Source organism: Macaca nemestrina, chromosome 1, assembly GCF_043159975.1.
Source record: "Macaca nemestrina isolate mMacNem1 chromosome 1, mMacNem.hap1, whole genome shotgun sequence".
NCBI lineage: Eukaryota > Metazoa > Chordata > Mammalia > Primates > Cercopithecidae > Macaca > Macaca nemestrina.
In genome coordinates, this window is record NC_092125.1 from 206,657,351 (window position 1) to 206,938,986 (window position 281,636).

Consider the following 281,636-nt stretch of genomic DNA (forward strand, 5'->3'; position numbering starts at 1 on the left):
CAAATCACATAGTAAATGGCAGAGCTGGGATCTGAAGTCAGGTCCATCTGTCACCAAGTCCAGTGTGCCTTCCATTCTGGCCTAGATGTCACCTTCTTCCCAGAAGGGGCTGAGGCTAAAGTTTGACTAGAGCTGACAATATCTGCAGTTCTCCAGGTGGCCACCAGATGGCTGTGAGGACTCACTTCCAGGTGAGACTTTTTTCCTTGCCTCTTCTGTCTTCACCAGTCCGAGAAATCCCTTGGGGAGGGAGGAATTGGTGGGAAGCGGGTGTTCGTGCGTGCGTGTGTGTGTGTGTGTGTGTGTGTGTGTGTGTGTGTGTGTGTGTGTGTCGGTCATAGATAATCTCCACACCTGAGTCCTTTGTCTAAGACCCAAGGGTCTAGGCATCATCAGTGCCCATATTCTTAGCATAGACCCATTCATTCAGCCATTATTTATTGGCAGTTCCCCTGGGCTTAGGGTTTGTTCAGTGGGTGTTAGGGACAGAAAGATGATCTGGCCACATTCCTGCCTTTTCAACTGTCAATAGACACATTTATTGAGTATCTACTATTTCCCAGGCACAGAGGATACAGCAGTGAACAAAAATCCCTGCCATCTTCAGTGAGCTTCAGTTTTATTAATTAATTAATTTAGTTAGTTATTTTGAGACGGAGTCTTGCTCTGTTGCTCAGGCTGGAGTGCAGAGGTGCGATCTCAGCTCACTGCAATCTCCGCCTCCAAAGTTCAAGCGATTCTCCTGCCTCAGCCTCTCAAGTAGCTGGGACTACAGGGGCATGCCACCACACCTGGCTAATTTTTGTATCTTTTAGTAAAGACAGGGTTTCACCATGTTGGCCAGGCGGGTCTCGAATGCCTGGCCTCAGGTGATCCATTCGCCTCGGCCTCCCAAAGTGCTGGAATTACAGGCATGAGCCACTGTGCCAGGCCAAGCTTCAGTTTTAATGCAGAGAGATGGACAATCTACAAATAGATCCTTAAAATCTATTCAAGTAGGGAGCTCCTGGGGGCCTCACAGACCAGTGGGACAAACATGTACACAGATGGTCACAACATGGCATAGTAAGGTTACTTAATAAACATCTGGCTGGGCACGGTGGCTCAAGCCCGTAATTCCTGCACTTTGGGAGGCTGAGGTGGGTGGATCACCTGAGGTCAGGCTTTCAAGAGCAGTCTGGCCAATGTGATGAAACCCTGTCTACTAAATATGCAAAACATTAGCCAGGCATGGTGGCAGGCACCTGTAATTCCAGCTACTCGGGAGGCTGAGGCAGGAGAATTGCTTGTAACCGGAAGGCGGAGGTTGCGGTGAGCCGAGATTGCCACTGCACTCCAGTTTGGGCAGCAAGAGCAAAACTCTGTCTCAACAAACAAACAAACAAACAAAAACTCCAACATCTATTCAGCCCTTACTGTGTGCAAGGAGTTCACTGAGGAGGGAAGATCAACGTGGTTCCTACCTTCATGAAGCTTACAGCCTAGGAAACAAATGAGTAATTAATTATACATTAGATACATGCTCTGAAGAAAAGAGCAGCTGTTGGGATGTAGAATCACCAGGTGGCCTCTCTTAGGAAGAGAGGTCATGGAGCAAGTCACGTGAAGAGAGAACAGGAGTCTTAAGGAGAGGACATGACAAGTGTAAAGTCCCCAAGAAGAGAAAGCACTGATGGGTGTGAGGACCACAGAGAGGAGGCTAGTGTGTCTGCAGCTAAATCAGCAAAGGGGAGAGGGAGGAGAGGCGAGGTGGGCAGAGGCAAGATCGTGTGAGACAGAAGTGAGCTCTTGGGGGCTCACAGGCCGGTGGGACAGACAAACATGTACACAGAGGGTCACAACATGGTACAGTAAGGTTACTTAATAAACAACTGGCTGGGCACAGTGGCTCATGCCTTTAATTCGTGCATTTTGGGAGGCCAAGGCGGGTGGATCACCTGAGGTCAGGAGTTCGAGACCAGCCTGGCCAATATGATGAAACCGTGTCTCTACTAAAAATACAAAAAATTAGCCAGGCATGGTGGCGGGCGCCTGTAATCCCAGATCAGTGAGACAGATGTCATTGGTGGGAAGGAAGTGTTGTGATCTGACCTGACACGTTTTCAAAGGGTCACTCTGACTGCTGAGTGCAGAACAGACTGGAATGGGGAGCAGGCCTCCACTAGGAGGCCACTGCAGTCATTCAGGCAAGAGATGGGGAGGGCTCTGAAGTGGAAAAGCAGATGGATTTAGATCTCTAGCTAAGTGCTGCAGCAGCTCAGCCTCATTCTGTGGCAGTCACAGAAGGCTTCCTGCAGGAAGTGGTCTTGTAGTAGTGTCTTGAAGAATTAGTTTTCCAGGCAAATGAAGTCCAGGGTTGAGGTGGACCCTCTAAGAGAGAGAACGGCTAGGATAAAGGAAGAGAGATATAGGGGGAAGGCACTGTTCTATCTTCTTAGAGGGTAGGAAGGTGATGGGAAGCACCCAGGCCAGGATAGAGAGACTTCTAGAGCCAGAAATCAAAGGGTTGTGGAGGTCAAGCCATTATTGAAAAGTTGTTAAGTGGGGCCAGGCATGGTGGCTCACACCTGTAATCCCAGAACTTTGGGATGCCAAGGACATGAGATGTGGACATGAGATGAAATTGCATATAAAAGCTCTCAAAATGTACATTCTGCTAGTAAGGGGTCAATAATTGCTAGCTATACATTGTCAGTTACAGGTGTGGCAACTGTGAAGTCAGAACCGGCCTGGAGATGATTAAGAGACCTGTTGGCTTTAAAAAAAATTTTTTTAATGGGTGCATAGTGGGTGTATATATTTATTGGCATACATGACCTGTTGGCATGCATGCATTCATTCATTCATTCAAGACAGGGTTTCGCTCTGTCGCGCAGGCTGGAGTGCAATGCCATGATCACAGCTCACTACAGCCTCAAATCCCTGGGCTCAAGCGATCCTCCTGCCTCAGCTGTTGGCTTTTAGATGGGGACTGATGGCAGTGGAATGTCCAGGATGACCCCAGGAGAGTGTGGAACAGGGCTTGGGACTAACCTGGGCCACCATCGATTAAGAGATGGTTAGGAGAAGCAGATGGGGGAAGGAGGGGAGAGGAGGGGAGAAGGAAGAGGAGGGAGAGGAAGTGCCCCCTAAGGAGCCTGAGGAGAGCCAAACGAGGCTGGTGCCAGGGCAGGAGTGGTAGCCGTGGGGAAGGCTGCGGAGAGGCCCAGTTGGCCTAGTAATGGCGTCACCCCTGACCTGGCCAGAGGATGTGGTAGGCCGGAGGCAGACACAGCGGATGAGGGGCAGAAGGGAGGCGGGTGGAGGGGTGCAGTGAACAGAGAGGGAGCAACGGAGCTAAGCTTGGGCAACCAGAGGGCAGGGGCCAGCTGGGGCCTGGCCCAGCGGTCATGGGGCCTGGGTGGAGGGTGTACCCGAGAAAGCGGGGCCTGCACCCAGCCCTAAAGACAGGAAGTGACCTTGTTTCGAATCCAGATTTTTGCCACTGCCTCTCTCTGTGACCTCGAACGAGTCACTCATCTTGTTTGAGCCTCAGTTTCCTCACCTGTGAATCAGGGATCAAAGTAGTCTCTACTTACTAGAATTTTCAAGAGGTTGCCCTTGGAGGCACACAGTAACCATGCCAGCCACCAGTCCTGGACCCCGCCTGCTTTAGTCCAAGCCCCGCCCCAGACCCCCGAACTCACCTGGCCGCGAGCACTAGCCACGCCCCTAATTGGCCCCGCCTTCACCTGGCTCCGCCCCGACCGACGAGCCCTGCCCCACCTGCCGCTCCCACTGGCCTCGTCCCCACCTGGCCACGCCCCGGTTGCCCAGGTCTCGCTCCGCACACGCTCAGCTGAGCCCAGTCTGGGAGGGACGCGCACGGCCGCTGTCCGCCGCCCACGGCCCCCGTCCCGGAGCCCATGGAGGCGTCGGGACCCCGCGCCTTGCGGACTGCGCTCTGTGGCGGCTGTTGCTGCCTCCTACTGTGTGCCCAGCTGGCTGTGGCTGGTAACTCGCGGCAGGGTCTGGTTAGGGGCCTGACGGGGGCGGGTGGAGCTTGCACCTCAGCCAGCCGCCTCCCCAGGAGCAGCCTGGGCTTGAGAGGAGGGGCCTTTCTGGACGAGTGCAGGCCTCCAGGGGTGGAAGAGGGGGCTCCAGCTCTGTGTGGAGCCCTGTGTGTAAATATAGGCCCCAAGTGTGGGGGCCTAGGGAGCTTCAGGTGGTCTGGGGGAGGTGGCTCCAACTGAATCTGGGAACCCCAGATGTATGCAAAGGGAGGGGCTCTGGGTGAATGTGGGGAGGCTCTAGGTGTGTGTAGATCTGTTCTGTGGAAGCTACAGGTGTGCACTGGGGCTTGGGGATCCGGGGGCGAGTGTATGTGAGAGCCCAGATGTGTGCAGAGGGGCGAGGGCCGCCGGAGTGTTGGGTGGGAGGGTGGGCGGATGCCACAGCTTGGCTTCGAGGAGTTCTCCCTTCCCACTCTACCGCACTACCAGGTAAAGGAGCTCGAGGCTTTGGGCGCGGAGCCCTGATCCGCCTGAACATCTGGCCGGCTGTCCAAGGGGCCTGCAAACAGCTGGAGGTCTGTGAGCACTGCGTGGAGGGAGACAGAGCGCGCAATCTCTCCGGCTGCGTGTGGGAGCAGTGCCAGCCAGAGGAGCCAGGTAGGGAGCTGAGCCCTCCCTAGGTTGAGTACCCCCAGCTCTGAACCCCAAGGACCTGGCCCCTCTCCCTAAATCTCCCCCCTGCACCTTCTTCCTCCAGGACACTGTGTGGCTCAAGCTGAGGTGGTCAAGGAAGGTTGTTCCATCTACAACCGCTCAGAGGCATGTCCAGGTAAGGGGATTCTTGCGCCTACGCCAAGTTGCATGGGTCTCCCCAGCCATAGCCTGCCCCCCAGGAGGAAACAGCCTCTCTCAGGGGTGGACTGTGCTCATCAATACCTGGGCCCGGTATCAGTTCTGCCTTTAGCTCACTGAGAAGTCCCCTCCTCTCTCTGCCTGTTTCCTCATCTGAAAATTAGTACAGGTGTATGGAGGGGATGGGAGCCTTATCTCTTCTTCTAGTTTAAGGCATAGCAAGGACTTTGGAAGTTCAGAGGGAATGAGAGGGGGTGCTTCCTGGAGGAAGTGGCATCAGTAATGAGCCTGGAAGGTAGAGATGGAGAGAGAGCACATCTGGTGGAGGGAACAGTGTGACTGGGGCTTGCAAGTATGTTGAATGTCTAGAGCAGGGACAGGGCTGCATCTGAATCGGAAGTTTAGCGGTGAGTGGGGGCTGGGGTCTTGATGGGAGTCAGGGTGAGGAGGCTGCTTTGCTATGGATCCCCTGTCTCCTCAGCTGCTCATCACCACCCCACCTATGAACCGAAGACAGTCACAACAGGTGGGTACTCCCTGGGTACGGGGCAGTGGGAGGAGCATAGGTGCAGGGGAAGACAGCTCTGGGCTCAGGCACTGACATGCTCTGTGACCTCAGCCCTGCACCTTCTCCCTCGGAGCCTGTCTCCGCATCTGTGAAATGGGCTGGATGATGCCTTCCTCATAGAGTTGCTGTGCAGGTTTTATGAGAAGCTGTATGGTGCCCACTTCAGTGTCTGATTCACTGAAGGCAATCAAGAAATGACAGTTCCCATCCCTCCTCCCCATTGCCAGTTCTGGGAACTCAAGGTGACCCCTCGGGACTTGTCCTTGGAGGTGAGGGTGTGCAGCTCGAGTTGCTCAGGAGACATCCTCAGGGCCTGCCTACTGTATCCTCCAGGCCCAGAGAGGGTCACAAGGTGGATTCCTGGCAGAGCAGAGGCGAGAACACCACCCCTTGCTTCCCATTCCCTCTCAGGGGCTGGAGGTCACCAGACTTGGCAGGGATGGCTGAAGAGGCCCTTGGTTAATTAAAGCCAGAAACTGATCTCAGAAGCTGAATTATTGATGGCTCAGCTCCCTCAGCTGGAGCCCCAGATCGGCCTCGTGCAGCTCATTTCTCCCCTCTTCTGCTCCTCATGCCCCAGCTTCCTTCTCTGGGGCTCCCTGAGCGGGAGCTGGGACCATTGTTTGCCCTTCATATTGTCAGACTCCTTCCACCCCTTATACCTTCTGGGAGGTGGACCCAGCTCAGGCTGGGCCCCTTTCCACTGTCCCAGAATGCTTTTCCATCCACCAGCCCTGCCCTGTTCTGGGCACCCAGCCCAGGGCCTGAAATTGAATCCCTGCTAGGAGTGGACAGGTACCGTGGCACAGCTGGGAGCCACCCAGGCATAGCCTGGCAACCATGGCCCTAAGGCTCTACCTTCTAAGGGGCAGAGGAAATGGTCAGGGGACCCTGTGTGAGTCTGACTGTGTCTTGTGAGGTGACTTTGGCCAAGCCTGTCCCTCAGCCCTGTTCCCCCCAACACACGCTGTCCAGTTCTCGCTTACCCACTTAGCAGGGTGACAGCTGGGCCTTCCACTTCTCCCCCTGCTCTGAGGGCTCTGACGTTGGGTGACACTGGGGTCTTAGGGCTTAGGGGTCCTAAAAAGGGACTATATCATCTGCATCTTGGCTCTGAACCCTGAGGTCCAAGACTGAAAGGAATTCTGAGCAGGGGGTCTGAGTTCTGGCTCTGTCTTCACCCTATTGGGCTAGTGAGGCCCAGGGAGGGTGGGAGCCCAGTCACTGGTCCAAGACACCTATTGGACCATGTGATCATGAGGCCCAGAGAGAATGTGGGTGGCATAAAAGCCACAGAGCAAGCCAGGAGCAAAGCCAGGGCTGGACAGCACCCCACCCTCCCCTGCCACTGTTCCTCCCACCAGGCGCTTCCCAACTGCCTGCAGGATCTGGACTAAATTTCTGAGCCCGGGGTTCAAGGACCCCATATTGAGGACCGGGGCCTCCAGGTTACTTGTGCCAGTTGTGGGGGTGGGACTGGGATCCTGGTTCACAGTGACTGCTATGACCCCTGCCCTGCCTCCCCCCTGCAGGAAGCCCCCCAGTCCCTGAGGCCCACAGCCCTGGATTTGACGGGGCCAGCTTTATCGGAGGTGTCGTGCTGGTGTTGAGCCTACAGGCGGTGGCTTTCTTTGTGCTGCGCTTCCTCAAGGCCAAGGACAGCACCTACCAGACGCTGTGAGTACCTGGCCAGCAGTACCTGAGTCCCAGCTCACCTCCTGGTTCCTGCCCCACCGTTCCCCTTCAGTACCCAGGGTGCTGTCTTCTCCATGGGCAAGCCCTCAGGACAGGGACAGCATGCCCCACGTGAGCCGCACCCCCTTTGTCTCCTCCAGTTGCGGGGCTTTCTTTGTCAGGTGTTGGCTGGAACCAGGACTCAGCCTGGGCTGGTCTAGGAGCCCAGCTGAGCCCTCCCGTGTCTTTTCCCTTCATGCTGCCAGCAGGGAAGAGAACCAGTAGGTGCCAGCCCAGGCAAGCCTGTGGCCTGCATTTGTGTGGCTGTGGGCAGGAGCTGGGCCGTGTGTCTAGCTGGGTTTTGCTCTGAGAAGGGGAGCTGTGCCTGAGGCCCTCTGCGTGCTGTGTGTGCTGTGGGGCGGCTCGCCGCAGCCTGTGTTAAAGTGTTTGCTCTTCCTCTGCTGCCTCCTCTCGAGGCAGGGGGTCCTTGGCTGGCTGAGGCAGGGTCACCTCCCTGAGTGTCCTCTTTGGCCTCTGCAGAATCTGACCCCCTTGGGCCTGCACTCCATTCTGAGTGGAAAGGAGGATGCAGAGGCTGGCCTCTTGGCCCCCTTGTGGGCAAGTGGGGGGCGGGGGTGGGTAAAACTCTGGCCACCAGTTTTTGGCTCCTGTGGGCACCAAGCAGGCTTAGTGTCTGATGCCTGACATCTCCTCCTGTCTTGGCCCTGGAACTTGCAGCTGAGAGCATCCCTCAACCGCCTCGTCTCCTCCATCACCCCTGCTGGGCCCCCCAGCCTGGCACTGGGTTGTGTGCCTGCCTCTTTCCACCAACTGGCCTGGGCACTGCCCCCAAATAAAGGAACTCTGCACTGCGCTTCATGTCCTGTGTCTTGGGCTGTGTGTGGATTGGATGGGGTGAGGGTACGGCCATTGTCCTCTTCTTAACGGGAATTCCACCTAGGACTCTTGCTGTTACCTTTTTTTTTTTTTTTTTTTTTGAGACGGAGTCTCGCTGTGTCGCCCAGGCTGGAGTGCAGTGGCCGGATCTCAGCTCACTGCAAGCTCTGCCTCCCGGGTTTTTACGCCATTCTCCTGCCTCAGCCTCCCGAGTAGCCGGGACTACAGGCGTCCGCCACCTCGCCTGGCTAGTTTTTTGTATTTTTTAGTAGAGACGGGGTTTCACCGTGTTAGCCAGGATGGTCTCGAACTCCTGACTTCGTGATCCGCCCGTCTCGGCCTCCCAAAGTGCTGGGATTACAGGCTTGAGCCACCGCGCCCGGCCGCTGTTACCTTTTAAAATATTTTCACCTGGCTGGGCGCAGTGACTCACGCCTGTAATCCCAGCACTTTGGGAGGCCGAGGCGGGTGAATCACCTGAGGTCAGGAGGTCAAGACCAGCCTAACCAACATGGTGAAACCCCATCTCTACTAAAAATACAAAATTAGCCAGGCGTGGTAGTGCACACCTGTAATCCCAGCTACTTGGGTGGCTGAGACAAGATAATCGCTTGAACCTGGGAGGCGGAGGTTGCGTTGAGCCAAGATTGTGCCATTGCACTCCAGTTCGGGCAACAAGAGTGAAACTCTGTCTCAAAAAAAAAAAAAAAAAGTTCATCTTTGACACCTGCTTAACCCCCACCCCCTGCCCTTTTACAGATGAGAGACTCAGGTAAGTACACATGCTCAAGTCATACAGCCGGACAGGACAGGGCTGGGGTTTCAGTTCAGGCTCTTCTGGGCTGGGCATCGTAGTTCATGACTAGAATCCCAGCACTTTGGGAGGCTGAGGCGGGCGGATCGCTTGAGTCCAGGAGACCAGCCTGGGCAACATAGTTGAGACCCCATCAATAAAAAAGAAAAGGAAAATAAAAATAAAGAATAAAATGAATTCAGGCTTTTCTGACTCCAGAGTGAGCAGAACAGCATTCCAGACGCATCTCCAGGCTTGCTCGGCCTCCAAAAATTAGGTCTCTGTCCCAGTGCCAAGGTGGAAGTGCCCAGGGACTCCGAGTAGCCATTTCTGGCCTTCCTCTCTCAGGCCCTCCTGGGAAGCCCTGCCTTCTGTCCCCAGACACCGAAGTCTTCCCTGATGGTAACATCTCCCACGGATGGGTACTTGTCAGGAGCCAGGCATGTAGCTGCGAATCTTATAACTTTTTATTTTATTTTATTTTTTCTTTTATTTATTTATTTATTTATTTATTTTGCGACAGAGCCTCACTGTGTCGCCCAGGCTAGAGTGGCAAGATCTTGGCTCACTGCAACCTCCACCTCCCCCTGCCAACCACAGTCCACCTCCTCACCCCTCCCTCGAACCCTCACTTCCGCCAAAGCTCCCAGCCTCTGGAAATCAGCCTCCCCTTTGTGCACTCCCCGCTGGCCTCCTAGAGCCCCTGCTGCTTCCCCTCTATGGGATATGATAACATCCCATCTGCTTTGCCTTCTCTCTTCTCCAGCCTTCTGCATAAGCAGCTCCTCCTGCCTGGGTCACCCTGCCCTTGTTTCTCCCCCAGCACGAGTTTTCTTCTTCACCCTCCTCCTTTATTGGATGCTTTCTTTTTCTTGCAAAAGTAGTAAATGCCTGTGAGGGTTTGAAAAAGGACTATACAGAAGTTTATATGAAGAGTGAGAACTGGGCTGGGTGTGGTGGCTCATGCTTGTAATCATAGCACTTTGGGAGGCCCAGGCAGCAGGATTGCTTGAGCTCAGGAGTTGGAGACCAGCCTGGGCAGCATGGCGAAACCTTATCTCTACTAAAAATACAAAAATTAGCTGGGTGTGGTGGTGCACACCTGTGGTCCCAAGTACTCAGGAAGCTGAGGTGGGAGGATCACTTGGGCCTGAGAGGTCCAGGCTGCAGTGAGCCAAGATCATGCCACTGCACTCCAGCCTGGGTGACAGAGTGAGACCCTATATATATATTAAAAAAAAAAAAAAAAAAAAAAACTGGCCAGGAGGTACAGTGGTTCACACCTGTAATTCCAGCACTTTGGGAGACTGAGGTGGGATGACTTTGAAGCCAGGAGTTTGAGACTAGACTGGGCAATATAGTGAGAACCCATCTCTACAAAAAATAAAAATGTAGGCCGGGCACAGTGGCTCACACCTGTAATCCCAGCACTTTGGGAGGCCAAGGCAGGTGGATCACTTGAGGTCAGGAGTTTGAGACCAGCCAGACCAACATAGTGAAACCCCATCTCTACTAAAAATACAAAAACTAGCTGGGCATGGTGGCATGCACCTGTAATCCCAGCTGTTTGGGAGACTGAGGCAGGAGAATCGCTTGAATCCAGGAGGCGGAGGTTGCAGTGAGCCGAGATCGAGTCACTGCACTCCAGACTGGGCAACACAGCAAGACTCTGTCTCAAAATAAATAAATAAAATAAAAATAAAAATTTAGCCCAGTGTGGTGGCTCTGCCTGGAGTCCCAGCTACCTGGGAGAATGAGGTGGGAGGACTGCTTGAGTCCAGGAGCTCAGGGCTGCAGTGAGTTATGATGGCACCACCGCACTCTAGCCTAGGTGAGAGAGTGAGAGCCTGTCTCCGAAAAAGAAAAAAAAATGAGAACCGCCTCTTCCCTGGTCCTACTCTCCAGAAATAACCACAGTTCACAAGGTCTGTGTCAGAACTTTTTCTCTGAATTTACTATACACACACACACACACACACCTCTAGCATTTTAAAAATACAAAGGGGGATAACACAACACTGTGCATACTGTCTTGCATTTTCGCCCCTCTCATTTTTAGATCAGATTTACCCTATGAGTTGTCTGAATGGTCCTAATTCATGTGAATCCTATCAGTGGCTGGTTGGGTCATTTCCACGTTGATGCTTACAAACAGCACTGTGGTAAACAGGCTTATCTGCAGATCTTGCCACACTCGTGGGACAGTCTGGGGAAGACAGATTCCTAGAACTGGAATTGCAATCTCAGGGCATCCGTCTCGCTGGCACATCCTATCACGCAAACACAGCCTCCACTTCCCCTGACACCTCTTGTACCTCAGCCCTCCCCACAAGCACTGGGAAGGTGCAGAGGAGGCCTTGAGGGAGGGTTTGCTGAATGAGTGAATGAATGAGCCGTTCCTCTCCCCCCTTATCACCTGAGGTCCCTCTCCAGCTCAGGCCTCATCCTTCACATCTGGACCCTGGCTGCTGCGTCATCCCGGCCTCCCGGCCTCCCGGCCTTCCTACAAGGGCTTCCTGCTCGATTGGCCTACATTAGCAGCTGTTTCCCAAGCCTCACGGGACTCAAGGTTGAGCATGGAGTCACTTTCTTTTTTTTCTTCTTTTTTGAGATGGAGTTTTTGCTCTTTTGCCTAGGCTGGTATGCAGTGGTGCAATCTCGGCTCACTGCAACCTCTGCCTTTTGGTTTCAAGTGATTCTCTTGCCTCAGTCTCCCGAGTAGCTGGGATTACAGGTGCATGCCACCAAGCCCGGCTGATTTTTTTATTTTTAGTAGAGATGGGATTTTACCATGTTAATCAGGCTGGTCTCGAACCCCTGACCTCAGGTGATCTGCCTGCTTTGGACTCCCAAAGTCCTGGGATTACAGACATGAGCCACCACAGCCAGCCAGAATCACTTTATTAATGGTGCTTTTCACTGGGGGTCATGGAGCTTGGGTAAAACTCTGTGGCTCTCAGCATATAAGTGGCCAAGAGAACAGAAGTCACGTCCCATCCATGGGCCTCAGTTTCTCTTTCCTTATTCATTTAACTATTTTTTATTGAGCACCCATTTTGTACCAGGCCCATAATGCAATAATAAGGATTAATAGCAAGTCCGTGTAAGGATCGGAGGTGACATCAGTATGACACTGGAATGCAGTAGATGCCCAGTAAATGGTAGCAGTTGTCACTATTCATAGCATTGACAAGGATTGAGGAAGGATTCCCAGTGGTGATGGCTGTAGAGCTAGACCTTCATGGACAGATGGGCCTTCATAGGTAGAGATGACTGTGAATGTAGAGGTCTAGAGAGATGGCTGGGGAGCCCTGGAAGCCAGGATCAGAAGTTGGACTCCTTCAGCGTGCGGTGGCTCACGCCTGTAATCCTAGCACTTTGGGAGGCCGAGGTGGGTGGATCACCTAAGGTCAGGAGTTCGAGACCAGCCTGGCCAACATGGTGAAACTCCATCTATGCTTAAAAAAAAAAAATGCAAAACATTACCTGGGCATGGTGATGGGCGCCCATAATCCCAGCTACTCAGGAGGCTGAGGCAGGAGAATCACTTGAACCCAGAAGGCAGAGGTTGCATTGGTTGCAGTGACCTGAGATTACACCATTGCCCTCCAGCCTGGGCAACAGGAGTGAAACTCCGTCTCAAAAAAAAAAAAAAAAAAGAAAAGAAGATGTTGGACTCCATCCTGGTTGGATAGGGCAGGGATAATGCCCTTTCTCTCTGGGGTTGAGGAAGGAAATACTCCTACTCCCTGCTGGCTCCAGTCTGGGTGGGGTGTCCCTGGGGGACAATGGAAGGAAGTCTTACTTCATGTCCTCCCACCAGCCTGGCCGCCTTATAATCTGGCATCCTTCCCCTGGTGGCCCCAGCAAGATGGGTCTACGGTGGATCCTGCCTTCCCTGTGGCTCCTCCTGCTTGGGGGACCTGCCTGCCTGAAGACCCAGGAACACCCCAGCTGCCCAGGTAGGTACCTAGGGTGCCCTCCTCACCAACCCACTCCTCATTCCCTCACTGGGTGTCCCTCCACCAAGGCTCATCAACCTCAAGGAGCAGGATGGGAGTTTCATAATCTGGGCTCTGCATGTAAATATATGCAAATGCATGCAAAGCATGCAAAACCTTGCCAGCTCAGGAGACAAGCATCCTGACAGAGGGAATCTGGGAGACAGGAAGAGAACTGAAGAGGGGTCTGGAAGAGACAGTCTACCCTGTGTCCACCCTGCCTGTGTCTCCCTGTAGGACCCAGGGAACTGGAAGCCAGCAAAGTTGTCCTCCTGCCCAGTTGTCCCGGAGCTCCAGGAAGTCCTGGGGAGAAGGGGGCCCCAGGTCCTCAAGGTGAGAGAGGCTGGGGAGTGGGCTGGGATCTTGGGAACAGGGAAGGCAGGAATGCAGCAATTTTTGTCTGTGCTGAGGGGCCATGACAAAGAAGCAAGGAACCTACTCTGTGCCAGCTCCAGGCTGGGCACCTGGCATCCTAAGACCAACTCTGCCAGCTAGGTGGTTTCATCCCCATTCTGCTGAGGAGGAAAGGGAGGTTCAGAGAGGATAAGATATTTGCCCACAATCACAAAGTGAGTGAAGGGTGAAACTGGGATTTGAACCTCTGGCTCCAAGTCTCTTGTTTCTTTTTGGTCCAGGGCATGGGGTGGGACTCAGGGCATCTCTGCCTTTGAGATTTCAGGGCAACCTGGACCACCAGGCAAGATGGGCCCCAAGGGTGAGCCAGGTGAGTAAGTGGGGCTGGAGACCTCCCTGCTTTCTTTGCCCCTGTCTCTGGACTCTAGGGTAGGATCTCTGCTTGACTGCTGCGCCTATGACGGCTCTCTCGCGGGGGAATGGATGGCTGGGAGGAGTGGGAAGGATTAGGAGAAGGGCCCGGGTACCCTATGATGGCCCTCCCACAGGGTATGGAAGGCTGGGAGGAGTGGGAAGGATTTGGAAAAGAGCCTGGGTACCAGCTCCGCTGGTGGCTCAGTGCTGGGGTGCTGAGACATCAGAGCCAACACTCATCCTTCCTCTGGAGCAGGAGATCCAGCGAACCTGCTTCGGTGCCAGGAAGGTGAGGCAGCCCTTGCAGGAGGTGGGAACTTGGGATCACATGGTGTTAGGTGTTGGCAGACCCCCAAGTGTGGCCAAGCCCCTCCCCACAGCCTCCTTAGAACCCCACTTCAGCGACCTGAAGGAGCCAAGAGGATCCCTGGGGCCCCATACTTGTTCCACTGCCTGGGGGTGGGGGTGAGGGAATAACCTGGGCACCACCTCCCGAGTCCATCTTTCCTTTCCCAGGCCCCAGAAACTGCCGGGAGCTGTTGAGCCAGGGCGCCACCTTGAGTGGCTGGTACCATCTGTGCCTACCTGAGGGCAGGGCCCTCCCAGTCTTTTGTGACATGGACACGGAGGAGGGTGGCTGGCTGGTGAGTGTCTGAGAAATGGGCTAACAGGCCAGGCCCAGTGGTTACTTCTCCTCCTTGGCCCCTAGGGGAGCCAGAGCCCACCAGAGTAAGGCATTTCCTAGAGGAATTCACTGACAAATGTTTAGTGAACCCCCAATGGGACCTGAAGAAGTATGAGGGCTTCACAGAGGAGGTGCCATTTGAAAGGACCTTGAGTTGGGTGCAGTAGCAGGTGCCTGTAACCCCAGCAACTCAGGAGGCTGAGGCAGGAGAATCGCTTGAACCTAGGAGGCGGAGGTTACAGTGAGCCAGTGAGCCGAGATTTTGCCATTGCACTCCAGCCTGGGCGACAAGAGTGAAACTCTGTCTCAAAAAAAAAAAAAAAAAAAAAAAAAAAAAAAAAAGGGTGTGGAGGGGCATTCCAGCTAGAAGTAAAGATAAACTCAGGGAGGCGGCAGAGTACAAGAAGGTTTGCAGGGAGCGCGTGACTGAGCTGAGAGCAGGCGTGGGTGTCGGCTAAAGTCTGCCAGCACTGAAGGAGCGTGGATTGAGGACCTTTGTAATGGCCAGTTCATGGAAGGCACTAAATGATCAACTTAAGTGTGCAGGGCACCCAGGCGCAGTGGCTGGCTGGACGCGGTGGCTCACACCTGTAATCCCAGCACCCTGGGAGGCAGAGGTGGGTGGATCACCTAAGGTCAAGAGTTCGAGATCAGCCTGGCCAACATGGTGAAACCCCGTCTTTACTAAAAATATAAAAATTAGCCGGGCATGGTGGTGGGCACCTGTAATTCCAGTTATTCAGGAGGCTGAGGTGGGAGAACTGCTTGAACCCAGGAGCTGGTGGTTGCAGTGAGCCAAGATTGAGTCACTGTACTCTAGCCTGGGCAATGGAGTAAGACTCTGTCTTTAAAAAAAAAAAAAAAAAAAAAAAGGCCGGGCGCGGTGGCTCAAGCCTGTAATCCCAGCACTTTGGGAGGCCGAGACAGGTGGATCATGAGGTCAGGAGATTGAGACCATCCTGGCTAACACGGTGAAACCCCGTCTCTGCTAAAAAAATACAAAAAAACCCTCAAAAAAACTAGCCAGGCGAGGTGGCAGGCGCCTGTAGTCCCAGCTACTGAGGCAGGAGAATGGTGTAAACCGAGGAGGCAGAGCTTGCAGTGAGCTGAGATCCGGCCACTGTACTCCAGCCTGGGCGGCAGAGCGAGACTCCGTCTCAAAAAAAAAAAAAGAAGAAGTGTGCAGGGCAATGGGTAGCCCCAAGAGAGTTTTAAGCAGGGGAGGGGCCAAGTAGAACTTCTGTTTTAAAAAGATGATTTGGGCTACACTATGAAAGATGCACTACACTGGGGGACCAGTGGAGGCAGGGACGTGGTTTAGGAAGACAGCAGGGAGCCAGGCAGTAAAGACAGTGGAGCAGGCCTGACGCAGTGGCTCACGCCTGTAATCCCAGCACTTTGGGAGGCCGAGGTGGGCGGATTGCCTGAGCTCAGGAGTTCAAGACCAGCCTGGGCAACATGGTGAAACCCCGTCTCTACTAAAAATACAAAAAATTAGCTGGGCGCGGTGGCAGGTACCTGTAATCCCAGCTACACAGGAAGCTAAGGCAAGAGAATTGCTTGAACCAGGGAGATGGAGGTTGCAGTGAGCCGAGATCATGCCACTGCACTCCAGCGTGGTGACAGAGCAAGACTCTAGCTAAAAAAAAAAAAAAAAAAAGACAGTGGAGCAATGGAAATAGAGGTACTTAGGTTGAAAACTCTATAGGGCCTGGGGCCTGCTTGTCTTGGAGGGGGAGGTGGAAGACATCAGGGTAAGGCCAGGGGTCCAACTTGGGCTGTGGGGGTGGCCTTTCTAATTTAAATATCTTGGTTCTTTTTTTCTTCTTTTTTTTGAGATGGAGTCTTGCTCTGCCACCCAGGCTGGAGTGCAGTGGTGTGATCTTGGCTCACTGCAACCTCCACCTCCCAGGTTCAAGCAGTTCTCCTGCCTTAGCCTCCCAAGTAGCTGGGCTTACAGGCGTATGCCACCACACCCAGCTAAATTGTTTTTGTATTTTTAATAGAGATGGGATTTCACCATGTTGGCCAGGCTGATTTCAAACTCCTGACCTCAAGTGATCTGCCCGCCTGGGCCTCCCAAAGTGCTGGGATTACAGGTATGAGCCACCGCGCCTGGCCAAATATATTGGTTCTTACAGTAAATGAAATTGGGTTATTTTGACTGACTCCCAGCAGCGCTGGCCATCTCCTGAGGGTGGGGACAGTGTTTCTGTCAATTCAATCTTCCCAGGGCTTGCAAGCCTGTGACATGAAATTGAGTGTCAGTGAAAGCTAATAAAGGAATGTAGAGTTCATAGAAATATTCAAAACTGACTTGAAGGATCCCCATTTTATCAACAGGCCCCAATCCAAAGAGAGAGAGGTATCCACCCACCCCTCACAGTTCCTGCATCCTCAGCAGCTGGTGCCCAGCCTGGAGTAATAGCTGCTGTACCTCCCCACCCCCGCCCCGGGCTAGGTGTTTCAGAGGCGCCAGGATGGTTCTGTGGATTTCTTCCGCCCTTGGTCCTCCTACAAAGCAGGTTTTGGGAACCAGGAGTCTGAATTCTGGCTGGGAAATGAGAATTTGCACCAGCTTACTCTCCAGGGTGAGTTCCCAGCAGGGACCTGGAGTTTGGGGGTTACTGTCTGCCATCCTGAATCCCTGCCCCACTCCCAAGATCTGAGGGTTCCTCCATCCTTGCCTCCTCTTCCTCCCAGGTACCTGGGAGCTGCGGGTAGAGCTGGAAGACTTTAATGGCAACCGTACTTTTGCCCACTATGCGACCTTCCGCCTCCTCGGTGAGGTAGACCACTACCAGCTGGTGCTGGGCAAGTTCTCAGAGGGCACTGCAGGTGAGTGAGCCTAAGGGCAGCACAGGAAGGAGGCCGGATCCTTTCCCAATGCTGCCACTGCCCCCATGAATGACCCAGGGCAATCCTGTCTCCTCTGTGGGCCTTAGTTTCTGCATCTGAGAAATGGCAATCATGAAACAGGATGGTGCAACAATGAAGAATTTGGGCTCTGGAGGCAAACAGACCTGAGTTTGAATCCATCTCTGCCACGTAGCACCTATGTGACCTTGGGCAAGTCCTACCCCTCCACTGAGCCTCAGTTTCCTCCTCTATAAAATGGGCAGGGAGGCTGGGCGTGGTGGCTCATGCCTGTAACCCTAGCACTCTGGGAGGCCGAGACTGGCAGATCACTCGAGGTCAGGAGTTCAAACTCAACCTGGCCAATATGGTGAAACCCTGTCTCTACTAAAAATACAAAAAAAAAAAAAAATTAGCCGGGTGTGGTGGCAGGTGCTTATAATCCCAGCTACTCAGGAGGCTGAGGCATGAGAATTACTTAAACCTGGGAGGCGGAGGTTGCAGCGAGCCCAGAAAGTACCACTGCACTCCAGCCTGGGCAACAGAATGAGACTCCATCTCAAAAAAAAGAAAAAGAAAAAAAAAAAGGCAGGGAGGCAAGGAGGAGGTTTTGGGTACCGCCTGAGGCTCTGTTGAATGTTAGCACTCTCTGCTTTGGAAGAGGAACCAGGGAAGTCTTCTTTTAGAGAAACAGTGACTGTTGGGGAGAGATTTAAAAGAGGGAAGTGGTTACGAGGGAGTGCCTCAGGGAACCACCTTTCCTGACCAGGCACCTAAGAGGTTCCTCCCAGCTTTTCCTAGCAGAGTTGCTCAGACTGGATGGGAGCTGAGAGAAGACAAAGGAGCTAGAGAGAGGCTGGGGATTCTGGAGGGGGTAAGACGGGAGGAAAAGCTGGGAGTTTTGGAGCCAGACAGTCCCGAGTTCAAGTCCTGCTGCTGCTTCAACTAGCTGAGTGACCCTGCGCAAACAACCTGGCCCCTTGGTGTTGCTTGTGGGGACTGATAAAATTCAACTCGTAGCTGCTTTGAGACTCCCATGGGATTATATCTCCAAAGGTGCCAGGCATGGTGCTGGGCACCAAGGTGCTTTCCATCCCCTCCCTGCCAGGGGATTCCCTGAGCTTCCACAGTGGGAGGCCCTTCACCACCTATGACGCTGACCACGATTCAAGCGGGAGCAACTGTGCTGTGATTGTCCACGGCGCCTGGTGGTATGGATCCTGTTACCGATCAAATCTCAATGGTCGCTACGCAATGTCTGAGGCTGCCGCTCACAAATATGGCATTGACTGGGCCTCAGGCCGTGGTGTGGGCCACCCCTACCGCAGGGTTCGGATGATGCTTCGATAGGTCCCTCTGGCAGCCATTGTCCTTATCTCTCCGGTGCAGCTTCCAGATCCTCAGCCACCTTGCCTTTGCCAACCACCTCTGCTTGCCTGTCCACATTTAAAAATAAAATCATTTTAGCCCTTTCAAGACTCTTTCAGTTACTGGGAAAAACCCTAGAGGGCAGAGCAGGGACACAAGTTTCAGCTCCTTTCAGGGAAGAATTTCCTTCCAGTCAGGAAGACGGAAAGGACAGCCTCTAAAGTAGTGAGGCTTCTCTCTCTGGAGGTGTGCAAGACAAGGCCAGAGGGGCATATGGTGGAAGGAGTGGAGGAGATTCAAGCATCCATTGACAATTTCCTGAGGCCCTCTGTGTCCTGCAAGTGGATGGCTTTGTGGCAGGAATTGCACAATTGCACAGCCTTCTTTTTTTTTTTTTTTTTTTTTGAGATGGAGTCTCGGTCTGTCGCCCTGCATAGGTTGGAGTGCAATGGCACGATCTCCACTCACCTCAACCTCTGGCTCCTGGGTTTAAGCCATTCTCTTGCTTCAGCCTCCCACGTAGCTGGGATTACAGGCACATGCCACCATGCCCTGCTCCTTTTTTTTGTATTTTTAGTAGAGACGGGGTTTCACCATGTTGGCCAGGCTGATCTCGAACTCCTGACCTCGTGATCCACCCGTCTTGGCCTCCCAAAGTGGGATTCCAGGTGTGAGCCACCACCCCGGCTGGGAATTGCACAGCTTTCTCAGCCTGTCAGTTGCTCATGCTTGTCCCTTGTAAGTTGTCCGTTTTCCACTCCAGCCTCTGTTGCAGGCCAAGTTCTCAAACTCTGCCACTTCCTGCCTGTCCCATTGGGTGCTAGTTCGAATCCAAGGTCAAACCAAGGAAGGTACATTTTTCTTCCACAAGGCAACAGGGCAATGAAAAAGCCATTGAGTAGCATTTAAGCAGTTTATTTGCCCAAAGCCACGTTCTAGTAAGTGGCAGAATTAAATAGTTAAGAGCCTGACAGGCGGTCCTGGGTTTGCACCCTGCTCTGTCATGTGCTGAGTGATCTTGGAGAAATTATTCAACTTAAGTACCCATTTCTTGATTTCAGGGTCCACTGAGGCTTATACCAGGTTGCTGCCTCACCAAGAAAGTTGGGGATTCTTGGGGATTTGAAGCTGAGAAGCTTTGTAGTGCAAAGGGCTGGGGTTGACTCCTTCAAGGGGTGGCTTAAGAAATGTTTAAGAGTGGGAAGTGCTTCTCAGGTCCAATGGTCACCTTTCGCATAGAAGTCAAAGGTCAGCGGGGGTCCATAGCAGGTTGGGTCCTGGGGAAAGCAGCCCCCTAGCGACAGTAAAGGCTCAGATGCCAAGTCCCACTCCAGGATTGAAGGCTTTCGGACAAGAAGCCTAAGGTGTAGGTTTCCCCCATCCCAGTCCCTCCCTGCCTGCACTCACTGGGCCCGGGAGGACACCCACTGTTCATCATGCTCTGAGCACCCTAATGTCTCTAGAGAGCCATTCATTCAACAGATCCCTGCAGGGCAGGCCTTGAGGATCGAACCTTTTCCCTATAGCCCCGGCCTCATCACACATTTTATGTGCGCTTGCTGTGAGCAGTCCACAATCTTTGGCGTGCACAGGGGCACAGGCTGTTCCGGAAGCCGCCAGTCTCCAAAGTTCTGGCGGGAGAGAAGGGAGGGGAGAGGCTGAGTCTCAAGCCGCTAGGGAGCGGCGCTGCCCCAGGGCCGAGGGTGGAGCTTTCTGGGTCGGCCGGGAAAGGGCTGGGCTCAGCCTACAAGTGAAGGCAGGACAGCGTTGGCGGGCGCTCCCTTGAGGAGTCCAGGTGGCGGGCACCTCCGAGCCGATTCCCAGGATCCCTCAAGTGGCTCTGAGCTGCCGACCATCGGATGCCCCAGATTCCTAGGACCCAATCCCGGATTTCAGAACCTCAGGACCTTGCAAGTCCGAGCTCGGATTTCTCCCTGGACTTTAGATTTCTGGAAAGGGACGTCAGGCCGGATTCCGGATCCCTAGATCCCGTGGGAGATTCTCCGATTCCGACCGGATTCCAGGTCCCAAGATTCCTGATCTGCCGGCCCAGGCTCCTGCTCCGCCCCGGGTTCCCAGTGCGCAGCGCCCAGCGCCTGAGCGCCCCCGCATGGCGGGGCAGTGTCCCCGGTCCGGGGCGGAGCGCGCCGGCAGCTGCTGGCAGGACCCGCTGGCCGTGGCGCTGAGCCGGGGCCGGCCGCTCGCGGCGCCCCCGGGCCGGGGCTGTGCGCGGAGCCGGCCGCTCAGCGTGGTCTATGTGCTGACCCGGGAGCCGCAGCCCGGGCTGGAGCCTGGAGAGGGAACTGAGGCGGAGCCGCTGCCCCTGCGCTGCCTGCGCGAGGCTTGCGCGCAGCTCCCCCGGCCGCGGCCGCCCCCGCAGCTGCGCAGCCTGCCCTTCGGGACGCTGGCACTAGGCGACACCGCTGCGCTGGATGCCTTCTACAACGCGGGTGAGCGCGCTGGGGGCGGGGCCGGATCCGGGCGGGACTCAGGGTCCTGGGAGGGGACCCAGCCGGGCTCGACGGCTCAAGGGAGGGGCCGAGAGGGTTACCGGGTCTAGGGGACTTAAAGTGAGATGCAGCTGAAGGGCTTGGGACAGGGCCGTGAAAAAAGTGGGATTTAGGGGATCTGGGGAGCGGCCAGGCTCGGGACGAGACAGGGATCTGGGCGCAGCTCCAGGGCTCGGGGTTGGGGCTTAGGCACCCTTCAGTCGGAGCAGTGCCCAGCGAGCCGGGCGAGGATGGGGCGGGGCTTTGGAACTCTGGGGCGGGGCGGGGAGCGGCGCGGGGCTGGACTCAGCCTCAGCCTCAGGAGGATGTCACGCGGATCTCTTGAGGACAATTACTGGGAGAGGAGCTTGGACTTAGGGAAAGGGGCTGTACCCGGGAGGCTGGAGTTGAGGAGTCCTAGCATACTGTTTCCGAGGATCGGGCTGGAGAAGTAAACAGAGAAAAGGCCGGGCGCGGTGGCTCAAGCCTGTAATCCCGGCACTCTGGGAGGCCGAGGCGGGCGGATCACGAGGTCAGGAGATCGAGACCATCCTGGCTAACACGGTGAAACCCCGTCTCTACTAAAAAAAATACAGAAAACTAGCTGGGCGAGGTGGCGGGCGCCTGTAGTCCCAGCTATTCGGGAGGCTGAGGCAGGAGAATGGCGTAAACCCGGGAGGCGGAGCTTGCAGTGAGCTGAGATCCGGCCACTGCACTCCAGCCCGGGCGACAGAGCGAGACTCCGTCTCAAAAAAAAAAAAAAAAAAAAAAAAAAAACAACAACAGAGAAGCGAAGGGGCCCAACGGGACTGGATACTGGGTGAGGGAGCTTAGGTTAAGTGGCCTCAGCGGCCAAGAAAGAATGGGCGGGGAAGTGGGCGGGGAAGGATGGGCCAGAGGCGGGGCCAGAAGGAGGCTATTCCCCCGCGGGTCACTCCTCCCTCCAACCAGCCCGGATGCTCCGCCCCCATACTTACTTGCTCATGCTGGAGTCCGGTAGCTGTGCTTCCTGGGTGTCCATGAAATCGTAGCCTAAAATGAAGGCTGACCCGACGACCACTCGGACACAAAGACACAATTATCGACAGACACAAATCGCATACATGTTGACTCGTGCAGGCCCTAGCAGACGCTGTCATACACACAGGTACAGTCAGACATAGTAAGCTGTACATGTCACACATATACACATACATACATTTAGGCACAGTGTTGTCCATGCACACTGATGGTAGCCCCTTTCAAGAGACTGTGCTGAAGACCAAAGGGAGGGGACTTCTATGTTTGCGCAACTCCCACCTCCCAAATGTCCTGGAACAGACTCAATTGGTCCACAGCCTCCCTTCCCCCATGCCAGGTGCTCACAGGCTCTGAACCGTGGCCTGAGGGTCCCAGCCCAGTGAGCCCAACTCCTCTCCTGCAACACCACAGAGATCAGTTCTGTGAAAGTGCCGGGGGTCCCTAAAAAGGGCCGACTGAAGCCCAAAGCAGAAACAGACCCTACTGGAGTCCCACAGCAAGGCAGGTCAAGCCAGGATGGACCCCAGCTCCTTCCCCATCAAGCTGGGCTTCAGGGATCAGCGCCGCCCTCTCTGTACCTGCAGACGTGGTGGTGCTGGAGGTGAGCAGCTCGCTGGTACAGCCCTCCCTGTTCTACCACCTTGGTGTGCGTGAGAGCTTCAGCATGACCAACAATGTGCTCCTCTGCTCCCAGGCCGACCTCCCTGACCTGCAGGCCCTGCGGGTAGGTGGCCTGGGGCTGGTGGGGGCAGGCACGGGGCTGGGGTAAGGCCTACACAGAACACCAGTATCTGACTGTCTGCCTCCTGCAGGAGGATGTTTTCCAGAAGAACTCGGTGAGCAGAATCCACCTCTCACTCGAAAGTGCCCTTTGACTTCCACTATGACCTCTGACCTCCACTAATCCTCCTGGCTTCCTCAGTCACCTAACGCCCCCCTGACATCCCATGTGTTCCTCTGTTTCCTGTTACCTCCTCTCATGACGGGTGCCCCTTTCCTGCGATTCCAATTCCCACTGGTGCTGACCTTTGATGCTCTCACTCCCCTTGTCTAGCCCTGTGCTGACCTCTGACCTCACTGATTCCTGCCTCCCTCCCACCAGGATTGCGTTGGCAGTTACACACTGATCCCCTATGTGGTGACGGCCACTGGTCGGGTGCTGTGTGGCGATGCAGGCCTTCTGCGGGGCCTGGCTGATGGGCTGGTACAGGCTGGAGTGGGGACCGAGGCTCTGCTCACTCCCCTGGTGGGCCGGCTTGCCCGCCTGCTGGAGGCCACACCCACAGACTCTTGGTAATGAGGGCCCCCAGGGAGGGTGCTCCAGGAGGGGGTTGGTGAGGGTACAGTGGGCTGGGGCTGAGGTGCAGGCCCCACCATTCTCTCTCCCTGCCTCCCCTGCCCTGGGCATCAGTGGCTATTTCCGGGAGACCATTCGGCAGGACATCCGGCAGGCGCGGGAGCGGTTCAGTGGGCCGCAGCTGCGGCAGGAGCTGGCTCGGCTGCAGCGGAGACTGGACAGCGTGGAGCTGCTGAGCCCCGACATCATCATGAACTTGCTGCTCTCCTACCGCGATGTGCAAGTGCGTGGTGCTCAGAGAGGCAGTAGGGCAGCTGGCATTTGAGGTCAGACAAACCCAAGTTCAGGTCCTGGCTGGGCCACTTGCTCACTGGTGGCTTTGGGCAAATGATCAAACGTCTCTGAGTGTTGGCTTCCTTATTTGTTAGACAGGATGAGCATGTCGCTGCCTCCTGGGGCCGTTGTGGGGTTGGGAATGCCCAACATGGGGCATACAGCAGGTTCTCCCTGTGAGGTGTGGTGTCTGCTGGGCCTGAGGAGGCATGCAGAAGATGGTGGCTGGGTGGGATGTCAGGTGTGGGAAAGGACCCTGGCCCAAGGTTCCTCGGGGCCTGGAGGCCCATGATGCCAGTACTTGCCGTTCCCTGATGCAGGACTACTCGGCCATCATTGAGCTGGTGGAGACGCTGCAGGCCTTGCCCACCTGTGATGTGGCCGAGCAGCATAATGTCTGCTTCCATTACACTTTTGCCCTCAACCGGTGAGTGGCAGAGCAAGGGTTAGGTCATGGCCACATAAAGGTTTCCGAAACCTGGGTCTCTGCTGTGCAAAGCCATTGCTGTCTGGGATCACTGCTGTTCGGGGAATTGGCTGACCAGGGTCACTGATGTCAGTAGGTCCCTGTTGTTCTGAGTTACTGCTGCCTGGTCGGGGTGGGGGAAGTGGTGCTGCCTGTGGTATGGTCACCACTGTTCAAGATCACTGCTCCTAAGGGTCATTGCATCTAGGAATCACTTCTATCTGAGGTCACTACCCCTAGAGAGGTCAGTGCTGGCCAGGGTCACTATCATTTTGAGGTCATTATTGTCAGGCCCATGGAAGGGTCCCTGCTGTTCAGTGTCTGGAGGTCCCTGAACAGAGTAGGCCAGGGCCATCAGGGAGGGCCTGACCCCATCTTTTTCCTAGGAGGAACAGGCCTGGGGACCGGGCGAAGGCCCTGGCCGTGCTGCTGCCACTGGTACAGCTTGAGGGCTCCGTGGCACCTGATCTGTACTGCATGTGTGGCCGTATCTACAAGGACATGTTCTTCAGTTCAGGTTTCCAGGATGCCGGGCACCGGGAGCAGGCCTATCACTGGTAAGGAGCACAGTGAGTGGCTGGTGGGCTGAGCTATGAGATGAGGGATGGTGCTGTGGGCATCGGTCCAGCCTTGTGCCCCCTACCCCCACCCCAGGTATCGCAAGGCTTTTGATGTAGAGCCCAGCCTCCACTCGGGCATCAATGCAGCTGTGCTCCTCATCGCTGCCGGGCAGCACTTTGAGGATTCCAAGGAGCTCCGGCTAATAGGTGAGCACAGATCCTGGCTCTTGTCTCGTCACCCACAGGGGTTCAGAGGGGCCTGGGAAGAGGGCAGGGAGAGAGCACACTAGGTAAGAGTTAGGACGAGTTCATCCATTTGGACTGTCCTGCCCATACCCACACCTGGGTCCTAATACCTGTTCTGGGCCCTCAGGAGCCCTCAAACCCACAAATGTTCCCTAACACATCTGCATGTTCATATACCTGTGCCTGAGCTCCTGTTCCCACCCGAGATCTTGCCACACCCAATGGTTTACTCATATCTATGTTCATGTCCACACTCGGGCCCACAAAAATGGTGGGCCTCACTCACCCCTGCACCCACACTCACTGGAGCCCATGCCCCTCTCCCCCAGGCATGAAGCTGGGCTGCCTGCTGGCCCGCAAAGGCTGCGTGGAGAAGATGCAGTATTACTGGGATGTGGGTTTCTACCTGGGAGCCCAGATCCTCGCCAATGACCCCACCCAGGTGGTGCTGGCTGCAGAGCAGCTGTATAAGCTCAATGCTCCCATATGGTAGGTGGCCCCCTCTGCATTCTTGGCCTGACCTGGGCTGTCAGCTCCTGCACCTATGTCTGTTGGCATGCTAGACTGAACCCTGAGGCAATGACCTGGCTACTTTTAGACCAGTGCCCGTGGCACCCCATGCCAACGTTCTAGCTATATCCAGGCCAGTTTCCTCTCCCTGGCAGTGCTGGTTGCTGCCTGCGCTGAACTGAGGATGCGGCTTTGCATGCAGGTACCTGGTGTCCGTGATGGAGACCTTCCTGCTCTACCAGCACTTTAGGCCCACGCCAGCAGAGCCCCGTGGAGGGCCACCACGCCGTGCCCACTTCTGGCTCCACTTCTTGCTACAGTCCTGCCAACCATTCAAGATGGCCTGTCCCCAGGGTGACCAGTGCTTGGTGAGGCTTGTAGGGGTGGTGGACCTGGGAAAGGGGTAAGCCCCTTCTGACCCACCCTACTCTCCCACTGCCTGCAGGTGCTGGTCCTGGAGATGAACAAGGTGCTGCTGCCTGCAAATCTCGAGGTTCGGGGTACTGACCCAGTGAGCACAGTGACCCTGAGCTTGCTGGAGCCTGAGACCCAGGTGAAGTCGCTGCTGAGGCCCCTCACTCACCTCTGCTGGGACCTTTTCTGTGGAGCCTTTCTCCCATTCTCAGACCCTTCTCCTGTCCCCAGCACCCCCGATCACACCCCATTTCTTCTTGCAGGACATTCCCTCCAGCTGGACCTTCCCAGTCGCCTCCATATGTGGAGTCAGGTGATAGGCGGGACCTGGGGCCACTGGAAAGACGGGAGGTGAGGGTCGCTGCCACCCAGCCTGACACTCACTGGGTTCTTCATCCCTTCCCAGCGCCTCCAAGCGCGACGAGCGCTGCTGCTTCCTCTATGCACTGCCCCCAGCTCAGGACGTCCAGCTGTGCTTCCCCAGCGTAGGGCATTGCCAGTGGTGCGCAGTCTTTCATGGTCAGGGTACTCTGAGGACCAGGATGCCCGGGGGAGTGGGGGAAAGAAAGGGACGACGTCCCTCGGGTGCCCCGGGTTATGTGGGGACCAAGATGCCCCTCCCGTGAGTCTTACCTCCCCCACCTTCAGGTTCTGCGGCCTGATCCAGGCCTTGGTGACGAACCCGGATTCCACGGCGCCCGCGGAGGAGGCAGAGGGCGTGGGGGAGGTGTTGGAGGTGAGGACGCGGGACTGGGAGCTCGCGGAGGGCGAGGGGCCGCGCGCCCTGCTGAACCCCATCTCACTCCGTGCCCGGCAGTTTGATTATGAGTACACGGAGACGGGCGAGCGGCTGGTGCTGGGCAAGGGCACGTATGGGGTGGTGTACGCGGGCCGTGATCGCCACACGAGGGTGCGCATCGCCATCAAGGAGATCCCGGAGCGGGACAGCAGGTGCGGTGCGTGGCCGCACGGGCGGGGCTGAGGGCTTGTGAGGGCTGAGTGGCTCCTGTGGGCGGGGCCTAGTGGGCGGGCTCGTAGGACCTGAGAGTTCGAGCCCTGTGGACTGGGCCCGTGGGCGGAACAACCAGGACCGTGCGGGCGGGATTGAGGTCTGGAGGGTCCTACGGGTAGGGTAGTAAGGGTGCGGAGGTTGGGAGAGGGCTTGTGGGCGGGGCAGGTCCTTGGGGCGGGGCCAGGCTGGGGCGGGATGGGCTGGGCTTCTCTGCCCACATCGGTCCCTTTCCTCTCTCCCCTACCACCCCCCAGGTTTTCTCAGCCCCTGCATGAAGAAATCGCTCTTCACAAACGCCTGCGCCACAAGAACATAGTGCGCTATCTGGGCTCAGCTAGCCAGGGCGGCTACCTTAAGATCTTTATGGAGGAAGTGCCTGGAGGTGCCTGCCCTGTGTGGGATGGGAATGAAACCGAGGTGTGGGGCATGGTACCGAGGCAGGCAGGGTTGGAGAGCCCAGGGGGAAATGCACCCTAGTGCGTGTGGGTGGTGTAGCCTAGAATTAGCTGAGGAGTGGCGCTGGGTGATGGAGTTGGGGCTACGACATGGGTGTGTCTGGGCCTTGAGCAGAGATGTGGGCTGGAGCCAGTGGGTGGGAACAATGAATTTGGATTGTCCCCACCCAGGCAGCCTGTCATCCTTGCTGCGGTCAGTGTGGGGACCCCTGAAGGACAACGAGAGCACCATCAGTTTCTACACCCGCCAGATCCTGCAGGGACTTGGCTATTTGCACGACAACCACATCGTACACAGGGACATTAAGGTAAGCCCTGGGGCTGGCCCGCCCTCATCTGCTGGGGGTGGCAGGGGAGGACATGGTCTCAGACGCAGGCTGGCAGATTAAGAGAGCAGACCTGTTGCAAAGGGTAGGAAATTAATCAGGGAGGCTCTTTAGAGAAGGAGGGGAGAAGTTCAGCTCTGAAGCCAAACCAATTGTCAGCTCCCAGCCCCAGAGGGCCATGTAAGTGGGATGGCAAGGGGAGAGTGTTGACAGAGGCAGGACCAGGCTGGGATCTCCAGGAGATGGGATCCCAGAAAGAGGGTCTAGTTCTGCTGGCAGGGGCCCAGCCCAGTGTCCACTAATGACTATTGATCAGGGGGACAATGTGCTGATCAACACCTTCAGTGGGCTGCTCAAGATTTCTGACTTTGGCACCTCCAAGCGACTGGCAGGAATCACACCTTGCACTGAGACCTTCACAGGTAACAAGGTGTGGGGGTGCTGAGTGGGGATGCTGACCTGGGGCAGAAGATGTCTTGGAACTTTCCAGGGAATGGGATTGCTCCTAGGCATGGAGTTAGAGTCCTAATGGGGAATGAAACCCAGGGTGAGTGATTGGGCCAGGGCTGAGGTGATGGCATCTAGAACTGGAGCTTGGATAAGTGATGAAACTGACTTTAGCACTTGAGGAGTGTCGATGTAGGCCAAGGTGGGAGTTGGAGGAAAAAGCTGGTGATGGAGTTCAGGGGGACGATGCAATCCAGGATGTGCGCTGGAGCGCTACTGTGGGTGATGGAGTCTGCGAATGTGGTGGAGCCCAGGGTGAATGATGGAAGCCTTGGCAGGTGATGGAGCCTCGGGTGGTGATGGAACTCAGGATAGATGTTTGATGACCAGGATAGGTGTTGAGGTACGTTTTGGATGATAGGTTCAGTATGGGTGCAGTCGGCCTGAGGATGATGGCATTCCCCTCCCCTCTCCAACCCCATGTTAAAGCCTAGATGGGGCCAGGCGCGGTGGCTCAAGCCTGTAATCCCAGCACTTTGGGAGGCCGAGACGGGCGGATCACGAGGTCAGGAGATCGACACCATCCTGGCTAACACGGTGAAACCCCATCTCTACTAAAAAATACAAAAAACTAGCCGGGCGAGGTGGTGGGTGCCTGTAGTCCCAGCTACTCGGGAGGCTGAGGCAGGAGAATGGCGTGAACCCGGGAGGCGGAGCTTGCAGTGAGCCGAGATCCGGCCACTGCACTCCAGCCTGGGCGACAGAGCAAGACTCCGTCTCAAAAAAAAAAAAAAAAAAAAAAAAAAGCCTAGATGGGCATCAGTGCTCCTGCTTCTGTCCTAGGAACTCTGCAGTATATGGCCCCAGAAATCATTGACCAGGGCCCACGCGGGTATGGGAAAGCAGCTGACATCTGGTCACTGGGCTGCACTGTCATTGAGATGGCCACCGGTCGCCCCCCCTTCCATGAGCTAGGGAGCCCACAGGCTGCCATGTTTCAGGTAAGACCCCTTTGGGCCTGGCACATGGAAGTGGCATAGGGCCAGGCTGGGCCTTGGACACCTCTGAATGTCACCCTTGTTCACCCTCCCCCAACAGGTGGGTATGTACAAGGTCCATCCACCAATGCCCAGCTCTCTGTCGGCTGAGGCCCAAGCCTTTCTCCTTCGAACTTTTGAGCCAGACCCCCGCCTCCGAGCCAGCGCCCAGGCACTGCTGGGGGACCCCTTCCTGCAGCCTGGGAAAAGGAGCCGCAGCCCCAGCTCCCCCCAACATGTTCCACGGCCCTCAGGTGCTTGGAGGTGGCAGGATGGACACACTGGAGGGCAGAGGAGTTGTGGAGCTGTGAGGGGGGAAGAGGGCCCTGCTGACAGCTCTGTCCCTCCCTCAGATGCCCCTTCCGCCAGTCCCATTCCTTCAGCCGACTCAACCACCCAGTCTCAGACATTCCCGCGCCCTCAGGCACCGTCTCAGCACCCGCCCAGCCCCCCGAAGCGCTGCCTCAGTTATGGGGGCATCAGCCAGCTCCGGTGAGACCTAGGCTCCTGGGATGGGTTCCCTTTGCCTGGTTTTGCCTTTTTCTCCCCTCCTACAAAAGCCCTCCTTGGGGACTTGGGCACCTTGACCACTTGTGAATGTGGCATTTGGTGCCTCCCCATGCCCTATTCTGGCAACTCTAACTTGGACTTGTTGTGTCCTCTCAGTGCGGGATTTATCTATGTCCATCCCTGTGAGGTAGGCATAAAAGTAAGAGAGCCAGAATTCAAACCCGGCAGCAGAGGTGACTGGCTGGTTGCTGCCGGTCTTCAATCAGCCGCTCGCCCTTGTGCCCAGGGTGCCCGAGGAGCCTGCGGCCGAGGAGCCTGCATCTCCGGAGGAGAGTTCGGGGCTGAGCCTGCTGCACCAGGAAAGCAAGCGTCGGGCCATGCTGGCCGCGGTGCTGGAGCAGGAGCTGCCAGCGCTGGCGGAGAATCTGCACCAGGAGCAGGAGCAAGAGCAGGAGCAGGAGCAGGAGCAGGTGGGCGGCCCACCCTAGCGCCCCCTGGTGGTAGCACGGGGTCAGGACACCTGTTGATGTCCCCGCACCCCACCACCCCACCTCCGCGGCAGCGTCTCATTTGGCTGGAACACTCGCTGACCACCCCTCTCTTCCTTCTCAGGGGTCCCGTCTGGGCAGAAACTATGTGGAAGAGCTGCTGCGATGCCTCGGGGCACACATCCACACTCCCAACCGCCGGCAGCTGGCCCAGGAGCTGCGGGCTCTGCAAGGACGGCTGAGGGCCCAGGGCCTTGGGCCTGCACTTCTGCACGGACCGCTCTTTGCCTTCCCGGATGCGGTGAGGGCGCCTTCTGGTAGTCAGAGCTGCCCAACAACAGGTAGTGAGCTCCCCGTGCCTGGGGAGGTGCCAGGACTTGATGTTCCAAGATTCCCTGTCTCCTCCCTGAAGATCAGGCCTGCAGCAAAAAACCGTCTGCCCAGTCCTAGCTTCCCAGCCCCTCCCTGGACCTCAAGCCCGCCCATCCCACTTGCCTCCCGCCGAAGACTTTCTAGGCCTTTCCAACTCAAGCCCTGCCTCTAGTTGAGGCTCAGCTGTCTCAGCGGCGCCCTCCCTCCCCCTGCAGGTGAAGCAGATCCTCCGCAGGCGCCAGATCCGTCCACACTGGATGTTCGTTCTGGACTCACTGCTCAGCCGTGCTGTGCGGGCAGCCCTGGCTGTGCTGGGCCCGGGTAGGAGGGGAGTGCCACGGGCCTCCTGCCAGCGAGGGTGTGGTGCTTGCTGGGCGCGGTGAACATCGAATGGGGCCGGTGGGGGCCAGGCGGGACAGGGGCGGGCAGGCGCCGGTGGGGGCGTGACTAAATGGACATCTCCCATACCGGCACTGCCTGGGGCCTGCCCAGAGCTGGGCACCCTACCCCCGCACTCCCTTGCTGGGGTCTAGGGGTCCCAAACAGGCGTTGTAGCCTTGCCTGAGTTCACGGCACCCGGCTGCAGAGGTGGAGAAGGAGGCGGTCTCACTGAGGTCAGAGGAGCTGAGTAAAGACGGGGACTCCCAGCAGAGGCCACAGCAGAGCCCAGGCCAGCAGAGCCTGCTTCCAGTGGAGCCTGAGCAGGGCCCCGCTCCTCTGATGGTGCAGCTGAGCCTCTTGAGAGCAGAGACTGATCGGTAAAGCCCCTTGGAATCGCTCATAGCCTCTGCCGGGCTTCAACTCACTCCCCACTCACCACTCCATTCTACTCTTCTCTGCCCCACAGGCTGCGGGAAGTCCTGGCGGAGAAGGAACGGGAGTACCAGGCCCTGGTGCAGCGGGCTCTACAGCGGCTGAATGAGGAAGTCCGGACCTATGCCCTGGCCCCAGAGCCCCCAGGTGAGTGGGCCTTGGCTGGAGAACACTATTGGTGGGTTCGAGGCAGCTTCTAGCAGGAGGCAGTCTTGGGCTCATCACCTGACTGCTTCTTGACAGCCGCTCTTTCAACGGACCAGGGCCTGGTGCAATGGCTACAGGAACTGAATGTGGATTCAGGCACCATCCAAATGGTGAGGTGGGGAGTGCTTGGCTATCTCTGACCTCACCAGCCAAAGCCTCCATCTCTGTCCATCTGCCCGCTCTTCTCACTGTGCCCTCTGATGCAGAGAATCTCAATACTGGAAGAACACTTAGTATTCTCTTCCCATTGTATGGATGAGAAAACTGAGGCCCAGAAGGGGGGTGTGATCTGCCTCAGTATTTTGGCAGCAGAGCAGAGCTAGTACCTGGGTCTCTGGACACATCTTTCTGTAATTTCTTATTTCCCTGTTTCTGCGGGTCTTTGTCCACATCCAGCTGTTGAACCATAGCTTCACCCTCCACACCCTGCTCACCTATGCCACTCGAGATGACCTCATCTATACCCGCATCAGGTACGTCCTGGGTCCCCCAAGGGTGAACCATGCATGTGGCCTCATCCTGGCCAACTGCAGGCCTGCCTAGGTTCCTTCCTGGAAACCAAAGGGGCACCTGGGTCTCCTAAGGACAGAGGGGGCACTGGGCAGACAGTGGGTGCAAGAGAGAGTCCAGGGCCACCTTCTGGCTGAGCCACACAGAGTCCATTACCCCCAGGGGAGGGATGGTATGCCGCATCTGGAGGGCCATCTTGGCACAGCGAGCAGGATCCACGCCAGTCACCCCTGGACCCTGAGAGGCTGAATGAGGGCATCAGAGGCCAGACAGATCCAAGGATGGATGAATGGAGAGGACAAAGGCAGCTTCTGACACACCAGCCCCAGGACCTGGGGTGACTGGAGGAAGCCAGGCGAGTGGGGGCCAGGACTGGTTCCAGTGAGAGAAACCAACCACAGGCACCCAAGCACTACCAGACAAAACGTATTAAACAGAACACTTTTGAACCTTTGTCCTGGCAATTTTGGAGGTGTATGGGGGGAGGGGTACCCTGGGAAGAGCCTCCTAGGTCTTTTAAAAACAAATTTTTTTAGGCCGGGTGTGGTGGCTCACGCCTGTAATCCCAGCACTTTGAGAGGCCAAAGCGGGTGGATCACGAGGTCAGGAGTTCGAGACCAGCCTGACCAACATGGTGAAACCCCATCTCTACTAAAATACAAAAATTAGCTGGGTGTGGTGGCTTGTGCCTGTAATCCCAGCTACTCAGGAGGCTGAGACAGGAGAATCACTTGAACCCAGGAGGCAGAGGTTGCAGTGAGCCGAGATCACACCATTGCACTCCAGAGCAAGACTTTATCTCAAAAAAAAAAAAAAAAAAAAAATTTTTTTTAGAGACAAGGTCTTACTCTGTCATCCAGGCTGGAGTGCAGTGGCATAATCATATTCACTGCAGCCTCAAGCTTCTGGATTCAAGCGATCCTTTCTCCTCAGCCTCATGAGTAGCTGGGACCGCAGGTGTGCACCACCACACTCAGCTAATTTTTAAACTTTTTTTTGTAGAAATAACATCTTGCTTTGTGGCATAGCTCACTGCAGCCTCAAACTCCTGGGCACAAGCAATCTGCCTGCCTCAGCCTCCTGAGTAGCTGGGACTACAGGCATGTGACACCACCACTTGCAGCTAATTTTTAAAATTTTGTAGAGATGTGGTCTTGTTATGTTGCTCAGACTGGTCTTGAACTCTTGGGCTCAAGTGATGCTTCTGCCTCAGCCTCCCAAAGCATTGGGATTACAGGTGTGAAACACTGTGCCTGGCTTCTCTGAAGTCTTTGTGGCGGAGTCTAAAATTCCTTAATCTGGCCCCTCTTACTTCCCTGGCTCTTTCCTGCAATCACTTTTCTTCCTCCCTGCCCCAGCAGACACCAGCCTTTTATTGCCCTTAGAGCAGACTTTATTGACTTTAGCCAAGGGCAGGCCCTGAGATGGGAGTCCAGAGAGAGAGGCTTGGTCGGGCTATGTCCTGGGGGCCAGGTTGGTTCTGAGGGGTAGAAGGCCATCCACCCACTCGCATGGCTGCTCCAGGAGGGCCTGCCACAGCCGCTTCTCCTCCGGTGTGGAATCCATCCAGGGCACCTGCAGCCCATAGCTGCTGCCTGGATGTGGGTGGGCAGGGGTTGAGGGCATGATCACATTGGACACCCTGGGGCCCCCAAACACATAATCTGCCTGGTCCCAGATTATGCACTGTCCCCCATTACCACCCTCAGTTCTCAGTAGATATCAAAGCTCAGGAAAGGACAGAGAGGTATCCAGGGCCACACGCTGAGCCCCCATCTCCCAGGGCCTGTCTCAGGGAGCTACCCCACTTACCGGTGCCCAGGCTGAGGCGTGTGCCCCCCAGCTGGCGGCTGGCCAGGGCCCCATGGTCCCAGAGGGAGAGCTCGGCACAAGCCTGGCGCAGGTCGGCAGGCCCAAAGCCATCGTACACCATGGTGTGGTTGAACACAGGTCTGAGGCTGCGTCGCACAACCCTTGTACGCTGGCGGCTGGCCCGGCTGTCATCAGGCAGTACGAAGCTGTGCGGGAGGTGGCCTGGCATCAGGTGACCACCCCTCACACTCCCTAGAGTCATCCAGTCACCATGTCCCACTCATTCTCCCTCACATATGTCCATGTCCCCTGGCTCCTGCCTGCCTGACCTCAGACCCTCACTGCCCTGGGACCTTTGCAGCAGCCTCCTCTCAGGTCTCCTGGCTTTAAAAGTTACAACTCCTGGCTGGGCACAGTGGCTCACACCTATAATCCCAGCACTTTGGGAGGCTGAGGTGGGTGGATCACCTGAGGTCAGAAGTTCGAGACCAGCCTGGTCAACATGGTGAAACCCCATCTCTACTAAAAACACAAAAATTAGCTGGGTACGGTGGCGTGCACCTGTAATCCCACCTACTCGGGAGGCTGAGGCAGGAGAATCGCTTGAGCCCAGGAAACTGAGGCTGCAGTGAGCTGAGATCGTGCCACTGCACTCCAGCCTAGGCAACAGAGCAAGACTGCGTCTTAAAAAAAATAATACTAAAGAAAAAATTACAACTCCTATTCACAGGGCTGCCGAGCGATGTCTCTGAAATGCAATTCTGCTACTCTCGCTGGCTCAGTGACTTTCATTATCTCCCCGTTGCTCCACCACCACCCCTCCTCGAGCAGTTTCCAAGGTTTTTCTTTCTTTCTTCCTTTCTTGTTTTTTGAGACAGAGTCTCGCTCTGTTTTTGCCCAGGCTGGGGTGCAGTGGCATGGTCTTGGCTTACTGCAGCCTTCCAGGTTCCAGTGATTCTCTCGCCTCAGTCTCTCAAGTAGCTGGGATTACAGGTGCCTGCCACCACGCCTGGCTAATTTTTTGTACTTTTAGTAGAGATGGGGTGTCACCATGTTGGTCAGGCTGTTCTAGAAATCCTGACCTCAAGTGATCCACCTGCCTCAGCCTCTCAGAGTGCTGGGATTACAGGCGTGAGCCACCATGCCTGGCCTGTTTCCAAGGTTTTCAAAGCCCGGGAACCCCCTCTTCAAAATACAGTGTTGCTCAGAAGTACAATACCTGAAAGAAAGAACGCCTCTGGCTGCATCAGGGTGGACACCCAGAAGTGATCTGCCCACGGCCATTTCACTCTCTAAGGGTGGGGGCAGCACCTGGAGGCACCCCTAGAAGTCCCCTGGAAGCTTACTTTGAAGACCACTGAACTGTAAGTTCCAGGCCAAGCCCCACAGCCTGACCTCTCAGGTTCTCTGTGGAAGGACCCCTGCAGCCCTCAGCCTCAGCTTTTCAACAAGTCCTACAGGCGGCAGTCACACTGAAATGCAGCTCCTCAAAGGTGTCCTCAACTTTCCTGACTCCAGGCCTTTGCTCAAACCATCCCCTTCACCCCTGCTCAGTGGGGAAAGCCATGGCTGCGTGATCAAGGGTTGATTAGTAGGGGTTTGTCGAGGTTGGGCACTCCACTGCAGTCAAAAGAAAGGGAAGCCCCGAGGGCCAGCACTCCTCACCATTGTACGTAAGTGTCCAGGGATCCTGCCCGCAGTGGCAGGAGGTCCCGAGCCTCCTTCACCCAGAAGTGCAGCTCCCCGCTCGGGGGCAGTCCAGCGCCTGCGGAGAGGCTCGGCTCAGGCCCGCAAGTCCACCACCCCTAAACCCAGGGACAGGAGTCTCCCGCTTTTCAGGGCGTGTCCAGCTTGGCCTCTCCGGCTATCACTCACCTTCGGAGCCGGCGGGGACGTACTTGAGGGACAGGGCGAGTAGCCCGCGGCTCGGAAGGTCGTCGGGAGAGAGTGGGACCTGCGAGAGGTGGGCTTGTCGTGGAGCAGGGGCTAATGGAAAGGGGTCTCAGGAGGGTGGGGTCTGCAGACCCGGAAGGGGTGCGGTTAGCAGAAACGGCGGGGCCTGCAGGGCGGAACCTAGGGGTCCCAGTGCCCTCATGGAAGGGGCCGTGGCAGGCCGGCTCCACCTGGGGCCGTGAGGTTAAGAGGTTGAGGGGAGGCTCTGTCGAAGGAGGGGTCTGAGGGGGCTGCAGGAGAGCCTGGTGGGGTAAATGCAGGAGACCCGAGCCGCAGGTCTCCCCACGCGGCCTGGCTGCCTCACCCGGGGCTGCAGGGGGAGCCAGGTGGGCTCAGAGCCCCAGTCCCACGTGTCCAAGGGCACTTCAGCTTCACCCAGAAAGATGTTGCGACCCAGGCTTTCGCGGTGCCACACGGACAGGCTCAGCACGCGGCCCTGCAGCTCGGCCTGCGGGACGGAGTACTGGGGACAGGAGGTGCACTTTAGCGGAGCACTGCTGGTGGCCCGCGTAGATGCTGCGCGAGTTGGCTGGGGCGGGTCCTACCGCGTTCCTACCGTGAAGGAATTCTGGGGAGCCCCGAAGGGCATTAATGGGGGCCTGGACTATCACCACGCCCACCACAAGGCTGACACACTGGAGAACGAGTTAATAGCCCCCCGGCCGATCCTCCAGGCTGCCCTTGCCACCTCGCCCCGCAGGAAGGGGCATCCTGTTCATTAACGGGGAACCGCACCGTGGTCCCAGCCTCACCCGGAGAGTCTCGTTGAAAACCGGATTCAGATTCCGTTTCTTCACTGCCGTCTTGCGCTTGCTCTGCTTATCCGGGAGGAGGTAGCTTTTGACGTAGCTGGGAAGGTGAGAACCCGAGGTGAGGAGGGGCCCTCCCAGAGTCTTCTCCCCTGCCTGTGGGCTCCCCCAGCCACCACCCTGAACACATGCCAGGCCTCGTGCTAAGCGCTTTACAGGGATTGTCTCAATCCCACACCTCCCAATAACGCTGTTGTTCCCATTTTGAACATGAGAACGAGGAGGCCGGCCGAGACCCTGTGAATGGTGGGCTGGGCTGTGACAGCCGCGCCCGGCTTGGCCGACCGGGCACTCACGGGTCTGAGCGGCGGCGTCGGGCGGCGGCCAGGCCCTGGCACTGGATCACGTGCACGCGCAGCTCGGAGGCACCCGGCTCGTAGTGCAGCGCGAAGTGCACGGAGCCGCGGACCTGCACCGCCTCCGCCTCGCCGGACAGGCTCATCTGGCTGCCGCTCAGCTGCGGACGGGATTGGGTGGGAGTCAGGGCCGCTCGCAGGGCTCACGTCGGGGCCGGGGGCAGCGCGGAGGCTTCAGACCGGAGTTATGGGTGGTAGGCCAGGGGGCTGCAGCGTTGGGTCCCGCGGCGAGGGAGGGGCAGGCAGGGGCTACGCGTCGGAACGTGTCCACCTCCCCGGCCGCCGGGGTCCCCTCCCTCCCGCCTCACCGTGGAGGAGTTAAGGCTGGACACCGAGGAGCTGCTACTGAGCATGCGGTCGAGTGAGGGGTCCGGCCCCGGGGCCTCCTCCCCGTTCTCCAGGATCTGGGACTCGGCCTTGGTCTGCAGAGGGGGCAAGTGACGGGGCGCCCCTTCTTTCCCCGCCCCTGCCCCGAGCGCCCTGGGTCGCGGGCTGCTCGCAGCCCTGGGCAGGAGCGCTCCCCGCCCGGAATCCGCTCCGGATCTTGAGAGCAGCCGCGGGCCACTCCCGCCTACCTGGGCTTGCGGGGGCCGCGGCTCCTGCCCTCCCCTCGACGCGGGCTCCAGCTCCGGGTCCGCCTTCTCGGCACAGACCAGCAGGTCTCCTTGGCCAGGGTCTGGGGTGGGGCATGAGACGCTAAGCGAGCCCTCTCCTGCCCGCCCCTGAACGAATTTGGAGGAACTGGTTTACAACCCCAGCGAGCTGCAGATTCAGGCCCCGGTGCTGCCCTGGGATCGTCCCCACCTCCGAGGCAGGGTGGGAGTGGGGGTGAGGAGGGTGAACGCAGGTGGTTGGGGCCCTTTAGAGCTGCCTCTGACCCCTGAAACCTCTCTGTGCTCCCCAACAGGCGCTCCCACTCACCTTCCTGGGCCTGGGACGCCTCCTCAGGATCTGAACCCTTTAGCGGGACAGAAGGCGATGGGAAATCAGGTTCCTGAAGGAAGGAAGGGATAGAGGTCACAGTGTGGGGGCTGGTGAAGAAGGAGTCAAAGGTCATATTGGGGTCAGAGGTCACAGACTCCAGCCAGCTACCCCAGTTTCAGGTTTAGGGCAGCCCACGGGGCAGGGCTGGCAGCAAGCTGCAGGAGCGGTGGGACCGGGGCTTCACAGCCCATCCCGCAGGGCTTGTGCCGCCTGACTCCCTGCTCCCATTGGTGAGAGCATTGGTACCTGAGTCCTGCACCTCTGCCAGGCCAGGCCAGTCCCAGTCCCTCCACACTCCTTTTTTTTTTTTTTTTTTTTTTTTTTAATTGAGAGGGAGTTTCACTCTTGTTGCTCAGCCTGAAGTGCAATGGCGCGATCTTGGCTCACCGCAACCTCCACCTCCCAGGTTCAAGCGATTCTCCTGCTTCAGCCTCCTGAGTAGCTGGGATTGCAGGTTATGCACCACCATGCACGGCTAATTTTGTATTTTTAGTAGAGACGGGGTTTCTCCATGTTGGTCAGGCTGGTCTCGAGCTCCCGACCTCAGGTGATCCACCCGTCTCAGCCTCCCCTACAGACGTGAGCCACTGTGCCCGGCCTTTTTTTGAGACGGAATCTCGCTCTGTCACCCAGGCTGGAGTGCAGTGGCTGGATCTCAGCTCACTGCAAGCTCCGCCTCCCGGGTTCATGCCATTCTCCTGCCTCAGCCTCCAAAGTAGCTGGGTCTACAGGCGCCCACCACCTCGCCCGGCTAGTTTTTGTGTTTTTTAGTAGAGACGGGGTTTCGCCGTGTTAGCCAGGATGGTCTCGATCTCGATCTCCTGACCTTGTGATCCGCCCGTCTCAGCCTCCCAAAGTGCTGGGATTACAGGCTTGAGCCACCGCACCCGGCCCTTTTTTTTTAAAAAATTTTATTTTTATAGAGATGGGGGGCATTTTGCTATGTTGCCCAGGCTGGCCTTGAACTCCTCAGCTCAAGCGATCCTCCTGCATCAGCCTCCCAAAATGCTGGGATTACAGGCATGAGCCACTGCGCCTGGCCCCACTTCACCCCTTAGTAGCCAGATTCAGAAGTTCCCTTAGAGGCTGGATCCATACCACTGTTCACCAGTGTTCCACCCAGGAGATGATGCGGTGCAGACACGGCAAGGGACATGTCTAGGGTCTCCCCATTCCCAGGCTGGGGCTCTTTTCCCCCCTGCCCCCCCCCACATTCCACCTTCCCTCCAGGGACACTGTACTGACTTGCTGGTTCATTCACTCTTACCTCAGTCTCCCTGAGCCTCTCCTGAGGGGCCTCATCAATGGTGAGCCTAGGAGTAGGAAGAGGACGCTCTCAGAGGGAGGGACCCTGGTTACTGGTGGGCACCATCTCCCTCTTCCCGAGACCCCTCCTCACCTGGGTTCTGGCCCCTCTTCCTTCTCTTTCACAGCAGCCTCAGCCTCCCCGTCGCTGCCTGGAGCCTGGTCTCCTGGGCGCAGGTGAGAAGTTCTGTGAGCCCCCATGCTCAGGAAGCCTGGCTGTGACTCGAGAGAGGCCCTGGGAGATGCCCACCCGCCCCACGCCCACAGAGGAGCATTGCCCACTCAAAGACACACAGTACCAAGGGCAGTCAGGACTGGAGCCCCGGTGGTCCTCTCTCCCTGTCCACATACAGACAGCGCCCTGGACGGCACATGGCTTGCCCTGCCCCGAAGATCTCTCACCCCTGGCGCTCTTCTTCCTGCGCATAGAGGCTCGGACAAGGTCAGAGCCGAAGTGGGCATTGTGGTGCCGCTGGGAGCGTGCTTCCTGGAACCAGTCCCCTGTCAGGATCTTCAGCTGCCCAGGGTCTGCCAGTGAGGCCCGGAGCTTGCTGGAGGAAGGGGGAAGGTGTGGCTGTCATGACTCACTCAAGCAACATTCCACCACCCACATGGTACCAGGCTTGGGACCAGGGGCCAGGGACCCAACAGCAAATCAGACTTGATCTGTGCTGTGGAGGAGCTCGGGCTGCTGGGGAGACCGAGTCCAGAAGAGACAAGTACACTATAGTGAACCGGATGATGTGATAGAAATAAGAAGAGCCAGCTCTGCCTGGGAGAATCCGGGAGGGTTTCCCAGAGGAGGTGACATTTGAATTGCCTTTATTTATTTATTTACTTAATTATTTTGAGATGGGGTCTCCCTCTATGCCCAGGCTGGAGTGCTGTGGCGCAATCTCAGCTCACTGCAACCTTCACCTCCCAGGCTCAAGTGATCCTCCCACTTCAACCTCCCGAGTAGCTGGGACTACAGGCGCGTGCCACCTTGCTCAGCTAATTTTTTTAATTTTGTTTTGTAGAGACGGGGCTTTTCAATGTTGCCCAGGCTAGTCTCTAACTCCTGGACTCAAGCGATCCACCTGCCTCAGCCTCCCAAAATGTTGTAAACCACTGTGCCCAGTCTTGAATTTCTTCTTAAAAGACAAATTGGAATTCTCCAGGTAGAGAAGGATAATAGTTATTACACTTTTTTATTATTATTTTTTGAGATAGGGTCTTGCTCTGTTGCCCTGGCTGGAGTGCAGTGGCATGATCATGGCTCATTGCAGCCTGACCTCCTGGGTTCAAGCAATCCTCTCACCTCAGCTGCCTAAATAGCTGGGACTACAGGCACATACCACCACGCCAGGCTAATTTTTTTATATTTTGTAGAAATAGGGTCTCACTGTGTTGTCCAGGCTGGTCTTGAATTCCTGGGCTCAAGCAATCCTCCCGTCTCAGCCTCTCAAAGTGCTGGGATTACAGGAGTCGCCACTATCCCTGGCCAATTCCTCTTAAATCAGTGAAGTAGGACTCCTTAGCCCCATTTTATAGACAAGGAGCGTGGTGCTCAAGGAGGTCAGGTGAGTCATTTGAGCCAAGGCTACAAATCTAGGAAGTATCTGTCCCCAAACATTGCTTGTAACACCCATGCTCTTCTACCACCGTGCTCTTCCAGTACCAGCATAGGCATAGAAGTGAAGTGTGGGTTCAGGGACTGGGGAGCACCTGAGTGGCTGGAGGGGTCACTTTGTGTCTGTGTGTTGGGTGGGGGTTATGGTGGAAGAGGAGATGGTGGGGGCTGGCAAGGACCGACCAGGGAGGCCCAGTGGACCATGCCTAGGAGCTTGTCCTTGACACTGGGGAGCCAGGAGAAGTTTCAGCGGGGACATTAAGGACAGATCTGGCCAGGCACGGTGGCTCGCATCTGTAATCCCAGCACTTTGGGAGGCCGAGGCGGGTGGATCATCTGAGGTCAGGGGTTTGAGACCAGCCTGGCCAACATGGTGAAACCTCATCTCTACTGAAAATACAAAAAATTAGCTGGGCGTGGTGGTATGTACCTATAATCCCAGCTACTTGGGAGACTGTGGCAGGAGAATTGCTTGAACCCGGAGGGGCGGAGGTTGCAGTGAGCCAAGATTGTGCCACTTTACTCCAGCCTGGGCGAAAATATGAAACTCTGTCTCAAAAAAAAATTAAAATTAAAATTAAAAAAGGACAGATCTGGGGAGCATCAGCTGCAGGAGGTGGGCCCAAGAGGCAAGCCTGGAGGCAGAGAGGCTGGCGAGAAAGCTGGTGCAGTCACCCCTGGAGAAGTGATAAGCTGTGAGCTGGCCAAGGCCAGAGGAGACTAAAGGGCGAAACCAAGAACCATGCAGACATCTGACAGCAGTGGTGTCAGTAGGGAGCAGGGTGGGGGCCACTCAAGCCTCTCAATGCTCCCTGGCCAGGGTCTGCCCTGCCTTACCTGACCCGCCCTTCCTCCAGCTGGCGCAGGCGGGCATCTCGTTGGAGGACACCAGCAATGGCCTCCTGCTCCTCCTCTGTCAGGAAGCTGAGGTCCAATAGTCCTTCAGTCTCAGGCTTTGGCCCATGCGCCATGGGGAGGGAGGGCAGAGCCCAAAGCCCCTCTTGAGATGGGTGGCCCCTCTGGGGCATCAGCTGGGGCTGTGCCCCAGCTGGGCACACGTAGCTTCCTGGGGGCAGACCAAGGGTCAGGTCAAGCCCTGCACAAATGCTTGGCACATCCTGGAACCAACAGCCCTTTTCTCCCCAAACACTTGGCCAGGTATGGGTAGGGTGCCACCCCAGGACGGCTGAGCTCAAGGTGGGGTGCCAGGCACTCATGCACACATGCATACACTGGCCCTTGAACGCACTCAGGGACACAGTGGAAGACGCAAGAGACACACATGCACACACCCTGAGGTAGGGCCACACAGAACTGCAGCGATGGAACACACAGACACACGTGCACACGCGGATCCACGTAGGCATAGATATGGCCACACATGCACATAGACACCTGCATAAAGACAGGCGCATGTACAGCTGTTCCCCCAGAAAGGGCCCTCTACAGACACAGACCTGGACCCGTGCCCACGAGAGACATGCACACACATTCTTTTTTTTTTTTTTTTTTTTTTGAGAAGGAGCTTTGCTCTTTTGCCCAGGCTGGAGTACAGTGGCGCGATCTCATCTCACTGCAACCTCCACCCAACGGGTTCAAACAATTCTGCCTCAGCCTCCTGAGTAGCTGGGATTATAGGCACACACCATCACGCCCAGCTAATTTTTGTATTTTTAGTAGAGACGGGGTTTGACCATGTTGACCAGGCTGGCCTGGAACTCCTGATCTTGTGATCCGCCCGCCTCGGCCTCCCAAGGTGCTGGGATTACAGATGTGAGCCACCACGCCCAGCCCTGCACATGTTCTTAAATCTGCACACAGTGGCCAGGCGTGGTAGCTCACACCTGTAATCCCAACACTTTGGGAGGCCAAAGTGGGCCGATCACCTGAGGTCAGGAGTTTGAGACCAGCCTGGCTAACATGGTGAAACCCCATCTCTACTAAAAATACAAAAATTATGGCCGGGTACAGTGGTTCACCCCTGTAATCCCAGCACTTTGGGAGGCCGAGGCGGGCGGATCATCTGAGGTCAGGAGTTTGAGATCAGCCTGACCAACATGGACAAACCCCATCTCTACTAAAAATATAAAATTAGCTGGGCGTGGTGGTGCATACCTGTAATCCCAGCTACTCGGGAAGCTGAGGTGGGAGAATTGCTAGAACCTGGGAGGCAGAGGTTACAGTGAGCCAAGATCATACCATTGCACTCTAGCCTGGGCAAAAAGAGCGAAACTCCGTCTCCAAAAAAAAAAAAAAAAGAAAGAAAGAAAAGAAAAATTAGCTGGGCTTGGAGGCACATGCCTGTAATTCCAGCTACTTGGGAAGCTGAGGCAGGAGAATCTCTTGAACCCGAGAGGTGGAGGTTGCAGTGAGCTGCGATGGTGCCACTGCACTCCAGCCTGGGCAACAGAGTGAGACTCTGTCTCAAAACAAAAACAAGCAAAAAAACCTGCACACAGCATATGCACACCAACAGGGATGGGCCCACCCGGATGGGTTCACCTAGACAAGAACAAGTCTGGGGACAAATGTGTTCCTCAATAAAGATATACATAAAAATCACACAGACTCTGGCACACACACATTGTCCAGCTATCTGAGTTGTGAGCTCCTTGGAGGCAGGGAGAGGGAGTGACCCTCAAAGCCAGTACTTTGCACACAACAGATGGTTGGTAAAATTTTGATTAATTAAATGCAGAAATATACCTGCACATACATGGGAATGCACACATACAACCACCCACCTAGACAGACACACACACGCATACACACACACGCACGCGCACACACACACGTACGTGCACACACACACATGCACACACACACACATGCTCACTCCCCTGGGCCAGGAACCTCACAGCCTGGGTCCCCTCCCGCCACCCTTCACCTCCACCCTGCCCTGGCCCACTTGGCCTTCCTGTCTGAGGCAACCTCCTCCTCAGCCCACACCTCCAACTTCCTCCCCTGAGGTAACTGCCGCACACACTCCCACCGAGGCCTCCAACCCAGGGATGCCCCCGCTGCCAGCCCTGCCCTCTTGCCTGGAGCCACCGGGCCCCTCTGCTCTGGCCACACGGTTCTCCCAAGACCAGGGTGGGGTCCCGGCGGTGGAAGCCTAAGCTGGCACAGCAGCCCATGCTCAGGTACCACAGTGACTCCGGAAAGAAAACATTTGCCCAGCGCTGAGGGGCATGTAGACGTGGCAAGGGGCCCATGACTTGGTCAGGGCTGTGTCCCGAGCCCACTGGGCGGCCTCTCCTCTCTTCCCCGCCCCTTCCATGCCAGGGCTCCAGGTGGGGCCGGGACCGGTGGAGGCAGCTTGGCAGGCAGGTCCTGGCTTGTGTCCACCGCCTGCTATGTTCTGTCCCCTCCCAGCTGAGTCAGTGGCCGAGTCCCAGCGATCCCTCCTGACACCCTCAGGAGCTGAAGGCCTCGGCCTGGCTGCCCGGTGTGCATTCGCTCTGTGGATACCTGTGTGCTCCACAACAGCAGTGTCCCTGAACTTCTATGGCCAAGGTGTGGGTCTTGCAAACGCACAGTTCGGGCTCCCCCGTGGATTGGTGTGTGAACCCATGTCCCTCTCTGTGCCCTGGTCCGAGTCTGGTGGGCATGTCTGCGTAGTGTGGGTCTGTGAGCTGTGTAGTTGCTGTGTGAGTGTGTCTTTGTGTCCTGCTGCGGTGTGATGCTGCATGGTGACTATATTGTCTGTGCGGTGTGTTCAGTGACGTTCTAGGTGACAGCGCCATGTGGGGTGTGTGCAGTATGCATTGTGCGTTTCCTCCTGTGCTGTACGTGTGACTGGGCTGTGTGCTGTGGGGTGTCCCCTGGTGCCTTGGGGGCCACCAGGTATGTGTGTCTGAGTGTGGAGAGAGGTGGGAGAGGACATTTGGCAGAACTGGGCCTATTTCTGTCCTGCAGGCCTGCCTGAGCTGGGCCATGGGCATCAGCCCAGCCTCCTCAGCAGTTCCCCTCCCTGAAGTCCCCTCTCCTACCAGAGGCAGAATCAAGTGTTTGGTCTTCCCTGCTGTTTTGACACTGTGGGACAGACCCATTGGTCAAGAGGAGGGTCTGTCCATCTGTCCGGCTGTTCCAGTTCCAGACATGTGCCCACCTCCCCCAACCCCAAGGTGCTGGAGGGTGCTCAGGATACCAGGTGGCAGTGCCTGCGTCTCTGGACCCTGGCAGGGGACCCTGGCACCGACATGTGTTACCTGTAGGGGTCCAGTATGGGAGGACACCTTCGCAGGTGACTCCAGCTCCCCTGGCAGCCGAGTTTCAGGGACTGGGAGAAGAGCCGTGAGGGAAGAAGGCTGACTCAACAGGCAGCCCAGCCAGCAGCTGCCCCACACTGAGGAGGAGGAAACACCTCGGCAGGGCCTGATGCAAAACCGGGCCTGGACTCCCAGCGCCCCGGGGTGCGCCCCCGCAGCTGACTGGAGAGGCCGGGCTTGGCCCCAGCTCCCCAGTTAGGCCACCCTGCGCAGAGTCCCTGCTCTGCCACTGGGTGTGCGACCTTAAGCAGGTCTCTTCCATTTCTTCTGATGCAAACTGTGGGTAGCAGTGTGCAAGGGGCCTATTCTAAGGGAAGTGAAAGTGCCCGGTGTGAGCTGGCAGAGTCGGGGTGAGGTGTCTCCACTCCAGCATAGTCCAATGCCCATGGCCATTTCAGCAGCTGCTGCCCTCTGTATCCACATGCACCTCTGGGACATGCTGGCCACAGCAGAGCAGCCCTCTCTGTCCCCTCTGCTGTCCTGGGCCCCATCTGTTTGAGGAGGCCTGAAATCTTCCAGTGCCAAGGTGAGGGTCCCACACTGGCACCCTGAACACCCCTGAGCCCCTCTGAGCACCCCATTCTACACCCAGCTTCTGCCCACCCTGAGATTAGAAGGTTTAGGCCCTAGATTACATTGGCTTCAGGACCCTGAACCTCCTGGGTTGTCTTGGGCACAAGAGGCCACACCAAAGCTTTCTGACTCCCCCCAAGTCCACTTCACTTTCCATGGCCTGCCCTGGCCCGACCCCCTCCCCTGAACCTAGGGCCATGGATTAAAGATTAGAGGGCTCCTCATAGACCCCTGGGAGAGGTAGGACAAGGGGTGGTTTATAAACAAAACCGGTCTGGGCACGGTTACTCATGCTTGTAATCCCAGTACTTTGGGAGGTCGAGGTGGGCGGATCACTCTAGGACAGGAGTTTGAGACCAGTCTGGCCAACATGGTGAAACCCCATCTCTACTCAAAATAACAAAAATTAACTGGGCATGGTGGCGAGTGCTTGCAGTCCCAGCTACTCAGGAGGCTGAGGCAGGAGAATTGCTGGAACCCAGGAGGCGGCGGTTGTAGTGAGCTGAGATCTTGCCACTGCCCTCCAGCCTGGGCAACACAGCGAGACTCCGTCTCAGAAAAGCAAACAAAAAACCCGCTCTTCCTCCCCGTCATCAGAACTGGCTCCCACCACCACTGAGAGACAGAGGGCCCCTCCTCCATCTCAGCCCACAGTTGAGGCTTCCCTACTTATTTTTTGCAAGTTAATCTTATTTTTCTCATCTGTTAAATGGGGGTAATAATCCCTCCTCAGAGGATTTTCACTAAAATTCAGTGAGATCCTTGAAGACTTTATTTATTTGTTTGTTTGTTTTGAGATGGAGTCTCGCTCTGTTGCCCAGGCTGGAGTGCAGTGGCACGTTCTTGGCTCACTGCAGCCTCCACCTCCTGGGTTCAAGTGATTCTCATGCCTCAGCCTCTCGAGTAGCTGGAACTACAGGTGCCCGCCACCATGCCCGGCTAATTTTTGTATTTTGAGTAGAGATGGGGTTTTACCATGTTGCCAGGCTGGTCTTGAACTCCTGGCCTCAGGTGATCCACCTGCCTCAGCCTCCCAAAGTGCTAGGATTACAGGAGTGAGCCACCTTGCCCAGTCCCCAGTAGACTCTTGATTAATGCATTTATGCACCCACACATGCAATACCCATTGAGCAGCTGCTGTGGGACCATTACTGTGATGCTGCCTCCTCCATTAAGGCCCTCAAAATGGAAGGAGAGTGGCCAACAGCATCCTCACGCCTTCCTGCCATCCTGGTCCCGGCGCCTGCAATGATGTTTCTCTGCCCCCTTCTCACCTCTCAGCAGCCCTCCCTCCTGGAAGGCATGAAACTTCATTATCTGGTCTTCGGGTTTCTAAATTTCCCTTCCTTTCTCTGTTCTCCTGTCCTTCCTATAGCTGTGACTCCCTGACGCTGATACTTCCAGCCATCTCTCCTGCTGTGTTTCAACCTGCATTCATCTGGCCTCTTCACCACTTGAAACCTATTTCCAAGTTTCCACCTCTAACCAGCCCCCATCATCCTGGCCCCTGGCCTCCTGCTGCTTCCTGCCACCTCCGGGTGCTGTCCACACTTCACTCCAGGTGCCCTCCCATCTGTCTGTCTCCACTGTCCTCCCCCTGCCCAGGTCTCAGTCCCCGCTCAGCCTCTTCTGGAAGCCTCCTCTTCTCCTGCCTCCCTGTGGCCACACGAGGCCCCTCTGGCCCTTTGTTGCACAGCTTTCGAACATACTTTTCTTTGTCATCCTCTGGTTTGGAACGTGCCAGCAGACAGCCAGGCCATCCCTCGGGCCCATTCACACATTTCCAAACCAGTCCAGTCCCATTTAGACACGTCCTGAGATGGAAGCCTCACCACTTCCCAGGACAGCCTGGCCCTCAGCCTGACCCTCAGGATTGCTGCCCTTACTCTGGCTTTCTCCCCTTCATCACCTATACCCGTAGAGCCTTAGCTACGGACTATTTCCTGTCCTTCAACACCCCTGGGCCTTCTGTGCTCCCTGTGGGAATACTTTTCCCCAGCTCTAGGACTCGCTCAGCCTCCTCCAGAGTTCAGTGCCCCTGCACTGCAGCCAGTCTCTAGGCAACGTCCCTCTGTTAAGAGGCAGGGTGCTAGAGGCCAGCAGATCTGGGTTAAAATCTGGCTCTGCCGCATGGTTCCCTTGTGGCCTGGGATCAATGACAATCCCTGTAAGCCTCACTCTCTTCCTTTATGAAGCGGGGACAATAGCCATCTCACAGGCCTGCTGCCGCCAGGAGAGCTTTTCACCTCCGCGGTCATTCTCCTTTCGCATCACAGCACCTCTCATTTCCACCCCTGTGCTCCAGTGAGGGCATCGCACAGGGTGGCTCTGAGTGGGGGCGCTGGAGCCCAGCTGCTGGGTTTGAACCATGGTTCCACTTTTCCTACCTCTGTGACCTGGAGCAAATCACTTCTCTGCTTACTTCTTCATCTGTAAAATGGGATGGTGGCATCTACCTTGTTGTGGGGCTGTTGTGAGGCTAAGACGATATTTCATCACAAGGCCTAACACAGAGTAAGCACTCGCTGTTGGTGACTTTTTTTTTTTTGAGAGACAGGGACTTAGGCCGGGCACGGTAACTCACACCTGTAATTCCAGCACATTTGGAGGCCGAAGCAGGCAGATCACGAGGTCAGGAGTTTGAGACCAGCCTGGTCAACATGGTGAAACCCTGTCTCTACTGAAAATAATGGCTTCTGCCTATAATCTCAGCATTTTGGGAGGCTGAGGCAGGCGGGTCACCTGAGGAGTTTAAGATCAGCCTGGCCAACATGGTAAAACCCTGCCTCTCCTAAAAATACAAATTAATATTTGTATGGTAGGCACCTGTAATCCCAGCTATTTGGGAAGCTGAGGCATGAGAATTACTTGAACTCAGGAGGCAGGCGTTGCAGTGAGCTGAGAACGCACAATTGCACTCCAGCTTGGGCAACGGAGTGAGATTCTGTCTCCCAAAAAATAAAGAAAAAGGAGAAAAAAGAAAAGTAAATGGAATTGCTCTGAAGTGGGGAGAGGGCACCTCTGCCTTGCCCTGGAGAAGTCTCAGGCTTGGAGACCACAGCACTACAGGGTCTGGGGTGAGCTGGCAGATGCCTGACCAGGGACTCCATGGTTAGCTGCTAGAGCATGTCCTCAAGGTCACCTTCGAGACCAAATCCTTGGCTAGTTCAACTTAAGTGATGCATGGACAGGATTGGGAAAGGCTTCAGGGAGGAAGCAGCTTTTAAGTTGGGCCTTGGTTAGGCAGGGCCGCCATGAGAGGGACGGTGGAGAGCAAAGGATCAGAGGTAGGCGAGGGCTGGATGGATACAGGGGCCAGAGGCTGGCAGTGCTCTTAGCTCATCCCCAACTCTGCACCCCTGGGGGCGGTGGGGACAGCAGTGGAGGCCCTACTCAGCCTTAACCCCAATCCTACAAGTCCTTCCCAACAGGGACAATGGAAGGGGTTTCAATGCTCACCTGCCTCAAGAGGAAAGCTTTGGAAGGGAATGTAGAATGGCAGGGAATTCCCAAACTGCAGGGGCGGGATATACCTGAGGGATGCTGATGGCTCCAGGCATTGGACACAGACTCAACCATGGTGCTGGCAACCAGACCCTTGTCAAGGGTAAGAGGGTCCCAAGAATACCAAGACGCTATGAGCTGAGGGGCGAGGGGGCCCCAGAGAGGGAGAAAACAATGACAGGGCACCAACTGGAGTCAAAAGTCTTTATTGTCCTGCCCCGGAACCCTTCCCAAAGGAATCCACAGAGCAGAGGGGTGAGGCGGGCGGCACAGGGCCTTGGTGACGTGAAGAAAGGGGGAGCTGGAGTTAGGCGGTGGACAGCCCCTTCAGTTCCCTGATGGCACTGGCTGTGCTGGCAGGCCACCCAGGGGAGCCATCACCAGCGTGACGTCCACACCTGGGGCTGGGGCTGAGTGCTGTCTACACTGCTCTGTCTACACAGTCACTCTGGCACTTGTCAGGTCCACTCACCTCTCTGGCCCCAAACTGCAGGGGTAGATGGGTCCAATGCTGGGAGGCACTGGGAGGCCGTGGGACAGTGAAGAGAGGACTGCATGGGCTGGAGGATGCCAGGTGGGCACACACGTCCCCCAGGGCAGTTGCCGGCAGAAGTCTGACAAAGGGACCAGCCAGCCCCTCCGGACCATTCTAGAGGCCACTGGTGAAGGTCCTAGGGCAGCTTGGCTTATAGAGACTACTAAGTGTACCCCACCCCATGCTGGGACCAGAGCTAATGCAGGACAGGCTCCCAATCCAGCTCTGGTCCCAAGGCCACCTTGACAGGTGAGCCCAAATGTCCTCCTCTCCCCGTTCTGGGCTGGGCTGAGGCAGGACCCCAGCAGGCAGTGACGGGAGCAGCTTTACAGAGGGAAGACAAGGCCCTTTCAACAGAAGAACAAAGGGCCTTCCAGGGCCGGAGTCACAGGCCTGGGGAGGAGGGAACAGGGTGCTTCTGAGAGGCAGGGAGACAACAAACCCCCACCTCATGCTGGTTCTCAGCCCTTCCATCCTGCCAGCCCCGATCCCCGGTCCACAACAGCAGGCCCAACCGTGCCTTTTGGGGTGAGGAGAAAAAAATCTGGAACCAAAAGGGATGGCGGCTGTTTCCTCGGGACCCTGGCGGGTGCGGGGCCACAGAGCAGCCATCACCGGAGGTTAAAGACCAAGCTGACGGTGAGGATGATGCCCAGGAGAAGGATGAACGGCAGCCAGGTCTTCACGAAGGCCCCAACACTGACAGAGAGAAAGGAGAGAGCATAGGTGGGCAGGGCCTGGTGAGCAGGTATGCGGCCCACAGCCCTGTGCACCCACAGACCCTGATGGTGCTGCCATCCCTAAGGAAAACCCTACAACCAACCCCTCACCCCAAACTTGGTCAATCAAGGAAGCAGGGTGGGCCTGGTTGCTCACTATGGGGGATCACCAGCTATGGTCCTGGTCAGGGGCTGCTCCACGCTCCTGGTGGAGATTTACGGACACCTCGATGGTTGGGAACAGGAGACATGCTCCCCCTTTCTAGGCTTCACTGGCTCCATCTATAGCCACCCACCTCTGGGGTGAGGTCTCCAGCAAGAGGACCAGGAATTGCAGTTTTGGTATGGAAGCCACATGTGCCCTCTGCCCACGGACTTCATAATGGGGACTACTGGGAGGTCTGGGGCTGGCAGGGGTCAGCAGTGTTGTGGCTGCAGCAAAGCAGCTGGGAGCCGGCGGCCTGAGTTCAACCTATGTGTGACAACAGTTATTCTCACGGGACTTCTAAAAGCCATGCAGTACTTAAAAATATCCCTAAAAGTCTGCTTTTCAGAAGCTCTTAATGATGAACATGGCTAAGAGGAAAGCTTGGAGAGGCGGCCAGATCAGCACTAGCCTATGCTGGCTCACGAGTCTGGGCTCTGCTGTGGCCATGCTGTGGGGACCATGGGCGACTCACTCAACCTCTCTGCCTGGGAAGGGACCTGTGGAGGCAGTCATTCTGAGAGGATCTATCTGCTCACTCTACCGGAGCACAGGTATCTGTAGAAGCCTCCCTGAGGCGCCGGAATCATTGTCTGCATTTCACCAAGGACAGCTGTGGCTCAGAGAGACCAAGGCAGTTGCCCATGGTCTCACAGCGGGTAAGTGCCAGAGCTGCATTTGGGGCCCAGGTGGAGCTGGACTCCAGTACAGCCACCTCCCTCTCCACCAGGCCCTTAGCTCGTCACTCTAGAACCACCACGGCTCCAACTGGCATCTAGATGTTCCAACTGTCCCGGCTGACTGAAGTTCGCCAGGAATGGTCTTTCTAGGATCCTTGGGAGAGCAGCCTCTGCGCAGCGTGTGGGTGGGCGGGCAAGAGGGCAGCTCACCTGACGTACTTCCCATAGAGCAGGCAGAAGAAGCAGAGCGTCACCATATTCCAGTTGGTGCTGTTGTTGTAGCGCATCAGATTCAGGGCCAATGCCACGTGTGAGTGGCAGTTGTCACAGCAGAGATTGTGCTGGAGGCACCGGAAGGGCTGGTCAGGACAGGCTGCAAGGGAGTCTCCCCCCTGGTCCCAGCCTGGGGAGTGCTGGTGCCGCCCTGGCCCACCTACCATGCGGTGCTTGTACTCCTCAGAGGCATCATGCACAGCCGTGTCCCACGCGTTGGGCCCGCTAGCATAGACCTGAGCAGGGTCCAACTTCCAGTACCTGGTGGGAGAGAAGGGCTCTGGAAACTGACTTGGCTCCTTTGTGCCCTCAGCTCTACGCATGTCGTCTGAGGCCTGCCCTGTGCCCGGGCCTGAGCTGGGTGCCAAGGTGTGCAGTGAACCACATCTGGGGTGTCACGTGGCAGTCAACTGTGACATAGGGTGAGGTGGCCGGTGCCATGGGGGATCCTGGGGGGATATGGAATGAAGTTAGGGGTGCTATGCTCTGAGAGTCTGTGTCCCCACCAAATTCATATGTTGAAATCTTAACCCCCAAGGTGATGGTATGAGGAGGTGGGGCCTTTGGGAGGTGATTAGCTCTCATGAATGGGATCCATGTCCTTATAAAAGAGCCCTGAGGGAGACCCCTCACCCCTCCACCACGGGGGGACACAGTGGGAAGGCACCTCAGGTCCTCACTAGACACTGACTCTACCAGCACCTGCACCCAGGACTGTCCAGTCTTCAGAATTGTGAGAAATACATTTCTGCTGTTTCTAAGATACCCAATCGATGAGATTTTGTTATGGCAGCCAGAAGGACTAAGATGGGGTGTGAGACGGCTTCCTGGAGGTGACACCTGGGTCCAGTCTGAAGGAAGAGGGTTAGCCAGGCAAAGAAAGAAGAGGTGGGCATTCCAGGCCAAGAGAACAGCTTAAGCTAAGTGAGAGGCATAAAATTGTGCAGTGTGTCCCATAACCGAAGTGACTGAGCCCTCCTGGAGGATGCGGAAGGAGGAACACGGTGATGGAATGCTGGCAGCTAAGGCTGGAGATGCAGGTGAGGCCACATCATGTGGGGAGTTTACCCAGCAGCAAGCACTCTCCCTGTCTCCCATGCAGCTTGCCAGGGTGAGTGGGAGGGAAGCTGATGGTGCTAAAGCCCATAAACCTCAAGGTGGGTGAGGCTCCAAGCACCAGAGTGCCCGGTGGGTCTCAGGCCAAGGAGAGCTAGGAGGTCAGGGTGCCCCCTGGCTGTTGTGTAGGGGAATGGCTTGGTGGAGGAGTCTAGAGACCACGGCCTGGACTGGGGCCGCTTAGGGGCTACTGCTTGGAAAATGATGCCCTTAAAGCTGTCCTTGAAGAGCAGCTGGCAGCGAATACCTGGCGGCCCAGAGGCTCCTGGACCACACTGCCGCCTGCCGGAGGAAGCCAGAGCAGGCAGCAGGAAGCCCTGCTCCAGGCCATCTCGGCTGTGTGGGACACCAACTCCTCCTTGGCCCAGTCCCTCCCCCCAGTGCAGCCTTGGGCAACAGGTCACCTGAGGACACTGATGACTGAGGCACTGTCACCAGGCCCGCAGCTGAGGTGGGCACCCAAGACTGCAAAGATGAAGACAAAATGTCCCAAAACCAAACCAGCAATAGCTCCCAAAAGGCTGAACAGTTTTTATTCTCTCCAACCAGAACTTTCCAGCAGAGCTCCAAACAATGCCTCTCTTCTACCTTCCATAGCTCATTTGTTCCCAAAGGGCGGGAGAGTGAGTCTCGAGGGAGAGAGATCTGGGTGTGGGTCCCAGCTCTGCCACTTCCTGTGTGACCCTGACCAAGTCCCTTCCCTTTCCTCACCCTTGCCATGGAGTTGAACATACAAACCTGAAGAGCTGTGGTAAGGCCCAGATGGTCTACAGGTAAAGGCCCTAGCCAGGGGCTGGTGCGGTAGGCACTCCGTATGGGGCTGCCATGCTCTGGTGGACCCTGGCTGACTCCCCCTCCACCCCAAATACTCTTTCCTCAGGGTGCTGTCCCCTACTGTGCCCCAGAAGGCCTGGCCCACCTGGGCAGGAGCAACCTGCCTCTAGAGCCAGTCACATGGGTGTTCATCACTTACTTGGCAGGCTTTCCAAAGGCCATATTGTCCTCCTGTTGAGGGACAAAAGCAGAGGTCAGTAAAGAACTTACATTGGGGCCAGATGACAAACCTGGGTAGGTGGTGGAAGCGCAGTGACTTAGAAGGGGGTATGTCTGGGGTGGGGGGGCCAGAAGTGGTGCCTGGGTCCTGCCTTGGGGCTGGCATGGCATCTGAAGAGCTAGCGGCTGTTCTGCAGGAAGAAGGCAGTGTGGCACAAGTGCACAGAGCACTGCATCAGAGATCAAAGACCTAGGGCTCCAACTGCCACTGTCCCTTCGTGTAGCACCCAGGAATTCTCTTGCCCTCTCTGGGCCTCATTTTCTCCAAGTTCTCTGGTCAGTCTTCTCTGATCTTTGAGGACCAGCAGGAGGTTTCCATCATGGTCTGGCCTCCAGACTCAGCAGTGGTGGCCCACATGGAGCCCATTTCCGCACCCAGCAGTCTGACTGCATTCATAGCAGGGCGGAGGCCCTGGGCCCAGAGGGACTTCCTGTGAGGGAGACTCTGCAGTGAAGTCCTAGACTCATCACATTAGACCTGGGGTACAGGAGTTACACAGAGACAGACTCTGGGTTCAGATCAGGGAGACCCTGCTGACAGACCTGGCCAATGATTAATCACCATAAAAATATATGACAAAGTAATGGATGTGAAAGTATTTTTAAGTACAAAGTGACAGACCTTTGTCGTGTTAAGATGATCATGACAACTATTAATATAAATAGGTTGGTGCCACCACACCCCTTCAGTCCAGTCTCTGACACCTGGAGACAGGATGATGCATGCTTCTCTGCTGCTGGCCCACTGGACCAGTCTCGGTCACATCCCCAGGGAACAGACCTGAGAACACAGCTGGTTCATTCTAAAGCCCCACCCCCTCTTCTCCATGACCACACCCAGGGAACCGTATCAGCCTCCCCTGTCCCCCCACCTTGACTCCCACCTTCTGAAGGTCCAGAGATGTGGTTCCTGGATGGTCTGACTCTCCACTCTTGCCTCTAATCCCTACCCATGTCTCGGTACCCCAGGGGTGGGGGCAAAGGGCTGGGTCAGTTACTTAAGAATCCTTCTGGCCACACTGCCCTCCCGGCCTGTCCTGGAGGCAAGAGAAGGGGGAAAGGGGTCAAACACTGGTGAGGGGTACAGGGCCAGGGCCAGGACTGCGGGTTATCTGTGTTCTCCTGGGTCTGGGGAGACAGGAAGCCTACAGGCAAGACAGGACAGCCTTCCACTTAAACCTTGGACCCCCCAGGGTGGGCAGAATGGGGACTCACCGAGACAAAGTAGGGGCCTGCGAAGTCCCGAATGACTCCTGTGGATGTGCAGATGCCCATGTGGCCGATGATGGGGAAAAACCACCTGTGAGGAAAAGGACAGGGAAGGGACAGAGCTTAGGGGATCTTTCAGCCAGTTAAGACAGATGCTGGGGACGCTTCATACCGCACAGAAGCATGTGAATATTACGTTTCGTTGATGAATGGCCATTCGGGTGATTCAGAGGGCTGGGGAAGCACAGACAAGGGCAACTGCAAACTGACAGCACAATGGGATACCTCGGCATCCCACCAGGACAGCTGTAACTCAAACGACAGCAACACCGATGCAGGTGAGGGCAAGGGACAACCAGAGCTCTCTCATTCATTGCTGGTGGGAGGGATGAACTGTTTCTACCACTTATTTATTTATTTTTAAACAGAGTCTCACTCTGTCGCTCAGGCTGGAGTACAGTGGCATAATCTTGGCTCACTGCAACCTCCACCTCCCGGGTTCAAGCAATTCTCCTGCCTCAGCCACCTGAGTAGCTAGGACTACAGGTGCATGCCAGCATGCCTGGCTAATTTTTGTATTTTTAGCAGACACGCGGTTTCATCATGTTGGCCAGGCTGGTCTCGAACTCCCAACCTCAAGTGAACTGCCTGACTCAGCCTCCCAAAGTGCCGGAATTACAGGCGTGAGCCACCGCGCCCGGACTGTTTCTACCATTGGGGAAAACAGTTTGGCACTATACTCTATGCCTCAGCAGCTTCACTTTTGGAGCCCTCTTTGCCCTCACCCCTGGGAAATAACATTTGCCAAAACTCATTGAACTGTACTCTTAAAATGTGTACATTTTATTGTATATAAACTATAATTCAATAAAATTGATAAAAACAACTATAAAGAATCCAAATGTCCAACAGTACAATGAGTAAGTGTGGTATAGTTATACATTGAAATAGTCCATAATAATGAAAAAGAGTGTAACTTCTTTTTTTTTTGGAGTGTAACTTCTGATACACACAACATAGGCTTTCACAGACATAAGGGTGAATGAAGGAAATCTTACACAGAGTACATAACACAGCACTCTGTTTACACGAAGTCCAAGAAAAGGCAAAACTGATCTACGGCTAGAGGTCCACAGCAGGGTGGAATCTCTGGTAGAACTGACTGCGAGGGCACAAGGGGGTCCTGTGGGTGTTGGCAATGCTTTCTAGCCTCTGTCTGGGTGGTGGTTACATGAGTGTGTGATATGCAAAAATTCTTTCAGCTGTATACCTGAGATTCGTGCACCGTTCGGTACATAAGTTATACCTCAATAAGAAAGTTAAAAAAAAAAAAGGTGGGCGGCCATGACACCAATGTGGGTGGGGGAGTTCAGGAAAGGCTTCCCTGAGAAAATAACGAAGAAACAGAATGTGCAAGGGTAGAAATTGGAACAGAAGCATAGTGTATGCCAGGAAATAAAAGTTCCTTTTAAAAAAAAACATGGGCATTAAAAAACAACAACAAATCCCAGATGCACCCCAATATGCCACACATAGGAACCCCAGACCTGTCTGCGTTCTAAGAACCATGGCCCTACAGGACCTGGGTGCTGGAGAGACTGATCCAGTTTAAGGAGAACTCACAGGGCCAGTGGCCAGGTCCTGGCCTCAATGCTGTCTGGGCACAAGCACAAAGCACCTGGCTAGGGGTGGAGGCCAAGCCTCCAGAGAGGCAGTTCAAAAAAGCAGTTACAGGGGACTGGGGTGGAGTCAGTAAAGATTTCACAGAGGAGGTGACTTTTAACCTTGACCTGTGAAAGGACAGAACATCGACAGGCAGAAAACACCACTGCAGAGCAAGAAAGTGGTGCATGTGCCCGCAAGAATGAAAGGGGGAGAGGTCAGCTCAGGGGCCACTGCTGTACCACTGGCAAGAGATGACGGAGGTCCTGACTAGAGGATCCGGGCAGGGTGGTGAAAAGCACATGGATTCAAAAGATCTTTCAAATGAAGACTGGAGAGTTTACGACTGACAGGACAGGGGTCTTCCGGGTCTACAGCTTCAGCGCTTGAGAGGATGTTGGGGACAGAGTGGTCTTTTGAGAACTGAATTCAGATTCCATCATTCCCCTGCTCAATGCCCATTAATGGCTTCCTACTACACTTATAATACACTTCAAACTTCTTCCAACACTGTGGCGGTAATTATCCCTCGAACCTCTTCTTACTCCCCTCTCTAGCTACACTGCCTGCTTGTGGCTCCTCAAACATGCCGAATCCTCCCACCCCATGCTTTCTCTGTATCTGCCCCCTCCACCGTCTGCAACACTCTTCCCCAAGAGCATGGCACAGCTAACTCCTCACTGATTAGGCCTCAGCCTCACTGTCAGCTTCGGAGGTCTTGCCTGAACGGTGTCTTCCTGCACAGCCACCCAATCCCAGATTCCACTACAATGCTTTACTTCCCTCATAGTATCTACTACTATCCAAAATTATCTCAGTTATTTACATGCTGTCTCTCCACTAGCACATAAGCTCGGAGACAGCAAGGATTTTGTCTTGTTTATTACGGCAGTGCCTGCATATAGCTGCAACTCACTAAATATTTGTTGACTAAATAATGAATGAACATCCTGCATTTAAGAGTGGAGTCAGGGTCTGGGTGCTGTGGCTCACGCCTGTAATCCTAGCACTTTGGAAGGCCAAGGCAGTTGGATTGCTTGAGCCCAGGAATTTGAGGCCAGCCTGGGCAACACAGTGAGACCCTGTATCTAAAAAAAAATCTAAAAATTAGTTGGAGGATCGCTTGATTCCAGGAAGTTGAGGTTGCAGTAAGCCAAGGCCAGGCTCAGTGGCTCACACCTGTAATCCCAGCACTTTGGGAGGCAGAGGCCGGTGGATGACTTGAGGTCAGGAGTTCAAGACCAGCCTGGCGAACATGGGGAAACCCTGCCTATATTAAAAATACAAAAATTAGCTGGGCATGGTGACGTGTGCCTGTAGTCCCAGTTACTCGAGAGGCTGAGGCACGAGAATCACTTGAACCCCAGAGGCGGAGGTTGCAGTGAGCTGAGATCACGCCACTGCACTCCAGCCTGGGTGACAGAGCAAGACTCTGTCTCTAAATAAATGAATAAATAAATAAACAAACAAATAAAAAATTAAAAACAACAAACACACACCAAGAGTGAAGTCACGCTCAGATATCATCTGGGTTGAGGCTTGACTTTGTTCTGGGCAAGTTACTCATTCTCATCTCTCTGTGGATAGTAAAAATTACCTTAATGAGGAGCTACTGTGAGGATTAAATGGCTAGACTTATCCATTTACACAGTGCCTAGGACCCTGCTTTCTGCTTGGCAGCTGCTCAGTGTTGTCATCTCGAGGTATTCAATACATAAGCACTATCTGACTGACTGCACTAACATAGAATAAGTTGCAGAAGATCCATAGGCCACAGGATGAACACTCAGGATTATGGGAAAGTAGCTCATCCTGATCTCAGGACTGCCCTCCACCCCCATCTCTGCCCCCATTCCTTTCATCTGCTTGGGAGGAAGTCTGGGTCCAACCAGGATTCCACACGCCACAGCTGTGCTGGCAGCAGCTGATGGAAATCAGAGTAAAGGCTGGAAGCCCCAGAGAAGAAACCCTCAAAGTGGTTTGTCAGCCTGGAAGCTTCAGGAAGGCAGGTCCAGAGCCGCTTTGTGGACTAACTTCTATTCAGGATCTAGTATATAATAGGTGCTTTATAAAGATTTAATGAATGAATAAATGACTCACTCACCCTGGAGCTCAATCTGGGAAGGTAGGCTAACTCAGCAAAAAAGCCCCACACTGGCTTCTAAGCCTTACTTCCTCATCTATAAAATGGGGACAACAGTATCTATTTTCATAGGTTGACATAAGGATTGAATGAGTGAACATACAATGTTTAGGACAGAGGAAGCATCTAATCTAGCTGTTTTTTTAGTAGCAGCAGCCATTAAACTGGTTTTTATTTCTTTTTTTTTTTTTTTTTTTTTGGTTACTGCAGCACTTTTATTTTTCCTTCACAATGACGTGCTGCTGGGGCCTAATGTTCTCACGTAACAGTAGAAAACCAAAATCTGTTCTCATCTCTTTAAAGAATTGAGAACTGCATACAAAAAACCTTACATAAATTAGAACCATGAATATATTTACAGGTGTAAATGCAAACCGCTTCCAACTCAAGGCAAGTAACGGCCCACAGTGTTCTGGCAGGAAAACATCAGCTAAGAAAGGAAACTGGGTCCTATGGCTTTGACTTGCCAACCCTGACAGACCCGCAGGACAGAAACAACTGGTTCAGGAGCCCTTGCCAGCCTCCAGAGAAATCCCAGAACACTCAGCCATGATATATTAATACCCTGCACAGATTGGAGACTGCTGGCCACGCAGACTCACCAAGCCACAGGCTTGTCTTCCACAAGCACGTTCTGACCTTACCATGCAGTGACCAAGCCACATGTACTAAGGGTTGAAAGCAAAGATGCGTACAGGGTATTAAACAAATACCAAGGGGAACAGTTAACTTGAATACAAGGTCAAAATCAGCAACAAGTTCTACAATCCTGTGCTGATATCAGATACAAGCTTCAAGGACAATTTCTTTTCGAAGGCTTATTACAGTTTCGTGAGGCTAGCATGAGGTGTATGCATTTGCCAGGGGCAAATTTACACTTCTGAATTAACCCATGCAGCAAATGCTATGCATCTGCTCGCAGTCCATTTAGAAGCATTTGCAGTGGACGACAGAGGGGCCTGACTTGTACTCCTGCTTGCTAATCCACATCTGCTAGAAGGTGGACAGTGAGGCCAGGATGGAGCCGCTGATCCACATCGAGTACTTGCACTATGAGCTTGATCTTCATGGTGCTGGGTGCCATGGCGTTGATCTCTTTCTGTATCCTGTCGGTGATGCCCGGATACATGGTGGTGCCGCCGGACAGCACCACGTTGGTGTACAGGTCTTTGCGGATGTCCACGTCACACTTCATGATGGAGTTGAACGTGGTCTCGTGGATTCCGCAAGATTCCATACCCAGGAAGGAAGGCTGGAACAGCGCCTCCAGACACTGGAACCGCTTGTTGCCGATGGTGATGACCTGGCCATCGGGCAGCTCGTAGCTCTTCTTCAGGGAGGAGGATGCAACAGTGGCCATCTCCTGCTCGAAGTCCAGGGTGACAAAAATATGGAATGCTTCACGAATCTGCGTGTCATCCTGGCACAGGGGCCATGCAAATCTTCTCTGTATTGTTCCAATTTTAGTATACGTGCTGCCGAGGCGAGCATTAAACTGGTTTTTCATGCAGAATTACCAACATCTCTGAGAGGGTAGACAGATCTTTGGGTTCCATTTCCTCCTCTGATCTCTCCTCAAGACAGGTGAGAGTTCCTTGTGTCACATCTACGCCTAGCTCTGCAATCATCACTATACACTAATACTACGATGGCTAATTGACCTTTACCTCCCTCCTGCTGGAGCTAAGTCCTTTGAAGGTGACATGGTTTGGATCTGTCCCCACCAAATCTCCTGTCAAACTGCAGTCCCTATGTTGGAGGTGGGGCCTGGTGGTGGGATCATGAGGCTAGCTTTCTCATAAATGGTTCAGCACCATCCCTTTGGTGCTGTTCTCGTGGTAGTGAGTTTTCCCAAGATCTGGTTGTTTCAAAGTGTATAGTATCTCCCCCCTCACTCCCTCTTGCTCCTAATCCTGCCATGTGAGATGCCTCGCTCCCCCTCTGCTTTACACCATGACTGGAAGCTTCCTGAGGTCTCCCCAGAAGCAGAAGCTGCTATGCTTCCCGTATAGCCTGCAGAAGCATGAATCAATCAAACCTCTTATCTTTACAAATTATCCAGTCTCAAGTATTAGTGCAAGAATGGACTAACACAGAAGGGAACATGAACCGTTTGACAGGAACAGAGCATCTTATTCATCTTGTCTTATGAACACCTGTACACAGATCTGAACAGAAATGGGCTATGAGCTGCTTTTGGCCCAGATGATCAGGCATTGTGGTGCCTCCACCTCACGCTGCTACCACCCTCTGTGGAGGACCATGCCACAAATGGTGTTTTTGAGAATAAGAAAGGCTAAAGAGAGTTTAGGATCACAAGACAGTTTTGAGAAAATCAATACATTTCCTGAGGATCCCTCCCTGTTATTTTCTTTCTTTTTTTTTTTTTTTTTTTGAGACGGAGTTTTGCTCTTGTTGCCCAGGCTGGAGTGCAAAGGCACAATTTTGGCTCACCGCAACCTCCACCTCCTGGGATCAAGCGATTCTCCTGCCTCAGCCTCCTGAGTAGCTGAGATTCCAGGCATGCGCCACCACCCTGGCTAATTTTGTATTTTTAGTAGAGATGGGGTTTCTCCATGTTGGTCAGGCTGGTCTTGAACTCCCGACCTCAGGTGATTCGCCTGCCTTGGCCTCCCAAAGTGCTGGGATTACAGGTGTGAGCCACCACACCCGGCCCCTCCCTGTTATTTTCACACTAATATTTTATTTTCTTCACATCACTAATCACTATCAGGTGCTCTTTTATTAGCTTACTTATTTACTGTCTATCTCCTTCCACTATGACTTAAACTCTCAAAGGTGTAAAGACCATATCTCCTTTATTCATCACTGTATATTCACATCACCTAGAACTATCTGGGAACACAGGGGTCACTTAGCACATGTGTTAAAAGAACACTGAATGAATTAATGTACACATTTTCCTAAGATTTTATTTCATTATTTGAGACGGAGTTTCACTGTGTTGCCCACGCTGGAGTGCAGGGGTGCAATCTCGGCTCACTGCAAACTCCACTTGCCGGGTTCAGGCAATTCTCCTGCCTTAGCTTCCAGAGTAGCTGGGATTATAGGCACGTGCCACTATGCCCAGCTAATTTATCACCACGTTGGCCAGGCTGGTCTCAAACTCCCGATCCACCTGCCTTGGCCTCCCAAAGTGCTGGGATTACAGGCATGAGCCACGGCGCCTGGCCCAAGATTTTATTTTTAAAGAACAGTTGGATGCTCTTATGTGCATAAGTATTTGAAAACACAAAATAATTCAAGTATTTTAACATAATTCAAAAACTACGATCTTTTTAGAATCAGCAACACCTAAGGCCCCAAATGATCCCTTCTCCACATCACCACTTGGCTGTTACTGATATCAGGGGAACAAGTTATCCCATCAGGTGAGAGTGGATAAAACATAGGGCAAAGAGCAAGTTAGATCAGAAAACTGAGTTCTTAATGCCTTTGCTTATTGGGGTGCGAACCTGATCAAGACACTTAATGCTACAAGCAGCTCAGCTTCACCATCTGAGAAGATAACCCACCTTAGAAAATGGATGTTTAATTCTGAGAAAATGGATGTTTAAGAGCTTGGCAAACTGTCCAGCACGGTGAGGAGAGGTTATATTTATCAGCTGTCAAGACTGAAGCAGGAGGGCAAACCACCTCTCCCCTTATGAGAGCTCCTCCCAAAAGGCGGCAAGCGGTACCAGAACACCTGCTTCTCCCCTGACAAAGGCTGACGTTATAGAAAGAACTTTGGTCTGTGAGGCAGACAACCTGGGATCTAAACCCGCTTTGCAACTGAGATGGCACGTGAGACAAAGGGTTGGACTTCCAGATCTCTGGGGGCCCTTCCAATGTTGACATCCCAGGATCTTGTGTGGTCCCAACCAAACTCCCACTCCTGCTCCCAGACCCAGCAGGATGTCGAATATGGTAAGCGACCAGTAAGCATTTGCTCAATGAGTGAATAAACCAGTGAATTAATAAAAATGTCTCCTCAGATCCGATGAGGGACTCCCTCTTCTACACACTCACAGCTCGAGTCTCCCAGCCACTTGCCCTTTCCTGCTGGCCTACAACTCTCTACCCGGCTACACCAGGTGTATTGAGAGCAGGGAGCGTGTCCCAACGGTGTGCACAAATTGGCACTGCATGGACGGCGGGGTTCTGGTGACTGGGCGAGACGTGCGGGCCAGACCCGAGGAAAAGGCTTGCTGCGCGTCGGGGCCGGAGGCTAGCCCGGGCCAGCCGAGGGACACCGCGTGGACTCCGGTTCTCCCTGGGCCCTCCTCGTCCCCAGGCGGATGCCGGAAGAGACTCACGTGAGCACCGGGATGGGCGTCCACACCACGCAGTAGGGGAAACGGCTCCGTTCCACGTCCATGGCGACGCCGCCGGAGCCGTGATATTGCTTCATGTCCGTCTCGGCCGCCGTCGGCGCCTCCACTTCCGCCATCCTGGGCGGGGGTGGCGGCGGCGGCAACAAGAGCGGAGAACCCCCTTCCGCTTCCGCCATGCTGCGCGCGCCCCGCTGCGACTGGCCCCGGCTCTAGTGGCGTCACTTCCGGGAGATGGGTCCGCTCCGCTTTGCTTTCCCCCGGGAATCCGAGCCGCGTCCTTCTGGGCCCGGCCAGCCCCGCCGCACTCCGTCTGGGCCTGCCAGCCCCGAGTCTTTGCAGCTTACGCCCCGCGGCTGCAGAAAGGATGCCCTCAGGCAGTTCGCAGTCTAGCGCCGTAGACTTATAAAGAACTCTGTAATTCAGTACGCTGAGGGCTCTTAGGAGGTGTGGTACAGTCGCTATTTATTGAGCATTTCTTAGGTGCCAAGCACTTGACAAGAATTGTTTCTAATCCCCATAAACTGATTAGACATCCAAATTAGGTATTTCCCTTCTGTTACAAGTGAGAAACTGAGGCTCAAGAGGTGAGGTGAGAGGCCACGATTCAAACCCAAGTCTTTTTTTTGGGGGGGGCGGAATTTTTTGCTCTTGTTGCCCAGGCTGGAATGCAATGGCACGATCTCGGCTCACTGCAACCTCCACCTCCCAGGTGCAGGCGATCCTCCTGCCTCAGCCTCCCGAGTAGCTGGGATTACAGGCGTGCGCTACCACGCCCGGCTAAGTTTTGTATTTTTAGTAGAGGTGGGGTTTCACCATGTTAGCCAGGATGGTCTCGAACTTCTGACCTTGTGATCCGCCCACCTTGGCCTCCCAAAGTGTTGGGATTACAGGCGTGAGCCACCGCGTCCGGCGCAAACCCAAGTCTTATACCTCCCTTGCCCTTTTCATTCTGTGGTCCTCTCACGAGGTAGTGGTAGCGTAATGAGAGACTACGATTGTGTGTGCGCACGTGTGTGTGTGTGTGTGTGTGTATGTATTTTATTGTATATACAGGGAAGACCTGCTAGAAGATAGGATATTATTGAGTCTTGATGTCTGCCATGTGGCACGGGAGTGGGGGTATGGGTGCAACGGTGCAAAGAAAGGAAGACCGTGCAGAGCACTATGTACAAGAGTGTGAATACTTACTGGAGTAAATGATAAGCCTTAGATGTGATCCAATCCCTTCATTGTACAAATGGGAAAACGGGCTCAGGAAAGTTAATTGTTTGAGATCACACACAACCATACTTACAGAGAAGCCAGGCTCAAATGTTGGAGCCTTTTGGCTTTTTTTTTTTTTTTTTTTTTTTTTTTTGAGACGGAGTCTCGCTCTGTCGCCCGGGCTGGAGTGCAGTGGCCGGATCTCAGCTCACTGCAAGCTCCGCCTCCCGGGTTTACGCCATTCTCCTGCCTCAGCCTCCCGAATAGCTGGGACTACAGGCGCCCGCCACCTCGCCCGGCTAGTTTTTTGTATTTTTTTTTAGTAGAGACGGGGTTTCACCGTGTTAGCCAGGATGGTCTCAATCTCCTGACCTCGTGATCCGCCCGCCTCGGCCTCCCAGAGTGCTGGGATTACAGGCTTGAGCCACCGCGCCCGGCCGCCTTTTGGCTTTTTAAAGGATACCAAGACAGACAAAGGAAATGAAGTCTACTGGGGTGGGGAGGGGAAGTGGGGGAGAGTCCAAAGTCAGAAGGAAGACTGCCACTAAAAATCAGGCTTAAAGAAAAAAGAACAGAAAGAGTAATCAGGTAAAGGAAGGTATGGACAAATGCACTCAGGAAGTTAGGAGCTTCCCATTTGGGGAAGGTCCTTCTTCCATTGAATTACCCTCCCTCAATGCTGATCTGTGGAGAGCTTGCTGTCCTGTTTCTAGCACCTAATATTTTCATGTTTTTTTTGTGGGGGATGTCTGCCTCTGCTATGGAACTCTAAGGTCCTTGACTTCAGTAGCTGGCACAGTTCCTGGTGCAAAGCATATGCCCACTAGATGTTTACTGATTTATTAAATGATTGAATATATTGATGTTTATAAAGACCTCACAGATTCACAGGTGTGATAATGATTATGGTGGGTTAGAAAGTGATTATAACCCACTCTAAATTCTTTGAGCACATTTGTACCTCTCCTTGACCCCTGTGCAGTGTGTGATCCTTGAAGGGCAACAACCAGCATCCAGCACAGGGTTTGGAATAGATTAGGTGTGTAGTTTACAGTTGTTGAGAATAAATTACATTACTTCTTGATTCAATCACTGTAGTTATCTTTTTTTTTTTTTTTTTTTTTTTTTTTTGAGACGGAGTCTTGCTCTGTCACCCAGGCTGGAGTGCAGTGGCCGGATCTCAGCTCACTGCAAGCTCCGCCTCCCGGGTTTACGCCATTCTCCTGCCTCAGCCTCCCGAGTAGCTGGGACTACAGGCGCCCGCCACCTCGCCCGGCTATTTTTTTGTATTTTTTAGTAGAGACGGGGTTTCACCGTGTTAGCCGGGATCGTCTCTCGATCTCCTGACCTCGTGATCCGCCCGTCTCGGCCTCCCAAAGTGCTGGGATTACAGGCTTGAGCCACCGCGCCCAGCCATCACTGTAGTTATCTAATCTCTTCTGGACCACAGGCTGTGAGGAAGGTCTGTGCCTTAGACATCTCTCTACCATGACTGTCAACCCATAATTCTAGCATAGGGTTGCTGGGTACCCTTTAAACATTTATTGTAGGTATTGATGAATAACCAACCAAAGTAAGTCTCTCAGGACCTGCCATAAGTTTGGTAGTACTAATATACGTACCACATTTAATCTGCCAACCTTCAATGGCTTCTCATTGCACTTAGTATGAAACACAAATATCTTACCATGGCTCACAAAGCCCTGCACCATCTGGACCACGCCCCTTCCTTATTTACTATACTACAGCCATCCTGGCCCTTTTTTTCAGTTCCTCTCATGCACTTCTTCATATTCCAGGGACTTGGCACACACTGTTCCCCTCTGCCTGAAATACTACTCCTACCCACTTAAAGTGGCTAGCTTTCATTCTTCTTGTCTCAGATAAAATACTACTTTCTCAGAGAGCCCATCGCTGGCCTCCCAATCTAAATGAGAAAGCCTCTGTTAATCGCCTGTTCTTTTTCTTCATAGCTTCTTTGTAGCTGTATACTATTTGCCTCCCCCACTTGACTGGAAACTCCGTTTGTCTTGCTCACATGTGTATACCCAATGCCCAGTATAGTGCCTAGCACATGGTATTTGTTTAATCAATATTTGTTAAATTGAATGAAAAGCAAATACTTACAGGCTTGGTATCACATGCTGGTTACAGTCTAAATGCAGGAACCTAGCTTGTTACCTGCTACCTCTTGGTGTCTCAAGTCTTTTTAATGGGCTTGGGTTGGTGGGCACAGTGCTCAGGCAGAGGGTCAGACCACAGAGCCCTGGCTCCTTTCCTAAGGTCCACATCATCCTACCCTTGGCCTAGGCAGCTGCAGAAACAGGGGCATGAGGAGAGCCAGGTACCTGGAGATAGAAGCCAGATCCTCTGGGGCCTGTCTCCCAGGTTTGGCTTGCCCCCCACCACAACCCATCCACAAGATCTTTTTTTTTTTTTTTTTTTTTTGAGACAGTCTCTATCATCAGGCTGGAGTGCAGTGGCATGATCTCGGCTCACTGCAACCTTTGCCTCCTGGGTTCAAGCGATTCTCCTGCCTCAGCCTCCCAAGTAGCTGGGACTACAGGCGCGCGACATCACACCCAGCTAATTTTTGTATTTTTAGTAGAGATGGGGTTTCACCATGTTGGCCAGGATGGTCTTGATCTTTTGACCTTGTGATCCACCCGCCTCAGCCTCCCAAAGTGCTGGGATTACAGGCGTGAGCCACCACACCCAGCCTTTTTTTTTTTTTTTTTTTTTAAATGATGGATTCATCCCTGCAGAACGCTCCTTCTCACATATACACCTTGGTTCTCTCACCCAATTGTAAGAGTCTCTCTGGCCTGTGCCCTGGACTCCTCTGCTGTTGCTTCCTCATCACCCATAAACAGATGGGAAATCTCCATCAAAGACTAATATTTCCTTCCAGGCTTACAGGATCACAGCAGGGTCCTGGAGGAAGCTCCTGTTATGGCTGAGCTTGGGACAGGATTGATAGGTTTCAGAGCTATCCCTCCCCCAACACACACCCCAACCTAAAATAGGAATGACCATCTGGATCCACTTATGGGTTTGGCTGGGGGAGGGAAGGATGCCAGAGCTGAAACTGTCAAGCTGGGAAACCTTTGAGGGTAAGATGCTGCTTATTTGAAGGGTGAGCTTGGGGCATTTCCTCTCTTGGTGGGTGTCAGAGCACCCCCTCAATTGGCCCCATGTATAAGTCCCCAGGACTCACAAATCTCCTCTCTCAGGCTATCTCGCTACTGGCTTTCAAGGCCCCTCATGATGCCCTCAAATTTTCTTTCCAGATTCATTTCTCACAGTCTCCTTTGGGACTTGCCTGGAGTTAGCCTCACTGGCCTGTTTGCCCTTCACAGAATGAGTCCTGCACTTCATACCTCGTGTGTTTGCTCACACCGTTCCCTCTTCAGGGACGTCCTTCCTCTCCTCTTCTACACTACTTTCAAGGTTTCAGGCAAATGCTCCCTCTTTGCTCCCAGAGCACGAAGGCTGTGTTTCCACCTATTGAATATTCATGTGTACTTGCATTAGCATTAGCTGTTTACATGTCTGTCGCTCCCAAGAGACTGTGAACTCCTTGAGAAGGGGACTAACTGGATCTATTGGTCCCTGTATCCAACCAGGCAACTGGCAGAGAGGAAGTGCTCAGGTAATGTCACTGGAGTTATTTGTTGACTATAGATGGTCTCCTTAAGGGCTCTGGGGAAGAATCACCTCAATCCAGGGAAAGAGCCTGAGCCAGGGGCATGCTGCAGTGTACGCAGCATGTGGGAGGGCAGCATCCTCTCTTCTGCTCAGCCCTCTCTGGCCCCTGGAAGCTGGGCCTCTCTCCATTCTGACTCCAAACCTTCCCATGGTGGGGAGGAAATTAAGGGGACCAACTCAGTGCAAGAGACCATTTCAGAGCAAACCCACTGGCCCTTTAGACATCAGAGTTCACAAAACGACTTCCTTTTCCATTCAATTTTTTGTTTTATTTGGAAATGGAGTCTCCCTTTGTTGCCCTGGCTGGAGTGCAGTGGGGCCATCTTGGGTCACTGCAACCTCTGCCTCATGGGTTCAAGTGATGCTCCTGCCTCAGCCTCCTGAGTAGCTGGGATTACAGGTGCCTGCCATGACGCCCAGCTAATTTTTTTTTTTTTTTTTTTTGAGATGGAATCTTGCTCTGTTGCCCAGGCTGGAATGCAGTGGCGCTATCTTGGCTCTCTGCAACCTCTGCCTCCCAGGTTTAAGCAATTCTCCTGCCTCAGCCTCCTGAGTAGTTGGTACTATAGGTGTGTGCCACCATACCTACAAATTTTTGTATTTTTTGTAGAGATGGGGTTTCACTGAGTTAGCCAGGCTGGTCTTGAACCCCTGACCTCAGGTGATCTGCCCACCTTGGCCTCCCGAAGTGCTGGGATCACAGGCGTGAGCCACTGTGCCCGGCCCCAGCTAATTTTTGTATTTTTACTAGGGATGGGGTTTCACCATATTAGCCAGGCTGGCCTTAACTCCTGACCTCAAGTGATTGTCCACTTCGGCCTCCTAAAGTGCTGGGATTACAGGTGTGAGCCACCAAACCCGGCCTCCATTCCATTTTATAGATGGGCTAAGTTACCCAAGGTTATAGAAAGCACAGCTAGGACCAGGATCTAAGTCTCCCACTTTGGGGTGCCCAGTAAAGCATGATGGCTATACATGTGGACTCAGGAGTCAGGCAGCTCAGTGTTTGAACTTCAGCTCTGTCAGTATCTGTCGCACCTTAGAAAAGTAGCAGAACCTGTTAGGGCATCAGTTTCCTTCTCTCTAAAATGAGAAATAGGCCAAGCATGGTGGTTCACACCTATAATCCCAACACTTTGGGAGGCCAAGAGGGGAGGATTGCTTGAGCTCAGGAGTTTGAGACCAGCCTGGGCAACACAGAAAGACCTCATCTCTACTAAAAAAAAAAAAAAAAAAAAAAATTAGCTGGGCATTGTGGCACATGCCTGCTGTAATTCCAGCTACTTGGGAGGATTGCTTGAGCCTGGAGGAGCCGCAGTGAGCCGCTATTTTTTTGTTTGTTTATTTATTTGAGACGGAGTTTCACCCAGGCTGGAGTGCAATGGCGTGATCTCGGCTCACTGCAACCTCCACCTCCCAGGTTCAAGTGATTCTCCCTGTCTCAGCCTCCCGAGTAGCTGGGATTACAGGTGCTTGCCACCATGTCCGGCTAATTTTTGTAATTTTAGTAGAGATAGAGTTTCATCATATTGGTCAGGCTAGTCTTGAACTCCTGACCTCAGGTAATCACCCACCTCGGCCTCCCAAAGTGCTGGGATTACAGGCGTGAGCCACCACGCCCAGCCAGTGAGCCATTATTAATTTCATCATCCAGGTATTAAGCCTGGATGTTGATAGTTATCTTTTCTGCTCCTCTCCCTCCTCCCACCCTCCACCCTCCAGTAGACCCCAGTGTTGTCTCCTTTGTGTTCCTAAGTTCTTATTATTTTTTTTGGGACAAAGTCTTGTTCTGTCACCTAGGCTGGAGTGCAGTGGCACGATCTCAGCTCACTGCAACCTCTGCCTCCTGAGTTCAATTGATTCTCATGCCTCAGCCTCCCAAGTAGCTGGGATTACAGGCGCACACCACCATGCCTGGATAATTTTTGTATTTTTAGTAGAGATGGGGCTTCACCATGTTGAGCAGGCTGGTGTTGAACTCCTGGCCTCAAGTGATCCTCCTGCCTCAGCCTCCCAAAGTGCTGGGATTACAGGCATGAGCCACTACATTTGGCCTGGTGACGACCCCTTTTAGGGCTTACTAGAGTGATGAGGGGAGACCAGTGTGAGAGTCTCTAAATCACTGTAAAATAGGGGTAAACTATGGCCTCATTAGGATCAGGACCTTATTTTATATGTAAAAAAGAATTGAGTGGGAGCAGGAGGCCGAGCAACCAAGTGGGACATTCCTTCTTCAGGCCACCACCCCTGCCAGACATGTTAATATCCCTAGACCTGACAAAGAACCTGGCACATGTGGGGCACTGAATGATGGCAGAATATACTGGGGAGGACTCACATTTCACAGTAAAATCCAGTGTTCAGCAACCATGCACAATCCCTGTATTTGCTACTCCTCCAGATAATCTGGAGGCCCCAGGAAGGCAAGAAATATGTTGTGTACAATTTTGTTATGCCAGTGCCTAGCCCAATGCCAGACACAGAGTAGGAGTTCAAAAGTATCATGGGCCGGGCATGGTGGCTCACACCTGTAATACCAGCATTTAGGGAAGCTGAGGCGGGAGGTTCACTTGAGCCCAGGAGTTTGAGACCTGCCTGGGCAATATGGCAAGACCCTGTCTCTATTTAAAGAAAAAAAAACCCGGGTGCGGTGGCTCACACCTGTAATCCCAGCACTCTGGGAGGCTGAGGCAGGCGGATCATGAGGTCAGGAGATCAAGACCATCCTGGCTAACATGGTGAAACCCTCTCTACTAAAAATACAAAAAATTAGCCAGGCATGGTGGCGGGCACCTGTGGTCCCAGCTACTCGGGAGGCTGAGGCAGAATGGCATAAACCAGGGAGGCGGAGCTTGCAGTGAGCCGAGATTGCGCCACTGCACTCCAGCCTGGGTGACAGAGCGAGACTCCATCTCAAAAAAAAGTATTGTGACCTATTACATTATAAGAAAATGGTTTATAAAGAATTGTACTAGGCCAGGCGTGATGGCTCATGCCTGTAATCCCAGCACTTTGGGAAGCTGAGGCAGGCGGATCACCTGAGGTCAGGAGTTTGAGACCAGCCTGGCCAACATGCCAAAACTCTATCTCTACTAAAAATACAAAAATTAGCTGGGCATGGTGGCACATGCCTGTAATCCCAGCTACTCGGGAGGCTGAGGTAGGAGAACTGCTTGAACCTGGGTGGCGGAGGTTGCAGTGAGCCAAAACAAATTTGCGCCCTGCACTCCAGCCTGGGTCACAGAGTGAGACTTCATCTCAAAAAAAAAAAAAAAAAAAAAAAGGACTAGGAATTAGGGATCAGGAATCCAGTCCTGGCTTTGGTTCTAATTCACTAGGGGGCCTCAGGCAACACCATCCCTTTTCCTGCCCCTCTTTGAAACTCATGGTCCCTATCTGTACAATGTGGAGAAAGAGCTAGATCAGTGGTTCTCAGCTCTGGCTGCATATTAAAAATGAACCTGGGATGATTTAAAACAATGGATGCCAGCCCAGGTCAGAAACGGAGGACAAAACTCCCATGCTGTTTAGTAGCGGGAGCGCCTGTGAAGAGCCACTGCACTCCAGCCAGCGCAACAAAGCAAGACCCCATCTCTTAAGTTAAAAAAAGGAGGAAAAAAAAAAAAAAAGGACAGATGTCTGGGCTCCACCTCAGACCAATTAAAACAGAATCTCTGGGGTGGGGCATGGAAAGTTACAAAAGCATCCTGGGTGATTCTGATTTACAGCTAGGGCTGAGAGCCTCTGAGCTAGATGACTTCTCATCACCTTTTAAGTTCTGCAACAATATTTGGGCATGCTCCTAAGCAGAGACAGGAGCAGCCCTCTGGGGCCACAATTGCCTTCCACAAATGCAGAAGTCTCAATTTCTCATCTCTGCTTTACTGTAGACTCTCTTATCAGCAGGGCTGGTGAATGCTTTGGAGGAGTCACACATGTGGACACTCTTCAAAAACGCAGCACCACTCATCTTTTTGCTGTTTCTGTAGTTTCGCCTTTTCCAGGAAGTCATATAGTTGGAATCATACAGGATGTAGCCTGTTCAGTCTGGTTTCTTTCCCAAAGCAATAAACATTTAAGTTTCCTCCATATCATTTTGTGGCTTGATAGCTCATTTCTGTTTATCCTGAATAATATTCCATTTTATGGCTGTATCAGTTTATCTGTTCACTTTTTTTGTTTGTTTGTTTTTTGAGACAGAGTCTCGCTCTGTCACCCAGGCTGGAGTACAGTGGCTGGATCTCGGCTCACTGCAAGCTCCGCCTCCTGGGTTCACGCCATTCTCCTGCCTCAGTTTCCTGAGTAGCTGGGACTACAGGCGCCCGCCACCTCGCCCGGCTAGTTTTTTGTATTTTTTTTTAGTAGAGATGGGGTTTCACCGTGTTAGCCAGGATGGTCTCGATCTCCTGACCTTGTGATCCGCCCGTCTCGGCCTCCCAAAGTGCTGGGATTACAGGCTTGAGCCACCGCGCCCGGCCTGTTTTTTTAAATTGAGACGTTGTCTTGCTCTGTTGTCGCCCAGGCAGTGGCATGGTCTTGGCTCACTGTGACCTCCACCTCCTGGGTTCAAGCAATTGGCCTGCCTTGGCTTCCCAAGTAGCTGGGACAACAGGTGCACACCACCATGCCCGGCTAATCTTAGTATTTTTAGTAGAAATGGTGTTTCACCATGTTGGCCGGGCTGGTCTCGAACTCCTGATCTCAAGTGATCCACCTGTCTCAGCCTCCCAAAGTGCTGGGATTATAGGCGTGAGCCACCGCACCTGGCCTCCATTCACCTTTTGAGGGGCATCTTGGTTGCTTCCAGTTTTTGGCAATCATGAATAAAGCTGCTATAAACATTCATGTACAGGTCTTTACATGGTCATGTTTTCAACCCCTTTAGTTAAATACAAGGAGAGTGACTGCAGCACTGTATGGTAAGAGTATGTTGAGCTTTGTAAGAAACTGCCAAACTGTCTTCCAAAGTGGCTGTACTATTTTGCATTTCCTCTGGCAATAAATGAGAGTTCCTGTTGCTCTACATCCTTGTCAGCATTTGCTGTAGACAGTTTTAACATTTTAGCCATCCTAGTAAGTGTGCGATGTGTAATGGTATCTCATTGTTTTAATTTGCAATTCCCTAATGACATAATATTAAAAATCTTTTCATATGCTTACTAGTCACCTGGGAATCATCTCTGGTGTGGTGTTCAGATCTTTTGCCCATTTTGAAATTGGGTTGTTTCCATATTGTTGAGTTTTAAGAGTTCTTGGCTGGGCGCGGTGGCTCAGGCCTGTAATCCCAGCACTTTGGGAGGCCGAGGCGGGCAGATCACGAGGTCAGGAGATTGAGACTATCCTGACTACACGGTGAAACCCCGTCTCTACTAAAAATACAAAAAAATTAGCTAGGCGTGGTGGCGGGCGCCTTTAGTCCCAGCTACTCGGGAGACTGAGGCAGGAGAATGGCGTGAACTCGGGAGGCGGAGCTTGCAGTGAGCTGAGATTGCACCACCGCACTCCGGTCTGGGAGACAGAGCGAGACTCCGTCTCAAAAAAAAAAAAAAAAAAAAAAAAAAGTTCTTTGTGTATACAAATCCTTTATCTGTGTTTTACAAATATTTCTCCCAGTCCTTGGCTTTTCATTCTCTCCACCGTGTTTTTCACTGACAAATTTTTTATTTTAATGAAGTCCAACTTACCAATTTTTTTCTTTCCTGGATTGAGGTTTTGGTGTTGTATCTAAAAACTCATTGCCAAACCCAACAAAGTGGCTGGGACTACAACTCGGATTATGTTAAAGCTATAGATCAAGTTGGATGTTTTTCCTATGTTATCTTCTAGAGGTTTCATAGCTTTGTATTTTAAATTTAGGTCTGTCATCTATTTTGAGTTAACTTTTGTAAACAGTGTTAGGTCAGTATTTAGATTTCTTTTTGCATATGGATGTCCAATTGTTCCATCACTGTTTGTTGATAAGACTATCTTTTCTCCATTGAATTGACTTTACTGCCTTGTCAAAGATCAGCTGACTATATTTGTGTGGGTCTATTCCTGGGTTCTCTATTTGTTCCATTGGCCTATTTGTCTATTCTTTTGCCAGTACCACACTGTCTTGATTATTGTAGCTTGATAGTAAGTCTTGAAGTCAGCAGTGTTAATCCTCTGAATTTGTTTTTCGTAAGTATTGTGTTGGTTATTCTGGGTCTTTCTTCTTTTTCTCCATTTCTTTTTTTTTTTTTTGAGACGGAGTCTCGCTCTGTCGCCCAGGCTGGAGTGCAGTGGCGCGATCTCGGCTCACTGCAAGCTCCGCCTCCCGGGTTCACGCCATTCTCCTGCCTCAGCCTCCTGAGTAGCTGGGACTACAGGCGCCCGCCACCGCGCCCGGCTAATTTTTTGTATTTTTAGTAGAGACGGGGTTTCACCGTGGTCTCGATCTCCTGACCTTGTGATCTGCCCGCCTCGGCCTCCCAAAGTGCTGGGATTACAGGCGTGAGCCACCGCGCCCGGCCTTTTTCTCCATTTCTTTTTTTTTTTTTTTTTTGAGACGGAGTCTTGCTCTGTCGCCCAGGCTGGAGTGCAGTGGCCGGATCTCAGCTCACTGCAAGCTCCGCCTCCCGGGTTCACGCCATTCTCCTGCCTCAGCCTCCGGAGTAGCTGGGACTACAGGCGTCCGCCACATCGCCCGGCTAGTTTTTTGTATTTTTTAGTAGAGACGGGGTTTCACCGTGTTAGCCAGGATGGTCTCGATCTCCTGACCTCGTGATCCACCCGTCTCGGCCTCCCAAAGTGCTGGGATTACAGGCTTGAGCCACCGCGCCCGGCCCTTTTTCTCCATTTCTAACAAGTTTATTTAAACAAGAAGATGCTTGATTTGAAGGGAAAACTATTTAGGATTTTTTTTTTTTTTTTTTTTTTAAAGAGTAATTTATCCCTACTTACAGACAGATTGCCCTACGTGTAAGAGCTATATACAAAAAAAGTTATAAAATTGTCCTTGGTTTTACAATTAATAAATGAAAAACACTAAAATTCTCCAGATGAATAAGGTATGCAAGGATTTTTGTTTTTTTGTTAAAATAGTGACAGCAAAATAACATTGCAATATAAGAGTTGAATGAGTATGCCACTGATGGAGAAAGGGAGGTAATTTTCAAGAATCAGTATTTTTCCTCACGGGTATGTTTTGATTGACATCAAGTGGATGTCACTGGCCATTTAATATTTAAGACAGCAAAATGCTTGTGAACATACACCCGTTATTTTATGTACAGTAAAGGAATAGGTAAGGGAAAAATAAAAGAATAGAGAAAACTATACTATAGTAATAGTCATGATGTGGTGGAACCAAATTGCAGTTTTCTAATTGAGAATATAATCTTGATCTATAAGAACAAAGTTCTGGGTAAGGGAAAAATAAAAGGCCGGGCGCGGTGGCTCAAGCCTGTAATCCCAGCACTTTGGGAGGCCGAGACGGGCGGATCACGAGGTCAGGAGATCGAGACCATCCTGGCGAACACCGTGAAACCCCGTCTCTACTAAAAAATACAAAAAAAAAACCTAGCCGGGCGAGGTGGTGGGCGCCTGTAGTCCCAGCTACTCGGGAGGCTGAGGCAGGAGAATGGCGTAAACCTGGGAGGCGGAGCTTGCAGTGAGCTGAGATCCGGCCACTGCACTCCAGCCTGGGCTACAGAGCGAGACTCCGTCTCAAAAAAATAAAAAATAAAAAAATAAAAAAAAATAAAAATAAATAAAAGAATAGAGAAAACTATACTATAGTAATAGTCATGATGTGGTGGAACCAAATTGCAGTTTTCTAATTGAGAATATAATCTTGATCTATAAGAACAAAGTTCTAGAGTAAAGAGGCAGGTTCCTTTTTCAGTAGATACTTCTTGTCTGTTGCTGAAACACATCAATTGTTATCTTCATCCTCCATTTCCAACTGTGCAGGTGTGTTTGTTTCATTGACTGGTTGCCTGTCAAACTAGAATCTGATCTGTCTCACTGACAAACTGTCCTTCACAACAGGCTTTCATTACTCTAGTAAGTGGTATGACTCTTTTTTTTCTTTTATGAGATGGTGTCTTGTTCTGTCACCCATGCTGGAGGGTAGTGGTGCGATCTTGGCTCACTGCAACCTCCGCCTCCCGGGTTCAAGCAATTCTCCTGCCTCAGCTTTCCGAGTAGCTGAGACTACCACCACGCCTGGCTATTTTTTTGTATTTTTAGTAGAGATGGGGTTTCACTATATTGGTCAGGCTGGTCTCGAACTCCAGACCTCAGGTGATCCACCCACCTCAGCCTCCCAAAGTGCTGGCATTACAGGCGTGAGCCACTACACTCGGCCGGTATATGACTTTTAATCTTAAACTGCACTACAGAACCATCCTGCCCTATTACCTTCAAATTAATAAGATTGTTATTCTCAGTCTTGACTCCTTCCTTGGGCTTTTTAGCCACGTGAGTGCTGGAGTCTCCTCAGCTGCTGCTTCACAAATGAGGCACCAGGTCTGCACAGAATGAATGAGCACACAAACAGCAGTAGGAGAAGCAGAAGAAGGTGGAACAGTGGAACTATTCTGGGTCTTCTATATTTTCATGTAAACTTTAGAATAATCAGTTGGTGATACAAAATAACTTGCTGGGACTATGACCAGGATCATGTTGAAGCTAGAGATCAAGTTGGAAAGAACTGACATCCTACTATTGAGTTTTCCTATACGTGAACATGGACCATCTCTCCATTTACCTGATCTTCCTTGGTTTATCAGTTTTGTAGTTTTGCTCATACAAACCTTGTACATATGTTGTTAGATTTATTCCTAAGTACTTTTTTGGGGGGATGCTAATGAAGACTGAATAGGTTGAGGACAAGGTGCTTTTAGAACAGTGAAACTATTCTGTATGACAATGTAATGGTGGATACAAGACATGCATTTGTCAAAACCCATAGAACTGTGCAACACAAAGAGTGAACCGTAATGTAAACTATGGACTTCAGTTACCATAATATATCAATACTGGTTCATTAATTATAACAATGTACTAATGCAAGATGTTGATAATTGGGAAAATTGAGCTGGGGAAAGACGGGTATATGAAACTCATTATACTATCTGCTCAATTTTCTGTAAGCCTAAAACTGCTCTAGAAAGTAAAGGCTATTAATTTTTTTAAAAAATGGAGTACCAACTCCAAATGAAAAGGAGACCCTGGTGAAGTCTTCCAATGCCTCCCTTGCCTACAGGATCAAGTCTATGGTCTCTCACCAAGCACAGGAAATCCTTCACAATTTGACTGCCCCTCCAGTCCACCCTCTACCATCCAGCCAAATGGAGTCATTCAGGGCTCATGAAGGAACCTGGGACTCTGCACTACTCCCTGGTCTGGAACACTGTCCCTTCTTTGCCTGGTCTGGAAATGCCTTCAAGAAGCTTCTGCAGATGTTAATTTGGGTACGCAAAGGAATAATACCAGCCCATAGTATCTACTTTATAATACCACCTATGGTATTTCTGGCAGGACCTCTCAGTAGTTTCAGTAGTGAAACTACTGTTCCCATAGACTACACCACAGTTCCCAAACTGTGCATCAAGGCACCTGAGGGCACCCACAGCAAATTCACAGGGGGCAAAGTAGGATATTTTGAAAGATACTCAACATCTTTGGCTAATGAGTGAACTACTAGCTCAAGGTAGTTCACAGTTCCATTATTAGATTATGCCACAATCCTTTTGATTATGTCATCTTTAAGAAGCTGGGTCTTTAGTGGTTGCTGTGATAAAAAGCAAATGAAAGTCGATGTGGGACAGGAAATGAAGGTAGCAGTATCTGCTTTCATTAGAAAATTTAACAAGTTGTTCAGTGCCCAATGGGCGGCATAGATTCTGTTAGTAATTGCAGTTGTTTAAGAATGAAGGCCGGGTGCGGTGGCTCATGCCTGTAATCCCAGCACTTTGGGAGGCTGAGGCGGGCAGATCATCTGAGGTCAGGAGTTTGAGACCAGCCTGGCCAAGGTGGTGAAACCCCGTCTCTACTAAAAATACAAAAAATTAGCTGCGTGTGGTGGCAGGCGCCTGTAATCCCAGCTACTTGGGAGGCTGAGGCAGGAGAATTGCTTGAACCTGGGAGGCAGAGGTTGCAGTGAGCAGAGATCGCGCTATTGCACTCCACCCTGGGGGACAAAAACGAAACTCTATCTCCAAAAAAATATAAATAAAAAATAAAAATTAATTAAAAAAAAAAATTAGCCAGGCAAGACTCCATCTCAAAAAAAAAAAAAAAAGAATGAAATATTGTTTCTTCCAATTCAGATGTATTATTTTTTAAATGGCAACTAACTTGTTAGGACATAAATACTTTTTAAGTTATTTGGGCTTAACTACTTAATAAATTGAACTGTTAGGTATTTCTTTTGGCTTAGAGGCTCCATGAAAAAATTACTGAGATGGTAATGGTGCTGTGAGCTGAGAAAGTTCAGGAACCTGTAGTCTAAGAGATTATTTAATCCAGGGCACATCAAAAACTTGCATATGTGAAATCAATTTAGTGGGTTATAACCATATTTTTTTCCCTAACAAAACAGAAAGGTAAGCAGAGCACATTGCGTGTAGCAAGGGTAAATATTATTGTGTAAAACTTTTGTTCATTTTATATATATATATATACACACACACGCATATATATACAAGTAATCATGTGTATATTGGGTCACAATGTAAATTGGTTTGAAAAACCACTAAGATTCCAAGCCCCTTATTTTACTGATGAAAAAACAGCTGGAGAGTGAAAGCTGATGACTACAAATCACAGCCATGAGAGCTTGGCTCTGCACTCAGTCCTGCTGGGCGGGGTGGTCACTGCTCACAGTGACCCTTCAAGGCAGGATTCTGCCCAGTAGAGGTGTGGTTACTCAAAGTCATAGAGCTACAGAGGTGAGGGACCAGGTGCCCTCACTTTGGTTCCAATACCCATCTGCACCCCACAAATGCCACCAGCCACACCTAGAACAAAATGGTTTTAATCAATTGCGTCACCCTCACTCTCCTGGGAGCGGAGCAACAAAAAGGCTCGGCTCCTGCCCCCAGAGGACAGTAAGGCTTATGTGTCTCTCCACACTGCAGGGCCCAGGCTGGGCAGGCAGGGGGTGGGAAGCAGGACAGGAGGCAGGGAGGGAGGGTGGGAGGCAGGGAGGAAATGGCAGGTGGCTGGAACACAAGAAAGCAAAGGGGACCCAGCTGGTACTTGGGCCCCAGGGCCCAGTCCCAATACTCCTGCTCTCCCTTCTCCCTGGCTAGAGAAAGGTCACGGAGAAGAGACAGGGGAGCAGGGCCCAGCAGCAGGAGAAGCAGCAGCAGCTGTTTCCGTCACCAATAAATATACTTCATTACCAAGCTAGAAGAGAGGGATGGGAAGAGGGACTGGGGTGGGAAGGAAGGGGGAGAAGCTGCCACCTGTGTTGCTGGGATTAAAGCAATGAGATGGTGCCAGACCCCCCACCACTATCCTCACCCTCCCCTTGTCTTCTTAAAACTGTGAAAAAGCTTTTAACATGGCCCTCCTGTCTCCAGGGCTGCTCTGAAGCCTGAATGAGAGGAGGCACCTGGCAGAGACAGGGGCTGAGGAAGGGAGGGAGGGAGGAGAGGGAGAGGAGAAGGGAGGCTGCTTTTCCCCAGGGGCTGCAGCTGGAGGGCTGGAGCCAAGTAAGCACTGAGGGGAAGCAGGGAGGGAGAGAGGGGGAAGGATGAACCAACTACCTGGAGCAGCTGGAGCTAAGAGCCAGGGGGCAGAGGGGAGGGGAGGCCTGGTGAGTGGTGGGTTGATCGCTGCATCCAGTGTAAAGCTTGGGGCTGCTGGGGAGGGAGGGGCCGAGTAAGGGACTTTCCCATCTGAGTGGCTCAGGAGACCCACCCCTCTCCCCTCAGAGCAGCAGGGGACAGAGAAAAGCCATCACTTCTTTGGTCTTTGTGGCGGCTCAGCATGTGGGATGGGAAGGCGGGCAGAAAGGACAGAGAAGGGCCCTTAGCAGGAAGCGCCACCTCAGCAGAGTAGGCCTGGCTGGGAGCTCTGGCAGAAAGGTCACAGTGAGGCTGAGGAGCGCCCAAGAGGAGAACGGCCGTAGTGCAGAAGTGCTGGCATGGATGGGTGGGGTAAGGTGCAGTGCCCCACCCTCTGCCAGGGCCCTTGGGAAAGGCAGAGCCTCCAGAGGTGGCCAGTGAGAGTAGGTGCAGGGCCAGAGCTAGTAGCCAGGAGAGGAGTGAGGGTGCTCCACTGCGACCTCAGCAGGTAGCCTGGTCTTGCCCACTCCAGGGCTCCCGTCCTTCCTTTTGGTTCTGCTCTAACACTAGTGGCTCTGGGGGGAGGGTGGGACTCATCCTTTTTCAAAACCTTTCCTGAAGACCACAGGGGAGCTAGCCTTGCAGGCTTGGGAGCAAGAGTGGCAACAGGCCAAGGTGAGCCCTTACCAATTGGGAATCCCACTCCCCCTCCTGCTGCCAGCTGAAGGGCAGGACAGTCCCTGAAGACAGTTCAGCTTGTTCCTCCCCACCTGAGGCAGAAGGGATTCTGAGGCAGGCCAGAGCCCTCCAGGGACATGGAAGCAGGAGGTGGGGGGGGCATATGGAGGGGTATCCCCTCGTGCTCTTTTTTTTAGGGCTGGGGATAGTCAGGGGACACAGCCCAGAGTCTGAAAGCCAGCAAGTTGTAGCAACCTCCACCCCTAATGCCAAACAAACAAACAAAACAGGGGAAATGAAAAAAAGTGGGGTGGGAAGACAAACCAAAACAGAATCCCCCGACCTCCTGCCCAGGGCGGAGGGTCCAGCCAGTAGCAGGGGCTGGGGACCAGGGCTGGAGGGTCTAGCTGGGCCGGCACTGCACCTGGCCCTCAGAGCTGTCCTCGTCATCAGAGGCCCCGGCACCTCCACTGCTCAGGCCCGTGATCCGGTAGCCCATGTTGAGCAGCATCACCTCCAACGGGTCTGCATTCATGCGCCGCTGGTTGGCCTGCGAAGCACCCTCCATATCTTCCACGACTCGGCCTGTGAGGTCTTCACTCTGTGGTGGAGAAAGGGGTAACACACATGAGGCTCAGGGAGGGAGAGGCACCAGGGTACACGTATGGGGCGGGGGAGGGAAATACACAGACTTAACTATCTATAGGGGGAGGTACACGTACATGCCAGGAGGTGTACACACAACCGTGCTACATATTGTTGGGGGTGCTCACACTGGAATATATATGGGGAGACATGCCACCTCAGGATATATAGGCAGGTCATAACATGCTGGGATATACGTGGGGGACAGTACACACCAGGATATGTTGGACACACATACTGGGACACCTGGGACAAGGGGCAGACACAACTTCCCCACCCCACTCTGTTTTGTTGCCACAGCAACTCTTCCTTCATCTTTCTTTCTCCTCTCCCCTCAATGGGGAATCCTACAGGAGTCCTCTCTTTAAAAGTCACAGCAAATTATCTTGGGAATCAGACATACCACTTGACTTTTGTTTTGCCAGCTGGGAAGAGGGAAGCAGTAGGGCAGAGGGGAAGGGGAGGCACCAAGCCAGCTTCCCTGGCTACCCACCCTGGGAGTGGAGGAGACTACACATCCTAAGTGTCCTTGTGGGCTGGACACTTCACAGGCATCTCTTCTTTACTCCTCACTGCAACCTTTCAAGGTGATGCTGTCATTCCCATTCCCCACGTACAGATGATTAAAAGCCTGGGTCAGAGATGAAGTCTCTCAGGCAGTGAGGAGACTGGATTCAAACTTAGGCCTACCAGATGCCAAAGCCTGCATAGCTCCCTTGTGACCAGGGCCTCTGTACAGTTTCTAGGCAATTGCCACTGCATTTGGAGCTTCTGGAATCTGAGGACACAGCCTTGGGCCCCAAGATAAGAGATACTCAGCAGCTTCTAGCCTCTGGGTGGCTCATTTCTCTTCCCTGCGTTAGCAGGCTCCACTGGAGCCTTCCACAGAGTCCCTGCCCTCCTCTCTGCTTGGCTTTGGTCACCTTGACTGCACCCTCACCTCTGGTCGGGGGTTCCAGAGCCGCACAACAGGATCGATGCCGCTGGTGGCCAGGAAGCAGTAGCTGGGGTGTGGCTGCAGGCAGTTGACAATGGACTCATCCCCTTGGAGCACACGGACCAGGTTGGTGGTCTCCTTTTCCCAGATGAAGAAGGAGCCATCGTCAGAGCCACTGACGATATACTGAGCGTTGCTGGCGGGGGGGCAAAGGGCAGGGAGGTCAGGTGGGGTACTGCCCTATAGCCTCAAGCAGAGGCTGCATGGCCTAGGTAAAGGGGGAGCAAGGAAGTCTGCAGCCACTTAGTCCCCCACACGCTGGGGTGTGCACTTGACCCAGAACTCCATGTACATAGCCCTGGTCACTGTTCTCTTAAACCCAGGGCCAGCAACTGCCTGGATTTCTCCAAGACAGTCTCCCCCACAGTTCATTATTCCCTCCTTGGGCCAGGATCATCTTACATCATCTCTCGGGTCTCTAAAATACCCTGTTCTAAGCCTTCCCTGAGCAGTCCCAGGCTTCTGGCATCCAGAATCCCCATGTAGCCCCTCACACACCACTGACATTTAGAGGGCATCTTGATGGATTCTTTCTTTTCTTAGAGACAAGGTCTCGTTCTGTCACCCAGGCTGGAGTACAGTGGCATGATCATGGCTCACTGTGGCCTTAACTGGTCCTCCCATGTCAGCCTCCTGAATAGCTGGGACTACAGGTGCATGTCACCACACCCAGAAAATTTAAAAAATTTTTTGTAGAGATGGGGGTCTATGCTGTCCAGGCTGGTCTCAAACTCCTGGGCTCAAGCGATCCTCCCGCTTCAGCCTCCCCAAGTGCTGGGATTATAGCCATGAGCCACTGGGCCTTGCCTATGGAGAGATTATTGATTCATGTTCACGTGTCTCACCTACCCAAAGAAAGTACATCTACAAATGAGGGGTGGGGGTGATGGTGTCTGAAACACAGAGTTTGTCCCTTAGTACCCAGGGCACAGTTTTGAGCACAAAACAGATGTGCCAAGATCCCCAGCCTTGGAGGGCTGCTGCCTCACTCCCAAACAGAGGGAGGTTCCCTGAATGCAGATAAAGCAACCAAGCTCTGGCACATGCAGACAGAAGGAGAAGGAGGTGGGGGGTGAAGGAGTAGTCCAGGCACTGTACTGGAGGCTCTACTTGGATTATCTTATTAGTCCTTGTTATGGCCTCATAAGTGGGCATGGCAGGTTGGTCATCTCATAGATGAAAAAACTTCAGAGGCTGACAAAGGTGAAGCCACTTGCCCAAGGGTACAGAGGCAGAGCAGGGATTTGAGATTCTTCTCTAAAACCATTATGCCCCAATACTCCCCACTCAACCTCCTGCTGCCAACTGGGCTGCACCCTCCTCTTCAGGGCCTCGGACCTGCCAAAGAAATTGGCCTCCTTGATATCCGTGGTGGTGTTGCAGTGGCCGCAGTAGCGGAATTGATAGTCGTAGCTTCGCTCCCGCAGCACCATTTCATCCTCTGAGATGGAGTCCTTGCGGCTTGTGCTGCGGAGGCGGACTGGGGCGCCGCCACCAGGTCCCTTCTTCTCCTCTGGGGGCAGAGATCCAGAAAAGGTAAGCGTCCTGTTCCTTTCTCTGCTTCCCTATTTCCCCCCACCTATGGTTCTGTTTTCAGTCTAAAGTCTGACAACATAGAGCTACCTGCCTCCACCCTTATCCTGGAAAATTGGGGAAAGGTTGTGAGGAAGATGCATCTTTGGATCTAGCCCCTGAGGATGTTCACGAGGAGACCTTTGATGCTACGAGGGCCTGAAAGCCCTAAGGATGCAGAGACTCAAAGTGTGTTTCTGTGGAGATGAGAGGCAGGGGAGGGTAGAGTGAGGCACTAGCAAAGAGAGAATGGGTGACTTTTTTTTTTTCTTTTTCTTTTTGAGATGGAGTCTCACTCTGTCACACAGGCTGGAGTGCAGTGGCATGATCTCGGCTCACTGCAACCTCCACCTCAAGGGTTCAAGCGATTCTCCTGCCTCAGCCTCCTGAGTAGCTGGGATTACTACCAGGCATGTGCCACCACATCCAGCTAATTTTTGTATTTTTAGTAGAGATGGGGTTTCACCACGTTGGCCAGGCTGGTCTCGAACTCCTGACCTCAGGTGATCCACCTGCCTCTGCCTCCCAAAGTGCTGGGATTACAGACGTAAGCTACCGAGCCCAGCCTGGGTGACTTTTATAAACAGATTCGTAGCGCTTAGGGCAGTAAGGACCATGCCCTTACCCTCTGGAAGACAAGTTATTAGGGTTCCAAATGAGAGACACTGATCAGTTAAGTGACAGGTATTCACACAAGTTTTCTCAGTTCCTTAAAAGTGACTCACTCGTGCCTGCTTCAGGGCCTTGGAGCATCCTGGTCCATATGCCAGGAGCTCTGCATCTCCCACGGCTACACTTTGTTGTTGTTGTTGTTGGAGATAGGATTTTGCTCCGTTACTCAGGCTGGAGTGCAGTGGTGTGATCATGGCTCACTGTAGCCTTGACCTCCTGGCCTCAAGTGATCCTCTTGCCTCAACTGCCCGAGGAGCCGGGACTACAGGTGTGTGCCACCATCCTTGGCTAATTTTTTTTTTTTTTTTTTGAGACGGAGTCTCACTCTGTCGCCCCGGCTGGAGTGCAGTGGCCGGATCTCAGTTCACTGCAAGCTCCGCCTCCTGGGTTTACACCATTCTCCTGCCTCAGCCTCCCGAATAGCTGGGACTACAGGCGCCCACCACCTTGCCTGGCTAATTTTTTGTATTTTTTAGTAGAGATGGGGTTTCACGGTGTTAGCCAGGATGGTCTCGATCTCCTGACCTCGTGATTCGCCCATCTCGGCCTCCCAAAGTGCTGGGATTACAAGCTTGAGCCACCACGCCTGGCTGGCTAATTTTTAAAATTTTTCTTTTGTTGAGATGGGATCTTGCTATGTTGTCCTGACTGATACTGAACTCCTGGGCTCAAGCGATTTTCCCATGTCGGCCTCCCAAAGTGCTGGGATTATAAGCGTGAGCCACTGCACTAGGCCACACAGCTATATTTTGTATCTAGTTAATGCTTCCTTTGGATCCTTTAGATCTTAGCTTAAATGTTTCTTCCTGAAGAACCCCAGAATGCCATCAAGCCCCCCCAACACACACACCATTCAGGCCCCATGGCACTTGTCATACTTTTTGTTTCTCCTTTATCACTTGGTTCCTTCACTAGACTGTACATGCCATAAACACAGAAATTCCATCTGACTTAGTCACAGCTCTATTCCCAGGACTCAGCACAGTGCCTGACACATGGCAAGTGTCTGATAACTATTCATTAAACAAATGAATTTATCACATGGTTGGTAAACTGCAAAGGAGAGAGGTGAAGATCCATGTCTGCCTCCTGTGAGCTCACCGTTCATGTTCACAGACCACACACCAATGGCCCAGTTCATTCTCCAGCACATTGAAGTGAGCTGGGCAGGGCTTCGTGCTCTTTGTGCAGGTAAGGCAGTAGGTAGAGAGGCTGTGCTTTCTCCAAAGCCACACAGTCACGTAGTGGAGCTGCATTTGGAACCAAGGCCCCACGTTCCAAGCCTGAGGCATTTCTACTGCTCTGCGCTATTGTCTCTGCTGCACTTGTACACTCGGAACAAACACAACGACCAGCTTCTGCTTCTCAGATGCCCAAGTGGAACCACCAGGGCCCTGTCTGAGCAGGTGAGGATGCCTAGTGGGAGCCTGACTGAGCTCAGCTTCCTCCTATTCTGGGCACCAGGCACTCCCCCAGGTGCTTTAAACATGCCATTTAAACATGCTGATCCTCAATAGAAACGCTCAGTGGGAGGTGCTGGCATGTCTCCGTCCTTTTCAGACAAGGAAACACTCTCAGAGAGAGACCAAGTAACTGCCCCAAGGTTGCATGGTTTCTGAATCAACATCTGAACCCAGGCCTCTCCAATCCCGGAACCATGACCTCTCCAGAATATCATGCAGCATCTCAAAGAGAAAGAGTAACAGCACCCCCTCCTCAGTGCCCACTCACCACCATCATTTTTGGAGAAGAGGGCAGCTGTGATGTCACGACCCAATGCATCACAAGCGCTGCTGTGGGCCTGCTCCGGAAATTTCCCTTTGAAGTCGTCCAGGCACTCCAGGGCTTCAGCCACATACTTGAGCTCAAAGAGGCAGCGGGCCAGGCGAAAGTGTGCCTTCAGGTGGCATGGGTTTAGGGAGATGGCCTTGAGGCAGTCCCTCAGGGCATCATAGTGGTCACCATCCCTGGGAAGGTGGGGAAGAGTGGCTTAGAGGTGGAGCCACGTGGCAAGCAAGGGGTCCCCACTCAGTCTCCTCTACTTCCTGTGGCCACCCTGGCCCACCACTGACAGATCTCATGGCAAGGGGACTTGAGGACGAAGAGAATCCTGGCTCAGCCCAGGCCTCCCCCATCAGGAGACAGTATGGTTAAGGAGCAAGCCAGGAAACCCTGAGGTCTTGAGGGTGGCAAAAGCTGGTGTCAGGCTGCCCTCTGCTGGGCACAGAGTGCAACTGCACACTGGCTCACCCCAGGCACCCGCAGCTCTGCAGCAGAAGGCCTGGCATCTTGCCCACCACAGGCTCCCCAAGCCCTCCTTCTCTCTTCCCCCATCCACCTCCTCAAATCACCCCCAGCTGGCCTTCAAAGCCATGTCCAAGGCAGGGGGCCCTCAAGGACAGTTCTGTGGTCTGGGGAAGCCAGAAGTGCCAGGCTGGGGACGCAGGGTCTGATCAGCAGGCAGCAAGCCCTCAGCCAGACCCCCCTCTGTCCTGGCTGACTGATCCACAGCAGCTGTGGCCTCTACCTCCTGGGGCTGGAGGATGGGGCCTGACAGTCTGGCAGAGTCGGCTCTCTGGAAGCTGATGGTAAGGGGGGTTGTGCACACCAGGAGCTACAAATCGTCCCCACTCACTTCTCCAACCTCCTGAAGCATGGATGAAGGGAAGTGGGAGTGCTTTTAGTGGGGAAGTGGGGAAAGAGGAAGTGAAAGGAGGTCAGAAAAGCCCCTCCTTTTCCCACCCTGTGCCAGAATATAGGAAGCACACTCCCCCAGCACCCACAGACCTGTCTTTGCCTCTTGTCTGGAGAGCCAGACGTGCCCCACAGGAGCTGCTTCTTTGGAAGCCATTTTTTTTTTTTTCCAACTGGGCTGGGGCAGGCCTACGACTCAACTGTGCCAAGCAGCAGTAAGAGACACCCCCTAGAGTTAATGGCCCCTTCTCCAAGGGCACAGCTCACAACAATCCGGCATGGCTAAGGCAGGTCTGACATGGGAAGGTCCTTCCCGAGCCTCCTTCTGCAGCACTCAGAGGGAGCACCCAGTCCTTGAAGCAGCCATGCTCAGACCAGCAACCAGCAGCTCAGCCCATGTGGGGGCAGGCAGGAAACAGAGCTGCTTCAATGGTGTGGCCTGCGTCAGGATGAGTGGCTGTGACGAAGGAGCAGGCACTGTGTGGAAACCCAATTACTGCCTGCAAGGTGCCCCTCTGAGCTCCTGGGGAGAGCCAGACCAGAGACCAGCCAGGAGCCAGAGGGTGACAGCTCCCACTGCATCCAGGAGCAGATGGCAGCCCTGGGGAGACTGGCCTAGGACAGAATGTGACATTCTAGGGGTCACTGGCAGGCATGTGGGGATGGGGGTAGAGAGCAGGCTGGCCCCAGGGCTCACCCTTCCTAGACTCATTGCCAGATCAATCTCCCTGAAAGGACAGCCCTCGGCACATCCCTCTCCTGCTCAGAACTCTCCAGTAGCTGCCCATCATGCACTGAATCGAGGCCAACGTCACCGCTCTGCATTCCAAGCCCTCCCTAGGCCGGCCCCAGGCTACCTCACAGACTCATCTCCTGCCAGTCCCTCTCCGAACCCTCTGCTCCAGCCAAATGGATTTGCTGTTCTGCAAACAAGCTCTTCAGTCAGTCCCCCACCCCCACGCCTTTGTTCACACCATTTCATCTCCCTGGAATGTCCTTCCCCCACAGGCCCCTCCTCTCCTTCATCTCCTGTCTAAGCCTGCCTACACTTAAAGCCCATTCAGACGCCATGTCTCTCTGATGCTTCCCTGCTCCCCAGCTAAAGCGACCCAACTTTTCTTGATGCCCACAGCCCTTTACCTGACCATTTACAAGACTCACTGCTTTCTATCTCTTTAATGCTGAAGTATGTCCACTACTTTACCCACTGTCTGGCGGCTCCTCTGGAGCACAGGAACTTTGTGTTCCTAGTACCTAGCACATAGTAGGAGCTCAGAGAACATGCTGAGGGCACATATGGATTGGGAAAACACCAACCTCACTTAGCAAGAATGCAGGAGTGAAGCTGAGCTCTCAGCCTACAGCTTAGATGAGGACCACTGAGTTCTACCCAACTGTTGGACAGAGAGGTGAATCAACTCAGGATTCACCCAAAACAGTCATCTCCTGGGTTTGGCTGCCACTTGAGCCCTTGGCCAACTCCTGATGCCTCAGCTAAGGCTGGGGGATAGCATCTTCCCCACTCCTACCTAGCACTACCATCCTGCTGACTTGGGTGGGTTTCTTAAGCTTCCCTCTCTGGCCTGCCTAGTTGCAGCCAGACGATGGCACACCAGCTGGCCTGTCTGTCTGGGCAGAGCCGACGGATGCCAGACGGAGCAGAAATGGCTGTGGGCCCAGCTCTATCCATCTCTAGTCCTGGCCCTGGCTGGGGGATGGGGGGCGGGGTCTGCATGTCTGCTTGCCTGCTGGTGCTGCAGGCAGAAGGGCTGGGGGCCCTGATGGTCTCCAAAGATGAGGAGTTCTTTCAGATATGGTCTACTTCTTTATTACCAGCCACCATACCCTAGCGTGACCCACAGCCAGCTTTGGATTTCTGGGATATGGTTTGTACTCAGTCCAAAGGGTCTAAGAACACAGAAAGCAAGCCTTAGTGGGGGCCGAGGGACTGCAGAATATTTTAGACACATACCAACTGAATTCACCAAACCCCTCATTTCCACTTAGCAAGATTCCACTGCTCTTCAAAGTCCAGTTCTCCAACAGTTGGGACTAACAATCCTCAACTCCTACTTCCCCAGGGGCCACAGCACTTTATAATAATATGCCATGTAGGAACTAGCTTTGAACATGTTCCACATAACTGTGAGCTTCCTTAGTGCTTGATTGGCGCCTGCCCACCATTAGCCTGGAGGTGGGGAGGAGAGGCCAAGAAGCCCTAAGAGGCAGCAATATGTTCCTGCCACCTTCCCTGGATGCCTTGGCAACTTGGCTCCATCAGGCCCCTGCCTTTTGGTCCAGTTGCTTTGTCCCTCATCCTGACCCAGATCCCCTCTGCAGTGGCCACTCACCACTTGCGCTTCATGTAGGCTGCTGCTCGGTTTCCATAAAGCATGGCATTGTGAGGGGCCCTCTGCACAGCCTTGCTGTAAAGCTGAATGGCTTGGGTCCACTGCTGGCAGGCAAAAGCCTCATTGGCTTGCTGTTTCACACGCTCCAGGTATGGCGGTAGCTCTACTTGGGGGCTGCAGGGGAAATAGAGCCAAGTCAGAACAGTCAAAGAAGGTCAGAGCAGCCCCTCAGGAAGTCTGTAACACAGCCTGAGGGTCACCCAGGTTTTCTTGGCTCCTGGGATCTGACTGCTTTCTGGAAGAGGGGACCACTACCCTGGCCTGGGCTATTACCTATTACCGTGATAGGGAACAGACACCATTCCAAATACTCTCAGCCAGTGAAAAGAGGAAGGGCAGAAACGAAGCTGTACTTAAACTCCTGGGCATGGCAGTAGCTGACACCACCTGCCTCCATACTGAGCTGAACTTTATGACCACCCGAGTCCCTCCTATGGATCACTGTCTAAAGAATTCTATTTCTCTCAAGGCTAGGGAATTTGAGCACCTCTGTATCCAAAGCCTAGCACAAGGCCTGGCAGAGAAAAGAGGCAAGGATATGCTATAGGATGGGGAATAATATAATGGGGAGGCCCATTTGTATGCAGCCCCTTTTTGGAGAGAGCTCAGTGCCAAGAGGCAGCTAGCCCCTGGGTCCTGACCCCAGTTACTGGTACCAACAGGCTAGAGCTACAGTCTGACTAGGACTAGTGTCCTGCCAGGCAGAGGGGCACTGGAAACACTAGCCACCCTCCAAGAAGCCTCTTTGCCTTGGTCCTCACTCTCTGGGATGCATGAGTGGGTGTGGGTCAGGAGGAAAATTTACAGGTTATGTCCCTCCCTCCAGTACATATAGTGTAACTGGGGCTTGGAGGGTTGGACAAGCCAGCTGGCCTCACCTGACATGTCCCCTACTCTCCGGCAGCCGGAAGCCATTGCTATGAAGGTGCAGGCCATTGGACACACCGTTGGATACACCGTTGGTGGACATCTTGCCATTCTGGACTTCTGGCAGGAGATAGTGAGAAAGTGACAGCAACAACTCAGGAAGAGGACCCATTTCTTCCTGGCAGCCCTCCAGCTTCCATCACAGGGTCTGATGGTTCCATCGTGGGACTACTCTCTCAGAGTAAGATCCATTCCCAGAAAGCAAGTTCTGACATAAAGAAAAGCCCGTGCGCCCTCTGCTGGCTGGCGAGAGACACAACTTCACTGTGGCATTACTCAGCTAGGGCTCCGGCTAGGGCTAGGGCTGGGGCTGGGGCTGGGGCTGGGGTGGGAATGGAGGGAGGATGTGCCTAAATCAACTGCAGGCCCCAGGAAGAAATCAATGAGAACACTGGGCCAGGATACAAAGGAGAGGAGAACTACTTCAGGTTCTCAAGAGCCAAGCCATGGAAGGAACCTGTCTTTCCAGAGGGAAGCAAAAAGGGCAGTGATGCAAAGCTCTTTAAGAGATCTCTGCTCTATTGTCATCTTCTTTCTTACTGCATAGGCAGGGTTATTTCAGAGATCTGCTCTTTTTGAGGATCACCGTCCAGAGTAAAGGGCAGGCTTCTCAGCAGGTGTAGCATGCACTCAAGCTCCCCTACACCGCCTCAGCAGAGATACCCTAAGGGAGAACTTACCCCCTGAGGAGTGGCATTTTCTAGGTAAGAGGAAGGTGTACGGTCGCTGCTTGTAAGTCAGGTCAAACAAATAGACCTAGAGTTGAGGGGACAAAAAAAGAGATGGAAGCTGTGAGGTAAAGATGTGGTTGAACCAGTAACCGGGACTGCTTCTCAAGAACCAGGGTCTTGGAACACAGTGAGTGTTGAGCATAGAACCATCAAGCTATACTAGAAGGTGTTTCCAGCAAACTTCAGGCCAGAAAATCTTCCTAGCTCTGGCATTCAGGGTGGGCTATCTGATCTACCCAAAGCCCTGCTTGAAATACTATGATTAATTAGAATCACATTTGGCTGGGCATGGTGGCATAGCCTGTAATCCCAGTGCTTTAGGAGGCTGAGGCAGGAGGGTGGTTGCTTGAGCCCAGGAGTTTGAGACCAGTCTGGGCAACATGGCGAAACCCCATCTTTACAAAAAATACAAAAATTAGCCAGGTGTGGTAGCATGTGCCTGTGGTCCCAGCTACTCAGGAGGCTGAGGTGGGGGGATCATTTGAGCCTGGGATGTCGAGGCTGCAGTGACCCAAGATTGCACCACTGCACTCCAGCCTGTGTGACAGAGTGAGATCCTGCCTCAAAAAAAAAAAAAAAAAAAAAAAAAAAAAAAAAAAAAAAAAAAAAAAAAAAAGAAGGTCAGGTGCGATGGCTCATGCCTGTAATCCCAGCACTTTGGGAGGGTGAGGTGTGTGGATCACCTGAGGTCAGGAGTTTGAGACCAGCCTGGCCAACATGGTGAAACCCCATCTCTACTAAAAATACAAAATTAGCCAGGTATGCTGGTGCATGGCTGTAATCCCAGCTACTTGGGAGGCTGAGGCAGGAGAATTGCTTAAATCCAGGAGGCGGAGGTTGCAGTGAGACAAGATTGCACTATTGCACTCCAGCCTGGGTAACAAGAGCAAAACTCCATCTCAAAAAAAAAAAAAAAAAAAAAAAAAAATCACGTGTCATATGTTTAAAAAGGTGAAGAAGTCCTCCAAGGTCACAAAGCCAAAGGTCTCATTTTACATTTACCCTGGCACTACTCCTGAGCCTTTCACGATTCCTTGGACAGGTGCAAGAGTGTCTGGCTTATCCTCACCTATTTTGCATCCCATTTCCTTTGTATATATTTGGGCCTTGCCTTGTAACATCATTAACTGTTTCATTTGTCATGTCTCCCATCAGCCTGGGGATGGATCATATTTCCCACTCGTCTCTCTTATATTGACAATAATGCTAGTCCCAGAGTAAGTGCTCAGTGTTGGTAGAGTAAATAAATGTATGCAAGGCTTACTAAATATCCTGAGAGCACACAAACAGAAGGTTTAGCAACCTGCCATTATCAAAGAACACTTCCCAAAGCTGGCCCTAACCCATAGCTTGCTCTGAGCCGCATGCTCTGAGCCCCAGGGATTTCCCCCTAGGAAAATAGCAGATGAGGAAACTGAGGCTCAGAAAAATAAAGAGATTTGCTCAAAGTCACAGTAAACAGCTGGTAAACAGCAGGCCAGCGTTTGAACAGAAGTCTGCCAATTCCAAATTCCATATTCTTAACCAAAATACCATACTATCCTATTTCTATCTAGTTCCTTAAGAAAAAATGAAATAAAAAGACTGAGCTAGGACACCTCTCTGGGAACTCCAATGATGCCACATCACTGCCACATTTCACTGTAACATCATTTACCATAAGGCTGTTGTGTCTTGTCTGCCTCAGCAGTGAACATAAGGTACACGCCCCTGGCTGCTGGGCATGGAATGATGATGGGGCAGAACCACCTTATGCTGTACATACCTGTTCCCCTCCCATGTTGACTAGCAGCTCTGTGCCATTGGGGCTGAAGGTCACATAGGTGGCAACCAGCACTCTCAAACGGTTGTTGTAGTCAGGAAGCTTCACTGGCAGGTGACCTGCAGGGAATAGCCCAGTCATACTAGGGTCCCAGTCCTCTTCAAAGGGGCATGAGATTGTGTGAAGTCAGTCATAGCAAAAATGATACCAATCAACTTTAGCATAAAAGCAGCTACAAGTGTTGAGCCCTTACTATATGCACTGGGCCAGCTGCTTTATATATTTAATCTCATTTAGTCATTATAATCCCATTTTACTTAACCTTAATGAGTTTCTTTTCTGTAATTTGCTGAAGGTGACATAGCTTGTCCATGGCAGAGTTGGGATTAAAACTCAGGTCTGTCTGACTCTAAAACTCTTCTTCTTGACCACCATGCCATGCTGTCTCCCTGGACTGCCCCCAAAAGAGTCAGCATCTAGCCAACAATTTGGGGCCAGAGCTGTGCTGAGCACTACCTGCTACGTAATATTGTGCTGCACCATCCGGAAGCGGTTTCTGCCGGTCACAGAAGGTGTGCACACCCGCTGAAGGGCTCTGCTTCATGCTCTTTCTGGTAGGAAGGAAAATCATATAGGTTAAAGTCACAGCACTGCCCCTGGCTAGACCAGACCACACTCACTAAAAGAAAACTTACATTTGTATCTGAGAGATACAGGAGGTATTTTTCTTCCTTACCTAAGCAACCCCAAAGGCCCACCAACTAGACAATTACAGACACATACGTTACAGTGCTTTACCAAGTAGGTCTTATAAGCTGTCTGGGTCTTCATGACCACCTTATCTTTCCCATTTTACAAACAAGCAAGCTAAGGTTCAAGACCCGCTCCAAGCCATGCAGTGTGTGAGGGGAAGCAGTGGTCACCAAGCCCATGAATGAAAATAAGCAGGCCAGACATTCCTGTATCCATCCCAAGAATCATGGAAAGCCTGGGCAACAGGCTCGAGAGGCAACTCAGGTCTGGGAGTGCTGTGGGGGTTCTGAGTATTATAAGAACAAGCAGGAAATATTATATACAGTGATTTCTTTCAGAAAGACACTATAAGAGATTTGTATAAGAAATTATAAGAATAAATAAATATAAGGAAATTATAAGGAATTTATATAAGAAATTATATAAGAGATTATGGGTAATTTATACTTTTCATATTTTCCAACATAAGCAAGGATTAAGTTTTTAAAAAATCACAAAATTGAACAAAGTCCATTTCATAAAGAAGAAGGGGCCAGGCTGGGTGTGGTGGGTGACGTCTGTAATCCCAACACTTTGGGAGGCTGAGGCGGGCAGATCACCTGAGGTCAGGAGTTGAAGACTAGCCTGGCCAACATGGTGAAACCCTGTCTCTACTAATAATGCAAAAATTATCCGGGTATGGTGGCAGGTGCCTGTAATCCCAGCTACTCAGGATGCTGAAGCAGGACAACAGTTTGAACCCGGGAGGCAGAGGTTGCAGTGAGCTGAGATTATGCCACTGCGCTCCAACATGGGTAACAGAGCAAGACTATGTCTCAAAAAAATAAAAAATAATAAATAAATAAATAAAAGAAGGGGTCAGGCACAGTGGCTCATACTTGTAGTCCCAGCACTTTGGGAGGTCGAGGTAGGAAGATTGCCTTAGCTCACGAGTTTGAGACCAGCCTGGGCAACATGGAAAGACCCCGCCTCTATAAAAAAATTAAAAAATTAGCCAAGCGGGCTGGCGTTGTGACTGTAGTCTCAGCTACTAGAGAGGCTGAGGTGGGAGGATCGCTTGAGCCTGGGAGGTCGAGGCTGCAGTGAGCTGTGATAGAAGAAGGGGGCATGGCAATGGCAGTGAGGGAAAGGGGCAGCAGGTTCTCCAGGGACTTACCCATAGGAGACAGGAGGCTGAACTATTCATACCTGTGGTTATGGATCATGCGGATGTCATAGAGCCTCACGAAGGGCCCGCTGGCCCCAACTGCCAGGCAGTTGTTGTCCTGGGGGTTGACAGTGAGGCACTTGGCCTCCACCAGCTGGCCACAGTACTCTGTCAGGTCAATCAGCACCTCCGAGTGTTTGCTGTTCTCTCGAAGGTCATACTGGCTGTGAGAGAGGACAGAGTTAGGGAATTGGGGCTTGGGGTCCTTGTGTGCAAGGCAGGGGAAAAGACAAGTTCTTGTTATGCAAGAGGATTGGGAGGGACTTTGGACCTGTTTCTAAATAAGAATGTCAAAAACAATTCCCATTTCTTGAGTGCCCACCGTGTGCCAGGTACCTGTAGTAGGCTTCTCACACATTCTATTTTATTCCATTAAAACTCCTAAGGTGGACACTACTGTACATATTCTACAGATGTCAGTATTATTGCAACTATTATACTACTACTGATTACCAATACTTAGTGAAAATGTGCTTTATGTCCAGTATTGCCCCTTAATTAAATCCTAACGTCATCCCTAGGTACCATTAGAATACTGAGGTTCAAAGATGTTGAATAACCTGACTGAGATGATACTGCTAGTAAGCTTTCTAAGATGGCATCTTAAACACTCTGCTCCACTCCTACCTAATCTAGTTCCTTTCATGAAACAAGGTATGGAGGTGACAGAAAAGAGAATCTGCAGATCATCTAAGAGCTATCTAGATATACCATGGGCCAAGGCAAGCCTAAAAGTCTCATCCATGTAGTAAAGGTAATGCCAAAAAGGCTAACAAACAGCAGCAAACTCCCACTGCTCCAGATGGGGAAACTTTCTGCTGCCAATACACAGGTATCCTCAGAGAGTGGTGGGTAGTGGGGACATCACCCATATGCTCACCCCTCTTGCCTGGACATCTGTTACCACCTCTTTGCTGTTCACCTTGTCTTTCTAAGCCATCTTCACCAGGTTGCTCTTCCTAAAATATTATTTTACATCACTCTCCTGCTCAAAAAATTGCAGAGATTCCTCAATACTTTTAGCACAAGTTTACTTTTACCAAACTCCTCAGTCTGGTTTTCAAGACTCAATTTCACATCTCTCTCCAACCTTATTCCTCAGTTTTCTAAATGTGGGTCAATTATAACTACAGAATTCTTTATCCTGCACATGCCATGTTTATTTCTGCCTTTGCAAACTCTGCTCAAGCTGGGGAATACACTCTGCTTTTCCTTGCCCATCCAAATCCTGTCTGTTCTGGAAGGCCCAGCTTATGTTCACCTTCTGCTAGGATACCTTCTCTGACTGTGCCTATGCCTAAACACTTAGGATCCTACCCGATGTGCTAGACGCTCAGCTTCTACCAGCTGGCCCTGGCAAAATCTGGTCAGCCAAGGTCAACAAGTGCTACACAGAGCTGGACCTGCCACTGACCAAGTGCATTCTGTCTTCTGAGGTTCAGGGATGCAGTGACTTATCCCAGTCAAATAGTGAGTGAGAGAGCTAGGATTTGACCCCAGGTCTGTCAGACTTTATTGCCTTGTTCTTGACTATGTTATAATTTATATATGAGTTAGATATTCCTCATTTGTAAAAGGAAAGAGGGCACAAAGTCCTACAGGAACTCAAGGGAGACAGATTAAAGCAGGCTGGGGAGATAAGGAAGAAGTTCTAAGGTCACATCTGAAGAAAGGAGTTAAAGAAGGGCAACAACACCATTTTAGAATGAAGGGAAGTAGAGGCAAATGTGTAACAATGTAGGGCACTGGAAAAGGGGTCAGTCCATTTTACCATTTCCAGCTGGCTTGCCCCCTCCCAGGTATATGGCCACTGACCAACTGTTCAAGAGAAATGTACGAAGCAGCTCTGTGTGCCAGGCACTGTGCTGGGCTCTAGGGACACAACCAAGAACAAGACAGACATGGAGTTGCTCTAAGAGAGTTTACTTTTCTATTTAGTGAGGATACAGACAAAAAAGTAAACCAATAAGTAAAAATTAAAATAAGACCCGGTGTGGTGGCTCACACCAGTAATCCTAGCACTGTAGGAGGCTGAGGTGGGAGGATCACTTGAGTCCAGGAGTTCCAGACCAGCCTGGGCAACACAGAGAAACCCCATCTCTACCAAAAAAAAAAAAAAAAAATTAGCCAAGCATGGTGGAACGTGTCTGTAGTCCCAGATATTCAGGAGGTGGAGGTGGGAGAATCACCTGAGCCCAGGAAGACAAGGCTGCAGTGAGCCATGATCACGCCACTGCACTCCAACCTCGGCAATAGAATGGAGTGAGACCCTGTCTCAAAAAATAAATTAATTAATAAAAATAAAGTAACTACAGGTGGCAATTAGAGTTATAGAGGATATAATTAGTGTGTTAAAACAAGCAATAATGTCTGTCTACTTTAGACAGGATGGTCAGAGAAGGTGCTTCTGAAGAGGTAACTCAAGTTGATCTCCTTAGGATAAGAAAGAGTCCGACATGGGAAGAGCTGGGGACAGAGAATCTCAAAGTAAAGCGTAATGTGAATGCCCAGAGGCAGAAGAGACCGTGGACACCTGAGGTGGTGAGAAAAGGCTTGTGGGCCTAGAGGTAGTACAAGGGAGGGCAAAGGAGGAGGAAGGTGAAAGCAGAGTAAGCAAATGTTCCCAATGGAGTTAGTACACAGACAACTGCCCTGGGCAGACAAAGGAGGTTGGACCTCTGCTAGAGGGAAAGAGCTAGGCCTGTAGAAGGAAACACTATAGGATGATGGGACGGGGGAGCAACAGGCCCCACTAGATGCCCAAGACTCTTACCGGATAAGCCCATCCTCAGCAGCACTCCAGAATGTGTTGGGCCACATGGGCGCTGTGGCGATGCGCTTCACCCGGTTTGTATGATCTCCGAACATGTGGATGGTCTCCTTTACCGTCAGGTCGTGCACATGCACCTTAGAGTCGGCTGCCCCCGTGATCAAGATGCGGTCCCCAGCATGAGGCAGGAACTATTCAGGAGAAATGGAGGAAGGGGTGGGTGGTGAGAGTAGAAATGGCTACAGAAGGAGGCTAGCCTGGATGTCTGCACCTTTTTCTCTCTCCATATCAGATAAGAGAATGAGCCCATTCAGGCTGGGCATGGTGGTTCATTCCTGTAATCCCAGCTGCTCAACAGGCTGAGGCAGGAAAATCTCTTGAACCCAGGAGGCAGAGGCTGCAGTGAGCCGAGATTGTGCCACTGCACTCCAGCCTGGGCGACAGAGGGAGACTGTCTCAAAAAAAAAAAAAAAAAAAAAAAACACACACACACAAAAAAACAAAACAAAACAAAACAAAACCCTTGAGGTTCAGCAGTAATATGCAGCAGGATTGTGTTCAAGCCGAAGTCTGTCTGACTCCCATATGCCCTACCTGCTTCATGATGACTACTTAGTAACCTAGAGATTGAGTAATAAATTAGTCCTGAAGTGAAAAAGACTTTCAGTGTTTTAAGGGTGTTTTGTTGTTGTTGTTGGTTTTTGCTTTTTAAGACAGAGTCTCGCTCTGTTGCCCAGGCTGGAGTGCAGTGGTGCAATCTCGGCTCACTGCAACTTCCACCTCCCGGGTTCAAGCGATTCTCCTGTCTCAGCCTCCTGAGTAGCTGGGATTACAGGCATGCACCACTACACCCAGCAAATTTTTGTATTTTTAGTAGAGACAGGGTTTCACCATGTTGGCCAGGCTGGTCTTGAACTCCTGACCTCAGGTGATCCACCTGCCTTGGCCTCCCAAAGTGCTGGGATTGCACACATAAGCCAGCATGCCTGGCTGGGAATGAGTGTTTTAAATTAGTTTGACTGCTTCTGAAAAACAATCTGGCAATAGTAACAAAGATTAAAAACAATTTCCATCTTTTGACTCAAAACTTCCACTTCTAAGAAATAATCCAAAAAGAAAAAAGGGACCTGGTCAGAAATGCTTGGATGCTTTTTGTAATAGCAAATATTGGAAACAGCTCAAATGTTGGACCATAAGGAAGGGCTGAGCATCTAGAGGATACATCTCTGTGCAGTATTTATTTAAAAAAAAAAAAAAAAAAAAAGGCCGGGTGCAGTGGCTCACACCTGTAATCCCAACACTTTGGGAGGCCGAGGTGGGCGGATCACCTGAGGTCAGGAGTTTGAGACCACCCTGGCCAACATGGTGAAACCCTGTCTTTACTACAAAAAAAATTAGCTGGGTGTGGTGGTGTGCACCTGTAATCCCAGCTGCTTGGAATGTTGAAGCAGGAGAATTGCTTGAACCCGGGAGGTGGAGGTTGCAGTGAGCTGAGATGGCATCACTCACTCCAGCATGGGTGACAGAGCAAACAAGACTCTGTCTCAAAAAAAAAAAAAAAAAAAAAAAACCACACAAACCACCATCCTGATAAAGGCAAGAACAAAATGCTCCAGATGACATCTGATAAGAAAAAAACAGCTGTAACCATAGCTTCAAATAATGAAAAAAGAAAGTCTGCAGTTCTCGGCTGGGCACTGTGGCTCACACCTGTAATCCCAGCACTCTGGGAGGCTGAGGCAGGTGGATCACCTGAGGTCGGGAATTCGAGACCAGCCTTACCAACATGGAGAAACCCTGTCTCTACTAAAAATACAAAAAAATTAGCCGGGTGTGGTGGCGTATGCCTGTAGTCCCAGCTACTCAGGAGGCTGAGGCAGGAGAATCACTTGAACCCGGGAGTCGGAGGTTGCAGTGAGATGAGATCGTGCCACTGCACTCCAGCCTGGGCGACAGAGCAAGACTCTGTCTCCAAAAAAACAAAAAAACAAACAAAACAAAACAAAACAACAACGAGAAAGTATGTAGTTCTATCACATAACTTTGAGAATGAAAAATATTTGGGAGTGGTGTTGAATTCTCGTGTAAGTTCAAAAAATTGAAATATCTTTTTTTTTAATTGAAAAGTTGCTCCCTACCCACAACAAGGCTGAGTGGTAGTATTGGGGGAGGGGCAATGTCCTACACTGAAACAGCTGATGTCCCACTTGACTTTAAATGTTCACAAAGAGCAACAATTCACTCTTTCCACATAGGCTTCTCTCTAAGGGCTCATTAGAACAAGGTCTAGCTGGGCACTGTGGCTCATGCCTGTAATCCCAACACCTTGGGAGGCTGAGGCAGGTGGATAACCTGAGATCAGGAGTTCGAAATCGGCCTGGTGAAACCCTGTCTCTATTAAAAATACAAAAATTTGCCAGGCGTGGTGGTGCACACCTGTAATCCCAGCTACTCAGGAGGCTGAGGCACAAGAATCGCTTGAACCCGGAGTTGGAGGTTGCAGTGAGGCAAGATTGTGCCATTGCACTCCAGCCTGGGCGACATTCAGAGTGAGACTCAGCCTCAAAAAAAAAAAAAGAAAAGAAAAGAAAAAAAAAGAACAAGGTCTAGATGAAATAGACATGATTTAATCATTTTTTAGGGACAACCAGCAGTCTTTAATCCTGTCTAGAGACGGCATACACTCAATGCACATAAGAAATAAACTGGGGCGCTCTTGTCATGATCTTGTGTCTACTGCCACACGCATCACATACCATAGTCACCACCAGGGGGAGCGCATGAGTTAAATACATAAAATTTGCAGTGTTTCCACTACCTAAAGAAAGAAGAATCCTCTTTGGTTTTTTTTTTTTTGTTTGTTTGTTTTTAATGGAAGAGGAGGCTGAGAGTCTGCGTGTAAGTGCCTTTCCCAAGGTCTTACCGTTAGGGAGTATCAAGACCATTGTGAAATTCTGGTATTAGAACTTAATGTCTTATGCTCTGATGCTAAACTAATGGCTTAGGTTCCCTTCCCCAGGCCTGACTGTACAGACTAAAATCGGACCGAAACTCTTTGCAGGGGCAGAAAGCAGTTTCCGTTAGTCATGTAAGAAGTAAATCATCACTGTTCTGTCTCTAAAGGTGAGAATCACAGCTTGAGAAAAAAAAAAAAAAGGTTTAGGAAAACAAGTAGATTAGGAGCTATTGTCTTATTCAGGTATCTTGTAATTCCTCTTGATATTAATTAGGAAAATATTTCTTAGAATAGTGAGACTTGGCCGGGTGCGGTGGCTCAAGCCTGTAATCCCAGCACTTTGGGAGGCCGAGACAGGTGGATCACGAGGTCAGGATATCGAGACCATCCTGGCTAACACAGTGAAACCCCATCTCTACTAAAAAAATACAAAAAACTAGCTGGGCGAGGTGGCGGGCGCCTGTAGTCCCAGCTACTCGGGAGGCTAAGGCCGGAGAATGGCGTGAACCCGGGAGGCGGAGCTTGCAGTGAGCTGAGATCCGGCCACTGCACTCCAGCCTGGGCGACAGAGCGAGACTCCGTCTCAAAAAAAAAAAAAAAAAAAAAAAAAGAATAGTGAGACTTTCTGAAGGACAACTTCATTCTCACATCTATCCATTTTAGAATCTCAGAGCTGGAAAGGCCCTTCCTTGCAGGCCATCTCTTCCAACTTTAAACCTTGGAGATAAAGCACCTGGCAAGTGGACAAATGCAGGGATAGGACATTTACTCATCTCCTCCAGGGGCCCATTCTACATTTTTCAAAGAGCTCTAAGCATTAGACAGTTCTTCCTTTCCTCAGGCCCACATTTAATTCTGTGGACTTAGAGTCACTAGTCCTAGGTCTGTTTTCCGCAACAAAAAAACCCGTCTCATGTCATTTCCAGGGCTTCAAAAGAGCTTCAAAGGTCTGAAGACACTTGTAAGTCCCCTTCTCACCTCTCCTTAGCTCAACTGTCCTCCTCCAACAAACCGAAATATTCATTTCCTATGAAGAGGTAGAACAGATAAAAACACTGGGCACAGACTTTATTTTTATCAATTATCTCATTGAACTGTCACATCAACCCTGTAGACTATTATTTCCTTTTTAAAAAATTCATTTGTTTACAAATCTGGGAGATTTTCCTTCGCTGCTTCCTTTTTCACAGATGAGCAAACAGGCTCAGACAAGTCAGGTGATTTTCCCGGTTCACACAATGCCCAAGAAGCAGATAAGGGAGTCAAACCCAGGTATGCCTGCTCTCTAAGTTCATGTTCAGAACTATTCCCCCACCACTACCATTCACATAAAGATAAATTCATCTAGAATTGGCCTCTTAGCTCTAAAAGAGGAAGAAGAACATGGAAGAGAAATGAAGTTTCAGGAATCACCAACAGATACTTAAGGTTGTCTGTGACCCTAGGCGGTATATGGGACATACACATACCAACATGGCGTGGCTACAGCCCAGCCCAGTCACTCTTGTGCTTGCTCTGTGGCTTGTCCTGCTCACCTTGACAGAGAAGATATTTGCAGTGTGTCCCGTGTGCATGGAGAGCAGCTTCTTGTGGTGCAGCGGGTCCCACACAATCGTGTGCTGGTCGTCGGAACCAGAGGCCAGCAAGCTGAAAGCAGAGTGAGGGATTGTAACCTCTCCTCTAATTTCTAGGCTCCCTTTCCCCATCCCATTTTCTAGGCTACAGAACTTGAAGAACAGTAAATGTCACAGAATTTAAGGATGCCTTGTAAACAGCTGCTTCTCTTCTTTGTCCTGAGAAATTTCCATTATTCTTTTTTTTTTGAGACGGAGTCTCACTCTGTTGCCCAGGCTGAAGTGCAGTGGTGCGATCTCCACTCACTGCAAGTTCCGTCCCCCGGGTTCATGCCATTCTCCTGCCTCAGTCTCCCGTGTAGGCTGGGACTACAGGAGCCCGCCACCGCGCCCGGCTAATTTTTTGTATTTTTAGTAGAGACGAGGTTTCAGTGTTAGCCAGGATGGTCTCGATCTCCTGACCTCAAGATCCGCCCATCTTGGCCTCCCAAAGTGCTGGGTTTACAGGTGTGAGCCACCATGCCGGGCCAATTTCCATTATTCTTAAACACATTGGCTTATTAAAAAGACAGGGTTTTGGGCTGGGTGCGGTGGTTCATGCCTGTAATCCTAGCACTTTGGGAGGCTGAGGCGGGTGGATTGCCTGAGCTCAGGAGTTTGAGACCAGCCTGGGCAACATGGCAAAACCTTGTCTCTACTAAAAATACAAAAAATTAGCCAAGAATGGTGGCACGTGCCTGTAGTCCCAGTTACTTGGGAGGTTGATTAAGAAGAATCGCTTGAGCCTGAAAGGCAGAGGTTGCAGTGAGCCAAGATCACGCCATTGGACTCCAGCCTGGGTGACAGAGCGAGACTCTGTCTCTAAAACAAAACAAAACAAAACAAAACAAAACAAAACAAAACAGGGTTTGGATGGTCATCCAACTTTCCATCTATCTGAGATTAATTGTTTAATTGTGTTGAAAATTATGGGCTAAACTGAAGAACAGCAGAGAGCAGCAGTCTCTCTTCATTTGGGTCCACTCTTTTCCTTGGATCTACTCAGGAGCTCCCTTGTTCCACCCTCCTCACTTCCTTCCCCAGCACCCTTCAGGTGCTCTAGCTCATACTTACTCTCCTTTCTCATTCCACTCCAGACAGTTGACACATCCTGAGTGACCCTGCGGGAGCAAATGAAAAGGGACAGGAAGAGAGTTGGTTAGGGGTTCTCTTGGGGAACTCAACACCAAGAAGTGGAACTGAACAGGTAAACCAGTCTTTCCATTTTCAATATTTCCCAAGTGCATGTGAGTAGCCAGAGTGGACTTAAAACTGACTAGCGTCTTACAATATATAAAGTTTCATATTCATGATCTCACTTGATACTAGGTACTTCTGAGCCATAAAGGACAGGTTTCATTGATTCCGTTTTGCAGAAAAGTAAACTGAAGTTCAGACAGTACAAAGAAGTAAAAGTGAGATCCAAACATATTTTTGCTTTTACCATTAGGAGTACGTCAGCCAGGCACAGAGGCTCACACCTGTAATCCTGGTGCTTTGTGAGGCCACCCAATCTGCTTGGGGCAGATTGCTTGAACTCAGGAGTTGGGATCAACCTGGGCAACATGGCGAAACCCCGTCTCTACAAAAAATACAAAAATTAGTTGGGTGTGGTGGCATGTGCCTGTAGTCCAAGCTACTCGGGAGGCTGAGGTGGGAGGATGACTTGAGCCGGGGAGGTGGAGGTTGGAGTGAGCTGAGATCGCACTGCTGCACTCCAGTCGGGGCAACAGAACCAGACCGTGTCTCAAACAAAACAAAACAAAAACAGAAAAAGAGATATGTCTGAAACAGTACCTTCAAGGGACATCCTCTCAGCCACAGAAAATTTGCCAGGAAACATTCAATCCAAGGACAGCCAATTAACTAGAAGGCTAATCTTTTATTCACCCAGCATTTTTTTTTTTTTTTTTTTTTTTTGAGACAGAATCAGGCTGGAGTGCAGTGGCGCGATCTCGGCTCACTACAACCTCCGCCTCCTGGGTTCACACCATTCTCCTGCCTCAGCCTCTCAAGTGGTTGGAGACTACAGGTGCCCGCCACCACGCCCAGCTAATTTTTTGTATTTTTAGTAGAGACAGGGTTTCACTGTGTTAGCCAGGATGGTCTTGATCTCCTGACCTTATGATCCGCCCGCCTTGGCCTCCCAAAGTGCTGGGATTACAGGCGTGAGCCACCGCACCCGGCCTTTTTTTTTTTTAAAGAGACAGGATCTCACTATGTTGCCCAAGCTGGTCTTGAATGCCTGGCCTCAAGCCACTGCCCCCACCTCAGCCTCCCAAGTAGCTGGAACTATAGGTGTTCGCCACCGTGCCTGGCCTTCTTCCCTCTTTACTCCTTGTCCTGTAAAGAATCTCATCTGAGGTAAAACTCATTCTTCCCAGGCTCTCTACTTCTATACATTACTGCTTTGTTCAAGCCTGCCAGATCACTTGCTGATCTAAGGTCTTTTACCTTCCCATGGCATGTGGATCAAACCTCACGCATGACTCTGGTGTCTCTGGGTCAGAATCATCTCTGCCCTTAGTGCTCTCATTTTTCCAACAAGCTGTAAATTACTTGTACCAGGGGTGGGGGTAGGGTGGAGTGGGGCAAGAGGTGATGTCACAGCTTCAGTTTGGAATCTCCCGGAACACCACGGACCCTGAATGACCACCACTTATTGAGGGCTTACAAAAAGCAAGGCACAGTGTCTAACTGAGCACTTGTGGCAAAATATGGCCTCCTACAGATGTTCATATCCTAATCCTCTGAAACCTATGAATATGTTATTTTAGGTGGCAAAAGGGACTTTGCAGATGTGATTAAGGTTAAGGACCCTGAGATGGAAAGATTAGCCTAGATTATCCAGGTGGACCCAATCTAATCATATGCATCCCTAAAATTGGAGTACAGTACCTTTCCTGGTTGCAGAGAACTGGAGAGATGGAAGTATGAAAGAAACTGGACCTGCTGTTGCTAGCTTTGAAGATGGAGGAAGGAGGCAGGGAGCCAAGAAATACAGCAGCCTCCAAAGCTCAGAATAGCAAGGAAATAGATTCTACTCTATAGCCTCCAAAAGCCTCATGCCTGTAATTACAGCACTTGGGGAGGCTGAGGTGGGTAGATCACCTGAGGTCAGGAGTTCGAGACCAGCCTGACCAACATGGCAAAACCCCATCTCTACTAAAAATACAAAAAATTAGCTGGGAGTGGTGGTGCACCCCTGTAATCCCAGCTACTTGGGAGGCTGAGACAGGAGAATTGCTTGAACCCGGGAGGCGGAGGTTGCAGTGAGCTGACATCGCACCACTGTACTCCAGCCTGGGCAAGAGAGTGAGACACCCTCTCAAAAAAAAAAAAAAAATTAGCTGGATGTGGTGGCATGCACCTGTAATCCCACTTAGGAGGCTGAGGTGGAAGGATCGTTTGAGCCCAGTTTCAGGTTGCAGTGATTGTGCCACTGCACTACAGCCTCCAACCAACCACTCTAGTCCCTGGTAACCATGATGCCACTTTCTACTTCTATGAGACCAACTTTTTAAGATTTCAAGTGAGACCATACAGTATCTGTCTTTCTGTGGCTTGCTTACTTCATCTAACATAATGGCCTCGGAGTTCATCCATGTTGTTGTAAATGGTAAAGATTTCCAGGGCTTTTTTTTTTTGAGACAGGGTCTGGTTCCATTGCCAAGACTAGAGTGCAGTGGCATGATCATGGCTCACTGCAACCTCCTCCTCCTGGGTTCAATAAAGCTTGACTTTTAATCATGATGTCACACTACTTTTATTTTACTTAAAGCTGTCTCAAAGCATTGCACTGGGCTCAGGGAGACACGACTGAATCAGACAAACACATATTCTGTCCTCAGGGAATTGGTGAGATTTTGCTTTCTCCCCCTCTTCTCCAAACCTGTAACATTAGCTTTCCCCCATGTTACTATGATCTCCTCACAAGCATCACTTCAAATAGCTTATAGAGGCTGGGTGTGGTGGCTCACACTGTAATCCCAGCACTTTGGGAGGACGAGGTGGGCGGATCACCTGAGGTCAGGAGTTCCAGACCAGCCTGGCCAATGTGGTGAAACCCCGTCTCCACTAAAAATACAAAAATTAGCTGGGCGTGGTGGCATGCACCTGCAATCCCAGCTACTCAGGAGGTTAAGGCAGGAGAATTGTTTGAACCAGGGAGGCGGAGGTTGCAGTGACTGCGGTGAACTGAGATCACGCTGTTGTCCTTGAGCCTGGGCAACAAGAGCTAAACTCTGTCTCAAACAAACAAACAAATAAACAAAACCCAAAACCCAAAACCAAATGGCTATAGAATATTCATCCAAAGATTAAGCCATATTTATTCACTTCTCCCTTAGTGTTGTATATTTAGGTCAGTTCTGATTTTGGTGAGTCAATGTATTTTAAAAATCCAATGAGAAAAGAACATTTACAGTGACTAGGCAGCCCAGACTAGGCCCAATGCCATAATTTTTGGCATTTGACCGAAATATTTAAAATCTGTATTATAAATCATGCTGCTCAGGAAGTTCTGATGAGTAGTCATGCTGTGGAAAAGTGTTTTAAAATGGGAAACGTTATTGACAAACACAATTTAGTAGATAGCAATCAATAAAAAAGTGGGGTCCACAGAGAAAAATAGTAAGTCATATAGGCAGTAAACAGGCAACTCATTTATTCAATACTCATTATTTATAAGATAATGAGAGAAAAGGGAGTAAACAGTAGGATAACACAGGTCCATGTTTATAGCAACAAGAGACAAAGTTCTATCATAATAGAAAAAAGAGGCCAAGCGCAGTAGTTCACACCTGTAATCCCAGCACTTTGGGAGGCTGAGGTGGGCAGATCATTTGAGGTCAGGAGTTCAAAACCAGCCTGGCCAACATGGTGAAACCCCATCTCTACTAAAAATACAAAAATTAGCCAGGTGTGGTGGCGCATGCCTGTAGTCCCAGCTACTTGGGAGGCTGAGGCAGGAGAATGGCTTGAACCCAGGAGGCAGAGGTTGCAGTGAGCTGAGATTGCACCATTGCACTCTAGCCTGGGCAATAGAGTGGGACTCCATCTCAAAAAAACAAAACAAAACAAAACAAAACGAAAAAACAGGCACCTGGGTATGGTGACTCATGCCTGTAATCCCAGCACTTTGGGAGGCCGAGGCAGGTGGATCACCTGAGGTCAAGAGTTCAAGACCTGCCTGGGCAACATGATAAAACCCCGTCTCTACTAAAAATACAGGCCGGGCACGGTGGCTCATGCCTGTAATCTTAGCACTTTGGGAGGCCAAAGTGGGCAGATCACCTGAGGTCAGGAGTTACACACCAGCCTGGCCAATATGGTGAAATCCTATCTCTACTAAAAATACAAAAATTAGCCAGGCATGGTGGTGCACACCTATAATCCCAGCTACTCGGGAGGCTGAGGCAGGGAAAAAAGGTTGAACCTGGGAGGTGGAGGTTGCAGTGAGCCGAGGTAGCACCACTGCAGTTTAGCCTGGGCGACAGAGTGAGACTCTGTCTCAAAAAAAAAAAAAAAAATTAGCCGGGTATGGAGGCTCATGCCTATGGACGCAACAACTCAGGACGCTGAGACAGGAGAATTGCTTGAATCTGGGAGGCAGAAGTTGCACTGAGCCAAGATTGTGCCCCTGCACTCCAGCCTGTGTGAGAGAGAGAGACTCTGTCTCGAAAAAAAAAAAAAAAAGGCCGGGCGCGGTGGCTCAAGCCTGTAATCCCAGCACTTTGGGAGGCCGAGACGGGCGGATCACGAGGTCAGGAGATCGAGACCATCCTGGCTAATATGGTGAAACCCCGTCTCTACTAAAAATACAAAAAACTAGCCGGGCGAGGTGGTGGGCGCCTGTAGTCCCAGCTACTCGGGAGGCTGAGGCAGGAGAATGGCGTAAACCCGGGAAGCGGAGCTTGCAGTGAGCTGAGATCCAGCCACTGCACTCCAGCCTGGGCGACAAAGCGAGACTCCGTCTCAAAAAAAAAAAAAAAAAAAAAAAAAAAAAATATATATATATATATATATATATATAAGAAAAAGGAGATACCAAACAAACCAGAAGAAAATAGGAATGTCAGGCTTTAGGAACAGGCTTAAAGGATCTTTGAGAACATTTTCCGACTTTCAGGCAAAGCCTGTGATCCAGTTTGTGTAGCTACATATAAGGACCCTCTCTTAACTGTAACCCAGTGAGATTCATCATATACACATTTAACGTACCTGCTGACTTCAGGCCTAAACCCTTGTGTAATGAGACTCAACCTAAAGGGTCAATGTCAAAGAGCGTGAAAGTTACAGATATTTAATGAAGCCTCCACAAAAAATGCCAACTAGGAAAGACAGGAAGCAGACAGCCAAGTGCTTCTCTCTAACTTCTTAAAAAACAGCATGAATGAGTCTGAACAAGCAAGATTTAGATTAAAATCCAGCAAAATTAACAGAACACTTACTAAATTCCAAGGTAGATGCTAAGCTTTCACTTTTGTCAATTTATTTAAGCTTCACAATACACATATTTATTACCATGTATTAAGGTTATGTAGGTGCAATATTTTAACAGAATGGAGTAAGTTCTGACAGCAAATAAAACTTTAAAAAATGCCTCACTCACGGCCGGGCGCGGTGGCTCAAGCCTGTAATCCCAGCACTTTGGGAGGCCGAGACGGGTGGATCACGAGGTCAGGAGATCGAGACCATCCTGGATAACACGGTGAAACCCCGTCTCTACTAAGAAATACAAAAAACTAGCCGGGCGAGGTGGCGGGCGCCTGTAGTCCCAGCTACTCGGGAGGCTGAGGCCGGAGAATGGCGTGAACCCGGGAGGCGGAGCTTGCAGTGAGCTGAGATCCAACCACTGCACTCCAGCCTGGGCTACAGAGCGAGACTCCGTCTCAAAAAAAAAAAAAAAAAAAATTCCTCACTCACTATTCACTTAACGATATGTTGTCTTAAAGTCAGAATGATTTGTATATCCAGACATTTCCATAAAATCTTTCCTTTTGTTCCTTCTTTAATCTAGCTCAATGTTTTCTCAAATTTTAGTGGGCCTAAGAACTACTTATATGGAGTAGTATTAATTATAAGAATAGCTAAACTTAGCTTTCTATGTGTCAGGCCCTGTCCTAAGTACTTCACATAATTACCCTTGAAATCCATTAAGTTGTCCATAAAATACAACAAATATCGTTTTATGTGTACAAGCTGTAATTCCTTGAGCAAGTTCTTTAACCTCTCTGTGTCTCAGGCTCTACATCAGTAAAAGAGATAATAACTGTAGATAGCCTCATGGGGTTGTTGTGGGAAACGAACAGTATTTGTAAAGCTCTTTGAGTGGCTACTTTGATAGCTGAGTGGCAGAATCAGAACTAAAATCCAAATATGTCTTTTCCATTGTACCAAGAGAGTTCAAGACTTACAGCACAGGCTGGGCATGGTGGCTCACACCAGTAATCTCAGCACTTTGGGAGGCTAGGCAGGAGGACTGCTTGAGCCCAGGAGTTTGAGACTAGTCTGGGCAACATAGTCAGATGCTATCTCTACAAAAATTTAAGAAATTAGCCAGGTGTGGTGGCGTGCGCTTGTAGTCCCAGCTACTGGGGAGGCTAAGGTGGGAGGATCTCTTGAACCCGGGAGGTGGAGGCTACAGTGAGCCATGATCATGTCACTGCACTCCAGCCTGGGCAAGAGAGCAAGGCTCTGTCTCATAAAAACCAAAAAACAAACAAACAAACAAAAAAAAATCCCAAGAAACAAAAAACGTAAGCACAGCCCAATGTGAACTATATTGGAGAAAGAAAAATCCTCCTAAAAGTCATGAAAAGGAGCAATTATATTTCTGGTCGGGCTCCAGTGATCCTCCCATCTCAGCCTCCTGAGTAGCTGGGACTAGAGATGCGTGCCACCATACCTGGCTAATTTTTGTATTTTTTGTAGAGATGGGGTTTCGCCATGTTGACCAGGCTGGCTGGTTTCAAACTCCTGGGCTCAAGTGATCTGCCTGCCTCAGCCTCCCAAAGTGCTGGGATTATAGGCATGAGTCACCGTGTCCGGCCTTAATTCAATCTTTTAATAATTATTCAAGCACCTATTATATACTAGGCATTCTTACACATGCAAAGGTTGTTGTGGTAAATAAGATAACTCTAGTAGGGTAAGAGAGAAAATAAACAAACATATAAATCAGTAAGATGAATTCAGATGGTGATAAGTGTGATGAATATACGTTATTTATTTTTATTTTTTGAGACAAAATATCACTGTGTCACCCAGGCTGGAGTGCAGGGCACAATCTCAGCTCACTGCAACGTCCGCCTCCCAGGTTCAAGTAATTCTCTGCCTCAGTCTCTTGAGTAGCTGGGCTTACAGGCACGCATCACCACACATGGCTAATTTTTGTATTTTTAGTAGAGATGGGGTTTCACCATGTTGGCCAGGCTGGTCTTGAACTCCTGACCTCAGGTGATTCACCCGCCTTGGCCTCCCAAAGTACTGGGATTACAGGCATGAATCACCGCACCTGGCCTGGATATACTTTAGACACAGTGGTCAGGGAAAGCCACTTTGAGGAATTAATATTTGAGGTGAAATCTGAATGCTGAGAAGTAGCAAGTTACACAAATATCTGAAGGAAAAGCATTTCAGGCATATGGAAGAACGAGTATAAAAATAAGAACAGGCCTGATAATGCCGAAGAAACAGAAGGAAAGCCAATGTGGTTAGAGCATAGTGATGAAGGGGACAGAGTAAGATGAGCAAGATGGGCTCAGGGAGGTGAGCAGAGGCCAAATCCTAAGGGTGTTTTACACGTCATGGCAAGAAGCTTCGTGGGGCCAGGAATTGTGTTGGTCTTATTCACTGCTATATTCTTTTCCTAGTGTCTAGAACATTTCTGTCATATAGCAGGCATTCAATATTTGCTTGAAAATATGACTGAATTAATGAATAGTTCTTAGTTCTGCCCTCTGGTACTTCAAAGCATGAGTTTACTCCATCATCTAAAGCAGAGGTTAGCAATCTTTTCTGTAAAGGCTCAGACAGTAAATATTTTAGGTCTTGCAGGCCATATGGTCTCTATCACTACTACTCAATTCTACCACTGAATCACTAGAGCAAACATAAGCAATACATAAGTGAGTATGCTGTGTTCCAATAAAACTTTATTTATGGCCGGGCGCGATGGCTCACGCCTGTAATCCCAGCACTTTGGGAGGCCGAGGCGGGCGGATCACAAGGTCAGGAGATCGAGACCACGGTGAAACCCCGTCTCTACTAAAAATACAAAAATTTAGCCGGGCGCGGTTGTGGGCGCCTGTAGTCCCAGCTACTCGGGAGGCTGAGGCAGGAGAATGGCGTGAACCCGGGAGGCGGAGCTTGCAGTGAGCCGAGATCGCGCCACTGCACTCCAGCCTGGGCGACAGAGCGAGACTCCGTCTCAAAAACAAACAAACAAAAAAAAAACTTTATTTATAAAAGCAGGTGGCAATAAATTTGAATTTATTTATAAAAGCTGGGTGTGGTGGCTCATGCCTATAATCCCAGCACTTTGGGAGGCTGAGGTGGGCTGATCATTTGAGGTCAGGAGTTTGAGGCCAACATGGTGAAACCCCGTCTCTACTAAAACATACAAAAAATCAGCTGGGTGTCGTGGCACATGCCTGTAATCCCAGCTACATGGGAGGTTGAGGAAGGAAGTGGAGGCTGCAGTGAGCCGAGATCATGCCACTACACTCCAGCCTGGGAGACAGAGTGAGACTCTGCCTCAAAAAAATTTTTTTAAATTAAAATAAAATAAAGCTTATATGGAAATACCGGGGACCCAGAATAGACAAAACAATCTTGAAAAAGATGAACAAAGTTGAAAGACTCATACTTCCCAATTTCATAACTTACTACAATGCTACAGCAATCAAAACAGTGTGGTACTGGCATAAGAACAGACATTTAGATCAATGGACTAGAGTTGAGAGTTCATAAATACATCCTTAAATTTATAGTCAATTGATTTCTGATAAGAGTGTCAAGACAGGTTGGGCACTGGGGCTTGCACCTATAATCCCAGTTATTTGGGAGACTAAGGCAGGAGGATCACTTGAGACTAAGAGTTTGAGACCAGCCTGTGCAACATAGCCAGACTCTGTCTCTTAAAAAAACAAAACAAAACAAAACAAAAAGAGTGTTAAGCAATTCAGTAGAAGGAAAGAATAGTCTTTTCAGCTCATGGTGACAGGACAAGTGGATGTCCACATGTAAAAGAATGAAGTTGGATCCCTACCTCACACCATACATAAAAATTAATTCAAATGAATCAAAGACCTACATATAAAATCTAAAACTATAAAACTCTTAGAAGAGGCCGGGCGCGGTGGCTCAAGCCTGTAATCCCAGCACTTTGGGAGGCCGAGACGGGCGGATCACGAGGTCAGGAGATCCAGACCATCCTGGCTAACACGGTGAAACCCCGTCTCTACTAAAAAATACAAAAAAAAACGGCCGGGCGCGGTGGCTCAAGCCTGTAATCCCAGCACTTTGGGAGGCCGAGACGGGCGGATCACGAGGTCAGGAGATCGAGACCATCCTGGCTAACACGGTGAAACCCCGTCTCTACTAAAAATACAAAAAATTAGCCGGGCGAGGTGGCCGGCGCCTGTAGTCCCAGCTACTCGGGAGGCTGAGGCAGGAGAATGGCGTAAACCCGGGAGGCGGAGCTTGCAGTGAGCTGAGATCCGGCCACTGCACTCCAGCCCGGGTGACAGAGCGAGACTCCGTCTCAACAAAAAAAAAAAAAAAAAAAACTAGCCGGGCGAGGTGGTGGGCGCCTGTAGTCCCAGTTACTCGGGAGGCTGAGGCAGGAGAATGGCGTGAACCCGGGAGGTGGAGCTTGCAGTGAGCCGAGATCCAGCCACTGCACTCCAGCCTAGGTGACAGAGCGAGACTCCGTCTCAAAAAAAAAAAAAAAAAAAAAAACTCTTAGAAGAAAACACAGGTGTATATATTCACGACCTTGGATTAGGCAATGTTTTTTAAGACATAATACCAAAAGCACCAGTAACGAAAGAAAAAAAGTTTAGTTGGGCATGGTGGTGTGTGCCTGCAGTCCCAGCTACTCAAGAGGCTGAGATGGGAGGATTGCTTGAGCCTGGGAGGTTGAGGCTGCAGTAAGCCATCACTGTGCCAATGCACTCCAGTGAGGGTTACAGAGAGAGATCCCATATCAATTAAAAAAAAAGATAAAACATAAATTGAATTTCATTAAAATTAAAACTTTTATGCAAAGTCATCATTAAAAAATGAAAAGACAACACACAAAGGAAAAGAAACAAAATTTCAAACCACATATATCTAACTCAACAACAAAAAAGGGCAACCCAATTAAAAAACGAGTAAAGGATCTGAATAGACATTTCTCCAAAGAAAATATGACACAAATATGACAACAAGCACATGAAAACATGCTCAACATCATTAGTCACTAGGGAAATGAAAATCAAAACCACAATGAGATACCACTCCACACCCACCAGGAGGGCTATAATAAAAAAAATTTTCTTTTTTTTTCTTTTTGAGACGAAGTCTTGCTCTGCCACCCAGGCTGGAGTACAGTGGCGCAATCTCGGCTCACTGCAACCTCCACCTCCTGGGTCCAAGCAATTCTCCTGCCTCAGCCTCCCGAGTAGCTGGGATTACAGGTGTGTGCCACCATGCCTGGCTAAGTTTTATATTTTTAGTAGAGATGGGGTTTCACTGTGTTAGCCAGGATGGTCTCGATCTCCTGACCTCGTGATCTGCCTGCTTCGGCCTCCCTAAGTGCTGGGATTATAGGCGTGAGCCACCGCGCCTGGCCTATAATAAAAAATATTGATAATGAGAAGTGTTGGCAAGGATGCAGACAAATTGGAACCCTCATACATTTCTGTTGGGAATGTAAAATGGTGGTACTACTTTGGAAAACAGTTTGGCAGTTCCTCAAAAAAGTTAAACACTGAGTTACCATCTGACCCAGCAATTCCACCCTTGGGTATATACCAAGAAAAGTGAAGAAAACATGTCCACACAAACTTGTACACAAATGTTCATAGAAGCATTATTCATAATAGCCAAAAAATAGAAATAACCCCATGTTCCACCAACTGATGAATGAATAGACAGAATGTGGTATATCCAAATGACAGAATGCTATTTGGCCACAAAAAAGAAAAGTACAGATTCATGCTATAACATAGATGAATCTTAAAAACATTACGCTAAAAAGCCACAAACTTTATAATTCCATTTAAGTGAAATGTTCAGAATAGGAAAATCCATTGCAACAGAAAATAGATTAGTGGTTTCTGGGTAGGGTCAGTATGGGAGAAGGGAGTGACTGCTAAGATGGGTAAGAGGTTCCTTTTTGGGGTGATGAAAACGTTCTGGAATTAGAGAGCAGGGATGGTTGCAAAACTTTGTGAATATAGTTTGTGAATAGTCAAAACCACTCAATTATATAAAATAACAAACAAGTAAACAGCCAACATTCTGGATTTGGCCCACTGGCCATAAATTGCTGATCTGTGATTTAAAGGACAGTCCTCACGAAAGGAAATGTCTCACAAAGTCAGATCCCCGCTCCATCTTTTTCTTTATTTTTTATTTATATTTTTATTTTTATTTTATTTTTTTTGAGACAGAGTCTCACTCTGTCGCCCAGGTTAGAGTGCAGTGGTGCAATCTCGGCTCACTGCAACCTCCGCCTCCTGGGTTCAAGCAATTCTCCTGTCTCAGCCTCCCGAGTAGCTGAGATTACAGGTGCCTGCCACCATGCCTGGCTACTTTTTTGTATTTTTAGTAGAGATGAGGTTTCACCATGTTGGCCAGGCTGGCATCTTTTTCTTTAAACATGACTGTTTAATGAACTTGGTATCTAGTTTACTTCTCTAAAATGGTATTATCTTAAAAAGCTCTGACAAGTGTTTGTTAGAATAAGGTTACACTATGCCTGTGGAACTGCTCTCATCTACCAAAGTTATTCAAAAAGGAAATCAATCTAGTTTCATACGACTTGTTTCCATAAATTCATAATTTGAATTTATGCTAAAATGATATAAGAAACAAAATGGAAAAAGCAAGCAGGACAGATTGTAAAGGTAAGACAGATACATAATGTTTGCAATTGTTTAAGGATAATATGAAGAAAACTAATAAGGCAAGAGAATAAATCCACCAAGCCAGGAACTATCTATTAAGCCATTTTTAAAACAGATACATGGTTGAGGCAGAAAGGATATGAACTCTGGAGCCAGATAAGCCTGATATAAATCTTTAAAATCTTATTTCTACCACTTATCTGACCTCAGAAATGCTCAGTTTTACTCTGATTTGTAAAGTGAGATTCCTTTCTTCTTCTCTCTACCATGCATCTAATACTGTGCCAAGAAATCCCACAAGTGAATGAAGTAGCAGGAATCAAAGTGTGATCACAACTTCCAAGGTGATCTTGGAAGATCCCTGGTAATACATACAAAATGAAAGCAAGCAGCTCCCCAAAAAAGTGAGGACTGCAGGCCATGGCTGGAATCCCAGGATATTTGGTTCTTGTCCAGTTGTGACAATAAAACTCATGAGATGAGCTGGCACATGTAACTAAAGAGGGATGTGGAATGCTCAGCAAAAATGTCCAAGGAAAGTGGAAAGCTGATTGGGTCTTATATACTAGAATGGCTTAAAATTAATCCTCATTAATTTAAATTTAAGTTGTTTAATCTCAACCTCCCTTTTGGCTCTCTTACTTGGTTGCTGCCACTACAACAGTTCTTTGTATTTTCTTTTACTTTTAAAAAATGTTTTATGGAGATGGGGTCTTGCTATGTTGCCCAGGCTGGCCTCAAACTCCTGGCCTCAAACGATTCTCCTGACTCCCAAAGTGCTGGGATTATAGGCATGAGCCACTGTGTCCCAGCCAGTTCTTTGTATTTTATTTTGTTTTTTCTTTCTCTCTCTCTCTCTTTTTTTTCAGACAGGGTCTCCCCCTGTTGCTCAGGCTGGAGTAAGTGGTATGATCATAGCTCACTGCAGCCTCAAACTCCTAGGCTCAAGCAATCCTCCCACGTCTGACTCCCTAGTAGCTGGGACTACAGGCGCACACCACCACACTTGGTTAATTTTTGTATTTTTTTGTAGAGATGAGGTCTTGTTATGTTGCCCAGGCTGGTCACAGCTCTGGGCTCAAGTGATCCTCCCACCTCAGCCTCCAAAGTGATGGGATTACAGGTGTGAGCCATTGTGCTCAGCCCTTTGTATTTTCCTAATGAACAACTTCAACTTTCTATTTTGAAACAATTTCAAACATAAAAAGTTTGCAAGAATAGTATAAGAATGCCTATATATACGTTTTACCTAATTCATAAATTAAATAATCTTTTTTCCTCTCCCTCTCCTCTTTCTCTCTCTATACACACACACACACACACACACACACACACACGTGCAAAGTACCTTTTTTCCTGAACCATTTGAGAAATCAGTTGTAGACTTCAGGACCCCTTACACTTAACTACTTCAGTGTATAATTCTTGAGAACATTGGTCATTCTTTTATTTAACCAGAGCATATTTATCAAAATCAGAAAATTTAACACTGATACAATACTGTTGTCTAACATATAGTCCATATTCAAATTTCACCAACTGTCCAATAATGTCCATTTTATTTTCCTCATTCAGAATCCAATCCAGGATCACACACTGCATTTAGTTTATGTTTTCTTAATGTCATTAAGAAAATTAGTCATTTTCTGTTTCTTTTAATCTGGGACAGTTCCTCAGCCCTTTTTTGTTTCCTATGACACTGACATTTTTGAAGACTATATCAACTTTTGCCCTGTCCCAGCCCTAGAATTAGTTATTTCTCCAAAAATCCCTGCTTCCTTTTAATAGAGAATGGTATTTAGAAACTAGCAACCCATAATTACTATGGTATCACTGCTTCTAAATTACCATTTTGTGGACAGAGCTGGAAATAATAGATAAATACAAATTTCTATATATGTGGTTTATTTTTATGTTTTTTAGAGACATTTATTTTATTTTTTTGTTGCCAAGGCTGGGGTGCAGTGGCGCAATCATAGCTCAGTGCAGCCTTGACCTCCTGGGCTCAAGTGATCCTCCTGCCTCAACCTCCTGAGCAGCTAGAAGTACAGACATGTGTCACCATGCCTAGCTATTTTTTATTTGTGAAGACAGGGGTCTCACTATGTTACCCAGGCTGGTCTCCAACTCCTGGCCTCAAGCTATACGTGCTTTTAAAATCATGAGTTTATATTGAAATAGGCTAATTCCAATCCAGTACCTCAGAGTTCTTCCTCGTCTTTCCCTATTCCATATTTGAATTTCCCTTTTACATGAGAACTCTGGCTCCCAATAACATTGACTTCTTTATTCAATTCTGTAACATACACGAAGTAGTTACAGAATTGCTACAGCAATACTACAAATGACAAATCTACTAAGTAGAGCTCAAGATTTCTTTGAAGTTCATTTTATCTTTATACTGAAAATATATACAAAGTATTACATTAAAAAATTGGCTGGGCATGGTGGCTCACACCTCATCCCAGCACTGTGGGAGTACTTGAGAGGCCAAGGCGGGATCACTTGAGCCCAGGAGTTTGAGACCAGCCTGGGCAACACAGCAAAACCTTCTCTCTACTAAAAAAAAAAAATTTTTTTTTTTTTGAGACAGAGTTTCGCTCCTGTTGCCCAGGCTGGAGTACAATGGCGCCATCTCAGCTCACCGCAACCTCTGCCTGCCAGGTTCAAGTGATTCTCCTGCCTCAGCCTCCCGAGCAGCTGGGATTACAGGTATGCACCATCTCGCACAGCTAATTTTTGTATTTTTAGTAGAGACAGGGTTTCACCATGTTGGTCAGGCTGGTCCTGAACTCCCAACCTCAGGTGATCCTCCTGCCTTGGCCTCCCAAAGTGCTGGGATTACAGAAGTGAGCCACCACGCCTGGTCTATTTTTTATTTTTTTTTTTAATTTTTTAGGCCGGCACAGTGGCTCACACCTATAATCCCAGCACTTTGGGAGGCCGAGGCGGGTGGATCACCTGAGGCCGGGAGTTTGAGACCAGCCTGACCAACATGGAGAAACCCCATCTCTACTAAAAATACAAAAGTTACCAGGCATGGTGGTGCACGCCTGTAATCCCAGCTGCTCAGGAGGCTGAGGCAAGAGAATCGCTTGAACCCGGGAGGCGGAGGTTGTGGTGAGACGAGATCACACCATTGCACTCCAGCCTGGGCAACAGAGTGAGACTCCATCTCAAATAACATAACATAACATGGCCGGGCGCGGTGGCTCAAGCCTGTGATCCCAGCTCTTTGGGAGGCCGAGACGGGCGGATCACGAGGTCAGGAGATCAAGACCAGCCTGGCTAACACGGTGAAACCCCGTCTCTACTAAAAATACAAAAAACTAGCCGGGCGAGGCGCCTGTAGTCCCAGCTATTTGGGAGGCTGAGGCAGGAGAATGGCGTAAACCTGGGAGGCAGAGCTTGTAGTGAGCTGAGATCCGGCCACTGCACTCCAGCCTGGGTGACAGAGCGAGACTCTGTCTCAAAAAAAAAAAAAAAAAAACAAGGTAGTTTGATTATAATAATTATTCTTATAATTACAAACTCTTAGAAACAACTCTACATGCCCACACATGGGAAATTCAATGAATACATCTTGGTGCATCTACACAATGGTGTACTCTACAGCTGTAAAATAATAAGTAAGGGCGGAAGGGCTGGGCGTGGTGGCTCCTGTCTATAATCCTAGCACTTTGGGAGGCCAAAATAGAAGGAATGCTTGAGGCCAGGAGTTCGAGACCAACCTGGTCAACACAGCAAGACCCCATCTCTATTAAAAAAAAAAAATACAAAAATCAGCCAGGCGTGGTAGCGCGTGCCTATAGTCCTACCTCAGGAGGCTGAGGTGGGTGGATTGCTTGAGCCTGGGAGGTTGAGGGCTTCAGTGAGCTGAAATTGTGCCACTGCATTCCAGCCCAGGCAACAGAGACACTACCTCAAAAAAAAAAAAAGGAAGAACTCTGTGAACTGATATAGGATAATTTTCAAGATATATTGGTAAGTGGAAAAAAAAAAAAAGCAAAGCACAAGACAATCTTTCTCTCTCTCTTTCCCCAGTCCTTAAAAGACCTCCAAGTCCAGTCAACCAACCCATCTACTCTCTCCTTATAGGCAAACTCATGTCTTTACTTCCTTCCCTATCCAGCTAAGAATCGATGATTCATTATTACAACTGTTCTCTTACAACATTCATCTGACACATCCCCACTCTGGATAATCTCCTTGCTTTCCTGTGTCTTCAGCTTTCCCTTTCCCTGCCAGTTATTTCCTCTTCAGATTACACATGCTTGAGTTTCTTTCTTTTTTTTTTTTTTGAGACGGAGTCTTGCTCTGTCACCCAGGTTGGAGAGCAGTGGCGCGATCTCGGTTCACTGCAACTTCCATCTCCCGCGTTCAAGCGATTCTCCTGCCTCAGCCTCCTGAATAGCTGGGATTATAGGCACACACCACCACACCTGGCGAATTTTTTTGTATTTTTGGTGGAGACAGGGTTCCACCATGTTGGTCAGGCTGGTCTCGAACTCCTGACCTTGTGATCTGCTTGCCTCAGCCTCCTAAAGTGCTGGGATTACAGGCATAAGTCACCGCGCCCGGCCGAGTTTCCTTAATTTATAAAAGTCCTTCCTTGATGCCAACTTCATACATATCTAGCTACAGCCTACTATTTCTCTCCCCCTTCCTTCATAGCCAGACTGAAAGAGTAATCTATACTTGATATTTTCACTTTCACTTCTTCGTTTTCCAATAATTCCTCAACCCACTTCTATCTATCCACACCACATTCCACAGAAATGGTTCTTGCCACGGTTACCACTATAGTGTCTTTGCTCTAAATCAATGAATACTTCTTGGTCCTTATTTTACTTTTCCACTGGCAGTAATGGCAGTACTATTTCCTTCTCATTCTGTCCACCAGGCTGGAGTTCAGTGGCATGATCATATCTCAGTGCAGCCTCAACCTCCCTAGGCTCAGATGATCCTCCTATCTTAGCTTCCCAAGTAGCTGGAACTACAGGTGTGCGCCATCATGCCTGGCTCTATTTTTTTTTTTGTAAAGACCATGTTTCGCCATGTTGCCCAGGCTGGTCTCAAACTCCTGGGCTCAAGTGATCTGCCCGTCTTGGCCTCCCAAAGTGCTAGGATTACAGGTGTGAGCCACTGCGCCTGGCCTAATTCTACCTCTTTTTAAAAATTATTTTAATTTTTAATTTTTTGAGGGAGAGTCGCTCTGTTGCCCAGGCTGGAGTGCAGTGGCACAATCTTGGCTCACTGTAACCTCCACCTCCTCCCAGGCTCAAGTGATTGTTGTGCCTCAGCCTCCCAAGTAGCTGGGACCACAGGGGTGTGTCACCACCCCTGCCTAATTTTTGTATTTTTAGTAGAAACAGGGTTTCACCATGTTAGCCAGGCTGGTCTCGAACTCCTGAGCTCAAGTAATCCGCCTGCCTTGGCCTCCCAAAGTGCTGGGATTACAGCACTTGCCCCAATTATACCTCTTAAATGTCTCTCAAATCCACTGGCTTCTCTCCATCCAAATTACTGTTATTTTAGTTCAGGTAACCCATCACCTCTTCCTGAATCACTGTCATAACCTCTTAACTGGTTCTGCCTGTCTCCAGTTTAAACTCCTGCAATCTATTCTTCATTTTGAAGCCAACATTAATTTTTTAAAAAGCATAACTCTGCCCAGGCATGGTGGTTCATGCCTGTAATCCCAGCACTTTGAGAGGCCAAGGTGGGTGGACTACATGAGCCTAGGGGTTCAAAACCAGCCTAGGCAACATGGTAAAACCCTGTTTCTAACTAGCTGGGCATGGTGGTGAGTGTCTGTAGTCCCAGCTACTTGGGAGGCTGAGGTGGGAGGATCATCCAAAGCCCAGGAGGTCAAGGCTATCGTGAGCCATGATCGTGTCACTGCACTCTAGCCTGGGTGACACAGCAAGACTCTGTCTCAACAACAACAACAACAACAAGAAGTCCGGGCACAGTGGCTCATGCCTGTAATCCCAGCACTTTGGGAGGTCAAGGTGGGCGGATCACAAGTTCAGGCGTTTGAGACCAGCCTGGCCCATATGGTGAAACCCCGTCTCTATTAAAAATACAAAAATTAGCCAGGAGTGGTGGTGCACACCTATAGTCCCAGCTACTCAGGAGGCTGAGGCAGAATTGCTTGAACCCGGGAGGCAGAGGTTGCAGTAAGCCAAGATCGTGCCACTGCACTCTAGCCTGGGTGACAGAGCAAGATTCCATCTCACAAACAAATAAACAAACAAAAAAGCATAACTCTGATCATGTTGCTCTTATGGTAAAAACCATTCAGTGGCTCTCCATTGTCCATAGTCTTCCACGTAGCTTACAACATCCTTCATTACAAATAGCCCATCCACACTTACCTCACCAATCTCATTTCTCATTCCTCTTCCACTTGAACTCTAATTGTTCTCTTAAATTGAGTATTCTCTATTCTCTCTTGCCACACTCATATGTTAGCCTAACATATTTATTGTTTGTACTTTTTTTTTTCGAGGCAGTCCCACTCTGTTGCCCAAGTTGGAGTGCAGTGGTGTGATCATGGCTTACTGCAGCCTCAACCTCCTGGGCTCAAGCGATCCTACTGCCTTAGCCTCCCAAGTAGCTGAGACTACAGGCGTGTGCCTCCACGCCTGGCTGATTTTTTTTTTTTTTTTTTTTGAGAAACAGGGCCTCCTTATGTTACCTAGGCTGGTCTTGAACTCCTTTCTTGACTCCCCATCCTCTTATCTCAGCCTCCCAAAGTGTTGGGATTTATAGGCATAAGCCACTGCACTGAGCCTACATTTTTCATTTTAAAAAGTATCTTGGGCTGGGCGCAGTGGCTCACGCCTGTAATCCCAGCACTTTGGGAGGCTGAGGTGGGCAGACCACCTGAGGTCAGGAGTTCAAGACCAGCCTAGCCAACATAGTGAAACTCCATCTCTACTAAAACTACGAAAATTAGCCAGGTGTGGTGGCATGCACCTATAGTCCCAGTTACTTGGGAGGCTGAGGCAGGAGAATCCCTTGAACCCAGGAGGCAAAGGTTGCAGTGAGCCAAGAATGCGCCACTGCATTCCAGCCTGAGTGACAGACTGAGTCTCTGTCTCAACAGAACTAAAAAATTGGCTGGGCTTGGTGGCTCACGCCTGTAATCCCAGCACTTGAGAGGCTGAGGTGGGTGAATCACGAGGTCAGGAGTTCGAGACCACCCTGACCAACACTGTGAAACCCCATCTCTACTAAAAATACAAAACTTAGCCAGGCATGGAGGCATGTGCCTGTAATCCCAGCTACTCGGAAGGTTGAGGCAGGAGAATCACTTGAACCTGGGAGGTGGAGGGTGCAGTGAGCCAAGATCGCGCCACTGCACTCCAGCCTGGGTGACAGGGCAAGACTCCGTCTCAAAAAAAAAAAAAAACAGGCCGGGCGCGGTGGCTCAAGCCTGTAATCCCAGCACTTTGGGAGGCCGAGACGGGCGATCACGAGGTCAGGAGATCGAGACCATCCTGGCTAACACGGTGAAACCCCGTCTCTACTTAAAAAAAATACAAAAAACTAGCCGGGCGAGGTGGCGGGCACCTGTAGTCCCAGCTACTCGGGAGGCTGAGGCAGGAGAATGGCGTAAACCCAGGAGGCGGAGCTTGCAGTGAGCTGAGATCCGGCCACTGCACTCCAGCCTGGGCGACAGAGCGAGACTCCGTCTCAAAAAAAAAATAAAAAACCAGAAAACAAACAAACAAAAATTAAAAAATAAAAATTAAAAGATAAAAATAAAAAGTATCTTGAAAGCCAATCTGTGATCTCTCTGGCCTATCATTCTGCACTCATCTGTGAAATCTCTCTTTTTTTATGTTTTCATTTTTGATGGTATAGAGACAGGGGTCTTGCCATGTTGCCCAGGCTGGTCTCAAACTCCTGAGCTCAAGTGATCCGCCTGCCATGGCCTCACAAATTACTGAGATTACAGGAGTGAGCCACCATGCCTCACCTGTGAAATTTCTCAAAATGATGATGAACACATTGTGGTTTGAGAGAGAATATTTGTTGAGCATTATGTTTGAGATAAGAGTGAAGGAATATGATAGGAGTAAAACTTGGTACAAACACCATGGAAGACAATTTTGGTAATATTTATCAAAATAAGAGATGCATATATCCTCTGACCTACAAATTCCACCCCAGGTATTCATCTGATAGAGATGTAACTGCATGTGCCAAATGATGTCATAAGGAATGACCCTGTACATGCAAAAAATTAGAAGTAATCTACATGTCTATTGGTACGGACAATTTAAGTAAATTATGGGTCCACATACACAACAGAACACTCTGAACCATGAAACAATTAGAAATTAGAAATATCTTATATATGAATATGGCAAAATTATGAAAGTATCTTTTTAAAGATACTTCATTGTTTTAGACCTTTTTTTAGTAAGTTGTTGATTTTCTTACTGAAACAGTAAACATGTTAGGCTAACATTTGTGAGAAAAGGTAAGAATTTTATGCATAAAATTCCTCTGAAAGGATACTAAAACTGATTATATTAGTTGATTCCACGTAAATGGATTAGGTAGCTGGGAAAAATAATGAGGAGATGACTTTTTAAACTTTTGAATTTGAACCATATGAATGTTGACCTATTAAAAAATAAGGTGAGTGGATCACTTGAGGATAGGAGTTTGAGACCAGCCTGGCCAACTTGGCGAAACTCCATCTCCAGCAAAATAAAAAATTTAGCTGGGTGTGGTGGCACATGCCTGTAATCCCAGCTACTCAGGAAGCTGAGGCATGAGAATTGCTTCAGCCCAGGAGGCAGAGGTTGCACTGAGCTGAGATCAGCCACTGCACTACAGCCTGGGCGACAGAGTGAGGCCCTGTTGCCAAAAAAAAAAAAAAAAAAAAAAAAAAAGAAAGTAATCCAAGTTAACTTGGAGGCTTTTTAAACAGTCAGTTCTGTAGGTACAAATTCTATTAACATACAGGAAGGGTAACAAATATCAAGACTAGCTAAAGTCTGAATTTTAAACGAACAGAAAATGCAAACTATAAAGTCAAAAAGTAAAAATCAGACCAGATTATTAAGGCGGAAGCTAGAGAAATCGCATGGCTGAATAGGGATGAGGTTATGAAAGCTACCTCTAATGTGGAAAATCAAAAAGCCAATCACACCAACAGGTTTTTATTGAGCATCTACTAAATGTTTGACACTATGTCATAATAGTTCTCTTTCAGCTTCCCTTTGCATTTTTCAAAAGCATACAGAGTAGAAAATTGGAAAACCCAGAAAAAAAATGTTTTGCCCAGATCATAAAGAAAACATCATAACCAGTACACACCAAAAGGCAGGAGCTTTTACTGTTGATTTTCCCTCTTATCCCACCCTTACCTCACACTAATCACCTTTTCTGAATGCCAAAGACAATGTATTATTGACTAACATGAAGTCCATATGTGACAATGACGGAAATAAAACAGGGAAGGAAATGACTGAAGAAGTTTTAAATAGCTAGATGCCATCAAATCAGCATCTTGGGACTGGTATCTTGGAAAACTTTAAGAGCTTTCCATAAATAACAACAATAACAGCAGCTAATGTTTGTGTATGTCATGGACTTATACAATATACTGGACACTGTGCTAGGTACTTTACATAAATTAACTTACTTACACCTAAGAGACATTACTTTACAGATGAAGAAATGGCCTTTAGAAGTTAAAGGACTTCTCCAAGTTCACATTGCTTATAGAGGTATTTTAATTACCATTTGGGGTAATGCAAATAGTATTCTCTCCAACTCCAAACCAGGAAAGAGGAAAACAGATGGCTTTTTGAGAGTTAGACTGTAAAAATCAACACAGTCGAGCTTTCTCTTCTCCTTGGCTATCATGATACCATGTTCTCCTCAAACCTCTATGGCTATTCTTTCTGTCTTCAGTGGGTAGAGGAAGAGGAAAAGCAGGTACTCTCTAAATGCTGAAACACGTTGGTTCTTGGTCCTAGACCCTCTTCTTGCTCCTCCTACTTTTTCCCCAGGCGATATTATTCAGGCATCCCATTCCATGGCTCCATAGAGCGGTGGTTCTTAAAATTTTTAGTTTCAGGATCCCTTTACACTATTAAAAATTATTGAAGATTCCCAAGAGCTTTTGTTTATATGGGTGATATCTGTCAATATTTATCATATTAGAAATTAAAACAATTTTTTTTTTTCTGAGATGGAGTTTTATGCTTGTTGCCCAGGCCTGGAGTGCAATGGCATGATCTTGGCTCACTGCAACCTCTGCCTCCAGGGTTCAAGCGATTCTCCTGCTTCAGCCTCCCAAGTTGCTGGGATTACGGGCATGCACAACCACAGCCAACTAATTTTTGTATTTTTTGTAGAGCTGGGGTTTCTCCATGTTGGGCAGGCTGGTTTTGAACTCCTGACCTCAGGTGATCCGCCCGTCTCAGCCTCCCTAAGTGCTGGGATTACAGGCGTGAGCCACTGCGCCCAGCAATTTTTTTTTTTTAAACAGGGTCTCACTCTGTCAGCCAGGCTGGAGTGCATTGGCACAATCACACTTCACTGCAGCCTCAACCTCCTAGGCCCAAGTGATCCTCCCATTTTAGCCTCCCAAATAGTTGGGACAAGTACGCACCACCATGCTTGGCTAATTCCTTTTTAAAAAAATTTTTAGTAGAGACAAGGTCTCGCTATGTTGCCCAGGCTGGCATATTATTAATTCGCTAAAAAAAAACAGTAAAAAACACATTTTAAATGAAATAACTGTATTTTCCAAGGCAAAGAATTTAATGAGAAGAGTGGTGTTGTTTTACATTTTTGCAAACTTCTTTAATGTATAGTTTAATGGAAGACCAGTAGATTCTCATCTGCTCTTGTATTCAGCCCACTGCAATGTCAGTTTTGGTTGAAGTATGTGAAAAAAAAATCCAGCCTCACAAAGAAGCTGGAATTGGAAGGAATATTTGAATAGCCTTTTTAGATAATTGTGTATATCCTTCTTTGATACTATGCCAAAACTCAACAAGTACTAAGTTCTTAAAGATTATAATGTGGGCTAGGCACAGTAGCTCACACCTGTAATCCAAGCACTCTGGGCGGTTGAGGCAGGTGAATGGCTTGAGCTCAGGAGTTTGAGACCAGTCTGGGCAACATGGTGAAACTCTGTCTCTACAAAAAAATACAAAAATTAGCTGGGCATGGTGGCATGTATCCGTAATCCCAGCTATTCACGGGGCTGAGGCAGGAGGATCACTTGAGCCTGGGAAATTGAGGCTGCAGTGAGCCAAGATGGCACCACTGCATTCCAGCCTGGGCAACAATACAAGACACTGTTTCAAAAAAAAAAAAAAATTAGATTCAAAATGTGATCTTGGCTGGGTGAGGTGGCTCATGCCTGTATTCCCAGCACTTTGGGAGACCAAAGTGGGAGAACTGTTTGAGGTCAGGAATTGGAGATCAGCTTGGGCAACATAGCAAGACCCCAACTCTACCAAAAACAAACAAACAAAACAAACAAACAAACAAAAAAAACAAAGACCCACAAAACACAAAACACATGACGTTGAGGAAGAAAAGAGAATGGAACTAACATTATGGAGTCTCTATGTCAGACACAATGAAAAAGCTGAATTTCTGGACCAAAGGTCTGGCCTATCCGTGGACTGGACAGGACAAACTTGAACAAGTGTTTTGGTTTTTGGCTTTTTTTTTTTTTTTTTTAACATTTTATTATTTTAATTTTTAGAGACGAGGTCTTGCTATATTGCTCAGGCTGGACTTGAACTCCTGGGCTCAAGCAATCCTCCTGTCTCAGCCTCCCAAATAGCTGGGACTATAGGCATGTATCATTGAACCTGGCTTTCTTTTATTTTTTTCTTTTTTGAGAAACAGTCTTGCTCTGTCATCCAGGCAGGAGTGCAGTGGCACGATCTTGGTTCATTACAACTTCCGCCTCCTGGATTTAAGTAATTCTCATGTCTTAGCCTCCCGAATAGCTGGGATTACAGGCATGCACCACCATGTCTGGCTAATTTTGTATTTTTAGTAAAGTTGGTATTTCACCATGTTGGCCAGGCTGGTCTCAAACTCCTGACCTCAAGTGATCCACCCTCTTTGACCTCCCAAAGTGCTGCGAATACAGGCATAAGCCAGTCTTTTTTTAAAAATACCTATTCTCAGTCTACATACCCATAGCATTGCTTTGATGCCAAAATAAGAAAGTGTGTATGTTTGTGTGTGTGTGCATGTATACATTATGTGTATGTGTATATGTACATGAAAACACTATAAATTCTATATTACTGTATACAGGTAGGAATCTGTATTCACTGCCCAAGCCAATAGTAAAAATAGTGGTATGAAATTGAACAAACTTTTTTAAAGCACAAAGCAAATAATATGTCCAAAAAAATAATTTATACGTGACTATGTCAATAGCTGACTTGATTCAGATTTAGTTGTCTATTGAAGGAGAAGTAACCATCAGATATGGTCTGCAGAGAAACACTTGTTTATGCCTTGATGAGGCCAAGAGGATTTCTGCAGGCAAAGAATGGACAGCAGGTCATCTGCATCTAGGGTGTAAACTGGATCTCTTACCTGCAGCTCTGCTTCCAGGCCCAGCCGCCGGATAAAGGGGTCAGTGACATGGTAGCGCCGCTCAAAGCTCAGGGCACCCCGTTCCTAGAGGACAGAAACAAATTCTTGATTTCATCGATTCAATTAAATATGATTTATTATGTGCCTACTATATATCCAGCCCTTTCCTGGGCACCACAGGAGCTAAAGAAGACAACAAAGAACTGGCCTACAGGACTTTGTATTATTCTTGGACAAGGATTAGAGAAGAATAGAAGACAGTAGTACATAATTAAGCAGTAAGTGGTGCTGTTCAGTTTTTTTTTTTTTTTAAAAAAAAGCAAAAAATTTTTAAAAAGGAGAAGAAAAATTGGAAACAACAATGGGGAATAGTTCCATATTTAGGATGAACAGGGTGGGAATCATCTTTAGGACACACATTGCACACAAAGGGAAAAAAAAACCCTGCTGATTCTGTGCCTCTAGGAAATGGCCCCTGTCTTTAAGGACTACTCAGTCTAATGAAATCACACACAAAAAACTTCCACAAATGGACAAAGCTAAAAGGATTCAGGGGCTGTGCATGGTGGCTCATGCCTGTAATCCCAGTACTTTGGGAGCCAAGGAGGGCAGATCATCTGAGGTCAGGAATTCAAGACCAGCCTGGCCAACATGGTATAACCCCATCTCTACTAAAAATACAAAATTAGCCAGGCATGGTAGCACACACCTGTAATCCCAGCTACTCGGGAGGCTGAGGCAGGAGAATCACTTGAACCTGGGAGGTGGAGGTTGCAGTGAGCCAAGATCATGCCATTGCACTCCAGCCTGGGCAATAAGAGCAAAACTCTGTCTCAAAAAATAAAAATAAAAATAAAAATAAAAATGAGATAAAAGGATCCAGGGATTCAGGGAAAAATACACAAATACACCAAGTACATGGCTCATGTAGAGGCACATACTCAATCCTTCTAAATGGTGACCACAGCTTATGCTGCATGCCACTTGATTTTTAAAAATTTTTTCAGTTAAAAATTTGTTTAGGCCAGGCGTTGTGGCTGACACCTGTAATCCCAGCACTTTGGGAGGCCAAGGCGGGTGGATCACGAGGTCAGGAGATCAAGACCACCCTGACTAACACGGTGAAACCCCGTCTCTACTAAAAATACAAAAAATTAGCTGGGCATGGAGACATATGCCTGTAGTCCCAGCTACTTGGGAGACTGAGGCAAGAGAATTGCTTGAACCTGGGAGGCGGAGGTTGCAGTGAGCCGAGATCACACCACTGCACCCCAGCCTGGGTAACAGCATCACAGCGTCTTGGAAAAAAAAAAATTTTTTTTAGTACTTTTTAGCACTTAACTTGTCAAAGAACTTTCTCAAGGTCAGTCTCCAGGCAGACAGCCATTATCATCATTTAACAACATAAAACTGAGGCACAGGAGGTAAAATGACTAAAGACCTATAGTTAGTTAATTAGGGCAGTGGTGAGATGAAGCTCCTGACTCCAGCTGGGGATTCTTACCAGCGCTGGAGCGCATCATGCCTTGGTTTAATGTATTCCATTAAACCTCTATGGGTCCTTTACTGAGGGTTTCCCTGACAAAGCCTGGGGCTACTTCACTAACTGAACTTGACTGCCCAGTCATCCATTCATCTCACAGGTATCAGAGTGTCTTCTACATATAAACTGCAGAGGACAGGCTTTAGCACAGGAGAGCCTCAGAGAGAATACAAGCTGAACTGGGACTAATGCTCTCCCAGGATCTCATACATACACAACTTGGCAGCTGGAGCAACATGAAGAAGTTATATTTACTCTTGTGCACCACCTGCCCAACACAAGAATGTGTATGTATCTGCACAACACATTGACAGCTCCCCTCCCTCGCCAGCCTGCATTAATCTCAGCAGCCCAGGCACAAGTATGTGGACAGTCTCCATGAAATCCACGTTCTTAGACAACACAAGATGGAGAGGAAGAGACCTTGATTCTAGTCCTGGGTCTGCCACTAACTATGTGACTTTCGGCAAGTCACAGACTGTAGATTTCAGTTTTTTCACCTGTAAAATCAACCTGTGGGAAAGAAAGGATCTCATGATCTGGTTCAGAAGTCTGGGCTGCTTACCTTGATCTGCCTACGGATGAGGTCTCTAGTTATGTTGACTTTTGCCATCTTTTCTTAATGGGTTTAACAGAAGGTAGCTATAAAAGGATCTTCAGGACTCCTGAGCATTCCAGCCAAGCCCAGGTCCACAAAATACACATTTAATTACCTGGGGGAAAAAAAAACCATCAAACTTTGGAGGATGGATAATAAGGTGGCTCCCAGGACCTAATTCCACCCCTAAAACAGCCCACCCAGTGAACTGGCCATTGCCTGTCATTTGCGGCATGGTGGGCTAGCCCTGCTCCAGAGTGTTGAAAAACCTCTAGAATGGGTGAAGTCAGTGGGGAGAACAGTAGCACAGTCCCAAGAACCACTGGAACAAACACGGAAGGAATATGTTATACTTCATCAGAAAATGGCAGGTTGGGTATAAGTATGAAGGATGATGGTAGCATATCCTTAAAGTTAGAACAAGGCAAAACCAGAAAGACATCAAGTTTCACTTGCTCAGTAGGCATCTGTGGCAGCTCATCTGAACTTTTAGTCATGCTTCAAATCTCTGATCCTCAGCTTGGCTCTCCCCAAAACCAAATCAGTATCACAGACAGAACTCTCAAGCCTCTAATAGATTCACGGAATCAAACAGTGTAAAGGAAATGTAATGGTGACCATGTCCAAGACCCAACCTAACGAAGAAATTCTTCTTTAACATCCTGGTAGGGCTAGGCGCGGTGGCTCATGCCTGTAATCCCAGCACTTTGGGAGGCTGAGGTGGGTGGATCACGAGATCAGGAGATCGAGACCATCTTGGCTAACATGGTGAAACCCCGTCTCTACCAAAAATACAAAAAAAAAAGTTGGGCATGGTGGTGGCCGCCTGTAGTTCCAGCTACTCGGGCGGCTAAAGCAGGAAAATGGCATGAACCTGGGAGGCGGAGCTTGCAATGAGCCAAGATTGCACCACTGCACTCCAGCCTGAGCAACAGAGCAAGACTCCGTCTCAAAAACACAAAAAACTGAAAAAACAAAACACAAAACAAAACAAAACAAAAAAACATGCTGGTAGGTAGACTTTTAGTTTCACTCCTTTTTTCCTTTTTTGAGACAGGGTCTCACTCTGTCACCCAGGCTGCAGTGCAGCGGCATGATCATGGCTCACTGTAGCCTCAACTTTCAAGGCTCAAGTGATCCTCCCATCTCAGCCTCCTGAGTAGCTGAGATCACAGGTGCACACTACCCCTCCCAACTAATTTTTTCTTTTTTTTTTTTTTTGTAGAGATGGAATCTCGCCATCTTGCTGAAGCTGGTATTGAAATCCCGGGCTCAAGAGATCTGTCTACCTCAGCTTTCCAAAGTGCTGGGATTACAGGCACGAGCCACTGTGCTGGCCTAGCCTTACCACTTGTTGAAGCAACTCTGATTGTTAAAAATAAAAAGCAATCCTATTTCTGAGGATTTGCCACAAGAAAAAGAAAAGTCAGGTGTGGTGGTACACTGCTGTGCACCTATAGTCCCAACTACTCAGGAGGCTGAGACAGGAGAATCACTTGAGCCCAGGAGTTCAAGTCCTGCTTGGGCAATATATTTTAGAGACTCTGTCTCTAAAAAAGAAAAACAATTTTATCATAAGAAAATTCAAAATATGGCTTGGCACAGTGGCTCAAGCCTGTAATCCCAGCACTTTGGGAGGTTGAGGTGGGAGGACTGCTTGAAGCCAGGTATTAGAGACCAGCCTGGGCAGCAAAGTGAACCTTATCTATATAAAAAAAAAAAAAAAAAAAAAAAAAAGTTGGACATGGTGGCATGCGCCTGTAGTCCCAGCTACTCAGGAGGCTGAGGTGGGAAGATCACTTGAGCCTGGGGGTTTGAGGCTGCAGTGAGCTATGATGACACCATTGCACTCCTGCCTGGGTGACAGAACAAGACCCTGTCTCTAAACAAATGAAAAATAAGTAAAATAATAGAAAGAAAACAATAGTTCTCTTTGGGTAATGATATGACTGACTTTTTCTACTTTTTAATATTTTCAAAATTATTCTATAAAAGCACACTAATTTTGTAATCAGATTTAAAAATACTAGACTTTTTTTTTTTTTTTTTTTTTTGAGATGGAGTCTCGCTCTGTCGCCCAGGCTGGAGTGCAGTGGCCGGATCTCAGCTCACTGCAAGCTCCGCCTCCCGGGTTCACGCCATTCTCCTGCCTCAGCCTCCCGAGTAGCTGGGACTATAGGCGCCCGCCACCTCGCCGGCTAGTTTTTTGTATTTTTTTAGTAGAGACGGGGTTTCACCGTGTTAGCCAGGATGGTCTCGATCTCCTGACCTCGTGATCGCCCGTCTCGGCCTCCCAAAGTGCTGGGATTACAGGCGTGAGCCACCGCGCCCGGCCAAAAATACTAGACTTTCAAGGAAAGTTCTGCCTCCTGTCATTTTCACTTTTTAGTCCTGGTTCCACCTCTGAAGCCACACAGATGTTTAGTCTTTCTTCCCAATGATGGCCCTTTGTACTCGGAAGATGGCTCTCAGGGTCCACCAGTTCTCTCTGCCAACCCCGCCAGTCATTAGGACCTCACAAGGCTACTTTTCAATCTCTCACCAGTTGGCCTTCTGCAGATTCCTAGTACGCCCTCCTGAAATCACATTTTTCACCTGATGTGTGAGCAGGCTCCTTCCTTTCCTCTGTCATTTAACCACAAAAGAAAACTCGACACTTAAACATTATGTTATTGCAGATCTTGTTTTCCTTTAGTGCTAGGCATGCAGTAGGACAAAAAAAAAAAAAAAAAAAACTAGCTGCCAAATTAGATGTTCTCATTCAGCCCGAGTTCTTTGGGGCTAATGCCTCCATAATCAATTTTGGGATAACAAGCTCTTTCTTTCTTTCCTTTATTTCCTTCCATTCTTTCCTTCCTTCCTTCCCTCCCTCCCTTCCTTTTTCTTTCCTTCCTTTTCTTTTTTTTTTTTTTTTTTTTGGCAGAGTCTTGCTCTGTTGCTCAGGCTGGAGTGCAGTGGTGCGATCTTGGCTCATTGCAACCTCTGCCTCCCGGGTTCAAGTGATTCTCATGCCTCAGCTTCCCAAGTAGCTGGGACTACAGGCACCTGCCACCACGCCAGGCTAATTTTTGTATTTTTAGCAGAGGCAGGGTTTCACCACGTGATCGCAAACTCCCGATGTCAGGTGATTCGCCTTCCTCAGCCTCCGAAAGTGCTGAGATTACAGGTGTGAGCCAACGTGCCCGGCCATTTTTTTTTTTTTTTTAATTGAGATGGGGTCTCATTATGTTGCCCAGGATGTCTCGAATTCCTGGGCTCAAGCAACTCTCTCACCTCGGCCTCCCAAAGTGCTGGGATTACAGGCATTAGCCACCGTGCCTGGCAGGACCATAAGCTCTTAAAAAGACAAGAACTGCCAGGCACGGTGGCTCATGCCTGTAATCTCAGCACTTTGGGAGGCTGAGATGGGTGGATCATGAGGTCAGGAGTTTGACACCAGCCTGGCCAATATGGTGAAACCCCGTCTCTACTAAAAATACAAAAATTAGCAGTGTGTGGTGGCACATGCCTGTAGTCCCAGTTATGTGGTGGCACATGCCTGTAGTCCCAGCTACTCAGGAGGCTGAGGCAGGAGAATCACTTGTACCCAGGAGGCGGAGGTTGCAGTGAGCCTAGTCTGTACCACTGCACTCCAGCCTGGGTGACAGAGCAAGACTCTCAAAAAGAAAAAACAAACAAACAAAACAGGCAAGAACCTTCCCTTACAACATGAAGCCATTCAGCATTGCCATCTTAGTGTCATTACCAGGGAGATATGGCAGTCGCTGGCATTTTTAAGGGTAAGCATCAAGAACACCAGAATACCAGTTGACAACTATAGTTTCATGATGATTTTTGCAGGGGTCTTTGGCCATCAAATTAAAAATGTGAATTTGGACAAATTAATGTAAGCCAAACACTAGCCCGAAATGGCATCTATAGCTCTGCTTTGTGATATACTGGTCAAAGCCAAACAACAACAATAATTTCCCCCACAGTCACCAAGAATGAGGTGAGGATGATTACATTGGAAATAAGACCAAGGAAGTGAGTGGATCTGGTATTAAGTAAAAACAGTTGTGTGGCCTTAAGTCTCTTAATCTTTCCAAGCAGGCACTCACACCTGTGACTCACGGGCATAGGACGCATTGGAACACTCACTCACGGGGTTATGTACGCTTCACCCGAAAAAGGCTCATTCCTTACCCCCAATACCCTTCTCCTTGGAAGACTGCTGTGGAGGTCAAATGAAACAATGTAAGTCAAAAGGCTTTTCTTTTAAAAATATACATGTTTTTATTTGCTAAGAAAAATATGTTATCAAGTATTAAGCACTTACTATGTGCCAGGCATTGTGCTAAGGGTTTTATAGTCATTCATTCAACAAATGAACATAAGGAGCTTTTACTACATGCCAGGTGCTGTTCCTGGCACAGAATGAAGGGATGTATCAATGAGCAAAACAGGCAATGTCCTTGCTTTCATGGTACTGACATTCTAGCAGGCGGGGACAGACAATAAACAATGAAATAAACAAAAATAAGAAAATATCCAGCAGTGGAAAGTGCTATGATGACAATAACACAAGCTGAAGTGACAATGACTGGGGAGCTACTTTTAGACTTCAGGTTAAAGAAACTGTAGTGGACATTTGTCGAATTTTCTGGCTTCTCAGCATTTGAACCCTTCCTGTATTTTGGAATTCCCCTTCTGAGTCTAGTGGGAAGCAGAGCCCCTTACCACTATAAAGTGAGAAAGAAGGTGACTGAGATTCTCTTTCTGAGGCCACTTGCAGCTACAGTGTGAATACATGGCCCAGGCTATGCCAACCAGACACATCACCCCTAAACCTTGAACTGGAATCTAGTATCTCAGAGTCAGAGGACCACAGAGAATCCACCTGGAGTGCGGCAAGGGGTGGCCACAGCGGCCATTAAGTCCAGTGCAGCAGGTGGTGTTAGCTGTGTAAGTAGTGGTGGCAACAGTGTGTTCATCAGGCTGAGTCTATGAATGCTTTTGGTTGTGGGTTCTGCCTGCTGCCCAGTTTCTCTTGTTCTAGCATTCTTCAAGCATGACTCTATGACCTTCCCTGATGTTTTGTGAATTTCCTTAATATCTTTTCAGTAATCAGCCAGAGTTGGTTTCCGTTGCATACAACTACAAATCCTGCCTGATATAGAGGGGTTCTCTAAGATGACATTTAGGCTGAAACATGAATGTCAAGAAGCAGCAAAGAACTGGGGGAAAAACACTTCCAGGGAGAGAGTGCTAAGACCACAGAAGAGTGGTTCAAAAAGTTTTGGCCGGGTGCAGTGGTTCACGCCTGTAATCCCAGCACTTTGGGAGGCTGAGATGGGCGGATCAACTGAGGTCAGGAGTTCGAGACCAGCCCGGCCAACATGGTGAAACCCCATCTCTACTAAAAATACAAAAATTAGCTGCGTGTGGTGGAGCATGCCTGTAATCCCAGCTACTCAGGAGGCTGAGGCAGGAGAATCGCTTGAACCTGGGAGGCAGAGGTTGCAGTGAGCTGAGATCGCGCCACTGCACACCAGCCTGGGCGACAGAGCGAGACTCCATCTCAGGAAAAAAGGTTTTTTGGGCTGGTCCAAAAGTACCAAGTTGTCTCAATTGATTATTCACAGTTACAGATTGAACTCCTTGTTCTACTCTTTCCCCTCTTTTCACTACTGCACTTGAATTGTCTTAAAACAAAAAAAGCTTGTAGCGTAGATGCTCTTACTGTCGTAATTTTACATATAAGGAAACATATTCAGAAGACATGCAACAATTTTCACAATGTTACATAGCTAAAACTGGAGCTGGAACACGAACTCAAACCCAGGGCCATGTGATTCCATTCTCTTGACAACGATGGTATGTAATTTCCTAGCATACCGATCGCTATGAGAATCCACCAAAAGAGCCCACTAAATTGCCATAACTTATTCATTACTTTTCTTAAAACGTTAACTGGGTATTTACCTAGCACCAAGCGCTGTGATAGACAAGGAGGAATAATGAGATGAAATACACATACTAAGAGAGCTCAGTATCAAAGACAAGGGGTTTTTAGCTAAGACTGGTGTGTGGCTTGGAAATACCAAAAGGAACAAAAGTTGGGGGGAAAAGAGAAACCAGACAAGCAGGAAACCACAATTCAGGTAAATAGTAAAATGGAAGTTGGGATCAAATTGATAGACAGGTTTAAAAAAAAAAACAAAATGTCAAAATTTGGCTAGGCGCGGTGGCTCACGCCTGTAATCCCAGCACTTTGGGAGACCAAGGTAGGCAGATCACCTGAGGTTGGGAGTTCAAGATCAGCCTGGCCAACATGGTGAAACCACGTCTCTACTAAAAATACAAAAAAATTAGCCAGGTGTGGTGGTGCACGCCTGTGATCCCAGCTACTGGGGAGGCTGGGGCAGGAGAATCATTTTAACCCGGGAGGCAGAGGTTGCAGTGAGCCAAGATCGCACCATTGCATTCCACCCTGGACGACAGAGCAAAACTCCATCTCAAAAAAAAAAGTCAAAATACAACTGATGCCTAGTTAGCATTTTTTTTCTTTTCTTTTTTTTTTTTTTAGATAGAGTCTCACTCCGTCACCCACGCTGGAGTGCAGTGGCACGATCTCAGCTCACTGCAACACTGCCTCTCAGGTTCAAGTGGTTCTCATGCCTCAGCCTCCCAAGTAGCTGAGATTACAGGCGTGCATCACCACGTCTGGCTATTTTTTATGTACTTTTTGTAGAGATAGGGTTTCGCCATGTTGGTCAGGCTGATCTTGAACTCCTGACCTCAAATGATCCAACTGCCTCCACATTCCCAAGTGCTGGGATTACAGGCATCAGCCACCACGTCTGGCCTGGTTAGCATTCTGGTGAATATTTCTGCTCCCATCCTGAGAAGAAATGATAGCATACCGGTAGAGAGCTCATCTTGGAGTGTGCCTATCTTCTCTCCTCTCAAGAAAAATAGGGATTCAGTGCGTTTCCACAAACTTTTACAGGCAGACAAACATAACTAGAAACACTTCATTTTTAAAAATCTTTTTTTTTTTTTTTAAACTGGAAACACTTCTAAGTAGAGATTATTTAAAAGGTTCACATCAGGAAGGAAATACCCTTAAATCTACCAAGGGGCATAACAAATTTCATACTTCAGTCCAAAAGTCTCTCAAACACAAATAATCAGATCAATAAATCAATAGTTATCTGAGGATGAGAAGATTTAATCATGATCAAATTTTAAAAGCATTATTTTAAGGAGGGCTTTGAGCTCAGCTATAAAATGACATGAATGAGAGATTTGGAATTGACACAATAAAGTTACACATATGATTAAACACTAGAAAAGACTACATCAAGGGGATTTCTATCTGGTGCAGCATGCAAATTACATAATGTTCAATTCTGCTAAGAGGCAAAAAGGCTGAAATTAGTGACTTTAAGAATTCATAAAACAAAATTTTCAATGCCTATTATGCCAGGCACTGTGATAAACTTTGAAAATACAGCAGATGACTGAAAGTGGTGGCTCACACCTATAATCCCAGCATTTTGGGAGGCAGAGGTGGGAAGATCTCTTGAGGTCAGGACTTCAAGACCGGCCTAAACAACACAGCAAGACCTTGTCTCTTAAAAAAAAAAAAAAAAAGAAGAAGAAGAAGAAAAGAAATGCAACAGAGAGGAGGCTGGGCGCTGTGGCTCACGCCTGTAATCTCAGCACTTTGGGAGACCAAGGTGGGCAGATCATGAATCAGGAGATCGAGACCATCCTCGCCAACACAGTGAAACCCTGTCTCTACTAAAAATACAAAAAATTAGCCAGGTGTGGTGGCAGGCACCTGTAGTGCCAATTACTCGGGAGGCTGAGGCAGGAGAATCATTTGAACCCAGGAGGCAGAGGTTGCAATGAGCCGAGATCGCACCACTGCACTCCAGCCTGGGTGACAGAATGAGACTCTGTCTCAAAAAAAAAAAAAAAAAAAAAGAAAGAAAGAAAGAAAGAAAAGAAATACAGCAGAGACTAAGCCAAACACAGATACTTCTCTTCAAAGACACACAATAGGTCGGGCATGGTGGCTCACGCCTGTAATCCCAGCACTTTTGGAAGCCGAGGCAGGCAGATCACCTGAGGTCAGGAGTCTGAGACCAGCCTGGCCAACATGGTGGAACCCTGTCTCTACCAAAAATATAAAAATTTGCCAGGTGTACTGTCGGGCGCCTGTAGTCCCAACTACTTGGGAGGCCGAGGCAGGAGAATTACTTGAACCCGGGAGGTGGAGGTTGCAGTGAGCAGAGATCACACCACTGCACTCCTGACTGGGTGACAGAGTGAGACTAGGTCTCAAAAAAACAAAACGAAACAAAAAACAAAGAGAGGCAATACAGTTGTCCTTCATTGACTACAAAGTCATTGTAATCAGAGTACCATAAAGAGACTAAAAAAGAGAAATGTAACCAAATGACCAAAAGAAATAGGTAGGACACTAAATTCAGAAAGAACTCAGGCTGGGCGCGGTGGCTCACATCTACAATCCCAGCACTTTGGGAGGCCAAGGCGGGTGGATCACGAGGTCAGGAGATTGAGACCATCCTGGCTAACATGGCGAAACCCCGTCTTTACTAAAAACACAAAAAATTAGCCGGACATGGGGGCAGGCGCCTGTTAGTCCCAGCTACTGGGGAGGCTGAGGCAGGAGAATGGCGTGAAACTGGGAGGCGGAGCTTGCAGTGAGCCGAGATTGAGCCACTGCACTCCAGCCTGGCTGACAGAGCAAGACTCCGTCTCAAAAAAAAAAAAAAAAAAAAAAAAAAAAAAAAAAATTCTGAAAGAACAACATGAATTAATAAGTTAAACCTTCTTTATACTCATTTGTTCCTATATCTTAGAAGCACAAAAATGACAGTGAGGGAAATGAACTAAACACATCATAGTAGAATAACAAAGACAACTTGAAAAACTGTAATAGAAAAAAGGGACCACAGGGACCATAACAGACCACGAGTAACTTTTTTTTTTTTTTCTTTTTGTGAGACGGCGTCTCACTCTGTCACCCAGGCTGGAGTGTAGTGGTGCGATCTCAGCTCACTGCAGCCTCCACCTCCTGGGTTCAAGCAATTCTCATGCCTCTGCCTCCCGAGTAGCTGGGATTACAGGCATGAACCACCGAGCCTGGCTAATTTTTGTTATTTGTTGTAGAGAAAGGGTTTCACCATGTTGCCCAGGCTAGTCTCGATTGCCTGGCCTCAAGTAATCTGCCTGCCTCGGCCTCCCAAAGTGCTGAGATGCGCCTGGGCACAAGTAACCTTTAATGTGTATTCTTCATTCTAAGAAGAGCACAGTTAACAATATACCCTGATTTGCATACTTGAAGCTCTAATAACATTAATGGATAATTTGTCTGCAGAATATGAAAGCTCAACAAAAACTTTCTCTAGGTAGAGGACAAAGGGTTTTTAATTTTACTTTTCTTATTTGAGACAGGATCTCGCCCAGTCGCCTAGGCTGGAGTGCAGTGGTGCGATCACTGCATCACTGCACTCTAGCCTAGACCTCTCCAGTTCAAGTAATCCTGCCATCTCACTCTCCTGAGTAGCTGGGACCACATGTGTGTGCCACCACGCCCAGCTAATTTTTAAAATTTTTTATAGAGACATGACCTCACCATGCTGCCCAGGCTGGTCTCCAACTCCTGGGCTCAAGCAATCCTCCCATCTCAGCCTCCCAAAGTGCTAGGATGACAGGCATGAGCCACCACACCTGGCAGGTTTATTTTTTTATTTTTGAGACAGAGTCTTGCTCTGTTGCCCAGGCTGGAGTGCAGTGGCATGATCTTGGCTCACTGTAGCCTCTGCCTCCCAGGTTCAAGCAATTCTCCTGCCTCAGCCTCCCGAGTAGCTGGGATTACAGGTGCCTCCCACCAAGTCCAGCTAATTTTTGTATTTTTAGTAGAGACGAGGTTTCACCACGGTGGCCAGGCTGACACACCTGGCAGGTTTTGATTTTAACAGAGGCAGGGTCTTACTCTATCACCACAGTGATATACAGTGGTGCAATCATAGCATACTATAACCTTGAACTCCTGGTCTCACACAATCCTTCTTCCCACCTCAGACTCCCAAGTAGCTAGGACTACAGGCATGCGCCACCATTCCCAGTTAATTCTTATTTTTTTCTAAATTCAGGGTCTTGCTATGTTGCCCAGGTTGGTCTCGACTGCCTAGCTAGCTTCAAGATATCCTCCTGCCTCAGCTCCCCAAAGTGCTGGAATGACAGGCATGAGGCACTGTGCCCAGGCCCAAAGGTCTACTATAAGTTAGGATATTGTGGACCAGCTCTAGTAGATACTCAATGAATTAAGGAGAAAGAAAGCAGCTGATTTCTGGGAGCTGGGATTATGAAAAATGTAAAAATACTTAAGGTACAGAGGAAAACACAAGACATAATGTTACAAAGAAAATATGTGTTGCTATGCAGATGTTATACCTCCCAAAAGGTATTCTATTCCTGGAGCTCTAAAATGTCTAGCATATCACCATGTAACCCCATCATTTCTACAAAGTTTTAACTCAGGCTACTGGAAAACTTTCTTCAATAAGCCTATCTCTATGATTTTAAAGGATACTAACAAGAAAATAAAAATCTGGCTAGGTGCGGTTGTTCACACCTATAATCCCAGCACTTTGGGAGGTCGAGGCGGGCAGATCACCTGTGGTCAGGAGTTCGAGACCAGCCTGGCCAATATAACGAAACCCTGTCTCTACTTAAAAAAAAAAAAAAAAAGATTAGCCAGGAGTGGTGGCGCACACCAGTAATCCCAGCTACTAGGGAGGCTGAGGCAGGAGAATCACTTGAACCTGGGAGGCAGAGGTTGCAGTGAGCCAAGATCACACCATTGCACTCCAGCCTGGGTGACAGAGTGAGACTGTCTCAAAAAAAAAAAAAAAAAAAAAAAAAAAAAAAAAGTCAATTAACAGCTCGATTTGGAGGAATTAGTCTAATCATAATGCCAAGGTGATCAGTAATATAATACCTGAATGACTTAAAACAAAGTACATTTGTGAAGATCACTCATCTAGAACCAAGAATTGAATGGTAATATCCAAATATGAAGAACCACCCCTTTCATGTGTGCTATAGTCTTTTGATTGGCTCTGGATAATGTAGTAGAAAGAAAAAAACATATAATACTTAGGCACCTGGGCCTGAGTTCCAGCTTCCCCCTCAGTGTGCCAATTAGTACCTATGTAGGGAAGTTACTTAAATTTTCTGAGTTTCAATTTCCTCACTTGTAAAATGGGGATGCTAACACCTACTTTAATGGGTTGTTGTGAATACATGATAAAATATATATGAAAATACATAACAGGGCCGGGTGTGGTGGCTCACGCCTGTAATCCCAACACTTTGGGATGCTGAGGTGGGTGGATCACCTGAGGTCAGGAATTTGAGACCAGCCTGGTCAACACGGCAAAACCCCGTTTCTACTAAACATACAAAGCTACTTGGGAGGCTGAGGCAGGAGAATCGCTTTAACCTGGGAGGCGGAGGTTGCAGTGAGACGAGATTGCACCACTGCACTCCAGCCTAGAGGATACAGCAAGACTCTGTCTCAAAAAAAAAAAGAAAGAAAGAAAGTACATAACAGTATCTGGATTGCAGTAGGTGCTCAACAAATGTCAGCCAAATTTGAATTCTACTAAAACCTGGTAACCCCTGTTATATTTGCTCAGTAGCATGGATCATAACATGTCCCCCCTAATTTCCTTACCAGAGATGAAGCTGACAAGGTGTATTTCATTGTAGAACAGAGGAGGCAGAGTATAGGATGTCTTTATCACCTGTTAGGTTTGAAATGCAAAATCAGAAGGAAAATCGTGACTTTGTTAAAAGAAATGCCACACTCTGCGAGAATGTATTTATAGCAAGGCCAGGTGCACTGGCTCACACCTGTAATCCCAGCACTTTGAGAGGCCAAAGAGGAGGATCACGTGAAGCCAAGAATTTAAGACCAGGCTGGGCAACATAGCAAAATCCCATCTCTACAAAAAATAAAATTAGCCAGGTGTGGTGGCCATGCATCCATAGCCCTAGCCACTCAGGAGGCTGAGGCAGGAGGATTGCTTGAATCCAGGAGTTTGAAGTTACAATGAGTTATGATAATGCCACTCCAGCCTTAGTGAGACAGAGATTCAGTCTCAAAAAAAAAAAAAAAAGTTTAGAGCAGCATTATTCATAATAGCCAAAAGGTGGAAACATCCATCAATTGATAAACAGATAAATAAAATGTGGCATATCCATACAATGGAATGTTATTTGGCCATAAGAAGGAAAGAAGTACTGATACATGCTACAACATAGATGAACTCTGAAAACATTATGCCAAGTGAAAGAAGCCTACATATTGCATAATTCCATTTATATAAAGTAGAACAAAATAGAATAGAAATAGGAAGTAGATTAATGGTTGCTTAGGGCTGAAGGGAATTGGGGGATAGAGAAGTGACAGCTAAAGGATATGGTTTTTTTTTTTTTTTTTTTTTTTTTGAGAGAGAGAGTCTCACTCTGTTGCCCAGGCTGGAGTGTAGTGGTGTCATCTTGGCTCACTACAGCCTTTGCCTCTCAGGTTCAAGGGATTCTCATGCCTCAGCCTCTGGAGTACCTGAGATTACAGGCATGCGCCACCACACTCGGCTAATTTTTCGTATTTTTAGTAGAGATGGGGTTTCACCATGTTGGCTAAGCTTGTCTTGAGCTACTGGCCTCAATGATCTGCCTGCCTCAGCCTCCCAAAAGTGGTGGAATTACAGGTGTGAGCCACTGAGCCCGGCCAGGATATGGTTTCTTTTTAAAAAATTTAAGGCTCGGTGCAGTGGCTCAAGTCTGTAATCCCAGCACTTTGGGAGACCAACGTGGGAAGATTGCTTGAGCCCAGGAGTTTGGGACCAGCTGGGAAACATGGTGAAACCCTGTCTCTACAAAAAGTTAAAAAATTAGCTGGGTTTGGTGGCGCACCTACAGTCCGAGCTACTTGGGAGGTTGAGGTGGGAGGAACGCTTGAGCCCAGGAGGTTTTGGCTATAGTAACCCAAGATCACACCACCGCACTCCAGCCTGGGTGACAGGGCAAGACTCTGAATCAAAAAAAAAAAAAAAAAAAAAATTTTAAGTGAAATTCACATAAGATGAAATTAATCATTTTAAAGTGTATCATTAACAAATAACCTAGAGAATGGGAGAAAATATTTGCAAACTAAGTATCTGACAAAGGTCTAATATCCAGCATCTATAAGGAACTTAAATTTATAAGAATAAAGCAATCCCATTAAGTGGGCAAAGGACACGAACAGACACTTTTCAAAAGAAGACATACATGCAGCCAACAAGCATATGAAAAAAAGCTCAGTATCACTGATCACTAGAGAAATGCAAGTCAAAACCACAATGAGATACCATCTCATACTAGTCAGGATGGCTATTATCAAAAAGTCAAAAAATAACCTGGCGAGGTTGCAGAGAAAAGGCAACACTTTTACACTGTTAGTGGGAGTGTAAATTAGTTCAACCATTGTGGAAAGTAGTGTGAGGATTCCTCAAAGAGCTAAAAACAGAACTACCATTTGCCCCAGCAATCCTATTACTGGGTATATACCCAAAGGAATATAAATCGTTTCACCATAAAGACACATGCACTGTGCAGTATGTTCATTGTGGCACTATTCACAATAGCCAAGACATGGAATCAACCTAAATGCTCATCAATGGCAGATGGGATAAAGAAGATGTGGTACAGGCCAGGCGCAGTGGCTCACGCCTATAATCCCAGCACTTTGGGAGGCCGAGGCGGGAGGATCACCTAAGGTCAGGAGTTCAAGACCAGACTGGCCAATGTGGAAAAACCCCGTCTCTACTAAAAATACAAAATTAGGCAGGCATGGTGGCAGGCGCCTATAATTCCAGCTACTCAGGAGGCTGAAGCAGGAGAATCACTTGAACTCGGGAGGCAGAGGTTGCAGTGAGCTGAGACTGCGCCATTGTACTCCAGCCTGGGCAAAAAGAGCAAAACTCCATCTCACAACAACAAAAAAAAGAAAGAAAGAAAGAAAGAAAATGTGATACATGTACACCATGGAATGACCATGCAGCCATAAGAAAGAATGAGATCATGTCCTTTGCAGGAACATGGATGGAGCTGGAGGCCATTATCCTCAGCAAACTAAAGCAGAAACAGAAAAACAAATACAGCATGTTCTCACTTATAAGTGGAAGCTAAATGATGAGACCTCATGGACACAAAGAAGGGAACAACAGACACTGGAACCTACTTGAGGCTGGAGGGTGGGAAGAGGGAGAGGATCAGAAAAAATAGCTATTGGGTACTAGGCTTAGTATCTGGATAACGAAATAACCTGCACAACAAACCACTATGAAATGAGTTTACCTATATAAAAAAACTGCACAAGGCCGGGCGCGGTGGCTCACACCTGTAATCCCAGCATTTTGGGAGGCCGAGGCAGGTGGATCACTTGAGGTCAGGAGTTCAAGACCAACCTGGCCAACATGTTGAAACCTCATCTATACTAAAAATACAGGCCAGGCGCGGTGGCTCAAGCCTGTAATCCCAGCACTTTGGGAGGCCGAGACAGGCGGATCACGAGGTCAGGAGATCGAGACCATCCTGGCTAACACGGTGAAACCCCGTCTCTACTAAAAATACAAAAAATTAGCCGGGCGAGGTGGCGGGTGCCTGTAGTCCCAACTACTCGGGAGGCTGAGGCAGGAGAATGGCGTGAACCCGGGAGGCGGAGCTTGCAGTAAGCTGAGATCCAGCCATTGCACTCCAGTCTGGGCGGCAGAGCAAGACTCCGTCTCAAAAAAAAAAAAAAAAAAACAAAAATTAGCTGGGCATGGTGGCAGGCGCCTGTAATCCCAGCTACTCAAGAGGCTGGGGCAGAAGAATCGCTTAAACCCAGGAGGCAGGGGTTGCAGTGAGCAGAGAACGTGCCACTGCACTCCAGCCTGGGCAACAGAGGGAGACAGTCTCAAAATAAATAAATAAATAAATAAATAAATAAATAAATAAATAAATAAAATAATAATGCAGAAACAGGCTGGATGCGGTGGCTCATGTCTGTAATCCTAGCACTTTGGGAGGCCAAGGCAGGAGGATTACTTAGGCCCAGGAGTTTTAGGCTGCAGTGAGCTATGTTTGTGGCACTGAACTCCAGGCTGGGCGACAGAGTGAGACCCTGTTTAAAAAAAAAAAAAAAAAAAAGACCAGGCACGGAGGCTCACGCCTGTAATCCCAGCATTTTGGGAGGCCGAGGTGGGCAGATCACCTGAGGTCAGGAGTTCAAGACCAGCCTGGCCAACATGGTGAAACCCTGTCTCTACTAAAAATACAAAAATTAGCCAGGTGTGGTGGCAGGCACCTGTAATCCCAGCTACTTGGGAGGCTGAGGCAGAATTGCTTAAATCTGGGAGGCGGAGGTTGCAGTAAGCCAAGATATGCCATTGCACTCCAGTCTGGGCGACAGAGCAAGACTCCATCTAAAAAAAAAAAAAGAAAAAAAAAGAAAGAAAACACATGTCCATACAAAAAGTTGTACATGAATACTCACAGCAGCATTATTCATAATAGCCCAAATTAGAAACAACCCAACAATCCAAACGGCCATCAATTGATGAATAAATACATACAATGTGGTTAATATCCACTGTAATGGAATATTATGCAGCCATAAAAAGGAATGAGGTACTAATTCATACAACATGGAAGAAACTTCAAAACATTCTGCTAAGTGAAGGAAGCCAGTCACAAAAGACCACACACATTGTATGATTCTATTTAAGTGAAATGTCAAGAATAGGAAAACCTACGGAGACAAAAAGAGACGGGAGTGTTAGCTCAGGGGAGGAATGTGATAGCTCAGGGATAAAAATGTTTTGGAATCAGGCCGGGTGCGGTGGCTCAAGCCTGTAATCCCAGCACTTTGGGAGGCCGAGACGGGCGGATCACGAGGTCAGGAGATCGAGACCATCCTGGCTAACACGGTGAAACCCCGTCTCTACTAAAAAAATACAAAAAAACTAGCCGGGCGAGGTGGAGGGCACCTGTAGTCCCAGCTACTCGGGAGGCTGAGGCAGGAGAATGGCGTGAACCCGGGAGGCGGAGCTTGCAGTGAGCTGAGATCCTGCCACTGCACTCCAGCCTGGGCGACAGAGCGAGACTCCGTCTCAAAAAAAAAAAAAAAAAAAAAAAAGAAAAAAGAAAATGTTTTGGAATCAGGTAGTGGTGACAAGTTGCACAACTTTGTGACTATATTAAAACCAATGAATTGTATAATTTCTAAGAGTCGGCCGGGCACGGTGGCTCAAGCCTGTAATCCCAGCACTGTGGGAGGCCGAGACGGGCGGATCACTAGGTCAGGAGATCGAGACCATCCTGGCTAACCCGGTGAAACCCCGTCTCTACTAAAAATACAAAAAAAACTAGCCGGGCGAGGTGGCGGGCGCCTGTAGTCCCAGCTATTTGGGACGCTGAGGCAGGAGAATGGCGTAAACCTGGGAGGCAGAGCTTGTAGTGAGCTGAGATCCGGCCACTGCACTCCAGCCTGGGTGACAGAGCGAGACTCTGTCTCAAAAAAAATAAATAAATAAAAAAATAAAAATAATAATAATAATTTCTAAGAGTCGATTTTGGCCGGGCGTGGGGGCAGATCACAAGGTCAGGAGATCAAGACCATCCTGGCTAACATGGTGAAACCCCGTCTCTACTAAAAATACAAAAAATTAGCCGGGCATGGTGGCGGGAGCCTGTAGTCCCAGCTACTGGGGAGGCTGAGGCAGGAGAATAGTGTGAACCCGGAAGGCAGAACTTGCAGTGAGCCGAGATCGTGCCATTGCACCCCAGCCTGGTCAACAAAGTGAGACTCCGTCTCAAAAAAAAAAAAAAAAAAAAAAAAAAAAATTCGATTTTATGGTACGTGAATTATATGTCAATAAAGAAGAAATACCTTAAAACCCTTTCTTGGCCGGGCACAGTGGCTCATGCCTGTAATCCCAGCACTTTGGGAGGCCAACGTGGGTGGATCACGAGGTCAGGAGTTCGAGACCAGCCTGGCCAATGTGGTGAAAGCTCGTCTCTACTAAAAATACAAAAATTAGCTGGGCATGGCGGCAGGCACCTGTAATCCCAGTTATGCACGAAGCTGAGACAGGAGAATCTTCTGAACCCAGGAGGTGGAGGTTGCAGTGAGCTAAGATCGTGCCATTGCACTCCACCCTGGGTGACAGGGCAAGACTCCATCAAAAAAGCAAAACAAAAAACAAAACAAAACAAAAACCGCTTTTCTCTAACTCAAAATCACAGGCTATGAAAAGAAAATTTCATTCTTAGCCTTTCCTTCATCTGTCTCCTACCTTGAGCTATGGTTATTTACGTGGCTTCTCTTTCTAAGAAGATTAAAAGCATGCTGAGGGCCTGCTCTTCATCCGATTCATCCATTGATCCCCCCGGTCTCCCAGGAGTGATGTAAGCTTAGTAGGCACCAATAAATATTTGCTGAATGAATAATGGCATGACTACCTTGCATACATACAATGTTTTATAGCTATCAAAGTACTTTTGTTCAAACTTTTAATTTGAACTTTGCAACAATCCTTTGAGGAAGGTAGAAAGCTAATATAACGCTGCTATGAATAATGCTGCTATGAATATTCATGTACAATAATAATCCCCATTGAATAAGGGAGAACTGAAGCAGAACACTATATGGTACTGAGGAAGAAGCACTGGATTGGCAGATCTAGGGTCTTGTGCTCCAGGCCAGCCTCTGCCTTTATCTGGCTGTATGACCGAGTGAGGCATTTTGCTCTCTCAGTCTATTCTGCCATTTGTAAAATGAGAGGTGGACTCTGAAATAAGCTACAAAACCTCTTCCAATGACACTATCCTGCGATTTTAAGTAGACACTACTGGTTAGCAGCAAACCAGAGATGGAACCTAAAACATCTGTATTCTCTTTTCTCTGGACATGCTACCTCCCATAGCAGGGACGTGCCCCCAACCACGGTGACAACTGACTCCCTTTCAACATTCTGAATTATGCAAAGATGTATGCAAGTTTCCTTTCACTCTATTTATAGTGGTTCTATTGGAGCAATCCTACAAAAAAGATGAAAGATGCAACGAAGTGAGGACTGAACTTCACTTTCAATGCATAAAGGTCATTGGAAATAGCATAAGGCCAGGTGTGGTAGCTCATGCCTGTAATCTCAGTGCTTTGGGAGGCCAAGGCAGGAGGATCACTTGAAGGCCAGGAGGTCGAGAGCAGTCTGGGCAACAGAGTAAGACCCTGTGTGTCTACAAAAAATTTAAAAAAAAAAATTAGCCAGGCACGGTGGCACACTCCTGTAGTCCTAGCTACTAGGAAGGCTGAGGCAGGAGGGAGGAGGGAGGACTGCTTGAGCCCAGGAGTTTAAGGTTATACTGAGCTATGATTGTGCCTCTGCACTCCAGCCTGTGTGACAAAGTGAGGCGCTGTCTCAAAAACAAAACAAAACAAAACAAAGAGCATAATAAAATGAAGAGTGTAGCTGTGGACCTAACAGATCTTAGGTTCAAATCCCAGCTCTGCCACCTATTTTCTGCCTGACTTGACATTTCTTTAAAAAAATTTTTTTTTTCTTTTCTACATTTCCTATGTCTCTTCATCTTTTTAATTTTTTTTTTAAAAAATTTATTTGTTTTGAGACAGGGTCTGGCTCTGTCACCCAGCCTGGAGTGTGGTAGCATGATCTCAGCTCACTGCAACCTCTGCCTCCTGGGCCCAATAGATCCTCCCCTCCCAAGTAGCTGGGACCACAGGCATGCGCCACCACATCTGGCTAATTTTTGCATTTGTTTTTGTAGAGATGGGGTTTCACCATGCTGCCCAGGCTGGTCTCGAACTCCTGGGCTCAAGCGATCTGCCCATCTCAGCCTCCCAAAGTGTTGGGATTACAGATGTGAGTCACCGTGCCAGATCCTGATTTGACATTTCTAAACCTCAGTTTCCTAATCTGATAATACCTACCTCTGCAGGGTGAGGAGGAACAGAAGCACTTGCATGTAAAATGCCTGACACTGATCCTATTAAATAATATTTATTGAATATTCTAACATTTTACAAGTGTCATTTCATAGACTCCTCATAAAAATCCTATGAGACAGGTGCTATTGTTATCCTCATCTTACAGATGCAGGATCTGAGGCACAGAAAAGTAAAGTTGCCAAAGTTACACAGTTCTTAGACAGAGAGTCAATCTATACAGTCTGACTCCAGGGGCCAGGCCAATGGCCACTAAAAAATAATTACTTGGCCGGGCGTGGTGGCTCACACCTGTAATCCAGCACTTTGGGAGGCCAAGGCGAGCATATCGTTGAGGTTAGGAGTTCCAGACCAGCCTGGCCAACATGGTGAAACCCCGTCTCTACTAAAAATACAAAAATTAGCCGGGCACGGTGGCAGGCGCCTGTAATCCCAACTGCGTGGGAGGCTGAGGCAGGAGAATCACTTGAACTTGGGAGGTGGAGGTTGCAGTGAGCCAAGGTCGAGATCATGCCACTGCACTTCAGCCTGGGCAACAGAGTGAGATATTGTCTCAAAAAAAAAAAAATCGGCCGGGCGCGGTGGCTCAAGCCTGTAATCCCAGCACTTTGGGAGGCCGAGACAGGCGGATCACGAGGTCAGGAGATCGAGACCATCCTGGCTAACACGGTGAAACCCCGTCTCTACTAAAAAATACAAAAAACTAGCTGGGCGAGGTGGCGGGCGCCTGTAGTCCCAGCTACTCGGGAGGCTGAGCCAGGAGAATGGCGTGAACCTGGGGGTGGAGCTTGCAGTGAGCTGAGATCTGGCCACTGCACTCCAGCCTGGGCAACAGAGCAAGACTCCGTCTCAAAGAAAAAAAAAAAAAAATCACTGGCCAGGGAGCAGTGGCTCACACCTGTAATATCAGTATCCACACAATTTCAGGAAGCTGCTGAAACTATGTCTCTTACCATTCCTTAGGGTTAAGCTGCCTTGACGCTGCTGATCTCAAACACAAATTTAAAGAGTGCCATTTCAGGGTCATGGACTAAGTTGGCACAAGGACAGTTTCTGGGAAAGGTCTGGCTGGTAGAATAGACTCATCACCAAAGCATCTTTAGGAAACTTCTTAGCCATCTTTGAGGCTCCTGGCTTAAATAATCCCATGTAGGACTAATTGAAGTTTTCTCTGTAGAAGAGAGATGCTTCTAAGCAATGCTTCACTTTCTGGGAAGTTTTAGATTAAAACTCACCTTGATGTCTCCTCCCCCACCCAGCAGGCTCTGTATTGCTGTTTGAGCTTTTAAGAGACAGGGTCACCTCGGTGCGGTGGTTCATGCCTGTAATCCCAGCACTTTGGGAGGCCGAGGTGGGTAAATCACCTGAGGTCAGAAGTTCGAGGCCAGTCTCACCAACATGGTGAAACCCTGTCTCTACTAAATACAAAAAATTAGCCGGGCATGGTGGTGCACGCCTGTAATCCCAGCTACTTGGGAGGCTGAGGCAGGAGAATTACTTGAACCCGGGAGGCAGAGGTTGCAGTGAGCCGAGATCGCACCATTGCATTCCAACCTGGGCAACAAGAGCGAAACTCCATCTCCATCTCTAAAAAAAAAAAAAAAAAAAAAAAGAGAGAGAGAGAGAGAGACAGCATCTAGCTCTGTTCCCCAGGCTGGAATGGAATGTAGCACTATCACAGTTTACTGCAACTTTGAACTCTAGGCTTAAGGGATCCTCCTGCCTCAGCCTCTTGAGTAGCTAGGATTATAGGCGCAAATCGCCATGCCTGGGTTATTTTTATTTGTAGAGATGGGGGTCTCACCATTTTGCCCAGGCTGTTCTCAAAGTCCAGGCCTCAAACAATCCTCCCATCTCGCCCTCCCAAAGTGCTGGGGTACAAGTGTGAGCCATCTGGCCAGGCACAGTGGCTCATGCCCATAATCCCAACACTTTGGGAGGCCAAGGCAGGAGGATCACTTGAGGTCAGGAGTTTGAGAGCAGCCTGGCCAACATGGTAAAATGCCATCTCAACTAAAAATGCAAAAATTAGCCAGGTGTGATGGCACACGCCTGTAATCCTAGCTACTCAGGAGGCTGAGGCAAGAGAATCACTTGAACCCAGGAGGCTGAGGCTGCAGTGAGCCGAGATTGTACCACTGCACTCCACCTTGGGTGATAGAGCGACACGCTCAAAAAAACAAACGAACAAACAAACAAAAAAACAGTGTGAAGCAACACACCCAGCCACTTGTTTGAGCTGTGTGAAAATTTTTTCTGGATGTTTTCAGAACTTTGTTTTCCAGTGATCATAGCTAATTTTCCTGTCTGCTCTTAGGCCCCACAATTACCTTAAGATAGTGGAAGGAAACAGAGAAAAGGAAGCATATTTTGATAATGCTATACTCTCTCACTATTTAAGAGCATCTGCAGTCTTGGATTTTGCTTTAACTTTCATCCTGACAACTCCTGCCACAATTCAAAATATCTCTTGTAGAGAAGGCTCTGGAGTTTCATCCTCTAACTCTACTACTAGCTGCAAGGTCAAGGAAAATTAAACCATTCAATTTAGAAATGTTTCCCTTCTAACTCAGTGACAGTTGTGTTACATCCAGATGTGACTGAAAAGGGAACCAGGTAGGCCATCAGCACCCAAACACTCGAGCCTCAACTGATGAAGCTCCCTGACCAGGAAGGCCTAGCTCCCATTCTCAGGAAGGCTCCCTAAGAGGTTCAGGGATAAGCAGTTTTATAGAATTTGGGGGTCATGAATAAGGACAAAATTGTACAGAAGTCCTGATCCAAACACTGCCCTCAACAGCCTCTGGAGAGCTCCCTGGGCAAGGTCTGATCCTGTTGCCCACCCCACCCCCAAGAAAATGGGGTTAATACCTCCCCAGATGGCTACAGGGAGGATTAAGGGTCATTATTCTTGGCACTGAGCTCTCTCACAGCTCTAGCAGTTATGACCTTGTATCCTAAAAGAAGATAATAAACACAAAAATGCCAACGTTGACCCTCAAATCTGGTTCTGCAGTAGTAGCTGAGAATTTTCTTTGCACGGGGCCTATGACACTGCCTCCTATACACTCTGGCCTTTTGACAGCATCCTCCCCTTATTCAGCCTTAAAGTTTGTTTTGTTTTGTTTTTTTGAGATGGAGTCTCACTCTGTCGCCCAGACTGGAGTACAGTCTTGCGATCTCAGCTCACTGCAACCTCTACCTTCTGAGTTCATGAGATCTCCTGCCTCAGCCTCCCAAGTAGCTGGGATTACAGGCACCTGCCACCACGCCAGGCTAATTTTTGTACTTTTAGTAGAGACCAGGTTTCACCATCTTGGCCAGACTGGTCTCAAACTCCTGACCTTGGGATCCACCCACTTCAACCTCCCAAAGTTCTGGATTACAGGTGTGAGCCACCGTGCCCAGCCCAGGCTTAAAAGTTTTTAAGGTATTAGTCATCAATGCTAAAAAGGCCTTCAAGGAGTCAGCAGCTATTACTTAATAGCACATGGGCCCCAGAACTCTCAGGGTTACATGCAGATCTGAATTTACCCAGAAGAAGCCGACTAAGTGGTACCCCTTTACATCCAAGACCTGGCTCTTGAGGGCAATCAGTGAGGTCTAGTAAAAAGGATATATTTCATCATTTAGTTCTCAGAAACCCACTACAAAGTAGGTACTACAATAAGCCTCATTTTATTTTATTTTATTTATTTATTTTTTTTTGAGACGGAGTCTCGCTCTGTCGCCCAGGCTGGAGTGCAGTGGCCGGATCTCAGCTCACTGCAAGCTCCGCCTCCCGGGTTTATGCCCTTCTCCTGCCTCAGCCTCCCGAGTAGCTGGGACTACAGGCGCCCGCCACCTCACCCGGCTAGTTTTTTGTATTTTTTAGTAGAGACGGGGTTTCACCGTGTTAGCCAGGATGGTCTCGATCTCCTGACCTCGTGATCTGCCCGTCTCGGCCTCCCAAAGTGCTGGGATTACAGGCTTGAGCCACCGCGCCCGGCCAAGCCTCATTTTATAGGTGAAACTATAGCTGTGAGAGGATACATGATTGACCCTAGGTCACACAGCTAAGGAAGAGACATGGGTTCAAATATCAGCCCTACACTACTAGCTGTGTAACCTCCAGCATATTCCTTAACTTTCTTTTTTTTTTTTTTTTTTTTTTTTTGAGACGGAGTCTCACTCTGTCATCCAGGCTGGAGTGCTGTGGCCGGATCTCAGCTCACTGCAAGCTCCGCCTCCCGGGTTCACGCCATTCTCCTGCCTCAGCCTCCTGAGTAGCTGGGACTACAGGCGCCCGCCACCTCACCCGGCTAGTTTTTTTTTTTGTATTTTTTAGTAGAGACAGGGTTTCACCGTGTTAGCCAGGATGGTCTCGATCTCCTGACCTCGTGATCCGCCCGTCTCGGCCTCCCAAAGTGCTGGGATTACAGGCTTGAGCCACCGCGCCCGGCCATATTCCTTAACTTTCTAGAGTCTCAATTTCTCATTTGTAAAATGGGGATAATGGTAATACCTTCCTTCCAGGGGAGTTCTGAAGATTACAAGATACATTGCAGAAAAAGTAGGGCTGGGCCTGGTGGCTCACACCTGTAACTCCAGCACTTTGGGGGGGCCAAGGCGAGTGGATCACCTGAGGTCAGGAGTTGGAGACCAGCTTGGCCAACATGGTGAAACCCCATCTCTACTAAAAAAAATACAAAAATTATCTGGGCATGGTGGCGTGTGCCTATAATCTCAGCTACTCAGAAGGCTGAGGCAGGAGAATCTCTTGAACCTGGGAGGCGGAGGTTGCAGTGAGCCACGATTGCGTGCACTCCAGCCTAGGCAACAAGAGCGAAACTCTGTCTTAAAAAAAAAAAAAAAAAAAGAAAAGAAAAAGTATCTAGCAAGTGCCTGGTATATACTAAATATTCAATACATGTTAGTTTTTTGGTTTTGATTTTTTTTTTTTTTTTTGAGACAGAGTCTCACTCTGTCCCCCAGGCTGGAGTGCACATGATCTTGGCTCACTGCAACCTCCGCCTCCCAGGTTCAAGCAATTCTCACGATTCAGCCTCCCAAGTAGCTGGGAATACAGGTTTGTGCCACCACGGCTGGCTAATTTTTTGTATTTTCAGTAGAGATAGGTTTTGCCATGTTGCCCAGGCTGGTCTCCAACTCCTGAGCTCTGCCCACCTCAGCTTCCCAAAGTGCTAGGATTACAGGCATAAGCCACCATGCACCTGGCTTTTTGTGTGTGTGTGTGTGTGTGTGAGACAGGGTCTCTGTTTCCCATGCTGGAGTTCAGTAGCACAGTCTTGGCTCACTGCAACCTCTGCCTCCTGCACTCAAGTGATCCTCCCACCTCAGATTCCCAGGTAGATGGGAATACAAGCACATGCCACCACACCTGACTGCTTGAGACTGCTCAAGCAGTCTGCCTACCTCAGCTTCCCAAGGTCCTGGGATTATAGGTTTGAGCCACCATGCCCAGCCTCCCTGTCTGTCTGATCTGTAAAACTTAACATGGCTTGGCATGGTGGCTCATACCTGTAATCCCAGCACTTTGGGAGGTCTGGGTGGGCGGATTTCTTGAGCCCAGGAATTTGAGACCAGCCTAAACAACATAGTGAAACCCCATCTCTACAAAAAAATTAAAAAATTAGCCAGGTGTGATGGCACACACCTGTACTCCCATCTACTCGCGAGGCTGAGGCAGGGGGATCACTTGAGCCCAGGAGGCAGAGGTTGCAGTGAGCTAAGACTGCACTACTGTAACAGTCCCACCTGGGCAACAGAGTAAGACCCTGTCTCAAAAAAAAAAAAAAAAAGCCAGGAGTGGTGGCTCATGCCTGTAATTCCAGCACTTTGGGAGGCCGAGGCAGGTGGAACTCAGGAGTTTGAGACCAGCCTGGGCAACAGGGCAAAACCCTGTCTCTACTAAAAATACAAAAAAATTAGCCGGGGCTGGGCGCAGTGGCTCACGCCTGTAATCCCAGCACTTCGGGAGGCTGAGGCGGGCAGATCACCTGAGGTCAGGAGTTCAAGACCAGTCTGGGTAACATGGTGAAACCCTCTACAAAAACACAAAAATTTGCTGGATGTGGCAGTACATGCCTGTAATTCCAGCTACTCGGGAGGCTGAGGCATGAGAATCGCTTGAACCTAGGAGGCAGAGGTTGCAGTGAGCCAAGATCATGCCACTGCACTCCAGCCTGGATGACGAAGTGAGACGCTGTCTCAAAAAATAAATAAATAAATAAAATGCGGCAAACTCTCTGCTTGAATATCTGCAATGATGGGTAACTCACTCCTTCACAAGGCAGCCCATTTTGTTTTTAGAAAGCTACATTATCTCCTATTAAACCAAAGTCTACCCTCTTGGAAATTATGTCATTTAATCCTGAGATGCCTTCTAGAATCACAGAGAACATCCAGTTTTTTTTCCCCATGACAATTCTTCAGGTATTTGAATGAAGTATCATGTTCCCCCAGGCTCTTAGCCTTGGTCTTTTCAGTTCTTCCTCATGTGTCACAGTCCCAGAGGCAATTCAGTATCACAGAGCAGACAGACCTGGGTTTGAATTCCAATCCTTCCTCTTACTTGCTATGTGACCTTAAGCAAATTACTTAATCTCTCTGAATCTGTTTCTTCATAGGTATAATAGGGAAAATGATTCTCACTTCACAGGACAGTCATGAAGGTTACACTGGATAAAGTAAAAATACTAGCTAGCACTGAGCCCAAGATATACCAGGCCCTGAATAAAATGTCAGTCACTTTTTAGGACATATCCCAACTGGTAAATACCTCTCAAAGTAAATTAACCACACCAAGGAACCGGTTTCTTTCTTTTTTTCTTTTTTTTTTTTTTGAGACGGCGTTTCACTCTTGTTGCCCAGGCTGGAGTGCAATGGCATGATCACAGCTCACTGTGACCTCTACCTCCTGGGTTCAAGCGATTCTCCAGCGTTAGCTCCTGAGTAGCTGGGACTACAGGCGCGTGCCACCACGGCCAGCTAATTTTTTTGTATTTTTAGTAGAGATGGGGTTTCACTGTGTTAACAAGGATGGTCTTGATCTCCTGACCTCGTGATCCACCCACCTCAGCCTCCCAAAGTGCTGGGATTACAGGCATGAGCCACTGCGCCCAGCCAGGAACTGGTTTCTAATAGCAATTGCCAGAACTTTGGCTTTTGAAGAGATGATAGCTAAGAAAGTACAACCTAAGGGTTTTGTGGGCCCAGCAATCTGCAATGGCAGCCTAAAGATGCAGTGGAGCATCTGGAAAGGTGAGGCAGAAAGAAGAAAGGAAACAGAACAGATAACTAAACCAATGACCCAAAGAAAACACAAGTATTACCAGATTACATGTTCTGTTTGACTTCCTCTCTGAGACTCAGAACTGCATATGTCAGCAACATTCCTTAATTTAAAATGAGAGAAGAGAGTGGTCATGGTGGCCGTGTCTGTAGTCCCAGCTACCAGGGAGGCAGAGGCACAAGAATCCCTTGAGCTCAGGAGTTTGAGACCAGCCTGGGCAACAGAGTGAGACTCCATCTCAAAAAATAAAAATAAAAGGAGAGGCCAGGCGCAGTGGCTCACACCTGTAATCCCAGCACTCTGGGAGGCCGAGGTGGGTGGATCACGAGGTCAGGAATTCAAGACCAGCCTGGCCAAGATGGTGAAACCCCGTCTCTACTAAAAATACAAAAATTAGCCGGGCATGGTGGCAGACACCTGCAATCCCAGCTACTCGGGAGGCTGAGGCAGAGAATTGCTTGAACCCAGGAGGTGGAGGTTGCAGTGAGCGAGATCGTGCCACTGCACTCCAGCCTGGGCGACAGAGCAAGACTCCATCTCAAAAAATAAACAAATAAAATTTTAAAAAGCAGAGAAAAAATAAAAATAATTAAAGAACAAGTCATAGTCTAGATCTTCCTTAGCAGTTGGCCCCTCAAGATCCACAAATGTTTGGCAGTGGGCTTCATGATTTTCAGTTGTCTTTCCAAATCCTAAAGTCTAGGTGTGCAAAAACACCCTACATAAGATGCCCAATGAGTCAATACTGAACTCCTTCCAGCTAAAAAAAACTGCCAATTGTATGAAACTGGTAAATAATCGTTAGCTTCGTCATCATAATCTTTACACGTGTTCTCTCTTTCCCTCATGACCCTCAGAGAAGGTGTCCCAGGCAGAAATATGGACTACTGCTCAATTATTCTGCAGAGTTGATCCAAAAGCACTGTTCCTTCAAATTGAGATAAGACTCGAACAGAAGTGCTCCCACATAGGTCAAAAAAGGAAAGGAGAGCAGGACTCCAGACTTTAAGCAGCATGATCACAAACTATGACAGAAAAGGTCATTTCCTACCTGCCAGTGAAATACAACAACCTACAATGAAGAAATCTCAGTAAGTCTCAGACTCGGCCCAAAGGAGCTCCACGGTTACTCCCTGGTCTGTTATAGAGGATCTGGCTATTACACTCAACAGCAAAAATTCAATTCAATCCCGCTAAAGATATAAGAATCACAAGGAAGAATAAGCCAGAACTCAAGACAGAAATAGCATTAAGTAGTTCCTTCAGTACAGTGAGCAGAAGCTGGCCACTTAACGACTGTAAAAGACACAGAAAAGCTTAGTAGGGACTACTGGGCATACCGGTGTCCTAGGTGGGGATTTCATAATGTCTTTGAATCAGAAGCTGCCCTCAAAAAGTTTTCTTCTCAAAACGGTTTCAGGCTTTGTTAGAAAGGGAAGGCGTCACTGCCACTTTACCCAGATCATCTACCCCATCCTTGGAATGAATGGGAAAGCTTCAGCCACCCCACCAGGCTCCTAAAATCACCAACTTGAGAGAAAAACCATAACGTTGCTCTACCAGTACTTCAGGAGGTTAAAGAAAGTCACAGAAGAAAAGAACTTTGGGGAAAACAGTCAAATTCGGCTGTTAGACATTACTCACAGGCCCCTGTACCTCTCCTCTAGAAACCCTGGGAGCACACCCGCAGAGAGAGAGCCCAAGGCACCAAGCAAAGTCAACCAGGCTGGCAAGGGGGCGTCCCACTGCGGCTTTCAGTGCAAGAAGTGGATCCTGCTGGTTCGCAGTCTCTCTTCTATCTCCTCACTTCCTATTTACCCTTTGAAGTGGGTACTGAATGGCCCATTCCCAAGCAGAGGCCCTTTGTATACGGGGTGCTACAGTCGCCTGGTGGAAGCACCTTGGCAGAGTTCAGTTTGGTGCCAGAATGGGCCACTGAAGGCATCTGCGGTGGACACACACACACACACACACAGAGAGAGAGAGAGAGAGAGAGAGAGAGAGAGAGAGAGAGAGAGAAACAGAGAGAGCGAGCGAGAAACTAAGAGGTCAGGTCGGCGTTGCCCTCCCGGCACTTACACCTGCCCCTTCTTCCTGACTCCGGCGCCAGATCAGATGTCAAACAAAAACTCCGCAAAAAAGTCCCGTGATGGAATGACTTCCACCTCTCCCTCCGCAGAGCCCCCTGGACTCCCACAGCCTCCCCCCGCGTCTCGACCAAACCCTCAGCCCCCACCCCGCCCCCGGACCACTCTGCCCTCCGCCCCGGCGAGGCCTGGCCCCTCTCGGGACACCCGGGGCCCCGAGACGGGCGGGCTCAGGCCCCCAGGCCGGTAGGGCTGGAGCCGGCCCAGAGCGGGCAGCCCGTGCGCCGGGGCTGCGGGAGCCAGTCCCAGCCTCGGCGCCCGCGGAGGGCAGGGGGCGACGGCGACCCGTACCTGTCAGGTCTCTTTCCCCACCGGCAGCGGCGCAACTTCAGGAGCCCATATCCGTCCGGGGGGGCGGCCCCTCTCCCGGGAGGTGGGGCGAGGATCCCGGGGAGGGGGCTGGGGGGCTCCAGCAGCTCTAGCCCCTTCCCATGCTCCCCGCCCGGCGCCTGGCCGGGGCCGGACAGCGCCTCCGCCCGCCCCTGCGCACCGCCTCACACCCGCGCTCACACACACTCACACTCCCTCGCGCGCTCTCACACACGCACTCCCCTCCCTCCTCCTCCTCTGTTTATCTCCTCCAGCTGTCTGGGGACCCAAGAGAAGCCCAGCAACGCGCCTGCGCCACGCAGTCTCCGCCTCCGCCCCGCGCCTCGCAGCCGGCGGGTACGCTACGCAGACTGCGCCCGGCAGCTTCCAGAATGGCTAGCTGGGCCCCCCCACTTACCCCCCCCGCGCCCGGTCAACGTCTGCTGCCGGCGGCGCCCACTAACCTGCTAGTGGGGGAGCCCCGCACCGCCGTGGCCAATGGGCTTCGCCGCTCGCGGGACCGGCAGCCAGTGGGCGGGCGGGAAAGCTGGGCTAAGCCCCGGGGCACCCTGGGAGTCGTAGTTTTTCGCCGTCGAGGAGTTCCTGCCGAGCGGGCTCACCCCGCCCGGTTGCCATTAGTTACCCGGACGCACCTCCCACCCCACCACCGGGTAAAACGCTCCTCACACTGCTTCTGGGACACCCGCTCACACGCTCGCCCACTGGCCCGCAGGTCCCCGCACAGCCCCTTAGGAGCTCCTTAAGACTTACTCTGAGGCCCCGAATTGTGAGACCTCTCAGGCTAGGGCCCCGAGGGCTCTCCAGAACCGAGCCTCAGCCCACTCCTTCCTGCTCTGGGGGACTGCTGAAGTGGCACAGTCCTCACTCGCGTCTCCTGGGTCTTAAGGAAGAGGATGAAAGAGAATCGGTCTTACGCTGAGTAGCCTGGAGAGGAGTCAGCCACACACACTCTGGGTGCCCTCGGGGTGATGGGAGCGACTAGGTCCATCTGACCCTCGCCGAGTCACTGCTGCTCCCATCTCTGAGGAAGAGACGCAGTTCCAGCCTTGTGGAGTCCCAGGGCTGATGGAGGAGACACCCTCCTCTTTATTAAGGAAGTTCCCAAGGTGACAAGGGTGGTACTAAGCCTATCTTCTTAAGGCAGAGACCAGGCCCCACCCATGAAACTTCAAGTCAGAAAGGGAAGACAAGTGTCATCACCTTCTAACAAGGGAAACTTGTCACTCATCCATAGGGTGCCATTTGTCAGATACAATAATTCACTTTTATTTGCACTGGATTGGGTACAGTCCCTTAGCTAGGTACTATTGCTGTCTGTGTTTTGCAGAAAAGGAAAGAAGCTGAAGCAGAAAGGCTAAAAGCAACTTGCCCCCGGGGTCCTGATAAGTTGGCAAATTGGGAATTAGACCCAGATCTGCCTGACTCCAGAGTCTGAGCCTCTGAACACTGCCTGTCTTTCCTGTGAAAACCAGACAGCAGGCCGGGCGCGGTGGCTCAAGCCTGTAATCCCAGCACTTTGGGAGGCCGAGACGGGTGGATCACGAGGTCAGGAGATCGAGACCATCCTGGCTAACACGGTGAAACCCCGTCTCTACTAAAAAATACAAAAAACTAGCCGGGCGATGTGGCGGACGCCTGTAGTCCCAGCTACTCGGGAGGCTGAGGCAGGAGAATGGCGTGAACCCGGGAGGCGGAGCTTGCAGTGAGCTGAGATCCGGCCACTGCACTCCAGCCTGGGCGACAAGCGAGACTCCGTCTCAAAAAAAAAAAAAAAAAAGAAAACCAGACAGCACCCGCTCTCAGTAAGGACTGAATATATGTATTTGGCATTTATAGTGTTTATCACTCCGTATGTAGCTTGTTTCTTTTTTCCAATTCTGCTCACATCATGAGTATGAATTTTTCTGTGAATACCTGAATACTCCCAGAGACAAAGGTAGTATTCTAGTTGCTGGTGATTTATCCCCAAGGGAGATTTCTCCCCATTTAGAGGAGTAAGAACCTACCCTTGTGACATCAGCTCACAAAGTCTTTTACGCCTTTCTCCTAAAAAATGCTGTGGGTCATTCCCCCGACCTCTCCCCCACAGCTGTTCCACTGAATATAAAAAATCATAGACTTTGGAACTAGAAGAAAGCTTTGAGATCATCTATCTGTAGCTTCCCAGGTTCAGGCTGCAACCTTGGTTAGAGTCATTGGGTTAATTAAACTGAATAATAGCTAACATTTATTGAATACTTACCATGGGAGATAAGTGCTTACTAGTGGATTAAGAAACACTCCCTGCCGGGCGCGGTGGCTCACGCCTGTAATCCCAGCACTTTGGGAGGCCGAGGCGGGCGGATCACGAGGTCAGGAGATCGAGACCACGGTGAAACCCCGTCTCTACTAAAAATACAAAAAATTAGCCGGGCGCGGTTGTGGGCGCCTGTAGTCCCAGCTACTCGGGAGACTGAGGCAGGAGAATGGCGTGAACCCGGGAGGCGGAGCTTGCAGTGAGCCGAGATCGCGCCACTGCACTCCAGCCTGGGCGACAGAGCGAGACTCCGTCTCAAAAAAAAAAAAAAAAGAAACACTCCCGGACTCGGTGCAGTGGCTCACGCCTGTAATCCCAGCACTTTGGGAGGCCGAGGCCGGCAGATCACGAGGTCAGGAGATTGAGACCATCCTGGCTAACACAGTGAAACCCCGTCTCTACTAAAAATACAAAAAAATTAGCCAGGCGTGGTGGCGGGCGCCTGTGGTCTCAGCTACTCAGGAGGTTGAGGCAGAAGAATGGTGTAAACCCGGGAGGTGGAGCTTGCAGTGAGCACTCCAGCCTGGGCGACAGAGCGAGACTCTGTCTCAAAAAAAAAAGAAAAGAAAAGAAGCACTCCCACACTCCCAGCCGGGCCCAGTGGCTCACGCCTGTAATCCCAGCACTTTGGGAGGGCAAAGGCGGGCGGATGGCCTGAGGTTGGGAGTTCAAGACCAGCCTGGCCAGCATGGTGAAACCCCGTCTCTACTAAAAATACAAAAATTAGCCGGGCGTGGTGGCATGCGCCTGTAATCTCAGCTACTCAGGAGTCTGAGGCAGGAGAATAGTTGGAACCCAAGAGGCAAAGGTTGCAGTGAGCCGAGATCGTGCCACTGCACTCCAACCTGGGCGACAGAGAGAGACTCTGTCTCAAAAAAAAAAAAAAAAAAAGAAAAGAAAAGAAAAAAGAAAGAAAGAAAGAAAGAAAGAAAGAAAGAAAGAAAGAAAGAAAGAAAGAAAGAAAGAAAGAAACACTCCTACAATCACATAGCTAGGAAGTGGTACAGTTGGGATTAAAGCCTAGACTATTCAAATCCAGAACCCCCATTTTTAAATCGTTTTCGCATACTGTTTTTTGTGGCAGAGAACCCCCATTTTAAACTCTTGTTTAATGCTGGCAAGGTCACAGAGGATCTTAGATATACCGACAGAGAAGAGTGGGTGATGTTTCTGTGACGCCTAGCACAGTCTATGGCACATACCAGAAACTCAGTAAACATTTGTTGTCAGAATGAACTTTTGTTGGTAGAGACTGATGACAGGAAGAAGACTATTTTTTTTGAGATGGACTTGCTCTGTCGCCCAGGTTGGAGTACAATGGTGCAATCTTGGCTCACTGCAACCTCCCCCTCCTGGGTTCAAGCGATTCTCCTGTCTCAACCTCCCGAGTAGCTGGGACTACAGGTGCGCACCACGATGCCCAGCTAATTTTTGTATTTTTAGTAGAGATGGGGTTTCACCATAATTGGTCAGGCTGGTCTCGAACTTCTGACCTCAGGTGATCCACCTGCCTTGGCCTCCCAAAGTGCTGGGATTACAGGCATGAGCCACCTCGCTCCACTAGGAAGAAGACTATTAACAACTGCAGTTACTAGTTATCATTTTCTAGTAGGTACTCACTCGTACTCTTACGCTTCCTTGAGTTTCTCTCTTTCTTCCTCTCTCTCCATATAGCAGAGACTTATACGTAAATCTATACATAGTGTACACACACACATTTATATACATTAACACCCACTAACTCATTTGATTCTTCCAACCACGTTGTGAGTTAGGTATGATTCTTACTCCCATTGTACCTAGAAGAAACAGAGACTCAGCTAGGCACGGAGGCTCACGCCTGTAATCCCAACCTTTTGGTTCCAGACAGCCTGGGCAATACGGCAAAACCCTGTCTCTACTAAGAATACAAACATTGGCCAGGTGCGGTGGCTCACACCTGTAATCCCAGCACTTTGGGAGGCCAAAGCAGGCAGATCACCAGATCAGGAGTTCGAGACCAGCCTGGCCAACATAGTGAAACCCCGTCTCTACTAAAAATAAAAAAATTAGCTGGGCATGGTGGCATTTGCCTGTAGTCCCAGCTACTTGGGAGGCTGAGGCAGGAGAATCGCTTGAACCTGGGAGGCAGAGGTTGTGGTGAGCCAAGATCATGCCACTGCACTCCAGCCTGGGCAATAGAGCAAGACTTCATCTTAAAAAAAAAAATTAGGGTGGGCATGGTGGCTGGTCTGGGTGTAGCTCATGGCTGTAGTCCTATCACTTTGGAAGGCTGAGGTGGGAGGATCACTTAAGCTCAGGAGTTTGAGACCACCCTGGCCAACATGGCCAAACACCATCTCTATTAAAAATACAAAATAATAATAATAATAATAATAATAATTAGCCGGTTGTGGTGGTGTGTGCCTGTAGTCCCAGCTACTGGAGAGACTGAGATAGGAGGATTGCTTAAGCCTGGGAAGCAGAGGTTGCAGTGAGCCAAGATGGCACCACTGCACTCCAGCCTGGTACACAGAACGAGACCCTGTCCAGAAAAAAGAAAAAAAAAAAAAGAAAGAGAAGAAAGAAAAAGAAGATGGTTAAGTTCAAAATCAGATACACACTTCCCAGCCACAGGTGTTTTCAGATTATGAAATAATTTTCTTCTTCTTTTTTTTTTTTTTTTTTCAGAGTCTTACTTTGCAACCCAGGTAGGAATGCAGTGGCAAGATCTTGGCTCACCACAACCTCCGCCTCCCAGGTTCAAGCGATTCTCCTGCCTCAGCCTCCTGAGTAGCTGGGATTACAGGTGCACACCACCTTGCCCAGCTAATTATTTTTAGTGGAGACAGGGTTTCACTATGTTGGCCAGGCTGATCTCAAACTCCTGACCTTGTGATCTGCTCACCTCAGCCTCACAAAGTGCTGGGATTACAGGTGTGAGCCACCATGCCCGGCCTAAAATAATTTTCTAACCAACAGAGCTGGACTACTTTGAGAGGTTGTAAGTTGTTTGTTTCTGGTAGTATTCAAGTACAGGCTATATACACGTGTGTCCAAGATACTCTAGAAGCAATTATTGTATTAGGTAGATATTTAATTAAGTGACCATTTCCAATATTTTTTTATTTGGCTTTTGGAAACAGACAAGGATTATTCAAACAAAGCTATGGCAGTGAATGTTGCTGTTTTTCCTCTCCTAAGAGCATGAGATGATGCCTCAACTGATCACCAGCTCTGCAGAGGCAGTCACTGATACCATCATTTTCATCTCCTAATTGGATTCCTAGGCAAAAGTGGGCATGTTCAATCTACAATTAAAGATGCTTATATTTTACAACCCGGCAATTCTACTTCTGATACCTTAGGGGAACTATTGCATGTGTGCACAAGGAGACATTGGCAAGAATACGCCTTCCAACTGTATTATAATAGCAAAAATGGCCGGGCGCGGTGGCTCACGCCTGTAATCCCAGCACTTTGGGAGGCCGAGACGGGCGGATCACGAGGTCAGGAGATCGAGACCATCCTGGCTAACACGGTGAAACCCCGTCTCTACTAAAAAATACAAAAAACTAGCCGGGCGCGGTGGCGGGCGCCTGTAGTCCCAGCTACTCGGGAGGCTGAGGCAGGAGAATGGCGTGAACCCGGGAGGCGGAGCTTGCAGTGAGCTGAGATCCGGCCACTGCACTCCAGCCTGGGCAACAGAGCGAGACTCCGTCTCAAAAAAAAAAAAAAAATAGCAAAAATGTCGAAATAACCTGTCTTTCTGTAATGGTAATCAATGGATGAATCGTGGGTTAGTCATACCATGGAGTACCATACAACCAATTAAATGATTTACATGTAATCGACATAGATAAATCTTAAAAACATAATGAGTGAAGGAAGTTTAAAGATAATACATTCAGTATGGCACTTATGTAAAATTTAACACAAAAATGTCATATATTTATAGATATATATGTAGAAAAGTACAAAAAGTTAAATGGGAAAGACAGCAATTTTGGGAGAGTGCTTCTTTTTTCCTTTTTTTTTTTTTTTTTTAACAGTACTACTTCTGGCCAGGCTGGGTAGCTCACGCCTGTAATCCCAGCACTTTGGGAGGCTAAGGCGGGGTGGATTGCTTGAATTCACGAGTTTGAGACCAGCCTGGGCAACATGGCAAAACCCCATCTCTACTAAAAAAAAAAAAAAAAAAAAAAAAAAAAATTAACCGTGTGTGGTGGCACACCTGTAGTCCCAGCTACTAGGGAGCCTGAGGTGGAAGAATCACCTGAGCCTGGGAGGTTGAGGCTGCAGTGAGCCCAGATCATGCCACTGCAGGGCATGTCCAGCCAGGGCAACTGGAGTGAGACCCTATCTCACAAAAACCCCCCAAGTCCTCCAAAACAGTACTGCTGCTTGTGGAGCAGGGCTAACTCATAGTCAACCAGCAAGTGTACTCACTTCTAAGAAAGGGGAAGAAAAGAGGTGAGGATGGGGTTTTAGCTGTAAAGGGATCATTTTATCTCTTAAAAAAAGAGATTAGAAAAAAAAGATTAGAAAAAAAGAGATTAGAACTATTATCTTGGTGGTTATATTATCTGTAGATTTCTGAATATTTGAAGTAGTTTCTAATTAAACATTACAATTTTTTGTTTGTTTTTTTTTTTCTGGAGGCAGTTTCACTCTTGTTGCCCAGGCTGGAGTGCAGTGGCGCGATCTCGGCTCACTGCAACCTCTGCCTCCCAGGTTCAAGCAATTCTCCTGCTTCAGCCTCCCAAGTAACTGGCACTACAGGCACGAGCCACCATACCTGGCTAATTTTTGTATTTTTAGTAGAGACAGAGTTTCACCATGTTGGCCAGGCTGGTCTCGAACTCCTGACCTCAGCTGATCCTCCCGCCTTGACCTCCCAAAGTGCTGGGATTGCAGGCATGAGCCACCACACCCGGCCACAAATTTTTTTAAATTAAATGAAGAAAAAAAAATCCATCTTGACAGGCACTAAGCCTGACTAAAAGTTAAAGGTCCATAATCTCTATACTGTGATAATTTTTTTTTTTTTTTTTTGAGACGGAGTCTTGCTCTGTAGCCCGGGCTGGAGTGCAGTGGCCGTATCTCAGCTCACTGCAAGCTCCGCCTTCCGGGTTTAGGCCATTCTCCTGCCTCAGCCTCCGGAGTAGCTGGACTACAGGCGCCCGCCACCTCGCCCGGCTAGTTTTTTGTATTTTTAGTAGAGACGGGGTTTCACGGTGTTAGCCAGGATGGTCTCGATCTCCTGACCTCGTGATCCGCACGTCTCGGCCTCCCAAAGTGCTGGGATTACAGGCTTGAGCCACCGCGCCCGGCCGATAATTATTAAAATACAAAAACGTCATCCTTTTTTTTTTTTTTTTTTTGAGACACTGTCTCATTCTGTGGCCTAGACTGGAGTGCAGTGGTAGGCTCATAGCTCCCTATAGCCGAAATCTCCTAGACTCAAGAATCCACCCACCTCAGCTTCCTGAATAACAGAGACTATAGGCATGCACCACCACTCCTGGCTAATTTTTTCTTTTTTTTTTTTTTTTTTAGAGATGGGATCTTGCTATGTTGCCCAAGCTGGTCTTAAACTCCTGACCTCAAGCAATCCTCCTGCGTCAGCCTCCCAAAGTGCTGGGATTACAGATGCGAGCCACCATGCCCAGCCTCATACAAGAATTTCATTGTTTAAATAAAAACAACAGGCCGGGCGCAGTGGCTCACGTCTGTAATCCCAGCACTTTGGGAGGCCAAGGCAGGAGGATCACTTGAGGCCGGGAGTTTGAGATCAACCTGGCCAACACGGCGAAACCCCTGTCTCTACTAAAAATACAAAAATTAGTGGGGCATGGTGGCGTGCACCTGTAATCCCAGCTACACGGGAGGCTGAGGCAGGAGAATTGCTTAGACCTGGGAGGTGGAGGCTGCAGTGAGCCGATATCTGTGCCACTGCACTCCAGACTGGATGACAGAGCAAGACTCTGTCTCAAAACAAAACAAAACAAAACAAAACACAGTAACAACAAAGAAGTATTACCTCCTTTTATTTCATTTAGGACTTCTGGTTGCAAAGAGTCTTGGGAGTACAATCTAAGCCACCATGAGAAAAGATAGAGATCCACTGATTTCAGTCAGTTCCTTCGTTTAACCAAGGAGAAAACTGTGGCCTAGGACAATTCAGTAACTTGCTTAAAGTCACAAATCACCAAGAGCCCAAACTCTACACTCTAGTCCAAATCATTGAGAGTTTCCAAACTTCTCTTGGGCACATACCGTACCTGTGTTCCAGCTGTGCCTTCCACTTGAAATCACTCTCCTACTCCCATCTCTGTTCCTCCTCTAAAACCTTACTTAGCTAGGCTAAGAAAGAATTAGCCAATCCAGGCCCAATGCGGTGGCTCATGCCTGTAATCCCAGCACTTTGGGAGGCCAAGGTGGGCAGATCACAAGGTCAGGAGTTCAAGACCACCCTGGCCAACATAGTGAAACCCCGTCTCTACTAAAAATACAAGAAATTAGCTGGGCATGGTGGTGCATGCCTGTAATCCCAGCTACTCAGGAGGCTGAGGCAGGAGAATCACTTGAACCTGGGAGGAGGAGGTTGTGGTGAGCAGAAGTTCGCGCACTGCACTCCAGCCTCAGCCACAGTGTGAGACTCTGTCTCAAAAAAAAGAAAAAGAAAAAGAAAAAGAAAAACAAAATTAGCCAATCTTACTCCCCAGACTTGAGTCTGAACCTTAGATTTGAGTGGGCCCTAATTAGCTTCCTTTCTCTGTACCTTCACTTTTCTGCTCAACCTTTCCAAGGAAAACAAGTTCTCTGTTTCACAGGTGACGTTTTAAAATTTTCATTTATTAAATTTTATGTTTTTTGTAGATACAGGATCTCACTTTTTTGCCTAGGGTGGTCTTGAATTCCTGGCCTCAAGCAATCCTTCTGATTCAGCTTCCCAAAGTGCTGGGATTAGAGGTTAAGCCACTTCACCCCGTCAGCAGTATGTTTTCTTGTTGGAACTACTCTGATCATTAAGCAGTTCTTCTTAGTGATAAAGTTTTAACTTCCACTTATTTGCCCCAACTCTGTTATCTGTGGCAACATAGGTTTTATATATTAAATGAGGTGATATTTGTGTAAACTGTAAAGGTCTGGGACAATTTGGGGGGATTAGCCGGAGTGGTAATCATGATGATCCCTTTTGCCCTTAATAAAGCTTCAAGGGCTGGGTGCAGTGACTCATGCCTGTAATTCTAGCACTTTTGGAGGCTAAGGCAGGAGGATTGCTTGATCCCAGGACTCTGAGGCCAGCGTGGGCAACACAGCGAGAGCCTGTCTCTCCAAAAAAAAAAAAAAAAAAAAAAAAACCTTTAGTGTATTGTGACTCACACCTGTAATCCCAGCTACTTGGGAGGCCTGGACAAAAAGATAGTTTGAGGCCAGGAGTTTGAGACCAATCTCAGCAACACAGAGAGACCTCGTCTCCGAAAATACTTTTTTATTTTTATTTATTTTTATTTTTATTTATTTATTTTTTTGAGACGGAGTCTGGCTCTGTCACCCAGGCTGGAGTGCAGTGGCCGGATCTCAGCTCACTGCAAGCTCTGCCTTCCAGGTTCACGCCATTCTCCTGCCTCAGCCTCCTGAATAGCTGGGACTACAGGCACCCGCCACCTCGTCCGGCTAGTTTTTTGTATTTTTTAGTAGAGACAGGGTTTCACCGTGTTAGCCAGGATGGTCTCGATCTCCTGACCTCGTGATCCGCCCGTCTCGGCCTCCCAAAGTGCTGGGATTACAGGCTTGAGCCACCGCACCCGGCCCGAAAATACTTTTTTTTTTTTTTTTTTTTGAGACGGAGTCTGGCTCTGTTGCCCAGGCTGGAGTGCAGTGGCCGGATCTCAGCTCACTGCAAGCTCCGCCTCCTGGGTTCACGCCATTCTCCTGCCTCAGCCTCCCGAGTAGCTGGGACTACAGGCGCCCGCCACCGCGCCCGGCTAGTTTTTTGTATTTTTTTTTAGTAGAGACGGGGTTTCACCGTGTTAGCCAGGATGGTCTCGATCTCCTGACCTTGTGATCCACCCGTCTCGGCCTCCCAAAGTGCTGGGATTACAGGCTTGAGCCACCGCGCCCGGCCGTTAATCTTTTAAAAAAGTATTTTCGGGGCCGGGCGCGGTGGCTCAAGCCTGTAATCCCAGCACTTTGGGAGGCCGAGACGGGCGGATCACGAGGTCAGGAGATCGAGACCATCCTGGCTAACCCGGTGAAACCCCGTCTCTACTAAAAAATACAAAAAACTAGCCGGGCGAGGTGGTGGGCGCCTGTAGTCCCAGCTACTCGGGAGGCTGAGGCAGGAGAATGGCGTGAACCCGGGAGGCGGAGCTTGCAGTGAGCTGAGATCCGGCCACTGCACTCCAGCCTGGGTGACAGAGCGAGACCCTGTCTCAAAAAAAAAAAAAAAAAAAAAAAGATTAACCAGGCATGTGGCATGGTGGCATGTGCCTGTAGTCCTAACTATGTAGGAGGATGCCTTGAACCCAGGAGTTCAAGGTTACAGTGAGCTATGATCATACCCCTGCACCCCAGCCTAGGTCACAAAGTGAGACCCTGTTTCTAAAATAAAAAATAACTTCGGGCAATGAAACTCTCATGTCCCCACTAAGCCTTCTGTTTCCCAAGCTAAACGTCTCCATTTCCTTCCAATCCAGCCAACAAAGGCAAAGATTGCCACCAGTGAAAACATTCATGAGACTATGTCAAGAAATCCTGTGGCATTTCCAGGAGTCATTCCAAAGATGTTTATGCAATGATGGCCCCACTAGAATAGTTAGATCCGTTGAGACTGTTTTCAGTTGCAAATAACATGCAATCTGACTAGCAGTGGCTTAAACAGACGAGGTTGAGTTTTCTCACACAGCAAGTCCCGAAGTGATTATTGTAATTAGTTCAGCCATTCAACATAATTTATTTCTATCTTTTTTCTGTTCCAGAATCCTAAGTTTTAGTTTTTCACTATAGTTACAGAATGGCTGCTGTAGCACCAAGCATCTCAACTGTGTTCAAGGCAAAACGAACAAGAGAAAGGGAGAGGCACTAGCTGCTTTTTATCAAAAAAGCAAAAGCTTTTTAGAAGACCCCAACAGATTTCTATTTATATCTCACTTGCCAGGGCTACGTCTTGTGATGACCTCTATCTACAAGGTAGATCTGGAAAAGTCTGGAAAGCAATTATTTAGTATTTCTAGCCTCTATATGGCAAGAGAAGGCAAAGGAAAAGAAATTGAGGCATGGATTTGAGCTAGCCAACCAGGAATATCTGCCACAGAATATTTCAAGGTGATAATTTTGGGTAGAACTCAAATCCATGGCTCTAACCTAGTTCCATATGGACAGACTCTCAACTGTGTCAGTCAAAATCAGGGGGGATAGGTCAGGCACAGTGGCCCACACCTGTAATCCCAACACTTTGGGAGGCTGAGGCAGGAGGATTGCTTGAGCCCAGGAGTTCGAGACCAGTCTGGGCAACATAGCAAAAACCCAAACAAAACAAAACAAAACAAAATAAAATGAATCAGGGGTATAACTTCTGCTAGTCAAACTCAGAAAGGACGTATCAAATAGAATTCCAGGGGCCAGACATGGTGGCTCACGCCTATAATCCCAGCACTTTGAGAGGCTGAGGAAGGGGGATCACTTGAGGTCAGGAGTTTGAGAACAGCCTGGCCAACATGGTGAAACCTCATCTCTACTAAAAATTTAAAAATTAGCTGGGTTTGGTGGCACACACCTATAGTCCCAGCTACTTGGGAGACTAATAGCAGGAGAATCGCTTGAACTCAGGAGGTGGAGGTTGTAGTGAGCTGAGGTTGCACCACTGCACTCCAGCCTGGATGACAGAACAAGACACCGTCTCAAAAATAAACAAACGAACTGAAACAACAGAATTCCAGTGTTTTAATGTGCAGTGGGGAATAGTCGTTAACCTTGCTTGACAATACAGACAGAGCATGGTTCCTCTCTCAGGGAGCAGGTTAGTGCATCAAGGCACTGAAAAACCAAGACTGTTAACCTGTTAGATGAGCAGGTTATTTAACCTTTTTATATCTTGTAAATAGGGTATACCATATGTCACCACCTACTTGATGAGTTATAAATAGAAATTCACAGTATGCTTGTAGAACACATTGAAATAATGAAATTCAAATTTTAAAACTGACACCACCCAACTTCCAGATTACTATAAAGCTACAATAATCGGCTGGGTGTGGTGGTTCACGCCTATAATCCCATCACTTTGGGAGGCCAAGGTGGGCAGATCACCTAAGATCAAGAGTTGGAGATCAGCCTAGCCAACAAGGCGAAACCCTGTCTCTACTAAAAATACAAAAATTAGCTGGGTGTGGTAGCACACACCCGTAATCCCAGCTACTTGGGAGGTTGAGGCGGGAGAATCGCTTGAACCCAGGAGGCAGAGATTGCAGTGAGCCGAGATCATGTCACTATACTTCAGCCTGGGTGACAGAATGAGACTGTCTCAAAAAAAGAAAAAAAAAAAAAGCTACAATAATCAAGAGAGTGTGGTACAGGTGAAAGAATAGACAAATAGATTAATGGAACAGAATATAGAACTCAGAAATAGACCCACACAAAGGCAATTCAATGGAGAAAGGATAATTTTTTTTTTTTTTTGAGACAGAGTCTCACTCTGTCACGCAGGCTGGAGTGCAGTGGCACAATCATGGCTAACTGCAGCCTCAACTTCCCAGGCTCAGATGATCCTCCCACCTCAGCCTCACAAGTAGTTGGGACTATAGGGGTGCGCCACGACACCTGGCTAATTTTTGTAATTTTTGGTAGAGATGGGGTTTTGCCATATTGCCCAGGTTTGTCTCCAACTCCTGGGCCCAAGCAATCTGCCCACCTCAGACTCCCAAAGTGCTGGGATTGCAGGCGTGAGCCACCATGCCCGGCCATGGGTAGTTTTCTTTTTTTTTTTTTTTTTTTTTTTTGAGACAGAGTCTTGCTCTGTCACCCAAGCTGGAGTGCAGTGGCGTGATCCTGGCTCACTGAAAGCTCCGCCTCCTGGGTTCACGCCATTCTCCTGCCTCAGCCTCCCGAGTAGCTGGGACTACAGGCGCCCGCCACCGCGCCCAGCTCATTTTTTGTATTTTTAGTAGAGACGGGGTTTCACCGTGGTCTCGATCTCCTGACCTTGTGATCCGCCCGCCTCGGCCTCCCAAAGTGCTGGGATTACAGGTGTGAGCCACTGCGCCCGGCCGGGTAGTTTTCTTAAGAAATGATGTGGCTGGGTGCGGTGGCTCATGCCTGTAATCCCAGCACTTTTGGAGGCCGAGGTGGATGGATCACGAGGTCAGGAGTTCGAGACCAGCCTGACCAACATGGTGAAACCCCGTCTCTACTAAAAAAAAAAAAAAAAAGAAATGATGCTAGAAGCCGGACACGGTGGCTCACGCCTGTAATCCCAGCACTTTGGGAGGCCGAGATGGGCAGATCACAAGGTCAGGAGTTCAAGACCAGCCTGGCCAATGTGGCGAAACCCCATCTCTACTAAAAATATAAATTAGCCAGGTGTGGTGGCTGGTGCCTGTAGTCCCAGCTACTCTGGAGGCTGAGGCAGGAGAATCGCTTGAACTCAGGAGGCGAAGATTGCAGCGAGCAGAGATCGCACCACTGCACTCCAGCCTGGGCAACAGAGCAAGACTCCATCTCAAAAAAAAAAAAAAAAAAAAAGAAGTGATGCTAGAACAACTGGACATCCACATGTAAAAAATGAATCGAACACTATGATTTGAACATTTGTGTTCCCCCAAAATTAGTATGTTGAAATTCTAACTCCCAAGGTGATGGTATTAGGAGATGGGGCATTTGAGAGGTGATTAGGTCATGAGAGTAAAGCCTGCATGAATTAATGCTCTTTTGAAAGAGACGCCTTTGCTCCCTACCGCCATGTGAGGACACAGCAAAAAGATAGTACATGTACCAGGAAGTTGGCCTTCACCAGACTTCAAATTTGCTAGTGCCTTGATCTTGGACTTCCCAGCCTCAAGAACTGCAAAAAATAAACTTCTGTTGCTTATGAGCTATCCAGTCTATGTTATAGCAGCCCAAAGAGACTAGGACATCCAGACACTAACTTTATAACTTTGACAAAAACCAGCCAGGCGAGGTGGCTCACGCCTGTAATCCCAACACTTTGAGAGGCTAAGGCAGGCGAAGTACTTGAGGTCAGGAGTTTGAGACCAGCCTGGCCAACATGACAAAACCCTGTCTCCACTGAAAATTCAAAAATTAGCTGGGCTTGGTGATATGTGCCTGTAGTACCAGCTACTCAGGGGCTGAGGCAGGATAACCCCTTGAACCCGGGAGGCGGAGGTTACAGTGAGCGGAGATCGCACCACTGCACTCCAGCCTGGGAAACAGAGCAAGGCTCTATCTCAAAACAAACAAAACAACTTCCACAAAAATTAACTCAAAGTGGATCATAAACCTAAATGCAAAAACATAAACTTCTTCAAGATAACATAGGAGAAAATGTGGGTGACCTTGAGTTTGATGATAAATTTTTAGATCCATGAAAGGATAAATTGCTACCTGCTCTATAAAAGATGTTGTTAGGAGAATGTAAAGACAAACCACAACTGGGAAAAAACATTTGCAAAGACAAAGTACTCTTAAAACTCAACAATAAGACTGGGAATGGTGGTTCATGCCTGTAATCCCAGCATTTTGGGAGGCAAAGGTGGGAGGATTGCTTAAGGCCAGGAGTTCACGACCAGTCTGGTCAACAGAGAAAGATCATGTCTCTAAAAAAATTTAAAAATTTAAAAAAAATTAGCCACGCATGGTGGCACATGCCTGTAGTCCAAGCTACACCAACTATCCAGAAGCCTGCGGTGGATCACTTGAGCCCAGGAGTACAAGATTGCAGTAAGCTATGATCATGCCACTGCATTCTACCCTGGGCGACAAAGCAAGACCCAGTCTCAAAAAACTAAAAGCAAAACACCAAAAAACCTCAACAATAAGAAAATAACCCAATTTAAAAATGGGCAAAAGGTCGAAACAGACATCTCACAAAAGAAAATATACAAGTGGCAAATAAGCATATAGAAAGGTGCCAAACCACATATATCATTAGGGAATTATAACTTAAAATGAGATACCATTACACACCTATTGGAATGGCTAAAATCCATAAAACTAACAACAACAAATGCTGGCAAGGCTATGACACTACAAGAACTCTCATTCATTGCTGGTGGAAGTGCACAAAGGTACAGCCACTTTGGAAGATAGTTCGGCAGTTTCTTACAAAGCTAAAAATAGTATTACCCCACCATCCTGCAATTGCAGTCTTAGGTAAATACCTGGGAGTATTTACTAGGGTAAATAGTAGTTTATTTACTTTAATAAATACCCTAATGAACCAAATAGACTTATGTCCACATAAAAACCTGCACATGAACATTTATCTAGCTTTATTCATAATTGCCCCAACCTGGAAGCAGCCAAGATGTCTTTCAAAAGGTGAATGGATAAACAAACTGTGGCACATTCACACGACAGAATGTTATTCAGTGATAAATGAGCTATCAAGCCACAAAAAGATACGGAGGAAACTTAAATGCATATTGCTTTCTGAAAGAAGCCAGTCTGTAAAGTCTTCCTATTGTATGATTGTAAATACATGACTTTCTGGAAAAAGCAAAACTGTAGAGACAGTAAAAAGATCAGTGGCTGCCAGATGTTCAAGGGGAAGAGAAGGGGAGGGATAAAAAGAGGATTTTTAGGGCAGTGAAACTATATTATGTGATGCTATAGTGGTGGATATGTAACATTTTGTATTTTTTTCTTTTTTCTTTTTTTTTTTTTTTGAGACGGAGTCTTGCTCTGTCACCCAGGCTGGAGTGCAGTGGCTGGATCTCAGCTCACTGCAAGCTCCGCCTCCCGGGTTTACGCCATTCTCCTGCCTCAGCCTCCCGAGTAGCTGGGACTACAGGCGCCCGCCACCGCGCCCGGCTAGTTTTTTGTATTTTTAGTAGAGACGGGGTTTCACCGTGTTAGCCAGGATGGTCTCGATCTCCTGACCTCGTGATCCGCCCGCCTCGGCCTCCCAAAGTGCTGGGATTACAGGCTTGAGCCACCGCGCCCGGCCTGTATTTTTTTCAAAACTCATATTGCTATATGACACAGTGAACCTTTTTTTTTTTTTTTTGAGACGGAGTCTCGCTCTGTCGCCCAGGCTGGAGTGCAGTGGCGCGATCTCGGCTCACTGCAAGCTCCACCTCCTGGGTTCACGCCATTCTCCTGCCTCAGCCTCCCGAGTAGCTGGGACTACAGGCGCCCACAACCGCGCCCGGCTAATTTTTTGTATTTTTAGTAGAGACGGGGTTTCACCGTGGTCTCGATCTCCTGACCTTGTGATCTGCCCGCCTCGGCCTCCCAAAGTGCTGGGATTACAGGCGTGAGCCACCGCGCCCGGCGACACAGTGAACCTTAATGTAAACTATGGACTTTAACTAATAATAATAATATATTCAAATTATGATTAATAATAACATATCCATGTTGGTTTAATCAGTGTGGTACAAATGTACCAGACGAATGTAATATTAATAATAGGGGAAACTGTGAGGGAGGGAGTGGAAAGGAGGTATATGGGAACTCTACTATCTGCTCAGTTTCCTGTAAATCTTTTTGGACCGAGTCTCATTCTGTCACCCAGACTGGAGTGCAATGACACAATCTCGGCTCACTGCAGCCTCCACCTGCTGGGTTCCAGCAATTCTCCTGCCTCAGCCTCCTGAGTAGCTGGGATTACAGGTGCCTGCCACCATGCCCAGCTAATTTTTTTTTTTTTTTTTTTGAGACGGAGTCTCCCTGTGTCTCCCAGGCTGGAGTGCAGTGGCGTGATCTCGGCTCACTGCAAGCTCCGCCTCCCGGGTTCACGCCATTCTCCTGCCTCAGCCTCCCAAGTAGCTGAGACTACAGGCGCCCGCCACCACGCCCGGCTAGTTTTTTTTGTATTTTTAGTAGAGACGGGGTTTCATCATGTTAGCCAGGATAGTCTCGATCTCCTGACCTCGTGATCCACCCGCCTCGGCCTCCCAAAGTGCTGGGATTACAGGCTTGAGCCACCGCGCCCGGCATTTTTTTTGTTTTGTATTTTTAGTAGAGATGGGTTTTTGCCACGTTGGCCAGGCTCTCAAACTCCTGACCTCAGGTGATCCGCCCGCCTCGGCCTCCCAAAGTGCTGGGATTACAGGCGTGAGCCACTGTGCCTGGCCAGTTTCCTGTAAATCTAAAACTTTTCTAGAAAAAGGAAACACGGCTGGGCACGGTGGCTCACCCCTGTAATCCCAGCACTTTGGGAGGCCGAGGCAGGCGGATCCCCAGATGTCAGGAGTTCGAGACCAGCCTGGCCAACATGGCGAAAGCCCGTCTCTACTAAAAATACAAAAATTAGCCGAGTGTGGTGGTTCACACCTGTAGTTCCAGATACTCAGGAGGCTGAGGCACAAGAATTGCTTGAACCCGGGAGGTGGAGGAGGTTGCAGTGAGCCGAGATCATACTACTGTACTCCAGCCTGGGCAACAGAATGAGGGGTTGATCTCAAAAAAATAAAAGGAAAAAAAAAAAAGAAAAAGAAAAAAGAAACACACACACACACACACAAATAAATAAATAAATAAATAAATAATAAAACAACTCTAAAAAATAAATTCTCGTGGTGGCTCACAGCTATAATCCCAGCACTTTGGGAGGCCGAGACAGGTGGATTTCTTGAGCTCATGAGTTCCAGACCAGCCTAGGCAACATGGCAAAACCCCCTCTCTACAAAAAAATACAAAAGTTAGCCAGCTGTAATGGTGCATGCCTATAGTTCTAGCTACTCAGGAGACTGAGGGGGGAGGATGGCTTGAGCCTAGGATGGCAGTGAGCCAAGATTGTGCCACTCACTCCGGCCTGGGCTGTAGAGCCAGAACTTGTCTCAAAAAACAAAAACAAAAACAAAAACAAATAGATAATTCTATTAATTAAGAAATATACAGTGGGTTGGGAGTGGTGGCTCACGCCTGTAATCTTAGCACTTTGGGAGGCCCAGGCAGGTGGATCACCTGAGGTCAGGAGTTCCAGACCAACCTGGCCAACATGGTGAAACCCCGTCTCTACTGAAAATACAAAAATTAGCCAGGCGTGGTGTCATGGGCCTGTAATCCCAGCTACTCGGGAGGCTGAGGCAGGAGAATCACTTGCACCCGGGAGGCAGAGGTTGCAGTGAACCGAGATCGTGTCACTGCACTCCTGGGAGACACGAGTGAAACTCTGTCTCAAAAAAAAAAAACAAAAAAAACAAAAAACCGTAGTTTTTGCTTTTTGGCAAAATGTGTTTTTAGATTGCATTTCTTTCTTTCTTTTTTTTTATTTTTTTGAGATCGAGTCTCCCTCTATTGCCCAGGCTGGAGTGCAGTGGTGCGATCTTGGCTCACTGAAACCTCTGCCTCCTGGGTTCAAGCAATTCTCCTGCCTCAGCTTCCCGAGTAGCTCAGATTACAGGTGCCTACCACCACAGCCAGCTAATTTTTGTGTAGTTTTTTGTTTGTTTGTTTATTTAGTAGAGATGGGATTTCACCATGTTGGCCAGGCTGGTCTCAAACTCTTGACCTCAGGTGATCCACATACCTCAGCCTCCCAAAATGCTGGGATTAAGGTATTAGCCACCACACCCGACCAGATGGGGAAGGATGGGCAACCTTACATATTGCTAAAATAAAAGGTAGACCACAAAGGAGGAGAAGATATTTACAACACATATAAATAGACATGTATTCAGGATATACCATATAAAGAATCACTATAAATCAATAAGAAAAAAGATGACTCTGGCTGGGCTTGGTGGCTCACACCTGTAATCTCATCACTTTGGGAGGCTGGGGTGGGTGGATCACCTGAGGTCAGGAGTTCGAGACCAGCCTGGTCAACATGGTGAAACCCCCATCTCTACTAAAAATACAAAAAACTAGCCGGGTGCGGTGGCGGGCGCCTGTAATCCCAGCTACTCAGGAGGCTGAGACAGGAGAATCACCTGAACCCAGGAGGCGGAGGTTGCAGTGAGCTGAGATTGTGCCACTGCACTCCAGCTTGGGTGAGAGACCGAGACTCTGTCTCAAAAAAAATTAAAAAAAGAAAGAAAAAAGATAACTCGATAAAAAATGAGCAAGATGCTTGAACAGGAACATTACTGACAGAAAATGCGTATGATTATTAAACATATGAAAAGTTTATCAATCTCAAGTCATGAGAGAAATACAAAGTAAAAGTACAATGAGAGCTCACTACTCACCTACCAAAATGGCTAAAATGTAAAATATTGACACTACCAAGTTTTGCTGAGGATGTGAAGCAACTGATACTCTTATTCACTGTTTGTAGGAGTGAAGAAGAGTACAACCACTTTCAAAACTATCTGACAGTATCAAATAAAGCTGAACACACGGCCGGGCACGGTGGCTCAAGCCTGTAATCCCAGCACTTTGGGAGGCTGAGACGGGCGGATCACGAGGTCAGGAGATCGAGACCATCCTGGCTAACACGGTGAAACCCTGTCTCTACTAAAAAATACAAAAACAAAACAAAACAAAACTAGCCGGGCGAGGTGGCGGGCGCCTGTAGTCCCAGCTACTTGGGAGGCTGAGGCAGGAGAATGGAGTGAACCTGGGAGGCGGAGCTTGCGGTGAGCTGAGATCCGGCCACTGCACTCCAGCCTGGGTGACAGAGCGAGACTCCGTCTCAAAAAAAAAAAAAAAAAAAAAGACCGGGCGCGGTGGCTCAAGCCTGTAATCCCAGCACTTTGGGAGGCCGAGGCGGGCGGATCACAAGGTCAGGAGATCGAGACCACAGTGAAACCCCGTCTCTACTAAAAATACAAAAAACTAGCCGGGCGAGGTGGCGGGCGCCTGTAGTCCCAGCTACTCAGGAGGCTGAGGCAGGAGAATGGCGGGAACCCGGGAGGCGGAGCTTGCAGTGAGCCGAGATCGCGCCACTGCACTCCAGCCTGGGCAACAGCGTGAGACTCCGTCTCAAAAAAAAAAAAAAAAAAAAAAAGCTGAACACACATATGCATATCCTCCGCTCTAAAGTGGATTGTGAATACGTGTTCATATGTTTACCAAGGTATGCACAAGAATATAAGAGCCAATGCAACCATCACAACCAAAATTTGAAAACAACCCAATGATCATCAGTAGTAGAGTGGATAAATAAATGTGTATATAAATTGCAGTGTTATTCATACCAGAGGTTACTATATGGCAACAAGAAGGAGAAAACTACCACCACATGTAACTATCTAGAAGGATCTCACAAACATAACACTGTAGGAAGAAGTCAGGCATGCTTCTTCCTACATGATTTCATTTATCCAGATTGATCTTCCTAGACCTAGCTCATTTAACAGCTGTGTAGTATACCATGGAGTAAAGATCCGATTAATGTTGTTTAACCATTCCTGTATTGATAAACATTTAGGGTACTTTCAGTCTTCTTTGCAATTTTAAAAAATGCTGCAATGGGATTGATTCCCTTTGATGCTTAAGTCAGTTAATTTAGTTATTTAACAAACGTTTATGTAGCACTTACTAAGTGCCAAGAATTATTGTAAGCACTATACAAATATCAACTCGTCTTCATGACAACTCTATGAAAGGAGGTAATATAATTATTTTCATTTTATTTATTTATTTGTTTATTTATTTATTTGATACAGAGTCTCTCTCTCCCTCTGTCACCCAGGTTGGACTGCAGTGGCATAATCATGGCTCTGCAACCTGGACCTCTTAGGGTCAAGCAATTGCCCCAACTCAGCCTCCTGAGTGGCTTAGGACTACAGGCATGTGTTACCATGCCTGGCTATTTTTTTAAAAAATTTTCTTTCTCTCTTTCTTTTTTTTTAAGAGATGAGATTCTTACAGTGTTGCCCAGGCTGATCTCAAACTCCTGAGCTCAAGTGATCTTCCTGCCTTAGCCTCCCAAAAGGTTACAAGCATGAGACCACCGCACCTGGCCATAATTTTTTTTTTTTTTAAATTTTGTACAGAGACAAGGGTCTTGCTATATTGCCAGGGCTGGTCTCGAACTCTTGGTCTCAAGCAATCCTCCTACTTTGGCCTTCCGAAGTGCTAGGATTACAAGCATGAGCCACCATGCCCGGCCTATTTTCATTTTAAAGATGAGAAAACTGAGGCACAGGGAAGCTAAATAACTTGCCTGGGTCTTTTTTGGGATATTTGCTTTTGGAAACTAGCCAGGATTTTCTCTGGTTCCAGATCCCATGTGCTGAATCCTTTGCCAGTGTTTCTTAAATGCTCCTCATTTACCTTCCATCTCTATCATTGTGACCATAGTCACAGACCTTCTACCAGGGGCATCCAATCTTTTGGTTTGCCTGGGTCACACTGGAAGAAGAAGAATTTTCTTGGGCCACACTAACTAAACTAAACACTAACTAAAATACACTAACAATAGATGATGAGCTTTAAAAAAAAAAAAAAGAAAAAACTCAGGCCAGGTGTGGTGGCTCACGCCTGTAATCCCAGCACTTTGAGAGGCCGAGGGGGGCGGATCACGGGGTCAGGAGATCGAGACCATCCTGGCTAACACGGTGAAAACCCGTCTCTACTAAAAATACAAAAAATTAGCCGGGCATGGTGGCGGGTGCCTGTAGTCCCGTGCCCGGTCGTAGAATAATTGTTTAAAACTTTCTTCTGCTGAGCAATCTAGGGACTAATTAAAAAAGAACCCTTGCCAGGCACAGTGGCTCACACCTGTAATCCCAGCACTTTGGGAGGCCAAGGCAGGTGGATCACATGAGGTCAGGAGTTTGAGACCAGCCTGACCAACATGGAGAAACCCCATCTCTACTAAAAATACAAAATTAGCCAGGTGTGGTGGTGCATGCCTGTAATCCCAGCTACTTGGGAGGCTGAGGCAGGAGAATCGCTTGAACACAGGAGGGCCAGAGGTTGCAGTGAGCCGAAATCGCACCATTGCACTCCAGCTCTGGGCAACAAGAGTGAAACACCGTCTCAAAAAAAAAAAAAGAAAAAAAAAACCCTCAATACAGAAGAAGGCAGGAAAATAGGAACAAATAAGAGATACAACAAATTAGAAAACACATGGTAACAAAGTAAATTTAAATCCAACCATATCAAAAATTACACTTAAAATAACCTACACACCCCAGTTGAGAGGCAGAAATTGTCAGATTGGATTAGGAGAGCAAGACCCAACTATACCCTGTCAATAATAAATCCATTTTAAATATAAAGATATAAGTTGGTTAAAAGTAAAAAAAAAAAAAAAAAGGGGGGGGAGAAAACAATATATCATGCAAACACTGATTACAAGAAAGTGAAACAGCAATACTAATATTAAAAAATGAACTTCAGGTTGGGCGTAGTGGCTCACACATGTAATTCTAGCAATTCGGGAGGCCGAGGTGGAAGGATCACTTGAGCTCAGGAGTTCGAGACTACCTTGGGCAACATAGTGAGACCTCATCTCTAATTAAAAAATAAAAATGAATAAGTAAGTAAATAAGAAAATGAACTTCAGGCTGGGCGCATTGGCTCATGCCTGTAATCCCAACACTTTGGGAGGCTGACCAGGGGTGGATCACTTGAGCTCTGGAGTTTGAGACCAGCTTGGGCAACATGGCAAAACCCCATCTCTACAAAAATACAAAAATTAGCCGGTTGTGGTGGTGCACACCTGTAGTTCCCGCTACTCAGGAGGCAGAAGTTGCAGTGAGCTGAGATGGCACCACTGCACTCCAGACTGGACAAGAGAGCCTGTCTCAAAAAAAAAAAAAAAAAAAGAAAAGAAAAAGAAAAGAAAACGGGAAATGGACTTCAGAATAAGTAGTATTATTAGGGACAAAGAAGGGCCTTTTACGAAGAAGATGTAACAATTCCTAAATGTGTATCTATATACCAAACAAAAGAGCTTCAAAACACATGACACGAAAACTGATAGAAAAGAAAAAAGACATACAGAAATCACAATTATAGCTGGAGACATCAACATGACTTTCTCAGTAATCGATAAAATGCTGTCAAGCCTGGGCAACATAGTAAAAACCCCATCTCTACAAAAAAAATTTAAAAATAGCCAAGTGAGGCCAGGCGCGGTGGCTCAAGCCTGTAATCCCAACACTTTGGGAGGCCGAGGCGGGCGGATCACGAGGTCAGGAGATCGAGACCATCCTGGCTAACACAATGAAACCCCGTCTCCACTAAAAAAAAAAATACAAAAAAATTAGCTGGGCATGGTGGCGGCGCCTGTAGTCCCAGCTACTCGGGAGGCTGAGGCAGGAGAATGGCGGGAACCCGAGAGGCGGAGCTTGCAGTGAGCCGAGATTGCGCCACTGCACTCCAGCCTGGGCGACAGAGCGAGACTCCGCCTCAAAAAAAATAAAAAAATAAAATAAAATAAATAAAAAAATAAAAATAGCCAAGTGTGCCTGTAGTCCTAGCTACTAGGGAGGCTGAAATGAGAGGATCACTTGAGCCCAGAAGGTCGACTGTGCAGTGAGATTGCACCACCACACTCTAGCCTGGATGACAAAGTGAGATCCTGCCTAAAAACAAAAAGGAAAGAACAGCACTGTCAAACAACTTGACCTAACTGACATTTACAGAATATTCCAACATCCCACCCACCAACAGGAAAATGTACATTCAATTCAAATGCACATGGAACATTCATCCAGATATACCATATTCTGGGCCATAAAACAAATTATAATAACACTTTAGCTCACACCTGTAATCCTAGCACTTTGGGAGGCCGAGGTGGACGGATCACGAAGTCAGGAGTTCGAGACCAGCCGGGCCAACATGGTGAAACCCCGTCTCTACTAAAAATACAAAAATTAGCTGTAGTCCCAGCTACTCGGGAGGCTGAGGCAGGAGAATGGTGCGAACTCGGGAGGCGGAGCTTGCAGTGAGCCAAGATCTCACCACTGCACTCCAGCCTGGGTGACAGAGGGAGACTCTGTCTCAAAAAAAAAAAAAAAAAAAAAAAAAAAAAAAAAAAAATTAGCCCAGTGTGGTGGCGCATGCCTGTAATGCCAGCTACTCAGGAGGGTGAGGTGAGAGAATTACTTGAACCAGAGAGGCGAAGGTTGTAGTGAGCCGAGATCACACCATTGCAATCCAACTTGGGTGACAGAGTGAGACTCCATCTCAAAATAATAATAATAATAGCACTTTAAAATACCCATGAGGCTGGGTGTAATCCCAGCACTTTGGGAGGCCAAGGTGGGTGGATCACCTGAGGATAGGAGTTCAAGACCAGCCTGGCCAACAGGGCAAAACTCCGTCTCTACTAAAAATACAAAAATTAGCCAGATACAGTGGCTGGGGCCTGTAATCCCAGCTACTCCAGAGGCTGAAGCAGGAGAATTGCTTGAACCTGGGAGGCGGAGATTGCAGTGAACTGAGATTGTGCCACTGTATTCTAGCGTGGTTGACAGAACAAGACTCCGTCTCAAAAAACAAACAAACAAACAAACAAAAAAATTAGCTGGGTGTGGTGATGCACACCTGTAGTCCCAGCTACTTGGGATGCTGAGGCTTAAACTGGGGAGGTGGAGGTTGCAGTGAGTTCAGATCACACCATGACACTGCAGCCTGGGCAACAGAGTGAAACTCCGTCTCAAAAATAAAAAATAAATAAAAAATTTAAAAAAAGTTACCCATGAATCAAAGAGGAAGTCACAAAGGAAACTAGAAAACATTTTGAATAGAATGACAATGAAAATAATGTAGTGGCTGGCCATGGTGGCTCACGCCTATAATTCCAGCACTTTGGGAGGCTGAGGCCGGTGAATCATCTGAGATCAGGAGTTCAAGACCAACCTGGCCAACATGGTGAAACCCAGTCTCTACTAAAAATACAAAAATTAGCCAGGCGCGGTAGTAGGCACCTGTAATCCCAGCTACTCAGGAGGCTGATGCAGGAGAATTGCTTGAACCTGGGAGGCAGAGGTTGCAGTGAGCCAAGATCACGCCATTGCACTCCAAGCCTGGGCAACAAGGGTGAAACTTTGTCAGAAAGAAAGAAAGAAAAGAAAGAAAAGAAAGAAAAGAAAGAAAGAAAGGAGGGAGGGAGGGAAGGAAGGAAGGAAGGAAGGAAGGAAGGAAGGAAGGAAGGAAGGAAGGAAGGAAGGAAGGAAGGAAAGAAGGAAGGAGGGAAGGAAGGAAGGAAAATAGTGTAGCAAAATTGAAAATTGGTGGAACATAGCTTAAGCTTAAAGCAGTGCTTAGGGGAAATCTTATAGCACCAAACTTAAAAAGAAAGGTTTTAGGCCAGGCGCAGTGGCTCACGCCTGTAATCCCAGCACTTTGGGAGGCTGAGGCAGGCGGATCACAAGGTCAGGGGATCAAGACCATCCTAGCTAACTTGGTGAAACCCTGTCTCTACCAAAAATACAAAATACAAAAATTAAAAAAAAAAATACAAAAAATTAGCCGGGCATGGTGGTGAGCGCCTGTAGTCTCAGCTACTCAGGAGGCTGAGGCAGGAGAATGGCGTGAACCCGGGAGGCAGAGCTTGCAGTGAGCTGAGATTACGCCACTGCACTCCAACCTGGGCGACAGAGCGAGACTCCGTCTCAAAAAAAAAAAAAAAAAAAAAAGGTTTTAAATCAATAATCTAAGCTTCCACCTTAAGAAACTGGAAGAAGAGCAAATTAAACCTAAAGCAAACAGAAAAAGAAAATAATAAAAGAGGCCGGGCGCGGTGGCTCAAGCCTGTAATCCCAGCACTTTGGGAGGCCGAGGCAGGCGGATCACGAGGTCAGGAGATCGAGACCATCCTGGCTAACACGGTGAAACCCCGTCTCTACTAAAAATACAAAAAGAAATTAGCCGGGCGTGGTGGCGGGCGCCTGTAGTCCCAGCTACTCTGGAGGCTGAGGCAGGAGAATGGCGTGAACCCGGGAGGCGGAGCTTGCAGTGAGCCGAGATCGCGCCACTGCACTCCAGTCTGGGCGACAGAGCGAGACTCCGTCTCAAAAAAAAAAAAAAAAAAAAAAAAGAAAATAATAAAAGAAAGAGTAGAAGTCAGTGAAATTGAAAATAGATAAATAGGCTGGGCCCAGTGGCTCAGGTCTGTAATCCCAGCATTTTTGGAGGCTAAGCTGGGCCGATCACCTGAGGTCAGGAGTTCGAGACCAGCCTGACCAACATGGAGAAACCCCATCTCTATTAAAAATACAAAATTAGCCAGGCATGGTGGTACATGCCTATAATCCCAGCTACTCAGGAGGCTGAGGCAGGAGAATCATTTGAACCCAGGAGGCGGAGGTTGCAGTGAGCTGAGATTGTGTCATTGTACTCCAGCCTGGGCAACAAGAGAGAAACTCTCTCTCAAAAAAAGAAAAAGAGATAGATAATCTAAAAAATTAAAGAAGCCTAAAGCTGGTTCTTTTTTTTTTTTCTTTTCTTTTTTTTGAGATGGACTGTTGCTCTGTCGCCTAGGCTACAGTGCATTGGCACAATCTCAGCTCACTGCAACCTCTGCCTCCCGGGTTCAAGCGATTCTCCTGCCTCAGCCTCCCGAGTAGCTGGGATTATAGGCACCCGCCACTGTGCCTGACTAATTTTTGTATTTTTAGTAGAGATGGTGGTTCACCATCTTGGCCAGGCTGGTCTCAAACTCCTGACCTCGTGATCAGCTCTCCTCCGCCTCCCAAAGTGCTGGAATTACAGGTGTGAGCGACCGTGCCTGGCCGAGATCTGATGGTTTTATAAGCGTCTGTCATTGCCCCTGCTTGCACTCGCTCTGTCCTGCCTCCTTGTGAAGAAGGTGCCTGCTTCTCTTTTGCCTTCTGCCATGATTGTAAGTTTCCTGAGGCCTCCCCAGTAATGCAGAACTGTGAGTCAATTCAACCTCTTTCCTTTGTAAATTACCCAGTCTCGGATATTTCCTCATAGCAGTGTGTGAACAGACTAACACAGAAGCTAAAAAGATAATAAGGCTATTAATATTATTAACAACTGTATGCCAATAAATTTGGTAACTTAGATGAAATAGATAAATTCCTTGAATGACACAAACTAGCAAAGTCCCCTCAAGAAGAAATAGGTAACTTGCATAGTAGTCTATTAAATAACTTAAATTTGTAGGTACAACCTTCCAACAAAGAAAACTTTCTGGGCGCAGTGACTCATGCCTGTAATACTAGCATTTTGGAAGGCCAAGGCAAGAGGATCTCTCCAAAAAAATTATAAAAATTAGCCAGGTGTGGTGGTGTACACCTGTGGTCCTAACTACTAGGGAAGCTGAGGTGGGAAGATCGCTTAAGCCCAGGATGTTGAAGGCGAAGTGAGTCACAATTTTGCCACTGCACTCCAGACTGGGAAGCCTAGGTGGGAGGGGCACTTAAGCTCAGGAGTTTGAGACCAGCCTGGGCAACATAAAGAGACTCCATCTCTATTTTATATATATGGGTTTTTTTGTTTGTTTGTTTGTTTTGAGATGAAATCTTGCTCTGTCACCAGGCTGGAGTGCAGTGGCAAGATCTCAACTCACTGCAATCTCCGCCTCCCAGGTTCAAGCGATTCTCCTGCCTCAGCCTCCTGAGTAGCTGGGAATACAGGTGCACACCATCACACCCAGCTAATTTTTGTATTTTTAGTTGCACGGAGTTTCACCATGTTGGCCAGGATGGTCTCAATCTATTGACCTCGTGATCTGCCTGCCTTGACCTCCCAAAGTGCTAGGATTACAGGCGTGAGCCACTGTGCCTGGCCTAATATATATATATTTTTAAATAACAATAATTTTTAAAAAAGGAAACCTCCAGATCCAAATTGCTTCACTGGTGAATTCTACCTTATTCTTTTTTTGTTGTTGTTGAGACAAAGTCTCGCTCTGTCGCCAGGTTGGAGTGCAGTGGTACAATCTCGGCTCACTGCAACCTTTGCCTCCTGGGTTCAAGCAATTCTCCTGCCTCAGTCTCCCAAGTGGATGGGACTACAGGTGCACGCTACCACGCCCAGCTAATTTTTGTATTTTTAATAGAGACAGGGTTTCACCATGTTGGCCAAGATGGTCTTGATCTCTTGACCTCGTGATCCACCTGCCTCAGCCTCCCAAAGTGCTGGGATTACAGGTGTGAGCCACCGCACCTGGCCTCTACCTTACTCTTAAGGAAGAAATGATATAAATTCTATACAAACTTTTCGTAAAAAAACAGAAGAGAAGGGATCGCTTTCTGACTCATTTTATGAGGCTAGCATTACCCTAATATTAAGCCCAAACGAAGACATTATACAAAAATAAAAACACAGACCAATATCCTTCATGAACACAGATGCAAAAATCCTTAAAATATATAAGAATTAACTGAAAAGAGATCATCAACTTAAATGTAACACCAAAAACTATAAAGTTCTGCCAGTCTGGGCAACATAGGGACATCCCATCTTTACAAAAAAAATTAAAAATTATTAGCCGGGAATGATGGTGGGTGCCTGTAATTCCAGCTACTCAGGATGCTGAGACAGGAGAATCACTTGAACCTGGGAGATGGTTGTTGCAGTGAGCCGAGATCATGCCACTGCACTCTAGCCCCGGGAGGCTGAGTGAGACTCCATCTCCAAAAAAAAAAAAAATTAACCAAGTGTGGTAGCATGCACCTGTAGTCCCAGCTACTCAGGAGGCTGAGGCGGGAGGATTGCTTGAGCCCAGGAGGTTAAGCCTGCAGTGAGCTATAATTGAGCCAGTGCCCTGCAGCCTGGGTGACAGAGTGAGACTCTGTCTCCAAAAGATAAAACAGGGCCAGGCGTGGTGGCTCACGCCTGGAATCCCAGCACTTTGGGAGGCCAAGGCAGGTGGATCATGAGGTCAGGAGTTCAAGATCAGCCTGGCCAACATGGTGAAACCCCATCTCTACTAAAATTCAAAAATTAGCCAAGCGTGGTGGTGAGCGCCTATAATCCCAGCTATTTGGGAGGCTGAGGCAGGAGAATTGCTTGAACCTGGGAGGCGGAGGTTGCAGTGAGCCGAGATCATGCCATTGCACTCCAGCCTGGGCAATAGAGTGTGACTCCGTCTAAAACAACAACAACAACAACAAACAAACAAACAAACAAAAAAAGAAAACAAACCCAACAGTATACATTTCTAGGAGAAAATAGAAATGCTTCATGACCTTGAGTTAGACAAAGATTTCTTAGCTATGACAACAAAAGCATGATCTATAATAAAAAATATTGATAAATTAGACTTCATCAAAATCAAGAACTTCTGCTCTTCAAAAGATAACATAAAATGAATGAACAAGGCACAGATGGAGAAAATATTGGCTCTAATCACATGTCTGATCCAAATATGTAAAGAAAATAACTCTCGGCCGGGCGCGGTGGCTCAAGCCTGTAATCCCAGCACTTTGGGAGGCCGAGACGGGCGGATCACAAGGTCAGGAGATCGAGACCATCCTGGCTAACACGGTGAAACCCCATCTCTACTAAAAAATACAAAAAAAACTAGCCGGGCAAAGTGGTGGGCGCCTGTGGTCCCAGCTACTCGGGAGGCTGAGGCAGGAGAATGGCGTAAACCCGGGAGGTGGAGCTTGCAGTGAGCTGAGATCCGGCCACTGCACTCCAGCCTGGGCGACAGAGCCAGACTCAGTCTCAAAAAAAAAAAAAAAAAAAAAAAAAAGAAAATAACTCTCAAAACTCAAATTGTTGGTTAGGCACGGTGGCTCATGCCTGTAATCCCAGCACTTTGGGAAGCTGAAGCACGCAGATCACTTGAGGCCAGGAGTTTGAGACAAGCCTGGCCAACATGGTGAAACCCCATCTCTACTAAAAATACAAAAATTAGCCGGGCGTGGTGGCAGGTGCCTGTAATCCCAGCTACTCAGGAGGTTGAGGTGCGAGATTGCTTGAACCTGGGAGGCAGAGGTTGCAGTGAGCCATTCATACCACTGCACTCCAGCCTGGGCTACACAGTGAGACTCAGTCTCAAAAAAAAAGAAAAGAAAAAAAAAAAGGAAAGGCAGTATAGCATGAATAAAGCCAGGTTAGGGGAAGAATAAAGGATGACAGATGCCTAGAAGAGCCTCCATAACCTAGCACTGAAGATTAGGAAGAGTGAGCTACCCAGCAGTGCGATTTAAACCCAGGTGTCCCGGGAAGATCCACAATATAAACACATTATTTTAGTTGACTCACACATATTGTGTTTGTATTTTTAATTTTTTTTGAGACGGAGTCTTGCTCTGTTGCTCAGGCTGGAGTGCAGTGGCACGATCTTGGCTCACTGCAAGCTCCACCTCCCAGGTTCTCGCCATTCTCCTGCCTCAGCCTCCCGAGTAGCTGGGACTGCAGGTGACCGCCACCATGCCTGGCTAATTTTTTGTGTTTTTAGTAGAGATGGGGTTTCGCCGTGTTAGCCAGGATGGTCTCGTGGTCTGCCTGCCTCGGCCTCCCAAAGTGCTGGCATTACAGGCGTGAGCTACCACGCCAGGCCATATGCCACAAGACTTGCTACTTAAAGTACACTCTGCGACCAGCAGCATTGACATCACCAAGGAGCTTATTAGAAATGTAGGTTTGGCCGGGCGCGGTGGCTCAAGCCTGTAATCCCAGCACTTTGGGAGGCCGAGACGGGCGGATCACGAGGTCAGGAGATCGAGACCATCCTGGCTAACCTGGTGAAACCCCGTCTCTACTAAAAAATACAAAAAACTAGCCGGGCGAGGTGGCGGGCGCCTGTAGTCCCAGCTACTCGGGAGGCTGAGGCAGGAGAATGGCGTAAACCCGGAAGGCGGAGCTTGCAGCGAGCTGAGATCCGGCCACTGCACTCCAGCCTGGGCGACAGAGCGAGACTCCGTCTCAAAAAAAAAAAAAAAAAAAATAGAAATGTAGGTTCACAGGCTCTACCCCAGACCTGTTGAATCAGAAGTTGCATTTTAAACTAAATGGGTATGTATATTAAAGCTAAGACACGCTGTTCTTAGCTACCTTGATGGCAGGAGCTGTGGATTTTGTACTCAGTACCCTAGGCCCGTTAGAATGTAAATTCTGGCTGCGCATGGTGGCCCACACCTGTAATCCCAGCACTTACGGAGGTCAAGACAGGTGGATGGCTTGAGCTCAGGAGTTTGAGACCATCTTGGGCAACATGACGAAACCCTGTTTCTAGAAAAAATACAAAAAATTAGCCAGGCATGGTGGCATGTGCCTGTGGTCTCAGCTACTGGGGAGGCTGAGATGGGAAGATTGCTTAAGCCCAGGAGGTCGAGGCTGCAGTGAGCCGTGATTGTGTCACTGCACTCCAGCCTGGGCAACAGAGTGAGTCCTTGTCTCAAAAAAAAAAAAAAAAAAAAAAAAAAAAAAAAAATCAGCTTCACAAAGGGAAGATGTTTATCTTATCTTCTGTATCCCCCAGTGCTTGTATTTGGTTAAGAACTCCGGCTAAGGCTGGGCATGATGGCTCATGTCTATAATCCCAGCACTTTGGGAGGCCGAGCTAGGCAGATCACTTGAGGTCAGGAGTTCAAGACCAGCCTGGCCAACATGGTGAAACCCCGTCTCTATTGAAAATACAAAAATTAGCTGGGTATAGTGGCACACGCCAGTAATCTCAGCTACACGGGAGCCTGAGGTAGGAGAATCACTTGAACCCAGGAGGCGGAGGTTGCAGTGAGACAAGACCACGCCACTGCACTCCAGCCTGGGTGACAAAGTAAGACTCTGTCTCAAAAAAATAAAAAAAAAAAAAAAAAGAGAGGGAGAGAACTCAGGCTGAGAGCTGGAATCCTACACCCTCCAATAGTCACACAGAGGAGCCATGGGATACTAAAGCTGGAAGGACCTTAACTACCATCTCAATGTTTTCATCCCCCAATGCTGTTTACTAGAACTATTTGCGATAATGGAAATGTTTTATGTTTATGCTGTCCAATATGACAACTACTATCTACAATTATTTATTCAGCTCTTGAAATGTTGCTAGCTGAGAACTGAATTTTAAATTTTAATTAGTTTTAATTAATTCAAATAGCTACATGTGACTAGTGGCTACCGTATTGACATCACAGATCTAGACTATACATCTGTGTAGACAATAAGAAAAAAATGTCCGGCCACAGTGGCTCACGCCTGTAATCCCAGCACTTTGGGAGGCTGAGGTGGGCAGATCACGTGAATTCACGGGTTCAAGACCAGCTTGGCTAACATGGCAAAACACTGTCTCTACAAAAAAAAAAATATAATAGTTAGACAGGCATAGTAACGTGTGCCTGTAGTCCTAGCTACTCAGGAAGCTGAGGCAGGATAATCGCTTGAACCTGCTAGGTGGAGAGTGCAGTGGCTGAGATTGGGCCAATGCACTCCAGCATGAGTGACAGAGCAGGACTCCATCTCAAAAAAAAAAAAAAAAAAAAAGAGGGCGATGTTTCCTCTCAGAAGTCCCCTCTCTCTCACTGGAGAGAGAGCTGTTTTCCTTTCTCTTTCTTTCTCTTTCTCTTGCCTGTTACACCTCCACTCCTAAACTCCTCATGTGTGTCCACCTCCTAAATTTTCTTGGTGTGAGATAATGAACCCTGGGTACTTACCTAGACAACATATCTGCTTCATATTGGGGACCTTGTCCAGGATACCAACGTACATCATTCATTGAAACGGTGAGTAGAGGAGCAGACTCCAACTCTGTCCTTTCATTTTGGGGCTCTCAGCCTCCATTTTATTTTATTTTATTTTATTTTATTTTATTTTATTTTATTTTATTTTGAGGCAGGGTCTTCCTCTCTGACCCAGGCTGGAGTGCAGTGGTGTGATCTCAGCTCACAGCAACCTCCACCTCCTAGGTTCAAATGATTCTCATGCCTCAGCCTCCCAAGTAGCTGGGATTACAGGCCTGCACCACCATGCTGAGCTAATTTTGTATTGTTAGTAGAGATGGAGTTTTGTTGTGTTGGCCAGGCTGGTCTTGAACTCCTGACCTCAGGTGATCTGCCCGCCTCAGCCTCCCAAAGTGATGGGATAACAGGCGTGAGCCACACCGTGTCCGGCCTCCATTTTAGAACCAAATCAAATCACTAACAGGCATCCTTCAGCCATTTAAGAATACAATTAGCATGGCTATGTTCTTAAAGACTTAGATGAGGCTTGCTGAGGAGAACACAGAGAATCTCCCAGTACCCACAGGTTGCTGGGCATATTAGCCATGTTTGAACCAGCTTCCTTTCACAGAGGACTTAGTTGTCATGTGGCGCTGGAAGAGGTCTTGGAAGTAACCAAGGATTTCTGGCTGAGGCTACCCCATGGTGTTATCCAAAGGCTTCTGGACTGACCCCAGCCTCCGACCACCCGATGGGGTGTCAGCAACAGGATCTCCAACTTTTCTATCGTAATCCCCTCCTTTTCTGTCCATGACTGCCATGTCTCCTATCCTTTCTGTGTATGCAGACAGCACCTCCTCAAGCCTGCATATAAAATCCAGTGCATCCACCACTGACCAGCCTTTTCCTCTCAGAAGTCCCCTCTCTCTCTCACTAGAGAAGAGAGCTGTTTTCCTTTCTCTTTCTCTTACCTATTAAACTTCAGCTCCTAAAAACAAACAAACAAACAAACAAACAAACAAACAAAAAAAACAGGCATGGTGGCTCACACCTGTAATCCCAGCATTCTGGGAGGCTGAGGCAGGCGGGCCATTTGAGGTCAGGAGTTCGAGACCAGCCTGGCCAACATGGTGAAACCCCATCTGTACTAAAAATACAAAAAAATTAGCTGAGTGTGGTGGCGCATGCCTGTAATCGCAGCTATTCGGGAGGCTGAGGCAAGAGAATCACTTGAGTCTGGGAGGTAGAGGTTGCAGTGAGCCAAGATCATGCCACTGTACTCTAGCCTGGGTGACAGAGTAAGACTCCATCTCAAACAAAAAAACAAAAATATAAAAATAAGGCCAGGCATGGTGGCTCATGCCTGTAATCCCAGCACTTTGGGAAGCTGAGGCAGGCAGATAATGAAGTCAGGAGTTCGAGACCATCATGGCCAATATGGTGAAATCCTGTCTCTGTTAATAATATAAAAATTAGCTGGGTGTGGTGATGCGCGCCCGAAGTCCCAACTACTCGGGAGACTGAAGCAGGAAAATCGCTTGAACCCAGCAGGCAGAGGTTGCAGTGAGCTGATATCGCGTCATTGCACTCCAGCCTGGGCAACAAGAGCAAAACTCTGTCTCAAAATAAACGAAAAAGAAAAAGAAAACCCAGATCTAGACTAGTCCTATATTCTATGGTCAGGAAGACTGAGACTCAGAAATACATCAGTGACTTGAGCAAGATCACACAATGAATGGGTAGGAATCTGTAGATGTGATTTGGTGAGCATTACAGGTTAAGTGCACCAGACTTAGAAACAGACAGACCTGGGTCTCTGGTACTGGCTTAACCACAAAACTCTACAACTTGGATAACTTCTCTGGACCTCATATCTCTTCTGTAAAAGGAGGCGTTTACTTTACATTTCTCTGCTGTAAAACGTCTTCTAATCCTTCACGTCCAGAGGTTCTAATTCGGTACTTTGTGTGCCCTCCTCTCACAGTGCCACCTCGTGGCTCACTATGAACCCTGCATCTTCTCTTCTTGAATTAAAATTTTTGTTGGAGAGGATAGAAACCCTTGTGAGTAATGGTGGACCATTCCCTTATTGTGAGTGATCTGCCTAACAGATCCCACTCCGATCTACTTTCCATGTGTAAGATGTGGGCATCACTTCAGTGCTGATGCAGCTAGAAGATGTCTCAGTGCTTTTCCTGACCACCTGTCACACTCTGCATTCACAGAACCAGGGCTTTGTGACAGTGCTCTGGGTGGAGACGTATCTTACTTTTCATTTTTAAAGTCTCCTGGCCAGGCGCGGTGGCTCACGCCTGTAATCCCAGCACTTTGGGAGGCCAAGACGGGCGGATCACCTGAGGTCAGAAGTTCAAGACCAGCCTGGCCAACATGGTGAACTCTCGTCTCTACTAAAAATACAAAAATTAGCCAGGCATGGTGGTGGGCCCTTGTAATCCCAGCTACTCAGGAGGCTGAGGCAGGAGAATTGCTTGAACCCAGGAGATGGAGATTGCAGTGAGCTGACATGGTGCCGCTGCACTCCAGCCTGGGCGACATGGTGAGACTCCATCTCAAAAAAAAACCACAACTCTCCTCCTGTCCGGGCGCAGTAGCCAATGCTTGTAATCCCAGTACTTTGGGAGGGTGAGGCGGGTAGATCACCTGAGGTCAGGAGTTCAAGACCAGCCTGGCTAACAAAAAAATCCCATCTTTATTAAAAATACAAAAAGTAGCTGGGTGTGGTGGCAGGCGCCTGTAATCCCAGCTACCTGGGAGGCTAAGGCAGGAGAATTGCTTAAACCTGGGAGGAGGAGGAGGTTGCAGTGGGCTGAGATTGCACCACTGTACTCCAGCTGGCGACAAGAGTGAAACTCCATCTCAAAAATAAAATAAAAGAAAATAAAAGTCTCCTGCTGCCCTGTGTCTGGTCTGTGGCATGACACTCACCCCCTTTGCCAGGCCCCAAGTTTGATTTATTTTTTCTTTCTCTGAACACAGCTCAGCTTATGACCAAGAGAGGAAATGGCAGGAGGAAGGCCATGAGCCTGTTAACATTAAGCTGGGGAAAGTGCCAGAAAGACCCCCAAGGTCCCTAACCAACAGCTCTGTGACCTTGGACAAGTAATTTAATTTTTTTAATCCTTAGGTTGCATCATGGAGATAAAATTACTTGTCTCCTGGGTAGTTCTGAGAATTATAAATACAGCTATGCGGGCCAGGTGTGGTGGCTCAAGCCTGTAATCCCAGAACTTTGGGAGGCTGAGGCGGGCAGATCACGAGGTCGGGAGTTCGAGACCAGCCTGGCCAATATGGTGAAACCCCATTTCTACTAAAAATACAAAAATTAGCTGGGTGTGGTGGCGCATGCCTGTAGTCCCAGCTACTTGCGAGGCTGAGGCAGAAGAATCACTTGAACCTGGGAGCTGGAGGGTACAGTGAGCCGAGATCGCGCCACTGCACTCCAGCCTGGGTGACAGAGTGAGACTCCGTCTCAAAAAAAAAAAGAAAAGAAAAGAAAAAGAACTACAGCTATGCGTTTCTTTTCTTTTTTTTTTTTTTTTTGAGACGGAGTCTCACTCTGTCGCCCAGGCTGGAGCGCAGTGGCCGGATCTCAGCTCACTGCAAGCTCCACCTCCCGGGTTTACGTCATTCTCCTGCCTCAGCCTCCTGAGTAGCTGGGACTACAGGCACCCGCCACCACGCCCGGCTAGTTTTGTGTATTTTTTAGTAGAGACAGGGTTTCACCATGTTAGCCAGGATGGTCTCGATCTCCTGACCTCGTGATCCGCCTGTCTCAGCCTCCCAAAGTGCTGGGATTACAGGCTTGAGCCACCGCACCCGGCCTAGCTATGCGTTTCTTAACAACAAGGATACATTCTGAGAAATGCATTATTAGGTGAATTCGTCGTGTAAACATCATAGAGTGTACTTACACAAACCTAGACAGTAAGGCCTCTTACACACCTAGGCTATATGGCATAGCCTATTGCTTCTAGGCTACAAACCTATACAGCAGGTTAGTGTACTGAATGCTGTAGGCAATTGTAACACAATGGTAAGTATTTGTGTATCTAAACATACCCAAACATAAAAAATGTACAATACAAACATGGTATTCCAATCGTATGGAACCACTGCTGGTATTCCAATCGTATGGAACCACTGCTACACCACATATACAGCAGTGTAGTTGAGTAAAACATCATTATGCAGTGCCTGACTGTAATATATGTAAGGTAATTAGTGCATAGTAGCTGATGAATAAATGGTAGTTGGTTATAATCACATACACCTTCTATTTGCTCAGCACCAATCTCTGAACTCCAGGGGATGCAGAAGAGCTAGAGAAGAGAACCTAGCTGGCTTCCACTCTGGTTGTAGAGAGCAGATCACTGGAAGCAGGATATAATGAAATGCAAATGGCAGGTCATGGCCTGTGAGCGCTGCAGGAGCACAGTACCAGGAGAGAATAATCATCCTCACGTCTCTATAACACACTGCAGTGTTTACATTGTCCTTTAACATCTCTTTTTCTTTCTTTCTTTCCTTCCTTCCTTCCTTCCTTCCTTCCTTCCTTCCTTCCTTCCTTCCTTTCTTTTTCTTTCTTGAGATGGAATTTTGCTCTTGTCGCCTAGGCTAGAGTGCAATGGCACTATCTCGGCTCACTGCAACCTCCACCTTCCAGGTTCAAGCAATTCTCCTGCCTCAGCCTCCTGAGTAGCTGAAATTACGGGCATATGCCACCAGGCCCTGCTAATTTTTGTGTTTTTAGTAGAGACAGTGTTTCGCCATGTTGGCCAGGCTGGTCTCGACCTCCTGACCTCAGATGATCCGTTCGCCTTGGCCTCCCAAAGTGATGGGATTCTAGGCGTGAGCCACTGCACCCGGCCAATTGTCCTTTAACATTTATAATTTTACTTGTAACAACTGTAAGGTGGATATTAATGTTATCCCCATTTTACAGTGACACGCCCAAGGTTGTATCACTAAGAAGTGGCAGAGGTGGCTTGAGCGTGGGGCATCCTGACTCAGAGGCTGCCTTCTTTTTACTCCCCAGAGAGTTTTCTGGACCACAAGTCTAGAAAGATAGGTCTTGAAGGGTGAGAGGCATCAGAGAAGCAGAGACGGCTATTTAAGCAGTGACACCAATCAAGAAACGGAAAAGGGTGGAAATGTGACCAGTGACCACTGGCAGTCCTCCAGGTAGGGAGAATGCCCTGATTCTATACCCTAAGATACACTAAGGACCCCTAGCCCAGCCTAGTTGGACAGAAGTCAGGGAGGCCTTCCTGGAGAAAGCAACATCCAAGCTGAGACCTGAATGATGAGCAGGAGTTGGGCAGAGCTCCCAGGCAAAATAACTATCAGGAGCACATTTGGGGAACTGGAAATAGTTCAAACAGGCAGGAGCAGAGTATGGCTAAGAATGAGACTGTGGTCAGATGGGGCAGGGCTTTGTAACCCATATTAAGATCTTGGACTTTATCTCAGGCCGCTAAGGACTCAATGCTTTGTTTACCGAGGCAATTTAAGCTTTAGACCAATCACTGATTGCAATGTGGAGACTGACTGGCCAGGGCCAAACTGGAGGCAGGAGGCTGGTGAGAAATTTGATGCCGTAACCCAGGGAAAATGGGAGGGTTGCCTGGTAGAGGGGGCGTAGCAAAGATTGGGAGAGATGAGCAGATTTAGGAGATATTAAGAGACAGAATGGAGGCCAGGCATGGTGGCTCATGCCTGTAATCCCAGCACTTTGGGAAGCCAGAGGTGAGAGGATTACTTGAGCCCAGGAGTTTGAGACCATCCCGGGCAACAGAGTGAGACCCTGTCCCAAAAAAGTTTTAAAAACAGGCAGAGTGGACTGGAGCTGGTGATTAATTGAACACTGGAAGTAGTGGGGAGTCGGGGGGCAGAGGTGGAAAGAATGAAGGAAGAGGTGAGGATATCTTCCAGTTCCTGGCTGGAGCAGCTGGGTGGGTGGCTGTATCAATCCCTGGGCTGGGGAAGATGAGGGAGAAGTCCCTGAAGAGAGGACAAAGGAGCAAGACTTTGAGGGGTAAGATGAATTTAGCCCCTGAGGAAAGCGGGAGTGTCAAATACTTAGTGAAAGCAAGTTGAATTTTCCCTTTGTATTCATTCAACACAATTCCAACACTTTGGGAAGCTGAGGTGGGTGGATCACTTGAGGCTAGGAGTTTGAGACCAGCCTGGCCAACATGGTGAAACCTCTGCCTCTACTTAAAATACAAAAATTAGTGAGGCATGGTGGCACAGGCATGTAATCCTAGCTACTCATGAGGCTAAAGCAGGAGAATCGCTTGAACCTGGGAGGTGGAGGTTGCAGTGAGCCGAGATCGTGCCACTGCGCTGCAACCTGGGTGACAGAGCAAGACTCTTTCTCAAAAAACAAACAAACAAACCAACCAACCAACCAACAAAAAACCCACATATTTGTTAGGGGCCTACTATATGTCAGGCACCAGTCCAGGCATTGGGAATACAGCAGTGAACAAAACAGACCAGGTCCTGTCCTCATGGAGTTTACATTCTAGTGGGTGGAGACAGACAATAAGCAAAGAAATGTCTGTAAATATGTCAAGGCGTGGTAGGTGCTATGAAGACAAATTAGACTGATTATGAGGCTACACATGGAGGTTGTTCTCATGCGTGTCCGTGTGAAGAGACCACCAAACAGGCTTTGTGTGAGCAATAAAGCTTTTTAATCACCTGGGTGCAGGTGGGCTGAGTCCGAAAAGAGAGTCATCGAAGGGAGATAAGGGTGGGGCCATTTTATAGGATTTGGGTAGGTAAAGGAAAATTACAGTCAAAGGGGGGTTGTTCTCTGGCGGGCAGGAGTGGGGGTCACAAGGTGCTCAGTAGGGGAGCTTTTTGAGCCAGGATGAGCCAGGAAAAGGACTTTCATAAGGTGAAGTCATCACTTAAGGCAAGTACCGGCCATTTTCACTTCTTTTGTGGTGGAATGTCATCAGTTAAGGTGGGGCAGGGCATTTTCACTTCTTTTGTGATTCTTCAGTTACTTCAGGCCATCTGGGCGTATGTACATGCAAGTCACAGGGGATGCAATGGCTTGGCTTGGGCTCAGAGGCCTGACAGTTGTCATTTGGATAGGGTGATCAGAGAAGTCTTCTCTGATTTTTAGGCAGAGACCTGAATGAAGGGAGGAGATGAAGGGAGGAGGGACACATGCAGATACAGGGACTCACCCTTCTGGGCAAAAATATGGGTGTGGCTTTGAGGTCACGGGTTCTATCCATGCTGTAACCACTTCAGTCACAGCGGGGGTCAGAAATGGGCGCTGAATACCCTGAAAGGAATAAGAGTTTTACTGTAAAACCATTTCCTTCTCCCCTGAAAGACGAAATTCCCCAAGAGCACTTTTAAACCCATGCAGTCTTCTGAAGACTTGAATTGGTTGTGCTCTTTGCCAGCTCGGTCACATACTGGCTGCATAAACCTGGGCACATCCCTTACCTTCTCCAAGCCTCAGTTTTCTCATTTATAAAATGGGTATACTAATATAGATTTGCCATGAGGAATAAATGAATTTATGCATACAGTGCCTGGCACAGAACAGACTGTTTAATAATGTTAGCCTTTTGTTAACAACCAGGATGGAGAAAACTGGATTAATTGGGGTGTGAGAATCTAATTAATTCTAGCCTTGAACTCTCATTGCCCTATTGCTGGCAGAAAAAATGTACACAAACACACACATTTATTCCCCTTCAACTTCTTTTTCTATCCAACTTTCTTCCCCCCAGCTTCTGACCTGGACATATGTGTGGTTTCAAGAAGGCCCGTTGGAGAAAGAATTGACAATTCTCCTGGTGGCACAATATTCTGGTTTAGTCTTGAAGCCCCATCTTCTTCTGCTCCTGAGCCCCCTTCCTCCACCGATGGACTGGACTTATCTCACTGGGGGAGGAGAGAGTGAGCAGAGCGGGTGTGGTGGAAGAAATGACTCAACCTAGAACTTGTGGAATTTTGCATAAGGCTCCACCCTGCAACTCCCTGCCCAAAGGGTCTCTGTACTGGGTCGGTGGAATGGTGCCAGCCCTTACCAGGTGTGGCATGTTGAGATTCTAAATGTTGAGCCTCATCGGTAGTCTCAACTACTCAAGAGGCTGAGGCAGAAGGATCACGAGCATAGGAGTTTGAAGTTGCAGTGAGCTATGATTGCGCCATTGCACTCCAGCCTGGGCAACAGAGCGAGAATAAAAAAGAAATGTCAAGAGTCAGGCGTGGTGGCTCACACCTGTAATCCCAGCACTTTGGGAGGCCAAGGCAGGTGGAGGCCAGGAGTTTGAGATCAACCTGGGCAACATGGTGAAACCTTGTCTCTAACAAAAATACAAAAATTAGCTGGGTGTGGATTACAGGGCACGCACCTGTAATCCCAGCTACTCTGGAGGCTGAGGCAAGAGAAACATTTGAATCTGGGAGGCGGGGATTACAGTGAGCTGAGATTGCGCCACTGCAGCCTGCTCGACAGAGACTGCTTCTCAAAACAAACAAAAAAAGAAATGTTGAGTCTTTAAAGACACCTGAACCAGGCTGGGGCAGGTGTGGGCAGTGGAGGTGCTCATCTCTATGCTAGTGACTTAGAGTTGTGCCAGAGCTAGGCCTCTGGAGGCAAAGAAGGAAGAGCACGTGGAAGGGAGGGGCAGTGGGTAGTGGGAGGGAAGGATCGGGGGAAGCTGGACTGTGTGACCTTGGCTGAATCACTGTGTAATCAGGCCACACCCTTGCTCAATAGCCTTCAATGACTCCCCATGCCACAGGATAAAGTCCCAAAAACTTAACCCTGATCCAACCTATGATTTCATTTGGCTTGCTACTCCACCGCTTCCCCATGCTTCCTGAAATGCAGCCTCAGAGGTCTCTGCTTGGTCTCTTTTTTTTTTTTTTTTTTCTTTTTCATTGTTTTTTTCTTTGTTATTCAACCAGAGCCAAGTCAGAATCTTTTTTTTTTTTTTTTTTAATTTTGCCTTTCCCCCCGGGCTTCCTAATATGATACACACAAAATATAATATCTATGTTTAATAAACCTTTTATTTGGAATAATTTTAGATTTACAGAGAAGTTGCAGAGATAGTCAAGGGAGCTGGGTGCAGTGGCTCACCGCTATAATCTCAGCACTCTGGGAGGCTGAGTTGGGAAGATTCCCTTGAGGCCAGAAGTTTGAGACCAGCCTGGGGAACACAGCAAGACTCTGTCTCTCTTTTCTTTTTTTTGAGACAGAGTCTCGCTCTGTCACTCAGGCTGCAGTGCGGTGCTGTGGTCTTGGCTCACTGCAGCCTCCACCTCCTTAGTTCAAGCGATTCTCTCTCCTGCCTCAGGAGGGGAGAGTAGCTGGGATTATAGACGCCTGGCTGACTCTGTCTCTCTTTTTTTTTTTTTTGAGACGGAGTCTCTGCCGCCCGGGCTGGAGTGCAGTGGCCGGATCTCAGCTCACTGCAAGCTCCGCCTCCCGGGTTCACGCCATTCTCCTGCCTCAGCCTCCCGAGTAGCTGGGACTACAGGCGCCCGCCACCTCATCCGGCTAGTTTTTTGTATTTTTTTTTCAGTAGAGACGGGGTTTCACCGTGTTAGCCAGGATGGTCTCGATCTCCTGACCTCGTGATCCGCCCGTCTCGGCCTCCCAAAGTGCTGGGATTACAGGCTTGAGCCACCGCGCCCGGCCTAGACTCTGTCTCTTAAAAAAAAAAAAAAAATTAGGAGCCGGGCACAGTGACTCATGCCTGTAATCCCAGCGCTTTGCAGAAAAAGCCTAAAGGCCGGGCGCAGTGACTCACAACTGTGATCCCAGCACTTTGGGAGGTGGAGGCGGGCGGATCATGAGGTCAGGAGATCGAGACCATCCTGGCTAAAACGGTGAAACCCCGTCTCCACTAAAAACACAAAAAATTAGCCGGGTGTGGTGGCAGGCGTCTGTAGTCCCAGCTACTCCGGAGGCTGAAGCAGGAGAATGCCGTAAACCCGGGAGGCGGAGCTTGCAGTGAGCTGAGATTGCGCCACTGCACTCCAGCCTGGGCGGCAGAGGGAGACTCCGTGTCAAAAAAAAAAAAAAAAAAAAAAAAAAGAAGAAGAAGAAGAAGAAGAAACAAAGTCAGCATTATTTTACCATTTAGGGGAAAACTTCCTATCAGAGTGGTCTGAGGATGGAATAGGATCCCTGTAAGTCTGTGCTTCATTCACCAGCCCCATGTGGCTGATGAGCACATGAAATGGTCTACATGGAGATGATTTTTTACATTTATTATTTATTATGATGCTGACTATTTTTGAGACAGGGTCTTGCTCTGTCACCCAGGCTGGAGTGCAGTGGCTTGATCATGGCCCACTGCAGCCTTGACCTGGGCTCAAGCAGTCCTCCCACATCAGCCTCCTGAGTAGCTGGGACTACAGGCATGTACCACCATGCCCAACTAATTTTTCTATTTTTTGTAGAGACAGAGTCTTGCCATCTTGCCCAGGGTGGTCTCGAACTCCTAGACTCATACAATCCGCCCACCTTGGCCTCCCAAGTGCTAGGATTACAGGCATGAGCCACCACACCCGGCAAGACGATTTAATACAAAAAAATCTCCTTAACAATTTTTTATAATCATATCATGTTGAAAGATAAAATATTTCAGATTTGCTGAGTTAAATAAAATATATTATTAAAATTAATTTCACCTCTTTCTTTTTACTTTTTTGGTAGTTACCAGAATGTGTTCAATTATATACATGGCTTATGTTAGATATATTTGAGCACTGGGTGGATTTGGGTGTAGGGTGGTGGGTGGTGGTAGCAGAGTTTGGATTAGGTGATTTTCTTTTAATTATTAAAAAGTATGTTTTGTTGGCCAGGTGCGGTGGCTCACGCCTGTAATCCCAGCACTTTGGGAGGCCAAGGCGGGTGGATCACGAGGTCAGGAGATCGAGACCATCCTGGCTAACACGGTGAAACTCTGTCTCTACTAAAAATACAAAAAAATTAGCCAGACGTGGTGGCAGGTGCCTGTAGTCACAGCTACTTGGGAGGCTGAGGCAGGAGAATGGTGTGAACCTGGAAGGTGGAACTTGCAGTGAGCCGAGATTGCACCACTGCACTCTAGCCTGGGCAACAGAGTGAAACTCTGTCTCAAAAAAAAAAAAAAAGAAAAGAAAAGAAAAAAGTATGTTGTGTGTGTGTGTGTGTGTGTGTGTGTGTGTGTGTTTTCCGAGATGGAGTCTAGCTATGTTGCCCAGGCTGGAGTGCAGTGGTGCCATCTCGGCTCACTGAAACCTCTGCCTCCCAGGTTCAAGCGATTCTCCTGCCTCAGCCTCCCGAGTAGCTGGGACTATAGCTGCGCACCACCACACCCGACCAATTTTTGTGTTTTTAGTAGAGATGAGATTTCACTATGTTGGTCAGGCTGGTTTCGAACTCCTGACCTCGTGATCAGCTCTCCTCCACCTCCCAAAATGCTGAGATTACAGGTGTGAGCCACCGCAGCTTGCCCATTATATCATTCTTATGCCTTTGCATCCTCGTGTAACTGGTAGAGGGTGTCCAGGTTCTTGGCGTCTTGAACAAAGAATTGGACAAAACACACAAAGCAAGGAAAGAATGAAGCAACAAAAGCACAGATTTGCTGGGTGCAGTGGCTCACACCTGTAATCCCAGCACTTTGGGAGGCCGAGGCGGGTGGATCACGAGGGCAGGAGATAGAGACCAGCCTGGCCAACATGAATGAAACCCTGTCTCTACTAAAAATACAAAAATTAGCTGGGCATGGTGGTGCGCACCTGTAATCCCAGCTACTCAGGAGGCTGAGGCAGAGAATCACTTGAACCCAGGAGTCGGAGGTTGCAGTCAGCCGAGAGAATCATTGCACTCCAGCCTGGCGACAGAGCGAGACTCCCTCTCAAAATAAAAAATAAAAAAAAAAAAAAGAAAAAGAAAAAAAAGCAAAGATTTATTGAAAATGAAAGTACGGCCGGGCGCGGTGGCTCAAGCCTGTAATCCCAGCACTTTGGGAGGCCGAGGTGGGCGGATCACGAGGTCAGGAGATCGAGACCATCCTGGCTAACACGGTGAAACCCCGTCTCTACTAAAAATACAAAAAACTAGCCGGGCGCGGTGGCGGGCGCCTGTAGTCCCAGCTACTCGGGAGGCTGAGGCAGGAGAATGGCGTAAACCCGGGAGGCGGAGCTTGCAGTGAGCTGAGATCCGGCCACTGCACTCCCGCCTGGGTGACAGAGCAAGACTCCGTCTCAAAAAAAAAAAAAAAAAAGAAAATGAAAGTACATTCCACAGGGTGGGAGTGGGCCTGGACATAGGGCTCAAGAGCCCCATTACAGAATTTTTTGGGATTTAAATACCCTCTAGAGGTTTCCATTGGTTACTTGGTGTAGCCCCTATGTAAATGAAGAGGATGAAGTAAAGTTACAAAGTTATTGGCCAGGCACGGTGGCTCACACCTGTAATCCTTTGGGAGGCTGAGGAGGGTGGACCGCTTGAGGTCAGGAGTTCAAGACCAGCCTGGCCAAAATGGTGAAACCCCATCTCTACTAAAAACACAAAAATTAAGGCTGGGCGTGGTGGCTTATGCCTGTAATCCCAGCACTTTGGGAGGCCAAGGCGGGCGGATCACCTGAGGTCGGGAGTTCAAGACCAGCCTGACCAACATGGAGAAACCTGGTCTCTACTAAAAAATACAAGAACTAGCTAGGCGTGGTGGTGCATGCCTGTAATCCCAGGTGCTCGGGAGCCTGAAGCAGGAGAATCGCTTGAACCCTGGAGGCGGAGGTTGTGGTGAGACGAGATCGTTTCATTGCACTCCAGCCTGGGCAACAAGAATGAAACTCCGTCTCAAAAAAAAAAAAAAAAAAAAAAAAAAGCCAGGTGCGGTGGCTCACACCTGTAATCCCAGCACTTTGGGAGGCCGAGGCGGGCGGATCACAAGGTCAGGAGATCGAGACCACAGTGAAACCCCGTCTCTACTAAAAATACAAAAAATTAGCCGGGCGCGGTTGTGGGCGCCTGTAGTCCCAGCTACTCGGGAGGCTGAGGCAGGAGAATGGCGTGAACCCGGGAGGCGGAGCTTGCAGTGAGCCGAGATGGCGCCACTGCACTCCAGCCTGGGCGACAGAGCGAGACTCCGTCTCAAAAAGAAAAAAAAAAAAAAAAGAGAGACTCCATCTCAAAAAAAAAAAAAAAAAAAAGTCATTTATTCTGTGTACACCCTATGTAAATGAAGAGGATATTTCCTGTCATAGCTGAAGTGTTTCCATTTGATTTAGTTCTAGGAAGTCCTTAGGTTCCCTGTCTCCAGGCCCTATTCTCCTGCCTCATTTCCCCCTTGAAAGACATGATTCCTATAAATCTTTATAGGAGGCCGGGCGCGGTGGCTCAAGCCTGTAATCCCAGCACTTTGGGAGGCCGAGACGGGCGGATCACGAGGTCAGGAGATCGAGACCATCCTGGTTAACACGGTGAAACCCCGTCTCTACTAAAAAATACAAAAAACTAGCCGGGCGAGGTGGCGGCCGCCTGTAGTCCCAGCTACTCGGGAGGCTGAGGCAGGAGAATGGCGTGAACCCGGGAGGCGGAGCTTGCAGTGAGCTGAGATCCGGCCACTGCACTCCAGCCTGGGTGACAGAGCGAGACTCCGTCTCAAAAAAAAAAAAAAAAAAATCTTTATAGGAGGCAGAGGGACCAATGGTGTTTTTTCTGTAACTGCTTCATCCTGGCTTGGGGCATAGTGCCTACCTATTGGGGACCATAGAACTCTCACCCTGCTCTGTCTAGTGGAGACGGGGTAGCTCCTTGAAGGCCAGGGATGGTGTCTTCACTTGGAACTGGCTGGAACAGTTGTCACGTGATCATCTGAAGCTTGATTGTCTCTGGGCAAGAGGAAATGAATTTGGTTAAAAGAATTAATGGTAACTTCATAGGGTGGATAGCTATGCTGTCAGGAATGTTTGTTATACAGATCTGCAGGAGAAAAACAAAACCTGGTCTGTTGCCTGTTCTAGGACCTATGTGTTTCCTTAAAGTCTTAGCATGAGCGACTCCATTTTGGTCTAGTTTGGTCTATGGGGGCCTAGTGCATGAGCTCAATCCAAAACAATGGCCTCTCATAATTTTGTTTTTAAAAATTCCCCCTTTTTGGTCAGGTTCTCACTTAGGTGAGAGTGACCAAAACTTAGGGCCTTAGTGCTACTGTCAGTTACCATCGTTTTGAGTTTCTGGTCTCAGCACATCATTCATCGGTTACAGTATCCTCATGGTCACACATTTCTTTCAGCTCTTGTCATTCCAGTTGAAGAGAGACCACTTGACATTCTAGAGATAGCTGCATGCAAATATTTCAAACCTTTGAGAGAGTACAGCACACCGAGGGTTTGGAGTATGCTCCTTACCCAGGGTCCCCATAAACCAAATCTCCCATAATCAAATAGATCAAAGAATGAGCTAAAGAGTCTATTCACCTAACTAAGCAATCTCTTTGCTAATCCCCTACCACTGAATCTCTATAATCTTCATTTGATGTATTTTTCCATAGGCCACAAGTAGCAGCAGTTGCACAGATATTTCCTTGTTCAGCCAATTCCAACTTTCACAAGAGAATTTAAAGTCTATCGTGTGGCCTGTAATCCCAGCACTTTGGAAGGCCAAGGCGGGCAGATCACTTGAGGTCAGGAGTTTGAGACCAGCCTGACCAACATGGCGAAACCCTGTCTCTACTAAAAGCACAAAAATTAGTCAGGGATGGTGGTGGGCCCCTGTAATCCCAGCTACTTTGGAGGCTGAGGAAGGAGAATTGCTTGAACCCAGGAAGCAAAGGTTGTGGTGAGTCGAGATTGTGCCACTGCACTCCAGCCTTGGTGACAGAGTAAGACTCGGTTTCAAAAATAAAATAAAATAAAATAAAATAAAATAAAATAAATAAAGTCTATCATGTAGCTATAGCCTTTGCAGTAGAATCTGCTATAGAGCCTATCATGAGGGATACATGTCTAATCAGTGCTTTTCCAAACCATGGGAAAAGGACCTAACAAATGATGCCCTTTCAGAAGAATGAAGGCTCTTGACAATGTTCTCTTTAACCCACTGTGTGGGTGAAGGAGAGTGAGCCAATTTTATGTTTCTGACTGATTATGAGGCAATGTATGTATCATTAAAGTTTCTCACTTACATTGGCCTTCATCTTTTATCTGTCAAAGTATGAGCTTATCCATTTATAAGGCTGGCTGCAAAACCCTTCATACATAAAATTATGCCCCACAAGTGCACACAACAGACCCCTTTTCCATTTCTATTGTTCACAGAGGCATAAGCAAGGGAAAAATATTCAAAGAGTCTCAAGATAGTAGAGAAGTTGAGACGGGCGGATCACGAGCTCAGGAGATCGAGACCATCCTGGCTAACACGGTGAAACCCCGTCTCTACTAAAAAATACAAAAAATTAGCCGGGCGAGGTGGCGGGTGCCTGTAGTCCCAGCTACTCGGGAGGCTGAGGCAGGAGAATGGCGTGAACCCAGGAGGCGGAGCGTGCAGTGAGCTGAGATCCGGCCACTGCACTCCAGCCTGGGCGACAGAGTGAGACTCCGTCTCAGGAAAAAAAAAAAAAAAAAAAAAAAAAAAAAAGATAGTAGAGAAGTCTTGAGTCTCACGATGATAGAGAAGTCTTTATTTATTTCTTTTTTGAGACGGAGTCTTGCCCTGTTGCCCAGGCTGGAGTGAAATGGCATCATTTCGGCTCACTGTAACCTCCGCCTCCTGGGTTCAAGCGATTCTTCTACCTCAGCCTCCCAAGTAGCTGGGATTACAGGCATGCACCACCACACTTGGTTAATTTTTTGTATTTTTAGTAGAGACGGGGTTTCGTCATGTTGGCCAGGCTGGTCCTGAACTCCTGACCTCGTGATCCTCCCGCCTTGGACTCCCAAAGTGCTGGGATTTCAGGCGTGAGCCATCGCTCCCAGCCTGTAGAGAAGTCTTGATCCATGATCTTGGGAAAAGCTGTTCACACCAAGGATGCCATCTTCTTCTGGGGAGAAACTTTTTTAGCGTTATCTTAAGGATTCTAATGGGTGTACAGTTCCAAGAATGTGGAGGGACCCTTCTCAGTTGTAAGATTATGAATCCAAAGTTCAAGGTCCCACAGTTTTGCTGTAGTGTGGATGGCAAGGGGAGTCTTTCTCTGATGTTCTCAGAAGATCCAATTTTTGGGTTCTAGATTGTGAAGGGGTTGATTGTCCTATCAGTGAACTATAAAAAACTTTCTTTACCTGGTGAAAATACACTGTAGCATAATAATCTACTGTTATAAAATCAGCCCTCTTGCATGGGAAAGCTATTGTGTAACCAGAAAACAGGCATTGAAAATGACAATTGAAATGTTTAAATGGCCTGTCAGGTAGCCAAATGTACCTGAAGCTTTGGGGCCAAGTGCAGTGGCTCATGCCTGTAATCCTAGCACTTTGGGAGGCCAAGGCGAGTGACCTGAAGCTTTGACTGTCTTCCCGAGAATATGAATTTGACAAACCAAACATTGGTTATAAACTGAATTAGCAATGTATAAGTCAGCACACCAATATATATTTAATTTGGATCATTTTATCTTTTCCATGATGAGTCATGGAATGCATAACCTTTACTAACGAAAGCTTTAAGGACTCAGGAAGGACAGGTGGCTGCGTTGGTTCACCATGAGTCCATGCTTAACATTGAACTTATGTCCTTTTGAATATCAGTTGTTTCTCCAATTTAGGTGCATAGCACTGATAACGAATGGGTTATCACAGGTAATTTCACTTAGACCATGGAGTTTATTCAAATTGTATATCTAAACAATTTCAGTATCAGCTGATTTAGCATGCAAATCTGGGAATGTATTTTCTTGGTATTCAATTAATTTTTGTTCTACTTAAGTTAGCAGTTTTATACAAGGAAATTTGCTTATTTCTGTGGTCTACAGTAACTCAACATAATAAACATAATTATGATTGATAGCATATACTCAGACATTTAGAATTTTAGAAATCCCATGCAATTTTCTAACATACATTAATATTTACTAAAGTATTAACTTGAAAAAGATTAAACTTTTTTTATTTTGACAGTGCTTCCCAGGGAACTAAACATATCAAATAAGCCTGTTTACTTCTCTTTTGAATGCTTCAGGAGCATGCTATAGTATCTCAAAGTTAGGTCAGAAAAGAAACTTTTATAATCCCAGCATTTTGGAAGGTCGAGATGGGCAAATCACCTGAGGTCAGGAGTTCAAGACCAGCCTGACCAACATGGTGAAACCCTGTCTCTACTAAAAATACAAAAAATTAGCCTGGTATGGTGTGCACCTGTAGTCCCAGCTACTCGGGAGGCTGAGGCAGGAGAATCATTGGAAGGTGGAGGTTGCTGTGAGCCAAGATAGCACCACTGCACTCGAGCCTGGTCAACAGAGTGAGACTCTCTCTTAAAGAAAAAAAGAAAAGAAAAGAGAATTTTGAAGCAGAAATTTGATTTCGGGACGCCTATTAAATAAGTTAAAGGTGAGTTAATAAAATTTTTTTGTTTGTTTGTTTGTTTGTTTGTTTGTTTTTTGAGACGGAGTCTTGCTCTGTCGCCCGGGCTGGAGTGCAGTGGCCGGATCTCAGCTCACTACAAACTCCGCCTCCCAGGCTTACGCCATTCTCCTGCCTCAGCCTCCCGTGTAGCTGGGACTACAGGCGCCCGCCACCTCGCCCAGCTAGTTTTTTTGTATTTTTTAGTAGAGACGGGGTTTCACCGTGTTAGCCAGGATGGTCTCAATGTCCTGACCTCATGATCTGCCCATCTCGGCCTCCCAAAGTGCTGGGATTACAGGCTTGAGCCACCATGCCCGGCCAATAAAGTTAAATAAGTAAAAAAAAAAAAATTGGAAAGATTTGTCTATAAGGTTTTTTTTTTTTTTGAGACGGAGTCTCGCTGTGTCTCCCAGGCTGGAGTGCAGTGGCGTGATCTCGGCTCACTGCAAGCTGCACCTCCCGGGTTCACGCCATTCTCCCACCTCAGCCTCCCAAGTAGCTGAGACTACAGGCGCCTGCCACCATGCCCGGCTAGTTTTTTGTATTTTTAGTAGAGACGGGGTTTCACCATGTTAGCAAGGATAGTCTCGATCTCCTGACCTCGTGATCCACCCGCCTCGGCCTCCCAAAGTGCTGGGATTACAGGCTTGAGCCACCGCGCCCGGCCGTCTATAAGGTTTTATTAAAAATTGGGTTTGGGGTTGACATTAATAACACAGTAATGCAAGGATGAAAATTTGGCTTTCTCTCTTGAACAAGATTTCCACGTAATTTTAAGAGACAATGAAAGATTTTTGTTTGCCTTTTGAATAAACTACTGGGGAAAAAAAAAAGAAGGGAAAGACAAGAGATAGAATGTTTGGAAAGCTAAGTCTTCCCTCTATCAATAAGTAAAGGTTTTTGCCTTTCAAAAGTCTGTTAGTCACCATTTTGGCTAAATGAATGACTTATGGTAACCTGGAATTCTATTTCATAATATTAAGTGTTTTAAACCTTTAACTTATTATTATTATTATTTTGAGATGGAGTTTTTGCTCTGTTGCCTGGGCTGGAGTGCAATGGTGCAATCTCAGCGCACTGTAACCTCTGCCTCTTGGGTTCAAGTAATTCTTGTGCCTCAGCCTCCCAAGTAGCTGGGATTACAGGTATCTGCCACCATGCCCAGCTAATTTTTTATTTTTAGTAGAGAGGAGGTTTTACCATGTTGGCCAGGCTGGTCTCAAAGTCTCTCTTTTTTTTTTTTTAAAGACCTAATCTCGTTCTATTGCCCAGATGGTGCACAGTGGTGTGATCTCGGCTCATTGCAACCCCTGCCTCCCAGGTTCAAGTGATTCTCCTGCCTCAGCCTCCCGAGTAACTGGGACTACAGGTTCATGCCACCATGCCCAGCTAATTTTTGTATTTTTAGTAGAGATGAGGTTTTACCCTGTTGGCCAGGGTGGTCTCGAACTCTAGACCTCACCTCAGGTGATTCACCAGCCTTGGCCTCCCAAAGTGCTAGGATTATAAGCGTGAGCCATCGCACTCAGCCCAGAATTTTTTACAAGATTAATTTTTTTACAAACCTTTCACAACTTGTTCAAACCTTTAGCTTTATCCTAACTTAAAACAATCTTTTAACTCTTTAGGCAAAAAAATCCATATTACCACACCTGTTTATAATCTTTTACAAAAACACATTTCAGTTTTCTTACATACTTGCACGTAAAACTGTTTCTTCAGTATTCTCAATTACAGGTTACAATGTTAACTCTTAGCGACTTTTACTTTTGGTGAAAACCTTGGTAAGTTAGGAATTTTAATTATGTATTAGGTGTGGAGCCTAGACCCAGACAGAAGTGCAGATGAGGTCTGACTCTTTCCAGCATCTAACGCCATGTGTCCCAGGCCTTAGCTACCTGTAAGGCAGGCAAGTTGTACAGTGAAAGAGTCATGGTGGGCCGGGCGTGGTGGCTCAAGCCTGTAATCCCAGCACTTTGGGAGGCCGAGATGGGTGGATCACGAGGTCAGGAGATCGAGACCATCCTGGCTAACATGGTGAAACCCCATCTCTACTAAAAAATACAAAAAACTAGCCGGACGATGTGGCAGACGCCTGTAGTCCCAGCTACTCGGGAGGCTGAGGCAGGAGAATGGCGTGAACCCGGGAGGCGAAGCTTGCAGTGAGCTGAGATCCGGCCACTGCACTCCAGCCTGGGTGACAGAGTGAGACTCTGTCTCAAAAAAAAAAAAAAAAAAAGAAAGAGTCATGGTGGCATTTTATGAAGTAGTTATGAGGACTAATCATTTTTAAATTGTTAAACATTTCTTGCATAAATTCTCTCATAAATTCTTTCACAGCTGGGTGCAATGGCTCATGCCTGTAATCTCAGCACTTTGGGAGGCCAAGGCAGGCAGATCACCTGAGGTCAGGAGTTCAAGATGAGCCTGGCCAACATGGTGAAACCCTGTCTCTACTAAAAATACAAAAATTAGCCAGGCATACTGGTGGGCACCTGTAATCCCAGCTACTCAGGGTTGAACCCAGGAGGCGGAGGTTGCAGTGAGCTGAGATCACGCCATTGCACTGCAGCCTGGGTGACAAGAGTGAACTCCGTCTCAATAAATAAATAAATAAATAAATCCTTTCATGACTTACACAGACCGTGTAAGACATGCTTGGACTTTCTGACTTGTCCTAAACATCCCTTTTTTTTTTTTTTTTTTTTTTTTTTTAGACAGAGTCTTGCTCTGTCACCAGGCTGGAGTGCAGTGGCATGATCTTGGCTCACTGCAACCTCTGCCTCCCAGGTTCACGTCATTCTCCTGCCCCAGCCTCCTGAGTAGCTGGGATTATAGGCGCCCATGACCACGCCCAGTGGTATTTTTGTATTTTTAGTTTTTGTATTTTTAGTACAGATGGGATTTCACCATGTTGGCCAGGATGGTCTCAATCTCCTGACCTCGTGATCCACCCTCCTCAGCTTCCCAAAGTGCTGGGATTACAGACATGAGCCTCTGCACCTGGCCTTTTTTCTTTTTCTTTTTCTTTTTTTTCTGAAATGGAGTCTCGCTTTGTCACCCAGGCTGGAGTGCAATGGCATGATCTCAGCTCACCGCAACCTCTGCCTCCCAGGTTCAAGCAATTCTCCTGCCTCAGCCTCTCCTGAGTAGCTGGGATTATAGGCGTGTGTCACCACACTCGAATATATATATATATATATAGTATTTATATATATATATATATAGTATTTTTAGTAGAGATGGGGTTTCACCAAGTTGGTCAGGCTGATCTTGAACTCCTGACCTCATGATCCACCCCCCTTGGCCTCCCAAAGTGCTGGGATTACAGGTGTGAGTCACTGTGCTTCGCCAACACCCCCCTTTTTGAACAACCAGTTATTTTACTTTAGGACAAGAATTTACCATAAAAGATCCTTTCTTATGTAAAAGCTCTTTTCTTTATAACCTTCTTTGCATAGCTAGGGGGCATGGCTAATTTCACATGTCCCCAGGCCTTATATAGAATCTAATGTTCCAAAATAAACAATCTTTAAAAATCAAAGAATCAGCTTATGACCATAAAGCATTTAGCAAACCTAATATCTGACCTGCATAATTTAGACCAAATGTTCACATTTTTGAAGATATTTTTATTTTACCAATAATCTTTAAACTCTCTTTGGCCAGACTCTGTGGTTCATGCCTGTAATCCCAGCACTTTGGGAGGCCAAGGTGGGTGTATCACCTGAGGTCAGGAGTTTGAGACCAGCCTGGCCAACATGTGAAATCCAGTCTCTGCCAAAAAAAAAAAAAAAGGCAGGCATGGTGGTGCACACCGGTAATCCCAGCTACTCGGGTACTCAGGAGGCTGAGGCAGGAAAATTGCTTGAACCTAGGAAGCAGAGGTTGCAGATCATGCCACTACACTCCAGTCTGGGTGACAGAGCAAGATTCCATCTCACAAAACAAACAAATAAATAAACAAAATCTTTCTTTATTTCCCAAAGATTACTTAAGTCACATAAACTAAATAAAAGGTATTACACCTTTCCCTTTTCTGACAAAATATTTTATTTAAGCTTTTATTAAACTAATTAATTAAAGCTCTTCTATAGTTTATATAGAAGACATATAAATACACAGACAGACAGAAAACAAAGGACTCATTCCCTAAGCCAGGAATTGAACTCTAAACCTAGGCTGCCATTGTGAAAAGAGAAAGCATGGCCACGTGGTTACTAAAGGTCAGCCTCCCAAGGACATGACTGACCAGTTTGCTGGGCCATCTTGAAGACCTATGGGGTCCTAGGCATGCATTTTATCCTAAGGTACCCCTCTTTATGACAGAACAATACAGAAAAACACAAAGCACACCAAATTCACTACAACTTAAGGCCAGCCCCAGAATTCTTTTTTGTAATAATCAAAACTTTACAGAGGCGATGAACAGTGACTTTTATCCTTCATTAAACCAGTTTGCACAGAGAGAGAGAGACCAGAGTAAGGTAAGAAGTTCTTACCCTTTTGCCTGCATGTCAGGTTTCTGGGTTCTCTCTGAGCAGCCCTAGTAACCCTGCTCAACTGTATGCAAACGAACACATTGCCATGAATTAAGAATATTCACAAATAGTTTAGAAATTTTGGAGAAACTAGGCAGATAGAGAAATATGACTCAAATTCTATCTATAAAAGTATACTTAACACACTTAAAGTATCAGGAAGCCTAAACTCCAAAAAGTTAGTTTAAGGTTAAATAGTTGGTGTTTTCCATTAATTCCTGCAGGCCTAGCAGAGGTAGCTTAGGAATTCCAGATAAATGGAACAAATGATGACTTGCTAGAAATGCATAGGAAACAAAATAACTATTCATAGAACCAAATAAAAACCTTCCACTAGAAACTAAAAAAAAATCATGGTTTTATATGTATGCATACACAAGTAAAGCTCAGAGGACAATAAACAGCAAATGAATGAAAATTAGAAGCAAACAAACAACCAACCCTTAATTTTCCTACTCAGTCTACTCTGGAAGCTACAGTGTTACCCAGGGCCCCAAAAAACACACATAATGAATATTTTATTCCTGATACACAATTGAATATCCTGAAGTCCACAATATCACCATAAGTCTAGTGCAATCAAGAAATTCACTCCAGGCGCATGACAAATACGTACTCCAGTGCCAGCACTATCCAGGCAAAACAGTAAACATAATATGAAGCAATGCAAGCATGTATGTGAAATTTGGCTCCACACCAAATCTGGCTTCATGCTTAACTGTATTTAAAAGAGAATGGCCAAACTGCCAATGTGTTTCTTTCCAGTACTTTTTTTTTTTTTTTTTTTTGAGATGGAGTCTTACTCTGTCGCCCAGGCTGGAGTACAGCGGTGCTATCTCAGCTCACTGCAACCTTCGCCTCCCGGATTCAAGCAATTCTCCTGCCTAAGCCTCCCGAGTAGCTGGGACTACAGGCACCCACCACCACGCCTGGCTAATTTTTGTATTTTTATTAGAGACAGAGTTTCAGCATATTGGCTAGGCTGGTCTCAAACTCCTGACCTTGTGATCCACCCGCCTTGGCCTCCCAAAGTGCTAGGATTACTGGCGTGAGCCACTGTGCCCAGCCTATAATACTTCTTATTTTACTTTAATCAAGACTAAGAGCTTTAACTACAAAAATGTTAATTAGCCAAATGTCTTCAATTCTCTATCAGGTTTATTTGTTTGTTTGAGATGGAGTCTTGCTCTGTCGCCCAGGCTGGAGTGCAGTGGTGCCATCTCGGCTCACTGAAACCTCTGCCTCCTGGGTTCAAGCAATTCTCCTGCTTCAGCCTCCTGAGTAGCTGGGATTACAGCTGCGCACCACCATGCCCAGCTAATTTTTAAATTTTTAGTAGAGATGAGGTTTCACTATGTGCCAGGCTGGTCTTGAACTCCTGACCTCCTGATCAGCTCTCCTCCCACTCCCAAAGTGCTAGGATTACAGGTGTAGGCCACCGCAGCTTGCCCATTATATGATTCTTATGCCTTTGCATCCTCATGTAACCAGTGGAGGGTGTCCAGGTTTTTGGCATCTTGAACAAAGAACTGGACAAAACACACAAACAAAGCAAGGAAAGAATAAAGCAACAAAAGAAGAGATTTATTGAAAATGAAAGCACACTCCACATGGTGGGAACGGGGCCGGATTTAGGGGCTCAAGAGCCCCGTTACATAATCTTCAGGGTTTTAAATACCCTCTAGAGGTTTCCATTGGTTACTTGGTGTAGTCCTTATGTAAATGAAGAGGATGAAGTAAAGTTACACAGTTATTTACTTGATGTACACCCTATGTAAATGAGGAGGATATTTCCTCTCATAGCTGAAGTGTCTCCATTTGATTTAGTTCTAGGAAGTCCTTAGGTTCCCTGCCCCCAGGCCCTATTCTTCTGCCTCACTCATAGCTTAGCTTCAGGATTAGGTGATCTTTATAATAAATTTTTTTTTTTTTTTTTTTTTGAGATGGAGTTTTGCTGTCGTTGCCCAGGCTGGAATGCAATGGCATGATCTCAGCTCATCGCAACCTACGCCTCCCAGGTTCAAGTGATGCTCCTGCCTCAGCCTCCTGAGTAGCTGGGATTATAGGCATGTGCCACCATGCCCACCTAATTTTGTATTTTTAGTAGAGAAGGGTTTCTCCATGTTGGTCAGGCTGGTCTTGAACTCTCGACCTCAGGTGATTCGCCTGCCTCGGCCTCCCAAAGTGCTGGGATAACAGGCATGAGCCACTGTGCCCGGCATTCATTTCTTAATTTTAAATTATATTTTTAATTTTCTCAGGAATACTCATTCTCCTGTTTCCTATAGTCAAGTGCTACCTGTCCTTCAAATGTCATTCATTCATTCATTCATTCATTCATTCATTCATTCATTCATGCAGCCAGTGAATCAACCATTTCCTGAGCAGGTCTCATGCCCTGGCACTGGGAATTCTCTGGAAAACAAGAATTCCTAGCCCAGAGTGAGAAACAGAAGTGCCCAGCCAGAGGAGCCCTAAGCCAGCATGGGAGGGGATGATGTACCTTCTGTAATGCACCCTTTTCCCCCATCCCTATTCTAATTTTCCTTCTACAATGAACTCCCAGGGCCTCTCTCTCTCTCTCTTTTTTTTTTTTTTTTTTTTTTTTGGAGACAAAGTCTCACTCTGTTGCCCAATTTGGAGTGCAGTGGCGTGATCTCGGCTCACTGCAACCTCTGCATCCTGGGTTTAAGCGATTCTCATGCCTCAGCCTCCGGAGTAGCTGGGATTACACACAGGGATGCACCACCACGCCCAGCTAATTTTTGTATTTTTGGTAGAGATGGGGTTTCACCATGTTGGCAAGGCTGGTCTCGAACTCCTGACCTCGGGTAATCTGCCCGCCTCAGCCTCCCAAAGTGCTGGGATTACAGATGTGAGCCACCGCGACCGGAATCTTTCTTTTCTTTTTTTTTTTTTTTAAATACCGGGGCGTTCATGACTTTATTTGGGGCACATACCAGGCCAGGGCCCTGTACCTAGAAGAAGGTGTTGGGTCTCCTGGTGGTGAAGTGTGGCTTGTGCTGACAGCACAGGACCCCATGGGGCAGCAGGAACTTGATCTTGGAGTCGTGGAATTTCTTGTCGGCGGCCGAGGGCATTTGCTGGCTGCGATCTCCTCCACCTTCATGATCTGGATGGAATGGGTCCAGGCGGGGTGCCGGGCGCCCATATCTCTGTAGCACTGGGTGACAGTGCCCGCAGTGTTCAGGTCCCGGTATTCTCAGTACATGCTGTGGGTGCCGCGCGGGAGTCATAGCACAGCCAGATGCCGAAGTTCTTCAGCCGTAGGGGGGACTTCTCAGACACCAGCCCACAGTAGACAATCTCCCCTGAAGACTCCTTCATCTTCTTTGAGATACGAAGTACCAGAAGTGGGACCTGGCGACGACATGATTAGGCGCAAAGATTCCCATGCGGTAGAGGGGCGGTGTGTGGCACTTGGGGGTGGGCAGGGAGCGACCCACCACCTTGTACTCTCATAGTGTGCCCAAGGCCTTCATGGCATCCTCTAAGAGCTGGTTGACACCCGCAAAAGGACTCTTTCTCCTTTTTTTTAAGTCAGGGTCACACTTTATTGCCCAGGCTGGAGTGCAGTGGTGTAATCCTAGCTCACTGCAGCCTCAACCTCCCAGGTGCAAGTGATCTTCAGCTCCCCTACTCCCAGGGGTCTCACTATGTTGCCCAGGCTGATCTCCAACTCCTGGGCTCAAGGGATCCTCCTACCTCAGCCTCCCAAATTCCTGGGTTTACAGGCCTGAGTCACCCTGCCTGGCCAGGTCTCACTTTTGCATTAGTTTCCTGTATTTCTAGGAAATTGACGTCCAGGTCCCCAACCTCCATTGGTTTTCTTTCCTATGATCCATCTTCAGGAGAACTGGCACTGACATCCAGGTGCTGCTTCTTTCCCACCTCCCTCCTCACACTTTGCAAAGGAATTTTACCCTACAGCATTGGGGGTTGGGGACTGGAGAGGGAATGAAAACCTCCAGGGGCACCAATCAAAGGTGAAGGGCTCTATTGACCAAATAACAAGGAGCTTTGCATACCTGGCAGTTGCCAGATCTTTGCTTTCAACAAAGGCAAAGGAGGTTCTAATTCTGTTGTCATTAAAAATAAGTTTCAGTGATAGGTCACTATGTGATTTTTGGCTTGTAACCCAGAAGGAATTCAACTAATTAAGTGACATTACTGTGGCCAGGTGTGGTGGCTCACGCTTATAATCCCAGTACTTTGGGAGGCTGAGCAGGTGGATTACTTGAGGTCAGGAGTTCGAGACCAGCCTGGCCAACATGACGAAAACTAGTCTGTACTAAAAATACGAAAAACATAGCCAGACATGGTGCCACACAACTGTAATCCTAGCTACTCAGGAGGCTGAGGTGGGAGGATTGCTTGAACCCAGGAGGCAGAGGTTGCAGTGAGCTGAGATCATGACACTACACTCCAGCCTGGGTGACAGAGGAAGACTCCATCTCAAAAAAGGAAAAAAAAAAAAAAAAAAAAAAAAAGGCCAGGCATGGTGGCTCCTACCTGTAATCCCAGCACTTTGGGAGGCTGAGGTGAACAAATCACTTGAGGTCAGGAGTTCGAGACCAGCCTGGTCAACATGGTGTAACCGTCTCTACTAAAATACAAAATTAGCTGGGCACGGTGGCGCATACCTGTAGTCCCAGCTACTCGGGAGGTTGAGGAATGAGAATCGCTTGAACCTGGGAGGTAGAGTTTGCAGTGAGCCAAGATTGTGTCACCACACTCCAACCTGGGTGACAGACATTATTGTAACACAATTCCCTCCATTCTTTTTTCTTTTTTCTTTTTAAAGACAGGGTCTTGGCCAGGCTTGGTGGCTCACACTTGTAATCCCAGCACTTTGGGAGGCTGAGGCGGGTGGATCACAAGGTCAGGAGTTCAAGATCAGCCTGGCCAACATGGTGAAACCCCGTCTCTACTAAAAATACAAAAATTAGCTGGGTGTGGTGGCAGGTGCCTGTAATCCCAGCTACTCAGGAGGCTGAGGCAGAGAACTCCTTGAACACAGGAAGCAGAGGTTGCAGTGAGCCGACAGCGCACCACTGCCCTCCAGCATGGGTGACAGAGCGAGACTTTTTTTTCTCTCAAAAAACAACAACAACAACAAAAAAAACAGGTCTTGCTGTGTCACCCAGGCTGGTTTTACCCAGGCTGGAGTGCAGTGGTGTGATCATAGCTGATTGCAACTTCAAAATTCTGGGCTCAAGTGATCCTCCTGCTTTGGCCTCCCCAAAGTGTTGGGATTATAGGCATGAGTCTCTGTGTTTGGCCTCCAGTAATTTTTTTTTGAGACAGAGTTTTGATCTTGTCGCCTAGGCTGGAGTACAGTGGCGCAATCTTGGCTCATTGCAACCTCCACCTCCCGGATTCAAGCAATTCTCCTGCCTCAGCCTTCCAAGTAGCTGGGATTACAGGCATGTGCCACCTCGCCCGGCTAATTTTTGTATTTTTAGTAGAGACGGGGTTTCTCCATGTTGGTCAGGCTAGTCTAGAACTCCTGACCTCAGATGATCCACCCACCTCAGCCTCCCAAAGTGCTGGGATTACAGGCATGAGCCACTGCATCTGGCCATAATTTTACTTTTTTTTTTTTTTTTTTTTTTTTGAGACGGAGTCTCGCTCTGTCACCCAGGCTGGTGTGCGGTGGCCGGATCTCTGCTCACTGCAAGCTCCGCCTCCCGGGTTTACGCCATTCTCCTGGCTCAGCCTCCCGAGTAGCTGGGACTACAGGCGCTCGCCACCTCGCCCGGCTAGTTTTTTGTACTTTTTAGTAGAGACGGGGTTTCACCGTGTTAGCCAGGATGGTCTCGATCTCCTGACCTCGTGATCCGCCCGTCTCGGCCTCCCAAAGTGCTGGGATTACAGGCTTGAGCCACCACGCCCGGCCCATAATTTTACTTTTTAAAGATAGCATCTGGCTCTGTCACCCAGGCTAGAGTGCAGTAGTATGACCTCAGCTCACTGCAACTTCTGCCTCCCAGGCTCAAGCAATCCTCCCACCTCAGCCTACCAAGTAGCTGGGACTACAGGCATGCACCATCATGCCCGGCTAACTTCTGTATTTTTTTGTAGAGACAGGGTCTCACTATGTTGCCCAGGCTGGTCTCGAACTCCTGAGCTCAAGCGATCCTCCTCGGCCTCCCAAAGTCCTGGGATTATAGGCATGAGCCACTGCACCTGGCCTATTATTTTTATTTTATTTTATTTATTTATTTTTTTTTTGAGACGGAGTCTCGCTCTGTCGCCCGGGCTGGAGTGCAGTGGCCGGATCTCAGCTCACTGCAAGCTCCGCCTCCCAGGTTTACGCCATTCTCCTGCCTCAGCCTCCCGAGTAGCTGGGACTACAGGCGCCCGCCACCGCGCCCGGCTAGTTTTTTGTATTTTTTATTAGAGACGGGGTTTCACGGTGTTCGCCAGGATGGTCTCGATCTCCTGACCTCGTGATCCGCCCGTCTCGGCCTCCCAAAGTGCTGGGATTACAGGCTTAAGCCACCGCGCCCGGCCTATTTTTATTTTTTAGAGACGGGGTCTCGCTGTCACCCAGGCTGGAGTGCAATGATACAGTCACAGCTCGCTATAGTCTCAAACTCCTGGCCTCAAGCTCAAGCAATCCTCCCACTTTGGCCTCCCAAAGTGAGCCAGCACCTCCTGACCCCCAAATTTGTAAACTGTAATTTAACACTATATAAATTTCTGTGAAAATATAAGTTAGGTGATCAATAACAAGCTTTCTTTTTTTCTCGCTCTGTTGCCCAGGCTAGAACACAGTGGCACACAATCTCGACTCACTGCAACCTCCGCCTCCCAGGTTAAACGTTCTCCTGCCTCAGCCTCCCAAGTGCCTGGGATTACAAGAGCACACCACGGTGCCTGGCTAGTTTTTGTATTTTTAGTAGAGACAGGATTTTACCATATTGACCAGGCTGGTCTTGAACTCCTGACCTCAGGGAATCCACTCACTTTGGCTTCCCAAAGTGCTGGAATTACAGGTGTGAGCCACTGCACCCAACCAAATAACAAGCTTTCAAGCATAAAATATATTACACTAGAATACCATTCTGTAAGAGGAAGCAAAATATAACCATACATTCAAGAAGAAAAGTAATGATGTAGCATTTCTGTTTGTTAACGTAGAGTTTGTTCAGTATTTTCTTTTCTTTGTTTTCCCCCCAGATAGAGTCTTGCTCTGTCACCAAGACAGGAGTTCAGTGGCACAATCTCAGCTCACTGCAACCTCCGCCTCCCGGGTTCAAGCGATTCTCCTCCCTCAGCCTCCCAAGTAGCTGGGATTACAGGCGCCCGCCACCATGCTGGCTAATTTTTGTATTTTTAGAAGAGACAGGGTTTTGCCATATTGGCCAGGCTAGTCTCGAACTCCTGTCCTCAGGTGATCCGCCTGCCTCAGCCTCCCAAAGTGCTGGGATTAGAGGCATGAGCCACTGCACCTGGCCAAGTACTTTCTTTTTTTTTTTTTTTTTTTTTTTTTTTTTTTTTTGAGATGGAGTCTCGCTCTGTCGCCCAAGCTGGAGTGCAGTGGCGCGATCCTGGCTCACTGCAAGCTCCGCCTCCTGGGTTCACGCCATTCTCCTGCCCCAGCCTCCCCAGTAGCTGGGACTACAGGCGCCCGCCACTGCGCCCGGCTCATTTTTTGTATTTTTAGTAGAGATGGGGTTTCACCGTGGTCTCGATCTCCTGACCTTGTGATCCGCCCGCCTCGGCCTCCCAAAGTGCTGGGATTACAGGCGTGAGCCACCGCGCCCGGCAGTACTTTCTTTAAATGGATAATAGTGGATATCAAATCACCATGGTACTTACATTCAGTCAAGTGATAGAACTGTTTTATTTAAAATATTAGTATTGGCTGGGCACGGCGGCTCACGCCTGTAATCCCAACAATTTGGGAGGCTGAGGCAGGTGGATCACCTGAGGTCAGGAATCTGAGATCAGCCTGGCCAACATCGTGAAACCCTGTCTCTACCAAAAATACAAAAATTAGGCAGGCATGGTGGCAGGCGCCTGTAATCCCAGCTACTTGGGAGGCTGAGGGAGGAGAATCGCTTGAATCCAGGAGGCATTGGTTGCAGTGAACCGAGCTCATGCCACTTCACTCCAGCCTGGGCAACAGAGTGAGACTCCATCTCAAATAAATAAATAAATAAATAAATAAAATATTAATTAATTTTTATTAATTAATAATTAACAAATGTTAATTAATAAGTACTTAAATAAAAATAATTAATTTCCAACATGCTAGGAGGTATAGCCTTGGCAATGATTTGTGTTTAAGGTGAACAGTTTAGTGGTATCCCTGCAGATCCAGGCTCTGTCCTCCACCCTGCCTCTCCCCTGGTTGACTTATTTGGACGGAAGGTATCAGTGGCTCCTGTGCCCTCTGGTCTTGGGTTCTGCTTTGGTTTGGCCACTAAGGAGTCCTGGAAGGAAATCCGAGAGAGGCAAAGGAGTGAGGCCAGGATGTATCCCTCTGGTTCCTGCCCTGTGAGGCCCAGTGAAGTTGGTCCTGTCCCTGGACAGAAAGTTAGTAGTGCTCCTTTTAAGACAGAGGATTTGCCCCTTCAGGCCTAGGGTGGTAACAGCCTGGCTGCTACCAGTCCCAGCTTCCTGCCCTATCTCCTGTGATTTTCCTACACCCTGACCACACATCCAAATTAGTCGTTTTGTGTATATAACCTCCTTGAATTGTGTTGATTGTGCCATTTGTTTCCTGTTAGAATCCTCACAAAGAGGGGGTGCAAAGTTTTAAAAAATTATTTTAAGCCAGGTGTAGTGGTTCATGCCTATAATCCCAGCACTTGGGAGGCCGAGGCGGGTGGATCACTTGAGCTCGGGAGTTTGAGACCAACCTGGGCAACATGGTGAAACCTTGTCTCTGCCAAAAATGCAAAAATTAGGCAGGCGTGGTAGCATGCACCTATAGTCTCAGCTGCTTAGGAGATTGAGGTGGAAGGATCACTTGAGCCTGGGAAGTCGAGACTATAGGGAACTGAGATCGCACCACTGCACTTCAGTCTGGGTGATAGAGCAAGACCCTGTCTCAAAAAATAAACAAAATAATAAAATAAAATAAATATAAAACATTATTTTAGGGGGCACAAGAGAAAAACGTCCAAGGACCACTGATCCAGACAGTAGGCTCATTCATTCATTTCCTCATTCATTCGTTCAGTAAACACTGACTGCATCAAGCTCAGTGCTTGGTTAAAGACAAACCGAATAGGGCCCCTCTTCTCAAGTAATAACAAAGTAGTGGGAGCAACAGGCACGCGATTAAACAAACGACAATTAATAGAGTGCAACATGAGCTTTAATAAAGATTTGGGGCAGGGGTGTGGTGGCTCATGCCTGTAATCCCAGCACTTTGGGAGGCTGAGATGGGTGAATCACCTGAGGTCAGGAGTTCAAGGCCAGCCTGGCCAACATGGTGAAACCCCATCTCTACTAAAAATACAAAAATTAGCCGGGCTTGGTGGTGAGCGCCTGTAATCTCAGCTACTCGGAAGGCTGAGGCAGGAGAATCTCTTGAACCCAAGAGGCGAAGATTGCAGTGAGCCAAGATCACACTATTGCACTCCAGTATGAGCAACAGAGCGAGACTCCATCTCAAAAAAAAAAAAAAAAAAAAGAGAGAGAGAGATGTACAAGGATGTTTGATACAACATTGTTCATAATAACATAAAATTGGAACAACCTGAACAGCTATTAACAGGAGAACAGAGGCCGGCCTTGGTGGCTCACATCTGTAATCCCAGCACTTTGAGAGGCCGAGGTGGGTGGATCACCTGAGGTCAGGAGTTTGAGATTAGCCTGGTCAACATGGCAAAACCTCATCTCTACTAAAAATGCAAAAATTAGCCTGGTGTGGTGGCACACTGCTGCAATCCCAGCTGCTCAGGAGGCTGAGACACGAGAATTGCTTGAACCTGGGAGAGAGAGGTTGCAGTGAGCCAAGATTGTGCCACTGCATTCCAGTCTGGGTGCCAGAGAGAGACCCTCTCTCAAAAAAAAAAAAAAAGATATAAAAATTGACATATATTAATATATGGAATATTTAAAACAGTTAAAAGGACACGATGAGATTTATATGTATCAGCATGGCTTGATGTTATAAATATAATGTGTTAAAAAGTAAAGATGAAGAAGAATGTATATGATATAATGCTATTAATACAAATTTTAAGGGCACACAAAAATGCCATTGTTTATGTATGCACATGTCTTAATTAATTCATCTCACAAATTTTTTTTTTTTTTTTTTTTTTTTTTTTTTTTTTTTTTTTTTTTTTTTTTTTTTGTTGAGACAGAGTCTCGCTTTGTCGCCCAGACTGGAGTGCAGTGGCCGGATCTCAGCTCACTGCAAGCTCCGCCTCCCGGGTTCACGCCATTCTCCTGCCTCAGCCTCCCGAGTAGCTGGGACTACAGACGCCCGCCACCTCGCCCGGCTAGGTTTTTGTATTTTTTAGTAGAGACGGGGTTTCACCGTGTTGGCCAGGATGGTCTCGATCTCCTGACCTTGTGATCCACCCGTCTCGGCCTCCCAAAGTGCTGGGATTACAGGCTTGAGCCACCGCGCCCGGCCCATCTCACAAATTTTTTACTGAATGTCTTATTATGTTCTAAGTGCTATTGTCAGGTCTGGGGATACAGCAGTGAACACTTATACAGGAGTTACCAGGAGCCGTTTTTTTTTTTTTTTTTTTTTTTAGACAGAGTCTCATTCTGTTGCCTAGGCTGGAGTGCAGTGGCACGATCTTGACTCACTGAAAACTCTACCTCCCAGGCTCAAGCAATCCTTCCACCCCAGCCTCCCGAGTAGCTGGGATCACAGCTGTGTGCCACCACACTTGGCTAATTTTTTCTATTTTTAGTAGAGATAGGGTTTCACCATGTTGCCCAGGCTGGTCTTGAACTCTTGAGTCCAAGCAATCTTCCTGCTTTGGCCTCCCAAAATGCTGGGATTACAGACATGAACCACTGCGCCCAGCCATTCATAAATAATAATAATTGCAGCAAACACTTACGTAGATACAATTCCAAACAGTTTACATGCATTAACTCATTTAATCCTTACAATATCCTTACCACATAGGTTCTACTATTATCCACCCCCCTTTTTTTAGAAACAGAGTCTTGCTCTGTCACCCAGGCTGGAGTGCAGTGGCACGATCTTGGCTCACTGCAACCTCTGCCTCCCAGGTTCAAGCAATTCTCCTGCCTCAGCCTCCCGAATAGCTGGGACTACAGGCGCCCACCACCACACCCAGCTAATTTTTTTTTTTTTTTTTTTTTTTTTTTGGTATTTTAGTAGAGATGGGGTTTCACCATGTTGCCCAGGCTGGTCTCGAACTTCTGAGCTCAAGCATTCCTCCTGCCTCAGCCTCCCAAAGTGCTAGGATTACAGACGTGAGCCACTGCGCCCAATCCCCCTCCCTCATCTTTTAGATGAAGACACTGGGGTGCAGTGAAGTTAAATAACTTGCCAAAGGTCACATGACTAGACAGTGGTAGAGGCTGGGGACAGTGGCTCACGCCTGTAATCTCAGCACTTTGGGAGGTCGAGGAAGGAGGATTTCTTGAGCTCAGGAGTTTTATGCCAGCCTGGGCAACATAGCAAGGTCTCACCTCTACAAAAAATAAAACATTAAGGCTGGGTGCAGTGGCTCACGCCTGTAATCCCAACACTTTGGGAGGCCGAGGCAGGTGGATCACCTGAGGTCAGGAGTTCGAGACCAGCCTGGCCAACATGGTGAAATCCTGTTTCCACTAAAACTACAAAATTATCCAGGCCTGCTACTCGGGTGGCTGAGGCAGGAGGATTGCTTGAGCCCAGGAGGTCAAGGCTGCACTGAGCCATGATTGTGCCACTGCCCAGCCTGGGCAAGAGGGTAAGACCCTGTCTCAAAAAAAAAAAAAAAGAAAGGAAAAGAAAAGAAATGATAGTGGTAGAGACAGCAATCGAATCCAGACAGTTTGGATCCAAGTCAGCCCTATTAATCATTATGCTCTACTGCCTCAAATTTCTGCCGTTGAGGAGCTTACAGTCTAGTGGGTCAACACAGGCAATAGAAAAATATGGTACAGCTGGGCACAGTGGCTCACGCCTGTAATCCCACCACTTTGGGAGGCCGAGGCAGGTGGATCACCTGACGTCAGGAGTTCGAGACCAGCCTGGCCAACATGGTGAAACCCCCGTCTCTACTGAAAATACAAAAATTAGCCGGGCATGGTGGCACGTACCTATAATCCTGGCTACTCGGGAGGCTGAGGCAGGAGAATTGCTTGAACCCAGGAGGTGGAGGTTGCAGTGAGCCAAGATCATGCCACTGCACTCCAACCTAGGCGACAGAACGAGATTCCCTCTAAAAAATATATATCTATGGCCGGGCGCGGTGGCTCAAGCCTGTAATCCCAGCACTTTGGGAGGCCGAGACGGGCGGATCACGAGGTCAGGAGTTCGAGACCATCCTGGCTAACACGGTGAAACCCCGTCTCTACTAAAAATACAAAAAATTAGCCTGGCGAGGTGGCGGGCGCCTGTAGTCCCAACTACTCGGGAGGCTGAGGCAGGAGAATGGCGTGAACCCGGGAGGCGGAGCTTGCAGTGAGCTGAGATCCGGCCATTGCACTCCAGCCTGGGCGGCAGAGCGAGACTCCGTCTCAAAAAAAAAAAAAAAAAAATATATATATATATATATATGTATGTATGTATATGGACTTATATGTATATATAGACTTTATATATATATATATATATATAGAGAGAGAGAGAGAGAGAGAGAGAGAGAGAGAGAGAGAGAGAGGGACTGGTCAGGGAATGCTTTACTGAGAGACATTTGTGCAAAGATCGCAAGGAAGTGAAGGAGGAAACCATGTAGCTATCCGGGGTTAGCCGTAAGCTCAAAGGCTCTGATAGGGATAAACCTGGAGTATTTAAGGAATAAATAGCAAGGAAGCCAGGGTGGCTAATGCAGAGAGAAAAGGGAAGAGGAAGGAATAAAGGAGAGGAGGCTAGAGGCAGAGGTGGGAGTAGACTGGGTGGGGCTTTGTAGGTCATAATAAGGACCCCGAGGCGGGGTTCTGGCAGGAGATGACACCATCTGACTTAGGCTTTTAAAGGGATCCTTCTGGCTGCTTTGTTGAAACAATAATCTGGGCGGGGGAAATGGCACTGCTACGACCAGAGTGGGTAATGGAGGTGGTAAGAAATGGATGGATTCTGGATATATGTTGAAGATTGAATTGACACTATTTGTGGAGGATTGATATGACAGAAAGGAGCCAAGGATGACTCAAGTTTTTGGCCAGAGTAAGTGGGAAGATGGAGAGGCTGTCTCTTGGATGGGGAAGACAGTGGGAGAAGCAGGTTTGGGGAGAGGGTGGAAAGGTCTGGAGTTCAGTTTTGGACATGCTGAGTTTGAGATGCCTGTTGCACAACCATGTAAAAATGTTGAATGCTCAGTTGGATGCAGGAGTCTGGAGTTTACAGTAGGGAACTGGGTTAAAGATAGAAATCTACGAGTTGTCCTCATATAGCTGGGGCTTGAAATCATGAGAAAAAATGAGGTCATCAGAGAAAAGAATGTAGATAGAGCAGTGAAAAGGCAAGAACCAAGCCCTGGGGCCCTCAGTATTTAGAAGTTGTGGCAGAGGGGGAAATAGGAGAGAAGGAGGAAGAGTCAACAAGGGGAAATTGAGAATGAACAGCCAGTGAGGTGGGAGGAAAGCCAGGAGGTTGCAGGGTCTCATAAGCTAATTGAAGAAAGTGTTTTCAGAAGGAGCAAGTGATTATATGTGTTGAAGTCTGCTGATGGGGAAAGAAAGATGAGGATCGAGAAATGACCATGTGATTGAACAACATGGAGGGTCACTGGCAACACTGAGAAGGACGGTTATTTTATTTATTTATTTATTTATTTATTTATTTATTTATTTATTGAGACAGAGTCTTGCTCTGTCACCCAGGCTGGAGTGCAGTAGCGCGATCTTGGTTCACTGCAACCTCTGCCTCCCAGGTTCAAGCGATTCTCATGCCTCAGCCTCCAGAGTAGGTGGGATTACAGGTGCATGCCACCATATCCAGCTAATTTTTGTATTTTTAGTAGAGATGGGGTTTCACCATGTTGACCAGGCTGGTCTCTAACTCCTGACTTCAGTGATCCGCCCACCTTGGCCTTGCAAAGTGCTAGGATTACAGGCATGAGCCACTGCACCTGGCCTATTTTATTTATTTTTATTTATACATATGTATACACACACACATATATACACATATATATGTATATATAATATATAATATATGTATATACACACATATATATAAGTTTATATATATATAAACTGTTTGCCTTAGCCTCCCAAAGTGCTAGGAATATATGTTATACTATGTGTGTATATATGTATATTATATATACACACATATGCATATATACCTATGTATATATACACATATACACATATATACATATATGCATATATACCTATGTATATATACACACACATATATGCATATATGCATATATACCTATGTATATATACACACATACACATATATACATATATGCATATATACCTATGTATATATACACACATACACATATATACATATATGCATATATACCTATGTATATATACACACATACACATATATACATATGTATACACATATACATATATATGTACATATATACACACACACATATATATATTTTTTTTAGAGATAGGGGTCTCCCGATTTGCCTAGGCTGGTCTCAAACTCCTGGGCTCAAGCGATCTTCCCACCTCAGTGTCCCAAAGTGCTAGAATTACCGGCATGAGCCACCGCACCTGGCCAAGAGCAGGTTAGGGACAGCATATGAGAGGGCAAGCCCACCTGGACCAGTTGGAGACAATAGGAGAGAAAAACAATACAGGCAATGTAGACAACTCTCTTAAGCATTTGGCAGTGCTGGGAGTGGGTGCGGGATGAAGAGATGAGATGTGTGTTACAGTGTTAAAATAACACATTATACTTATGTTAGACGTTGCCTGGGGCATCAGGAAGGGAGAAAAGTGTCATTGATAGTTTAAAATACTTTAAAATTTGATAAAAATTTTACAGATATCTGTAAAACACATTAAAAGCACACACACACACACACACACAGGAGTTTTTTGTTTGTTTTTCGTTTTGTTTTTTTGAGATGGAGTCTCACTCTGTCACCCAGGCTTGAGCGCAGTGGTGCGATCTCAGCTCACTGCAACCTCCACCTCCCAGGTTCAAGCAATTCTCATGTCTCAGCCTCCCGAGTAGCTGGGACTACAGGCAAGCACCACCACGCCCGGCTAATTTTTGTATTTTTAGTAGAGACAGAGTTTCAGCATGTTGGCCAGGCTGGTCTTGAACTCCTGACCTCAAGTGATCTGTTTGCCTCAGCCTCCCAAAGTGCTGGGATTACAGGTGTGAGCCACAGCATCTGGCCAGTTTTTTAAGAGACAGAGTCCTGCTATGTTGCCCAAACTGAAGTGCAGTGGCATGATCATAGCTCACTGTAACCTTGAACTTCTGGGCTCAAGTGATCCTCCCGCCTCAGTCTCCCCAGTAGTAGAGACTATAGGTACATACTGCCATGCCTGGCTAATTTTGAAATTATTTTGCCAGGCACAGTGGCTCATGCCTGTAATCTCAACACTTTGGGAGGCTGAGGCAGGAGGATTGCTTGAGTGCAGGAGCTTAAGATCAGCCTGGGCAACATAGCAAGATCTCGTCTCTACTAAAAATAAAATAAGAAAATTAGCTGGGCATGGTGGCACGCACCTGTAGTCTTAGTTACTCAGGAAGCTGAGGTGGGAGGATGGCTGGAGCCCAGGAGTTTGAGGCAACAGTGAGCTATAATTACACTACTACACTCTAGTCTGGGTGACAGAGTGAGACCTTCTCAAAACACCGCCACCACCACCACCACCACCAAATAAATACATAAATTATTTTGTAGACACAGAGTCTCCCTATGTTGCCTAGACTGGTCTTGAACTCCTGGCCTCAAGCGATCCTCCCACCTCAGCCTTCTAAGGTGCTGGGATTACTGGAGTGAACTACTGTGTCTAGCCAAAATATACATATATTATTGAAAGTAAATAAACTGTTACAGCTGATAATTCTGAATTTGGATGTTTGCTATATTACCTTTATACTTTTAAAATTTCTTATAAATAATTAGGGGAAAAAAAGGTTTGTGGGCCAAATTGTGTGCAGGATTTTGAGTGCCATGCTGGCATGGGGTGTGTGCCTGTCTAAACCGGGGATGACCATGGCTCAGACAACTCTTCCCGAAAGCTGTGTAGGCCGAGGGTGGTGGCTCATGCCTGTAATCCCAGCACTTTGGGAGGCTGAGATGGAGGGATCACCTGAGGTCAGAAGTTCAAGACCAGCCTGACCAACATGGTGAAACCCTATCTCTACTAAAAATACAAAAAAATTAGCTGGGTGTGATGGCACGTGCCTGTTGTAATCCCAGCTACGCGGGAGGCTGAGACAGAAGAATCCCTTGAACCCAAGAGGCAGAAGTTGCAGTGAGCTGAGATTGCGCCACTGCTGCTGGGAGACAAGAGCAAAACTCCCTCTCAAAAAAAAAAAAAAAGTCAATCCTGGACCCGTTCCCTCAGATCTGATAAATCCTAACTTTTCCAGCACGGTCACACACACACACACACACACACACACACACACACGATTCTGACAGTGTAGAAAGGGGGCAAGTTTAGTGGAAGATGGTGGGTGAAGTCGATGGAGGTGCCTGTGGGACATCCAGTCAGTGAACATTAGGGTGTCAAATTTGCCGATGTGTGTTTGTCAAATCCATTATTGATTTTCCTCCAGCAGAAAGCACAGGGAGTTGCACATAGTAGGAACTCACTAAATGTGTATTGCAAAATTATGAACTTAGCTTAAAGGCAATTTGCTGGATCCTAAGTTCCAACTTCTTACCAACCTCCGAACTCTCTTCTAGTTACCCAGGGTGTACATGCTTTTTTTTTTTTTTTTTTTGAGACGGAGTCTCGCTGTGTCGCCCAGGCTGGAGTGCAGTGGCCGGATCTCAGCTCACTGCAAGCTCTGCCTCCCGGGTTTTTACGCCATTCTCCTGCCTCAGCCTCCCGAGTAGCCGGGACTACAGGCGCCCGCCACCTCGCCCGGCTAGTTTTTTGTATTTTTTAGTAGAGATGGGGTTTCACCGTGTTAGCCACGATGGTCTCGAACTCCTGACCTCGTGATCCGCCCGTCTCGGCCTCCCAAAGTGCTGGGATTACAGGCTTGAGCCACCACGCCCGGCCAGTGTACATGCTTTTTCATGGTAGCTATTGGCCTGGAGAACCGGGAAAAGCCTGGACAGTTAGGCCGACCTGCATCCAAACCTGTCTCCTCTTCTTCCCAGCTCTATGGCCTCAGACAAGCAATTCTCCTCTGGGAGTCTTGGTTTTCTCATGGATAACGCATCCTGTGATTCATTCACTCAGCAAATATTTATTGAGTACCAATATGCACTGGGCATTGTTCTACATGGTGGAGAAACAGTGATGGATGAGATAGACGTGGTCCCTGCCCTAGCTGAGCTCACATCCTGAAGGGAGAAAAATGCAGTAAAAAATAAAGGTAATAGGCTGGGCGCAGTGGCTCACACCTGTAATTCCGGCACTTTGAGAGGCAGAAGCAGGCGGATCACAAGGTCAGGAGTTCGAGACCAGCCTGACCAACATGGTGAAACCCTGTCTCTACTAAAAATACAAATATTAGGCAGGGTGCAGTGGCTCATGCCTGTAATCCCAGCCTTTGGGAGGCTGAGGCGGGTAGATTGCCTGAGGTCAGGAGTTTGAGACCAGCCTGGCCAACATGGTGAAACCCTATCTCTACTAAAAATAAATTTAAAAAAAAAATTAGCTGAGTGTGGTGGCAGGTGCCTATAATCCCAGCTACTAGGGAGACTGAGGTGGGAGAATTGCTTGAACCCAGGAGGCGGAGGTTGCAGTGAGCCAAGATCGCGTCATTGCACTCTAGCCTGGGCAACAAGAGCAAAACTGTCTCAAAAAAAAAAAAAAAAAATCAATGCCGGGCGCGGTGGCTCACGCCTGTAATCCCAGCACTTTGGGAGGCCGAGGCGGGCGGATCACAAGGTCAGGAGATCGAGACCACGGTGAAACCCCGTTTCTACTAAAAATACAAAAAATTAGCCGGGCGCGGTGGCGGGCGCCTGTAGTCCCAGCTACTCAGGAGGCTGAGGCAGGAGAATGGCGTGAACCCGGGAGGCGGAGCTTGCAGTGAGCCGAGATTGCGCCACTGCACTCCAGCCTGGGCGACAGAGCGAGACTCTGTCTCAACAAAAAAAAAAAAAAAAAAAAAAATCAGCTGGGCATGGTTGCACACGCCTGTAACCCCAGCTACTCAGGAGGCTGAAGCAGGAGAATAGCTTGAACCCAACAGGCAAAAAAGAATAAAAGTAATAAATAGGAGAATTATACCATATGTGAGAAGGTGAAAAGTGCTACATAAGAAAAAAAAAAAAAAAGAAGCAGGGGAAGGGGCTGGGTGGTAGTGGTGGTGGCCAGGGGCAGGGGAAGCATCACTATTATATAGGATTATAATGTAGTAGGCCACGTCAGGAAGTGAGATTCGCAGAAAGGCTTGAAGGAGGTCAGGTAACCAGCCATGTGGATATCTGGGGAAGAGTGTTCCGGGCAGAAGGAATAGTGAGTGCAAAGGCCCTAAGGCAGAAGTGTGTCTGCCAGCGTATGAGTGCCAGGGAGATTGGAAGAAGGCTTTGCTGGGCTGTGACGTTATGACGAAAGAAGGAGTGGCTGCGAACAATGACTTACCCTTGTAATCCCAACACTTTGGGAGGTCGAGGCAAGAAAATCAATCAAGGCCAGGGGTTTGAGACCAGCCTGGGCAACATAGTAAGACCCTATTCCTACAAAAAATATTTTTAAAAATTAGCCAGGTGTGGCGGCATGTGCCTGTAGTCCAAGCTGCTCGGGAGGGTGAGTCTGGAGGATCAATTGAACCCAGGAGTTTGAGGTGGCAGTGAGCTATGATTGCAGCATTGCACTTTAGCCTGCAAAAAAAAAAAAAAGAAAAAGAAAGGAAATGAACCCAGTCACTGAGCACTGACTGTGTACCAGAAACTATGTTTGACATACATTGGCCTTTTCATTCTTACAATAAAACTCACAAAGCAAGTAATGTGACTTCACCCACCTTTCATATACATGAACACCCCGAGAGACAGAAACAAGGTGTGACTTGCTCATAATGCGCAGCTAATAGGGGCTGAGCAGATTCTTTCCTAGGGCCGTGCATTATGTGTCATAAAACTCCAAGCACTTTTAGTGAAAGGATTCAAGGAGGGGATTGGGGAGCAGACATGGCTTAAGCAGTGGGAGATGCCACCCAGGGCCCAGGCTTCCTGAGGCTGTCCTGGATCTGCAGGGGAAGGGTCTGCAGAGACCTGGCCTGTCTAAGTCAAAAGCAGTGTGGGCCTGCAATGGTTAAAAAATGAGAACTTGGCCAGGCGTGGTGGCTCATGCCTGTAATCCCAGCACTTTTGGAGGCTGAGGCAGGTGGATCACCTGAGGTCAAGAGTTTGAGACCAGCCTGGCCAACATGGTGAAATGCTGTTTCTACTAAAAATACAAAAAATTAGCCAGGCATGGTGGCAGGTGCCTGTAATCCCAGCTACTCGGGAGGCTGAAGCAGCAGAATCGCTTGAACCCAGGAGGCAGAGGTTGTAGTGAGCTGAGATCGCGCCCTTGCATTCCAGCCTGGGCAACAAGAGTGAAACTCTGTCTCAAAAAAACAAAACAAAACAAAAACATGGTTACAAATATTGCTGTGTATTTGAATTGATTGTCTTTAAGAAGACAAGGCTTTTAAGGCCGAGGTGGGCGGATCATGAGGTCAGGAGATCGAGACCATCCTGGCTAACACGATGAAACCCCGTCTCTACTAAAAATACAAAAAATTATCCGGGCGTGGTGGCGGGCGACTGTAGTCCCAGCTACTCGGGAGGCTGAGGCAGGAGAATGGTATTAACCCGGGAGGCGGAACTTGCAGTGAGCCGAGATCGCGTCACTGCACTCCAGCCTGGGCGACAGAGCGAGACTCTGTCTCAAAAAAAAAAAAAAAAAAAAAACCCATAGCAATGTGATTTATTTACAAATATTAAATTCATATCATGCTGCAGGTAGTGTGGTCTGAGGGTGGGACCCATCTCATGGATGTGAGGGTCTGTTTCCAGCCTGTCAATTTTCTCTGTGACTGAAGGCATAACTTCATGTGGTTTCCAACATCAAAAGTCTACTCTTGAGGTCCTCGGTGCATGTAAAAAAAATAGAATGACAGTAAATATACGTGGTACTTGCTGGGGGCGGTGCTAAATGCTTCACATACATTGGCTGATATCTTCATGAGAGCCCCATGAGGTTGACACTATTGTTGTCCCTCCCTATGGAGGAAAAAGCCGCAGAACAGGCACTGATTTGCCCAGGTTCTCGTGACTAGTGAGCAGTGGTGCTGGAACACTGTACAGAGACAATGTGGCTACCCATGTTTGGCAGCCCCAGCATTTAACTATTCATTATTCTACACTGCCTGGCCAGGCTGGGCCTTGGCCATCAGTTCTCCCATGTGGTTTCTCCCAAGGCCAGTTTCCTGATATTGTCCTGTTGTTATAACCTTCTCCACGCTGTGGAGGATCTCAGGGCTGGCATTTCCTGGTTGTCCTGGGATCTACCACGTCCCAGACTGGCACCCAAAGACTCGCTGAGGCCTGAGTGAGGGAGAGTAAGAGAGTGGGGAGCACACCAGTGAACGCTGCCTTCAAGACTGGAAAGAACAGTAGGTCTTGGGCTTCTGGCCCTGGGGCACCTGTGGAAAGTCACTCCACCAGCCCCATGCTTTCCCTCTTTTCTTCTTTCTACACTGAACCTGTGATGTTTTAAAAGAGTGCTGGATTTAGGTGTTAGAAACCTGACTTAAGTCCTGGATCCGCTTCTTTTTTTAAATTTTAATTTAATTTTATTGACTCACTGCAACCTCTGCCTCCCAGGTTCAAGTGTTTCTCCTGCCTCAACCTCCTGAGTAGCTGGGATTACAGGTGTCTGCCACCACGCCCAGCTAATTTTTGTATTTTCAGTAGAGATGGGGTTTCACCATGTTGCCCAGGCTGGTCTTGAACCTCTGACTTCAAATGATCTTCCCAGCTCGGCCTCCCAAAGTGCTGGGATTACAGGTGTGAGCCACTATGCCAGGCATGGATCTGCATCTTAATAGATGTGTGACTTTGGGCAAATAGCTTTATGTCTCTCTGCCTTTGTCTTTTCACCTGTAAAATGGGAATGAGAATAATAGCTACTCTTTGGCCCGGTGCGGTGACTCACGCCTGTAATCCTAGCACTTTGGGAGGCCGAGGCAGGTGGATTACCTGAAGTCAGGAGTTTGTGACCAGCCTGGTCAACATGGTGAAACCCCGTCTCTACTAAAAATACAAAAATTAGCTGGGTGTGGTGGCTGACGCTTGTAATCCCAGGTACTCGGGAGGCTGAGGCAGGAGAATCACTTGAACCGGGAGGTGGAGATTGCAAGTGAGCCGAGATCGTCACTGCACTCCAGCCTGGGTGACAAGAGTGAAACTCCGTCTCAAAAAAATAAAACAGGCCGGGCGCGGTGGCTCAAGCCTGTAATCCCAGCACTTTGGGAGGCCGAGACGGGCGGATCACGAGGTCAGGAGATTGAGACCATCCTGGCTAACACGGTGAAACCCCGTCTCTACTAAAAAATACAAAAAACTAGCCGGGCGTGGTGGCGGGCGCCTGTAGTCCCAACTACTCGGGAGGCTGAGGCAGGAGAATGGTGTGAACCCGGGAGGCGGAGCTTGCAGTGAGCTGAGATCCGGCCACTGCACTCCAGCCTGGGCGGCAGAGCGAGACTCCGTCTCAAAAAAAAAAAATAAAAATAAAAAAAAAAAAAACAAAATAAAATAAAATAAAATAAGAATAATAGGTACTGTTTTTTTCTGAGACAGGTTTTCACTCTGTCACCCAGGCTGGAGTGCAGTGGTGTGATCTCGGCTCACTGTAACCTCTGCCTCCTGGCTTCAAGTGATTCTCGTGCCTCAGCCTCCCAAGTAGCTGGGACTACAGGCACGTGCCACCACACCCAGCTAATTTTTGCATTTTTAGCAGAGACGGGGTTTTGCCGTGTTGGCCAGGCTGGTCACGAACTCCTGACCTCAGGTGATCCACCCGCCTCGGCCTCCGAAAGTGCTGGGATTACAGGCATGAGCCACCACACCCAGCCTAGCATTTGGATCATTGATAAACCTGGGGCACTTGGTTGTGAACTCTAAAGGGCTGAACAATTGTGATGCATTATTGTTATTATTCTGATCCTTGCTCTAAATGCTCTTTGGTTACTTTCATTATAGCTGATGTTCTCCTTTCATCTGCTCCCAGATGACACAAGTCCCCTGCCCTTCTCTGAAGTCTCCTTTGTCATTTCCCAGGTGGCTGGAATTTGTGCCTGGAGAATGTGAGGTACACAGAACTCAGTTTAGGCATGGGATTATAAAAAGAGAGGAGAGAATTCAGTTTAATGTTGCCACCCTCAGTTACTATCATATCACTCAATTAATTACTTTATTTTTATATTTATTTATTTATTTTGAGACAGAGTCTCCCTCTGTCACCAGGGTGGAGTACAGTGGCATAATCTCAGCTCACTGCAACCTCTGTCTACTGGGTTCAAGGGATTCTCCCACCTCAGCCTCCTGAGTAGCTGGGACTATAGGCGTGCGCCACCATGCCCAGCCAATTTTTGCAGTTTTTGGTAGAGACAGAATTTCGCCGTGTTGGCCAGGCTGGTCTTGAACTCCTGACCTCAAGTGATCTGCCTACTTCAGCCTCCCACAGTGCTGGAATTACAGGCGTGAACCACCGTGCCTGGTTTAATTAATTTTTAGAGATGGGTCTCACTATGCTTCCCAGGCTGGAATGCAGTGGCTATTTCACAAGCACAATTATAGTGCATTACAGTCTCAAGTTCCTGGGTTCAAGTGACTCTCCTGCCTCAGCCTCCCAAGTAGCTGGGACTACAGGTGCATGCCACTGCATCTGGGTATTATTATTTTATTTTACTTATTTCTTTTAGAGACAGGGTCTTGCTATGTTGCCTAGGTTGGTCTTAAACTCCTGGCCTCAACTGATACTCCCATCTCAGGCTCCTGAGTTGTTGGGATTACAGGCATGAGCCACTGCTCCTAGCTTATTATTATTTTAATATATTTTTCTGTGGAAGGATTGCATACCTAGACAAAATTGCACACATCTTGAGTCTTCAATGAGTTATCACAAAACAACTACGTCGCTGTAACCTTTGTAGTTATCGCCCAGTAAAGAAATAGAACATTACCAGCATTCTAGAAGCCCTCATTATGTCCACTTTATGCCCCCTCCCAATTCCTACCACGTCCTTCCTCCCTCTGGCTTATCTCTGTGTTGCCAGAGCCCAGCACAAAGCCCTGTCAAGAGGCCCAGTAAACATTTGTTGTTTTTTTTTTTTTTTTTGAGATGGAGTCTCGCTCTGTCGCCCAGGCTGGAGTGCAGTGGCCGGATCTCAGCTCACTGCAAGCTCCGCCTCCTGGGTTCACGCCATTCTCCTGCCTCAGCCTCCCGAGTAGCTGGGACTACAGGCGCCCGCCACCTCGCCCGGCTAGTTTTTTTGTATTTTTTTTAGTAGAGACGGGGTTTCACCGTGTTAGCCAGGATGGTCTCGATCTCCTGACCTCGTGATCCGCCCGTCTCGGCCTCCCAAAGTGCTGGGATTACAGGCTTGAGCCACCGCGCCCGGCCTAACATTTGTTAAACTAAATTGAACCTCAAGTACTTGTGATGTGACCTTGTGCTAGACGCTTTGAATGTTTTGGCCTTACTCTTCCGCAAAACAGGGACAGTATTTCAGTGATTTCAATACCTCCCAACCCTAGTTGTACATCAGAGTCTTTGAAAAAAATACTTGGGCACAACCCTGAAGCAATCGAATCTAAATCTCTGAAGGTGGGTCCCAGGCAATGGTATTTTACAAAAGTTTATTCTTCTTATTATTATTGACAGGGCCTCCCTTTGCTGCCCAGGCTGGAGTGCTGTGGTGCGATCATAGTTCACTGTAGTCTCAAACTCCTAGGTTCAAATGATACTCCTGCTTCAGCCTCCCAAGTGGCTAGGACTACCATGGCCAGCTAATTTTATCAGACAATGGTATTTTTTATTATTATTATTATTATTTTGAGACAGAGTCTCTCTCTCTGTTGCCCAGGCTGGAGTACAGTGACGCAACCTTGGCTCACTGCAACCTCTGCCACTCAGGTTCAAGCGATTCTCCTGCCTCAGCCTCCTGAGTAGCTGGGATTACAGGCACACACCACCATGCCCGGCTAATTTTTGTATTTTTAGTAGAGACGGGGTTTCACCATGTTGGTCAGGCCAGTCTTGAACTCCCCTCGTGATCCACCTGCCTTAGCCTCCCAAAGTGCTGGGATTACAGGCATGAGCCACCACGCCCAGCCTAGACAATGGTATTTTATTTTATTTTATTTATTTTATTTTATTTTTTTTTTTTTTTGAGACGGAGTCTCGCTCTGTCGCCCAGACTGGAGTGCAGTGGCCGGATCTCAGCTCACTGCAAGCTCCGCCTCCCGGGTTTACGCCATTCTCCTGCCTCAGCCTCCCGAGTAGCTGGGACTACATTAGCTGGGACTACAGGCGCCTGCCACCTCGCCCGGCTAGTTTTTTTGTATTTTTTAGTAGAGACGGGGTTTCACTGTGCTAGCCAGGATGGTCTTGATCTCCTGACCTCATGATCCACCCGTCTCGGCCTCCCAAAGTGCTGGGATTACAGGCTTGAGCCACCGCGCCCGGCCCGACAATGGTATTTTAAAAAAGCTTTCCAGTGATTCCATTGTATAGCCATGATCCCTTGAACCTCACCAATTTCAACCAACACCATAGATTCAAATTTAAGTTCCATTACTGAAAGCATGCCACTGTTGTAGGTTGAATTGTGTCCCTGTAAAAGAAGTTGAAGTCCTAATGCCCAGTGCCTGTGAAGATGGACTAATTAGGATGGAGTCTTTGAAGATGATCAGGTTAAGATGAAGTAATTAGGTTGGATTCCTAATCCAATGACTGGTGTCCTTATAAAAAGGGGATATCTGACTGGGGGTGGTGGCTCACCCCTGTAATCCCAGCACTTTGGGAGGCCGAGGCGGGCGGATCACCTGAGGTCAGGAGTTTGAGACCAGCCTGACCAACATGGTGAAACCCCATCTCTACTAAAAATACAAAAATTAGCTGGATGTGGTGGTGGGTGCCTGTAATCCCAGCTACTCTGGAGGCTGAGGCAAGAGAATCGCTTGAATCCAGGAGGCAGAGGTTGCAGTGAGCCGAGATGGCACCACTGCACTCCAGCCTGGGCAACAAGAGCGAGATTCTATCTCAAAAAAAAAAAAAAAAAAAAAAAAAAAAAAAAGTGGAGGCGGGGAATCTGGACGCAGAGATAGACACTAGGAGAACTCCATGGAATACCAGCTATTCCCAACAAACCACTGGAAGGTAGAAAGGCATGGGACAAATTCTCCCTCATAGCTCTCAGCTGAAACCAACCCTGCCAACACCTAGATCCGACCTCCAGCCTCCACAACTGTGAGACAATCAATTTCTGTTGTTGCAGCCACCCAGTTTGTGGTACTTTGTTACGGTAGCCCTAGTAAGCAATACAACTACTTACATAGTAGCCAGGAGACTCTCTTCACCTGTTTCCTCATCTGTAAAAGTGGAATTGTAATAATGTGCCAGGGTGCATTCCAAATAGTTTACACGGATTGTCTCAGTCATTACATCATCCCTCTGACATAGTCACTACTACTATCTCCACTTAACAGATGAGAAAGTTGTGAAACAGAAAGGTTAAGTAACTTGCTCAAGGTCACACGGTAACTAAATACATAAACTAATAATACATTCTTTACAGGATTATTGGAAAGCCCTTATGAGACTGCAGATGTGGACGTGAAATCGCTTTGTAAGTAGTCGGCGTTTTACCCGCGTTAGTGAGGTTCTCTGTATATTCAGGACTTTTTCAGGACTTTTTTTTTTTTTGTCATCTCTGACTTTCCTTCCTCTTCCTACGCGATACTTCCTTCCCTCGGCGACAGGGGCCGCTGCGCTGCGCGGTCACCGACGGTCTCTCTAGCCCGCCGCACCGGCTGCTCGCTGGTGCCTATAAGTGACAGCGCCGGGCTCAGCGAGGCTTCAGTCCGCTGCCGCCGGGGCCGGGGCTAGGGTTAGTTCTGGAGCTGGATCGGGAGCTGCAGCTGGGCCGGGGCGGAGCGCCGCGCTGCGCCGGGGCCGCGAGGAGGGGCGTGTTGCTGCTGGCCCACCGCGAGCCGCCCCCAGCCCGCGCCGAGGCGCCTTCCCGCCAGGCCGCCTGCCTCCGCCTTCCGCCTCTCTCCATTTCCCCGGAATCTCAGCCCGGCGCGCCTGGACCCCTGCCCTTCTCTGGGTGGACAAACTCCCGGCCCCTTCCCGGTTTCACTCCTTCTCAGCCTGGGCTCCCAGCCCCCTCTCTCCTTTTCCTGGACTGGGTCTCACCCCCTTCGGTCCCCTTCCATTAGCTCAGGCTCCCTACCGCTTCCCTTAGCCCACAGCTCAGAGTCCCAGCTCCTCAGTCACTTTCCTCAGCCAAAGGTCCCAGCCTTCCCTCTTCCTTTCCCTTGCACGGGTCCAGCCTATCCTGCCCCTTCCTCTATCCCTAGGGCTCTGTTTCCCACATCCCTCCTCCCCCTTCCCAGGCCCGGAGTTCCAGACCTTTTGGTCTCCTTCCGTGGTCCTTCCGGGGTGCTTGCCCCCTTTCTCCACTTTGGAGTTCCAGGTTGCAAACCCAGCCTCCCTCCACCCCCAGAAAATTGCTTCCATGGAAATGCCTCTCTAAAGCATGAACTTTTCCTAGAGACTACACCAGTCTCTCTTCCCACTTGCTGACCCCTTGCTACCTATGTGCCCGGTTTTACTCTCACTTGGGTAAGGTCGAGGCCGGCTCTGGGAGCAGCACCATGGTTCTGCGGTCTGGCATCTGTGGCCTCTCTCCACCTCGGATCCTCCCTTCCTTGCTCGTGGTGGTCGCTTTGGTGGGGCTGCTCCCTGTTCTCAGGAGCCATGGCCTCCAGCTCAGCCCAACTGCCAGCACCATTCGAAGCTCAGAGCCACCACGAGAACGCTCGATTGGAGATGTCACCACCGCTCCACCGGAGGTCACCCCAGAGAGCCGCCCTGTTAATCATTCCGTCACTGATCATGGCATGAAGCCGCGCAAGGCCTTTCCAGTCCTGGGCATCGACTACACACACGTGCGCACCCCCTTCGAGATCTCCCTCTGGATCCTTCTGGCCTGCCTCATGAAGATAGGTAAGTCCCGTTTGCTCCGATGCTGCGGCGGCCGCCAGACTGGTGAGCTTCTTGCCTCATCTCGCACCATTTGAGGCTGTCCAGGAGTAAGGATCTGAACTACCCCCATAAGGTAGGCAGTCTCCATCCTGCCACCTTGGTCCTTCTCAAGCTCCAGTTCTGTGACTTCTGATTTGTGACCTGAGGCTTCCCAAGATGGGAGCCAGCACTGTGCACAGAAGAGAGCAGGTTTAGAGGATGGGATGCTTCTGATCCTAGCTCCCTTCAGTAAGGCTTCCACGACTGGCAAGTCTTCTCTGGCTGGGCCAGATCCCCAGGAGAGCCAGGCACCCTGCTGTATGTGAGACAGAAAGGAGTGTCTTCTGGCAAGTGGCACATTCTGCTCTGTCAACAGCAACCAGTGCAATTTATGACCGGCTTTATTGGAGTGTGTTCCAGGATGGAGTATATTTCTACTTGGCCTGCTTGAGGAGTTTAAGCATAGTGGAGACCTGGGCAGGAAACTTAACAAGTGTGGTGGAACACAGGGGATCCCCATATTCCCACCTTTCCTTCATCTCCGGAATGTTATCTGTCAGCTTTCCTTGCCCAGGCTAGTTAGGAGCCCCTGAGTCAATTTCCGGTCCAGGAATGCCATACTTTATAGGATCTGTGGGACAAGGGGCCCTGGAAATTTCTGAAGTCTGTTTTGGGAGTGGAGGGAGAGTAGAGGAGGTTGAGGCTTGGTCCGACCCCAGCTCACCGCCAGGTCGCTGCCTGGCTGTGTCTCAGGGTGCTGTCTGGTCTGCTGCTCAATCAAGTAGGTGAGGTACATAGGGGGAGGCTAGGGATGTTCAGGCCTGAAGAGACTTTGAAACCTTTTGGGGAGAAGGAAATAGACAAGTTATTCCCTCTCAGAGTGTCGGTCTCCCTGCTAGGCCTGAGCGCTCTGTTCTGCTGAGTGACTGGGGTAGCTTACTGGAGCCTACACAGCCCAGAAGTCCCTGGAAGTGGTGTTCAGGGGGCCTTTGAAAGCTGCCTTTGCATTTTCAGCTTGCCCCCAGCTGGTTGTGGAAGGCGTGAGGTCCTGGGACTCTGCTGTCCCCTCTGCCTGAGATTTGGGTTTGGGGATTTGGCAGGAAACCTTCCACCTCTCCCAAGGACGTGCAGGAGCTGAGCGGTGCTGCTGGGCTGGTGTGAGGCAGACTCTGGGACATGCTGCGGGAGGAAAGTGGTGCCTCTAATTTGATAGATCCAGGAGCTGGGTTCCTGGTGCAGGGCTCTTGTGCCAAGCTAGTCACAGTAGCAGAGCCTTACATGGAACTAAGCCATCAGCACCTATACCCTGATGGCACTTAGCTTCCTGGAGAGAAATCAAGGACTGGACAAGGGGAACCATGTGTACTGATTCCGACATAAATGCATGACCTTGAATAGCTGAGGCCTTTTTCTGCAGGTCTCCCTCACCTGTGAAATGGGTAAGACTCTCAATTTTACCATACCAATTGAGTCATGAAATGTCATCTGATTTTGCTGTAAGAAGCTGAAGTGACAGTGATGTCATTCGACTGTGTAAGACCAGGAGGAGACCTCACAAGTGCAATCTATAAATTGCCTCCTGTCCCCAATCCCCTCACCTGCCCACCACACCTGGCATTCTATTAGGGCATTCAGGGCTGGCAGACACACTTTGAGTCTCAGTGGCTGCTGGTGGGACGACAGCATGACTACAGAGACCCCACTCTAGGCAGTCAGAAGTTTGTCCCTGCAGGCGTGGTATCTCTAGTGCTAATGAGGTCAGCTTGGCCTGGCCTGCTTTGTCGCCACCCAAGTGCTGTGCCCGGGACCCTGGGCAGCTGGAGAGCAGAGACGGTGCCATGGCAACAATATCAGTCTAGAGGTGAGGAAAACCCGGCTTCTCTTCCCACCTCCCTCTGTCCTTGGACCAGTCACGCCTCCCTACCCGTCAGTTGATTTTGGTGGTCCCTTCTAGGTGTGATATTTCTGTCATTCCACTGACTCTGGAAACTCTGGCAAGTCACTCAGCCTTGGACCTCAGTTTTCCCATTGTGAAATGATGAGGCTGGACGTGGTCTCCTTTCCAAAAGTCTGTCTCTGCCATGGAAAGGCATTTTTCTGCCTCTGAAAACAGGAGCTCTAGCATCTGGCCATGAGTGGAGAGAAAGGTGGTCCAAAGATCTGAAGACTCCCTGTTCAGGCCTCAAAAATGAAAGCCCATTTTTCCCAGCTTCCCCTTTGCAGTGTAGAATTCAGCTACCACTCTGCCACTTAGCAGCATCTCTGAGCCTCGGTTTCCTCATGTATAAAAGGGGAACTAAGCTGGGCGCAGTGGCTCACGCCTGTAATCCCAGCACTTTGGGAGACTGAGGCAGGGTGGATTGCCTGAAGTCAGGAGTTTGAGACCAGCCTGGCCAACATGGTGAAACCCCGTCTCTACTAAAATTATAAAAAATTAGCTGGGCATGGTGGTGGGCGCCTGTAATCCCAGCTACTCTGGAGGCTGAGGCAGGAGGATCACTTGAACCCAGGAGGCGAAGGTTGCAGTGAGCCGAGATTGCGCCATTGCACTCCAGCCTGGGCAACTATAGTGAAACCCCGTCTCTAAATAAATAAATAAATAAATCTTTTAAAAATGGGAACTAATAGTATCCAGTTACAGTGCTATTAATGTGATGATTACATAAATTAATGCACATAAAACTGAGTTTGTATATACAGGAAGCATTCAATGAGTAACATCTGCCCCTGTTAATATTTTAACCACCTACAGCAAATGCATCCCTACCTCAGCCTCCTACAACCTTCCTCTGAGCTGAAGGATTACAAATCTCTCAAACCTAGGCTGCCACCGGTGTCCTTCCTTAAGGTATCAGGGTTTCCATGTGTCCTATACTGTTCACTTGAGCTGGTCATGGCAGGAGGGAAGATGGCACCAGCTGCCTTGTGGGGATAAGGGTGGGGGGCTGAGGCCATGCTCCGTCTGCACTCTCAGATACCCAAGAGCCTGGGAGCTGATTTTGGGGTCTTGCCTATTCTCTCAACACCCCAGCGTGGGTAGGAGTTCCGTTGGAGCCCTCATTCTGTCATCTATGGCAGCTGCTTCCCTTGCAGGTTACCCCTCCTTTAAGAATAGAAAGTACTTTGTGCAGTTCTCCTTCCTACCCTAACCATGGAGCAGAGCCTCAGGTAGACTCTTGCAGAGACTGGGGTGGGAGGAGCAGGGTGGGAGCTGAAGTTCTAGAACAGTTGCTTCTGGGTTCTAGTCTACCTCTGACTCAGTGGGTGACATTAGGCAAGTCACCTTCCCTCTCTGGGCCTTTTTTCTCCCCTCAACAGTCAGGAATTCTTACTTGTCCTTGCTGGGGAGGGGCTAGTGGTGTGAAGAGGATTTAGGCTATTGGGAAAACTATGGGAATGACCCCAAGCCTTAGGAGTTAGATGCATTCCCCACCCCACATTGTGCTTTGGACCCTGCATGAACTCTGCTTTGTTCCGAGTTCACCTGACTCCCGGGCTAGTACTTGTTCCAAGGGAGAGCTTCACTGTAACTCAGCTCAGCACTGGCATCTCCTGCATTTGTTTACCCATGTTCCTGACCCGGAATGCCTGGCAGAGGCCCAGGAGCCCATAAAGCAGGTATTCATCTTGTCTCCTGACCAGGGACACAAAAGGCTTATTTTGTCCCTTTACATCTTATAGCTTTTTTTGGTTTTGGTCTTTGCAAGGCTAATCCTGCCAATCTCCTCTGTAGATTAAGTCTGTGAATAGGGGAGATGTGGTCACTGCCCACTTGACATGCATGGATATCAGACCCAGCAACTGGTTTCCTGTGAAAGTGACACTAGAAGGTGCCTCTCTCACTTCTCAAAAGAAGAGAAGAACAAATAGCTTAAAGGTCACCTTGAAACTGTCTCAAGAAGCCCAGATAGGACTCTGTGAAAAGGAAGAGATGACCTTTTTCTCTTTGGGAAAATAGCAGACTGACTGCAGAACAGTGGGAGGGAGGTCAACTGGGGACTGGAGGAAGGCTTCAGGTAGGACATGTGTCTCTAGGAGTGCCAAGGCACTTAGAGGGCTTAGTTGGTCAGATTGCCCAGACTTCATTCTGCTGAGCACCCACGAAGCTTGCCTTTTCTCTCCTTCCGAGCCAGCCCATGGCATCCAGCCCTGGTATAAAGGAAAGACGTGGTCAGAAGCCCTGGGTTCTGCTCCTGACCCTGCCTCTCGGTACCTGTGTGACCATGAACCTTAAGGTCCGTGCACCTCATTCTCTGAACCTGACTTGCCTCATCCTTAAGACCAGTGTAGAGGCTGAATGTGGGAACGCCTGGTAGAATGCCCAGCTCACTGTAGTAACTTTCAGGGCCATGCAGATTCTTCCCCTTTTGGGAGGTCTTCCCAACCCACAGCAGTCACTTGCTCTTTCTCTCCCAAACCCTTTTCCCTTATTGTTTATCCATAACATTGGCATGAGGCCTTGCCTGCCCTGTGACATCTCCCGTGTTGAACGGGTGTGTGTGTTTTAATAATAGTTGCCACTTGGTATCTGCAGAGTAGTGTCAGGCACTTTATAAAAGCAATCTTATTTAATCCTTACTCAAATCATAAGAGAGAAAAGATGTCTGTGTTTTGCAGATGAGGAAATGGCTTAGAGAGGTTATCATCAGTGATGTTGAATCGCTATTTATTGTCTGTTCGAGTCCTGGCATAGCCTCCTAGAGGGGTGCAGCTGCATCTCCTGCCTCTGGCATTCCCTGCAGCAGATGCGCACAGCCCTGCACTGAGAAGCTCCCAGCTCGCTGCACCTGCACTCAGGAATTGTAGGACTCCCTCTAGGAGTTGGGCGCGTGTCATTGGTGGGAGCCCTGTCCCTGCCTTGAGAAAGCTGTAGGTGTTCTGTGTCTGGCTGTGCGCCTGTCCTTTGTTTTTGTGAGTCTCCTTGGATGCAGCCGAATCCTGCATTCAGGTAGGGCCTATCCCTTGTTCTCTGCTAGCGACCCTGCCTGCCATCTCTCTGTCGGGGCCCTCTCAGCCATCAGACCAGAGCTTGCTTCTTCCCTGCTTGGGCAGGGGAGTGCCAGGTAAAGGGTGATCTCCTTTAGCCACAAGGGGTGGCTGACCTTATGACCTCCTGCCTCTGAGCAGGAAAGGTGACAGCCTGCTTTTGGTTACCCTCAGGGCCCAGCAGAGTCCCCTGAGAGGCAGCCTCTGTTGGGAGCAGGTGGCACAACTTTGTTTAGCTCTACAAGGCAGGAGGAGTTTAGTAGTACTTCTCATTAGCGCTGAAATTTGTTTCCAAAGCACTTGCATGTACAATCTTTAATTTAGATCTTCTCAGTGGTCCTGTGGGTTGGAATAGCGTGTGGTATTGATGTGTTCATTTTACATCTAAGGAAACTGAGCCTTCGGTTGTGACCTGCCTGAGGTCACTTAGCAAGCCTGGGACTAATCACTCAAGGCCAAACTCTCTCCTGCCAGGCCAACATGCTGCGTTCTTGTTGGATCAAGGGGGATGAGCGATTTAAAGGGGCTTTGAGGAGAGTAAATGACCAGACACATCCACATTGGTAACCTGGATTGTTGTCAGGAGGGACACCTGTTCCTTCTGTAGGAAGGAAGGGCTAAAGGGTCCAGGTGCTCTGGAGCCCTGACAGCTTTGGCTCAGCTCCAAGTTCTTTTCTACAGCTTGAACATACCTGTATTTGCATGAAGGAGGATGAGGGCCAGAGTCGTACTGGGGACTGTCATTCTCATAGCCCTTATCTGTGGAACAGCAAATCTTTGAAATGGAGGACTTATCCTTTCCCCCAAAATGTTGTATGCCCTCTAGGAGAGAAAAGGAGGCAGAGAAATGATTACAATGGAGAACATGCAGGATGGGGTGAAAGGTCAAGAGACCTGAGATCTAGTCTCAGCTGTCTGTTGCCCAGCTGTGTGACTTTAGGCAAGGCTCTCTGAGCCCCTGTTTTCTTTTTTCTTTTCTTTCGAGACGAGAGTTTCGCTCTTGTTGCCCAGCCTGGAGTGCAGTGGTGCAATCTCAACTCGCTGCAACCTCTGCCTCTCAGGTTCAAGCGATTCTTCTGCCTCGCCTGTGCCACCACACCCGGCTAATTTTGTATTTTTAGTAGGGATGGGGTTTTGCCATGTTGGTCAGGCTCGTCTTAAACTCCTGACCCCAGGTGATCCGCTCACCTTGGCCTCCCAAAGTGCTGGGATCACAGGTGTGAGCCACCGCTCCAGGCCTGAGCCCCTGTTTTCTAATTGATATTATAGATACTTAATTTTTCATGTTTTTTTTTTTTTTTTTTTTTTTTTAGAGATGGAGGATGGGGGCCTTCCAATGTTGTTGTCCAGGCTGGTTTTGAATCCCTGGCATCAAATGACCCTCCTGCCTCAGTTTCCTGAGTAACTGGAATTACAGGCATGAGCCATCATGCCTGGCTCCCTATTATTTTATTTTTATTTTTTTGAGATGGAGTCTCACTCTGTCGCCCAGGCTGGAGTGCAGTGGCATGATCTCTGCTCACAGCAACCTCCGCCTCCGGGTTCAAGTGATTCTCCTACCTCAGCCTCCCAAGTAGCTGGGACTACAGGCACGTGCCACCACCCCCAGCTAATTTTTGTATTGTTTTTCTTTTCTTTTTTGTTTTTTGAGACAGAGTCTCGCTCTGTCACACAGACTGGAGTGCAGAGGCATGATCTTGGCTCACTGCAACCTCTGCCTCCCGTATTCAAGTGATTCTCCTGCCTCAGCCTCCCGAGTAGCTGGGATTACAGGCACCCACCATTGTGCCTGGCTAATTGTATTTTTTTTTTTGGCAGAGACCGGATTTCACCATGTTGGCCAGGCCGGTCTCGAACTCCTGACCTCAGGTGATCTGCCCACCTCAGTCTCCCAAAGTCCTGATATTACAGGCATGAGCCGCTGTGCCCGGCCTAATTTTTGTATTTTTAGTAGAGATGGGTTTTTGCCATGTTGGCCAGGCTGGTCTTGAACTCCTGACCTCAGGCGATCTGCCTGTCCCGGCCTCCCAAAGTGCTGGGATTACAGGCATGAGCCACTGCGCCCAGCTGATAATTGGTGATGTATTTGTTAAATACTTGTTAATTATATTAGCTGCCACTTACTAATTTTTTACTTTGTTTATTTTTGAGACAGGATTTTGCTCTGTCTCCTAGGCTGGAGTGCAGTGGCGCAATCACGACTCACCACAGCTTCAACCTCCCGGGCTCAGGCAATCCCCCCACCTCAGCCTCCTGAGTAGCTGGGACCACAGGCACAGGCCACCACATCTGGCTAAGCTGCTACTTATTCATACCTAGTTTAGAGGTTGTGAAAGGTACTTGCACAGCTAGAAAACATTGGGGTTTAAGCCCAGATTTGTCTGACTTCAGAGCCTGTGTTCTTTTCTTTTTTTTTTTTTTTTTTTTTTTTTTTGAGACGGAGTCTCACGCTGTTGCCCAGGCTGGAGTGCAGTGGCGCGATCTCGGCTCACTGCAAGCTCCGCCTCCCGGGTTCCCGCCATTCTCCTGCCTCAGCCTCCTGAGTAGCTGGGACTACAGGCGCCCGCCACCACGCCCGGCTAATTTTTTGTATTTTTAGTAGAGACGGGGTTTCACTGTGGTCTCGATCTCCTGACCTTGTGATCCGCCCGCCTCGGCCTCCCAAAGTGCTGGGATTACAGGCTTGAGCCACCGCGCCCGGCCACCTGTGTTCTTTTCATCCTCATGCCCTGATTCCAAGGGCTTTTTCAGTTTAGAAATTTAATTTTTCCCATAATCATTTTGAATTGGGGGAGTTTTTTGTTTTTTTTTTTTTTTTTTTTGAGATGGAGTCTCTGCCGCCCGGGCTGGAGTGCAGTGGCCGGATCTCAGCTCACTGCAAGCTCCGCCTCCCGGGTTCACGCCATTCTCCTGCCTCAGCCTCCCGAGTAGCTGGGACTACAGGCGCCCGCCACCTCGCCTGGCTAGTTTTTTGTATTTTTTAGTAGAGACGGGGTTTCACTGTATTAGCCAGGATGGTCTCGATCTCCTGACCTCGTGATCCGCCCGTCTCGGCCTCCCAAAGTGCTGGGATTACAGGCTTGAGCCACCGCGCCCGGCCAGGGGGGATTTAAAGGCTTTAGTATTTTGAGCCTTGGATCACTTCTTGGGTTTGGGGAAAAAGCTTACCCACTCCAAGTCCCACTGTGAAGCAAATAACCTTTCTTGGAAGTGGCAGCATGCAGAAAAATACAGGAGTGACAGGGAACTGGAGCTGGGGGTCTGAGGCTGTCTCTGGGAATGCCAGCCCGTACACAGCCTCCTTTCCTCCTCACCGCCTCTCTCACCTGCCCCCTTTCCTCCTGAGGCAGGGAGAGAAGGCTCGCTCAGCATACCCAGGACCTGGGTTATTCCTGAGTCATCCATCGCCTGTGTGGGCCTCATTTTGCAGCACTCGCTCCCCTTGCAAATGTCTGAGTCAGACATGTCTCCCCAAGGTTGTCTGCACACACTGCACTGGGCCAAACTGTCTCTAGATGCCGATAAACATCAACTGATACTTTAAAGCAGCCCGTGATTATATGTTGGTATTTTAATCTTATGGGCTAATCTAATTTTAACCGAACTAAGTTTTGGGTTGGGCCTGGATCAGTGGGCTGCCCCGCTTCCCTGGGATCATGCTGACTTCATTTTCTTCCCCCTAAAGCTCATCTAATATACAGGGCCAGTTTTGGGGTCTATTAGGCCAGACCTGAGCCCTGAGTTTTTATACTACTTGCCAAGAATCCAGAATTCCCCCAAATTACCCCAGCACGTTCTTTCCTGAAAAGATACGTCCTTAAGCAGTTCCAACTGAGATTCAGGATGAGAAACTCTGTTCCTTCCCAGGCCCCCTTCCCTGTCCCTTGGGGAGCACTTACCCCTAAGCCCAGACTGGCCTTTCCACAGTGCTGAGCCTATTTGAGACCAGGCCATAGAAGGCAGAGGAGTGATATCACAGCTGTGTGTTAGAGCCCACAAGTTCACAAAACCAATAAATAGCTAACACTTGCATAGCATTTGCCGTTTGCCAAGTGAAGCTGGAAGAGGCTGTGTCTTTGCACCAGCCAGCCGGGACCAAGAGCAGCTCACTAAGATCCTGGGTGGAAGAGGCAGGTCAGCTGAAATCAGCCAGCAGGCATTTAGCATATGGCCATCAAGGAACAAAGAAGAGTAAACCCAGGCCCTGCTCTTTAGGAGCTTCCAGCCTGCCAGGGCTGGGCAGACTCCTGGCAGAGGCAAAGTGCAGAGGGAGCAAGCAGTCCCTGAGGACTGGGGTGTTTAGAGAAGGCCTCTCAAAGGAGGTGGAACATGAGTCTGAGTCTTGAAAGATGGAAAGGAATTAGATAAGCAGGCCATACTTAGTACCAATTTCCATAAGAATGTAAGCCTCTTGAGGACAGGGCCTTTGTTCACTTTCTTTTTTTTCCTTTTTTTTTGAGATGGAATCCTGCTCTGTCACCCTGGTTGGAGTGCTGGAGTGCAGTGGCGTGATCTCATTTCACTGCAACTTCTGCCTCCCAGGTTCAAGCAATTCTCCTGCCTCAGCCTCTGGAGTAGCTGGGATTACAGGTGCACATCACCACACCCAGCTAATTTTTTGTGTTTTTAGTAGAGATGGAGTTTTGCTATGTTGGCCAGTCTGGTCTTGAACTCCTGACCTCAGGTAATCCGCCCACCTCAGCCTCCCAAAGTGCTGAGATTACAGGCGTGAGCCACCACGCCCAGCCTGTTCACTTTCTTATCTGTGCCTGGCACAGAGTAAGGGCTCCATAAATATTTGGGGAAGGAATACATGAATGAATATGTGATTGACTTTAGTGTAAAGATAGGATCCCTGCAAAGCCCTAGGGCAGACAAGAAACCAGTTTGACTGCTCAGAGAGGAGGGAGAGCAAAGGTTGCAGAGGCTCCTTGGCACCAGACTGCCAAGCCAGGGAGTTTAACTGAGCTTGCTGGGAGGACACTCACAGAATGATGCCTTAGGCGCCAGTCAGTGTTTACATGGTGCTGCCGTGGCCACCTCCCTCTGCTTGGCTCTAATGGAGGGTCTGCAAGGGCATCCTCTCTGGGCTGGGTGGGGTCTCTCTGGGAAGATCTGGATCTGTTTGGTCTGCCCTCAATTTGTGTAAGTAAAAGTAAGATACCAGAGCTTCCTTGGGGAGCTGCCGAGAGCCCTAATTGAATTAAGCTTTTCCTGGGAAGATTCCTCAAGCCATAAACTGCACTGTGACTGTAAATTAATGAGACCAGTGCCTGTAAACCATACAAGAAGGCAATCTTGTTAATTTATAGTTGTACCTGGACAGGTTTACTTATGGCTTCTCTTTGCTTTTATGTGTATTGGGAATGGGTGGGCTGGGCCAGAATCTCCTTTCCATGGCAGGTTTATTTGTATAATATGAATAAATAAAACATGTCAATGGTAAAAACAAAATAAAACAACAAAAATAAAACACAACAGTACAGAGGGTATTGAGGTGAAAAGGAAAAGTCCCTCTCATTACTTCTGTGACCACTCCCACTGTCATACATTCCAGAGGTTACCACTGTTTACTGTCTTGTCCATCTTTTTTAGAAATTCTCCGCATATATTGAGTATGTGACTATGTGTGCATGCAGGGCAAATTTAGTTTTCATAAAGCCATTGCATAAAGGAAAAGAGCTCTAGGCTGGTAACTGGGGACCTGGGTCCTAGTCCTAACTCGCCTCTTTCCTGCATATTGACCTTTGCTAAGCTGTGTTTGCCTTCCTGGGCCTTAGTTTCCCTATCTGTCAATTTCATCTTGAAGGGCTCTCTGGGGAAAGGCAGTCATTCCAGGGAAGCCCCTGTTCTGTTGAGGCCTAAGCAGACTGTGAGGCCGTCAGACGGAAAACTCCGCAGCTCTGTCCTTTGGGAGTAGGCCAGTGCTGTCAGTGAGCCCTGGCTTCAAAGCACAGAATTCAGTACAAGTACAGATCACGGTCATCTCTAAGTCCAGCTGAGGGTTACAGGGTTGAAGAAATGAGCCCACAGGGAGCCAGCCGTCTTGCTGGGGAAGTGAGACAACATACAAGGGAGAAAGCACAGGTGGGAAATTGGGTGGTTCAGGCTGGATGCTCAGGGGAATCAGAGGAAAGGAGGAGAGATGAGGGAAGCTTCTTAAGGGAGGTGGCCTTGAGAGATGGGCTGGGGTAGAAGAGGAACATCATTCAGGAGGGGTTGCTAAGGGCTGCTGGTTTAGGTGAGAGGATGGACTGGATGATCTGATCTGTTGTTCTTCTAGGATCTAGGTTTCTAAGATTGTTTCTGAGTCCATGATAAAGTTTGTGGAGCTCCCAAAATAGTCTGCAGACAGTTGTATATATGTGATTTTATCAAGGGAGAAGGCCCATAGTAGACTCAGTTGTTTTTTTTTTTTTTTTTTAACACAGTTGATTGTCATGTGTAAGACACAGATTCTGAAGGCTAAGAGCTTCTGCCTTTTATGCGGTGGGAACTTGAAGAAGGATATAGGACTAACTGGTCTGGGATGAATCCTTGGAGGAGGTGGTACTTAATTCTGGGATGAGTAGGGTTTGCCTGGGGGACTGCAGAATATCTTCCAGGCAAGGAGAAGGACCCTAGAGTGAGTAAGCTGTGTCCTGAGAGAAGGGAAAGGAAAATGAGTCCTTAAAGTAGAGAAAAACTTTTCTGGGTTGGAAATCAAAGCAGATGCAGCATGCTCCGCCTACACTGTGCAGGCAGGGAAGGTACTGGCTTCTTTATGCCCTCTGGGTCTGCTGGGTTGCCATGGTGAGCCCAGCTCACACCCAGTAGGTGACTCAGACCTCCTGCCCATTTCCCTAAAGCGGCTAGGGCCCAGGCACATCTCTGAGGTTCTGCTAGTGGGGAAGCAGCCACCTTTGAGGCAGCAGACGCAAGAGAAAGCCTCTGAAGGTGGACGGGCTTTGAGGATACAGCTAGGAAGCCCTGACTGACCTCTGCTGTTTCCTGGACTGAAGGTCCCTGTTCTCTGTTCTCACTCTGCTTCTGGGAGTGAAAGTATAGGATATTCTAATTCTAGAATGTTAGAGATGGAAAGATCCTTATCATAGCTTGTAACCCCCAGGCCCAAAGGGGAAATGGAGATGTTTTGATCAAGTTCTCTTTTTCCAGTTGAGGTCGGAGACGATTGGCCCCAGGCCACACATGAATTAATGGCAGAGGCAGGCATCTTCCCTGCTCTGTTAACTAACTCAGGCGTCTCTAGGCAGTAAGACCTGGACAGTGGATCAAGAGGAGGGGCTATGGTTTTTGACTTGGATATTGGTAGCACTGGCAAATCTCAGTTCTTCCAGTGGGCCCTTTAAGCCTAGAGAAGGGCAGCTTCCTCCTGGGGTATCTATTAGGGAGCTGTCCTTGGCAGAGAAACCACTGGTCCTTACACTGGTCCTTACAGGGGAGCCAAGTACAGGTCTTAGGACCTCTGAGCCAGCCCAGAGGCTTCTGCCTTCACGCATTGAATCCCTCAGGTCGTGTAATCCATCACAAGCCAGTGTTGCGCTTGGGTGCTGTACTTTTTATAGCATCTTTGTCATCAAGCCAGGGAATAAGATCTTACCTCCCCAGTGGCCAGGGCCCACAGGAATCTGGATGCTGTACCAGGTAGGCATTATGCCAGCGTGAGGTGGGGCCAACTCACCTAGCTGGGCAAAGCCTAAGACTCAGATTACAGCAAGATGGGGGAGGGGGAGCAGGCACCCTACCCCACCCTCTTCCCTGACTGAGCCCTACCTGCCTTGCTGGTGGAAGGTGCAGAGATGCATGAGAACTGCTTTTCTTACCGAGCTCAACGCCTTGTTTGAGAAATGCGGTTCAGATGCAGAACAGTCAGACAGTAGAAAGGGGGTGTGATTTGAAGTACAGGTAGAATTCTATGGGAATTTAGAGATGGGAGAGAGAACTTCGTACCTGGGAAGATCCCGGGAGGCTGTGCAAGTGATCACTGAGCTAGGCCTTGAAGTATATGTAGGATTTAGGTGAGATACTTGAGTGAAATCTCACTGGGCACAACCAGAAGCTTCTACTTGGTTCAGAACCTCTGGATTGCAGAAGAATGCCCCAGAGCAGGTCCCTTTGGAAACATGCCCACAGGCATGGTGTTTAGAAAAACAAGCTTTGCAGCTTGACAGAACTGTGTTAAAATCTCAGCTTCACTACTTTGTAGCACCGTGACCTTGGGCAAGTCACTTATCCTGTTTTAAAAATTTTTTTATTTAATTTTTTATTTTGAGATGGAGGTTCTCTCTGTCACCCAGACTGGAGTACAGTGGCACAATCTTCGCTCACTGCAACTTCTGCCTCCCTGCTTTAAGCGATTCTCCTGCCTCCCAAGTAGCTGGGATTACAGGCTTGTGCCACCACGCCTGGCTAATTTTTGTATTTTTAGTAGAGATGAGGTTTCATCATGTTGGCCAGGCTGGTTTTGAACTCCTGACCTCAAGTGATCTCCCCACCTGGTCCTCCCAAAGTGCTGGGATTACAGGCGTGAGCTGCCGTGCCTGGCCTGTGGAGGTGACTTGCCTAGTGTCATATAGCCTAACTGTGGCACAGTTTAAGCTGGACTCCAGGGCTTCCCCTTCCAAGTCCTGTGCTATTTCTCCGACATAACATTTATGTTATGTTACCCCACCTAGCTGGAGTAGCAAGACTGATCGCCTGAAACATTTAATGAGCAAAGCGTGATTTTGTATGACAACTTGATGTGTAGCTATAAAAGCACTCAATTTTGCAGAACAGATGATGGTTTTAAAAATAGTTCCAGCTATGATAAGTGCTAGGTGAGTGATGCCAGTATTAAGGGGAGAAGGTGTGCCCTTTTTAAGCTACATCATCCTGTCTGAGCCTCAGTTTCCCCAGTCTAAAGGGGTTGATGTCTGTAAAGCCCTGAGCACATTAAAAGTGCTCAGTAATGGCAGTTGCTACTATTCCTGGAGCCTTAAAGGAAGAGGTGAGGGTGGGGTCAAGCACTGGAGGATGGTTTTAGGTATATGGACTAGAGGGCATTGGGGTAAGCTGAGTACTGAGGTTGGGGGTGCAAGTGAGACCATGAGCTGAATTGTCTGAGTTTGTTCTTTAGTTGCGAGGTGGGGAGACACATGTTCAGCAATGGGATTCGTGCTGATAAATACTGTACTGAAGATGGAAAGATGGATAAATATAATCCCAGCCTCAAGGGAGAGGCTGGCATGTAAACAGGCACTTGTGATGTGCTGTGAAGTGCTGCAGCAGGAGCCTGCAGAGCTGTTGGTGCGCAGGAGGGAGGAGTGGAGGTGGATGGGTCAGGAAGGCTTCCCAGAGCTTTGAGCTGGGTCCTCAAAGTTAAGAATGAGTGTTTTGGCCAGGTGCGTTGGCTCACACCCATAATCCCAGCACTTTGGGAGGCTGAGATGGGCGGATCACTTGAGGTCACGAGTTCCAAACCAGCCTGGACAACATGGTGAAAGCCGTCTCTACTAAAAATACAAAAATTAGCCAGGTGTGATGGCGCAAGTCTCTAATCCCAGCTACTTGGTAGGTTGGGACAGGAGAATGGCTTGAACCCAGTAGGCGGAGGTTGCTATGAGCCGAGATCGCCTCACTGCACTCTGGCCTAGGCGACAGAGCAAAACTCTGTTTCAAAAAGAAAAAAAAAAAAGAGTGAGTGTGCTTAGCTCACACAGAGGGGAGAACTGGAGAAGGACACAGAGACGTGAATGATGCAGAGCCATAGATCATGCAGAACCATTGACCTTTGCTTCTGAAACTCATTGTGATGTTTCCAACCCTTCCACTTCATCCCCAAACACGCCTCACTCACCTGCTTGGCTGGGCAGAGAAGCTAACTGCACCTGTGGGGCAGTGAGCACCTGTGATGGCTGTCACCCTGGTACAGGCAGTGAGGACAGAGCTACCTACCGCTTACTGAGACCCTGCCAGTGCTTGGCTTTGTTCTGAGGGTTTCGCTTAGTGGATCATTGTCTTCTGCACTATGAGACGCCCCGAAGGTGCGAGTCATGGTTTCTAGCTTTATTTAGCTTACAGCTACTTTAGGAAAGTGAAACAGGGAATCATTAAGTGCTCAATGATTGCTGTACTGTTGCCTCAAAGAACAGGAGACCTTTAGGGAGGGGGGAAATGTGGCTGGAATGAGCATGGAGCAGAGATCTTTGTGCAAACACCTTCACCAGACCCTTCTAAGAGGGAGGGAAAGTGACCAATCAGGCAAGGACCATGACAGTGGTCAAGGCTCTTTGCAAGCTCTGAGTACTGGGTATGAACAGGCACCTGTTAGGGGGCCCAGCCAGCTGCAGGAAAAGTCTGGGTGAGGAGTCAGTGAGAAATAAGACTGGGTAGGTGGGTGGGGCTGGATGAAGCATCTGGAACTCCAGAGGGGTGTAGACTTGGCCAGGGCTTCTCAGACTGGTGGCAGACACAACCACACTTGTCAAAGGCTTGCCCCTTCACTCCATCTCCACTATGAGCATCTCCAACCTGGGTGACTCCCGGGCCTCCCGAATGGTCTTGTGGCTCCACTGCTGTCTGCCTGCAGGCAGCTCTCCACAGAGCAGCCACAGGGAGCTTTGAGACCTGTAAACCAGAGCATGGTGTTCCCCCTGCTGAAAACCTTTCAAATGCTTCCTGATGAACCTGGGAGAAAATGCAAGGAAAGCGTGGCCCACCCCTTTCTCCACCTCATGCCCCTCTACCCTTTCCCCTACTACAGTCATACCAGCCTTCCTGTGTCCCTCATGCACATCTGCCTTGCCAGGCCCGTTCCTCCATACAGCTGTGGCACTTGCTCGTTCCCCAGCCTGGAGCACTGCCTCTAGACTGCCGCATGCCGGCGCTCTCATTCAGGTCCCACATCAAACATCATCTCTTCGGAGAGGCCTCCCTGACTGTCCAGTCTAACGTGCAGCACGCGCCCCACCAACTGCCTCTGCCCCCATGTCAGACACTATTCTGGATCTGAGGACACAGCCAGGAACAAGACAGAAGAGGCTCCTGATGTCAGGGAGCTCCCATGCCAGCATGGAGCATTGGATGTGGACACAGCAGTGTCAGGCAGTGGTAAGTGTCCTGAAGAAGGCAGACATGAGGGAGAGGTGGGGCTGCTGGATGGCCAACAAGGGTTCTCTAAGGAGCTGGCGTCTGAGCTGAGACCCAAAGGACAAGAAGAGCCCATCTTCCAAAGACTAGGGCCCCTGAGAAGGGTGTGTTTGAGGAACCTGAAGTGCGGGGGAAGAAGGGAAGCGTCGTGTGAGAACGGAAAAGAGGGCAGAAGCCAGATCATGTTGGGCCCGTGGGCCTGGGGCTAGGATTCATGGTGCTGTATGGTGCCATCAAAGGCTCTTGAGTAGCATAACATGGTCTGACCTGGGGAGGGATGTGCGGACAGCTTGGGGGTGTGATAGAGTCGGCTCAGGCCCTGGGCTGGCCCCAGAGTGCCCTGCCTCTCCCAGCAGCTCAGCCTGGGTCTATGAGGGCAACAGAGTAAAGCTTCCCGACAGGCAGCACTGGCCAAGCCAGCAGTGAGATGGAAGCTGCAGCCTAGGAGAGCAGCTAGCAGGGAGAGGCGAGCGGGGTGCTGGAGCAGAGTGGGCGTGGAGTCGGGGGCACGTGGGGGAGGGAGGGGCTGAGTGGTCACCAGGCTCTGCTGGACTCCTGCCGGCCACCCCTCCCTTGGTGAGCCTCAGCGCCTGCAGGCAAACAGTCACCAGACCTGTCATGTGGGAGACGTGGCATTGGTGAACACCAGGGTTGGACATGCCTGTTCCCTGCTGAACCCTATGGTCATGACCTGGGAGTTGTCAGCTCAGGAAAGGGCAGACCTAGAATCAGAACCAGACTTTAGCACTGGGAGGGATCCTAGAGACTGCAGGAGTCCAGGAGGAAAAGATAAGGGGTTAGGGAATCAAAAGACCTGGACTGAAACCCCTCTCCCCCACTTGCAGCTGTGTGGACCCCGTGTGCAAAGGTGTGGCGGTTACATGAGAATGCTGTGGCGAGCACCTAGCAGTAAGGGCTTCTAAATGTCTGACATGACGACAGCCTGTCCCAACCCCCTCAGCTCACAGAGGAAGCAGAGGCCAGGGCGGAAGTGACTTGCTCAAGGGCCACAGAGCTGCATTGAGCTCAGCTCCCTGACCTCTAGTCCAGGCTCTCCTGTGATGCTATAAGTGGTCCTTCTTCCCACATCGTTCCCTCTGCAGAGGTGAGGCGGCCTCCTGCCTGTCCCACTTTCTTTTCAGCCTGCCTCTGAGCACCTACCATGCAGCAGACACAGCTGCGTGGTTGGTGGTTCCCACCCTGGAAGCGCTGACACTTGTGTGTGGGAGACAGACACGTAAACAGCTAAAACACAAGGCAGGCTGAAGTGCCGCAGGGACACAGCACGTTGCAGGTGGGCCCTGGGGGCAGATGGGGCTCCATCTGGCACTACCACTTACAATGGAATGGCAGTGAGGCCCAAACCGAAGTTAGAACAGATCAAGAGGGCCTTGGATTAAATGCAGAGGAGCGTGGGCTCTTTCCTGAAGATGGGGGAACTGCAGAGGTTCTGGAAGAGCCATGGACCATGACTGGCCTGTGTTTAAGATGAGGGCTTTCCTGGCTGATGGAGAAGGGACTAGATGAAGCTTTTTCCCCAGTGTTCTTGGCTCTGGGAATTTTCCGCCTCCTCCTTCCATGGATAATTATCCTTCCTAAGAAACTGATCAGATGGGAAACTGCAGGAAATTGTTTGGGACAGGGATTGTGTAGGAGTTGGGGGGAGAGTGGAGAGGATGTAGCCGGAGAGGGGGATCTGTGCCAAGCAGCAGGTGGTGGCTTCCTTCAGAGGGGAGGGAGGGAAGCCCGGGCAGGGCTGGGAATTTAGAGCAGGAAGATACAGGTGCTTCTGGGGGAGCTGAGTCCCTCAAAACTCCTGGTCTTGTCCTCGGTTGAGGATAGGGATTAGGGTGACTGGAAGGGTCTGACTTTTCTGAGTCTACAAGAGCTGGGGAAAGTGTGAGGCAGTGTGGCCCAGTGGGTGGGGCCAAGCCCAGTCCCAGCTTTGCTTGGAAATTCCTGTATTGTGGGCCAGGGTTAGTTAGGAGTGGTGAGTGTGCACTGGGCATCCTCCCTTGGCACAGAGCAGTCCTCCTCCTGTCCCCTGCTCCCAGCAGACCCAGAGCTTGAGTCGTGGACCTGGCTGCTGTCCCCTTGCTAGTTAAGCAGCAGGTCTCCATGTGACTGAACCACAGGGACGGGTGCTTAGCACTGAGGAGAAGGGGCTCCCCACTTCTGAAGCCAGGAGCAAGACTGCCTCTAGAGGGGCCCAGAAGGCTCTGCAGGTGGAGATTCAAGGCATCCTTCTGGGCAGTCAGGGGCCAATAGAGACTGCAGAGTCCAACAGACCTGTCTGAATCCCAGCTCCACTACCTGCCTGCTATATGCCTATAGGCTGATTATCTGACCTGTGTCATTTTTCTGCAGATAATTCTGGGGTAACCACAATTCTGACTTGGATCATCATCAGTTGATCTTACCTGTTCTTGAACTTCATCTGAATGGAATCATAGGTACTCTTGTGTGTCTGGCTGCTTTTGCTCAGCCTCTCTGTGAGATTCCTCTTCACTGTCACATGTAGCAGAGGTTTGTTCATTTTATTGCTGTTCGGTGTTACCGCGTATGAATACAGCACAGTTGGCTCACTCTCCTGTTGATGGGCTTTTGGATTGGTTCCCTTTTTTTTGACAATTGTGAATAAAGCTGCTCTGAGCATTCTTGTACTCCATAGGGTTTTGTGAGAATTAAATGAAATAATCTGTGACAGTAAAGTGTTTAATACTGAATTTTGACTCAGAGCAGGTGCTCAGAACATTTTCCCTCCAGATTTTTTTTTTCAGAAAAAAGGAAGAAATAAAAAAAATTCAAACACTGCTTTAAGTATATAAAGAAGAAAAATGCAAGTCATACCCCTTTTACTCCCTTGCTTCTCGGGCTGAGCACTCTGAATAGTTCATCCTGGACTTTTCTCTACAGTGGTGTGAACCGCTTTTTCTTTTTTTTTTTTTTTTTGAGACGGAGTCTCGCTCTGTCGCCCAGGCTGGAGTGCAGTGGCGCGATCTCGGCTCACTGCAAGCTCCGCCTCCCGGGTTCATGCCATTCTCCTGCCTCAGCCTCCCGAGTAGCTGGGACTACAGGCGCCCACAACCGCGCCCGGCTAATTTTTTGTATTTTTAGTAGAGACAGGGTTTCACCGTGGTCTCGATCTCCTGACCTTGTGATCCGCCCGCCTCGGCCTCCCAAAGCGCTGGGATTACAGGCGTGAGCCACCGCGCCCGGCCCGTGAACCGCTTTTTCATAAAAAATGTTAAGCCGGGCGCAGTGGCTCACCCCTGTAATCCCAGCACTTTGGGAGACCAACGTGGGAGCATCATTTGAACCTGGGAGTTTCAGACCAACCTGGGCAACCTAGGGAGACCCTGTCTCTACAAAAATAAAAAATTAGCAGGTCATGGTGGCACAGGCCTGTGGTCCCAGCTACTTGGGAGGCTGAAGCAGGAGGATTGCTTGAGCTCAAGAAGTCGAGGCTGCAGTGAGCCATGATTGTGCCACTGCACTCCAGTCTGACAGAGCGAGACTCTGCCTAAAAAAAAAAAAAATTGGCATAAAAGCAACCATGCTGGTCTGGCATGGTGCCTCATGCCTGTAATCCCAGCACTTTGGGAGCCCGAGGCAGGCAGATCACCTGAGGTCAGGAGTTGGAGACCAGCCTGGCCAACATGGTGAAACCCCATGTCTACTAAAAATACAAAAATTAGCTGGACATGGTGACACGTGCCTGAAGTCGCAGCTACTCGGGAGGCTAAGGTGGGAGAATCATTTGAACCCGGGAGGCAGATGTTGCAGTGAGCTGAGATTGCACCACTACACTCCAGCCTGGGTGACAGAGCGATTTGCTCTCAAAACAAACAAACAAAATCATGCTGTCTGTACTCTTGCAGCTTAACTTTTTAAATTAAATCGGATCTTTTGAAAGAGTTTCCTTATCTGCATCAAGGGAATAGCTTCAAGATTGAGAGTCTGGGATGGACCCTGAAACCAGTCACTTGCGGCCTTTCACCCTGGCTGGGCAGATTTCCTTCTAGGTGGAACCCAGGATCTGGCTTCCGGAACCTGGGGTGCAAATCTTGGCTCTGTTGCTCCCTTTCTGGGTGTGTTCTCAGGCTTAAATGCCCTGAACTTTGGTTTTCTCATCTTTAACGTAGGAGGACCCTCAGAGAGATACCATGAGGTTTAAATGATATAATGTACATGAAAGAACAAAGCAAAATGAAAAGTGATGTGTTCTGGTTATTATGTAAAATCGTGGGCTGTCAGAGCTAGAGGAAATCTCTGAGAAGTTAACCCAGCCCCATCATCTTATCTGTGAGGAAACTGTAGCCCAGGGAAGGTCACAGAGCCAGCAAGTAATAGAGTCAAAACTGAACCAAGGGTTTCTGACTCCCAGAAGTCTGCACTGTGCCTCTTCCTGGGCAGTGGGAACTCCCCTGGAGGGTTCTCACTGTCTCTGGGCCAGAGCTTAGCTCTGACCAACTCACTTCTTAACTGTAGGGCTTCCTGCTACAGTGGAAAGGCACTTTAGAAAATGTCTAGGGCTCAGACCGGGCACGGTAGCTCACGCCTGTAATCCCAGCGCTTTGGGAGGCTGAGGTGGGTAGATCACGAGGTCAGGACTTCAAGACCAGCCTGGCCAAGATGGTGAAACCCTGTCTCTACTAAAAATACAAAAATTAGCCAGGTGTGGTGGCAGGCACCTGTAATCCCAGCTTCTCAGGAGGCTGAGACAGGAGAATTGCTTGAACCGGGGCAGCAGAGGTTGCAGTGAGCCGAGATGGCGCCCCTGCACTCCAGCCTAGGCAACAAACTGAGACTCTGTCTCAAAAAAAAAAAGAGAAAAAAATGTCCAGTGCTCCAGTTCTTCTCTCCCCATCCCTAGCTGAGGGACTTCCAGGCAGTGAAGTGTGCCCAACATCCTTTGGTCTAAGAAGGCAGGAGAGTGGGTGTTTGGATGGGGCGGGAGATGCTGACCCAATAGGGCACAGCACCCTTCCTGTCCTAACTACCTCCAAACCTGGGCCTTAGTTCCCTGCTCCCACCAGGCTCACTCCCATCCCCAAGAAGTCAAGCTAGGACCCCACCCCCTGACCTCTTAGATGAAGTCCTGGCTTTGAGTAGTCTCTTACACTTCTTCTAGCTCAGTGTTTGGGTCTCCTCAGCTTCAAGAAGATAAAGAGGGAGCCCCCATACTTACGAGATTACAACCTAGGTTGACATCAAGAATCAGGAAATGGGCCAGGTGTGATGGCTCATGCCTGTAACCCCAGCACTTTGGGAAGCCAAGCACGGGTGGGTCACTTGAGGCCAGGAAATCTCTGAGAAGTTAACCCAGCCCCATCATCTTATCTGTGAGGAAACTGTAGCCCAGAGAAGGTCACAGAGCCAGCAAGTAATAGATGCAAAGGATGAAGCCCAGAGAGGGGATGGAACTTGGCCAACATGATGAAACCACACCTCTACTAAAAAATACAAAAATTAGCCGGGTGTGATGGTGCACGCCTGTAATCCCAGCTGCTGGGGAGGCTGGGGCATGAGAATCGCTTGAACCCGGGAGATGGAGGTTGCAGTGAGCTGAGATCACACCACTGCACTCCAGCCTGGGCAACAGAGTGAGACTCCGTCTCAAAAAAAGAAAATCAGGAAATGAAACCCTGACGGGCATGGGCTAGGCCTTTGCCTCACCCACCCTGCTCCCTCCCAGGAAGCATTTGGCATGATAAGATTTCCATGGTACTGGGCCAGTTGGGCCCCACTGTCCCGGGTATTTAGCTACCACGTCACAGTGCAGTACCAGGTACCAGGCAGTTGAAATGGCTCCTGGTGCTCCAGCTTCCGCCCTTCCCTGGAGCCACAGCTCATTAAGAAAGCACCGTGGCAATGATAATCAGGGAACCAGGCGGGGCTGTCTGGGAGTGCCCTGTTGGCCCAGGGTAGGGGTTGGGGAGGGACTGCTAGCCCTGGTATCTGCTTTCAGGGTGAGGTCATGGAGTGACACTCATTCCAGTGGCAGTGAACAGTGATGAGAAAAAGTCCTGCTCTAATAGTAGGAGGTACCCCCACTTCATGTTGCAGTATGCTTTGTCTGGTCCTGTGCTAGACTCTCTGCCTTCATCATCTTGTGATCTGCCCACCTTGACCTCCCAAAGTACTGGGATTACAGGCATGAGCCACCGTGCCTGGCTTTTTTTTTTTTTTTTTTTTTAAGAGATGGGGTTTCACCAAGTTGGCCAGGCTGACCACAAGGCCAGGTCAAGCCTCCCAAAGTGCTGAGAGTACAGGCATGAGCCACCACACCCAGCCACTATTATTATTATTAACCTCCCCATTTCAACTGGAAGCTGTGTGACTGGGCTGATTAGAACTATGGTCTGGGGGCGGGGTGGCAAAAAAGAAAAAAGAACCATGGCTCCTGCCTGAATTCTTGAGCCTCCTTGTCCTGCCTAGTGGTGGCTGCTTCTGCAGTTCTGGCTGCCCCAGCTATTTCCCCTGCCCTACTGGAGGGAGGCATGTGCACCTCGTGCCAATGCCATGTGCGGTTTCACACGACAGGCCCTGCCCAGTCCCAGCAGCTAGCACAGGCCAGGCGGAAGTGGGCACTGACAAAGCCTTCCTTATCTCCTTCCTGGGCATGGGGCACTTACTTCTATGGGGTGGGCTGGTTGACAGACAAGTAGGCAAGCAGGCAACCTCTCAGCCTGCCTGGAGCCCTTGGCCCTTTGTGCTCAGCTTGTCACCAGTGGGCTCTTACTCTAGAACCTGTGCCCTGAGGACCAGAGTGCCAACAGGAAGCAGTTACCAGGCCTGGCTTGAGGGCAGAGCTTGGCTTTTGGGATCAAATACCAGTTTGGTTGTTTCCTGGCTGTGTGTCATTTGAGCTAGTTTATTAAGCTCTGAGCCTCAATGTCTCTACTGGAAAATGGAAACAGTAGTGTCTACCTCATGGCATTGCTGAGGCTAAATGAGAAGGCCCAGGGCTCAGTAGTAATTCTCCCTTCCCACAGTGGCGTGTGCTGGAGGGCTGCACTGTGTCTCCTGAGGCATTGCACATGGGTTTTGAGCAGAGGCCTGCAGGCTAGACCCAATCTGGGGAGCTACTGACAGTGGAGCTCCATTCCCCATTACTAATGTGCCAGATAGCTCCTGCTTCTTTCCTTGCAAGGCACACACAGAACCAGGGCACGCTGCTACTGCTAGGGGTCTTAGAGAGACCAGCAGTTTAGTGAGTGACCTGACCAAGGTCACACAGCAAAGGAGTGACAGACCTGGCAATAAACCAGGGCTGCTGTGCCCCATACCCACCATTTGGTCCAGAAAACTGGGGCTCAGAGCTGCAGGCAGCATGGTTGGAGCTGTGGCTCTGGAGTCAGACCATTTCTCTCTGCCCCGGTTTCCTCAGCTGTAGAATGAGGAGGGTGATCCCTGTGTCAGAGGGCTGCTAGGAGAATCATGTGGTTGAAGTATACAGAGCATCAAAGTGAGGCACTCAATAGAAGGTAGTTTTAAAAAAAAAAGTGGGGGCCGGGCACGGTGGCTCAAGTCTGTAATCCCAGCACTTTGGGAGGCCGAGACGGGCGGATCACAAGGTCAGGAGATCGAGACCATCCTAGCTAACGCGGTGAAACCCCGTCTCTACTAAAAAACATACAAAAAACTAGCCGGGTGTGGTGGCGGGCGCCTGTAGTCCCAGCTACTTGGGAGGCTGAGGCAGGAGAATGGCGTAAACCTGGGAGGTGGAGCTTGCAGTGAGCTGGGATCCGGCCACTGCACTCCAGCCTGGGCGACAGAGTGAGACTCCGTCTCAAAAAAAAAAAAAAGTGGGAGTGGAATGGGGGGTTGGCACCATATTCCAAGCAAGGACCAGTTTTGGAGTGGACCATCCTGGGTGTGTGTCCCAGCTCTGCTACCACTTTGCTGTGTAACCTCAATCAAGTTGCATCCCCTCTCTGGGCTTCATCCTTTGCATCTGTGAAATAGAGGGGTTGCATTGGATGGTCTCAGAGGGCCCTCCCTCCTCTAATCTCTGATTTCTTGGTGCCCCTCTTCTCCCCCAGGAGAGGCCTGACCTGCAATTGCTGTTCCTAGAGCCCTGGGCCCTCCTGGCACCAGGACCAAGCCCTGCAGCTGGCCATGTCCTCGTCTTTTCTCTGCAGTGTCCTCTAAAGGGCAGCCTCATCTGAGCATGCTCGGTTCTCCTATCCACTCTACATCTCGTGGCTCCTAGAGGCCTGAGGTGACAAACTATCCCCAGTGTGGTGGGAGAGGAGGCAGGGAGAGGCCCTCCAAGCATGCCCTGTCTCTCCCACCACACACAGAGCCCAGCCAGCTGGATTGTTATCAGAAGCGTATGGGAGACCCTTAGGGCATCCCCTGGAGATAGAGGATCCAGTATCAGGAGGGCTCACCCACCTTGCTGGTATTGTGCAGGAGGCAGTGCCTGCTGCCCCTGGAGCCTTAATGCTGTGCAGTTGGACAGCTTCCCCCTCAGGCGCCTGCTTAGGAGAAGCTCTCGCCTCCCTAGTGCTGCCAGCTTGCCTCTGGGACCCTGACACTGCTGGTTTCAGGGAACCTAGATCTGCACGGGAGTGTCTGGCATGCATGCATGCATTTATTTATTTAGTCAGTCAGTTAGTTAGTTTCCCTCTTTTTGCCCAGGCTGGAGGGCAATGGCGCGATTTTGGCTCACGGCAACCTCCGCCTCCTGGGTTCAAGTGATTCTCCTGCCTCAGCCTCCCAAGTAGCTGGGATTACAGGATGCACCACCACACCTGGCTAATTTTGTATTTTTAGTAGAGTCGGGGTTTCACCATGTTGGCCAGGCTGGTCTCAAACCCCTGACCTCAGGTGATCCGCCCGCCTCGGTGTCTCAAAGTACTGGGATTATAGGCATGAGCCACCGTGCCCGGCCTTTTTTTTTCTTTTTTCTTTTCCCCAGACAGGGTCTCACCCTGTTGCCCAGGCTAGAGTGCAATGGCATGATCTCGGCTCACTGAAACCTCAACCTCTCAGGCTCAGGTGATCCTCCCACCTCCGCCTCCCTAGTAGCTGGGACTACAGGTATGCACCAACCATGCCCAGCTACTTTTTAAATTTTTTGTAGAGATGGATTTCACCATGTTGCCCAGGCTGGTCTCAAACTCCTGGGCTCAAGTGATCCTCTCACCTCAGCCTCCCCAACTGCTGGGATTACAGGTGTGAGCTACCTCACCCGGTATGGACATATATTTTTGTTTTTGCTTTTTTCTGAGTGTTTTTATCTCTGTTCTCTCCTCTTACAGCAACCCTGTGCCATAGACATTGTTTATCCCAATGTTAGAAAGGAAGAAACTGAGGTTCAGGGCAGTAATGTGATTTGCCATAGGTCACAGAGAAGTTAAGATTTAGAATTGGGACAGCAACTGCCTCCCTCATTGATGGACCAGAGTTCTTTACGCTGCCCGCTGCTGCCTCGTGCAAGCTTGCTATGGCATGAATGCTGTTCTGTATCCAGATGCCATGGTTGCTGACGTGGACAGAGATGGTGAGTATCACAGAGCCCAACTTTGTCCAGCTGCAGAGTTCATCAGTCAGATGTCAGAGGTAGAGAGGCTCTCAACAAGCCCCCAAGGATGGAGAAACTGAGACCAAAGAAAAGCAAGGGTTTGTTCAAAGCCCTCAGAATGTTAGTGGCTGAGTCTAGACTGAAGCCCAGTTCCCCTGATCCCCAGCCTGGGCTTGACTCAGGCCTTTCTTTTCTCAGAATTGTAGTTTTCTGGTCTTTTGAGGCATTTGGAGGTAGGATGGGGGAGGGCTTACCCATCCTGCTGGTGTTGTGCAGGAGGCGGTACCAGCTGTCCCTGGAGCTGAGACTAAATGGCTGTGCAGTTGGACAACTTTGCCCTACGCCAGATGCTGAGCCTAGGTGGCCAGCGCTGCTCCCTTGACCACCTCCCTGAGGGGTCAGAATTTCATGTTGTTCCCCGGGCCAGAGCCCTCCAATGGCTCTCCCTGGCTCAGCAGGGTGATTGGGAATTCTCTCCCCACAGGATATTTGTGGCCTTTCATAACTGGCCTTGGCTGAGCGCTGGATTGAGAGTCAGTAGTTCTGGGTTTGGGACCAGTCTCCATTGCTACCCATGTGATCCTGGGCCTATGTTTGGACTTCTCTCAGTGTCTGTTCTCTCATCTGTTGCCCACTGCCATGGCTTGTTGTGAGGGTGAGAGAAAAGGCTGCTTTACAGCATCTAAGTAATGATTTCCACTCCAGTCCAGTGCCATTTGCTCCAATAGAAATCCTCTACCTGGGTTGGGTTCAGTGGCTCACGCCTGTAATCTCAGCACTTTGGGAGGCCAAGGCAGGCAGATCTCTTGAGCTCAGGAGTTTGAGACCTGAGCAACATGGTGAAACCCCCACGTCTACAAAAAATACAAAAACTAGCCAGGCATGGTGGTGCGCGCCTGTAGCCCTAGCTACTTGGGGGGCTGAAGTGAGAGGATCGCTTAAGTCCAGGAAGTCAAGGCTGCAGTGAGCCGTGTTCATACCACTGCACTCCAGCCTGGGCAACACAGCCAGACTCCGTTTTCCCCACCCCCTCCCCCACAAAAAAAGAAATCTTCTACCTACACCACATTCGTTTCCCTGTCCTACCTTTCCAGATGCTGCTGATATGCCTGCCAGGCCTTCTTGGTGCCTAACTCTCACCCTTCCTTCAAGGAAAAGGCCAATTCAGCTGGAGTTTAGTGTCCATGTGCTTAGTGCCAAACACTGGAGACTAAGTTAAACCCAAAAATATATACACGAAAAGGAAGAAAAAAAAGTTAAACCAGACGTGACTTCTGCCCTCAAACAGTTCTGCTGGCTCAACAAATCTTTATCCTCACCATGTGTTAGGCTCCATGCCGAGGCCTGGAGAGTCAAAGATGAATAGGACAGGGTCCCTACGCTTGCTTGCAGGTAGAAACTTGCTTGTGGTCTGAAGGGGGAGACAGACCAACCAGCTGTGCCGTGTCATCAGACTCTTAATAGAGGGCTGTGTGGTCCCAGGCTCTGCAGGCCCACAGAACTGAGCGTGACTGCGTTCTGCTCCCTGGGGTATTTAGGAAAACCTGCTGAGCAGCACCTTGGAGGAGGAGTGGCTCTCCAAGGGACAAGCTGATGGTGACCCACCCTGACAACATCTTGTGGTTCGCCCAGTGCTTTTGTGTTTGTGGTCTCATGTAATCCTCACAACAACCTTGTGAGGTCACTGAGGTAAGAGAAAGTCATCCATCCAGCAAACATTGGTGGTGAGCCTGCCGTGTGCCAGGTACAGTCTAAGGTGCCAGGAATACAACAGTGATTGGGACAGAGGCTGCCCTCACGAGGCTTATGTTCTGGGTGGGGAATAGTCAGAAAGCACATCTAGACGTCAGGAAGTGGCAAGAGTAAGCAGATTGAGACAGTTGGGAGGACCTCTCTGGGGAGGTGGCATCTGAGCAGGGACCTGAAGGAAGGGAGGGAATCTGTCATTCACCTACATGGGGAAGAGTGTCTTAGGCACAGGGAACAGCAAATGCAAAGGCCCTGAGGTGGAAGCATGTTTGTACTCAAGGAAAAGCAAGGAGGCCGGTGGAGCTAGAGGGGAGTGAGTGGAGATTCAGGTGTGGTGGAAAGACTCAGAGGGGGGTGTAGTCCCTACCTTTCAGTAGTATGTCTTACTTCTTAAAAAGCTTCACTCTTGGCCGGACACAGTGGCTCACGCCTGTACTCCCAGCACTTTGGGAGGCTGAGGTGGGCAGATCACGAGGTCAAGAGATCGAGACCATCCTGGCCAACATGGTGAAACCTCACCTCTACTATAAATACAAAAATTAGCTGGGCGTGGTGGCACACATCTGTAGTCCTGTCTACTCAGGAGGCCGAGGCAGGAGAATTGCTTGAACCCAAGAGGCGGAGGTTGCAGCGAGCCGAGATTGCGCCCCTGCACTCCAGCCTGGATACAGAGTGAGACTCCATCTCAAAAAAGAAAAAAAAAGTTTCACTCTTGGCTGGTGTAGGAAGAGCCTGGGGGGCAAGAGTGGATACGTGGGCTGGGTGCGGTGGCTCATGCCTGTAATCCCGGCACTTTGGGAGGCCACGGTGGACAGATCACCGTGGAGTTCGAGACCAGCCTGACCAACATGGTGAAACCGTGTCTCTACTGAAATATAAAAATTGGCCAGGTGTGGTAGCATGTGCCTGTAATCCCAGCTACTCAGGTGGCTGAAGCACAAGAATCTCTTGAACCCGGGAGGCGAAGGTTGAAGTGAGCCGAGATTGCGCCACTGCACTCCAGCCTAGACAACAGAGCAAGACTCTTTCTCAAAAAAAAAAAAAAAAAAGAAAAAGAAAGAAAGAAAGAAAAGTGGTTGCAGGAGACTGATTGGATGCTGCTGCAGTGGTCCAGGCAAGTGATCGTGCTGGCTTGGATGCGTGTTAGTAATGGAGATGGTGAGAAGTGTCAGGGTCTGTTTATGTCTAGAAGGCAGAACCAGCAGGGTTTGGTGATGGATTGGATGTCAGCAGTGAGAGGAAGAAAGGAATCAGGACAACTCCAGAGTCTGGGGCCTGAGGAGCATGTTTGGGGATGAGAAAATAAGAATCTCCTGTCAGGAGCACGCAGCTCCTGTGCATTTGCCGTTCTGCAGTCCACCCCACGCACACTGTAACACACCAGCCTAAGGATGCTCATGCCCCACCCCTCTGCAAAGGCCCCCCATCTTTTCTGCCCTATTCCAGACTCTGTCCCCTGAGAGTCATTTTCTCTCACTGATCCTTTTCTGGCCCTTCTGAGAGGTCACTAAAATGCCCAAGTGGAGGATGTCTAACACACCTTCTTCATCACTGCCCTCAGATGCTATGAAGCACACAATAGATCCCATAAAGCTGATTAAGCTACAAGGGATAGAAGGGGCCCCAGTTGCCTCCTAGAAGCTGCTGGTCTCTCTTCCCCACCCAGCCAGTGCCACCTGTGTTTTGTTCTTCCTTTGCAGTCCCCCGCATTCCTTGTAGTGCTGAAAATAGGACACTGTGACTTGCTTTCTGCAGGGCAATTGTCCTGGAAATTGTAGAATTTCTTCTCGTGTTGCTTTCCTACTGCTACCTCTCTATATTCCACCTCTCTGTAGCCAAGTAGGATGAGATTTTGAGCAAGTTGAAGTTATATATATAATGAATTTAACACATTGTTAAGCTTCTGAGCTAACTGACTTGCAACTGGAAGCAATACTAAGAACAACAGATATTTGGTATACTCAATTTTTTAAATCTCAGATTTGCATTTTGCAAGCTCTGCTGTACCCCCAGCAAAGAGGAAAGAAAAATCTAGCTTTCCCATGGCTCTAAAGTTTCTAGAAATGGAAGCTCTCTTACTGAGCCTTTGTTTCTTTCCCCACCTCTGCCCCACCCCAGATGTGGGGCAAACTGGTGCCTGGAGCAACAGGCAAGGACAGGCCAGGGATAGAGATGGAGTGGGGAAGGGGGCCCCTGAGCTGGGGAGCCACACACCTGGGACACTGGGAAAGGAAAGGAGGGAGATGGTGGCTTGAAATACAAAATTAGCCGGGCGTGGTACGCACCTGTAATCCCAGCTACTCAGGAGGCTGAGGCAGGAGAATCGCTTGAACCCGGGAGGCGGAGGTTGCAGTGAGCCGAGATTGTGCCACTGCACTCCATCCAGCTGAGTGACAGTGCGGGATTCTGTCTCAAAAAACAAACAAACAAACAAACAAAAAACACTTTTTTTTAAAAGCCCAATAAAGGGCTGGGCGTGGTGGCTCATGCCTGTAATCCCAGCACTTTGGGAGGCCAAGGTAGGCGGATTAGCTGAGGTCAGGAGTCTGAGATCAGCCTGGCCAACCTGGTGAAACCCCATCTTTACTAAAAACACAAAAATTAGCCAGGCATGGTGGCGGGCACCTGTAATCCCAGCTACTTGGGAGGCTGAGGCAGAAGTATCACTTGAACCCGGGAGGTGGAGGTTGCAGTGAGCCAGGATTGTGCCATTGCACTCCAGCACTCCAGCCTGGGTGACAGAGCAAGACTCTGTCTCAAAAAAAAAAAAAAACAATAAAAATAAAATTTGGGTCATACTTATACCGACTGCATTAGGGTTGTTGAGAGAATTAAATGAGATGCCTCGGTGCTTAGTGCAGTCTCTGCCCCATAGAAGCAGTTTAAGCACAGCAGGTGTGATTTACCATTCCCACGTAATTTTAAACAACCTATAGATGCAGAAAAGTCTGCAAGAATATATACCAAACTTAATGGAAATTTGGTTGTGGGGGAGACTGCTATAGCTGGTAAAGGGGAAGGGGGAGAATCACTGAGAGATGATTTTCCTTATACTTAAACACTTATATGACTGTTAGAAAAAAAAGACCATGAGTTTTATTTAAAATCACCAAAGCAATATAATATATTTCCATTTTGAGAAAATCAGAAGAAACCAGTGCATATCATATGGTGACCTACCAGATACCCAATCCAGCCATGAGAGTCTTTGGAGCTTGAGGTCCTACCCCTGAGCTGCCCCCCACCCCCTGAGCTAACCCCCAATGCTTCCCCAGATAACCTTCTCCCCAGGTAATCACCCCGCTGCCTGGCACCTCTCCCTTGCCAGGTACTGTTGGGCCTGTTGGAGCTCTGCCTCTTGTCAACACACAGGCTGTTTACTGCCAGTCCCAGTCCCTGTCCCTCCCCTCTCCCCTGTGAGTCATCCTCTGCTTCACTGCATGGGGACTCTTGATCCAGCGCCTTTTCTGCAGGGGGAGGGGCGATCTGCTGGAGTGAAATTTATTCAACAAATGTTTATGCAGAGCTTGGATGATTGGGAAGGTTGGGCTGGATACCAAGAGGTGCTGCCCCAGCTTGGGGTTGTATAGGGGTTACGGAAATGGGTCCTTGAGACCCAGGGAGAAGGCTGGTGGTGGTAGAACCAGGCCGCAGGCTAGGATGGGGCATTCAGGGCCAGGCTGAAGGTCAGGGGACCCTCTGAGGCCTGCTGTGTCGGCTCAGGCTCCTTGACTCAGTTCCTTCCTTGGTCTGCCCTGGTCAGGCCTGTGTGCCGGCGTCTCCTGCACTGTTCACTCTCATTTCCAGGCTGGCTGCAGGCTTCAGGATCCTCAGAAGGCTTTTGAGATTACCTCTCTTTTCATTTGTTCACACTCTTCCCCCTTTAGTCAGCCACCCTTGAGACCAAACTTTAGTCCTATACCCTTCAGGAAGTGTTCATCATTCCCTTAACCTGCTTTTTCTGAGCATCACTTTTTGGGGGCCCAGAGCTGTGTGCTGGGATGCCAGGCTGGCTGAAGCACTGAACACAGAGCTCCTCAGTTTGGAGGAGCATCTGACTCAGCCTGGGGAGGGCGGGGATGTGGCTCCAGGAAGGCTTCCCAGAGGAGGTGACACCTGCACTGGGGTTTTTTGTTTTTTTCTTTTTGTTGTTTTGAGACGGAGTCTCACCCTGTTGCCCAGGCTGGAGTGCAGTGGCGCGATCTTGGCTGTCTGCAACCTGCGCCTGCAGGGTCGAGCATTTCTCATGCCTCACCCTCCTGAGTAGTGGGACTACTAGGCGCACACCCAGCTAATTTTTTCTGTTTTTAGTAGAGATGGATTTTCACCATGTTGGCCAGGGTAATCTCGAACTCGGGACCTCAGGTGATCCGCCCACCTCTGCCTCCCAAAGTGCTGGGATTACAGGTGTGAACCACCGTGCCCGGCCCTCCACTGAGATTTGAAAGGTGGGTAGAAGTTCCAGGTGAGGAAGATTTTCCCGCTGTTTGCTTAGAGGTAGGATTTGGGGACTTCTGGCTGCTGGAGTCAAGGAGTTGATGTAGATGGGACAGGTGAGAGGAGAAAGGAAGGAGAGAGAGAGAGGCTATACATCGTGAGGGATTTGTAACTAGTGCCAAGGTCCCTGAGCCTGTAATCCCTTATCGCAACATGCCTGCCTCTGGAACAGCCTCTCTTGCCAGGTCTCTAAGGCAGTTGGTGCTGGCTAAATCGCTGCTTATTACTCCAGGGGCCTCCCAGGCCCCCCAGCCTGCCTTACCTCTCTTTTCTCAGTCGTCTCAGTGCACAAGTTGCTCCTGTGTCTAGTCCCTGTTCTCACTTGTTTACAGACAAGAAAATGGAGGCTATTCCATTGTGTAGTGATTTACCCAAAGCTTATGGTTCTTAAAGGGCAGAGCAGGGTCTGGACCCGGGGTTTTGGCCTCCTGGCGCGTTCTTTTCCATGACTCAGGTAGCCCAGTGTATGCTGGTTGTGTTTTCTGACAGCTTTTTACCTGCTTTCTCATCCAGACCTGATGTTCCCAGAGGGTGAGACCCTGTCTCTCCAACCCCCTGAAATGTGGATTGAAACAAACAAGAAATAAAAGTGCTGTTTGGAAGAATGATGGGGAAAGGCACAGAGAGAGACTGATTGCCCTGGGTATGGGGAAGCATGCCTGCCCAGGTACTTGGAACAGATTTATTTATGGCTGTTTTTGTGGGGGAGGCATATTTATTGCAGACTTGAATTCTCTTCCTGGTGATCCTGACAAGCTGTTTTCTTTGAAGCAGCATGGCCCAAAGAACTAGCAGTTCAGAGAACTGGATTCTAATGATGACCCTGCCACTTCCCAGCTAGGTAGCCTTGGACAAGTCACCTCTCTCAACCTGGATTTCTTCATCTGTCAAATTGGGGGTCAGAATGTGAGATGAAATGAGAGGGGGTGTGTATAAGCCTCCTGCACAGAGCCTTCCATCAGATTCTCCAAGTGTCCAGTGTTTGTCTCCTGGGTGCTGGAGAGTTTATCTTTTTTTTTTTTTTGAAACGGAATTTTGCTCTGTTGCCCAGGCTGGAGTGCAATGGTGTGATCTCAGCTCACTGCAACCTCTGCCTAATAGGTTCAAGTGATTCTCCTGCCTCAGCCTCCTGAGTAGCTGGGATTAGAGGCGCCTGCCACCACACCTGACTAATTTTTATATTTTTAGTAGAGACGAGGTTTCGCCACGTTGGTCACTGTGGTCTAGAACTCCTGACCTCAGGAGATCCACCTGCCTTGGCCTCCCAAAGTGCTGGGATTACAGACGTGAGCTGCCACGCCCAGCTGGCTGCTACATTTTTTAAAAAGTATTATTTGGCCAGGCACGGTGGCTCACGTCTGTAATCCCAGCACTTTGGGAGGCCAAGGTGGGCGGATGACGAGGTCGAGATCGAGACCATCCTGGCCAACATGGTGAAACCCCATCTCTACTAAAAATACAAAAATTAGTTGGGCATGGTGGTGCACGCCTGTAGTTTAGCTACTCAGGAGGCTGAGGCAGGAGAATTGCTTAAACCCAGGAGGTGAGCTGAGATCACACCACTGCACTCCAGACTGGCAACAGAGCAAGAGTCCACCTCAGAAAAATAAATAAAAAATGAAAAGTATTATTCATTGATTTTCTGCTGTGGGATGGGAGTTTTGTTGTTGTTGTTGTTGTTGTTGTTGTTTCTGAAACGGAGTCTCACTCTTGTTGCCCAGGCTGGAGTATAGTGGCACAATTTCGGCTCCCTGCAGCCTCCGCCTTCCAGGTTCAGGCGATTCTCCTGCCTTAACCTCTCCAGTGGCTGGGATTACAGGTACCCACCACCACGCCTGGCTAATTTTGTATTTTTAATAGAAGAGTGGTTTCACCATGTTGGCCAGGCTAGTCTCAAACTCCTGACCTCAGGTGATCCACCCACCTCGGCCTCCCAAAGTGCTGGGATTACAGGTGTGAGCCTCCGAGCCTGGCCGGGAGTTCTAATTAAATTATCTCAAAGTTGCTTTTAATCATCATCATCCTAGTTACAGAGAGGAAATGAGACTCAAAGACACATGTACCAGGTATTGTGCTGAGTCTTTTATGTACGTCATATCATTTAATCTTCACAAGAGCCCTCTTGTTTGGATATTGACAAAAGCTTGGTGAAGTCAGCCTGCCTTCCTATTTATTGTCTTCTTTACTTGTTTTTCTTTCATTCATTACCCACATATCCATTTACTATGTGCAAGGTACTATACTAGACTTTTTAAAGGATACAAACCCTTCTCTTCTGGCAAACTTCTATTGATCCTTCAAAGCCCAATTCAAATGGTCCCCGCTCTGGGAACACCACTTAGTCTTGAAACTCCAGACCCATCCCCACCTCCTTCTTTCCCATACTTCACATCTAACAAGTGAAGTTTACTTCATTTTTCTTTCCTTTTTACATTAGAGATAAGGGCTCACTCTATCTCCCAGGCTGAAGAGTAGTGGCACTGTCATAGCTCACTGTAGCTCCAAACTCATGGACTTAAGCAATCCTCCTGCCTCATACACCACCACATCCAGCTAATTATTATTATTATTATTATTTTTTGTAGAGATGGGGTCTCACTATATTGCCCAGACTGGTCTCAAATTCCTAGCCTCAAGCAGTCTTCTCCCCTCGGTCTCCCAAAGTGCTGAGGTCAGTTTTGTTGCAGTTCACAAATAGTTGATGCCTACTCTGTGCTGGAAGCTGGAGACCCACGTGAATCTAGACAGTTACTACCCTCAAGGAGCTTATAGCCCAGTGATGGACACAGACACACCAACAGGTCACAGTAATGCAGAGTGAATTGTATTGTGCTTGGATTTTAAAGAAAATTACAATAGTAATAGGAGGCACCACACTGGCTAACATTGAGTACCATTATTGCTTGGTGCTCTTTATCCTTATCTCCTCTTGTACTCCAGAAACCCTCTGAAATAGGCTTTTACACAGATGGAGAAACTTTGAGGGGAGGGATGTAAAGTAACTTGTCTAAAGCCCCCCAGCAAGTTGTGGCTGGGCTCTCATTAGAACTCAGTTTTCTGACAGTGGGAACATAGGGCGGGGTGGCCAGTGCCATGTGTCTTTGTCTCCTCTGCAGGTCTGGCTGTGAACCTGCTGAGGCAGTGGCTGAGTCTGTCCTAATGTGGCTTTTCTTTCTCCCTGGTCCTCATAGCTGACATTGATGGTAGGAAGAATTAGCCTTGAGAATCAGACTCAAAAAGAGTCAGAGCCCTCCTGGACCCATGGGTCCTCCAGCCCCAGTGGACACCAGGGCTGAGTGCAGATCAGCCAGGCAGGGGCTGAACAGTCTGAATAGTTACCACTTCTTGCTCTACAAGTTTGGTAGAAAAGACTGACCCATCCTGGCTGAGTTAACTCAGGAGAGCTTCCTGGAGGGGGCAGCCTTAGAAGATAGGAAGGATTTCATGAAGTCTTTACTAGGCCACTAGACTAGAAGGGGAGCAGTGGGATACTTCCTGGAGAGGAGCTCATGGAAAGAAATACCTACCTCTGACCCTTTGGGAACTGCTTTGGGCCTCTTTAGTCCTAGGCTCACACACCCCTCAGAAACAAAGTGAGAATAAAGCCAGGGATAAAACGGTGAGTGGCCAGAACACACTCTGGAGCCAGACTACCTGGATTTGAATCTCAGTTACCAGCTATGTGACTTTGATCAAGTTGCTTAACCTTTCTGTGCTTCAGTTTCCTCATCTGTAAAATAGGGGGATGGTAATTGTGACTTCCCAGAACTGTGGTGAAGAGCAAATGGGTTAAGAAGCATCAGAGTGTGCTGCTGTAAACTGTAGAGTGCTGGGCTTTCGTTAGGAAGTATTAGCTTTCATTGCTGCAGTTGAGACTGGTTGCTGGGGCAGTTGAAGAGGGAGTTAAAGAAATGGAATCGTTGTGCAACTAGGAATCCCTTGGGACCTGGCCGAGTTGCAGCCCCAGAGCAGTCCTCAGGCCTGGAAGTAGGGCGACAGAGCCCTCAGTGTGTCCCTGGGTCCCTGGTGACCTGGCACTATGGGCCAAAGAGACCCCTCTTCCCAGCACTCTCCTCTGACTTCCCAGGCCAGAGGAGGGTTGTGGGAAGGGGGATCAGGCATGTCTGGTCACCCTGGCAACCCAGGGTGATGTGGGACAGCCTTGCCTGCTCCACTGAGCCAGTCTCAGCAGATGGGGACCGTCCGAGGAGATATAAATAAAACATTCTTGTGGTGCAGAGCAGCCGCAGGGGGCTGGGAACCCCCATCAATTGGAGGTTTGGTGAGGTGTCTGCTCAGCAAGAGTGTGTGTGTGTGTGTGTGTGTGTGTGTGTGTGTGTGTGTATGTGTGTGTGTTCGTTCCAGCTACCACCTACACTAGATAGAATGAAAAACACTCTCCCATCCCCCAGCCTCTTGTAAAAGGAGAGCCAACTCTGAACTGTGTCAGAGGGTTTGGCCTGTGGCTGTGCTTGGAGATGCCAAATTCCACACTTTTGTGCCTCCTTGTTCTGGGAGGACTGGACGTCCTCGAAGGAGGCTGTGTGGCTTGTGCACACCACAGGGCTTGGAGTGTCACGGACTACTGGGGTAGAACTGGACACATGATCAATGACAGGTCACTGGCTGTCTCTGTCTCCATTTCCCTGACTGTATAATGGAGAATTTAGATGCTCTCCAAGATCCATTCCAGCTCTCACGTCTCTGGTTCTTACTCTGTCTCTTCCCACCCCTGATTTCACCCTGGTGACATCACTGCTGCTGCATGTTTGGGCCCTGAAAGTTTTGCCTCATCTCTTGGCATCCTGGGATCTTGCCTCCATGCAGGGCTTTTGTCAGGGTTCCAGGGGCCCCAGCCATCCTTCTGTGCCCCTTTCACCACACCAGGAGTCAGCAAGCGCCTTACACTTTGTGGGGACTCTGCAGGGATGCAGAGTGAGCGCAGTTGGTGGAGTCAGGACGTTGGGAGAGGGACAAGCCAGCACAGGTCCAGGGGCTGCTTCCCACTTGCCTGAGCCATTGCTCCTGAAGGAGCCTCCTTCTGATGACAGAATCCCTTCCTCCCCCAGCCCTGGAAGTGCTTTCCAGTAATGTGCCTCCTACCCGTGGGCAGGGAGCCAAGAGTGGATCTCAGACCTTTCTCATCAGCCTGGCCCGGCCCGGCCCGGCCCTCCTCTCGGGTCCAGAGAGCCCATCAAGGCCTAGAGCTCCTTCAGCTCACTGAGCGCCAGAGCCAAAACAGGAAAGCCGGGGAAACCAGCTCCGGGAACATGGCTCCAGCCCCAAGTACTCTGGAGCTGGCTGAAGGAGAAAGAGGTCGCTGTGCTGTAGTCAGGAGGCGCAGGACCCAGTCGTGGTTGGCCTGGCTGAGTGCATCCAGCCTCCTCTCAGAGCTTGCTTTTCTTGTGTCCAATAGGAATGCCAGCTGTCTGTTCACCTGGTCATAGAAGCTCCAAGGGCTGGAATAGCATGGCCCTCCCCATTAGCTGCTCATGGAGGTTCAGAGTCTGAGTCACCTCAATGTCTTCAGTGTCCAATATGGCCTGGCTCAGAGAAAATACCGAGCTTTGAGTAAAGAATTAATTAGCGTTCTCTGCTACAGGTTTGAGACACCTAAGCTAGAATAGAGGTCCTCCCTTAGACACTGGCGAAGCGGCATAGCCTTGCCGACCTCAGCTTTGTCTTCTGCAAAATGGAGGCAATACCTATCCCAAGGACTGTGGTGAGAACTGAATGAGATGGTGTGTGCCAGGCTCCCAGCACAGTTGTGGCTCATGGGACACCCTCAGAGCTGAGGAGCCTTCTTTATGTTGCTGCTCTTGGCTTGTTTCACATGCCTGCCCCCTCCCCAGGCAGCAGCTGTGGCCAACTCTTCTCTGGGTCTCCCAGGCGCTGTCTGGCGATTTATGGGGCCAGGAAAGCTCTGTGGATTGGGCTGATGGCACAGAGTGGGGGTAGGAGGCATTTTTAGAGCCTGACCTCTTAGGTGGAGGTGGAAGCCATCATCTGCCTGCCCTGGACTCTCTTTAGACTCTGCCTTCTCCTAAGGCAGCTCTTGGTGCTCATGCCAGGTCAGGGGCAGGGAGGCTGTGGAGGGGGCCAGCATGCAGCTGGCTGGAGCTGGACTTCTGGCCTTGGGAAGGTGCTTTCTGGCCCCTGCCTGAAGGATCTCTGCTCCCCTAAATCTTCATCCTGCTTATCTCTCCTGTGCTGTACCTGTCTCCCCTCCAGCACACTGCAGGTCTTTGGGGTGTGGTGCCGTTGTCTTACCTCAGCTGCTTCTGCCTGGGTTGTCTGACTGATCTCAGTGGGTGCCAGGAAGAGAGACAGGAACCTGGGAGATGACTGCAGATTGAAGGCTATGAGAGAGGGAGGCACCAGAAGATTCCTGCCCTAACCTGGGCAGACAGGTGGTGGTCAGGGAATACTTCCTGGAGGAGGAGGCAGGCAGAGGATATGATGTCAGCCACATACAGTGGGGGTAGGGGCAGAGGAATGATTTCTAGAGAGGAACTAGACTAGGCGAAGGTCGGCAGGCAAAAGAGGATGTGGCTCATATGGGGCAATTGCAAGGAATTTGGCAAGGCTGAAACCTAAGAGTTGACAGTGGGGAGAATGGGACATGAGGCAAGACCAGATGACAGAGGCCGTGCTGAAAACGTGGGCTTTATCCTCTACAGCAAGAGAGACTTGGGCCCAACATGACTAGCCCTTCCCAGTGGACCAGCCAGCTACACACTGGATGTTGACTGGTGGACAGTACAAAGACTGGGGTACTTTTCAGCAAAAGAGGTGATTTCGGAATTATTTTCGCTTTTATTGATGTGGAAAGTAGATGAACAAAAAGTGACTTTTGGTCATGTCTATTTTGAAATCAGGAGAATGCACATGGTGCCTTCGAGGTCCTCTTGGCCTAGGATGGCGATGTCTTTTTTTCCCAATGTGTTTTGAGTGTCCCAGGGTGCTTGGCATTGTGCCAGGATTCTGGGCCTGGATAGTGTTCAGTGTGTGAACTTTTTTTTTTCTTTTCTTTTTTTTTTTTTTTTTTTGAGATGGAATCTTGCTCTGTTGCCCAGGCTGGAGTGCAATGGCGCAATCTCAGCTCACTGTAACTTCCACCTCCCAGGTTCAAGCAATTCTCCTGTCTCAGCCTCCCAAGTAGCTGGGACTACAGGTGCCCCCCACCATGCCTGGCCAATTTTTATATTTTTAGTGGAGACAGTGTTTCACCATATTGGTCAGACTCGTCTTGAACTCTTGACCTCAGGTGATCCACCCACCTTGGCCTCCCAAAGTGCTGGGATTACAGGCGTGAGCCACTGTGCCCAGCCAGCAGTGTGAACTTTGACTTGTCACTGTACTAGCACCGCCCAGATTCCTACCTGAGAGTAGGAAGGGCTTTGGGCATGGAGAGGGAAGTTCCTCCTCTGTCCCAAGGATCTCAAGAGTAAGTAATGAGAGCAGAGGCCTGGCCAGGCATGCAGGTTATCGGAAATCTTGGGTGATGTCCCAGCCCTCTGTATTTTCAAGTCAGCTGGTATTTGTTGAGCACCTCTAGTGTCCTAGCCCTGGGTGTATAATGATAAGCAGTTACGGGATCTGCCTGCACAGAGCTTGCAAGATAGGGAAGGGGAGGAGAAAGAGCCTTGCTTTTGTTTGTTTATTTATTTATTTATTTATTTTTTTGAGGCTGGGCTCAAGTGATCCTCCTGCCTCAGCCCTCCTGACTAGTTGGGGCTACAGGCGCACACCATGCCCAGCTATTTTTTTTTTTTTAAGTGGAGATGAGGTCTCCTATGTTGTACAAGCTGGGGTCAAATTATTGACCTCAAGTGATCCTCCCACCCCAGCCTCCTAAAGTGCTAGGATTACAGACATGAGCCACCGTGCCAGGCCAGAGAGAACTTTCCTCTTGAGCAAAGGGTCATGACTATGACTATGACTCTTGACTCTGCCACCCCTAGGAGCATGGTACCCAACATACAACTAGATGCTCAGGTTTTTCCACCTACTTTCCCCCCGCAAAACAAAACAAACAATAGAAACCACTCACAGGAGCTCAGGGTTCTCTGGTCATACCTGGTATTGAGAGAGGCCCCTCTCATGGGGATTTTTGCTACTTCTCAGCTCTGGGTTTGGAGCCTCAAGGTGGAATACAGCAGAGCGGCCTGCTGCTGGCCAGGACGCGGCCTGGGGAGATGGCTGGTGGGTCTCAGGCAGAAGGGTGCGTGAGGAGGCCTTGATGGAAGGGAAGGATAGGCGAGCTTGAATTACAGAACTGTGCAGTTTGATGGG

General features: G+C 49.0%; 7 protein-coding genes, 1 long non-coding RNA gene, 1 other non-coding gene and 2 pseudogenes across 28 annotated transcripts in view; 4 read left to right on the plus strand and 7 right to left on the minus strand.

Moving 5' to 3' along the window:
- The first annotated feature begins 3,808 nt into the window (after positions 1-3,808).
- Positions 3,809-7,346, plus strand: LOC105494532 (CD164 molecule like 2). Its single transcript, XM_011763036.3, has 5 exons — positions 3,809-3,993; positions 4,482-4,649; positions 4,750-4,821; positions 5,326-5,370; positions 6,945-7,346. Exons 1-5 carry the CDS (start codon positions 3,906-3,908, stop codon positions 7,091-7,093), a joined length of 522 nt encoding a protein of 173 aa, XP_011761338.1. The 5' UTR covers positions 3,809-3,905; the 3' UTR covers positions 7,094-7,346.
- LOC105494534 (ficolin 3) lies at positions 6,966-18,562 on the plus strand. Of its 3 annotated transcripts, XM_011763037.2 has the most exons (9): positions 6,966-7,089; positions 12,600-12,738; positions 13,015-13,110; positions 13,457-13,501; positions 13,802-13,834; positions 14,062-14,189; positions 16,692-16,821; positions 16,934-17,068; positions 18,195-18,562. In XM_011763037.2, exons 2-9 carry the CDS (start codon positions 12,648-12,650, stop codon positions 18,434-18,436), a joined length of 900 nt encoding a protein of 299 aa, XP_011761339.1. In that variant the 5' UTR covers positions 6,966-7,089; positions 12,600-12,647; the 3' UTR covers positions 18,437-18,562. The 3 variants fall into 3 exon arrangements, with proteins under 3 accessions (XP_011761339.1, XP_011761341.1, XP_011761340.1); XM_011763039.2 differs by lacking the exons at positions 6,966-7,089; positions 12,600-12,738 and having other exon boundaries at positions 13,027-13,110; positions 13,413-13,501; XM_011763038.1 differs by lacking the exons at positions 6,966-7,089; positions 12,600-12,738 and having other exon boundaries at positions 13,027-13,110; positions 13,450-13,501.
- A 1,563-nt stretch (positions 18,563-20,125) lies between these two features.
- LOC105494535 (mitogen-activated protein kinase kinase kinase 6) lies at positions 20,126-34,823 on the plus strand. Of its 6 annotated transcripts, none has more exons than XR_011624179.1 (30): positions 20,126-20,904; positions 22,548-22,687; positions 22,776-22,799; positions 23,066-23,256; positions 23,375-23,543; positions 23,914-24,020; positions 24,446-24,616; positions 24,714-24,826; positions 25,195-25,354; positions 25,578-25,743; positions 25,821-25,928; positions 26,053-26,102; positions 26,196-26,291; positions 26,438-26,525; positions 26,607-26,740; positions 27,056-27,183; positions 27,428-27,564; positions 27,899-28,004; positions 28,873-29,030; positions 29,128-29,320; positions 29,420-29,558; positions 29,863-30,046; positions 30,189-30,365; positions 30,652-30,757; positions 31,023-31,194; positions 31,284-31,396; positions 31,493-31,566; positions 31,853-31,929; positions 32,129-32,321; positions 34,509-34,823. XR_011624179.1 is itself a non-coding variant. In XM_011763042.3 (30 exons), the coding sequence occupies exons 1-30, from the start codon at positions 20,565-20,567 to the stop codon at positions 32,205-32,207; spliced, it is 3,807 nt and encodes a 1,268-aa protein (XP_011761344.1). In that variant the 5' UTR covers positions 20,126-20,564; the 3' UTR covers positions 32,208-32,419. The 6 variants fall into 6 exon arrangements, 4 of the variants coding, with proteins under 4 accessions (XP_011761344.1, XP_011761342.1, XP_011761345.1 ...); XR_011624185.1 differs by lacking the exon at positions 34,509-34,823 and adding an exon at positions 32,969-33,062; XM_011763042.3 differs by lacking the exon at positions 34,509-34,823 and having other exon boundaries at positions 22,548-22,564; positions 22,658-22,687; positions 32,129-32,419.
- LOC105494536 (synaptotagmin like 1) lies at positions 33,186-45,172 on the minus strand. The gene is made up of 15 exons (XM_011763044.3): positions 45,009-45,172; positions 41,635-41,863; positions 39,588-39,736; positions 39,280-39,352; positions 39,148-39,193; positions 37,818-37,890; positions 37,472-37,572; positions 37,205-37,318; positions 36,837-36,997; positions 36,484-36,580; positions 36,036-36,194; positions 35,654-35,732; positions 35,444-35,543; positions 33,779-33,984; positions 33,186-33,561 (listed from the first exon to the last, which is right to left on the minus strand). The coding sequence occupies exons 2-15, from the start codon at positions 41,823-41,825 to the stop codon at positions 33,422-33,424; spliced, it is 1,689 nt and encodes a 562-aa protein (XP_011761346.1). The 5' UTR covers positions 41,826-41,863; positions 45,009-45,172; the 3' UTR covers positions 33,186-33,421.
- Positions 45,173-49,335: 4,163 nt separating this feature from the next.
- LOC105494531 (transmembrane protein 222) lies at positions 49,336-63,268 on the minus strand. Of its 3 annotated transcripts, none has more exons than XR_011624215.1 (6): positions 63,060-63,268; positions 54,942-55,026; positions 53,647-53,678; positions 51,495-51,818; positions 50,201-50,379; positions 49,336-50,073 (listed from the first exon to the last, which is right to left on the minus strand). XR_011624215.1 is itself a non-coding variant. In XM_011763035.3 (6 exons), the coding sequence occupies exons 1-6, from the start codon at positions 63,251-63,253 to the stop codon at positions 50,292-50,294; spliced, it is 627 nt and encodes a 208-aa protein (XP_011761337.2). In that variant the 5' UTR covers positions 63,254-63,268; the 3' UTR covers positions 49,336-50,291. The 3 variants fall into 3 exon arrangements, 2 of the variants coding, with proteins under 2 accessions (XP_011761337.2, XP_011761336.2); XM_011763035.3 differs by having other exon boundaries at positions 49,336-50,379; positions 51,495-51,625; positions 51,722-51,818; XM_011763034.2 differs by having other exon boundaries at positions 49,336-50,379.
- Positions 55,037-62,268, minus strand: LOC105494530 (actin, cytoplasmic 1-like; annotated as a pseudogene).
- Positions 60,125-60,231, minus strand: LOC112429077 (U6 spliceosomal RNA). The gene has a single exon (XR_003021207.2). It is a non-coding gene; the product is annotated as a U6 spliceosomal RNA (small nuclear RNA).
- Positions 63,269-78,977: 15,709 nt separating the features above from the next.
- On the minus strand, positions 78,978-159,137 carry LOC105494529 (WD and tetratricopeptide repeats 1). 3 transcript variants are annotated; one of them, XM_011763028.2, is made up of 16 exons: positions 158,820-159,137; positions 129,977-130,124; positions 127,869-127,952; positions 103,213-103,259; positions 102,061-102,172; positions 97,573-97,760; positions 94,781-94,963; positions 93,356-93,450; positions 92,843-92,958; positions 91,027-91,102; positions 90,298-90,406; positions 89,360-89,533; positions 86,046-86,281; positions 83,409-83,583; positions 82,014-82,206; positions 78,978-81,029 (listed from the first exon to the last, which is right to left on the minus strand). In XM_011763028.2, the coding sequence occupies exons 2-16, from the start codon at positions 130,022-130,024 to the stop codon at positions 80,832-80,834; spliced, it is 2,034 nt and encodes a 677-aa protein (XP_011761330.1). In that variant the 5' UTR covers positions 130,025-130,124; positions 158,820-159,137; the 3' UTR covers positions 78,978-80,831. The 3 variants fall into 3 exon arrangements, with proteins under 3 accessions (XP_011761330.1, XP_011761334.1, XP_011761335.2); XM_011763032.2 differs by having other exon boundaries at positions 82,014-82,148; positions 83,363-83,583; positions 158,820-159,069; XM_011763033.2 differs by having other exon boundaries at positions 82,014-82,148; positions 158,820-159,068.
- Positions 159,138-216,873: 57,736 nt separating this feature from the next.
- Positions 216,874-217,398, minus strand: LOC105494528 (large ribosomal subunit protein eL20 pseudogene; annotated as a pseudogene).
- A 9,685-nt stretch (positions 217,399-227,083) lies between these two features.
- The window catches only part of LOC105494527 (solute carrier family 9 member A1), a 76,015-nt gene continuing 21,462 nt past the window's right edge, over positions 227,084-281,636 (plus strand). Inside the window, exons 1-4 of one of the 7 annotated variants that reach the window (XM_071097884.1) lie at positions 253,481-254,074; positions 257,309-257,521; positions 259,928-260,086; positions 266,833-267,074. In XM_071097884.1, coding sequence (XP_070953985.1) covers positions 267,023-267,074 — 52 coding nt within the window. In that variant the 5' untranslated portion in view covers positions 253,481-254,074; positions 257,309-257,521; positions 259,928-260,086; positions 266,833-267,022. Of the gene's footprint in view, positions 227,250-239,993; positions 240,045-240,234; positions 241,427-253,480; positions 254,075-257,308; positions 257,522-259,927; positions 260,087-266,832; positions 267,075-273,662; positions 274,009-281,636 lie in introns of those variants that run through there. The other 6 variants (XM_071097882.1, XM_071097885.1, XM_071097883.1 and 3 more) reach the window with 6 other exon arrangements.
- Positions 234,162-253,451, minus strand: LOC112428991 (uncharacterized). Of its 3 annotated transcripts, none has more exons than XR_011624265.1 (3): positions 253,409-253,451; positions 247,123-247,252; positions 234,162-234,280 (listed from the first exon to the last, which is right to left on the minus strand). It is a non-coding gene; the product is annotated as an uncharacterized lncRNA (long non-coding RNA). The 3 variants fall into 3 exon arrangements; XR_011624261.1 differs by lacking the exon at positions 234,162-234,280 and adding an exon at positions 242,034-242,283; XR_003021073.2 differs by lacking the exon at positions 234,162-234,280 and adding an exon at positions 245,432-245,593.

What these genes read in the sequence shown, in the direction of transcription:
- LOC105494532 (XM_011763036.3), top strand. Translation starts at nt 3,906, where the DNA reads ATGGAGGCGTCGGGACCCCGCGCCTTGCGGACTGCGCTCTGTGGCGGC. An exon ending in CCGCTCAGAGGCATGTCCAG is followed by an intron (nt 4,822 to 5,325) that starts GTAAGGGGATTC and finishes CTGTCTCCTCAG; the next exon opens with CTGCTCATCACCACCCCACC. An exon ending in ACCGAAGACAGTCACAACAG is followed by an intron (nt 5,371 to 6,944) that starts GTGGGTACTCCC and finishes TCCCCCCTGCAG; the next exon opens with GAAGCCCCCCAGTCCCTGAG.
- LOC105494534 (XM_011763037.2), top strand. Translation starts at nt 12,648, where the DNA reads ATGGGTCTACGGTGGATCCTGCCTTCCCTGTGGCTCCTCCTGCTTGGG. An exon ending in GGGCCCCAAGGGTGAGCCAG is followed by an intron (nt 13,502 to 13,801) that starts GTGAGTAAGTGG and finishes CCTCTGGAGCAG; the next exon opens with GAGATCCAGCGAACCTGCTT. An exon ending in GCACCAGCTTACTCTCCAGG is followed by an intron (nt 16,822 to 16,933) that starts GTGAGTTCCCAG and finishes TCTTCCTCCCAG; the next exon opens with GTACCTGGGAGCTGCGGGTA.
- LOC105494535 (XM_011763040.3), top strand. Translation starts at nt 20,565, where the DNA reads ATGGCGGGGCAGTGTCCCCGGTCCGGGGCGGAGCGCGCCGGCAGCTGC. An exon ending in TATGGAGGAAGTGCCTGGAG is followed by an intron (nt 27,184 to 27,427) that starts GTGCCTGCCCTG and finishes GTCCCCACCCAG; the next exon opens with GCAGCCTGTCATCCTTGCTG. An exon ending in TTGCACTGAGACCTTCACAG is followed by an intron (nt 28,005 to 28,872) that starts GTAACAAGGTGT and finishes CTTCTGTCCTAG; the next exon opens with GAACTCTGCAGTATATGGCC.
- LOC105494536 (XM_011763044.3), bottom strand. Translation starts at nt 41,825, where the DNA reads ATGCCCCAGAGGGGCCACCCATCTCAAGAGGGGCTTTGGGCTCTGCCC. An exon ending in CGCGGCCCCCGCAAGCCCAG is followed by an intron (nt 37,319 to 37,471) that starts GTAGGCGGGAGT and finishes CCCCCTCTGCAG; the next exon opens with ACCAAGGCCGAGTCCCAGAT. An exon ending in GGCTCCCCCTGCAGCCCCGG is followed by an intron (nt 35,733 to 36,035) that starts GTGAGGCAGCCA and finishes CACCTCTCGCAG; the next exon opens with GTCCCACTCTCTCCCGACGA.
- LOC105494531 (XM_011763034.2), bottom strand. Translation starts at nt 63,253, where the DNA reads ATGGCGGAAGCGGAAGGGGGTTCTCCGCTCTTGTTGCCGCCGCCGCCA. An exon ending in ACGCCCATCCCGGTGCTCAC is followed by an intron (nt 55,027 to 63,059) that starts GTGAGTCTCTTC and finishes TTTTCCTCACAG; the next exon opens with GTGGTTTTTCCCCATCATCG. An exon ending in CTCTATGGGAAGTACGTCAG is followed by an intron (nt 50,380 to 51,494) that starts GTGAGCTGCCCT and finishes TCTCTCTGTCAG; the next exon opens with TGTTGGGGCCTTCGTGAAGA.
- LOC105494529 (XM_011763028.2), bottom strand. Translation starts at nt 130,024, where the DNA reads ATGGCAAAAGTCAACATAACTAGAGACCTCATCCGTAGGCAGATCAAG. An exon ending in GAGTGGAATGAGAAAGGAGA is followed by an intron (nt 102,173 to 103,212) that starts GTAAGTATGAGC and finishes CTCTGCTTTCAG; the next exon opens with CTTGCTGGCCTCTGGTTCCG. An exon ending in CTTCTCCAAAAATGATGGTG is followed by an intron (nt 83,584 to 86,045) that starts GTGAGTGGGCAC and finishes CTCTGCCCCCAG; the next exon opens with AGGAGAAGAAGGGACCTGGT.